This window comes from Anas platyrhynchos, chromosome 12, assembly GCF_047663525.1.
Source record: "Anas platyrhynchos isolate ZD024472 breed Pekin duck chromosome 12, IASCAAS_PekinDuck_T2T, whole genome shotgun sequence".
Lineage (NCBI taxonomy): Eukaryota > Metazoa > Chordata > Aves > Anseriformes > Anatidae > Anas > Anas platyrhynchos.
Window position 1 is genome coordinate 11,625,433 of NC_092598.1, and position 260,453 is coordinate 11,885,885.

Genomic DNA, 260,453 nt, shown 5'->3' on the forward strand with positions numbered 1-260,453 from the left:
AAGTCGATGACTTCCATTCTCCCTAAACCCCTTCCACCTCCAACTGAGTGAAGACTGAAGCCAATCCGTGTGTGTGTGAGCATGAGGTCCCATGCCAGCCTCAGCCTTGAGGGGAGGGGCGTTCTGCCTGGTGAAATATTTGCTTTGCAAAGCTCTAGAAGGAGAAAAAAAAAAATGACATCAACCCTCTTCCAAATGGGGAAGCAGCATTTGAATGGTGACTTATTTAAAAATAACACTGTACACAGCTCAGCTGCCGGCCATGCAGGCTCTGAAACACTCAGCTTCCACATCAAAGTCTGTAACCCTGGAAAAATATTTTCGTAAGAAAACCTCGTATACAGCTGCACTAGCTAGTAAGCTCCTCTGCTAGTAGCGTGTTTGTGGGGGTTTGTCATTTTTTTAACACCTCTCTGAAGCATTTAACAACGAACACAGACAACAAGCAGTTTATGAAGCTGTCCCTGGAGAAGAGATGAAGCACACACTACACGGTCATGCCTAAGAGAAGAAAAATCCTTAAAATGTATCTTAAGTAAGTCCCCCATGAAATAATGAAGCTACTGGATTCCTTCCCCAGGGCAGGGTTACTGCCACAGCTGCTACTTCCAGTTTGTCTCTGTGCTATCTGTCTCTTGCACGCTTCAAGCACCAGCTATCTCAGAGTGCACTTAGGTATTATAACACAAACAACTTCCAACTGTCAGAAGGTGAATGGGCCCGATGGACTCACTGTCTCACTTGGACTGCAGTTTGCCCAGATGGGCCAGGCCACAAGAACAGCTTGCTGGAGGCAAGCCAGGCTCAAAGGTTGGTGTTCCCCAAGTGCTGCATTCCTGCTCTTCTAGGAACAAGAGGAAAAAGGGTTCTCTCATGCCGGCTTTTACTGAATTATGTCCCCTCTTGGTCATGTAGGGTCCAGCATGATCGCCAGCACCCCTTTCCTGCTCACGCCTGCAGTCCCTGTGGACCACCACATCTGCATACAACTGGCTGCCAAATCCCACTCCATATTTCCACCTGAATCTAACAGCTCGGAGAGCAGCTGTACAAAAAAAAAGCATTTATGAAAATGGCCCCAGTATGCTCAGCCAGGGCAGGCTGTTCTGACTTTCTAGAGCCATTATCTGTCTAGCTTAACACCAGGCACAGACACCTCCCCTCTCACTCCAGCTACACAAGGCTCTTGCACATGCAACTTTGAACAGGCTTTTTTCAGTGCACCGCTTCCATTTCACTCTGTTGTTAAGTGTGATGAAAGTCAGAGGCATCAAAAGATCTAGGTATTTTCCACATAGAAGTACCATAATTATAGTAGCTAGGAAAGGTAACAGCAATTCTAGAGCAAACAAAAGAGGTGCCAGGTTGCCCAAAACGAGGAATTATTATCTTACACTCCTGATTGAGGGACAGTTTTGCAAACAGGAGTATTTGGCTAAGGGTAGCTTGAGCATGAGCATAGCTCTCCTTGTTTCCTTTGGGAAAGTTCAACACGTGAGATAAGGCATGAAGCCCTTTGGCTTTCACTGCTTTTATCCCATCTGCTGCCCTCCACAATGCTTAGTGTCACACGCAGACAACTGCCCTTTGATATATACAACAGTTGTATTCACTGAAGCTCATACACTTCTGAGTCTAGTAAGCAGAGCAGGACTGCCACGAGGGAGACTGTCATAAAGACATTTCCACCTTTGTGCACTCAAGTCCAGCTGTTCCAACCCACTGACTTCTCACTAGTGCTACATGCATGCAGGGATGAAGAGGAAGGACCCTTGCCTCTCAGACTCGACGTCTTGCTTAGGTCTGTCTCCCTCATCCACACCACCTATAAACCATGAGAAGGTTTCTTAAATTCTACAGAACTTCAACAGCTGCCTGCCTTGTTACTGGAAAGGATGATGGAGTTCTCCAAATTGTGCACAGAGGTTTGACTGAACTGGGATATCCCACCCACTCTTGTACTCACACTTCAGGATGCTCTGGCAGAAGAGCTGAATGACTTTTCAAGCACTGATGCAGGAGCAATGGGCTTTGAGTAGAACAGCCAACGACAGATTCTCTGAACCCATTCAGAACAAGCGTTTTGCATCACTGTCTCTTCATTTGTAGGAGGCTGGCTTGCACTTCGCTTGTACAGCAGCAGTTTGAGGAAGGGGCTGGCTGAGTAGAGCAGAAATTACTTAATGGAATGGGAACAAGTATGAATGGCACGAGCCAAAGTAAAAAAATGCATTCAGAATGTCTTTAATCATGTAACACGAAAACTTCTTTACAGTGTCATGGCAATCTACACTTCACCATCTGCTTGATTTTTGTTCTGCCCCCATTTCTCAAATACAGAATAAAAATGACATTTTAAGAACAGAACACATGGCCGTTTCTACAAGACTTCAGTGCTTCAAGTGAGTATTTTTTTTTGCCTGTTAGTCTTGTATAAACCTCTTAGACCATCAGAATTCTTTCCTTCCGTAAGAATTTTAAAAGATAAGGCGCTCTCCTCCCTACTCCCAGACCTTAATTGCATTTCAAGGTGTGCCTTCTGGTTTAGGGTGGCAGCCTTTCTACCTCAGGCTCAGTATGAACCCCAGAAATGGAAAGTTGGGGAAGAAAAAAAAATATTTAACAAAAAATAAATTCAATGAGTTATTTTAGAAGTATCTGAATGTATTAAAGTTGCGAGGTTAGCTAGAAATATTATATCTGGGGCAGAAGGATGCATCAAGCATCCATCAGGGCTTTGGAAGATACTCTGCACTACATTACACACGGAGGGATTTTGTTATGGGCCATCAAAGAAACTGTTGCTACGAAAGACAGAAGAGACGATCTTTCCAGTGGAATTAATAGTGCCTTCGCTATCCGAGCTGGACTCCGAATCGCTGCTGCCCGAGTACGCGCCCAGGCCGGGCAGGATCCCAATGCAGACTGCTGCTGAGGGACAGTGGACCGTGGAGCCTCCCACTGAGCTGCTCCCCAGGGGAACACAGGACGGTTTTTCTGGAAGAGAGGTACCTCAGTCAAAAACAAGAGTGCAGAAAAAAAAAAAATATATATATATATATATATATATATATATATATATATATATTGTTTAATCAGCCCAGGAATTGCCGCATGCTATTACCACATCAGTGGATGATTGCAGGATTTAATTAAAGCGTAAGGCAGCTTTACACTGCACTAAAGCTATCCTGACAGGAAGGACTTGCTACCTCAGGAGATTTTTTTTTTTCATCATAGTTATGCCCAGCTCTACTCTGGCATTACATATTTTTATTCTAAAGTTGTCAGTTTGATGGTTGTCAAATGTCAAACCCACCAAATAAGAATAAATAGCTCTGCTTTGTGTAATTGATTTTTTTTTCTAATATAACAGCATAGTTGGGAAAAAGTTTCATTCCAGTGCTCTGCTAAGTCAATGTCTTCCATTTTCCACAGCTAATTAATTTTTTTCCAGTGTTCTGAAAGTTTACTGAACAGAAGGCGATTCAGGAAGTGCATTGGGTTGTCATTACACAACTGCAGCTCACCCTATTTGTGTCAGAGTACCTTGACAGCAAATCAATTGCAGCCCTGACAGCTAAGACTGAAATGCAACTTAATTTTTCTTCCTAGCTGCTCATAACTTTCTGAAATAAATTGGTTTTGGGACGGACAAGATCTGTTTGTAGCATGAGGAGTTAACAGTGGAGGTGTACAAATACACCAATTGCTGTGAAGAGGAAGGCAATGATCTGTTCTCCACACCTCTGGCTGATAGAGAAGCACTCGGCTTGTAATGCAGCTAAGGAGACTCCTACGAGTTTATCAGGTAAAACACTTTAAGGGTAAAATCAGTTCAGCATTAGAATAAACTGCCTAAGGAGGGTGCACAATCTCTGTCTGTGGAGATTTAAGAGCAGCTTAGACAGTCGCCTGTCAGAAATGGTTTATGCAGGGGACAGACCAGTAACCAGCAGAGGTTCCTTCCAGCCTTACTTTCTACAAAGGCTGTCAGTGCCTATAGTTACCATTTCTACTGCTTTAGGAGGTAACATGCCAACCAAAGTCTGTGCTGCCTGGCATAATGAAGGAGCAGAAAAGCAAATCCTCTATCAGATTTAACACTAAGTCAGTTGCTGTTCAGCTGAGAGGCAGACAGCTTCCCGACTGCAGAAACCAGAACGTACCTTGATTCTTTTCTTCATGATCAGTATCTAATTTCAACCTCTTCACGCTATTCCCACCATCTGAACTGTGGAAAAAATAAGAAATCGTCTTGTTCCTCATAAGCAATCACTTCATTACTGTGAAGTTAAAAGTCACATTTTCGCCTCAAACACTACAGTGAATTCCAGCAGGGTCCCCTGGCACCATCACCACTGCTAACTGCTGTGAACTGGGGCTCCCTGGGGAATAATGGCAGGATCCTGGAGTCAGCACCCACACTGCATGTACCCTCTGCTCACCCAGGAAATAGAAACACGCCTCTGGGAATCCAAGCCAGCCCTCTTTCCCAGTAACCAGAGCTAACTGCAGGACTCCTATGCAGAGGGAAAACCCTAGAGCAGATCAGGAATGACTACATGAGCTTTGACCACCCCACGTAACGAGGGTTGACAGTAGCAAGCGGACAATTACCACACTTGCAGGTCCAATGTCAGTGTACTTCCCCTTCCAGGGTTTCTTTCCCTCAGGCACGCAGAGACCCTGTTCTAAAACATCTAGAAATCTCACACCCAGTAAGCTTTTCAGCATTTCTCAGACATGTGCAGTGTCTGACCTAAAAGTATAAGGGGGACCCTTTTGGTTCCAAAGCAGTGCTTGGGGAAGGGAGCATTATTTGGGCTTCTGTCTCATCAGAGCTTCTGTAGCTCCTCCTTATCACTGCTCAGTTTCTCTTTCATCCTCTTGCACGTTCCTGACTCTAAGCCATCCATATAAACAAATGCTTCCCAGCTTCAGCTGTGATGAACTGAAGTGATGAAGTACCAGCATATTTGTATTGTATATGTATTAACTCTTTTCTGTCCCTGTCAGGACACGAAGTCCAGGTGAAAGGTCACTCTGTGCAGGGAGGTTTTATTAGTAAAAGTCCTGCGCAGGCAAACTACAAAACTCTGAGAGCAGATGTTGAATTCATGCTATGCCCGGTTTGGGCTAGTTTGCAACAGAAAATAAGACAGTAAAAATAGAAAGAAAGTCTGTGATGGCACTGACATGTCACAGCTAAGATGCTCTCTCCAAATAGATGCCATCTGCAGGCTTTAGATGTGCCATTAAGCACACACCATCTCCTTCCCTACATCCCACTGTGTTAAGCAATAGTAGTTACAACAAAAAAGCATTGTTGGCTGCTTTCTATCACTTAGGTTGTTTTGTTTTTGTTTTCCCCTCCCCCTAAAAAAGCCAAACTACCCAAACCCCCATAGACTTAGTGTAGAAGAGCTTAACTTCAGTTTTCACAGACACGCAAGCACTGCTGTACTGGTAGCTGAACATTACTCTGTAACTGAAGCTTCTAAAATAATCTCTCATTCTCTGGGACAGATTCAAAATCAATGCCTGAATTTCTAGATGTCAGATTTGTTTTAAGTACTAGATGATTCGTCCGGGAGAAATAAGTCTGGTCCCAGATGCCTAATTTTAACACAACCCATAGCACATCAGCAGCTGTGTTTGCAGGCTAAGATCAAAATAGCAAACAGATCACACAGCCAACTGCCGTTCCCTCTGGGAGGGAAAGGGTGCTGATGCATCAGTGCATGTCAGTGAGGAACACGGGAAGTTTGTCTGATGACCTTGGGATTAAATTGCTGCACAAAGTTCTTCTCTCACAATGTACATCCTCCCCACGCTGCTCCCAGCAATAACTAAGATAATAATTTTTCAACACAGATAACATAGGTTGATAAAATATGCAAGTCTGAGTCAAATTGCACGAGTGGGGTTAACACTGATATTTTCAAAGAGTTGTAAAACAGATTGCCTCTAGGAACCCATAGCAGGATTGCCCAAGCCTGGCAGTCTAGAATGAAGAGCCTACCCACTTGCTTTACACATGCTTATCTATTTGAATTGCCTCATGTTTCTCCAACAGTTTGTGAGAACCTATGGAAACAAGGCTGGTCTTTTCTTGTACCTCCCCCCTTTTTTCTTTAGGGCTAAGGTTCACACCTCATTCTCTGGAGGCAGTTTTGGCCTGCCTCCCTTTACACTGCTAACTAGGTTCCCATTCCTCATGCTTTTATAGAGGTGTGAAACTAACCTTCTGTGTTTCACAGCTCCTGCCAACAGCTTTGCCTGAGAGAATTTGTTCTTGTTTTCCACTGACTTCATGGGCAATTTCTTCTCAGCTTCCTTCTTTGGGTCCATACTGACTCCCACTTTGGTGAGAGTGCTGTGAATTAAGGGTTAAGGATCAACCAGGAAGGAAAGGAGAAAACAGACACTTTCTCCCTGACATACTTAGCCAGCACTGCTGACAGCAGCAACTGAAGTTCATTCACATCTCCTATCAAAAGCAAGTTATTTGTAATGTCATTTAGCTGGCACATTCGGTCAGGACAGAAGAGACTTCACCCTCTGTGTATCAATACCAGCTCTCCTCTCAAATACCCCCAGGCAGCAGATTAGGAGCTGCTGTTCAGGAGTCAGAAAGGTCAAACACACAACACATCCAGCATCGTAAATGTGCATTGCCCTGTCTTTTCCTGAAGGTCTTAGGAAAGAAACGAGGTCAGACTGGGCCAAAAACAAGTAAGAAAAAAGGGCAATCCAGTACTTCCCCCTTCAATCTGGATCAACCCATTTGTAATTCAAATTTGCTGCTCTGATCCCTAATCCTTAAAAAACACTAAATAGTAATACGTGGTCTCAGTTTCAATGCTCAAACCTCTCCTAGGCTGAACCCAGCAGACTTCAGCCTTCCAAAGCGAGACAGCTAAACTTTCTGTATCAGTATTTATCAAGATAACTTTTCAACCCATCTCTGTAAGAGTCACAAGGCTGCCAGTAACAGCAACCTCAAAAGGAAGGAGACAGATCTGATTACGGGTGCACGTGTTCAAACATTCACCCAAAAGACTGCACGTAGCAAAGGAAAGTTAAGCTAATTTAAAAGGGTATTTGTTTACACCATTAAATCTAGCTTTCCACCAGTTTATTCTCTGACTACAATTCCATCGACCAGCCAACATAACCACAAGCCCCGAGTTTCACAGGTGTGTCCCACCTACTGCACATAAATGCTGAATGGTGAAAGTTCTATTTATGGACCATATAGTTAAGGTCACAGCCCTTTCAACTCCCCCTCAACATCTGCAAATTAAAAATCAACGCCTTGTTTTGAAGTGGCACGCTCAAAGTCACCAAACACTTTTAGATTTTGCTTACTTGATTTTCCTAAGGATACAGCAGCAACCCAGACTGCTCCCTACCTCAACTAACCTAACTCTCCTCAGCCCAAACCAGACTGTTCCAACGCCTATCATGGCACAGGAGTGCCATCCTGTGGCTATCAGAAGCAATCTAAAAGTGCATTGTGTCAAAGAGTTTGATGTTGCAATACACGATTCCACACACCGCAGCTTTCAACTTCCACATTTAAGTTAATGACCATATTACAGTCTAATATTGCACCACAAAAGCCTGATTGACAAACCCAAAAACTTTTAAGAGAGAGAACTACAGGCTTTTCACTTCTATCCAGGATGCCATTCTCCTAATACTCCCGATCCACCAGAGACAGCACGTTTTAAGAGACTTTATAAGTACTGCTGTCATTAACGGATGCAACACTTTACCTAGCCAAGAAATGTCTCAGGAGAACTACATTAAAAATAAACAGCTCAATCAAATATCATCTGCATTTAAAAAAGCTGTCCTGCAATAAGGCCTGCTTCTTGGAGGGGATTTCTACACTCGGGATATAAGACAAGAAGATGCTGCTCTCAAACACTTCTTTGAACTGGCTTAAAATAATCAATCTTTAAATCTTTAAACAGTCAGACCAATGCTGAAAAGGCAGGGTAAGGAGCAAAATAAACCTAGTTATTCATATAAGAGGAAGCAAAATTGCTATGCATCCATGCACATGAACTTCTTATGCCTGAGAGTGCATTAAAGTATTCCAAGGCATGTTTAGCATTAAGATGTATGGTTTCATGATTGTCTGACCTTAAAAATGTAGGGGGAAACAGAAAGAAAAAAGCTCTGTGGTACAATATTGATGTAGGTTTTTACTATGGAGTTAATGCCTCTGGGTAGCTTAAATTGGATCTTTTACCAGGAAAATGACCATATAATCAAACCCATTGGGTTGACATTCCATTTACTAGTTTGGAGGAACTCCTGCACAGTGCCTAATGACCCAGCACATTTAGCAATGCCCACTGCATTCTGTCACCATGGTGATAAACCAGTAGTAAAAGTCTACACGTGCTCAACGCTGAAAAAACACCTTTTACATCTTGAAAGAATGCCACCAAAATTTTTAAACCCACACGCCATTTTGCAAGTTGCTCTGGAGGTGCTTGCAATATTATGTTTAAAAAAGTCAAAAGGAAGAAGTTAATGAATGGGAAAAACTCAGCTTCTCAGAAAATGAGGTGACTATAAAGCATCCTCTCTCTCTCCCTCCAGCCCATTAGCAACAAGTTCTACAATTTACAGCAAGACTTCGGATACAAAGCTGGCTGATTCTACTAAGACTGCAAAGATTGAGGTTCAGTATGCACGTACGTCTGGAAGAGGCCCTGCTCTGTAAATTCAGGGATCAGTGTACTATGTGGCTAATTCAAGACAACAGCAGATTCCTTCTGGGCTGGTATGGTTCACCCCTGGATGTATGTGACCTAACTAGAGCTGTCAGCTGCTTCCACAGCACGATCTTATACTGCACATCCCTGCATTAGCCAGACCCGCAAGCAACTGCCACAGAACCTAAATATATCCCATGAATACCCCATCAGCAGATCCAACAAGCCAAGGAAATATGCCAAGTCCATCAGCCAACTATGGCCTACTTCTGAAGTTAAAAAAAAAAAAAAGTAATTAAAATGCATCTGTATTGCCTTTTCATAAATGAATTTCTTTGTAGCATTGGTGCTACTTAGCTTTATTTGCTGAATATTTTGCTCACCTCAAAAATATGAGCTGTTTGTTCTTCTTTCAGTCTTCAAACTCTTTCATTTACACTAAAGAATCCTGGAGAACTTGCACTTCGTTCACTGATGACTGAAAGCAACAGCTTTCATTAGAAAGCAAAGGAACCATCACAGATGAGGTAAAACCTCATAAAACAGCATTGAGCTCAGCGCAGAGAGCAATCCTAAAATCATTCCCAATGTTCCCTGTTTGGCACTAATTAAAGAAAAAGCACCCTATACTGCTCTCTAGCATGTCTTTGTGAGGAGCTGGCACTTAACAACAAAATGGAACTGGCCTGTTCTTAGTACTGCCTAACATCTGTATTTCCCAGAGCAGCTGAACCTCCATGGCCACTGCCTTCCCTGAAGAAAGTCAGTGAATCCACACGGCTGGTTCACTTTCATTTAATTTCTCATCCTGCAGCTCCCAGCAAGGGAAAACAAAGCTAATACTTCAAGAAGAATAACAGAAAGAGCAACTAAAATGTTATTTCAAACAGGTACATTAAAAACAGCCAATATGCAGTTGGCTGCAAGACAAGAATACTTATGGGAAAAAAGCAAAAGATGAGAAGCAGTAGGCTTTCTGCCTTTATGTTCTTCTCTTTTTAGCTATGGTATCAGTAAGAAAAAAAAAGTCAACGGGGAGGGAGAGAGTGGGAAAAGTGTTGAAGACAGAGAGTGGGAATCAAACATTACTGCGGGAGATCCAAGCTACAATAAAAACATTCAACTTTAAAAGGCTATCATTGCTCATGTTCTGTAAAGCAGCTGTATTTATATACAGAATGTGAATGACAGACCAAAACTACAGCCCAGACTCTTAACCCCCTATATATAGCTGCCAGCTATATTAGCAAAGGATATTCTGTATTCATTTAGTTCTTTCATCTCTTCTTCTCTTCGTTGCTTTTCTATTAGCTCTTGCTGCCGAGAAACCTCATCAAGGAAATTTGTCTCATCTTCATCTAAGCCTCTTACCATATTTTCTGAAAAAAGGAAGAGAATGCATATTAATAAACTCAAGCCATCCGGGAAGCAGCCGTTCACCTTGCATCACTTTGCCATTCTTTTAGGACAATTTTAATCTGGCAATTTCAAACTGCGCTGTGAAATTTACCAGCCGCACCCTGCAGATGATATTTCTAATATTGTGCAAAATATTCTGCCTCAGCAAAGTCACTGGGAATGCAGGGAGTAGAGTCCTGGGTGACTGAGTGAGGTGTGTGCTCTAGCACTTGCACTGTCTTGCCAAGTAATGGGTACAAGCCAGACCCCACAAAGGACAAACTACCTGCTGCCTTCTCTAATCATGGAGTACAAATACTTTATGGTTAAAGATACTGGATGCTAACAAGCCCAAACTCTTAAACACTTCTACAAGAAAAACCACAACAGACTAACACAGTTCAGCCACAACACTATTACTACAGAGAATAGTAAGGCAAAATGTGTAAGAGCAGTATAATACTATTAAACTTGCTGATACAATTTAGGAAAATTGATGGAGTTTTCACAAAAGCAGCCTTTTCTTAATGCTGAAATGTTATTTGGAATAAGTTACATGAAACAAATAATAACCACATAAAGTAATGATATAATTCTTGTTTTGGTTTCAGACATGAAGTTTTAGGCTGTCTCCTTAGAGTCTGTTCTTAACCCAGTAATTGGAAAAAACACATTACTTCTTCCCCAAAATCTCACCTCCAAATAAGATGTACATTTGCTTAAAGCGAACAATTATTTACTTAACTGATGTTGATGCCTATTACAAACAAATAAATAGACACCAGGCAATTCTTATCTTCCTATTAAAATTGAATTCTCTCTAAACATGCTACCCTACTTTAAGTAAATGCTACTGCAGCAGGAAGGTCTTTCACTTTGATCTGCAAATGCTCAACATCTCCCCCATCAAAATGATTTATTTAGAGAGGTAGTAAAAATTACTTGTTAGAAAGACCAAGTCTTGCTGCTTGTAGTCAGTCTGAGAAAACCCAAACCCAAACACCACCTTGTATTAAATTTCATAAGAGGATTGTTAGGCCTTTACATGAGGCAGATATGAGGAAACATATCATTACTTGAGGAAACAATTAATTTAGACATGCCTAGGCTGGTAGCAGTCAGATTTCTGGTAGACAATTAGACAAGAATTGCTTAGTCACATCACCAAAAATGGCCTGGATCAAACGTTACTGAAATAAAATCTAAACTCTCCATTTGAAAAAATTCTGTGGGTACAGTTGAAGACTTTAATGCAGTGATGCTCCTACCCATACTTTCCATTTTTCACCACTAAAAACTACAAAAGAAAATTAAGAGACAGGAAATGGCTTCCATTTATCATTATTTTGGTTACCATCAGTGTTCAAAAAGAAAAATTTTTAAATAGCTTTCCAGAGGATACTCCTATTATTTTTCATTTAAAAGACTAAAAAATGTAAAGATGAACATTGGAAGACATTCTTTCAATACTGAATAACCTAGCAAAGAGAACTGCTAGTATGCATCCCTGGATTTTATCTACACAAAAGGATTAAAGTTTGTGTTTAAACAAACACAAGTATTAGTATTAAGGTGCTTCTCTCCTATGTTGCGTCATCAGTTCTGACTGATGAGAATGCAGGAATGTACAACTTCTTCCCTACTCCACTAGAATTCCTACAGATATAGAAAATATTTATGAATGTTTTATGGCAAAATCAGAGACAAATCTTGTCACAAATGGCCAAATTGGTTTGAACTCTGATGAGGTAAACAAGTGATCCATAATGCACCCATCACTGATCTTTAGGTAGCTCTTCCCATTTATTTTCTCCCAAAGAAATTTGGATTCTGAGGTGGTTCCAAAAGCATCTGCTACAACACTGGCAAGGCTGTTACAGTAATTAGTAACGCACTTTACAGCATCTGCGGCACCAGGGAGCGTTACCTCGCAGGACTCAAACATTTTGCCATCGCTAGAGGTTAAGCATAGTTTTGCTGCATCCCAAACACATAATTTCTAGACAGAATCCAGTCCTGCAAAATGGAGCTTAAAAAATGCAATAGCTTGAGAGTAAGGATTCCAGCTAAAGAACCAGAATTGATCAGAACCCACCTTAAAATGGAGTCCCACAGTATCATCCTCATTTCTCTTTAGATAAAGCCAATAGCTCCCTTTTTCCCCAAATGGTTGACTAATAATTTTCTAGTTCTCATTACCATCTTTGTATTCATCAGCACATATACAGGTGATATAAAGCAAAGGATTTTTCTGTAAAACTAGAAATTCAAACATCAGTAGAAATTAGGTTTTCATTTCACTAGAAGTTCAATATCTACTTTTTGAAGAATCAACTCCTGTATGTTTACATCTTCCAAACACTAATCTTGAGCCTCAAATCACTCAGTAAACTTTGAGTCACCTAATCATGGCTGGGAAATGTAACACCTGTTGCAACAGATTATTTTTTTTTAATTGATTCAAATAGGATGGTCTTTTGTTAAAGCATGAGTTCAAGTCACAAAACCACATTGCATTGCCACTTTTCCATGAATTGGTACCAGAGCTTTTTTGTTTTCTTTTGGTTTACATGCAAAATAAGCCTCATATTCCAGACATTACAGGAATGTAGCTTAAAAAAGGCAACCGACTTTTGAGTTTCACATGTGTGCAGTGCCATCTTGGTGCACAGAACAATATGTTACCTGCAGGAGTATCTACCATCTTTGAGTACTTTCCTCAAATCTCAGTTTCCCTCTCAGAGAGGAAAAAGACACGCAGACATGTCCCTTAGATGCTGTATAGAGCTGCTGCACACAGAACGTGCAGTGAGCTGGGTTTTGTTCAAAGTAATAAACGGTGGTGCTTACTGAATTTAAACTGCTCCTCAAACTCCTGCTGCTTCTTTTCTCTCTGTTCCTGAAGTCTTTCATACAATGAACGTGGGTCATATGCCTCCTCTGGGCATTCTGTAAGGAAGAAGCAAATCAGGAAATTAGGCGATGTGTAAAAAAACAACAGCTCTTAGTTTCTTCATGTGAAAACCTTTAGAACTTGTACAATGCAAGCTACTACTTTTACTTCTGTTCTCCGTGTAAGTGAAACGTTCTCTGATCTCTTTCCTTCAGTTATTAAAATCTATCCGATACCTTCCGGATCTTCAGGTTTTCGGACCTTTTCCCATTCCTCTTGCCTTCTCTTTCGCCGTTCCTCTAGCTCCGCTTCAGATACAAACCTCTTGTTAATCACAAGGTCAGCAGTCCCATCTCCCCCATCCATTGTGGAACAGCCTGTCCTAAAAACACAACACGACATTAGGACACCCCCTGAAAAGAGACCCGCTACACTCAGAAGGATCTTTGCAAGAGAAAACAGGTGGAGGCTAGAAACCAAACACGGAGAGCACTTGATACTGATTGGTAACGAACATTCCTCAGCTGCACATCTGCTGCAGGGGCTTTTTGGAAGCAGGGACATGAACAGTATACCACAATGTAAAGCAGATATTACTACCACATTCTTACACCATAGTCCAAAGTCTCAGAGGCACACTTTATAGACAAATAAAATTAGAGGATGAATAAAACTGCAGCTGGCTGAAGACAGTAAGTGCCGACTGAGATAAGCACTAACTGCATGAGTGATAGCACCTAAGGCTGATGGCATCACCTATTACTCCTTCTTTACTCTTTCTGCTAATTACATCTTTCCTGTTAGTTGTCTGCCTCAGGCCACCTTTCCAGAAGTCCTATTTCAATGTAATTTTCCCCACACCGCCTTGGATTTACCTTGTTTAAAAAATAAATTTACAGAAACCCACATCCCCACTCCTTTAATTTCAGTTCTTATACCCCTCTACTCCAAGGAAAGGATACGACATTTGTTACATGAATTCCTTTCACTCATCCCGTGAAAACTTGAGAACGCTTGCCTATTTTCAAGGAATTCAATACATGAACATATTTCACATTTCTAAGAGCTTAACAGTGAGACTTCAGCAATTACCAACTAAACTTCCTGATCTTCAAAAGCACCCTGCAGCTCTGCATCACACAGACTGTGCACATCATCCCTGAAGAGCATGTGGACGTGCCCCAGTCCAAGCCCATCCCAGGCACGGCTGCAGGCACCCTCCCGTGCTCCGACAGCTCACCAGCAGAATGCAGGCAGTGCAGAAAACAAATTTGTGAAGCAGGGTCCCTGGAGCCAGACCTGCCCACACTGCACTGGGGGAGCTAGCAGGGAGCAGGGGGTGAGACCAACCTGTGTCAGGTCTACGGTGCTCAACAGGTGAGGGAGGGAATGCCCTTGGGCTAAAATGCGGCTGGGATTAGAAATCCGGACAGACTCTTCACATGCTGCACCCCCTCCTTTGCTTTGAGCTCCTGATACCCAAGGACTAGGCCCAGGGTGGAGATGCACCAAGGAATCAGCCTAGGAAGGAAACACGAGGTCTTAAGATCCACAACCCCAGGATGAAGTAAGGCCAAGCTGCTTGTGCTACTCAAGTGGCTCCCGACGAGATTTGTTTTGGCAGCTCCATGCTAAAAACTAGAGGAGGAACAAAACTTGTTTCTTACATCACGCCCCTATACGCAAGCACAATATAAACACAGTACCAATAGCTATTCAGCCAAAGCCATGCTAACACCGCAGTTACTGTCCAGTTCCTTCATATTTCCTTGATGTAACTTCAACAAGTACCTCAGGACTACAGATAATTGCCCCCCGCACTGCTAATTACTGTCCATTTCGGACCTCACCCTGCTTGCATTTCAGCGCTGGAAGAGAACCCAGTCCATTTATTCTTCCAGGAAGGGCGGGATGCAGTAACTCAAATAACAGAAGGAACCAGTTTACCGCCCATCTTCCACACCACAACAAACCCACTCCAGCAGAAAGCAGTCCTGAAATTCTCACGAAAACTGACACTTCTGTGGGGTATTGCTTGCAATACAAACAAAAAATTGAGATCTCAGAAAGCCAGGTCGGAGCACCGTACAAATACTTGTTAGATGCATGATGCATTTTTAAGGTGGGAATTATCAAAAGGAGACAAAAAAGGATTTTCTTTTAAGAAGTGGGGCAAGGAAGGACTGACCACGGGGTGGTGATTTGCCTTTTTTTTTCCGAGTATCTGACAAATACCTGCTACTAAGATGGGTCCAGCTTCCAGAACACACAGAACACCTGCTCTTAGAGCGTCATTTCTGACAGTGGCTGGAACTGGAAACCTTTGGAGAAGGTGAAGGTTGGATCTCCCTCCTGAACACAGGCCCTCAGCACAAGGCTTCAAACACCGCACAAACAAGGCAGCCCGCATCCCCACTCACCCCACCTCACCCTGCCCGTTTGGACAGGAACCCAAACGCCCTGACAGAGCGGTGACAGCGCCAGAGAAACGAAGCGCAGCAGCCCCCCGCCGCCCCGGCCCCGCGCCGCCAGCCCCGGGCAGCGCCTCACACGGCCCGAGCCTGCTCCCACCCCCGGGGCCTGCTCCCGGGACCGCCCCTCAGCGGCCCCGCGCCCCGTTCCCGGCCCTCCCCCCCCGTTCCCGTTCCCATTCCCGCTTCCGCCCCCGTTCCCGTACCCGTGCCCGTGCCCGGGCCCCGTCAGAGCGAGCGGCGCGGCCGAGCCCCGAGCGGCGCCATGCAGCAGGCCCAGCCCCCCCCCCGGCCCCGAGGCCCCGCCCCTTCCGCCCCCAGCGGCGGCCAATCAGGGGAGCGCTTCCTGAGGCAGAGGGGAGGGAGGGGGGCGCGGGTGACGTCACACGGGGGCGGGGCGGGGGCCGGTTGCTAGGGAACGGCGGGGGGCGGGGCCTCGGGGCGGGGCGGGGCGGGGCGGGGGGGGCGGGGCAGCCTCCATCTTAGCGCGCGCCGCCGCGGCACAAAGGGAGCGGCGCCGCCTGCACGGGGCCCTGCGGCGGGCACGGTGCGGACGGCGGCTACGGGTGGGCACCGCACGCCATTACCGGGGGCTGTCCCGTAAGGGCTGGGCCGGGCCGGGTGGGGGGAGGCCGATACCGCGAGGCTGGCACCGGGAGGGCGCTGCCCCGTCGGTTCCCGCTTGGGGAAGGGCACCTCGGGGCGGGACGGGCTGCCCGGCCATAACGGGAGGAGGTGGTGGTTTTGGGGGGGGTGCTCGGTAGGGCCGGGCCCGGTTGTGGGCTCCCCGGTTGCGGGAGCCCCGCCCCGAGGCCCCGCCGGTGGCCGGCAGGAAGCGACGGGAACGCCCGTGCCGGTGGCGTGAGGCCGCGGAGCCCAGAGCCCCGCACCGGCACCGCGGGGGGAAACCCGGGGCCCCTCCGGTACAGCCCCGGGGGGCAGCGGCTGGGCTGTGGCCGTGGCTCGGTGCCCGGCGCTGCCCGTTACCCGGCCCCGTGCAGCCGTTCCGCCGGTAATCCCCGTTGTGCCCCGCTGGTTCCTGTCCCGCCCGCCTTCGTTTTCAGCCCTTTTGCAGCTGCTCTGCCTCCCATCTTCATGCCCGTAGGTGCGGTGCCCCTGCCAGGTAGGTTCCTCCCCGGTGTTGGTGTCTGGTCTTCCCGTTCTGGTGTCACCAAGCCTCGCTCTCAGCGGCCACCCCAGCCCCATCGTTATCTGGGCGCTCAGTGGGGTCCCTCAGCATCTCCCCCAGGGGCTCTGGGCTGTGGGAAGCACAAGGCGTAAGAGCTGCCTTCTTCTGAATGTCTCTAGCCTTCCAGACACCTCACTGCTTTCTGAATGTTGATTTATTTTTTCCTTTTATGTTCATGTCAGCATTTGTTACCCTTGATACAGGAGGCTTTTTTCCGCTCTGCAATGGTTTTGTCTTAGGTCTTTAACTTCTGCCTGTCCTCTGCCAGCAGTGCTGTTTTCCATTATTTTTTTTCTTATGCCGATCCTCAGTTCAGTTCTACTTTACTCATCGTTTTCTACATACCCATCCTGATCAGTGCCCTGACACTACTGTCACATGAAGACCCACGTATGTTTGTCTCAGTAGTTATTCTCACCACCACCAAGTAATCTGAAATACCCTCTCAGCTTTTTGTCTACTGTTGGGCACGTGTCCTTGGCTGTGAAGTTTGTGAGGACCATGCGTTCTCAAAACTTGCCGATCATTTTTCAGAATTTAGGATGCTGTTAAGTGTTTGTTTTTTTTAGGTTCATCCAAAGGCAAATAATTGATCTGTTCTTTGCTCTGATCTATATCTGGCCTCTTCTTCTATGAGTGGTTTTGCATATGGCTTTGTTCTTGTCTGCTGAAGCACACTCAGCAAGAGTTCCTCTGTCCTGATGGCACCTGGGTGTCTGTTCCCTCCTTTAGGTAATTTCTGTTATTGCTTTGTACCTCAGTCAGTTATCTGTTCTGATGTACAAGTCCAACTGAATAGGTTGTGTGTTTGTCCTGGTATCTCTCTGTGTGTGCAGCACAGATGGAGCTATATGATTGCTGCTCGCTGTCTCTCCTTCTCATCTAAACAGTCTCCTGAGATTCCTGCTAATTTCAATTTCAGCATCTGCTTACCATTACTTGTATAGGAAGCTCCTCCAGGATATTTTAATGCAATGTTTTGGATCATGCATGATGTTTCTGATGATTCTTGCCATTCCTGATTTGTTTTTCTAGCTCAGTTTCAGTTTCTTATGTACTCTTACATTGCTAATCTCTAACTTATCTGTTCTACATGCCTTGCTTATCTTCAGGTATGATCTTTTGTGTGTTTCTGGGCTGTATGGATTCATTGATTTATGTCAAGTCTTTCAGTTTCTGTTTTGCTTACCTTCAGCTCTATAGCGTGGTGTTCAAGTGCAACACTTCCCGTTAACTGCTTCAGTATTCTGCTCTCTGGCCTCAAAACAGAGCAGCTGGTCAGTGGCCTTTAAACTCACTGTTGTGATGTTCTATGTTTTTCTAAAAGGGAAAGTTAAGAAGGGAGATGATGTTCATAACTCTTCCATAACTGCTGGCAGTCTGTCACGGTACGTTTTCAGTATTTTCACATCAGAGGTCTTGGCTCTCAGCACATTTCACTTGCTGTGAGCCTCACGGGTGGACTGACAGATGACTCCTGGAATTCTGATTCCCACCTACATCTCTCATTGACATCTCTAAATTCTGCCCATCAGGCAATATAGACATACATTTTCCTCAAGCTTTTTGCTTGTTTGTTAAAAAGTAAGGGGTAAAAGGAAATACTTAGCAATTTAACCAGTTAGTGATGAGCATGGTAGTCTGCCATGGGACGCTTACTGACTTTTTTACTCTTTGTTTACTATAGGCTACTTCATTTAAGCTTCCTTTCACATTAGTACCTCCCATATAGCTGATAATGTGTCATGTATTATGAAACCTCTCCTATGGGCATTCCAGATATTTGGTGATACCATCATAAGGTGGAGATCTTGGTGTACGCTGCTGGGTTTTCTTCTCTGCACAGAGGCAGCAAATTAAAATACCATCACCTTATAGTAATTGAAGACAAGCTAATAAGAAAGCTTGTTGTGTTTTGCTCCACTGCCAATCTGTTGAGTTCAGCATTTTCAAGCTGTTTCAGTTTTGTTTATCTCCTGAGCATATGATTGCACGGACTTTGAATTCATTCTTTTCAAAGCAGGGCAGGCGCATGCGCTGCCCTGAGCCTTGCTGTCTTCCAAGTATGACACGAGGATTCCGTTGTGTCATTTTGTGCCTTGCATTTCCCCATGTCCTGACAATATACTTTGTTTTCCCTTCTAGGTTTATATGCAGTGACTATAAAGTTAGTATGTCCTGTCAGCAGCTTTGCCAGCATGATTTTTATTTCCTTTTCTATTCTTCCTCATGTCCTTGAGGTTTAATACAAGTCAGATGTTGACATATGACTCACAGGCTTTGTGACTGACCAGTGCAGTGCCTACAGTGATCTGCTGCTGTGATCTACCGTTAGTGTGGCCCAACTTGTGCTCTTGAAGTTTTTTTCAACTCTGCTATGGGATCTCTGTGTACTTGATGTGTCATTTTGCCCATTCAGTAGGCGTACTTGTGTGCTCAAATTCTGAGGTGAGATCCCACCCATCAGTCACTTAACTGGTGTGTGGTCACTGATCACAGTGACTTGCGGAACCCCCATCAGTGACAACACATCTGTCCTCTTCCTGCTTCTTCAAGGGGAGAGATGTATCAGTAGTTTCTAAGTATGCCCAACTCTTGGAATTGCAGGTTTTTTTTTCTTCCCTTCTAAGACTTCTTGGCTATAGGAGGTACTTCACTTCTGCTTTAAGTTTCTGAATATCTTGGTGTCATACTTAACATGAAGAGAAGGACCAGGGTTGGGGATGTTTTAAGATGAAGTGAATTTTTGGACTGTTTTAGTGCATGTGCACAGACTGCTTGGAAATGGTTTGAGTCCTCAGCTAGAAGACAGCCTGAACAGATCAGAAGGTTGTGGCACTGGTGCACATCTGCCTTCCTGTGGGCAGTGGGACATGCAAGATGGCTTGGAAAAGAAAATCCAGCAAATACCTTGATGCTTCCTTTTTTTTCTTTCTAAAATTGAAGGTGCCTGATGTGAAGAAAGCCCAGACTTCTTCACTGCTTTTAAAAATAAAGCTAATCTAATAATAAATGAGAAATGATGCATGTTTGCTCTCTGAGAAACTCTGGTCAGTGTATCAGTACTGCAGCAAAGGGCTTAAAGGAAAAGATGAGATGAAGTTGAACAACAAAAAAATTTCTCTCATGTTTAGAGGACTACCCCTAGATACATTTGGTGAAATAGTAGTTTTGATAGTTGCACTTCAGAGAAGTAAAGTTTAAGGATCTGAAATTCTTCAAGAAGTTACCAAAGAGAAGCACCAGATGACTGACTCCTGATACCATTAAAGGCTTTTTGGAAAGCTTCTTAAATTGTTTTTCAGTCTTCTGCCTACTTGATGTGCAACTGTAATGAAATAAAACAGGCATGTTTTTTCTTAAACCACTCGTAGTCTGCCTTGTGCAACATGTGGGTTAGGAAGAGGGCCAGGTACGTGTACCTGAGCGGCTCTGCTGCTGAGCTGTCCATCCCCTTCCTCCTCTTGGCCATGGGAGCTCTTAAACCCCTTGTCCAACTTCCTCCAAGTTTGCTTATGGAGATACACAGATGTGGGACTTAAAATACTGTGTGTTTTGTTGCAGGGGAAGGCTGCTGGACAGAGGGATGTGTCCCTGTTAATCCTTCCAGCTGTGGGTGAGCTGTTACCTGCAGGGTCTGGTCAGGAGCTCGGTGGTGGGAGGAGGTCCATGAGGCCTGGTGCCTGCTGCTCACATACGTGCTCATCATGTGTGATCACCTGCCCAGCAGCAGCATCTCTCCTGCACCACATTTGTACAGCAGACTTGTAACAAGGAAGAACCTAAGTATGGAGAGAAATCCAGCTGGGGAGAAATTAAACTGTGTTCATGTATGGTTTTCTGTTTTTCTCTTGAATGGGTCAGATGAGGGGTTCAAGTAACCTTTCTAGAGCTGTGCATCAAGTCCTACTACAGTCCAGGACTACTACAGTCCTGCAGGCTGTAGCAGTCCTGGATCAAGAATGAAGCTTTCTGTGAGTGCCTTCAAGGCAAGCTTGCTACCCTAGTGACCTATGTGTTACATCTGACTCAACAGCTGTCATTGCATCAGCTTACAGGAGGAGACGGTCAGAAGGACATCTTCATCTGTCCCTGGGCAGTCCAGAGCTCAGAGCAGCTCACAACTGCCCGTGTGTTGTGGCTGGCCAGGAAGGCTGTTAATCTGGCTTTCAGCTGCCATTGCTCAAAGATTAGTTCATCCTCCACTTCTTGAGTTAACAAGAAGTGAAAGTTTCTTCGTCCTGTTTCTTGCCATGTTGCTATTTTTTTGTTTGTGATGATAACCATTGTCATAAAGTGACAAATGTGGTGGTGAGGCTGCGAATAGGAGGCTCTAGACACTGTCTGCTCTGCGCTTTGCTCTCAGAGGCAGTTGTCAGCCGACAAATGCAAGCTTCCAACTGAGGCATCGCTGAATTTTTCAGCAATGTTATCAAAATTTCTCACACATCCTGTACTTCTGTGTGTTTTATGCATTCATAACAGCTTAGTCATACCAGCTAGCTGGGCTCTTTTCTATGGTCTAGAGCAGGAGACTCTCCTGCCTTGTACGTGCTGGTACCTAATCTTTCTCTGAAAACAAGCCCCAGTTTTGTCTGTTTCCCGCATTTTGTTTCTCCTAAGATTAGCTTACAGACGAGAAACAGTGCAACACTGGGATTTCACCATTTTGGCTCAATTGCACAAAGTTGGTGGTTTGACAAGAACCTGACCCTGCTTTCATCAGTCCATGCCTGTAGCATCTTTCTGTAGCCAGCAGTGTGTTTACTCGGCTGGCGCTGCGCTGGCATAGCCCTGGATTTAATTCCCATGGCAGGGCTACTCTGTGTGACTGTTTGAACGCTCAGTCTCTTGCTCTGTGCCTCGGAATCCTCTCAGTCTTTGTTCATGTATGAGGTGCTTTAAATACTTATCTTTGTAGTCGACCACAATGAACCAATCTCTCCACAATTTCAGAATACTTCTATTGATAACATTTCTGACTCTGAATAATACAGGTAAACCATTAACCTGGTATGAATTACTAAATTTACCTGAAAAAGCTTAAATAAAACTTGGCATTTTTGCTGTGTTCTTCCACAATCCTATACCTCTGCTTGGTACTCAAAATGTTTGTGCTTTCCTTCCAACACTGTCTGTTCTGGAATTTCTTAGTGGCTTCTGACTTGTTTTTTTCCTCCCTCAACATTTAGCAAAGATCTTTATTGTTGATATCTGGAGCTTTAAGAGCAGCAAGGAAGATCAACCTGAATTAACTGAAACCTCTGAATGAATGCCCATACCAAACCTAAATGGTATAGCTAATCCACTTCAAATAAAACTGATCAGCTACTCTGTTGTGCTCGTGTGTTTTCAGCTTGCAGGACTAGTGCTGCCTGGCCTCCACAGGGCACTAGACTTATCTTCCAGCCACTTTGGAGCAGTGCATTACACTCTGCTCCTCGGGCACTGCTGTGCCTGTACTGCTCTGCCACGTCAGCCTGCTGGAGGCAACCTTGTCAAACACCCTGGAGCTTTCAGATACTACAGCCTTTTTAAGATTGGTATCTCAGAAGTGCATTCATCTGCCTCAAAGCATGAGAGCAGGACCTTTCCTTCTTTCCTTGTATCTTTGTTTGAAATGAAAAATCACGACCCCTGGGAGGAGAAGAACCTGGAAGTCATGTTCTGTGTTATTGATGCTTGTGCTGGAGAGCATTTAGAAATTCAAAGTGTTAAAGCAAAATTAGCCTTTTCTAAAGGCCTAGGAACAATTCCATCTAAATGACCATGAGATGAGAAATTTAGACCCCTGAGATGTGCAAGCTAGGAGGTGATAATGACTTTGGTTTGTTTCAGACGGTGCTGCAGTAAAGCACTGTGATGTCTGGCGGCCCTGGGTGCTGCTCTGTCCCTGAGTCCCTGCTTTGGAGGTGCTGATTTAAGAGAGAAAGTGAAACTGGTTTAAAATCCACGTCATAACTTTAGTGTTTCTGTACCAGCTTGAAAACAGATTTAAAGGAAGGAAAAAAAAGTCCAGTGTACAGAGGACTTTAAAACATGACCCTGATAGCAAACCTACAGGGAAAAAAACAACTGCTAGAATCTGTCTTCTTTCTCCTTTGGCTGTTACCACAACAAGTCCAATGAGAGATCAGATTCTCAAGAACAGGGTGTTTCTTACAAAACTGGAGTTGCAGGGTTAAAGCCCAAATTTTTGCGTAAGCCCTGTGCAGCCCCACAGCAGTTGACAAGCACTTGGGTAAGAGCTGGCAAGTTGGAGAAGTGAGCTTTCCTCTTCTGTGGAACAGGGGCATTCAAGGTCAGTTTGCTTTTGGTTTGGGGTGCTTTTACTACGACTACTAAGAAACCAAGTAACTGCATCAATGGCTTTGTACTGCAAATGGTGACACATTGGGTGCCAGTAAATGCTGTTTCCCATAGCATTATCCTCTGGGATATTTTTAAAGAAAATAATTGTGTTAGGGTTTGCAGGTGGATTCTACAAGGTGATGTTCAGAAGAATCAACACAGAATTTACTTGTTCCTCCTGAATCCTGCAGTCCAGTTCTGCATCTGCTTGGTCACTGTGCTGTACACTAAGTAGCTTCTGCTCTTCAGTTGCTAAAGTCTTTCAGCTGGGAGGTTTACTTCTTACCTCAATGTGATCTCCTGAGAAAATCTCAATTTCACATTACAATTGTATTTAATTTGCTGGGAATTCTTGTTGTTTTTCTTACCTACCCTAATCATTTCAAAGCTGTCACCTTCTCCATGTTATTAACTTATATTTGCAAACAGGACTTCCCTCTTATTCTGAGTTACAGCAGTTCAGAGCTGTGTCTCCTCTTGTAGCTTGAACTCTTTCATCCAACTGGCATCACAAATGTTTCAATCTCTTCCTTTTTAGGAGCATCATTTCTTGGGAAAAAAAAAATGCTGAGGGAATATTTCTAATTAATTTATCTCCATAATAGGAAATTGCTGCCTAAAACTTAGTTTAGCTCTTGAAAAGCTATCAGCTTTACTGTATCACTTACTGATGGAGCATCTGCATTATGCTGCTCTTAAAAGAAGAAAACACTGCTCTCACTTGTCATAGTGGCAGGAGCTGGAGAAGTGGTTCTAGTAGCTGAAACAGTCCTTACTCATTTGTGTATGAAGTTTTTTTTTTTGTTTTCTTGGCAATGTGCTCCATTTCATGGAAAGGAGAGGCTTTTTTTCCATCATGAGGCACTATTATGGTTGGCCGTAACTGAATATTTCAGGGGATGAATCACTGATGCTTGGGTTGTGTATTACAGAGACAATGAGACTGATGCCACCTCCAGCTGCCTTATGCATGGGTGTGCTCCATCAGATGATCAAGAGGATGCCTCTTGGGGTGGGCTTACCACTGGTGCCACCAGGCACATGTAGATCCACTCAAATAGTATTCAGTTCAATAGCTTTTGTTTTCTTTGGTTGTTTTTTTTTTTCCCCATTGGACTTCCAGAGCTGTGACAGGCTGGTCAGTTTGCACAGCTTGTTGCTCCTTGTGCCTCCAGGCATGTTTCTGCCAGTCTGGAGGGTGGCTGCTGTAAGGGAATCAGTCCCAAAGGCTGGTGGGGATGAGCAGGGGCCCAGAAAGCTGCTGTGGGCTTCAGCTGTGCCCAGTGGCTGCTTTGATCCCACTCAGGTGGTCAAATGGCATCTGAGTGGCTTGCTTAGGGCAGGAGGCTGTTGTCTTCTGGCTGAACCTCCAAGCAAGCCTGGGTGGCAGAGATGTGGGCTGCCACGTGTGATTATGCTGGTGAGAGAAATTTCAGTGCTAGTTTCTGATAGAGCAAAAAAATACGTCTTTGATTATGTGTTTGGCAACTTAGTAGTCCTGCATCCCAAAATAACAAGTGATGGTCAACATTCAGAGTGGATGTGGAGAGCTTGCCCTCTTCATACTATAGCTCGATCACTGCTGGTATTTTCATGCACAGTTGCTTCATCTGAACACTTTCAGTTCTAGTTTGACTTGCACAAGCTGTTTCAGAAAATGGCATTCCCATGACGTCGGGGTAGCTCGGACAAGAGGCAACAGGTTTCTGTTCCTGTGCCTTCCCGGGAGTCTCGTTCTGGTTCTTGTGCTGTTGCTGAGGTGGATCTTAGCTGTTAGCTCACAATGGTTTTGGTTTAAAGAGTGGTTTGATTTCATCACAGCATTATAATGGAACGTGGCTACATCTTAACACCTGTTGCACAGACTCTTAGCCGTGTAACTACTGAAAAAAGAATATAAATGGCTTAAGAGACATTGATTCTCTTCCTTTGCTGTGTTTTGACAGGAAAACAAACATGCAGTCTTTTGTCTAAGGAGACTGAGCTGCTGACACTGGGGCGAGTACTCTAGGAGAGAGCCTGTTTATCTCTAATCCCATGCTCGTACCCATGTTTCCCCTCCATGTATTTCCTAAGGTTAGGTTTGAAGTTAAATTTTCAGTCTTCCAAATTTTTGTGTATATATGAGTAGATTTTTACCTCTCATTGAAAAACATAATATATTTCATCATTTGAGATGTGCAGAACATCTCTGTCATGTTGCAGGTTCTGTCACTAAGGTCTCAGGGTCTGGACAGAAGCAAAACTGATCATCCTTAAAACTTGTTTCTCTTTTACAGAAGTGAATAAAACGTAACCTCAAAAATGTCAACTGCATTTGAGTTGTAAAATGTGTTGTTTTTTTTTTTGCCAAAATTCTTCCAAAAGTGTTGGTGTTTATCTGTTTTAGAAATGCCTTTTTCTCATGTAAAAATCCAGTCTGTATGGTGAGTTCTCTCCTTGACTAGCTTTCTTCTGTTTCCTTGCACTAGTGGCACTTTATTCCCTGACGAGCATGCATGTAGCAGATGTGCAGAGCTCAGTCCTCTTTATTTTAATAGCAACACAGCTACCAGCAACTTCTCATTTTATCTAACCAACTTCTACAGTGTAGTTGCTTTGATTTCCTGCTGTTCCTAGCGTACATAAGGGTGATCTGGACCAGGTAATCTGCAGCAAGGTATCGGTCACTGCTCTACACTTGCTGTGGTGTCTGGTGTCTCGGCTGTAGCAACAGATTGGGGTTTCCGTAGCTGTGTCTGGTCCTGAAGCTGGTAGGTGGCAAACTGCTTTTGGAGCTGTGAGAGAACTTCCCCCGTAAGGGCTGACTGCAGCTGAAAATAACAGCATGACTTGATGTCATTGCGGGTGTGGAGAGGAGGAGGAACGTGTCTGTCTGGGAGGCAGTCTCCAAATGAATTGTTCTTTCTTTTCTCTCTGTTTTCAGGGACTCTCTGGCATAGCTTCTAAAAGCGAAAGCAGTTTACAGTAATAACTCACTGCCCATGATAAAGGCATATATACTGCTGTTTTTCTGGATACAAATGCATCTGTGCCCTGAAGAAATACAGTCCATTTCTGCTACAGCGCTTTATGAGCAAGCCCAATTGTTCCTGAACCAAACACACTTAAAGGTGAGTTGATCATAATCACTTGTTTTTAATCGTGCTTAATGTTGCCAGGCGGAAAACCCAGGTCTCAGTAATCAGTTTTGATCTTGATATCTCTATTTTTGTTTCCTTTGGTAGGCTTCTGGTCCTTGCTGATCACTAAAATACAGCTTTTTCGTGCTCATTTTGATGGGGTTTGACAAAGTAGATTCACTGTGTTAACATTTTCGTATGTTATGGAACAATCTTTACACAATGTTTACAGATTCTTAATCCATAAAACTAATAATGCCATTTTGATCTTCAGAATTGTTATTAAAACACCCTTACATTATTTGGATACCTAAATACATTTTTTTTTCCCCTAGGAAGGCATATTTTACATTTAGTGTAACTACCTAATCCTTAAATAGGTGAGATTTTCTTGGTTTTGTTTGTTTTTTATGGTGGGGTGTCCTTTTTGCTTGCTTTCAAAAGTCATTTGAACAAGTCTGGCTGTGATCTTACACAATTGAGCTTAAGATCTATGCAGTCTCTATTGGCACTCTTATGTCTACAGTTTACTTTCTGACTGAGAAGGTAGCAAATGTCTTGGCTCAGGTGGAAGAGCTGAGCCTGCAGTCCCACCTCTTGCTGTGATCAGACTGCTTAGAGAATAAGGGAAGCGTGCTGTGATATTGAAACCATTTTAATGATTGGTGGTTTAGAAGCTTCTTGAACCGGAAATCAAGATCTTGTATTTATGACATTTAATATCACTTGTTGGGCTTTGTTTCCCTAGTTATCCTTCAGTTACCTTAATACTGAACTTTTTAGTGAAGGTAATGTACTTAAAACATATAGAAGAGTGTGAGAGCTTTTTTGAAGTGCTTTTTCAGTGACAGCTTTCCATTCAAATGCTTGATGTTATGCTTACTCCTACAACTGGTGTCTGGCTTCCCATATAATATGGTCACAATCTTGCCCCGGATGGCAGCTAGCAACTGCACGATTGCCTGTTGGCTGAGGTGGTAAAAGGCCTTTTGTATTCGAAAGGCTGTAATTGCCTTCAACTGTCTTTTGGTTTTATGCTTCTACACATTTGTTATATGATTTTAAAACAGTAATAACCTGATAATCATCATTCTAGCTTTAGTGTTAGTGTACGTTATTTTTTTTAAAAAATAGTCTTGAAAGTAACTTTTTTATCCTGACATGATTGGAGTACCTAAGCAGTGAAAAGATGTCTTTAAGGCTTTATTTTAGTCAAGTTTTTATATAATGTTGTATACAAATATACCCTATGGCTTGAAAAATCACCTTATGATCAGGCAGTGTTTTGAACACTGTTGATCTTGCTAGCATTCTTGATTCAGTGATGTGTAGGGACTGTGCTACAAGCCTTGTTACTACTGGGGCTGTATTCTATCCAAACCCTTTAAATTAAGAATGTAAGAATGACTGAATTATTATTGATTCTCAAAAATGGAAGACTGACTTTGTGCTAGAACTCAAAAATCATCCAACTTGCACAGAAAAAACCCCTTTACAAATCTCAGATTTGTAGGCATTAAAATGGTGCTTGTAATACTTATGCTTTGGGGTCAGTACTTGGTGCATCTTTGGATGAGGATCCAATTGATGTAAGCACGTTCTGAAAAAATGTTTACACACAGATGGACTAAACACGTGGTCACCGCTAAATCTGTACTTTGTTGTGATAGGCCACAACTGTATGTTTAGTTCTGTAGAACTTCATCTGTCTTGTAGAATCTGTCTGGAAATCATGTTGAATATTCCTAGTATGAAATGAGATTCTTAAATGTGCAGCTTTTAGTTGGGTCGAACAGTATGTCTCTATAGACGGTAAGAGAAAATGAAACTGGTTTGTTAATACTTAAAGGGTGGTGGTGCACTAGGCTTAAGGACAAAGCTGTACCTCTGCAGCCAAAAAAATGGAAAATAACAGGTTGTATAAAAAATGAAGGGGGTAGAGGGAATGGGCTACTTAACCAGTGATCTTCCTGCTCTTCCTCATCCATCCTTTTTCCCTACCCCAGTAGACTTCAGATGCAAACAGTATGTTTCCAAGGTATTTTCCTAGGTACACCAAGACTAGTTCTGTTTACTAATATGAGAACTCTATTATTTATTAGAAGTAGTAACACTGACTCTTGTTTTGGGTTTGCTTTTTCAGACCTCCTTCTGGATGACCAATGTGTATTTTAACCAATTGTATCGGAAACTAAGCCTCCAACTTCCCATTCATTCCAGCTGATAGCAACGCATATAATGCAAACACAATTCACAGGATCACACAAACATTACTCTTAAAACTTTCTAGATGATTGTAGTTGCTTTCCTTGTGTTCTATGCTAGCAGAAGCCTTTTTCAAGGTTTACTGTTGACTCTAGAGCACCGCGTTCCCCGTTTACTGGGAGCTTTGGGGGCTTGCAATATGGGAAACTCGTGTGTTTGCCGTGATGACAGTGGAGCAGAAGACAACGTGGAATCTCAGAATCGACAAACAGAGAGCAGTAGAATACGTGTACCTGAAGCAAGAAGCCACCCAAGGGACCCTGTCCGGCCACCTAGGAGAGGTCGAGGGCCTCATGAACCAAGAAGGAAAAAACAGAATGTGGATGGGCTAGTACTTGACACACTGGCTGTAATTCGGACGTTAGTAGATAAGTAAGTACCACCTCAAGGAATAATTCAACATGAATGAAAAATACAATGTTCTTGTCTCCTCTCAAACTGTGACTCCATCCTCTCACCGATCTGCACCTGGCCCTCCCTGAAGCAGCAGCGTGTTTCCATCTGGAGGCTTAGGAGAGCAGCACCTTTCCTAGGTAATAGACCTAGCTCCTGAGCGTCCAGGTACAGACTCTTGCAGGAGCTGAGGAGCTTTCTCACAGTTCCTGTGCGGGCCTACACCCAGATGGGATGAGGAGCGGGCTCAGTATTGCTTGCCTGGTATAGGTATACAGGTTAGGAAGCAAAAAAATCTTCCAGAGCTTGAGAACTTATGTCCTAAAAATTGATTGTTAAGCGAAGTTTCTGTTTTCAGGCTGTATTTACTACTTTGGAAATGATTAAGCAAAACTGAGAGCTTTGTTTGATCTTTGTTAGTTTGTGTAAACAGACCAAGGTTTTCTTTCTGCCTGTAAGTCTACTTCATAAAGACTGCACATTGTGACTGTTCAGCTTATGATCCCAGTACTGCATTCCTTGCATGCTCAAAGCATCCACTGAGGGCATGTGGGATATTTATGGATAGATCCTTCTTTTAGTGTTGTTTTTTCTTTTGCATTGCTTTTTACAGACTTCTATAAAAGGACCTCAAGAGTGAAGGATTAAGGTAGCTCATCACTTTTGGTTAGATGCAGGTTAGGAACCGGAAAGACTACAACAGAAAGAAAAACACTCTTGTAGCTTTGTAACGGGATTCAATTTAAGTTGGATGAGGCTCAGGACAAAATGAGCCGTGATTCATATACCTGTATCCTTGTTCTCAAATATGCCTGTAGAGGAGGAGCCTTCCTGTTGTAAAATGCTTTAAATGAAAATACCAGGACTTTTCTCCTGAAAACTTGCATTTAAGAGGGAGTGTGTATGTTTTGGGATTTTGGTTGTGAGTGGTTGGGGTTTATTTTATTTTTTATCTTATTGTTGGGGTCTGTCTTCAAACCATTAAGTCAAAATTGTGCAAAAATTTTGAAAGCCTTTTCCTAATTTCAAATGCCTTTTCCTTTCAGCTAAGTTCATCTCCGTAAGCTGTTTCACAGCATTTTTGTGCATAGTTGATTCTGTTGGTCTTACAAACAATTCTGTTAATCTTGTGCTTAAGATTGCACTTTGCTTTGATTCTGAACAGTAATAAGCATAGTTATGTCACTGATCCTAGAGTCCTGTTTCTTACAAATTCTTGAAGATATATCTCTTTTTGATATTAACTCAATGAAATACTTCCTTAGACTCTCATAATCGTGTAGGTCGGAAGGGACTCCATAAGTTCAGCTACTCAAGCCTGCTACTTAAAACCCAGCCCCAGTTAGAGCAGGTGACTTGGGCCACTTCAAGCACTGAATGTTTCCAGAAAATCTCAATTTCTTACCCTTCTTTAGGTCCCTGTTCCAGTGTACCCTGACCCTCCTAATGGTTTAAATAAATCTTCTGCTTGTATACTATGTTCTTAACCATCACAGCAGCCCTTTGCTCGACACACTCTGTTACAATGCCTTCTTCATACTGAGGAGCCCAAAAATAGGCACAGTACTCCAGATGCTGTCTCATAAGCACCATATGGCTATAGTGGCATATTGGTTGCCCTCGTTTAATATTAAGGCTGTTGATAAGACACATCTGGTCTTGCAAATAGTCACAGCCAAATAGTACAAGGTCTTGCAGACTCTCTTCTACGTGACAAAGACCTATGGCTGTGAAGTATGGGGGAACCTATTCATGAGACAGATTATCTAAATGTTCCTGAAAAAAAGCTTAAGGAACCTTCCTGTGAGACTTCATCATGGCCCTTTTTAGGTTAATACGAATAAACAGTGTGGGGAGGGAGGAGGGATCCATTTCTGGAAACTGTTTTTCTGTGTGAGTTTGTAGGGATAAGTATGTGCCATTATCACCTGTTCCTCCTAGAGCTGGATTTTTTTTGGAAACACTAAAGCTGAAACAGAAGGAGATGGTAGGGAAAATGACAAACTTCGTGTCAAAAACCATGCCCAGATAAATCAAAATGGAAACATGTCAGTAACAGTAGTTGGAAATACAGACTTCAGTGTGATAAGACAGATGTAAAGAGGCAAAGATATGAGCCTGGAGAATGGAAGGCAAAACCCTTTTTATTTTTTTTAATTCTTTAGTGAAAATAATAGATGGGGATGCTCTGAGATAAATTGTAGATTAAGTTGTTGTACTGTGATCTACAATGAACCATTGCTTTCTGTGTTTATTGCTTGGGATTAAAAAAGAAAAACAGTCTGGATCCAAAGTATATGGTGGCTGCTTTTTGTTCCTCTTGTCTAGAGATCTCCTTTCTAGAAGGAAAGGAGTGAGGTTTCATTTCCTAGCCTCAAAAGAATAAATACTTATTTTTGGAGTTTATCCCAAGTGCTGCTTTACAAATTGAAATATTGGCAAAATTGCTTTGTTTTGTTTCCAAATATGAGGAAGGTGGGTGCTGGAAGGGATGTTTAGAAATTCAGTGGTTAAAATGGCAAGTGAGTTGAACAGGACTCCTTTGCTCAGTGCTAGTAATGTTAACACCTGCTATGCATAAGAGAACCAGAAAATCTTGCTGATAAAAATGTCATTCTTTTTATCACAGCCTTTACGTGCAGTCTGTGGTGTTTTTTTCTTTCTTTAAAGAGTCTTAACTGTTTTTCTTGAGATAATTCAGCTTGCATCATTGCACTACTTTTTCCTGCTGGTGAGATAAGTTTCCAGATGGAAGGTGAAGAGATGCTTGGGGGGAGAAAAAAAAAATGTTTCAAATGTTAAAGCAATATAAAAGTGTAAAGTTTCACATTTGCATTTTCTTGTGGAAATAATGACTAGAGAATGTTGAGGTTTTGGTAAGAAAAGCATGCATTTTTATCCTATAATCAATCAAACCTAAGACTTTTCTATAATTAATTCCTTCAAAGTAGGTAGTTTTGTTATCTGTATAATTAACCTGTGTTGAAACTTTCTAAAATTTATCAGTGCTTAGCACTTCCAGTTTCATTTCAAAGGCATGTAATAAATTGATTGTGGAATGTATCATTCTGAGCCTGGGATTAGTTCATAAAGCTTAAGTAGCACTGAGCAAAGCGTTTAGGATATGCTGCTGCATAAACCTTTTTGGTACCGGAGATACCTAGTTAATAGAGTTTTGGAGACCTTGCATTAGGTACTTATTTGAGCAGGAACTGTTATTAAAAATAAGAGGACCTAGCAATAGGTTCTTGCCCCTGCTCCGACAAACCAAATTGAGAAACTAATCTAATGGATTTTTATTTTTTTCCTATGTTGGAAAAGGAATTGCATTAAATATCCTCTGTTAAACTGTCTTAATGATTTCCTACTGCTCTTGTTATTGAGTTTGTAGTGTATGATGCAGCTTAACGGTAGGCTTTTCAGTTTAGGGGGAAAATTCAACAATGTTTCTGGAAAAAGTATGTTTATGGTGTGTCCCTTGTACACTGCTCTTGATATGCTTTAAGATCTCTGAAATGGTTTCTTGTTACATATTCTGAGGAACTTTGCTGATGAATAGCAGTTAAGTCTAGGTATTATGTTTAGCTTTAGGCATTTAAGTATGGGTAACAATTTCATGTATCAGCTATTGTAGATAGGTGGATGTTGACTTTAAACCAGATGAAGGCTTAAATCTCATCTTTGTTTTGGATCTGAAAATAGCATTAGCACTTTGCTGCCTATGTAACTTTCTCTTTGTTAAATATTTACTGGATTCATTTTCTGTCTGTGTATTACATTGATGGTTGTGCATAAATTTTGACCTCTGTAATATCTCTTTCAGTGACCAGGAGCCTCCTTATTCAATGATCACGTTGCATGAAATGGCAGAAACAGGTATCAAGGCACTGTGTTGGGCATTTCAGTTGTGACTCCACAGGAAAAAAACAGCACTGTTTTCTTTGCAAAATAATTGTACTGCTAGCATGTATTTTATCAATTTGCTGTAGCTCTAGGAACTCGGGCTCCAAAATGTAATTCTGTCCTTCTGAAGATTCACTGAGCTGACGGTATCCGAGTTTTTTGAACTCAGTTACACTTCCTGCATGAGCTCCCCAGAAGCAGCCAACTGGCTCCCAAGCACACTGTAATAGCATTAAACCACAAGCCACAAAGAATCTGTTTGCACTAGGGCAGAACCAGCCCATATACGTAGACATCGTTTAAACGCTTGGGTTTCGGTGTTGCCAAATAGTACATTCTTTAATAGTACATATTTTTTGTCTAGGGTTTTTACTGTCCTTAGATCTCAATTTTATTGATATGTTTGTTCAAAGTCCATACCCAACTTCTTCTGTAAGCCAAGCTGTGTCCATATGAGGGTTGCTTTACCTCTGTTATGGCAGGTGCAACTCACCCAACTCAAGACCTCCACCAGAATTCTGGTTGAGGTGAATTATGGCTCTTAATAGAATTGGTATTGGTACCAGAAAATGCTACTGTATTAAAATAAGTTAACCTTGTTAACTGGTACAGGAATTAAGTAAAAAGTTTTTTGGGGTAATGTGCTAACAAATTTCAATACTTTGTCTTATATTTACTTATCATTGTGGAAGGCAACACAAAGTCTCTTCTAACCTCACTCACTTGTATGCAGATGCAGACTCAATTACCTCTAATTTTACTCCTAATGCAACTTTTTTTCTTGTAAATCCAAATCTGTTTACTTTTTTTTAGTAGTTTAACATCTGTAGGTAAACAACAATTTGCATATAAGTAGAATGCCTTGGCTACTCACTAAACAATGAGAGTTGTTCAGTTTGAAATCAGATTTTCTTTGGAAGCCCAGGCATAGGACAAGCCAATGCAGTTCCTCCAAGGTCTTGTGTTACTTGAGGGAATTCAGGAAGGATGCTCTTTCTCCTGACCATGAGTGTCTTTTCAGTGTCATCATGAGTGCAGCATTCAACACGTAGAGTTGATGTTGCACACTGAACTCCTGAGTTACTACACAGGAGCAAAGTGCTTGTCCATAGTGGTCATGAGTGTTTCTTTCTAATTTTAGTGGAAACTAAAGTATGCTCTGGCCTGGGCAGGACTGTTCTCCAAACAATGGCTGTATACTATTGCCCAAGCTGCTGTAAACTTTTTTCTCCCCTTGAAATTTGACATCCAAGCTACTGCAAACTAAGACATTGATGCAAAATGTAAAGTGTTTTTTCCTAGTTCATGTAAAATCACTGGGTAATTTTAATGATTGAAAACTTAAATTTACATATGCTGATGTATATTGAACGCTTCAGAATTGCAGTGTTAATTCTAAATGTTACTTCTGTTTTGTGGTTGACAGATGAAGGCTGGTTGGAAGTTGTCCAGTCGTTAATTAGAGTTATTCCACTAGAAGATCCACTGGGACCAGCTGTTATAACGCTACTACTTGATGAATGTCCGTTGCCAACAAAAGTAAGTTGAACCAATATGTGTTTATCTGCAAATGAATTTCAGTTATTCATGGTTGCCACTCCCATGATAGCTTCTGGGTGGGTTTAATCAGTGATACAAGACTGTTAGCCGTTCAGAAAATGGGTGTAACTTGTAACTTTGAGTAATTTGTGGTGGCTTGTTATCTAATTGGTATTTAATGCTAGAAGCAGTGTAGAGGAAAATGAAAAGGCAGTGGTCCCCAGGGAAAAACAAGGCATTTGGTCCTTGGCTGCTTCAATTGTTCTCCTCTCCTACCATGTGGTATGCATACTGTACAATAAGTACGTATGGATGCTGCAAAAGCAGGACAAGTTCTGCTGTTTTTTCTCAAGTTATGAAAGACGCATATGTACAAGTCACTGTTTAGTTATTCCTTCCCTGCTATGTGCAGTGAATGCAACGTAACTGGGTGTCTGATGTTAAATGACATTTTAACTATGTTATGGTAGGTGCAACTCACCCAACACAAGACCTCCACCAGAATTCTGTTTGACGTAAATTATGGCTCTTGATAGAATTGGTGTTGGTACCAGAAAAGTTAACCTCATTAACTATTACAGCAGTTAAGTAGAAAGTTTTAGATACGGTTTGGTGGATTTGAACACTGAACTGGCTTTGGATGAAAAGGTGATCCATGGTCTTCGTACTTTGCTGGTACACGTACTTTCACAGCTGATTCAAGGTGCTAACCATTGAACATGATGATTTTACAGAGCACTTGACTTTCTTTAAATGCTTGCTTCTTTCTCATTTCATCTGAAACACGTGATGACATTACAGCTTTCATTGCATCTACTACTTATGCTTCCACTTTTAGTTTTCAATTTGCATTGTTATGGATATGAAGTGGTAGCTTTTGTCTTGCATAAATGTGAGTGGCTGGAGAGTTGGTGAAACTCTAGTCTTCAAAAACTTTTTTCCTATAGGTCATTGGGGAAAGTCATCTGAGACTTAATTACATGTTAAATATTGTATAATTGCTGTCATAGGCAGTGAAATGATTACTGAAAACAAAACATGACTAGAAATCTTGCCTGGTTTGAAAAACAAATTAGGAAATTGAGACCACTGAATGCTTTATATGACTTTTTTCAGCTGTACAATGTACTTGTTAATCATCTGATTTGTATTTCAAAAGCCTCATCATTTTTATTTAGGTACTTAAATTTTAAGGACTTGGCTGTGAAATAGTTGACCTTAAGACAGAAGGAACAAGATGCCTCCTTCTGGGGTTACTCAGGCCTCTTTCTTGTGCAATCTCTTTACAGCACGATGAAGTGCAAGGAGTAACAGCTGTAGGATCTGCAGGTCATGTGCAGCCTAGTAGAGTGTTTGTTCACTTTTTGCCTATTCGGAGTAAGTTTAAGTCAGTGCCCAACTTCTACTACAGCTAGAGAACAGTAGCAAGCTGTTTTTAATTTTATTTTGTTACAGTGGGCTGTAAAGTCTGTAGAATTAAAATGGCAGCACAGTAAGCTGTTTAGACTAAAGTCTTTATTTAACTCAAAGTAGTTGATCTCTGTGAAAGTTCTAATAGTGGCTAAAAGCGGTACAGGGTATGTCAAGAATCTAATTTTAGTTAGGCTTTTCCATCCTGAGTCTCTAGCTCAGTCATCCTTTTCTTTTTTGCCTTCTTTCTACTTACTGTCAGTCCTGTTCATCACTTCTGTTTTTGTGGCTTTTCTTTTGGGGAAAATAACTACTATTCTGTTATCACTGTACAAATATCAGTCAAGTGAAGAAAATTAAGTGTGGGTCAGAACACAGCTCACAAAGCATGTAAGCATCCAATTTTGGCAGTACTGTTTCTTTATTCAAATGGCCTTCTGATGACTTCAATATGAGAAGTACTATTTTAATTATATCATAGCCTGAGAATATGCAGTTTATATCTGAATCAGCTGAAACTTTTATGAAGTCTGGAAAGTTGAGGGGAATTTGAACATTTGGGGGGGCAGGGTTCTCTGTAGGATAACTTGGCTCTAGATTAACCCCTACCTACCATGGAAATGAGGGTTGTGATCTAGACTTATCTTGAATTTTATCCATACCATGCTGTCTGAATGAAGCAAGGCACTTTAAAATTATCACCTTCATTGTTGTTGTTTAGTGTGACTATAGGACTATAGAAAGATATTTATGTTCTGAAGGATCTGTTTATGACATCTTGTGAAGCTGACAGCATCCTAAATTGTTGATGGGGTTGTGGGCTTTCTTTGGCAGGTTTCTTTAGTCATGAATTATTTATTCAAGAAAAGGAGTGAGTTTTAGGGCACTTAAAACTGATTAGGTAGCAATACTGCCATAGCTGCTGAATGAATACTAAGCAAAGAAATAATACCAAAATCCTCTTGCTATAGGAGCTCATATGTCTGAAAGTATCCTATAGTTCTTAATCCAACAACTTGAATGGCCAACAATCTGGTGGCAATTTTAAAGTTACAACTCTTGGGAATATTGAACTTCTTGTCCTATCTTTTCTTTATTATATTTTTATATTTGATAACATCCTGTGTTGCCTCTAATGTGATGATGATTTTAGTAGTGTATTGTAAAAAATAATTTGTAGTATACATTACTGACACAGTTTTCCTGAATAAAGATTTGATTTTTCTTTTTCAGGATGCATTACAAAAGCTAACTGAAATATTAAACTTAAGTGGAGCTGCTGCTTGTCAGGATGCTTGTCACCCTGCCAAACATCGGAATACAACTGCAGTACTGGGCTGTTTAGCAGAGAAGTTAGCAGGTAAAGTGATGGGATTATTCTGAAAGCTTGCTAAGTGCCTATTGCTTTAGCACCCATGGTGCAGACAACTCCAGAAACATTTTTTAGAACCAAATAATGTTCTTCATGTGGGGGGATATTTTGTCTGACAGGTGTGACCAATTCTACTCCTTAATTAAAATGTTAGATTCAGCTGTCAGTCACTAGCTTGGGTCTGAATAAGCCATGTACGGTCCCAGGTAGTTGGAAATTAATTATTTTGATATTTGGTTATCAATTTGAAATGCATATGTTTGTGGATTGACACTTATGCTTACAATATGTGATTTAGCCCTGGTAATTGGTCTTCTCTCAGCATTTAGTCTGGCCCTTTGAGAATTGCTGTGAACACACAGCTCTTTACTGATTTAATACTCCTGCCCATTGACTAGTCTTAGAGGCAGTGGAGAAAGATAGAAGAAAGATGCTGTTGCTGCTACGGGTGTGTTTTATTGTAGTTAACTGAAAATATTCACTGCTGTTACTTAGAATCCCAGCAACATTGTTTTAAGGTGACTTTTCATATGGAACACTTTATGCCCTGTTACTTTCTAGTACCCTGCTGGAAACTGATGATTACATTTCCTTCCTGCTGATGGTCATCTTTCTATGTAGTTTTTAGCTTCTCCTCTGAAAGTGGACAGGAAAAGGAAATGAAGAAAGTGATTGTTCGGTATCACCTAATGGTTCTTAAAAACATAATTTTAGTATTTCTGTCAAAGTAAAGAACAAGGACAGGAAACATTTTATGTTGTAATACTTCCACTTTCTTGTCATAGTAAGTCACAATGAGATCCAATACCCTCTTTTTTTTTTTCTTAGTGACCCTTGAACTTATCTCATTGCAGTAGGTCATACAGAAAACTTGGTAATGTCATGGTGGAGTCCACTCAGTTTCTTGGAGTTCAGAGATATTAGAGTTTGATTCCCTTGCAACTCTTTTGATTAAGCAAGCAGCATTTCAGGACAGTTTTGTTAATTGGCAGCTTTCCACGGGGCTGTTGCAAATTGTATGATTAACTATCAAGTAGGCTATATTAGACACTTAGTTTTGCTTATTTTGAACTACTGATGAATGGAGCTAGTCTTTACACTTTCCCTGTGGAAGTAAAGGGGAGCCAGACTCTTCAGAAAAAAGTAAAGGGGAACTAGACTCCTAAAAAATAATGAGCATAAAAGTGTTAAGCAGAGGGTGATGGAGTCTTATTTCAAAAACTAAGTGTGGCTAGAACTGTCTCTCTTTATAGCAGGTAAAACAAATGTTTGTGATTTGGTAATAGTGTAGTTATTTGTATAGCAAATACTAGGAAACAATATTTCTTATACTTCTGTGCAGTGATGGATATATGATAGTTCCCATGGATAGACTTAATTTGTGGTATTTTTACAGGTCCTGCAAGTATAGGCTTACTCAGCCCAGGCATACTAGAATATTTACTTCACAGCTTGGTAAGTGTCTTTGATCTTAATGTACGTATCTTGTATAGTATCCATACATAGCAATTAAAATGTTTTTGCTTGTTGGTTTTTCTGATTATTGTGAAAGGTTAGTTTAAAGAGTTGAGATTTAAGTTCAGAAAGGCCTAATGAAAATATTCCCCCCCCCAAAAATAAGGTACCTTGCTGCTACTTTTGAAGAAGTAATTCTGCTATTTGGTCTAGAAATGCCAGGTTTCTATTCAGTGCTCTTGAATCAGTGCTGAGGGCTAATAACTTAAAGGCAATTCTGATTCCACTTGTTAGGTCAGTGGCTTAGGTCTGGCACTGATGCATGTTGAAAAGATGGCCATTTTGAGGAGTCAGTCTAATATTCCTGGTTGGTTGACTTCAAGCTATTTGTTATGAACTCTTGGAAGGTGAAGCGAAAACTAGCACACCCTGTTTTGTACTTGGTCTGTTAGTTACATTTACTCTATCAGCTAGGAATGCTACTTAACGAAAGTACATCTGTGTATCCTGTCCCTTTCTTTCTCCATGCTCTCTCACAAACCTCCCTATTACCAGGCTACATGAAGACTTTTCTTGTGTAGGGAACTCTGAAAACATAAGCATGAGATGAAACAATTCTCTAATCTTTTCTGAGAGAATTGGGTTTCTTCAACCTGGAGAAAGAGGAGGCCAAGAGGGATGTTATAGCTGTCTAATGGCCCAATAAGAGGGTGTGGAGAAAATGGAGGCAGGCGCTCCTCAAAGGTGCATGTTTGGACATGAGGTAAAAGGCACAGGCTGGAACATAAACTGGAGATGTAAGGAAGAATATTCCATCATGACGGTGGCCAAATATTACGCCAGGGTGTTGCAGTGAGGCTGTGTGTTCTCAACCTTTGGAGATACTCAGAAGTTCGTAGGAAAGGCCCTGAGCAGCCTAACCTATTTGAACCAGCTGTTGACAGAAGGAGGGACTAGATGACCTGGGGAGGTATATTTCAACTTAAGACATTCAGTGAAAAATAGCTCTTTGTACCCTCTGTCATGTATTTATTAAATAAATTTTATTTCTCCCCATATTTAGAATTTCCAGTCTCATCCGACAGTGATGCTTTTTGCACTAATAGCACTGGAGAAGTTTGCACAAACAAGTAAGTATTGGCCTGATACTGCTCTTAATGGTAATAGAATGGCTTCTGCTGTGTGATTGTCACTTGTTTCATCTGATCGCATTTGTTGTGAGTGTGAGAGACTGGAGCGGTAGGAACAAAAACGTGGAAGAGAAATGTTGGTGCACTTACAGGTCAGAAGAAATAGTTATTGCTGTAGTTGTCACCTACCCCTTAACCTTGAGATTTTTCTGGAACTCGATACAGTCTGCATCAGTTAGAAATAGCTGCATAAAGACTTAAGACATCAAGGCCTTTGTTGCTGAAAGAAATATATATTACACATATGAACAGCTATGATTGGGTGTCTACAGGCAGGAAAAAATACTGATTTAATAACACCCCCACCCAGAAACTGAAGAGATTTGCTGAAACTCAGTCTGTCTTTATGTAGCAATTGCTACCTAAAGACTTACGCTACATGAAACGAAACCTTTGGGGGAAAAAAAAAATGTATTGAGAACAACCGTGGTTTAATTGTCTATTGATGGTGTGGCTCCATACAAAGAATTTATATGTGTAATTGCAAAGTTAGCTTCATGTCTGCTTGGGAAAAGAACTTGATGCTGTTTGTAATGCTGGTTTTTTTCCTATTGCATTTACTCAATGTTACTCTTTTTAACTAAACTTACTGTTAGTTTATAGAAATCATTCCTTTTTGCTTTTAAATTGCAGGTGAAAATAAAATGACAGTTTCTGAATCCTGCATTAGTGACCAACTGATCTTGCTAGAGAAATGGACGGATCATCCAGACTATTTAAAACGCCAGGTTGGATTCTGTGCCCAGTGGAGTTTAGACAATCTGTGTAGGTATAGTAAAGGGATAGATTCATTTAATATTAAGCAATTCTCCAAAGGCATAGAGGAGTGCTCTGCATTTTGCTTTGTATAAACTCTTTTTATAAATATACCTGACTCCGTTTGTAACCACTATCAAAGGAAAAAAAAAAGAGGTGAATATATCCAGACTAATTGAATGGAAAATAAATTTTGGCAAGGAAAGCTTTTGTGAAAGGAAGTGGCTTGTACTCTGCAAATTGGGGCTGGAATGAAACTACTTATTTTAACCATGTTTCCTGTAGCCCACATTTCAGCGGAGGTGCCAAATAGCTAAACAGTGCTAGCTCTGTGTCTGGAACAGCTGGATTACTGATGATACCATGGTGGCAGTCACTACTGCGATCTTAGGCCAGCAGGGTCAAAGATTCTTTAAAGACACTTAAAGAAAATGTTCTTCTGATTGAGCATGAGAAGTAATTTGTCAAATCACTAGATCCATCCTTTAGGATGACTAAAATTCATAAAATTCACTTGATGAGTTGTGATTTGGAGGGCCCAGTAACTCCAAGGTCCTTATAGTTTCTAATGTGTTTTGGGACTTCTAAGGATGGAGAGTGACTCTTTGCTCAATCACATAATGACAGGACGAGGGGGAATGGTTTTAAACTAAAAGAGGGGAGATTGAGATTAGAGATTCTGAGGAAATTCTTCCAGAGCTCTGATGTTTAGAGGACATTTAACAGTATCATTGAAAGTGATACTCTTTTCATGGAGGCAAAATGTCAATATTTCATTCCGTTATGCCAAAAATGAACTGTGTCCCAATGCAATCAACTGTCACCATATGAAAGGTTCAAAATGAAGCTTTACTGCAGCAGTGATTCAAATTACTTTTATTTTGCAGTTTTAAAAGAAGGCAGGCAGTTCACTTACGAGAAGGTTGACTTGACCAACATTAGGGCTATGCTGAACAGCAACGATGTCAGTGAATACCTGAAGATCTCACCACATGGATTAGAGGTAGGATGTCACATTGTGGTTTTGAATAAAAAAAGTCTGAAGAAAAAGATGGGTTTTAACTACTTTTTTGGCTACTTGCTCCTGTGGTTTCCTAGAATTAAACTTCTCTGCCAGCTTTGTATAGTAAGCTTACTTAATGATGTTACAAACCTCTGATCAAGCTGACCTCTGTTGTAGAAATGTTCATAGTAGTGCCTGTATTCAGAAAAGTGAAGATGCTTGTCAGCTCATTTTTCATTCATTTAAACTAAAACTGGTCACCAAAGTCTAATTCCTACTTCTTGTCCTATCTAATCCTGAGGAGTACATAACAGCAGGATCCTTGTCTCAGCCTTGTTTTTGCTTCCCATGTTACTTTGTTTCTCTACTTTGTAGATGAATTTCCATGTAACAGTGAATACCTTTAAGTTCTTCCTACCAAGTGTTAGCTAACAGCCCCTGACGTAGGTCTTCCCACCTTGGTGCCTTAGCCTGATTGGGCTGGTGTATTCTTACACATGAGAAACTTGGTCCAGGAAAGGAAGGAGCTTATTTAAATGGTTGTTTTGTAGAAAATTAACTTCTGGTTTGGTTTTGGTAGGCTCGATGTGACGCCTCATCCTTTGAAAGTGTTAGATGTACATTCTGTGTTGATTCTGGAGTCTGGTACTACGAAGTTACAGTAATTACTTCGGGAGTGATGCAGATAGGATGGGCTACCAAAGACAGCAAGTTTCTCAATCATGTGAGTACACGTGATATCAGCTAGATGACAATGTAACTTTAGTATTTCTCTACTTCCAACAGCTATGAAAAGAACACTGGTTATTCTGTGGCAGTAAGTGTGCACTCCTTTCCTTCAATTTTTCTGTACATTTGCGAAAATTTATTATTTTGAATGTAGAGATGAGCATTTATACTGCTTATTTCTGATTATTATAGAAAGTCATTCTATAGCTGTCAAGTTATACTGGAATTACTGATGGTGTAACTTAAAATCAAACAAACAACCCAAAAAAACTGTATAGACCTGTCCTGGGCACAGGCATTGTTGATATTGAGTGTAATGGAAACTGTTTGAAATAAAAGGCAGTATGTCCGCCTTTAGAATGCTAAGAGGCTTAAAAGATTTTTCCCAATTACTATAAATGAGATTGGTGTGTTTATGTTTTTCTGCCTGCTTCCTGCTCAAGGTATGAAGACAGGAGATGTTACATCTGAGCTGGATGATTCCGTTGCAATGTTTGTTTTACTGGTGGCTAAATACCGATGGCATATAATTCCATCAGGCTTATACCTGAATGAGGGAGGCTGTCACTTGACAGGGATAGAATGTGACACACTAGTGAAGGGTCTGTGGGACTGTTCTTTGTGCTCCGTGTGTGCTGGTGATGCTTGGTTATCTTGTGAAAGCCTGATACTGGGACTTCAGGATAGGAGAGAAGTTGCACTTTTGTTGACTTCTTAAGCTACAAAAAGTTAACGTAATTATTTGGCTACTAGATCTGTGATCTTTAAATATAGGACAAGTTAGTAGACAATAGAAGTTGAGCTCATACAGTCTAAGAAATATTTCAGGGGGTGAGAGGGGGGTATTGTTTCCATCAAACTCCTTTTGACGTGAAAATGAAGCCAAGACTTCATGTGAAAAATGATTTTCAAGGGAAGAGATGGATGGGAACCCTTCCTGCTCTTGGATGAATGGTTTAGCTGAATAAAAATAAAACTTAGTTCTTTTCAGACTGAAATACTTCCTTTTTTTTCCCTAAAGGAAGGCTATGGTATCGGGGACGATGAATACTCCTGTGCATATGATGGCTGCCGGCAGCTGATTTGGTATAATGCCAGAAGTAAACCACATTCCCATCCCTGTTGGAAAGAAGGTATTTGGTCCTGTCTTGTGCTTTTCATCCTAACTGGATTTCTGCACAGGGCTTGTCTTCTCGCAGGCATCTGGAGTACATAGTATGTTAGTGGCATGAAATTTTCGATGACTGATCCTAGTGATACTAAATGTTGAATAATTATGCCTGTGCTGTAATTTGTGCTATTAATTTGCAGTGTTTTAAAGGTATAAAACAGGCGCCATGCTCTTGTTCCACCATGTGCATAAAGAGGGTCTTGTTAGCTAAATGCTCTTTATTTTCATAGGCAGAGTATGAATTGTAGCACCAATTAAAGCTGCTGGACTTCTTATTGTAAGACTTTTCCTGGTATTTGTAGTGCTAGAAGAGAATTGAAATGATTCTTTCTGTGTTGAAACAGTTACTTAAAGAAAAAAAATCTATTTTAGAGATCAAGGTTAAGGAGGAGTTGTATAGTCTTACTTGCTTTAAATTCTTGGATAACTACTTGGACAGCAAAGCTGTGTTCTTGATCTTAGCTATAAAATCTTGGTAGGGATCTATGTGTAAGCAATGCTTGTGTAAACTGTACCTTCTATTAAAATTTTCTCCCAATTTCTGGCTAAATTAACACATCTCTCAAATACATGGCACAAGTATTTAAAAAACTTAGCAACTATGTGTTCTGAAGGTATCTTCAACTGATGTTAAATTGTCCAAGACAGATGGGAAAAGCAGCTTTTTTTTTTTTTTGCTGGCTTTGGCTAATGCTTTGCAGTACTCCTGCAGCCATGTAATATTAGTGCCCTGGCAGACTAAAATACTTTTTTTCTTATATTGTACTGTTTGTTTCTGCTAGTTACTGCCTGTACCACCTTGTGCTGAGTGCTTTCAAACAGTTCCTTCTTAGACAACTCAGAGTGAGATGTGATACTTTAAAGTAACTGTTTCAGCTATTGTCATTTAACATAATTGAACTGTTTAAATTATCTTTATTTTGCATGTAAGGAGACACAATAGGATTTCTACTGGACTTGCAAGAAAAGCAAATGATCTTCTATTTAAATGGAAACCAGCTTCCTGCAGAGAAGCAAGTATTTTCATCAGCTATGTAAGTATGCGCTCACTTGGAGTAACAGTGACCTGTATGGATAATAGTTTTAATTATGTGAAACGTTTCCCCTTTGAAGTGTAAATTCATATTTGCTTACCTGAAACAATTGTTAAGCAGGCCTCCCAAACAAAAATTGCTTAGAAGTTTAGTGACTAGGATAACATTTTACAAGTGGATTTCAGGGTCCAACCAAATGCTTTAGAGTGCAGGTTCAACCCAAGCTTTTGTACTATCACACTGTAACAGCACTGAGGTGATACAAGATTGTAGCAGAGATGAACAAACCTCTAGTAGTGCTTGGAACTTTTGATCTTTTTAAAAATAAAAGCCTTAGCCTTGTGAATTCTGAGGAGTGCATAAGAGCTTGCTGCAGTGCGATGAGGCCATAGCTCGTGCCTAATTACTCTGTCATGGAGAAGGTGAGCATTTCAGCTCTGAAAAGGTAAGCTGGAGTGACACTTGAGAGAGGGTTTTTATACAGCTTAATTAAACATTAGTACAGTAATATCCAGTTAGAAAGTATTGTAATAATTTCACTTATGTTTTCTCATCAAAGTGAAGTTCAAGGTACAAGCAAGATAGCACAGCTTTGAAGTCCAAAATATATTGTCTATTCAGTTTGTAGTGCTGCTTTTCATGTGGAGTATGGCATTTATTACACTTAACAGATTTTGTTACATAACTTAAAATTAAAGTATTACCCAGCTTGGGTTCTTTCACTAAATAAAACTGAAAGGGATGATAGCTCTGGTGTTTTTATAAGGTGTCTGTATGGCTGTGATGAGGACAGCTGGCCCAAGATAATCCTGCAAGGGCAAGGAGAAGCAGATGGACATGGTGCTAAAAGAGCTCACAGACCTGAATTTGTCGTGTGCTAGCTATGTGCATGGAACCTGTACAAGTGTTACGAGTTCCCCAGAGCAGTGCCTGATCAAATAAAGCAGCAAGGAGTGGTGGACATCTAGGTGACCCTCACAGCTGCTCCTGTGGTTTGCAACTCCACTAAACAGCAGGTTTTTTGGAAGGAAAACACTGTGCTGAAAGAGAGGTCTGAGCGGATCAGTGTAAAGAGGATCAGACTGTGGCCTGTTAAGATGTATGTGTTTGCTCTTAGCGTAAAGTGCAACTGTTCCTAATTGTAGAGTAAGCAGCCTTTATTGGTTGACTTGGGAGTAAATTGTCAGATAAATTCTGACAGTAAATTCCAAATCTGAGAACTGAAAAGTATGAGTGACTGAGACTGGATGCGTTAGAGGTTTTTCTCCCAGCTAGCTTTATTGAATCTCTATTGAAGAAAACAATCTTTGTTTCAGGGTATTTTTTTGTCTGGTAATAGAAGTGCCATGTCTGGCAAGGTCTACTATTGCTTTAAGTCATCCTAAAATGTGTTTTCCTGATCTTGCAGATCTGGCTTTTTTGCTGCAGCTAGCTTCATGTCTTACCAACAATGTGAGTTCAACTTTGGGGCAAAACCTTTCAAGTACCCACCATCAATGAAATTTAGTACCTTTAATGACTATGCCTTTCTGACAGCAGAAGAGAAGATCATTTTGCCAAGGTAATCCTTCTGTCAAGTGTGAGAAGGTTTGCATATGAAGAAATTAAATAGCTCACTTCTGAGTTGCATAGTCTTGTGCTGTACTTACAAAAGCTTTGTTTTATGAGGTCGTGCCTCCATATGTCTTTCAGAAAAGGATTAGACTATAGGCTTCAGTGCAACTTAATAGGTAGAGCAGGGGATAAGCAGCCAAACACCATTACATTAAAGTAATTGTTTGCAATATTAAGATAATTTTAAATTAACTGCTATTGCACATTAAACTATTCATACTAAACATACCTCATTCTGTTGAACAATTAGGTTTGTTGAGGAGCCATAGTTCTAATTAAAAAGGGTGTCTCACTTAAAAATGACCTAATTTGATTTTGGCAGTGTGAATGTACTGAATGATTGTAAGGCTTGAAGTTGTTGGGCTTTTGGGGGGAAATTTGCATCTTCAACACTTACGAATGCTATCAACAAAGGCTATTCAAATTTTCAAGTGCTTATCCACCTAAATATAAATCCAGCCAGACAAAAACAGATTTGGGTAATTTTTTCCTAAACTTCCTGTATTTCTGGCAGGAATGAAATATAACAGCTTTTCTAGATTTAGTCACCAGTAATTAAATTTTCTGGAACACAAAAAGTAACAGGAGAATGGAGTGTACTCCAGATTTCCAACTTTGTGTAAAGATGGCCATCTAGACTGATGTATATGTGTGTGTATATATATATATATATATATTGTTGAAACATTCATTTGTTTCTTTTAATTAGGTTGGAGGTGCGTATCCCTGGCTATAACAAATTCAGAGATAGATAATCCAAAACCAAACTGATTTTTTTCAGTGAATTAGGTGCTTAAGTAACTTTAATTTAAAAAAAACCTACATCACTTATGGATCTGAGTCTCATGTTGTCAAAGCTTGATGTATGTGATACTGAGTTCATGCAAAGAGCAAAATTAAATCCAACCTCCAAGACCATTTACATTTCCTTGTAGCCAAAGTAATTCACACCTGCAGCTCCTTTGAGAGTCTGATTTAGTTAATTAAGATGATTAAGAATTTAACATTCTTGATCAGCCCTTTGCTCACAGTACATAGTATCATGCTCTAGATGAGGGGTTTTGTAGTTTTTAGTGTGTGCTGTAAGGAGCTGATGATCAGGTGTGATTGACACCAGTGTCACCTTGGCACTGGTCTCACGGTGTTTCAGCAATAGCTGCAAGAACTCATCTTTGACAAGTAGAGAAACGAGGAGAAACTGGCTTCCTGTTGAGTTCTGACTGGAGAAATTTTGCTTCTTGAATTGAAGCTTATTTCAGTACTACATGTGATAGCACTGAAAGACTCCATTCAAATTTGGACGGTCTTTGTATGGAGGAGATGATCTTAGCTTACACAATCTAAACTGTTTGGAAGCTATAAGCTAATCATAAATTACAAGATTGCTTTGATCTTAAAATGGATAGGAAAAAAGCAAGGGCCAAATTGGCCGCAGTTATCCAACATAGGAATTAACGAACTCTTATAGAGTTATATTGGATTTAATGCTGTTAATGTCAGGACGCAGTCTGGGCTAGACGCTTCACCCTGCCACTAACCAGTTTTGATTAGCATGCATTTGAAATCTGAAATATCATATTTCAGCAAAGGCAGGATTCCTACCAGTTTCTGGCCAAAAAGTGATACTAGAGCAATGTCATGTGGACTTCTTTCTTCTTTAAACACACTTGACAAAAATTTACATTCCTCGTAAGAACAAGCATGATTTTTTTTACACATACACTCATATGTATGTGTATATCATATATATGATATTTATATATGTTCATATTTTATATATTTACATATAAATACACAATGAATATACATATATACAGCTTGTATACCTGAACTATTCAGGGCCTCCTTTGTATAACATAAATGCTGGAGAGAATGGAGTGCATGTCACATCTTCCGTTGTGGCAGTTGCCACACTGGGTTTTTGGTTTTCTCATTTGTATTTTTCTAAACTGTGTTGCAGCATTACAGGGTTTCCAAGCTTCACTGATACATACACGTAGGTGTTATTTTCCTCATCTGTACTCTTTAAAATACAGATAGTAAACAGCTTTATGGAACCGTTCTTGAGAACAAGAACAGTAATCTAATCTGTCGCTTTCTGACAGACCAGAACAGGGAGTCAGACTGTCCTGAACATCTGTGTTAAGTTTCTTTTGTGAATAGTTTTTGTTGTTTATCAGTGCTAGTGTTGAGTAGTGCAGGTAAGTGTTGTGTTGGTCTTGGTGCAATGCTCAGAATTGTTATGAATCTGTCATTTTTGAGTAAAACTAATTGGGGGGGTTGTGGTTATTTCTGCAGACACAGGCGCCTGGCTTTGTTGAAGCAAGTGAGTATCAGAGAGAACTGCTGCACACTTTGCTGTGATGAGGTAGCAGACACAGAACTCAGGCCGTGTGGACACAGGTAAAACATTTAAAAAAAAAAAAAAAAATGTTGTTGATATGCAGCTTAAGCGAGATTAGATACAGTCCCTGCTTATCTAGATTTACTCTCGAGCATAAAGGAAATAACTCATCCCTTTAAGGATGTGACTGATGGCAGTTAAACGCAGATTTACTGTCTGTCTTCTCCACCCTGTCCCCAAACAGGTTTACACCCCAGCTGTGTGTGTCTGGGGTTAGAGAAGTGCTGTGGCTATGCGCATATGCTGTCCTTGGGCAAGGGACATAGGCATAAGGGACATAAGCAGAGTGTAGCCAATTCCTTGATCTCAAGGGATTTGCTGAGTACTGGCTTAGTACTAGTGCTACAAGATCCAGATCATGTGCAGGGAGCAAAAAACTCATGTATGCAAATGTTCATTAAACATTCAATAAATGGATTGTCTCAAGTCACAAATACCTTTTTAAAAGATAAAAATGGGGCAGCAATATGAGGAGTACCATAGCAGGCCTAACTGGGAAGTTAATCCAACAAAATCCACTCCTGTAGTGTTTTTAGAGCTCTCATGGGAGCAGTTTTGCCATGGGTCTTCCAGTCTGGATGCCACAAAATTTAAAAAGAACAGACATGTTCAGTGTGCCTCAGCCAGAAGTTGAGACAGATTCATGCAGGCTCTGGAACTCTTATTCTCCAAACCAAAGCAAATGTTGAGATGAACAAAAGTGTTCAAGTGTAATCCTCACCAACTGCAGATGCAGTTTTAGGTCTGTAAGATACGGAGCAGCAGGACCTCTTCTCAAAGCCTGTGGATCCACAACACCAGATTTGCAATTCCTAATCCCTACACTGAAACACTTATCTTGATTGCTTTTCTAGCAGGCTAAAGAAACTACTTAATGCTTGGATTTTTTTTTTTAAAGTTTTTCACATTGTGAATACAGGCTTTAACTGTTTTTCTTTCTCCTCTAGTGACCTGTGCATGGAGTGTGCCTTGCAACTGGAGACCTGCCCTTTGTGTCGACAGGAGATACAAACCCGAGTCAGACAGATCTCTCACATTTCATGACACGTGGAGAAATACCACAGACTTGTTTTTAATCGACTCCAACCAATACCGAAAGGGGAAAGCATCTCTAACCAATCTTTACGCACATAGAACCATAGCCACGGCCAGATTTCATGCTAAAGTGTAATCTGTTTATCTTAAAAATGAAATCTTTTTAATAAGCTATTTCAGGTTGCCAGCAATGTGAACTGGTTTCAACAGTAAGGAAAGCTGGTAGTTCAGTGTGTTACGGCTATTGGTTACTCCAAGGAAAAGCATAGGAGAGCATCTCTCTTCCACCCCCTTTCCTTTTCGCCTGTCACAAGTGCTGAAAAAATTTGCACTGGAAGTACAAATACAATGCATTTTAGAAATACGAGAAAGCATCTCCTAAAGCAGGGCCATTCTGTCTTGTGCTTGAAAGTCTCTATTTTTGGCAGAAGTCAGTACAAAAAAAGAATGCCAATGTTTCTTGTTTAATGTAGCCTCCTGCTGGTCAGAGACTCTGTATTTTCCAACAGTGGATATTAAACTGCTCAAAGACTTGATCTGTACACAGACTGGTTTGAAAGGACAGTGTGGAGACTATAAAGAAATTCACATTTTAATAACTCGGTGATTCCAAAGAAAGTTCTGATTTGTTTTTAACTGTTAAAAGATTGGTGGTATTTTCAAGTACATAATATTTCTGATGATTTTAACTTCAATACCCACATTTTTTTGTGAGGATATAATTTTCAGGAGCTATTATTAACTAATTATAATGCTGGACTGGAATTAATTTGATATTCTGGGTATTTTTTAAGGTATCTGCAAACATCTTTTCTAATCAGTATTGTTTTTGAAAGTTATGTTCACTTTGGAAATATTGAGCTATCTTAAAGGATTGGAGAAGAATTCTGAGCCAGTTTATGTGAGGAGAAAAATGTTACTTGGAGAGCAAGTTCATTCTTACTTTGTAACTCTGAAAATGCACCTTGATTGCCATGTGTCAGTCCTGTTCTGATCAGGTTTGGGGCCATGCTTTGTATTTTTGGTAGGGATCATATGGGGGGGATCTCTGCTCTACTTCAATTATACATTTGTGACATTTGTATGTTAAGGATGTATTTCAGCAGGCAGCTTTTGACTGTTTTATTTCGTTTCGATGAGGAATCAGGGTTCGCACCTAGTGTTGGTGAAGTAGCACAAAAGTCAGTGGAATTATACTTATTTTGCACCAACTGAGGCTATGAGACTCTTACAAGGCTTGTACAGGTTGTTTTTTTTGTTGGTTTTTTTTTTTTTGAAAATGATTTGGATATATATTGTAGAACTCTATTCATTCACACACAGTTTACACCAGAAACGTCTCCCTTCTTGGCAGTGATTCAATAGCAGAGATTACTGTAATGAATTCTCATGCTGGGATGTATTTTATTTTTAAAATCTTTTTATCTTTACCATCAAGTACTAACAAAGCAAAGCTGAGGCCTACTCCTTACGCTGAGTACCGTTGCTTCCTACTGACCTAAATAGAAACTGAGAGCACTGCATGCCATGCAGCTCCCCAAGTTAAGCTGTATAGCAGCTCCTTTAACATTCTGCCTTTGTTAACTTCAGGGTGCTGAGTTTCTGCCAGAGGAAGGAGAGGGAGAAGTCCCCAGAGCCTCAACTGTGTTAATTAGGAAAATTATCGATATCCTTTTCTTACTGATTTTTTTTCCAAATGCAGGCTAATTCTTGCTTTTTATTATTCGGTTGGTTTTTTTGTTTGTTTGTTTGTTTTTGTTGTTGTTGTTGTTTTCTAAAACATGGATTCTTTCTCACAGTGGAAGCCCCTGTTGATTAAAGTCAGAAGGGCAAACCTATGCCTGGGGGCCTTCCTTTCCTCCCTGACTACTTGATCATGTCCTGGTGTTCTCCACTTTTCCAATTAGGGCTGAGTCCCTTCGCAATAGGCAAACTTGTGAAGACAGTCACTGCCAAAAGGCTCTTTGAATTCCAGAACCATGGAAAATGAAATTTTAAATGCTTCCAAATGCCACACTAGGCACAAAGCAACCCCCCCCCCTTCTGAACTCTGCCTTAATGGGTGCCAGGAACCTCAGCCCTTTGGTTTCCCTGGTGAGGATTAACTGAGTAAAATGTTCAGAAGTGCCCGGGCCTCCTGCTTAACAGCAGCTGCTGCTTGTGGGCAGGGTCCCTAAAGGGGTCCCTAAAGGCTTCTTTAAAGGGCAGGAAGCGCGAGCAGCCCCAGAAGGGAGACGTGAGCTGTAGCGAGTTGTGCGTTCGCAAATAAAACGTCTGTAAGACCGCCCAGCCTTCGCTTCTTTCGCCTCTCGGGGCTGCGAGGAGGCAGCGGGCAGGGGGCGGCCGCCCCCAACCAGGCTCCGCTCGGGGCCCTGACGGGAGCTTCCCCCCCTCCCAGCCCCCCCCCACCGCCATGGCCCGGCCCCGCGGGGAGGCAGCGGCGGGAACGGCCCCCGCCGCCCGCGCTCTCCCATTGGCTAATCTCGCGAGGGGCGGGCCCTCCGCCGCCGCCTCCGCTCCGCGATTGGCTGAGGCGCCGGCGGAAGGAAGCGTTGCCATGGTAACGGCCGGGCCGGGGGCATGGAGGCGGGCAGCGGGCGGGAGGCGCGGGCCCGGCCGGGCTCTGAGGGGCTCTGAGGGGCGCGGGGCCGGGGGCTGAGGGCTGGGCTGGCCCGAGGGGACGCGCAGGGCCCTCGCACCGCCCGGAGCTCGCCTGAGGGCCAGGCGGAGAAAGTTCCTGGAGAATTTGGGTTATTGCAGAATAAAAGCGGCGATAATTCGGGGAAAACTTGAAGCTTTTGACATTCCCGCATCTAGAGATTAAAGGTTTTCCGCTGATTTGTTGTTTGAAAAACCTCGTGGTAATTTAAAGATTGAGTTTTTATTAATGCTGTGTTGCATATTCTTCTTTAGCTCTTCCTCTGAAAATAAGGAGTGGCCACTGACAGCAGCGCAGCGGATTCTCTCCTCCATCTGTTAGGTTATGCGGTAATGATGGAGGCTTCGGATGAGGAAGACTTTGGTGTAGCCATGTAAGTACGCTACGTTCTGTGCAGATTATCAATAAACTATTTCCTAGTTAAAGTATCGTAATTGGAATGTAACTACAAGAATTAATTGACACCACAGTCATTAGTGGGTACTGCCTCGTAGGAGAACGTGGACACAGAACAATGCAAAGCCCCAGGAGGGAAAAGTTCAGAGTTTAGATGAAGAGTAAACAAATAGAGCTCAGTGAGTGCAGAACCAGACAGACCTTGCTGCGTGATCCCAACAAATGCTGAAAAATAAGGCTGAAAACTGTTCTCTGCCTTCACTTTAAATTCATAATTTCTCATTCCTTTTCAAGTCCATATATTGTCTTATTTCACAGATTTTAACAAGACAGTACTTCTGTGTGTTTGAATGGGCCTCTTAGATGCTTCTACAGGATCTCAACCAAATTTTACTGTGGTAGATTCTAAGATGCTGCTTTGCCCCACATCTGTCTGGCCAACTTTTCTCCTAAAGCCTGTGGGAGAAGGGAGTGTGTGCCTATGCCTCTGTCACTCAAGTTCACAGATTTGGTTCATTTGTCAAACCCTGTGGACTAAAAGGCCACGCTTTCCCTTGCTCACACGTCAGCAACGGAGGTTGTGCTGGCCCAGATGTGACAAGGTTTGTGAGCATGTATTTGCTGTGCAGATGTAGGTGTGTTGTGTAGGGAGATGCAGTCGCTGCTGTTTTGGAACAGTTAAAATTCACAAACTGAAACTGCAGCTTAAATTAATAGAATAAGCTATAAAATCTAAGCTATAAAAATGATGGTAGTGTTTATTTGCAGGAGAAAATAATAATAATAAATTATCCATTGCAAAGTCTCCTATCTTTACACATAAATGGAAAGCGATAACCCCTGTTGTCTGAACATGATGCTTAGGTACAACTATGTAATGCTGTGGCTGCTTTGTGTAAACTCCTCTTTTGGTGGTGGTGTGCCCTCTGGTGGAGGAGCATGCTTTTCCATTCGCCGGGCTTCTGCTCTTCTTCAGGGTTTAACAGATCGCAAACGTTGCTAGAACATCACCTGGTGATCAGACTCATTCAAACATTTTGCATGGTCCGAATGAGCCCTGTGGCTAGGCAGTTAAACTGCTCTTGGATTCATTTCACTGACTGTTGTTCAACAGCAAAACAATGAGGTTTTTAAAAATTAGTCTGAAAACTTGGTCTGAGTGGTCTGCTCTGATTTATTAATGAAACGTTTGAGAGATAATAAATTAATTTTAAATTTGTCTTTAAATGGTACTTAAGCTGATCAAAGATAACTTTTTTTCTTGAAGACAAATGTCCTGTGGGGTGATATTTCAAAAAAAACTTTCATCTGCTGCAGAGTGTAGGGAGAGTTTAGTCCACTACAGATGAGTTCTGAATGCGATGCCAAGGAAATTCTGTGGATTACCTGATGTGTCTGAGGAAGCTGCACAATAACAATAAAATAAGCAGAGAGATCTGGGGTCCTGAAATGCTGGTAATAAAGGCTTTTTCTCTGGATGACTTTAGATCCATACCAGTGTTTAACACTTGCTCGTAACAGAAGGGCCTTATGAGATTGTGCCCTTTATTTGTAGCACGAAGAGATGTTTCTTGCATAAGAAAAACGTTGAAGTGTCTTCCATGATATAATACTTGTACATATTAAATGGTTCTAGAAGACCAAGTATTGTAAAACATTCTCTAGAATGCCTAGAGTTCCATCATCACCACGTAGAGTTATGCAGGGAAAAGAGCAGAAGTAAAGCTTGTGGTAGCAGCCTGGATTTGTGGGATGGATAATACTTAATTTGCTGTTATAATTATTACTTATATATTGGAGTATATGCTTATGCAATACGGCCTTTCTCTGCTTTCAGCTCCTCCCCTTCTGATGCGGAGTTTGATGCAGTTGTTGGGAATCTGGAGGATATTATAATGGGTAAGCTCTTCAAGCAGTTACAGACAACAAAATGGGTGCTAAAAATGCAGCAAGCTGCTCATCTGGTAGCCAGACTTAGGGAGCCAAAATAGCCCCTGCCTCCTTTAGGGCAACTTTCTTCCTTTCTTCTCAAGATCAGTAGCTTGGTGCCATAGTACCTGGCACCTGGTACTGCTGCCTTCTGCAACCGTAGATGTTCTGTAAGTGAAGATGGGTGTCGTCATGTTTTACCACTTTTCCCTTTTGAAGGCTAACCTTCTGAGCTGATTTTGTTTCACGTAACTTCCATGTACGTGTGCACCTGTAACATGGCAGTACCTGTTGGCAGGAGGAATGTTGAGTGGTGCCAGTCTCACCATGTGAGCTTAGGCAATGAAAAGTCCTAAATTCTCAGGACTGTAGTTTTGACCAAAAACTAGGAAGTGTGCTAGGAAGCTGAGGATGCCGAGAGAATTTATGCTGATCAACTGCTGGCTGCTTCATAAGAGCAGTATATAATATTTCTTGCCCAAATCCTTCACAGAGTGATTGTGTTTCTGCAGCCTCAGTTTGCCTGGCGATGCAATTGAATCTGAAGAAATGATAACAAATCATATTGAATGTGATAGGGTTTAGATAGCTGATTCTGGTGTATTTTGTGTAAATTTGATGCTTGTTCCTCTTCTGTTGAATTTGATGGTAGCCTGCCAAGTTCATGTCCACATCTAGAAAAAAATTCTTCAGTAATTGAAAATAAATCCGGGAGTTTCCCTGGTGCTCCTTGCATTCAAAGGAAAATACAGTGAATTTTTGTAGGGGAAGAGGTATTCATTTTATAAAAAATACAAGTTTTTGATGACTCAAAATCCTGAACTAAAGGTGGTTGCATGTAAATAACCTTATTAACAAAACAGAAAAAAGTCTTCCTATTTTAAGACTGAGTGGAAATGAAACTTACAAGGAGTGATTGTAGATGGTGATGTGGCTTCCTTCACTGAAGTATTGCTGCTGTCTCTTAGCAGCAGCCTCTCTCTTACCACAGATGGGTCAGACACTGGCTCAGCAGCAGCTGTGGTACTGGTGTGAGTAACTGCACATGTGCAGGGCTCTCTCGTTGTCTCAGGGTAACATGGGACTGGTGAATGTGGGGTTTGTGTTAGAAAAAGAATGACTAAACTCGTAACTGTATGATGTCTTTTTGTTGTGGTCCAGATGATGATTTCCAGTTAATACAGAGGACTTTTATGGAGAAGCACTACCAGGAGTTTGATGACTCAGAAGAAAACAAGCTCATCTATACTTCTATTTTTAATGAATATGTAAGATCCTTTTTCCTATTCTTTGCACGTATTGCTTTTTTGTTATTCTTCTAAGGAGAGTGTCAGGTCTTGTTTCCCCCCTTTATAAAATATTGGGTTTACATGGAGCAAAGCCTACTAACCGCCCTCTGTCTCTTTTTTCGAGCACTGTCAGGATTTGTGATACAAAAAGATTCTTTCTGGAGCCTTAGGTTCTTTTTCTCTTTGTTCCACATGAAAGTTTACAAAACTTTCATCAAAACATCTCTAATTCTTGAATAGAAGTCTATTGCTGTAGTAAACAACATGTTTTAAGTGTGCATTACAAAGTTTACTCTTTTCCAGTTGAATTATTTAGTATATTGGGGTGTGTATTATTTATATTTTTTAGATCTCATTAATAGAGAAATACATTGAAGAAAAACTACTTGATCGGATTCCTGGTTTTAATATGACAGCTTTCACAATGTCATTGCAGTAAGTCTTCTGCTTTGATTTTTCTTGGGTGTGGATTATATACATCTCTCTCTCTCTCTTTTTTTTTTTTTCCTGTCTAGATTAAAACTTAGGTTTGACAGTTCTTCCTTGAGAAGGAGGTTCCTTCTTAGTGGTAGTAGTAATACAGTTCATGTATGCAGTGCTACTGACTGACCACTTTCCTTGTTTCCAGCATGTTTTGCTATTCTAAATTTTAGAGCTATCATGCTGAAATATGTTGGGTTTTAAGGGATAAGACTAGAAATCAGTATGAGAATACCAAATACGTTTTTTTTTCTATATTTTTTTTCTACAGACCACTGGTAGACTAAAAAAAAACCACTGTCAACAATAACAGCTGCAACAAAAACAAAACAAAACAAAAAACAAACAAACAAAAAACACCCTTATCCAAACCTTCTTTTACTTAGAACTTTAAAAACAGACTTTCACATTGCCCACCTCCCTGCTGTATTGTTGTTATTCTCTCTGTCTCTGTGGGCTATACCCTCTTCTAATTAAATCAATTATTTTACTAGTAGTTGTTTATGAAACTATCAAAAGGACAACTTATATTATTTTTCTAGTTTTGAATAAAATAAATGCTAGTTGAATATTAGTTCTTTTGACTTACAGGTCGTGTTCTTTGTCTGGTTTCCTAGACTGGTTTGATACCCTTACATCTTGTATTTAGATAAATATATTAATGCATTTGGTTTGGAAATACTACACGGTAATATTTGTCTAGAATTTTGCTTTATGAGAGGCCTATAATATTCTTATTTAAATGTTGATACTGTTCTACTTGTCCTGGTAGCACTTCTAATCTCTATTTTAAAATAAGAATTTATTTCACAGACCATTTTCTAATTCCCCAACTTCTTCCATTTATAGACAGCACAAAGACGAAATGGCAGGTGATATATTTGACATGCTTCTCACATTTACTGACTTCCTGGCTTTCAAAGAAATGTTCTTGGATTACAGAGCTGTAAGTATGTCACATTGTTTATTTTTATTGGTTTAACGGCTGTCGTTTTTGTATAGCTCTGCCTGAGAGTACTGAAGGCACTCCTACTAAAGTAGGAAACAGCATTTATTCAACGGTTATACAGGATCGAAAGGAAAATAACTGAGTGGCTATTGAACTCAAACTGCACATTTAATAACTTCTACAAAACATGGATTAAGTTGATATGTGGAGAAACTCATGCTTTTGCATCTTTGAAGGCTGATTTCCATCTGAACATAAAGAAATGCTTTTTTATTGTGAGGATGACCGAGCACTGACACAAGTTGCCCAAAGAAGTTGTGGAGTCTCCGTCCTTGGAGACATTCAGAGGCTGGCTAGACATGATCCTGGACAGCATGCTTTAGGTGGCCTCACTTGAGCAGGGAGTTGGACCGGGTGACTGAGGTCCTGGCCAGCCCCAACTGCTCAGGTGTTTTGTGGTATTAATTTTTTGCAGACAATCCAAAGTTAGCTTTCTAAACTTATTCCAAATGTATTTCTCCTCTCTGGCTGGGCTGGAGAAACAGCTGACCAAAGAAAAATATTAAAGGATTTTGGGTGGGCTCTTTCCTAAGGCAATGAAATACATGCAAGTACTCTCCAGTCACATTTGACAAAGAAGCAAAAGAGTCAAAGTTGTTGTCAGAGCTGTCTCGTTGTCTGCCTCCTCCCCTCACCCCTTCAAGTTTTGCAAAAATGGAAGCAGGTTGAGGAGACGTTCTGTGTCTCAGCAGCAGGAGTAATTTCAGTTGGGATTTGTGCTTTTGGAGACACCTGAGAGGCAAACTCACAGAAGCTAGATTTCACTAGTTTCTCAAGCACTGTGTAAATCTGCTGGCTGGGTATTCTTAACCAGATGTAAGCAAGATGCTGCTTTGAGCTGACATACAGCTGGCAAAATGATGCAAAAGTACTTACTCCAGGTTTTCTTGCACAATCTTATGCTTGATTTTGGATATGGATAGGAAAAAACAGATATGAATAGGAAAAAAATGCTCTGATAAGGATTTTTCAAGTCTCACAGCAAGCTGCATGCAGTCATAGATGCTCAGGTAACATGCAATTTTGTATTGATTTAACAGGCAGAATATGAATTTCCCATTTTATCTTTTGAATTTAAAAGCCTGCTTATTCAGCACTGAGGCAAGGATTTCTTTTTCTCTTATTTTTACAGGAAAAAGAAGGTCGCAGTCTGGATTTAAGCAGCGGATTAGTGGTGACATCATTAAACAAATCATCAATATCCTCCTCCTAGAACAGTTCATGCACTACTTTCCTTTTCCAGATGAGTGCTGCTGCCTTCATTTGGACATTAAAACACTAAAGGTCACAAGAATCAAGGTGCTGTTACACGATGAAAACTCTTTCATCCTCCAGTCTCTGCTGTCACATACCTGATCCTAGAAACACGTTGGTATTCGATAACCACAGAAGAAAATTTCAACCTTACCCCTGTAATTATTTTTAATAAGCACATAGTATTTGTGTGCCGTTCTAATTGTTGCACACAGTGAGAAGCTCAGCACACTGAGGACAATAGATAGGGCTGTACGTGTGTTTTATGGGTTGACATCTTAATCATCTTCCCAGAAGGTAGAACTTCTCAGAACCAAGAAGGCAGTGTGTCTGTCCAGCTCTTGGAAAGACAGATGCAAATACATAATGCTGAGTTTCTCCTTGTCAATGCCTTTTTTTTAAAAAAAAACTTTATATGATCTTGCGTGCTACGGCTTTCTAGCAGAGGAATATGTTTTAGTATGTAGATGTTCCAGCATGAGACAGCCTCTCTGCTCTGTGAGAATTGATGTGCTAGTGTGCAAATCTGTCTGCTCTTTGGCTAAAGTCTCATCCTTAATGTGTGAAGTTCTCTGGTTCACTTTTGTTCAGGCCCCAGCTGTTCTACACTGAAAAAATAACCGTGAAAAATCCAAATCTGGCCTATGTCTGTAGTTTCTTACCTTCTGTTTGGCAGTGGCAGAGCTGTGTTCATTCTAGTACTGTAAGCATGATGGTAGATTGGGCACAGCCATGTTTACCATCATGTCATTTACAGCATTTGATGCAAATGCATGCGTTTGCTCTTGAACTGTTGGCAACATTAACAAAGCAACACATTTTTCAACATGAGATGAAAAATAGATGAGTTGCTTGCTAGTGGAGCTGTAGCCTTAAGCCTTTCACAAAATCCCAGCTGCATCTCCGATGGCGCTTGGAATTAAAATGTATTTGGAGCTACAATGAGCTGCTGTTCTTACGCTGTTCAGACACATTAAGCAGCAGATTAATGACATGCTCAGGCAAAGCAAGTCCATCTTTAAAAGCATGAGAGTAGATAGAAACATGGAGTGCATGACCGATGCCACAGGGGAGATGCGCTGCAGTGATGAAGGTGCTGGCTGGCAGCTGTTGCCTGATGAGAACCTAGATGGAGCTAAACTATGGCCGGGCCATTACCAGTTCTTGTTTGTGGACAGGATGTCTACCAGAACAAATGAGATGAAATCCTGTTGACCTCTGCCAGACATTTCAATGGTACTAAAACTAAAAATGCAACTAAAACTAAAAATGTTCCTGATGTTTTTTACGGGAAATATTTTTTCTTCTTTTTCTGTTACAATTGCTCTAGATGATTATGTAAAATAACAGCAGTCTGAATGAGTACCTCAGACAGTTCCTTACTGGAGGGAGTTTGTTGTATTTTAAGCAAGTTCTCTTGTAATTGTTATGGTTGAATTCATATATTGACGGGAACTTGTCTCAGTGTTAACTGTATACCAAAGTCACTATTCACCATTTCACAAAAGTGTGGTGCTTCATTTCTTGCTCCTGATAAATCTGTACTATTCTGCTTTCTTAACTCACCAATTCACAATTTAGCATTTTCAGATTAATTTATTTTGTGAAGTAACATAAGTAGCATGTTAAAATAGCTTTACCAGCTTAGTTGTGAGGTGGGGGTGTAATTAAACTTTCTATATTATGAAGGTTTTTCACAACCAAATATTCACGCGGTTTGTAGGTATTCGGGTCTATCGATAACAACTCATAATGAAACTTTTTGTTGTTGCTCCTTTTTCAATTTTAGACCACAGTCTTCACCACAAAAGTTTGCAACAAAACTCCCCCAGTTTGAGTGGAGCCATTCAGACCAAATCCTTTCTGCTTCTATACTGCTCTTCTACATGTGAAGAATATACTCTGTATTTCTCATCTCTCTGTGACGCTTCCATGACTGGTCTCTGCCTCGATGTGTTTTCCATCAGGCAAAGGGTCTTTTTTAAGAGATTAAATTTCTATATATGATGGACTATCTGTGTGCAAGTCTGACTTTACTTTTGAAGAGTTTTAACTTTGTCACAAAAATTCATAAAGATGCTAATTTTCTCACTGATTTTTTTTAACATGTATTTATAGCTGGTAAAACCTGACGTTTCATTTACCCCACTCTTCTTCCACAGAAAATTAAAGCAGACCTGTCAGAGGCTAATGCAGTTTATTCAATCCCTTTTAAATTCCTGCCTTTCATTAATGTAGCAAAATTTCCTGAGCCTACCTCTGTAGACCAGTTAAAATTAGATCCATGCAAACAGGGTGTGTGGTACGTTTGCAGCATAGCTTACTGTGTGACAGCCTTCTGTAAATAGATTAAATTTATTTCATCTGTTTCTACTAGCTTGTAGCAGAAGGATGCGAAAGAAAATGTTGCTGTGTCTGGCTGATCATCAGCTCTAGTTCTGACTAGCCCGTCTCCAAGATACTACAGCTGAACTTCAGCGCGGCATGGTTCTGTGTTCAGGTATGGGTCAGCCTACTCTTAAGGCTCTGACCTTGTATTTGCTCCCAAAGCATTTGCAGCCTTAGTTTACCTTTTGAAGACCACCTGTAGCTAACAGACATAACTGCCTTGCTAATGCAAATTCTGAAAGGGAAGTGGTGGAAACATTAACTGTGTGCCTTGTGCAGCACCGAGACCTTTGTGTGTACAGGAGGGAGCACAGCAAAGCCTTTGCACTCCTCGTGTTCTTGTGCTCATGGTACGTGCATGCAGCAAAGCAACGTGAACACCGTGGACTTTGTGCCTTCTCCCTGTGGGCTGGGTTGTAATGCCCATACACGCTAGGAAATGGTGGTCTTCTGGGCCAGTGAAATCTCCACTGCCCATTCTGTGGATGCACCTGCCATCTTCTTCCTCATAAAAAGAGATTTATTTTCTTGACAAACTCAAATGTTGGATTTCAGATTTTTATTTAAAGCATAAAATTTCTGCTTCATTTTTTTTTAAATCAATACAGTAATAGTTTAGACTTCTTCCTTGGCTTAGCTCTGCCCCCATCAATACAAGTTAATTGCACTTATTTACACTGTGGCTGCAAATGACCAGAGACAGGAACCCGCGCTTGCTTTAGTGAGTTCTGGTACTAGAGTCTGCCAAATGAATCCCCTCAGCAGTGCTGCTCCAGTGAGGATCAGGTTCCTCTGGGGTGTGTGAGGGCAGGAACAAGTCCCAAGGACACACAGGAGCTTCAGCTTCCAGTGAGCCCTCAGCCTCCTGGTGAGGCTGCTGGTGATGGCACCAGTCGTGCTGGGTCTGCGCTGTGGACACATCAGCTAGAAGCATCACCTGAGACCACAGAACAGCTTCCACAGGACCCTGGCGTGTGGGCCAGCAGCACTGGCTGCTGCCACCACTGCCCAGAAGAAGCCCTGGTGGCACGAGTGGCTCGGTGACGTGCTGCACTGAGCCACCCTGCCCGGGTGCACGCTGCTCTTCATGCGTGGTTGGTCACTTGGCTGGTGGCCGCGTTGCTGCCGAGTCCTTTCCAGGCACGGAAGCTGAGGAAGGTGCTCACCCCGTAGGCGAGCATCACGAGGCAGGCGAAGAACTGGAAGAGGAGCACAGTGACGTGTGAGCGCGGTGACTTAAGCACCTCAGCCCTCGCCGGCGTGCTTGTACTTACGGACGCTGCGGCTCTTCTGTTGTAATCCCACTGGCGCCACGAGGTAGGCTGGACAGCTGCGGAGCACGTTATGAAGGCGGTGATGTACAGAACGGTTGCTGTAGCGTTGAAGATCATCAACTGGGGAAGGCAAAGAAGAGGCGGTGAGGTCTGCGCTCTGCCTTACACCCAGCAGCCTGCGCTTGGAGGCACTTCCAAAAGCTTAAAAAGCAAAAGGTCAAAAGCAACAACCTCTTGCAAAAGGTTGGGTTGGGGCTGTCCTGAGGTGTTTCCCAGGGGGGATGCCCCTTGCTCATGCTCAGTTACATACCACAAGGGGCCAGGGGATCACGTAGAACTTCAGAGGAAGCTGCAGGAGGTAGGTTATGAAGAGGAGGACTGTTGCTATCCAGAAGAAGATGGACACAAACATCACCCAGCCGTACGCCGCGTGGAGGTGGTAGGTCGTGTTGGCAATGAGAGTCCACACCAGGAGGCCGAGCACCTGCAGGGTGGGAAGGGGAAAGTGTTCAGGTGGCCATTCCTGCAGGTGTAGGAACTGGGTCTGCACATCCCAGCTGCTGCCTGAAAGCGTCACCATGAGGAAGCTTGGGACAGGGTCTCCATCTGGGACTCATCACTTGGGGTCACCTTGCTGCAGGTTTTGGCCCCAGGAACCAGCACGGGGATGTCCTGCAAGGCAGAGTCAGTAAAACCTGGGCATCCCTGCCACCACGGGTCCCTTCTTATCCAGCACTGGGAACGTGACCTGGGCTGGATAAATCCAGATGTGTGGTGGCTCCTGGGGCCCCAGCCAAGCCATGACGTCCCCCAGGTACAGCATCACTTGAAAGAAAAACACAAGCAAGCTTCTTGCTGCTGTGGACTGGTTTGGTTTAGTTTTCATATCCTGTACAGCTTCTAGGGCTCACCTTTCGCATCAAGCAGGTTTAACTACATAATTGTTGCATCGTGTGCCTGCAGGCTACCTGCAGCATAATCCAGAAAAAAGCAGGTAGCTGTCTGTTTCTACTGCTCAGCAAGAAGTAAACAGCGAAACAATTCCCAATGCGCATACAAGTGTCAAAAAACAACACAGGATTTATGTTTGCATTTCTAAGGGACCACATAGACCCTGCATCTGGGGCCTTTTATATCTCATGAGCTTTGTGCTACCTTATTGCAAGAAACAGCTTTAGCCAAAGAACAGAGATGGTCTTTTCCTTGTGCGGTTCCCACTTGCCTGCTGGGGAACATCCCAAAGTTGGACTAGATGATCTTGGAGGTCTTTTCCAACCTAAACAATTCTGTGATTCCAGGTGCAGTTGCATGCACGGGCTGTCCAGCTCCTGCACCACTGAAAATCATGGTACCGAGGGAGAGCTCCTGCCCGCAAGGGCTTCACCAACCATCATCCTCACCCTGGCATGACTGGAGACTGCATTCGATGGCTTTCTCGTGAGATTGGCTGGGAATGGAGGTGCCAGCCTCTGTTTCGGCAGAACTGGGTGAAGCTGGCAGGGAGCTGTGGGCCCATCCACAGGGAGGAGAACGGCCCTTTGAAAGCAGCTGGCAGGGCGCTGACGCTACCACCGTCTGCGTTGCTTATTGTCATGCTGGAGACACAACAGCCTTTGTCCCCCTGTGCACAAAGCCTTGGTGCTCGGCTGCTGTTGCCTCCATCGGGACAATGCCGCCTTTCTTTCATGTTGGTTTCTAACACTCGTGATCGCAAAACAGGCCTTCAGGAGAAACTTGGATAGGAAAAAACAAAAAACAAAGAGCCTCCCCTTGCAAGGCTCTTCCCTGACCCTTCCCAGTGGGCTGGGATCCTGCAGCTCAGCCCCACGGTGCCCGCCGGTGGGGCAGCAGGCAGAGGGGCACGCATCACGCAGCTCGCCCACCGGCACGGTGCTGTCCCATAGCCCAGGCCCTGACGGGGACTGCGGGTCCATCGGCTTGTGCCCCACGGGGCTGCTTGCATCGTCCTGTGCCCGGCACCGAGAGCTGCCGGGCGTTGAGCCCAGGCCGTGAGGACAAGCAGAAGCAGCTTCCTTCAGCTTTGGAGAGGGGAGAAGGGGAGAGGGAGTGAGGCTGCGGCATCTCGGGGTTCGGGATTCATCAGAAAGCAAGGACGGGGAAGGGCAAAGGGAAATCCAGTCTGCTTTCAGCCAGGGCAACGCCACTGAGTACGGGGTAGGACTATCAGCTGCTATCAGCTCCCCAAACCCTGCCTATCAGCCTGTAGGGGAAGGAAACCCATTCCAAGGACGCAGGTCGCTCAGGTTGCCTGCACCAGCATTCAGAAAGATTTGGCAGACGGCAGCTCCCTCAGAAAGCCCCGCGAACCCATTTCCTCGCCGACAGAAAGTGCGGGCACAGCAGCGAGGCCGCAAGGAGCGGGCAGCACCCGAGGGGTCCACGACCGAGCCCCCCCTTCCCTCCTCCCGGTACCCCGGTACTCACGGCCTGGGCGCCCATCAGCCCCCCGAGCGGCGAGCAGACGAAGGCGCCGTCGAGGGCGGCGAGGCGCGGGGCGGGCAGCGCGGCGGAGGCTCCGGGGGAGCCGCTGCGGGGCCGCACGGTGCCGGGCAGCCCGGCCATGCTGCGGGCACCGGCACCGGCACGGCTCGGCACGGCTCGGGCCGCCCCCAGCGCCGGCTGAGGGGAGGAGGTCCCGGGGGAAGCCTCCCCCCCCCCACGCTCCGGCTCTCCAGGGCACGGGCCCGGCCCGCCCCGTCGGGGCGGGGGCTCCCGGGGCTGCCCCCGGTACAGCCCCACGGAGGGGAGCGGGGTTACAATCTCCTTGTCGCTGCGGACGGTGTCTGGAGACCTGGTTCTTGCCCTTGTTGAGCTGCAGGAGGCAGATTTTGTCTGCAGCCTGCCCAGGACCCTCTGGATGGCACCATGACCCTCGGGTGCCTCAGGCACTCCTCCCACCTCTGTCAGATTTTCATTAATGCAGACCCCAAGCGGGACCGGACCCAGTATCAATCCCTGGGGTACACAGCTCATCGCTGGTTCTTGGCACTGCTCCTGGGGACAGGGACGGGGTCCCCGTCGGGGCTCCGGGGCGTGGCACTAAAGGGGCTGCAGGGAGCGCTGCAGCAGCGGGTCAGGATGGCCGAGCGGTCTAAGGCGCTGCGTTCAGGTCGCAGTCTCCCCTGGAGGCGTGGGTTCGAATCCCACTTCTGACAGCTTCGCGTTTTGCTGCGGGGGGGCACCTCCTGCCTTTTGGCGCTGCGGAGAGAGCTGCGAAACGATCGTAAAACAACAACGGCAAAAAAAAATAACATAAAAGAAACGGAGGGCGCGCACAAAAGATCCGCGAGTTGTCAGAAGTGGGATTCGAACCCACGCCTCCAGGGGAGACTGCGACCTGAACGCAGCGCCTTAGACCGCTCGGCCATCCTGACAGCGCTGGGTGCGGCTGCCCGCCCTGTGCTACACAACATGGAGCCCGCCCTGCTTCCTTCCCCTTCAGCCTTTCGGCCCCTCAGGTCGCCACCGACCCCCTGGGCGAGGGCTGAGGGTGTGGGGAGCGCCACAGCTCCCCTCCAGCCCTGCCCGGCTGCTGGGGCTGTCGGCAGCCGAAAGAGCTGCCACCCACAGGGCTGCCCTCCTGCTCCGAAACCACTTCACGGCAAGGGAACGTGTTCGTAATTCCCTCGCCACCGCTTGTGTCTCCCGTGGGGTTTTGCATGGTGTCTGCGAAAGGCAGGGCAATCAATTACGTGCTCCCGAAGGCGTCACACTGCTGCGGCTGCCCTCGAAGTGGTTAAACCTCACAAACAGCCTCCCCCCCCTCCTTCCCCCAAAAGGTCACTATCAAAGGCAGCGGTTTCGGTACTGAGACAATGCGCTCTGTTTTGCTAAGGCTAAATCTGGCTCATGAGCTGACCTGCCCAGACCACTTCCACCTCCAGACAAAAACACCCGGTGGAAGTCCCAGCCCAGGGCCTCGCGGGGCCGCCTCAGGGCGCTGACAGGACTGCTCGGCGCCTTTGTTCTGCTGCCCCGAGGGCTGTGAGGGGAAAACCATGGAGGGCCGCGGCCTGCTCCATGCAATGGTTGCAAGCACGACTTGGTACCTCACGCGGTGCCGCCGTCGGGTACCGCCGCCTGGCCTCACAGCACACCTTGGCCTGGTTTATTTTAGGGTGTTTTGTTTAGTCAGAGGATCCGAGTACATTTAATAGTGGTTTTGTACTAAGTGTGATGTGGTGTGTTTTGGAGAAGTGAGGACTTCTGTGGTACTGGAGGAGGTGGCAGGGCATCTTGAATAATACCACATGCCACCAGCCTGTGCTGCGGTGGGAGGGTGGTCCATGGTCTTGGTTGCAACTCCCTTCTGGAGCTGTTTTTGTAACTTTGGGACTTTTGGGACCAGCACTTCCCCAGGGGGGAAAAAAATAAAAATGTTTGGAATACTTGAGTTGGCAAACATTGTACTGAGTTTGCCTTCAGCTTCCTACTTTGCCTGCCAATCAGACAAATGTCCCAATGTCCCAGAAGAATTGTTCTTAGCCACTTGTGCACGATACTGAGAAAGAAAGTTGGGAAAGTAGCCAGTACAGGGAAAAGGGAATGGGGGAGCAGAAAGGGGAAAAACTACTTCCAGAGGAACAGAGCCAAGAGGAAAAGTTATTTTTTGGTCAGCCCATTGTTCCGCAGTGAAAGTCCCAGCCGCCTCAGAGTGGGCTGCATGGAGCTGTTTGTAGCACCAAGGCAGGATGTTTTTCCTGCACCGCAGTAAGCAGGAAATGATACAACAGCACTGAAATCACGGCCTCGTGATCCGTGGGATTTGTGGGTGGATGCAGCTGTGGTGGGATGCGGGACCCGCAAGTGAGGTCAGTGCTTGGCAGCCCTGGTGCTGCTACTGGCACCCAGTTAGGGGATCTCCCGGTGGCACGGCAGGAAGAGGCAGCGTGTTGTGTTTCAGCAAAGTCGCAACAGCCACATGATGGCATTGTCCACTGCAGCAAGAGGCAAAGGCCCTTCCAACTCGGGGAAATTCGGTGGCCTGCAGACCTGGGGCAGAGTGCTGTTTGTGCCCCTGGGTGCGAGCAGGACCCTTTCAAGGAGCAGGAGAGAGCACAAGGCAGCTGTGGCCCGTGTCACCTTCAGGCCAGCAAGGCTGAGGGGTTGCAGCCAGCCAGGAGCCCTGGGCACAAGCCAGGAGCTGTGGGCATCGGGGGTTTTATGTCAGCCATCAGGTGGTGGCGAGGGGCTCACAGGCTGGTGGCACCACCAGGAGGAAGCCTTGCAGAGGTGTTCACTGCTGGCAGTGCTTCACCTTTGCTCAAGAGCTTGTCCCACTGTCAGAGATCTTGGTGTCCTGGGGGGGTTGCTGCCTAAATGTCACCTCTCCTCCAGAGCCTTGCCAGCTGAGCGAACCCAAGGTGCCTGAAGGTGCACGCTGGACATGGAGCTGGGACAGCTCTGGGCTGCAGCCCGGCTCAGCAAGAAGGGGCACAGGCAAGTCAGCCCTTGCAGCAGACTTTCTTTTTGTCACACAGGTACAAGCATGAACACTATTAGTCACAAGCCCCACTTTCAGCACATGATGCAATTAGCTCTGTCTCAGGGTGAGGAATTATTCCCCAAACAGCATTTTGAATCCCAGACATGCCTCGTTAATCTTTTCTTTCACTCTCCCCCTCTCTCCTGCTGCATGCCTAGTGTTAACATGAGAATGATGGCCCAGAGCTGGAAAATCCCTTGTCCCAGCCCCAGCTCCAGCCCCAGCTTTTTAGCTATCCCCAGCCAACACCAGCTGGGCACTGTCCCCAGTAACAGCCACCATCTGTAACCTGTTGCTCTTCTAGGTGACAAGTCAGCTGCACTGTAATTGAACACTCACTGCACATGGACCACAGTAAGGAGCCAGAAGAACTCTTGCACCAAGCAGGGAGTGGTGAAGGAAGTGTGATGGTCCCAGAAAGAGAGTTTGGCAAAGACAAAAGCATGTTCCCCAAGGAGCAAGCTGACTCTGGTCCTCTAAATAAGCTGAGGGAGCTTAATGATGAGGGAGCACATCAATTAGCTGAAAGACAGGGAGAGCATGGAGGCTCTAGGCAAAAGCAGAGGACAGGGAGTTGCCCTGCTCTTATCAGGTGAGGTTCAGCAAGGCTGGGGTGGAAGAGCTGTAAAAGCAGCCCGGTGACTCTGGTCAGCCAGCTGAGCCAGAAAGCCTTGAAAGGGTTAAGAGGCTGCGCGGAGACACGCCTGGTAGAGTTTATTTTCCTGCTGAGCTGTGTTTGTTGTTCATGTAAAGGCTTGTCACCTGCCCTAAGCTCTACAGGCTCCTGGATTTTTCCTGCAGCTCGTGTGCCTCCCTGGGTATGGGCTGTGAGCCTGGTGCAGCGCTGTGGCTTGGTGCAAGGAGCTGCATAAAGAAGCGGGGTGCTCCAAGCAGGTTCAGGGGCTGACAGCTCTGGTCTGTAGGGCCTGCGGGTGCAGGGCTGTGCTGTCCTGCTTCTGTGAGCGGCTGGCAGGGCTCTGGAAGCTGGTGGGACAGGAGGGCTCAGCTTGGACCGGGAGGTGATGGTAGCCCAGCACGGGGACGTCTGTCAGGGCACAGCACCACTCCGGCCCTTTGGAACTGTCCCGCGGGTGCCATCATCTCTTGTGGGGACACTGCTGGAGGTAGGATCCAAAAGGGCAGAGGCCAAACAGTGCCAGCCCTCCCCCAAAACCCTGGTAGCATCAGTAAGGGTCAGCCCCAGCAGCACCACAGGACAGAGGCTTTCTGGACCCCTCCACCCACTGTCACTGATTAATGGTAAGCTCATGCCAAACTGGTCCCATAGCCACCAGCAGAAGGCACGTGGCTCGCTGCCCTAAGGAGACAGATAAGCAGCCTTTCTGAGAAGGCAGTGAAAAAAAGCTGCTTCTGGTAAGCTCCCTTCTTGGACTGCCAGCAATCATGTGCAAACAAGTTGGTTGGAGAAGCGGGAAGTGACACCGTGGAGAGGTGGCAGTCGTGCTGGCCAACACAGGCTGGTGGAGGGGGGAGCTCCCTGCTGCCCCAGAGCGCAGGGCTGAGGCCAAGACCTGGCCGTGCCTGCCAGGGGAAGGAGCTGGCTGGGTGGCTGGCATCGTGTGCCCCCCGTTCCTGCTGCCATGTGAGGGAGGAATGGGATGGGGGAGGAAGCAGGGCTGCTGCAAAGAGGCACATGCTCATCCTCTTCCAGATCCAGAGCCTGGTCCTGGGCTCTGGCAAAGGTAAACCAGCTGAACAGCAGCATCCTCCTGCTCCCCACCTCCTGCCTGTGCCCATGAGGGCCTTTGCAAGACACTTTTCCAAAGAGGGGAGACCCCCCATGTACCACCGTGGTGTGAGACACAGCACAGCCATGCCGATGCCAGTGGAAATCCTGGCACCAGCTCCTGCAGCAGCCATGGCCTCCCGTGGGGTGGGAGGGTTTCTGCTCTGACCAGGCCTGATGTCCCTCTCCCCTCTCTTGCCTGCAGTGCGGTGTTGAAAGACTGCCTTTTTGGGGGTAATATGGTATTTCCTTCTTCATGCCAGCTCTGTGGAAATATTGCTTTCGTGGCTTGAAGCTACTCAGAAGGATTGCAACATCAGGGGATCTCTCCACCTCCACATGAACTGAGCAGAAGCCAGGGGCCTGATGCTTTCTCCTGCATTGCTCTGCTGGGGACAAGGGACTCTTCTCTGTTTAGGAAGATCTTAAGTGTGTTGTTCTGTATTTGTTTCTTTGCATGCAATGCTTTCAACCAACTTACATCTTGTTTATTGTTCTTCTCGGCACTCTCCACAGGACAGCTGCAGAATGACTTCTGCTCAGTTTGGGCTGCTCTGGCTGCCGAGGAGAGGCACGGATTCCCACTGCAGGCCTGCACCTTTCCATGCCCCGTGTGCAAGCAGCACAGACCAGACCCTGCTGTGCCCAATGTTTACCCACACCATGGGCTGCCTCTGCCAGAAATGTCCCACTGGGATCAGCCAGCAGCTTGTGGGGCAGGGAGAGGGACTTGGAGAGGGACCCTTTATCGGCGAGTGTAGTGATAGGACAAGGTGTAATGGTTTTAAACTAAAAAAGAGTGGATTTAGATTAGATTTAAGGAAGAAATTATTTACCTTGAGGGTGCTGAGGCACTGGCACAGGCTGCTCAGAGAAGCTGTGGATGCTGCATTCCTGGAAACGGGGCTTTGAGCAACCTGTTCTAGTGGGAGGTGTCCCTGCCCATGGCAGGGGGGTTGGAATTAGATGATCTTTAAGGTCCCTTCCAACCAAAGCATTCTATGATAGAGATGTGGCTCATATATGATGCTGCCAGGGAAAGAGCTGCATCCCACAGACTGCAATACACAGCCAGATCCCTGCTACCCACCCGCATGTTGTTGCAGGGGTAAAGAAGACACTCCAGGTGTCTGCTTTGGCCCTGGGACACCTGCCAGTGACTGGAGCCAAGCTAAGGCCGGGGCTCCCACACGCATTCAGGGGAGCCCACTGCAGCCTAGCTGGCTCGGGGTCCAGACCGGTAGCTGTGGGCTGCCTCGTGGAAAAATACCGAGCATCAGCACTTTGCACTGTGTGTTGGCGTCCTAAATTGTTCTTATTAACAAGGAAGGAGGAAGCCATTGTGTTCAGAGAAGTGAAAGCTGGTGTGATGTTCTCTGCTACTTTTAAAAATTACATTTTCTAACTAAAGCAGTTCCTTGAAGACATAAACCCTGAAATTGGTAAATACTTCCCAAATAGGAGTTCTGCCTCTGTGAAGACGCTGACTACAGACAGCCCCAAACAGCTGTTCCTCATTTGCTGCCCCTTTTCATATGAGAACATTCAGCCATGCAGTGCCAAACATTTCCTGGTCCTCTATTGTTCAATTCTCACCATCATCACACTGATGTCTCAAGAGCTCTACATTAGGCATCGACAGAGGGTACCTCCAAAATGAGAGGCCACCTTTGGCTCTAAGGATCTGTTTCCTGAGTTGCCCTGGCCAGGAGAGGTGAGGTTGGGTTGGTTCTGGACTGCTCCAGGCCATACCAGCCTGTGCTGTGACAGACACATAACAACACTAGAAAAAAAACACTGCATTTCTGCAGACTGAAGTCTTTCATTGTCTTCTTGGAGCACGAAGTGCTCTGGGGGAAGGCAGCGTAGAGCACCAACCATTTCGGGTAAATCTGTTTTGTCAATGAGTGTTGTGGAAGAGCGTTTTCTGGACCGGTTTAGCCATACCCCCAGAGAGCTTCATGTGCAGGGAACTGCGGTCTTTGTGTAAGTGCAGGGACCTGCACCGAGGGAGGAGTAACCCCAGGCACCAGTACAGGCTGGGGCTGACCTGCTGGAGAGCAGCTCTGCGGAGAAGGACCTGGGAGTCCTGGTGGACAGCAGGTTAGCTGTGAGCCAGCAGTGTGCCCTTGTGGCCAGGAAGGCCCATGGTGTCCCAGGGTGCATAGGAAGAGCGCTGCCAGCAGGACGAGGGAGGTGACCCTGCCCCTCTGCTCAGCCCTGGTGAGGCCGCACCTGGAGCTCTGTTCAGCTGGGCCTGTTTAAAAGAAGATGGAGAGGGGAACTTAGTGATGTTTGTAAATATCTGAAGGGAGGGCGTCAAGAGGATGGGGCCAGACTCCTTCCAGTTGTGTCCAGTGACAAGGCGAGAGGGCACAAAGCAGAGCTGGCAGCAAACAGAGCGTGAGCATGGCTTTGATGTTGGTTTCCCTTACACCAGAGGGGAGGTGAGAAACAACGGTTCCTCAGCAGCCCAGTTTCTGCCTAAGGCTCAGGACCCTCAGGGTGGGTTCGTGTCAGAAAGTTGGAAAGGAGAGGAAAAAGAATCTCATCGTATGTCCAGAGTTAAAGACCTGGGTCATCTTGTCTCCTTTGCAGTACAAAGACTGTCTGGCTCTTCCCAAAAGCTGTGTCCCTGCTCCCTCTTTCCAGCAAGCTTCTAGGACATAGACGAGGAACTCGGCACTAGGAACAGCAAAGGATGCTGTTAGTACCTGCTACCTGAGGTGCTGGGCTTCCCTGCTCCAGTTCAACCTAAAAGACCAGCTCTGGAGGTCTTGGGAGCTTCTGAACAGTGGGAAATGCAGTGGGAATCATCAGCAATGTCATTTGATCAGCACTGGGCTACATTTCTTCCAGGTCACACAAAAGAATAGACAAGGAGCATGAATTTCCAACACAGAAACACCCTGAAAGAGAAGGGCCATATTCTTGGCTCATTTCTTGTTTGTTTTTGTTTGTTTGTTTGTTTGTTTTGTTTGTTTTGTTTTTGTTTTGTTTTGTTTTGTTTTGTTTTGTTTTGACACAGCCCTCATTCTGATTGATTTGCATATCACATTTGCGGGGTTACATTGCTTGTTGTGTTCCAGGTAAATTCCCCAGCATTAGTCACACCTCCCATCCACCTCCGCGAACCTCGAACCTGCGCAGCGCTGCAGCACTTGCCTGTGAACAGCCCTGGCAAAGCTGCAGTAGGTGGCAAATGCTGAGAGTGGTGGAGCTGATTTTCTGTTCCTCACGGGAAAGATGGGATCTGCCCCTCCAGCCATTTGTGGTTTGGAGCACCGAGCATCCCAAGGTTACGGATAGGGCACCAGATCAGGCTGTTTAGCCTGCCTTGTGCTGTCACCCCCATCCAACCCACACCAGGCCTTCTTCTCCCTTTCCTGCAGCAGAGCCAGCATTTAAGTAGCAGGACATCCATCCTGATAATTAAACTTTCCTTAGAGTGGAGCAGGAAATGGAGCCAGACAACCCAAACTCCAGCCTCGCCACTGATCTGTCTGGCACGAGTCTTGGAGTCCATTTGTGAGTGCCAAACACTGAACCTGCAGCTGTGTTAGCACAGTCCCAGGCCCAGCACGGTGCGCTGTGCAAAGTCCCTCCGCCCATACCCAACATCAGATGTGCAGAGATAAGTTTGTTCATGTTTTTTCCTTGGCCATGTTTCAGACAAGGCTGAGGGCCTTCCTTCTCTCTAATCTTTAAAAGATTTAATGGACCCTGGCAGCAATCCAAGCTGACACCGCCTCTGGGTGCTTGAGCTTGCTGGTTTATAGCCTTGTGCAGCACGGACCTACGCTGCCATGCTGACTGCTGAACAGTCCCTTACACTGAGAGGAAATGCTGTTTTCAGGAGAAGGCTGTTATTCATCTGCCTTCATAGTAAGAAAGAACTAAGGTCTGCTGTAGATGCACTCAGATCTGTACGAATCTGACTGTGGAAACGGGATGGTGCTGCACCAAAATCTTGTCATTAGGAAAGGTGAACGTGACGTACCTACAGAGCTGAAAAATTATTCTTTGTCTCGTTAAGTCTTAACAGCTGAATAGTCCAAATCATCTACATAATGCAGAAAAGCCTCGTTAGTACTACAGTCAAAGTTACATGGGGGGGGGGGGGGGGGGGGAGACAAAACCAAACCAAACCAACCGGACAACAATAAAAACAAAACAAAGCAAACAAAAAAAGAGCCCACCTTCTTCCTAGTATCTACCACCTTTCTTTGGTATTATGCAACCCTCTCAGGGTGCCTCTGCATGCTAAGGGCGACCTGACGAAGTATCCTTCCAGTCCTCCTACGGAAGAAAGGGCCGTGCTGATCTTTCCCAGCCTGTGGTCTTCGCTGGAAGAATATGACGTGATGTTCATGGTGGGCTTTCTCCCTCCCCAGCCTTAGTCCACTTAGTTTCATTTTAATGCATTTTCTTAGCACAGCCTGTGTGTGATTTTTGTGTTCCAGTTCCCAGTTATTCATTTTTTTCTGTTCTTTTTTTGTCTTGGAAGTTGGCTGTTGTCAGTTGAAGCCAAGCCAAGCCCAAACAAGTCCTGAGAACTTTCACCATCGAATCAATACAGGGCAGGAGGTGTAGGAAGCAGGCCAGGCACGAGGCGGCCGGTTTTCTGCTTGCTGCAGCCCGGGTTTGTCACAGCTCATTGGAGCTGAGACAATCGCTCTGCCTCTGCGGCCCACTTCCAGCGCTAATGGCAGGTGTGGGACCCACACCTGAAGTTCTGCTGAGCCACACTGGGGCCGGTTCCCTTCATCCTCCAGCTGTGGGATTTCCTTGCACAGGTGCCACCTCCAAGTCCAGCTGCGGAGCTCACTGGGAGCAAATGGAGATCTCTTGGAGGCAAGGATCCTGAGGGAACAAAGTCCCTTCGCTAGTACAAATCACAACCAGACCAGGCAGTGCAGGAAAAGCCACTGCTTTACCCTGCCAGATTGCTGTTTACACCATAAATCTGCCAATGCCTGTGGCAAATTGGGCCTTTAGCAAACATTGTGCTCACCCTCCCACTTGGTGTGCATGCTGGAGCCTTTCCCCATTTTTATCCCTTGCTGGTGGTAATCCCTTTGCAGAAGAAGCAAAGCCTGTGTCTTCAGGGGAGATGGGAGCTTGTACCCCTCCAGCAGCCATGGTGTCCTGGCAGCCACAGGCAAAGCCATCTCCCAGAAGAAGGATTTCCTGTAAGGCTGTGTCAAGCCTGAGAAAACACTGTCTGGGGAAGGGGGCAGGAAGGCATCCTGATGGACAGACAATGCTCTGTTCCAGCTGGATCAAATAGATTAATTTAAAGATTTGTTGTTAATGTAAAGGTGTTGTTGTTGTTGTTTGTTTGTTTAATTTCAGTTGATATATGAGGTTTATTGTCTCTCACAATATAACCAAAGGCTAAAGATAGAGGCTGAGAGTTTTTCCACCAAAAGATTTAAGAATTCATCTTGTGGAAACTTAGGGGTTTTCTCTCTACTTGGGAATAAAAGCCTAACTAGGATTGTTGGAATTTCCCACAGCACAAAAAAAGCCAAATTTCCACCACCCTAAGAAATCTGTGGGAAAAAGTTCTCAAGAGTAGCCACACTGTCTCAGCCATACTCTTATCTTCATTTTTCAGCTGAGACAGTTGGCAGGGAAAAAAAAATGTTATGTATTCTCATGGCATTTAAAATGAAAGCGAAAGTAAAGGTGCAGGATATGGCCACAGTGTTGGCATGTCCATGCTGGGCCAGGTGTGTTGCTGGTTTCTGGGAAAGCCAGGGCTGTGCTCGCAAGCAGCAGGCAGGCAGCATGCCCAGGGACCAAGAAGCTGCTTGGGGAGGGCCCTGCAGCTCTGTCGCAGCTCTGGCTGCGGCGATGCTCCTGTCGCCCAGGAGGCAGCCTGGCATGAGCTCACTGGGATAGCTGATGAACTGTGAGCCCAATTAGCAAACACTGCCTTTTTTGGCCCAACAACCAATTCTGCTGCTCTAAGATGTGTGCAAAAAAAAAGGGAGGGAATAGCCAATTCTGCATTCAGGGTGCATAATGAGCTTCAGGTGTACCAGGGAGCTGCAGGCTGGAGCTGGGGAGAGTGTTACAAGCCTAAGGATGGTGGTGCCTTAGGGCTCTGTGGGTAAAAGACACAGAGACACGGGGATGGAGAAGCCAAGTCCTATGCCAAGGAGGCTGGAGCTGCAGTGTGTGTGCTATTAGAAGCCGAGGTAACGGCAGCCGGGGAATTCCAGGAGCCATCTAGCTCTGGAACACAGACAGGCACAATTCTTGTCCCGACTCTTCCGCCTCCTGTCGTCACCAAGAAACGTAGGCGGGGGAGCGAGCCTATTTAAGTCCCAGATCAGAGTCCTGGAATGAGCTGCAGCAGCTGCGTTGCTCCAGAGGATGCAGTAGGCAGTGAGGAGCGAAAACTGCTGCCTCTGTGTACCCTCCTTGCTGCTGACCACGGGAACATGAAGCTTGTTTCTTTCCAGACCCTGTTTGTGCTGAGGGTCCTGGGCCTGCTGACCCCGGCTGGAGGTGAGCCACAGCTCCGCGTACAACCCTCGGGGCTCCCTGGGAGAGCAGAAAGGTTTATGGGTTTAGGCGAGGGGCTGGGGAATCGGGAGGTTTGTGTGAAGGATTAGTGAATCCTGCACAGCGGGGAAGTCAGTGCTGGGTCAGGTTACAGGCATGAAGGGACCTCGTGCCTTCCTCGGCTGTGGGAAAAATCCTGTAGCAGGAATGGTCCGGGTGGGAAGCTGCGGGGGAGCCCAGGGCATCATCCTTGCCACAAGGCAGCCTGAGCAGCCCCGCTGATGGCTTTTGTCACTCCTGAGGGTAGACGGGGAGAGTGGCGGAGTAACACAAAGCCTCAGCACGTGCCATCTGGGCAGCATCCTGTCCCGGGATGGCTGTCAGCACTTTGGCTGCCAGCCTTTGGCACGTTGCTGCGAGCCGGGGGTGCTGCTGCCTGCAGACGTGATTGCTGTGTGCATGTGCAGCGTGCACAGTGTGCACAGGCAGGAAAGGCTCTCCTGCTCTCCAGATAAAGATCTTGGTATGCTCTGGGGGGGGTATGCTGAGCGGGGCTGGAGGACCGGGAGGAGGTGGGTGAAGTTTTCTCTAGGCTGGTCTCGGTTTAAGGCATCTGCACACGGACTGGTGATCGCTGCACAGATTGAGCAGGGTGGATTGCCAAGCTGGCAGGCAGCTTCTCATCAGCCCAGGTGAAACTGGACTTTGCCCAGGTCTAAGGGATGATCACGGAAAGGGAAAGAGACCGTGCCCTGCTGCCACCAGATGGGAGGAGCAAAGACAGCAAGGAGAGCAGCTGGGGATGGAGCCTCTGCCTCTCCTCATGCCTCTGAACAGGTTCTCCAGGGCTGGCCTGAGTCAAGCGGGCAGCAGGGACGTCGGGCAGCTTACCCTGTGCTGCTTTGGCACTGCCTGGCTCTGCTCACGTGGGGACCAGCATCAATCTTCTCTAGAGGGATGAAGTCAAGTTGTCTGTGCAGAAAGAAAGAGCGGCAGGGCTCCCTGGCCGGGGTCTCTTGAGGAACTGTGCTGAAAAACTGGTAGGGATGACTCCAAGGAGAGGTGGTCACAGCTGGGCAAAGTCCCAGAGCCTGGGTTTCCCTGAGGTCCCTGTGGCAAAGATTCAGATGTAGCTCAGCGAAGCTGTGTGCCCTGGGACAGCCAGGGATGGCCCCATGTTCCCCTCAGCTCCTCTCTCTTCTTGGAAAGAGCTTTCCAAGCTCCTCCGCTCCAAGAAAAACTCATCACAAGCTCAGCTAATTGCAAATCATTCATTTGCAATGCCAATAACTGGAAAATCAGTTATTGGTTATCAATAGCTCTCCTCCACCTCCCTCCAAATTTCTCAGAAAAAAAAGAAAAAAAAAAGTTTGAGAAAGCTCAATAGTGGCAGCCCTTCTAGCAGCAGGAGCAACAAGAGACACGTTTGAGATGTGTTCCCTCCACTCCCATCCAAAGACGGTCACTGCCCTGAGCAAAACAAAGTGGGGCAAATAAAATGTCCCCTCTTTCTGCTCTGAGCCCTGTTTACAGCTTCTAGGTTTCCTGCATTTCTCCTTCATGCTCAGGGCTAAGCCTGTCCTCAGCCTTCTTTCCCTTGGTCAGAGAAGGGCATTTTGGAGGGTGGCTGCAGGACACTTCCTTGACAAATCCCACGCTGCTCCAAGGTTGTGGCATGCTGACAGCCCTGTGCCATCAGCTGGGGTAACTGGCTTCTGTGCTGTGCGACCAAAGGTTTGAGCACATTAAATAGTTCTGCGATGTATGTGGGCCACAGTGGTTTTGTGGACTTGCAGAACTAAATAAATATGTACTTTCTGGAGCCTGTTAGCACCCAGGACCAGGCTGGGTTTGTGTACCTGGGCATATGTCTTTGGATTTCTGATTAGCCTGGTGCCTCCAGACCCTGCTTGAGTAACCCTTTACTCTGAGCAGCCCCTGTCCACCCCTGCCATGTGTCTCCCTGATGTCTGGGGAAGGATCAGGCCCTTGGAGAAGGATTGTTGAACAGGGCTCTAAAAGTGGAAGACAACAGCAGCACGTTCCATGGTTAATGAGTTAATTGGGAAGTTGGTCACTCCTGAGTGCTTAAGGAGCACGTATTCCTGACCCTAAAGTGCCACCAAAGATGATAGTGTCTAAAGAAAAGAGCTTTGCTTTGACATTTCTGAGACGTAGAAGCTGACGTACTTCTGTAGCATTTGGGAATCTAAGGCAACATTTTGGAGATTGTGTGACCTAAACTAGAATCCAGCTTCCCTCTTCACAGGGGGCCTCAGAGAAATCAGGGTTTGTTGTTCTAAGCCTTGCCCCCCCGGGACAGCAGAAAAAACTTGCTGAGTTGTGCAACCTCCGCTCTCTTGGCAGGCGCCTGTTCTTGGAGGCTGGGGTAAGTGCAGGGATGGATTCTCCTGTTGTGTGACTGCCTTCACCCCTTTTCTGAATGAAGGTGTGGGAGGAGTCATTTTACACTTTGCAAAATGAAAACTGTTGTCCAGAAGAGATGGGAAACAGATGTTTGGTGAAAGACTGCTGTGGCTTCGAAGTTGGACTGCTGCAATGATATCCATGCACAGATGAGGGCTCCTTTTCTGCACCTTTTCTCTGAGTCTAAGAGGCATTGGAGGCTATCCAACAACTGAGTCACTTGCCTGGAGGGGACACCCCAGAGGGGAAAGAGATATGACTCATTCAGATAAGGACAGGACAGTCATTCTGCTCTCTGACCTGTGCCAGGACCCAGTTAGGGACAGATATAGTGGCTGATATAGATGAAGATATGTGTCTTCTAGGCACCAAGCTCAGATCCAGCCTCCTGTTGCCCACAGGTGAAAGGTCCTGCTGCTTCCCAAGCCAGAGTTTGCACATCCTATAAGGCAAGCTGCAATGGTGTCTCAAGAGTCACACCATTTTTTATTTTTTTTTTCTGATTTTCTGGGTATCATATGGTCTGTTTGAGTGATGCAAACAATCATGACCTTGACAGGATTTGCTTTCCTAGGAACATCTCATTTTAGCAGGGATTGGAAATTTCCATTGCAAGCTTCAGAATCCTTCTCCCCAGAGGAGAAAAAGAATGAGAGCCAATGTTTATTGTGCCTAATAAATAATAATAATAATAATTAAAAAAACAGTGTTTAATATGTTGAAAATTTTATTTCAGGTCAACCCAAAGCACCTATAAAGTGTTCAAAAGTGTGTAACCGCTTTACGCGCATCTTACCTGAGAAACGGATAAAGAGCTACCACAAGACTGAGCCCCAGTGTGCCAAACAAGCCATCATGTAAGCAGCTTCACTCTCTGGTTCCCTTGCCACATTCCCTCCACAAATGATTAAGAATCAACACTGTCAGATATCCTTGTTTGGGAGCAAAAACATTCTGGAAACAGAGCCAACACTGACATTTCTTTGAAGGCTGTTTGTTTGCTTGTTTGTGCTTCCTATTTAAATGCCAACATCCTGCAAATGAGAGCAGGTTCCAGTTCACCCCCACACAGTGAGACCGTCACTACCATGAGTGATAAATAGATGAGGAAAGGGAAAGTACACGCTGGCAGAATGGGGAAGTGGAAGCACACAGGGTTAGAGTTTACGTAGTTCTGTGAAAGCAGGTATTTTCAGTGGAAGCAGATTCAGACTCATCAGCTTGTCTGAACGAGAGAAGCTGCCTTTTTTCCCCAGAATGATTGCTGTCTTTCACCTACCTTAAAGGTTAGGCACCACTGAGAGCACTTTGTTGCAGGCCAGGAGGTTGCAACAAGTGAACTGGCTGGGCTGACCTTGGAACATCTCACTGTCTGTCAGTAAAACGGGGATTTGTCTTCATGTAATCTTGACCCTGGGCAGCTGGTGCCTGAGTAGCTTCTTTCTCTGAGTGCTGGTGGCCAGCACTCAGCATAAGGACAATGCTTTCGAAAGAGAAAACCTGCTTAAGAGGAAGCCCTTCACCTATGAGTCATGTTCAGCTTTTGCTTATTCACTTTGATCTCAGAGACACTTCCTAAAATAAATAATCCATCCAACGTGATGGTTTTTACTATGGTAGGAGCTCAAGAGAGTCAGCAGTTCTCATCATTGCCACCTTAATGTCTTCTGTATCACTCTGATAATCTATGGCCATGTTTTCTTCCTCTAATAAGTGATCCCTTTTTATTTTCACTTCAGATTTATTACACTGGCTTCCTTGGAAATTTGTGCAGATCCAAAAAATGATCAGGTGCAGAAGATTATGCGGAAACTGGACCAGAAAAAGGCCTCAGCAGCATCACCACACGCTGCCACTTCAGCAGCAGTTCCAGAAAAGCCTGGCATTTTTCACAAACACATCGGTCTTACAGTAACAGCTCTGTCTCAAGCCACTGCTGCAACTACTCTTTTCCAAGGGACTGGCACAACAGTTTTGGAGAGAACGCATGCTCCTGCTGCCATGACAGAGGTGACCAGCAAATCTCCACCAGCCATGCAGAGCACCACGCAGTTCTCTGCAGGATCATCTGAAGTCAGTTCAGAAGCAAACAGAGACTCCTTAAAACCTGCACATTCGACAACTTCTGCAGCAGGCATGGTCTCCAGTCAGCCTATCTTACATCCCACAGCTCTTGTGCATGGCTTTGACAACACAGTAGGATTGACAGAAGAACCTGTAGGATATGCTGCAAGTGCTACAGCTGATGTTCAAAACACGTCTTCTCCTAGCTCAAATTCAGACCCTGTGTTCGTTACTAAAGGACTGGACCATCCTGTACTTTCTACAGATGAATCCCTGGACCCAACAAGTGCAAGAGCCAACACATCAGACACTGCTTCTAGGAGTTCTAATTCAGATCTCCCCTCCATCCTAAACAGCATGGAGATCAGCTCAGCCCCAGCCACCCCTGTTCCACCAGAGACTACTTCAACTTCTACTCTAAACCCCACAACTGCCATAGCGAAAGGTCCTCCTGCCCATACCAACAACATTTTCAGTTCCTCTGCAGATGCTGTTGGTACTAGAACATTTGGTTATTCATCGCCCTTAGGAAAGCAAGATCACCCAGGTACGTTAGTTCTCACTACTCAACCATTCTCAGGCCAAGCCAGAGCGCAGCTGACTACAAAAAGGCCACATGATTCACCTTCACTCAGCTTCTTGGCAAGATCTCAAACACACTTCATCATCCCAGTCTCCCTGGTATGTGGACTGATTGCTTGCACCGTTGCTGCTGTGGGGCTATATACAAAATTTGGCGTCAGAACAGAAACAGTGTCAAGAGAGATGGTACAAGGCTTGCTCTACCAGAAGGAGGGACATCAAAACAACGTCTATCCAATGGAAATAATCTGAGTGCTTTATGGAATGGACATTTTTGGTCTAGAATATTGGTTTCTAGAACATGGGATCTTTCTGGTTGCTGCCAGAAAGCTAAGCTTGCGCAAAACTAGTTACCAGTACGAAGCAGTACAGGAACTAAAAATGCCTAAGAAAACAGATTTTATAGGAGCAGAATGTCCGAAAATGTATCTAAGTAGTCATTGACCAATGACGTTATTTTAGAAATATGTGGGGAGCTTTTTTCTCTGGCACTGTTACATAGAAAGGATATTGCTCTAATAGAGCTGCTTGGTGGCTGTTTGCCTGGTGGTGGGCAGAAAGTAATATCTGAGTTGCTCTTGGGAATTTTTCTGCATTTCTTCATAACCTAGCTGAGAAGCCACCCACTCACTCTCCCACACTACTGGACTCAGGCTCTGCCACCTTGAGCAACTTTACACCAAAACACTGATTTTGCACTTACAAACTCTCTGCTGCTTCTTTCTTTGCACTTCAGGTCACTTCTCTGTCAGGCCTTGACCGATGCTGGCAGTCAGTGGGAGCTGGCTCTCCTTCAGCTGATTAAACATCCCATTTAATTGGGTATCTAATGGCTAGAGCCAGCAGCAGTAGTCTAGCTTTCAGACAGAGGTGGGTAAAACATAAGCTGATTTTTCTCTGTACGTAGGGGACTGAAGGTCAGTGCTACAGATTTTACTCTTCAGAGGTGCTGGCACTCACAGTCTATCTCCTCCTCAAAGTCAGGCCACTTTTCCCCCCAACAGGCAAGGGCATTTCTTCTCACACATTTAGTCTGAGACCTGATTCTTGACAAATCAACTGCAATAAAACCCTTTCTTGCAGATAATGTACCCTGTGTCCAGATGCATCCAAAACAAAGGCAGGATAATATGGATGAGCCTTTATAAATGAGAGAAAATCTGGAAGAAGGTGTCAGAGGCCCTCAACAATTTTGCTATTACCATGTTGTAATATTTTTGCTGTACTCTGCTGTTCAGCAACCACAAAAACCAGAAAATACACTCCTAGAATACCTAAATGCAATTCTGGATTCAGTAATTATAAGAATTACTACACCACAGCATAATTACCTTCCTTCCCATTCCTTATTCTCTCTAGAAATAAGCACATTTGGTGATCCAGAAAAAAGCATGAAATCCCCATTCACGATCCTACACTTCAGTCCCATGGTAGTTCTTTTTATATAGCACTGATTACAGCATTAAAGCACTGTAACAGTACCAAAGGTGTTTTTTTAACACAAATTGTCTCTGATTTTCACACATCCAGACACTGCTGTATGTAAGCCTTATCTTTTATCTGTGATCAGCTCATGAAAGCCCTTATTTAACATTTACTCCACGATGAATTTTGCTTGAGCAAGTAAAGGTCTTTATAATAGCACGCTTTGTAGGTAAAGTATCAAAGGTTTATATCAAAGTTACATATCAAAGATCCTCCTCTAACCGACCTCAGTGGATCAGATCTCAAACTACGGATACACATGTAGAATAAGAAAATAAAAACATAATAAGCAGGATAATCAAAGCAAAAATGATGAGCCAGCTGTAAAGACAGGCCTGTTAGACCCATCAGATACCACCTTTGGGGCATCCTCCCAGTCCTGGAGGTGGATTGACTGCACTGGTGTTTTGTTTTTTGATATTACTCAGCCCCTTTTTTCTGCATGTCCTTGATTTGAGACAGGGTAGACTGAGATTCATCTAGGGCTTTGCAGGTACAAGGGGTAGAGAATGCAATTGGATTATTAGTAATTAAGAACTTTGGATGAAACCCATCTTTGTGCAGAAGCATTCCTGTGCAGCCCAAATCCTGTAAGTACCTGGGGCTGATTTACATGAACTGCAGGAGCCATCAGCAGTGCCTCCCATCTGTCCCGCTCGTGCACAGCTGGGGTTTGTGGCCTTGCAGTTCATGGAGTGATAGACTATAGCATTATTTTTATACGAAATATTAGAAATAAATTTTTGTAGTGAAGTTTTGTAGTGATATGAGCGTGTGTAACCTCCTGTCCTTGCTTGTGGCTCAGTTTAGACTATTCTGGGAACACTGGAAAATGCTGTACCTTGGTCTGTTTTCTTGCTGGTCCTGGAAGGCTTGCAGGTCTGGCTCCATGGGAGTGGGGTCGCTCTCCAAGGCACTACAGCAGAGGGAGCAGGCAAAGACACCCTGTCCTTTGGTCTCCAGGTGTGCTCGGGAGGGCATCAGGGCTTCACCCGTGGGTTGTGGCTGCTGCTGGGGCTGTGGAACAGCAGTGGCTGTCACTGGGAGAATTCCTGACCCATCGCAGGCAGGGCAGACTGGGGACCACCATCTCGCATTGCTTTGTGCTGTGTGCTGACGGTTTGGGAAGGCACAAGGGGAATGTATCTGTCGCAGGTGACAGGGGTATAAAATGTCATTTGTTCTAGTGTGCCAGAAGCACTGGTTTGTGTACTGAGTCTGTATGAGTGTGTGTGAGTAGGATATATACTGTATTTTTTTAGAAGTAAAGAAAATAAAGTTTTTTCTGTAAAAACCTGTTGTCCTCAGGAGGTTCAGACCTGGATGACCAAACCGGGTCCCTACGGAGATGACCGCATGGGATAAAGCAAGGTGGGGGGAACCACAGCATCACTGAGAGATGGCAAAGCCAGCACAGCTGATGTCACCAGCCTGCTGCTCTGCCTCTTCACTGTTTATGGGTTTGAGGCTTGCCAAAACAATTTTCAGGGAATGAATTTGTTCACGTTTCCGATTGTGCTAAGGCAATACCGAAAACCAAGGGGGGATTTGCTTTGTTTAAGCAAACCTACAGTCAGGCAACAAACCCAGCAAACCTACAGTCAGACCACAGGAAAATATTCTGGTCTGAGCCAGGTCTGTAAGGGGGCAAGAGGCTGAGCTGGGACCTCTCCCAACCCTAGCCAGGCCCTGGGCTGCTCTTGCACAGTCCTTCGTGCTGTTGCACCGCTGGCCAGAGTGTACAGGGAGGCTGTCAAAGTCCATAAAAACTTCCCCCCGATGAGTCACCAGGCCAGAAAGGTCGTTCTGAGGGTAAGGAGCTCTGCAGAAAGGGAAGTACATTTTTTCTCCTCTGTTATCAGAGAAGGGGCAGGGTTCACAAATGAGTTCATAGCCTGCCAGAAATAGTTTCCATATGGTGAACACAGGCACCTGTCACCGGCCCAGATGCAGTCTGGGGACTGCACCTCCAGAGCACTGAGACAGCACTGACACGGCCAGGTACCTTCAGCCAGCTGGTGGCATGCACACACCAGCTTTCCTGCTGCTCCCTGGCTTCTCTGTTGTGCAACAGCTCAAATAAAGACCTTGTGCAAAGGGTGGCCAACCACTACCCTTCTCTTGCTCCTCCTGGAGAGCCACGGGCTGCCTTCAGGTGCAACAGACAGATGAATTGGGCCCATGGGTTGACTAATGCCGTATCTGTCACACTTCAACGGAACAAGGCTTGCCTTCTCCAGCTAGCATGAAAGACACAAACTGCTGCCTTGACATTCCTGCTCAACTGCCCAGCACACAAGAGCCAGCAAAGCCCACGGCCAAAGAGCGTGCTCCTTCTGGTCCATTGCTGACCCATATCTTTGGTCTCCAGCTCCATACTTTCTGCAGCACTTCATTAGCTCTGCTTTGATTGATTTTATGAGACCAAGGAGTCACCTGGAGTCCACGCAGGCTCTCTTCCATTCCTTCACATCCCCACAGTATCCATCAGACGATGCAGTTTTAGGCCTTGAGTGTACTAATTAGCCTTACTCACCCTGAGCAGCCTCATTTGTAGATGGTCTCCCACTCCAAGCCCTCTGCCCAAGGCCCAGGAGACCCATTTAAGTTCAGGGTTGGGCCTTCAGCCCTTGCTGTGGGTGCTGTAGGAGTGCTGCTCTGATATCCTCACTCCATCCGTGTTTCCTGGGCGGACATTGGACCTTTACGGTAGGTAACTTGTCTCATGGACGGATGGACAGACCTTTTGGTGTTGTAGCTGCACCTCTGGCCCCATCTCCTCCCCCTTGTCTCCTGGCTTATCCTGCTCTTGCTGCTCCCTGCAGGCTGGGCCTGGCAGTAAGACACCTCTGGTGTTGTCTTCTCCGAGCCCTTACTCCTCTCCAGGGTGATGTGTGAGGAGCACAGTTATTTATTCCTGTGAAGCAGGGCTCCTGCAGTCTCCACAATCTCAGGGCTGAGACTTGGACTGTGATTTAAGAAATGTCAGCTCTGTCCCCGCTCAGCTTTGTGGTTTTTCTATGAAATGTTATGCAAGTGCGCACATGCTTACGGCAGACTCTGCTCAAGATAGCTTACCGGCCCTTCCTTAATACTGGCTTTGTATAATGTAGCACAACCCCTTGGGTTTACAGAGGGGTCTCCCACCTCTCCTCTGTGTTTAAATCTCTGCCAGAGATCCTTTTTTATGTTCACCTGGAGCTGTTGCCCTGGCTGAGCTGAGCTATGTTTTGGAGCCCTGCCACCCTGCAGCTGTGGTCACGGGAGCCAGTTCCTCTTTCTTCTGAATGCCACAGGCACAGTGAAGCTAGCGATGCCCTTGTTTAGGGGTAACCTTATGGTAAAGAAGACACCAAGGGCTTGTCAAAAAAAAGTCCACAGCCATGTAAGGGACTTTAAGGAACTGCACATCTGCACCTTAAGGAACTGCGCAACTGCAGCTTTGTTGTGTGGTTTTTGTTCTTCTAAGGCAGTCATGCTTTAGCCACAAAGCCATGCTTTGTGTTTGCCTAATCAACTTTTACGAAGATTGTGTCCATGCCTGCTTTACTGCAAGGGCTACACTTGTAAATACAGAGGTTGTCAGGCCTCGCCATGGTCAGACCTGTTCAGCGACCATCTCAGATAATGGGGAAAGCTTCATTTCTGAAGCACCCCTGAATTCTGCCAGATGAGCTGCAAGGCCACAAAGCAAATAATTTTTAAAAAGTAGTAATAGAAGGAAGTGAGAAGAGTCCTCTAAGAAAATATGGGATGTCAACTTGACAGCTCAGGCCGTATTCAGCACAAATATTTTTTTTACTATAATATATCTAGGAAACTTAAAGTATTTTTCTCATTGCATTCTTTCAACTGTCAATTATTGTTCTTGAGAGTGTTGGCTTTTATCCTATTGAAAAACTAAGGAACAAGTTCATAACTTGTCTTCTTGGAGTTATCAGGACTAAATCATTAAAGGCTTCCCAGCTCCAGCTGAAATTAGTTTTATTCTGTTATCATTGCTTTGCTTTAGTTCTCCATTTCTATCTTTAACTCGAAGAGCTCAAGAAAGGACAGGGTTGAAAAAAGGAGGCTGAGTCCTCACCAAACATTATTCCACCCCCCAAATTCTACATTTCATAGAAGCTTCCCCAGCACAGATTTTCCCTTGGAAGCAGTAACTTCTCCTGACACCCCAGGTCTGTCCTTCAAACTCACTGGAGAAAAATGGAAGAAGCATCTCCTTTTCAGTGCATGTCCCAGGTATACACATTTTAGTTCACCATCCACACGTCTGGAGGATGTGCACTGAAAAGAGCTTTCACAGAATCATCTAGGCAGGAAGAGACCTCCAAGATCACTGAGTCCAACCTCTGGCCTAACACTGACCAATCCTCCTCTAACCCACATCACTGAGCTCTACATCTAAACGTCTTTTAAAGACCTCCAGGGATGGTGACTGAACCACTTCCCTGGGCAGCCCATCCCAATGCCTAACATGCCTAACAACCCTTTCGGTAAAGAAGTTTCTCTTAACATCCAACCTAAAAAAAAAAAAAAAAAAAAAAAAAAAGCTTTATCAGGTGGCTTCTGCTTTATCTTCAGCTATATCTTCAGCTTTATCAGGCAGGATCCTGCATTAGCCTCCACAGTCAGGGCTCTTGCCTGTATGGACATATCCTTCCTCCAGTTCTGTCACTTTCCCCCTGCCTACGTGCCTAAATTTGAAGAAACTGGCATCACACATTTCCCCCCCCCATCCTCTCTTTTTCTTAGCAAAGTGGCTACTTTCAGTTTCTGGTCCAGGTACCTCCAGCCCTTGCTCTGCTTGGCTATGTTGACTACTGCCTGGCTGGAGTGAGTTTCTAGTCTCTGGGGCACAGGGAAGACCCTCTCAGTTCCCGGAGACGATGGGCAAGCTTGCTCAGTGACTCAGTGCAGATAATCCTCTGGAGAAAGGCTCCTGGACATACCCTTCCTGCAGCCTTTGAAACTTGTGACTCTGGGCAGGACTTACCGCACAGGATACGCCTTGGTCAATCACCAGTTTCCAGTGCCTGGTGGTCCCCAGTGTCCAGCTGTAGGAAGCAGGCTTTGGAAAAGCCTCTTGTTTTTATCCTTTTGAAGTGTCTTTCCGGCCTCTAGGAGCTGGCACAGTTGTACCCAGAGTCTCAGCATGAACTCCGGCAAGGAATGAGAGCATCACGTTTGTTTTGTGATCACGTTTATGAATCAACCAGGGCTTTAAAATGGATCTAGGACCACCTGGAGAGCAGAGCCTGACCTTCCAAAGCAGTGTAAAGACAGTATGGCTGCTCCCAGCTGTATGTTTCCAGCAGAGATGGGAACGCTCAGTTATCTGCTGAGACTCCTTTTCCAGGTGCGTGGCTCGTTCTGCCAAAATCCTTCTTTCCCACAGTGGCACAGGTGCTGGCAAACACCCTACCCCAAGCTCTTCTCTTCCTCCTTCTGCAGAATCAAGATAATGATGTTTATTTTTCATGTAAACAAGCAAATTCTCCACAGCCTGCTCAGCTGAGAAGGGAACTTGGGTCAGCTGTGGGGCTTTCCAGCATCCCTCAGTTAATGACAGTGCATCAGCCTTTCCCTTCCCAAAAAGTAAAAGAATAGACATCAAGGGATCTCCAGGGAGTTGTGAATTGTCTAGCTGTGATAGGGATCGCTTGAAAACACGAGAAAGGGGAAGTAGAGGAGCCCGGGCCAGCTCTTCTGCCAGAAAAACAAGCACAGCTCTGCAGAAGTGGGGCCACGCTAGTATTTTACTTACTTCTCCAGGTTCTTTCCATCCAGAGCAGCCTCTGGATATCCCTGTGCTGGGTATTCCTGTGCTTGCAGTTCTCCCTTGCACGGCTGATTGGGTAAAGCCCCAGGCCAGGGGAAGGCAGGCAGCAAGATCATTCCCTACAGGTTTCCAAAATGCTCCTCTGTTGCCTGGGGTCCAGCCCAAGTGGTTTTTCCCTAGGTGTAGTTAAGGCTGTGCACTCCCCTGGGTGGCGGTGTGGGTGTCCTGGCTGCGGGGGAGCCTGTGTCCCCCCACTTTGGGGACATCTGCCATGGAGATGACAGCAGCAGGCCACCTGCTCAGTGGCCCTGGTCCTACACATATCACAAGCAATATAAAAATGCAGCCAAACCACGCAGCATCAGGAGCTGTGCCATGGTCCACGTGCCCAGCTCGGGGTTACCAGTTTGCAAGAAGGGAGCCTGCAGCACAGCAGAAATGGGAAACTGGCTGAGAAGGGAGCACCCACGAAGCCTGTGGGAGGAAGACAAGATGCTTTCATGGACCAGTAGCATGAGGAATTTATTGTAGCCCTGGGAGCTGTTGAGTCACTGGGTTGAAGGCATGCCAGTAGGAATGACACCAATTTTTTGGGTTATGCGATCTATTTACAAATGTGTTGTTTTTATTCTAGCCTACCTTGTGCTTCCAGGGTTCTTGGATTTTTAAAGGTTCCCTACTGGGAACTTTTCTCATTTATGGTCTGACAACACATTGCTTTGGGGGTTGAAGCCCTTTTGGTGAATTGGCAGAGTTTGTTGATGAGGAAAGAAACACAAGGAGTTGCGTAATTGCTCTGGCCAGCCAGAGATCCCTGTAAGCTGGTTAGCTTAACCATTGTCCAGTATCTTCCCTTTCCATCTGACTTCTGCCAAGGGAGACGTACACACACACGTGCACACCCACACCAGGACACGAGTGCAGGCAATGGCGCGGTGCCCCTGGCCGTGGCTCTGCCTCCAGCTTGGAGGATGACTGTTGAAGAGGACGTGTCCTTGTATCGATGGCTGTGCACTCAAGGCACAAGGGGGCTTGCTCTGACCCTAAAACAGCCTGGAGTCATAAATCAGCCACAAATCCTTGTACTGAAAGAGTGGCAGGTTCACCAGCTAGGTCCCAACGACGTGGGAGCTGATGGCACCTCTTGCCACGAGCTGTCTTTGGGATTGGACACCTGGAGGGAGCACAGCATGCCAAACACTGACCTCAGGAGTCTGCTCCTGTGTTGCAGCACCTCTGTGAATCTCTGTGAGCAGGGCAGGGGGCCCTGACCTCTGCTTGTGGCTACTATACGCAGGCTGAGGAGACAGCCCCATGGGTACTGTCCTTCCCAAAAAGAAGGCTTCATCCTTCTTCCAGCCACGCCTGGCTTCGCAGGGAGCTTGGTGAGCACTGTCACTCACTTTCTTTGAATGACAGCTCGCAGGGGTGAAAGAAAAACATAAATTGAGAAGCTTTGCTTCCAGCATCCTGCTTCAGGAGTGCCAGCAGACAAGGAGCAGCACAGCTCTGGAAGGAATCCTTGTCCCCAGCCACCGTGCTGTGCTCTCCAGGCGATGCCATGTCCAGCGCTGCCTTATCCCTGTGCAAGCAGTGCGGTGCCCCAGGGAAAGGGTGTAAATCTTCTGATTTACACCAGCTGTGGGCGTACTCACTGGTGGGGGCTTGGTGCTGAGCTGCTCCAGCCCCCTGACTGGGGGCCACACAGCATTGGTGACCTCATGCCAGCTCCTCTGGGAGAAGTCACATCTTTGGGACGGAGGAACTCTGCTGCGGTGTTCTGAGTATTTAATAATTTTTTCCACTGCCCAGCTTTTGGCATACACCACTGGGGCTCCTTCTTGAGTGGGAGATATGTCTCCTGCTGCAGCTGAGGTCAAGGAGATGTGGGCATGGCAAGAGCAGGCCTTAGGATTCTGCAGTTTTCCCCCAAGTTTTTTAAAAGGCAGCCAGGGACAACACGATGCCCAGCACAATATCCCGCTCGAGCCCTGCTCCAAAGCGACAGAGGATAGCTGGGGGGTGCCAACGTGAACAAGGGCTTGTGGTGACCCCTTGGGCATCGTACAGCGGGTGAGGGGGGACCGTGGTGCCCCCAGGACCTGCGTGGGACCCTGCTGCTCCACACACTCACTCACAGCTGGGCAGAAAAGAGGGAACAGGGAAAGAACAAGCATCAGGGCAGAGTGGGGTGAAGCATTCCCCAAGAAGTAGCCCCCATCAGCGATGCCTTTCTGCATGTCCTTGCAGGATCTGGGAGGCTGCGAGGCTGCAAAGAGAAGGAAGACGTAGGAAAAATACTCAAGAACTCGAAACACAAACTTTTCCTTCTACATCTTTCAGCCTGATTCAGCCTCCTGCTCTGCCCCACAGCCAGAAGGCTAAAGCAGCCTCATCTGCAAGGGAAGACTCTGCTGCACCCAACTCTTCTTTCACCCAACTCTCCTCAATTACTGAAGAGCATTTTTTGGGGAAAACTTGTGTTCCTCTCCATAGGAACAGCTGCAGTTGTGACACAATGTTTGACAGTACTTGACATCTTGACATCCTACAGCTTTTGAGCTACAAAGGACTGGTGGGAGCAGTGGTCACTGCACTCCTGCTTAATGCTCCCCCAGGAATTCAGTCGATCCACACTTTCTCCAGAACTTTTTTTTTTTAAATACTTTTTTTTGCTGTCAGGCTGAAAAGTGACTTTGTGCTGAAAGCATGGTGCTGCCTTTTTTGTCAACACAAATCCATTCTCTGTGGGTTTTGGAGCCCTTCAGTCTCTGCTTCCGTAGAGGAGGTTTTCACTTCCCTCTTCAGCTTTGTGGCTTTCCCACAGGCCAGTCTCAGCTTACAGAGAAGTTATTGAGGTCTGCTTGTCCTTTCTTTCTAGGGATTACCTCTGTCTGTAACCCTAGAGGTGCCACGTGACATGGAAATTCCCTTCCCCTAAGAAAATGCATAGGGCTTTCACTTGAAGTGGGTGGCAATTCTTTGGAAAAGAGCTAAAATGGGGAGGGGGGACGGGGTGGAGAGGATAAATTGCAGCACCTCCCTGCCTGGGCTAACATCGCAGCTCTTCAGAGGAGGCAGAGCAGCACTGTACTGAGGAAGAGCCCTCGCACAGCCACCATGCTCAGCACAAGACCAGTCCTGCTGCTCCTGCTGCTCCTCACCTTCTCCCAGCACTGCGCCACAGGTGAGGCACCTCGCGGGCTGCCAGCACCCTGGCTGGCTGGGGACCTGGCTGGGGATGTTGCCCTGGGGAGCTCAGGGATGAAAGCCCAGCGGGGACGGTGCTGTTGGCAGGAGGAGCAACCCCCAGGGCTCCTGGCTGGGAGGGGGCTGCAGGTCCCAGTGGTGCAGGGAAGGATGGGGACAGCACCCTGAGCTGGGTGGCCTTGGCATGGGGCTGGTGGTGCCTCCTCCTGCCGTCACCTGGGGCTCCTTGTAGCAGCAGCTGCAGAAATCGAGGGATTTTGTGCATGTCAGCTTTCTTACAGGGAAATGACTTAAAGACTGCTTTCCAAACCAGCATTCACAACCTCACTTTCTCTCCCTTCTCCAGCTCCGTACTCACCTTCAGAATGCTGCTTTGAGTTCTTGAAGCCAGCTCTCCGGTATGAAGTGCTGAAGGATTTCTACGAGACTCCCAAAGAGTGTTTTTCCCCAGGAATTGTGTAAGTCCTTGTAATTTCCCTACCATTGCACTGTTTCCTGGGATGCTGCAGGTGCTTTATTCCATCCCATCTGGTGACAGGACCCAGTCCCCTGCAGGGGACCCGGATGGGCCTACATGGCCTCTATCCACTGGAGGGGCTGCAGCAGGGTGGCTGACTGGCAGCACAAAGAGGGGAGGACACAACTCTCTGGCCACTTCTCCAGAGCATGGTTAAGGACGCAAGTCCATTGGGGCTCCTGAAGGCTCTTCAGAGCTTCTAGGGCCACAGGGAAGGGAAAAGGATTGCAGTGAAGGGAAGAGGGAGGACATGGGTCTGGGATTGCAGCTGTTGTTTCCCACCAACCTTTGCCTTTCATCTCATCAGGTTTGAGACTAAGAACGGGAACAAGGTCTGTGCAAAACCAAACACACCTTGGGTGAAGAAAGCTATGGAGAAACTTCTCAGAAAGAAGAGGTCTCACACCTCCTGATGCAGAGCAGATGCCCCAGTTCAGGCTACCCAGCTTTCTGATGGGAATATTTCTACACAGCATCCTGCGGAGGACCCTGATGCTGATGGATGGCACGGCCTCCCCTGAGCCCTGTGCTGTACCGACAAGCCAGGCACCAGATCCTGGGATTTTGCAGCCCTGCCAGCTTCCACCCACGGAGCAAATAAATAAACCTCAAATAAAGGTTTAATTCACACACTATCAAGGATTGGTGTCCTTCTCTCTCCCAGTCCCAGCAGAATGCTGCTGCTGGCTGGTCAGGGCATGGAGCCACTCACGTTGGGGGCCAAGGGGCTGGGGTGGGATGAGGGCTCTTCCACTGCCTCCTGAAGCCTTGTGAGTCTCGCTGGGGCTGGACAGGGAGGGGGTGTACTGGGTTTATGTAGCAAAGTTTGGGAGGGCCCTCTGTGTGGGTTCCAGCCTCAGCAGCTGTGGCAGGGGGACACCATTTTTGTTTCAGCCAAACAGCAGAAACACAGAGTGGTTTGGGTTGGGAGGGACCTTAAAGATCATCTAATTCCAACGTCCTTGCCATGGGCAAGGACACCTCCCACTAGACCAGACTGCTCCAAGCCCCATCCAACCTGGCCTTGAACAACATTTCCAGGAATGCAGCATCCACAGCTTCTCTGGGCAGCCTGTTCCAGTGCCTCAGCACCCTCACGGTAAAGAATTTCTTCCAAATACCTAATCGAAATCCACCCTTTTTTAGATTAAAGTCACTACCACTTGTCCTGTCACCACACTCCCTGACAGAGTCCCTCCCCAGCTTTCCTGTAGGCCCCATTTAGGCAATGGAAGGCTGCTATAAAGTCTCCCTGAAGCCCTCTTTTCTCCAGGCCAAACCCCTGCTCACTCAGCCTGTCGTCAGAGGGGTGAAGGCTGCTGCTTGTTGCCCCAGGAATGGAGGAAAGCTGCACACTAACAGCTGCCTAGGTACCGGAGGCTCCTCTGCTCCTCCGCACACCACAATCCTCTGCAGGACCCTGCAGGAAGGACCCTGCTGCTTTGGGGATTGCAGGAGAGCTGGGGGACAGGAAGGTTTGGCAGCCACTTTGGAAACAGAGGATACCAGAGGGGTCTTTGGTTGCAGACACGTACAGCATGTACTGCTTCAGAAGCCCCTGGATCCTGCAGTGTGCACCCCTGCTGTCGTAGTTGAACCCTGGTAGGCAGCTAAGACCCACAAAGGTTGCTCACACCCCTGGCGGGATGGCGGTAAGAGGACAAAACCTTGTGGGGTGAGATGAAGATGGTTTAATAGGTAAAGTAAAAGCTGCATGTGCAAGCCAAGCAAATTAAGGAATTCAGTTACAACTTCACAATGGCATGCAGATGGCAAACCAGGCAAGCAGAACTTCATCATGTGTAATGGGCACATGGGATGACTTTGGCCAGGTTCCAAACATCGCCCCACTTCCTTCTCTTTTTCCTGGCAAGGTTTCATAAGTAAGGGGGAAAAATATAAAGCAAAAACAAAACACAATCATAATACCAAGTGATAAGGAGGAGAATGGGGGGGTGGCGGTACCCTACCCCCCACAGACCGACCAGGCTTCAACCCCTTAGGGCAAGAAGAGAGTGTTGAGTAGCTGACAGCCTTGGTGCTGGAACTCCTGTCTCCTTGGGAACAGGAATTTGGCAGCAGCACCTTTGGCAGTGGCTTGCATGAAAGAAAAGATTTGGTGCTGACAGACAATTGTGACACACTGCAAGTCTCAGAATCTGAGGGCTCATGGTCATAAAAAGGCAGGTGGACGTTTCTGGGGTGGACCAGAAAGTCTTCAGTTTGAAGAAGTCTTTCAAACTACTACCTGGAGTCTTCACGAGCACTTGGGCCATTGAAACATGCTGTTTCCTTGGTCTCAGAACCCTCTCCTGACAGCTGTAAATACCAGCCAGCAGGGCCTGGGCTACCAAAATCTCCAGCCCCATCCTCAGCTGCCAACTGGCCAGCAGGTCCTGTGCTATGATCTTGATTTTGGGTGCTGCAGCCCAGGGAGAGGCAGCTGAGGCTCGTTGCCAGGAGGGCCAGAGCCTCCTGCTGTTCACACTCCTCTTCCTCTTGGGACTCCAGCAACTCTTGCCAGCACAGGGCCATACACGTAGGGGGCATAAAAGCCATAAGCAAAGGGTCCCCATCTTGAGCTGGCCACCAGGACTGGGGAGACTGTGGCCAGCCTGGGGGCCTGGCTGCTGCCCAGGGCTGGGCCACAACCAAACGGAGCAGTTGGGCGCCCATCTTCGGCTGCCATCTGGACACAAGGCCTGGGGGAAAAGGTCTTTCCTCCAGATGCCAGTGTCCCTCTTGGCCCAAGGCCACTGTGCTGCCCAAGTCAGGCCCTCATCCAGGCCAGGGGGAGTCAGACCCCTTCTTTAGCTGCTAGCTGGCCACCAGGCCCATGCCCAGGCCCGGTCCTGGTAGATTCTTACTCAGGGCACAAAATGGCCCCCATCTCTTGCAGGCGCTGAGGCACGTGCATGTAGCTGGAGGAGCAGCCTGCTCTGCACGGACAGCAGGACCCTGGTCCAGATCCTGTCTTACGATGGGTGTTGCAGCCAGGCCACCATTAGGATTTCCAGGTGGCTGAAAAGTCCAGGAGGGTGGCTAGAAAACCACCCTCTATGAAGAAATCCTTCAGCGTTGGCAACCACGGCCAAAATGGCAAAGGCAGAACTACAGCAATAAGCCACCCATCAAGCAACGGCCATAAACTCACCAGAACATCTCAGACGTGGCCAGGAAAAGCAACACTATCCGAGTCAGGAGTAGAAATTGCCAGGTAGAGAGGGGCTTCAGTTTGAGGCAGTGTTTTAAACTACTGCCTTGAGGCTTCAGGAACCTTCGGGCCAGTGAAACGCCCGGCTTCCTCAGTCTTACAGCTCTCCTGACAGCTATGAATGGCTCTCCCCAGCCTCCTGCCTAGGGGCTCCCTGCAGAGCCCCCAGCCCCTGGCCCTGCTGGGTGCCCTTCTATGGTCCCGTGTCTGTGCCCTGCGCCTGGGCTCTGTGATGCGCTCAGTGGTGTCACAGAGCTGGCAGTGACCTCACAGACTCCCTCCTGCCATTATCCTCTGGTGACAGCAGCCGGAGAGGCCTGTGTCGCATGGAGAAGCATCTCCTGAGGATGGCACAGACACTTGTCTCTGGCCCCAGCATGCTGGACACCCTGGGGCTGGCGCTGCATGGCTGCCTCTGCCTCGGCCCTGGCCTCGTCCTACTCCTGGTGGCCTGGGCCACCCTGCACTGCTGCTGCAGCACCTCAGGCAAAGGCCACCAGGTAGGAGGGAGGCTCCAGGCAGCCCTTCTGGGGAAGCCTGGCAGAGCAGAGAGGCTGGCAGTTTGTGGGGATCCCAGTGCACCAAGGGATGGGACACGAGGCCTCTCGGTGGGCTCAGCTGGGGTGCTGCTTCTGCCAGCAATTCAGTGCTAGGAGCTGAGGCAAGGGAAGGTGCATGAAGGACCATGACACAGGTAGAGCTCTATTCGGCCCAGAAACTGATTCCTGCAGGTGCTGGGGTCTTCTAGGTCCCCTCTTCTGCCCACGGTTGGGCCACATCCTAGACAGGGGCAGCTGTGCCCCATCTTCAGAGGCCAGCAGGCCACCTCACCCAAGCACAGGGCCCGTCCCAGCAGACTCTTTCTCACAGAACTCCACTTTCCCCATCTCTTGCAGATGCTAAGGCATGTGCACACAGCTGCAAGGAGCAGCTTTCTCTGGATGAGCAGCAGACCCCTAGGCCCTGTTCCTGCATGAGAACATGCGGGAGGCCCTGGAGATGCACATTCATGAGGAGAAACTGTGCCACAAATAGGGCTTGCCTGCAGGGTCCCTAGCAGAACCCCAGGCACTGCCGTCAGTCCCCTAAGAGCAGTGTGCAGCACTCCACATTCAGCACCGCCCTCAAGACCCAGGGCTGGGCACCAGGAAAACGGGTATCCAACGGAAAAAAAAATACAACTGCTGCCTGTGCTGCAAAGGACAGAAGCTGCGAGGTAATGCAAAGGCCTCCCCATCACTGACTCTTTCCCGTTAAATCCATTCAACTTTTTCCTATTAAAACTCCACCTCTTCTGGGCAGCTGCCCTGATATGAGCAGAGACGTCTGGGGCAGCTCTGAGGCTCCCCACAGCATGTTACTAATTACATGCCTACTGTACAACTACTTGAGCTGTACTTTTGACATATTAGGGTGTCATACCCTCCCACATCCTGCCCCACAGCATGATATTCCCTGCTGTGTTGTTGCAGCGCATCACATGGCACCGTTGTTTGTAAGAGCTTCTGTCCCTGGCTGCCATCCGCCATCTCCAGAGTTTTACACAGCAGCTTTAGGGCCCTGTTCCACATTGCTGAGGCTCCGAGCAGCAGCAGACAAGCCCATTCAGAGCTGCCCTGATCAAAATAGCCGGCTTTCATGGCCCAGGCCATGCCAGGTGCCCCACAACGGGAGAGGGGACAATGCTGTCCATCACAGCCAGCACGCTCTCCTGCCTCTGCTCCCGGTGCGTGCGAGGCCTCCCACCGCACAGCTGTGATCGTATAGTGGTCAGTACTCTGCGTTGTGGCCGCAGCAACCTCGGTTCGAATCCGAGTCACAGCAATGGTTTTGCAGAGAGCCGGGTGCGCGCAAAGGCCACTTGGAAAATGCAAGGGAGACATCTGCAGGGAAGCTCCAGCCCGTGTGTCAGCAAAGATGCTGTGGCCCAAGGGGGAGGTAGCGGCCCTGCAGTGCTCCCTGCTCCTCAGAGTTTGTGGAGGTTTTCCTTAGCTGGGCAGATGAGCTCCACCACAATCTCTCCCCCTCCTCAAAGGAAAAACTACAGTGAAAATGGCGCAAGGGTTGAGATAAGGACAGGGAAATCACTCAACAATTATCACCACGGCCAACACAGACTTAGCACAGGAAGATTAATGTAATTTATTACCTATTACTAACAAGCTAGAGCAGCACAAAAACTACAAATAAATAAATAAATAAAATCAAAACACTTTTCTGCCTTCCATCCACCATTTTCTAGCTCCTCCCCCAAAGCAGCACAGGGGAATAGGGAAAAAAGGGCTGCAGTCAGTCCGTAATGCTTCATCTCCTCACAGTCACTCTCTGCCCCTGCTCCATGTGGGGTCCCTCTCACAGAATGCTGCCCTTCCCAAACCAATCCCATGTGGGTTTCCCACAGACAGCAGCTCTTCAAGAACTGCTCCAAACATGGATCCGTACCACAGGGCCCATCCGTCAGGAGCAAAGTGCTCTAACATGGCTCCCCCATGGGCAGCAGCTCCTGCCAGGCAGCTGTGTGGATTCCGGCGTGGGCTCCTCTCCTTGGGCTGCAGCTCCGGCCTGCAGCCTGCTGCACCAGGGGCTCTCCATGGGCCCCAACACCCTTCAGCCCACATCCACCTGCTCCAACCCTCAAGGTCCAGGGTTGAGCACCAGGAAAGTGGGTGTCCGATGGAAAATATCCCCTACTGCCTGTGCTGCGAGGGACAGAAGCTGCAAGGGAACGTGGAGGCCTCCCCATCACTGATTCTTCCTACTACTGTTAAATCCATTAAACCCATTCCTATTAAAACTCCACCTCTTCTGTGTGACAGCAGTGATATGAGCAGAGATGTCTGGGAGGGCTCTGAGTCTCACCACGGCCGTGGGATGAAGAACATGGCACCCTAACCATGCCACCCACCTCAGCTGAGGGGGACTTGCAGAAAGCAGCCCCTACGCAGGGCTCATGGGACCATTCTGATAACCCTCTTTGGGCTCTTGCACTGTTGTGAGGGCCTGGGAGCACCGGCAGGGAAGTGAAAGGCAGGCGCAGGATGGCTCTGGGAGAGCAAAATCTTGGCTGTCCTTGTCCTCATTAGGCAAGCCCACCTCAGGGTGCTAAAGAGAAGAGGAGGTCCCGAAGGGGGCAAGCAAATGAAGAGGGAATCACACTCACACTGGATGTGTCTCTTTTGGTCAGTGTCCACCCCGGGCCATATCGCGCCACTCCCTCATGCCTTGATGTGGCACAGGCCAGTCAAAAAGTGGGTAAAAAGACAAAAATATTACCCACATGAGATTTTCTTTCCAAACCAGGCAGGAGCAAAGAGTAGGAAGCACTGACCACTGGGCTCCCTGTGTCTGAGCCTGCTGCAAGGGAAGGATTTATTGGCAGGGGCAGGAGTTGGGCCAGGCAGGGAGGTCGCAGTGGGGCTGGGTCTTCCAGTGCCATTCTGCTCCTCCCTTCCCAGACCAGGCCCAAGTCGTGCACGGAGGTCAAGAACATGCTATAATTTTACTAATTACACACCTACTGTACAACTTAGTCCTAGCTGGAACTATTTTAACTGTACTTTTGCTGTATTAGGGTGTCATACATGCTGCCCCACAGCATGATATTCCCTGCTGTGTTGCTGCAGCACATCACATGGCACTGTCCTTTGCAGCAGCCTCTGTTTCTGGCTGCCATCCGCCATCTCCAGAGTTTTACACAGCAGCTTTAAGGCCCTGTTCCAAGGCTCCGAGCAGCAGCAGCCAAGCCCAGTTGGAGCTGCCCTGATCAAAATAGCCGGCTTTCATGGCCCAGGCCATGCCCCACAGCAGGAGAGGGGACGGTGCGGTCCGTCACAGCCAGCATGCTCTCCTGCCTCTGCTCCCGGTGCGTGCGAGGCCTCCCACCGCACAGCTGTGATCGTATAGTGGTCAGTACTCTGCGTTGTGGCCGCAGCAACCTCGGTTCGAATCCGAGTCACAGCAATGGTTTTGCAGAGAGCTGGGTGCGCACAAAGGCCACTTGGAAAATGCAAGGGAGACATCTGCAGGGAAGCTCCAGCCCGTGTGTCAGCAAAGATGCTGTGGCCCAAGGGGGAGGTAGCGGCCCTGCGGTACTCCCTGCTCCTCAGAGTTTGTGGAGGTTTTCCTTAGCTGGGCAGGTGAGCTCCACCACAATCTCTCTCTCCCCCTCCTCAAAGGAAAAGGGGGAGAAAATACGATGAAAATGGCTCAAGGGTTGACATAAGGACAGGGAAATCACTCAACACTTATCACGGATAAAACAGACTTAGCACAGGAAGATTAATGTAATTTATTACCTATTACTAACAAGCTAGAGCAGCACAAAAACTACAAATAAATAAATAAATAAAATCAAAACACTTTTCTGCTTTCCATCCACCATCTTCTACCTCCTTCCCCAAAGCGGCACAGGGGAATAGGGAAAAAAGGGCTGCAGTCAGGTTAGGCCTGAGAAACCTGGTCTAGTGGGTGCCATCCTTGCCTGTGGCAAAGGGGCTGGAACTAGATGATCCTTAAGGTCCCTTCCAACCCAAGCCATTCTATGGTTCCCTCACGAATTCTCAGGTATGGTAAAACTGCAGGCAGTCGAGGCACTAGAAGTGATATTGCCCAGAGAGACCAGCTGTATGGGGGAGCTCCCGCAAGGACGGCTCAACCCACTGACCCTCTAAAGCTCTGAGTAATAAAGGAGAGGAGTCATGAACTATACTGACCAGTGAGGAACATACACATGTTGATAGACTGCAAGATATCATGACTTTTGATGAGCAGCGTAATTTGTTTATTGCCAGGAGGTGCTTTCTAGTATCTATAAGCAGGCTTGTTCGTACATCCCCAAAGCAAACAAAAGCAGAACACCAGCAAAATAACCTGGCTGTTAAACGGATGCAGGCAATTGCCACTGAAGGAAATGAAACTGATTGTAGGTGTCGTTTCCATGGCCCCAGGGTAGCACAAGGAAGCTCTCCTTGGCAGCAATTCCCTTGAACCTGGATGCATAGCTACAAAATATAACAAGAGGGTTTTTAGGCCATTCTCACATTCCTCTTTTTAGGAGACGGGCCACCCTAGCTTTACACAAATTCAAATGAAAACACCCATCGGCACAGAGAAAAGGTGAGGGATGTGCACATGATTGGCGTGCAGACCAATTGCTACCTCACTAGAACTGAAAAAACTTTCAACCCAAAAGTTTTCCTTGACAAAAGCACTACCTTAGAAATCAAAATGGGCTGGTATGGACAGAAAATAATGAATGAATTGGAAATATTATTGTACTCACACAATACTTCGGGTGTTGAATAGAACAGTAGAGTACTCTCAGTAGCCAAAGATGCTGTTGCCAAGGGCTACTTTTGGCTAGGCAGAAACAATGCTTCTGAAGCCCTAGAATGCAGCTGTGAAGGTACTTGCACACTGGGGATGTTCCTCGAGACTCATGCCACCACAACCCTCTCTGAAGAAATCCTTCAGCATTGTGGTGTAAATGCCTGAAGTAACTAGGAAAATAAAGCTAACATTCACACTTTTAAGGAAAAGGTACAGCATTGAAGAGGCTTTCAGGGTAGGGCATAACTGCATTACCTGAGCGTTCCCTAGGCTCCCAACCTTAGATGCTATCATGCTGGGGAAACTTGGTGTGCTAGCTCTAAGGTACACCACGGAGCGTGGAGTGGAGTGGAGACACCACGGCTAGGCTCTGTAATCAGGTGGGGCCTCGATTGTTCTTGTGCACAAAGCTGCACTTTTTGCCACCCTAAGCCAAAGACCTGTCATGTTTTGACAAATGCTGTACCCTAGTGTACTTTTTGCTCATTATAATACCATTATAATACCAAAACACACCTCCATCCCAAAAGCTACCCGCCTCCAAGGTGCGACCACCCCTCACTGAGCATGCGCTCTGAATTTCTCGGAGCCTATTACTTTAAACGGAGACGGGAAAACTTTACACCAATCATAACTAAGATATGCTTGACTAGAGCCACTCAAGCTCCACCTAAAAGATAGAAAATAATATAAATTGGCCCAAGAGAGAGGGGATGTTAGGGAAGATACCATCGTCAGGGGAGATACCATCCCGAGGACATACAACATCCTTAGGACCTCCTGACTCCTGGGATCAGTCGACAGGCTGAGCCTCTCTTCCCCCCCCATTGGGACGCCTTTGGGTGAGATCTGAATATTTGCTTATAAATCTCTATAGAGTCTTTGATCCTTTTAACGCGTTTATTTCTAGGCTGCGCACCTAGAACACCTAGAACACCTAGAACACCTAGAACCCACACCTAGAACCCACACCTAGAACCCACACCTAGAACCCACACCTAGAACCCACACCTAGAACACACACCTAGAACACACACCTAGAACCCACACCTAGAACCCACACCTAGAACCCACACCTAGAACCCACACCTAGAACACCTGTAACACCTGTGTATTTCATGCATACTAGCTTGCTTTTGCAGATAGTCACTATCACCGGCAATCCAAAAGAACCTGATTATCTGTTGCTGTAATAAACCATACTTGATTGCATTGTGATAGCTCTCATTAATGCAACTAGGGTGAGGGTGGTTATCCGTGATAGTTCAGTGTTCTGAATCTAACCAGACCCCCAGACGGTTAATGCATTGTTGGGGAATGTCTGAACGGACCCCCAGGTGGTTAATACGTTTTTGGTGAATGTCTGAGCGGACCCCCAGGTGGTTATTACGTTTTTGGTGAATGTCCGAACGGACCCCCAGTTTTGGTGAATGTCCGACTGGTTCAGTACTCTGAATCCAACCGGGCCCGTAACGGTTAATCAGCTACACCCCTTTAACGCGACAAGCATTGGCAACCACGGCCAAAACGGCAAAGGCAGAACTATAGCTATAAGCCACTCGTCAAGCAATGGCCATAAACTTACCAGAACATCTCAGCCATGGCCAGGAAAAGCAGCACTATCCAAGTCAGGAGGAGATATTGGCAGGTAGAGATGGGCTTCAGTTTGAGGCAGTGTTTTAAACTACTGCCTTGAGGCTGCAGGAACTTTCAGGCCAGTGAAACACCCGGCTTCCTTGGTCTTACTGCCCTCTCCTGACAGCTACAAATCACTCTCCGCAGCCAGCAGGACTCAGCCTAACCCAAGCCTCCTGCCCAGGGGCTCCCTGCAGAGCCCCCAGCTCCTGGCCCTGCTGGGTGCCCATCATTTCTGGTCCTGTCTGTGCCCTGCGCCTGGGCTCTGTGATGCGCTCAGTGGCGTCACAGAGCTGGCAGTGACCTCACAGACTCCCTCCTGCCCTTATCCTCTGGTGACAGCAGCTGGAGAGGCCTGTGTCGCATGGAGAAGCATCTCCTGAGGATGGCACAGACACTTATTTCTGGCCCCAGCGTGCTGGATACCCTGGGGCTCACACATGTGCTGCCACAGCACATCAGGCAAAGGCCACCAGGTAGGAGGGAGGCTCCAGGCAGCCCTTCTGGGGAAGCCTGGCAGGGCAGGGAGACTGGGAACTCAGGAGGATCCCAGTGCACCATGAGATGGGACACAAGGCCTCTTGGTGGACTCGGCTGGAGCCAGGCTCTGTGGGGTGCTGCTTCTGCCAGCAGCTCTGTGCCAGGAGCTGAGGCAGGGGAAGGCGCATGAAGGAGCATGACAAAGGTAGAGCTCTATTCGGCCCTGAAACTGATTCCTGCAGGCGCTAGGGTCCCCTAAAGCCCTGCTGCTGCTGCCCAGGGCTGGGCAATGACAAAAAAATTCCCCATGATTTTTCCTTTCCAAACCAGGCAGGAGCAAAGAGTAGGTAGAAGGATTTCTCAGCAGAGGCAGTGGCCAGGCAGCGAGGTGGCAGCGGGGCCGGGTCTTCCAGTGCCATTCTGCTCCTCCCTTTCCAGACCAGGCCCAAGTCGTGCATGGAGGTCGAGAACATGCTATAATTTTACTAATTACACGCCTACTGTACAATTTAACTGTACTTCTGCTGTATTAGGGTGTCATACCCTACCACATGCTGCCCCACAGCATGATATTCCCTGCTGTGTTGTTGCAGCACATCACATGGCACCGTTGTTTGTAACAGCTTCTGTCCCTGGCTGCCATCCGCCATCTCCAGAGTTTTACACAGCAGCTTTAGGGCCCTGTTCCACATTGCTGAGGCTCCGAGCAGCAGCAGACAAGCCCAGTCGGAGCTGCCCTGATCAAAATAGCCGGCTTTTATGGCCCAGGACATGCCGGGTGCACCACAACGGGAGAGGGGACGGTGCGGTCTGTCACAGCCAGCACGCTCTCCTGCCTCTGCTCCCGGTGCGTGCGAGGCCTCCCACCGCACAGCTGTGATCGTATAGTGGTCAGTACTCTGCGTTGTGGCCGCAGCAACCTCGGTTCGAATCCGAGTCACAGCAATGGTTTTGCAGAGAGCCGGGTGCGCACAAAGGCCACTTGGAAAATGCAAGGGAGACATCTGCAGGAAAGCTCCAGCCCGTGTGTCAGCAAAGATGCTGTGGCCCAAGGGGGAGGTAGCGGCCCTGCAGTGCTCCCTGCTCCTCAGAGTTTGTGGAGGTTTTCCTTAGCTGGGCAGATGAGCTCCACCACAATCTCTCCCCCTCCTCAAAGGAAAAACTACAGTGAAAATGGCTCAAGGGTTGAGATAAGGACAGGGAAATCACTCAACAATTATCACCATGGCCAACACAGACAGCACAGGACGATTAGTGTAATTTATTACCTATTACTAACACTCTAGAGCAGCAATAAACTAAAAAATAAAAATAAAAAATAAAATCAAAACACTTTTCTAGGGAAAAAAGGGCTACAGTCATTCTGTAATGCTTCGTCTCCATCGCTCCTTCATGGTCACTCTCTGCCCCTGCTCCATGTGGGGTCCCTCTCACAGAATGCTGCCCTTCCCAAACCAATCCCATGTGGGTTTCCCACAGACAGCAGCTCTTCAAGAACTGCTCCAAACATGGATCCGTACCACAGGGCCCATCCGTCCGGAGCAAAGTGCTCTAACATGGCTCCCCCATGGGCAGCAGCTCCTGCCGGGCAGCTGTGTGGACTCCTGCGTGGGCTCCTCTCCACGGGCTACAGGTCTGGCCATTTCTCTCCTCGCTCTCCCAGATGCTGTTGGACAACACTTTTTTTCCCCTTTCTTAAATCTGCTCTCACAGAGGTGCTGCCAACGTCCCTTATTGGCCCCGCTCTGGGCAGCAACGGGTACCTTTAGAGCCAGCTGAAACTGGCCCTTAGCTGACAAGGGGCAGCTGCTGGACATTTCTCACAGGGGCCACCCCTGCTGCCCCCTGCTCCCAAAACCTTGCCAGGTAAACCCAATACAGAGTCACGTACTTGGGCTTTCAGCAGTCTCCTGATGTGGAGGCATCACGTGGGGGCTCTCCTGTGGGGTGCAGGGACAGCTTCCCCACATGCTGCCACAGCACTCCAACTACTCCCTCTTCCCAGCACAGCTGGGAAGGCTTCGGAGGCTTCTCCTGGAAATCACTCAGCTTTCCCCACTTTCCTTTCCCTCCTCCTGCCTCCCCATTGTGCCAGAAGGGCACCAGAAGAGGCAGTGGCCACCTGGCAGAGCAAAAGGAGCTGGGGCAGCACCTTTCTGCCCTACCACAACCATGTGGAGAGGACCCATGCTGGAGCAGGATCTCCTGACAGGAGCTGCCACCTGCGAGACGATCCGCCTCTGCTCTCTGAGGATAGGCTGGGGCTGAAACAGTTGTGTGTGTTGTGTTTTTTTTTCCATTTCTTAAATCTGCTCTCACAGAGGTGTCTCCCTTCCCTCCACTTTTTGAAGGGAACACACCTGGCCCTTTTGCTGTGTGGCATGATTTAGGTGTTCCTACTCCAGCAGGGGGATTGGACTACATGATCTTTCATGGTCCCTTCCAATCCCTAACAGTCTGTGATTCCAGTGCGCAACAACCCTCTTGGTAAAGAACCTTTTCCTGATATCCAGCCTGAACCTCCCCGTCACAGCTTGACACCATTCCCTTGGGTCCTATCATGGGTCACCAGAGAGAAGAGATCAGCACCTGCCCCTCCACTCCCCTTCATGAGGGAGCTGTAGGCCGCCATGAGGCCTCCCCTCAGCCTCCTCTTCTCCAGGCTGAACAGACCAAGTAACCTCAGCTGCTCCTTGTACATCTTCCCCTCTAGGCCCTTCACCATCTTTGTAGCCCTCCTCTGGACACTCTCCAACAGTTTCACGTCCTTTTTGTACTGTGGTGCCCAGAACTGCACACAGTGCTCGAGTTGAGGCTGCACCAGCGCAGAGCAGAGCGGGACAATCCGTTCTCTCAACCAACTAGTAATGCCGTGCTTGATGCACCCCAGGACACGGTTGGCCCTCCTGGCTGCCAGGGCACACTGCTGTCTCATATTCAGCTTGCTGTCAACCACAACCCCCACCCAGATCCCTCTCTGTGTGGGTACTGTCCAACATCTCATTGCCCGGTCTATACATATGGCCATGGTTGCCCCTTCCCAGGTGCAGGACTCAGCACTTGCTCTTGTTAAACTTCATGTGGTTGGTGATTGCCCAGCTCTCCAATTTGTCCAGATCTCTCTGCAAGACCTTTCTATCCTCAATGGACCCAACAGCTCTTCCTAGTTTAGTATCGTCAGCAAACTTACTCAAAACACCTTCTTGTCCTACAGCCAAATCGTTTATAAAAACATTGAAGAAGACTGGCCCTAAAAAGGAGCCCTGGGGACCCCACTGGTGACTCACCACCAGGCTGATATAACCCTATTTACCATAACCCTTTGAGTCCTACCTGTCAGCCAATTGTTCACCCATCCAGCAGTATGCTGGGCATTTGGTCCAGTAGGATCCTATGAGAAACCGTATTGAAAGCTTTACCGCACATTTTTCTGAGTGAGGAGATGGCTGAAAAAAATCCATTAGCTCAGTTTACTCTCCTGGAGAGGCCTTAATTACAGCCCTTTGTTTTTAAATCCTGTCTAGGAGGTGGTGTGACCCTGGTGGTTTGTTCAGCTCAGGAGTCTGCACATTATAGACGTGCTGGGAGCTAGAAAGGGGAAAGTGAAAGAGCCTGAGGGGCAGGGGAGGTGGAGAGGCTGTAGAAAGGGGCTCAGAGGCTGTGTATTGGGTGTTTTCATCCTGCAGAACCCTTTTACAGAGGCAAAGTTGCATTAGAATCTGTGGAAAGATTGAGAAGGGGTTAGGAAGAATTCAGACCTGTAAGGCAGGCTGAGAGATTATATCCTTCTTGGCTCTCTGCACTCCCAGCACAGGGCCGGCTAATGCAGCAAGGACAGTTGGACACAGCACCATCACCCTGGTGTAGACAGCACTGCCCAGGGCTGTTCCCACCTCTGCCCCATCCCTAAGGGGCTCCTTGATCTGGCAAATAGGGCTTGCAGCCTTGCTCTGCTGCCCTCTGCCCTTCCCAAATCTCTGCACAGCCACCAGGCTGCCAGACCCTGTGGGCTGCCGACTAGATCTTAGAAAATGAAGTCATCAGCGCGTTTGTTTTCTTCTCCTTTCTCCTTCCAGAGAAGCTGTACAAACATGAGAGGATCTTCAAGGAACTTTCTTTAAACTTTTCTTCTCTGAGAAGTCCTGGCCTCCCACACTCCCACTCACTGCCACACCACACGGGTGCCCGGCAGGTCCTCCCCCCCCAGCTGTATTTTCCCCCCCCGTGCACAGCTCTCTGCACAGAGTCCAAACTTCTGTGGTGCTGCCCTCGGGGTCCCCTCTGGGGTCCTGGCCCGCTCTTTAGGGGTTGTGGCAGGGTTTGGCCCATCTCCCTGCCCTCCTCACAGGAATGACCCCTCCGTGCACTGATGACCAGAAGTCCTCCATCCCTCTGACCTTCTCATCTCAATCAAATCCCCGGTGCAGGGGCCAGAGGCAACACTTGCTTTCCATTTGGGATCAGACCTAGACTCTCCTCAGGCCCCCTGGTGCCATTGCCCCACTTCTTCCCTTTCTCTGCCAGTCTCCCAAACCCACTAAAAGCATCTCCGCCCACCCCCACACAGACACCCCCAGCTTCTGGGCCCCTTCTAACTCTGTCCTGTGTGGCTGTTCCTGCCTGACACACTCTCAGCCCATGCCATGCTGAATGCAGTGCCCTCTGTAACAAGAACAGCAGAAAGCACATGGCCAGGATGGTTGGGGAGGCAGGCTTGGAGGAGATTCATTAATCCATGTTTTGTTTAAGAGTTACACTCTGAATCCAGGCAAATCAGTAAGTGACCTGCTCCTGCTGATTGTCGTTTGTTCCTCCTCATTGTTGTTTGTCTCTCCTATTAGAAAATCATTTGAACGTGAAACCATGAGACCCCATGGCTTGCTTTTCTCAGCAAGTGCACAGAAAGTTGTTCTTCTCTACTTTCCTAGGTAAAGTGTAGTTCCCCCAAAGGCTCTCGACCCCTCCCTTCCACAGAAAGTGGAAGTGGCTGCTCTGGTCCACTGCTGCTTCTACGCGTCACTGGACGTGCCCCTGTAATAAACCACATCTTAAGGAAATCCCCTCAATCCCGAGAAGTGGCTTCTTAGAACATCCAAAATGTTTGGAAAAGCGGTTCAAGTAGGTGGCATGCAGAGGATAAATTGCAGCGCAGGAGGACCCCAGGCCACAGACGCCGTGCAGGACTGCACAGAGCAGCACTGTACTGAGGAAGAGCCCTCGCACAGCCACCATGCTCAGCACAAGACCAGTCCTGCTGCTCCTGCTGCTCCTCACCTTCTCCCAGCACTGCGCCACAGGTGAGGCACCTCGCGGGCTGCCAGCACCCTGGCTGGCCGGGGACCTGGCTGGGGATGTTGCCCTGGGGAGCTCAGGGATGAAAGCCCAGCGGGGACGGTGCTGTTGGCAGGAGGAGCAACCTCCAGGGCTCCTGGCTGGGATGGGGCTGCAGGTCCCAGGGGTGCAGGGAAGGACGGGGACAGCACCCTGAGCTGGGTGGCCTCGGTAAAGTTGCCCCCAGGGCTGGCATGTGCTGGGTGGCAAAATGCTGCATGGGGTGAGCCAGATTCTTGCTGGATGGCTGGGTCCCTCTGCGGAGGAGACCTCTCAGGCTGACTTAGGGAAATGCTGCAGTAACTGGGAGAATCATCTTCTAGGAAGCTCTTTCCCAGGGCTCAGCTAGATAACCAAGTGGGTTGAGGGGTCCTGCACCCAGCACGTGCGGCTGTTTGCAGACTCCCAAAATACGCTGCGAGTTGCACCCCCACCTTGAAGACACACAAAACTTCACCCCCCCAGACCTAGCAGCCCAATGCCGCTGTGCAATTTAGCAGCTGCTGCACACATCATGGTGCAGACTGTAGGGTGCTAGGTGCAGTGCCACCCCCCCCACCTTTGTCAGCATTTCTGAATTCTGTGCATATCGCCATGAAGGGAAGCAAATCCCTGCCACGGGTGCACTGAGCCTTCTCTGGCCTGAAAGCTTCAACCCCCGTGTAGGTTTCCATTTCCCTGGTGCAGTGCAAGGGAGCAGGAAGCTGCTAAGAAACTCCACAACCTGTCTTACACATCGCATGGTGTAGTTGTCTGACAAAGGAGTTTGCCCAGTGCTGCTAACGGTTTTCACAAATTTCCTCTCCTTTCCATTCACAGCACTCTACACACCTACTGAATGCTGCTTCGATTATGCACAAAAACCTGTTCGGATTGCAAATATAAAGAGTTTCTACACGACGCCCAACGACTGCGCCTTACCTGCAGTAGTGTAAGTATCCAGCACTCTCACCGCTTGGATTTGTCTCCCACCTTGTCACAGAATTGTGCCTGGGAACTAGAACAGCTCTCCCCATCCTGTCCTGCCCCAGAGACAGCTGAAAGATGGGTCCAGCTGGGATCACACCTGAAAGCTGAATGTGGTCCAGCTTAGATCACATTCCTGGGAGTGCATCGAGGTTGGGGGGATGGAGGGGAAGTTGTACATAGAGAGGGAAGCCCTCACAGTTTATCACCATCCTTTCCTCACTTCTTGCTGCAGGTTTGTGACTGCTGCTGGTTTCAAGGTCTGTAATAACCCTCAGAAGCCCTGGGTGAAGAAAACGCTAAATAAGCTTAGAAGAAAAAAATGAAATCCACGTTTTGCCATCCACGGTCAGACTCGTGCCTCCAGTCCTCAGATCTCCAAACGGAGCAGAGGGTGCTCGGTGCAGCTCCCCAGAGGGTCGCATGGCAGCGGGTGCAGGCACTGCACACGGAGCCAGCCTGCGCCCCGAGGGAGGCCGGGCTTTGCGGCAGCACAGACAAGCTGGACACTGCGTACCTCACACTGCTACTGCCCTGCCAGGACGTGCCCAGTGGCAGAAATATTTATAATAAAGACTCATTTCCACAAGCTGCTGTTTGAGTTTGTCCCAGTTTTTCAGCCCGAGGAGCAAATCCAACAAGCCCAGAGCACGGTGTGGCCAAAACGCCTGCTGGGTACAGGCACGCGTTTCTGTGGGGTAGGAGCTAACTCTGCCTCTTCACGTTGGGTGTTGTTGGGGATGTGACAGTGGGGCCAGGCCTTGACTCGTGCATTAGGCTATGTCTTTATGGTATGCTGTCAGCCCCACACACGCTGCAGGTGCTCCAGTATTTGATGCTCAGGAGCAGGGGGTTGAGGGAGAATATACTGATCGGCCAAATCCAGCTCCCTCACTGCCTTGTCAGCCTCTAAATGCGCTGGTGTTTGGTCAAAACAGATGAGGAAGACTAAAAATAATGTCCACAGTGCCAGTATGATGAGGACACAGCCCACCTTTCAGCTGCTTTTTGTAGATGCTGGGCATATTCTGCAGGTAACATGAGCATATGAGAAGAGGTGCCTTGGGTGCAGACCTTGTCCAGGGCTGGGGAGGGGTGGGAGCAGCACAGGTGTCACTAAAAATCAGATTTGTGTAGGTTCACAACAGGACTGGATTATTATGGGTATAGATTATGGGTATATAGATTATTATGGGTATATGTTATGGCAGAGCTCAGGCCCTGCCTGAAGATGGTCAATAACAAAAGGGCACAAATAATAAAAATAAACAAACAAATAAATAAATAAATCCTGGTATCAAACCTGGGTAGGACTTACCTGAAAGTCCTAGTGGCAACTGCTCATTGCCCTCAAATGCACATGAGGGGCAGCCGTGCCTGAGCTAACAGCCTCCTGTGACTGCAAGGGACCTGTGTAATGACAAGCACACCTTCCTGCTGCCGTCTGCTCACCTGGAGAGGTGAGAAAAGGAAAGGAAGGAGGCAGGACCCCACTGCCTTATCCCCACTGTGCTGCCCAGGACAGCCCCCCTCCGGCAGGGCCGGACCCCAGCTGGGCTCGGCCGCTTGTCCCCACCAGCACAGCTCCAGGTGCCCAAAACGCAAGCAGAGACTCACAAAGCACACGGCTCCACGCTAGCTCTTGCACATGGATGTGTATTTTAATAAAAATAATTCTGTCAATATACAGCAGAACGTTGATTTCTTTACCATATTTCCAGTATATTTTCATAGGCTTTTTTTTTTTTTTCTCAGTTAAAATCCCCCCTCCCCCTTTGAAGTTTTCATGCGAAGCATCAGATAACTTAATTCACAAATACTAAGCTTAGACTGAACCAATGTGCACAATTTGTGTAATGTCCATTTAGCTGATGGTGTACCAACGAGGAGGAAAACCCCCCTCAAAAGGCGATGAAAAGTCTGGAGCGGCAGAGGGAGATCTGCTCTGTCGCAGCCCAATTGCGGCTTTTCGTCCAGGGCTGATGGGAAGCCTGCACAGACCTCGTTCCCCACGCTCCAGCTGAGCATTTCATACCTGAGTTTTGAGCAACCAGCAGAAGAGAGTTAACTGTGTCACGGGCAGGTCCTTGGGCTTGCACCGCTGAATGGCCTGGATCGTGTGCAGGAGCCTCGGGTGCCGGCAGCCTCCTCCTGCCCCCCTGGCTGGAGAGCCACAAAGAGTGCGCACAGGTGGGACCGAGAGAGAAAATCCCAATCGAATGCCTGTGCGGAGTACTTAGTCTGAAAAAGTCACCACACTTCTATGTTTAAAATTTTCTGAAAAATCCTGATTATCCCCAGAGCCGCTGTTGCTTCTCCTTCTCAATGCCTGAACCTCTGAGAAGCCCGGCATGCAGGAGCCCCCCGTGCTTCTTCAGAGAGGAAGGAAGCAGCTAAAGCCCTCCTGAGCAGAGGGGTGTGGATAGCAGAGCACGTTCCTGGACACAAGTGGAGCGAGCAGAGAAAAGGTGTCTGCCTAGGCAGGGCAAGTTCACCAAGGAGCACGACCTCCAGGAACGTTTCTGCAGGACCGTGAGTGTAAACCCCACACAGGGCCCTTCTTCTTGTGAGCTGGAAATGGTTATGCTCCCTCCTGGAAATAAAATGGTTGTCAGGAAGATAAGGGGCAGGCGCTCTTCAAGCCTGGAGGAGCTCTCGGTTTGTTGGGCATCGCTACAGCTCAAAGCTGCAGGCTCTGCATATTGTGTGTGGGATGCAGGGAGAGTGACAGACACGCAATATTCACTCACCCACCACCTCTTTTTGCAGGGAGGGATAGTGGAGAGCAGGCGGTGCTTCCTTTGGAGGCCTCCAGGCTCTCAGCTGCTCCCTTTTCCCCGAATGTGCTGTAACTCCCCACTTCCCCCCACGCCCCCTCCACCAACACTTCCTCCAGCTCTGTGACCTACGCAGCCGGTGGGGCATTGCTCACAAAGTTTTGGCTCTCGGAGCTGCAGGACTGCAGAGTGCCGCTCGTTCTGGAGCAGCAGAAGGGTCTCAGCAGCACACTGCACGTGTCCCCTCCCTCCCTCACAACCTTCTGCAGAAGCAGCTAGGGACAGAGATGTGCCAACACCAGCTTTCTCTAGGACACTACACCCCTCAGGATCCACCACTGAAGCTGCTCTTAACTTGGGCACGGTTTTAAGGAAATTGCTCCTCCTGCAAATGGGACACCAGGGCAGACCACGACCACCTTTTCAGGAACAGGTTCCTTCTCCCATCAACGCTGGGCGGTCTCTCCCAGGTGAGGCTGTCCCAGTCCTCTATACACAACTACACCGGATAACAAAGGTGCTACGGGTCAACTCTACCTCTCAGGAGGGAACTGCTGGTCTGAAGCTGGCCTTGGCTGGCCCCAAAAAGCTTCAGGACAACCGTGACCAGCTCCATGAGGCTTCATGGTGTGCAGGATTGAAGCGGGAGGGACCTCTCCACCTGCTGCTCCATGGAAAGAACCTCCCAGCAGTGTTTTGTGCACTCATGGCATTCACACGTGGTTATACGGCCTGGCCACCACAGCCAGCCTTCTCAGCCACCCCCTTGGTGGCAGAGGGAACTCTGAAAGTTGTGTCTAAGCAATGTGTTACACGGGTATTAAGAGAGGTAACAAAGCATAGCAGCATCGCAGCAATCCAACAAGGTTTGCTCTGCTGGACAAGGAGATAATTCGTTGTGCCTGATGCCTAACGAGGAAAATGATCAGTTCAATCCCCACAGTTAGTGAACCCAGCTCTCCTCGCTCCAGTTGTTCAAGGGAGTTTTCAAGAACAAAGCTTTCTCAAGAATGATAAGGATGTCTTCATAAGACTGTGACACACCAGGGCACAGCCTGAGGTCAGGCACAGATGTCACTGTTAAAACAAAAATAAACAAAAACTCCCAGAAGGAATAACCAGGCAGATGGGAAAAACCTAAGTGTACACAACCACAAGATGCAATACTCCCGGGCCAATTTTCCATGCCAAAGACGGCATCGCCTGGTGTCCAGATCAGCAGCAGCACAGTGAGCACAACCAGGAGGTTGGAAATAGCACTACGTATCCCAAAGCAGTGAGCTGGAGTCCTGGCACACACAGAGGGGCTGGAGGGGAGGGAGAGCATCCACAGGACAGCCGCCCCCCTCTAGCTGGATGCTGCTTACCCAGTGGCTCGTTCTGGAAGTCCCTCTCCATTCTGCTGGCCACATGCAGTGGCTCAGTTCCTAACCAGACCCCAAAAGAACAGCAGAAGTGCTACGGGCAGTCCAACTCCAGGCTGAAGGGAGCACCGAACACTGCAGGTATCACCTTGATGTTAACACAGGTGGGAGAATACTGTGAATTTGAGAAGCAAAGGGGCAAGAAGGGAGATCTGGTAGCAGTAACAAGTTTTCCCACAAGAAGCTGGCCCTAAGAGCACATCTCAGGATGCGCAGGGGACAGAGCGCTGCCCTCCCTGCCCACAGGAGAGCTCACTGAACCCCGTAAGCGCTGAGTTCTCAGGACACTGTTCTCAAAGGCAAGACTTTGGTCTCAAAAACAAAGCTCATGATGTGCAGGGCTGCAGTTCAGCACCCATGGAAAGCAGATTTTCACTTGGTCACTGTGAAGTTATTCTTCTGAAAGGCTCTTGTCTGCCAGCCCACAGGCTGTAGCTGTGGTGGTGACTCTGCACTGACCACTTGAGGCATGAGGTTCTCTGAGTGTGCAGAGATGGCAGAGTTGGAAAAGTTGTTCGAGCTGCAGCATTTCACGTGCCCTGGGAAGGAAACCACAGCTAGAAAGCCTCTCCTGTGGCTGCATGGATAGAAATGTTTCCTGAACTGTGAGTAGCCTGTGGCTGTAGTCTGGAAACCTCTCTTCTAGGATCTGAAGGCAGCTCAGCAGAGCAAGCTACACGGCAACCTCATGTGCTGAAGGTCCTGCATCCGATGCCATCAGCATCATAACACAGGGGCACAGCCGAGACCTTGTTAGCCTCGCCAAGAAATGGGAAAGCAGCAGTTTCTCCGAGCAGCTACACAATTGTGTGGCCTTACTGAAGGCCTCTTGAGAGAAGTGACACTGTGAGGGACTGCCCAAATAAAGCACAGCCTCAGCTGGGGTGCTCTTAAGGCCTCTCTCACTTATTCACCTGTTTCTGAGCAAAACATGGAGGCACTTGAAATAAATCCCAAACTCCTTTTATAAAACTAACTTTTAAACTGCATGAAGCCTCTGGTTATACTGTATCCGTGCTCAAAATTAAAGACCTTAATTCACTTTAGTTCCGTTCCTTTTTTTAAAATGACTGCGACAATTCAAATCAATCTCACCGATATCATAGCAAGGTTCCAAAATATAAATCATCAAGGAATAGCCAGGAAAACTCAAAGACCAGGAGGCTTTTAAAAATAACCCGGGAAAACCAAATCAGAAATCTCACCTAGGAAACAATGGTAGGTTTGAGCCTACACCTACACGTTCCCCAACACTGCATACATTCATCTTGCCCACAGTGATTCATAATCACATTAGTCAGAACCTAAGCACAACAAGCAGAATCCACTAGTGACGCTGCAAGAAAACCTGAAACCAAAAACCAAATAACAGAACACGTCATAGCAGAAAAGCCTCTGAACTTCCCAAAAAACAGAAGCAGGACTCCGGATGCAAGAGCTCACCAGAAGCTGGCCGCAGCAACGTGTGTTGGTTACAGTTGTGAGGCCAATTAAAAATTGGATCAAGTAGAAAGGGGAAAAACAACTCAACCTAGCACTGCTGCTTTGAGTGCAAGAAGTGAAAAGCATCACTGCTCTCCAGACTGCAGGGATCTACTGCCACTATACGATGCACAGCATCAGTGGCAGAAAGAGTGACTCAGCCCTGCTACATGCAATTAACATAATTAAGAATGTGGCCTCTCAGCACTAACCTTCACACAGCAGCAGGATGGTTTCTACCACTGGAACAGTCTCCATGAAAAGCCAGGAAGACCACCTCATCACATTTCTCTTGGCACCAGAATAAGCAGGTATTTCGGAGCATCTCTTGGTTCTTTGTAGTGAAAGGGGATAGAAAATGAAAAAATGCTCTAGGAGTCAGCACAGCTTTGCTGAGAGACCAAGGGAGACGTTAATGTGATACACAACAAAGAGACTTTGCTTAAATGGAACCACAAATTACAACAAAAAGAAGGAACGGAAAACTCAGAGAGATAAAGATGGCCTCATTAACATAAATTAAAGGAAGTCTGACTACAGCCAGACAGCAACAAGTTAAATGATAACCAACAGCACAGGAAGCAGCCAAATGTGAAAGGCAAAGCCACTTAAGTGCAGTTTATGCAACCTCAGTACCCACAATCAGCCTGCCAGTGTGCCCTAAGCCTGGGTCTGAGAAATGGAGAGCCTGCAGAAGAATCTCTCACCGGGACAAGTTCACTGCCTCAGTTTCAGCAACAGCACTGGGGCACGACGGGCTGGGTGAGGCACCACACGCAGGTCGAGCATCCAACACTCCAGGAAGGAAGCCTGCCCACTGAGTTGAAGTGTCTGAGCAACTGAAGCAATGTAAGGACTGTAGGTTGGGATAACATCCATCATGAGCTGACTAGGAAAGGTGAAAATAAATTGGTAAGTTTTCAGGCACATGAGCTCTTCTGAATTTAAACAGAAGCCCCAGATTTCCATGTTAAATTATTTTGCTTACTACCTACTTCTACTTATTTAGAAGTATGGCTTCAGTTCTCAAGAGTTCCCTCAAGCTTTTTTTCAATGAGTTGATCTAATAAAAATATATCCCCCATCTACAAATGTCACGTTACCTGTTTTTGTAGACCACCATGGCACTAGCACTGCCTCTACACACTGTATACCTTCACAAAAGGTAGTGACAGGCATTTCCAGCCACCTCCAACACCACCTGCACATACACAGCCACAACCATTTGTCCTCAGCACTGCCACAACCAGTCTTACTCTGCATGCTTGCCCTCCTGCTCTGCCTTGATTTCAAACTTTGCGTTCCAGCTGTAAATCAAGTCTGCAAATGCAGCAAAAGTTTAATAAGCTCCAGGCTACAGCACTGAGTTCACACACAATCTTTCTTTCTTAGATGCTCTCTTGCTGCTTGAAGCTCTGGCACGGGCTAACTACCATTTTAAGGGCAAACCTCAACACAATCTATTTATTTTACTTTGAGCCTTCCAGAAAAATAAAATAAAACCAAGAACAGCAGTAAAATACATGTTGGGTACGAGCTCCCCTGGGCTCTTGTCACAGCTACAAACCTTAAATTCATTTGGTACAGAGTCACAATTCCTCCTGTGCAGCCAGAGTGGACCAGAAGCCTCCTGATGGTATACACTACAGGAGGATGCAAAGCCTGCATCCTGCTACACAGCCTCACCAGCTCAAACTACACGCTCACAAACATTTACAGGCTGATGGTTTGAATTCCAAAAGCTTAGGACTTGAGTCCCTGGACCACAGCAGTCATTACCATGTCCATCCTACCTGAAGGTTACTCACCCCAGATCCTTGCTGGTCACTTTTGGACGTGAAACTAAAGTCATATTCGTAACGATCCTCCAAAGAAACATCGCTGCTCCCTTCTTAATGTTTCAGACCATACAAACCTAGCACTGGTGCTAACCCACAACCTGGTCTGGGCATTTGAAGCCTGCAGGATGAGCACAGTTCAAATTAGTGTTCTTAAGACTCTTCTAAAATTTAGCGATTCTTGTTTAGATCAGTGTTATGGGGGATCAGTAAACACTATTTTATTGAGTCTTGGTGACAGAGCCCTCCTATATGGAGAAAAACGGGGATTTGTGATATAACACACAAGCCAACAGCCCAACTGAGCAGCAACCACAACTTTTTCTTACTATGACCTACTTCCACCAGTACACTGGCAGATGATTCCGTATTAGTCAGTCCTGTCCCCCTAGCCACTGTGAGAGATAGATTTACCCACTTCTTGGGGACGAGAGATGCTTCTACACTGCAGCAACTAACACAGGCAATGTCAAGTCTTCTACTCTTCTCACCCACAAAGACAAGCACTTGAGAGCCCTGTGCTCTTACAGAGGCATATACCAGTAAAAACCAAGCTCCTCCAATTCCCGTCATTACCACCTGACAGGACATACCTCACCAGGTCTCCTGCGGGGATGTATGATGTGTATGGCTGGGCCCAAGTCTCTGGGCAATAAATACATCAATGACTTTGTGGAGGTGGAAGAGACCTTTTTAATAAACAGGATTCAAATAAAATTAAAAAAGAAAAATCCCTCTGAACTGCCACTGTGAGAAGAGTTCAGGTAACTAGCACAGAAGATGATGCTGCATGTGCACAGATGGAGGGAGGAGGGAAGAAAAGAACAAGCTGTCACCAACTTCATGAGCTTCCTCTGTAAATCAGCAGAAACCAGCTCAGCAAAACTCTCCAGATAAAATACTGGTGGATCCATGAGAAACAATCAAATCAAAATATAGAGAAATCCCTACGTTGGAAGGCGCTACGTTAGAATAACCAGCAAAATACTGAGCGCCGCCAGAGCCGCAGCAATGGCAGGGAGACAAGAAAGATCTGCCAGTCACTCCTGGGGGCAGGAATGGCCACGTAGTGAGGGACTAACTCAATCCTTTCACAGGCAGTGTGTGTGTGCTAGAGGGGGTGTTGGTGGCAGGGACGTCAGGCTATAGACGAGGTGGTGCTGTAGTGGCAGCAACGGAGGGTGAAGGGCAGCACTCAACGATGTCAACTCCATCTTGCTCTGGTGGCTAGTGCAAATAGTCGTCTACTCTGGCAAAGGAACAGGAGCCCAAGCCCACGCGAGCCATGAGCCGCAAACACTCCGAGGCCTGGCCCAGGGCAAGCATCAGTGGGGGCTGCTTTGGCAGGTTCTGAGATTCTGTGGGGGCAAAAAGAGAAATCTGTTTAGAAGAGGCATCCTAGCTGCACGCTGGCTCACCTGCACTCAGGTCCCCCTGTGTCCCAGCTGAACACCGAGCCGAGCAAACCTGGCAGAAGACGGTAGCTCTGGCAAGAAGTTACTGCTGAGGAATGCTGGCTCTGCACCACCGCTCCTGTGCATACCCCACAGGCCTGCCCATGCATGACACGTCCCACCTTGGGGACACAGCTCAAAAGGGCCTTTTAGAAAGTGCTGCTTTTCAGAAAGTGCTGCTTTCTAAAGGTGACCACAGCAAGAAAAAGGCAGCGTAGCTCCTGCTGCCCCAGTGCCTGCCAAAAAACCCTCAAAGCCTAAGAGATCAGAGCACAGAAAAATAAGGAAAGGCAGAAGTTAGCCCAAAGGGAGAGGCAACTGCTCCCTCTCCCACTTGTGCAAGTCTACACAGTAATGTAGAAAAAAAAGCCGATACACGCTCAGTCACTGGTCACCACCTCTTTTCAACATCATGTTTGCTAGGTCTGTGTCAGGGAACCCAGAGCTGCTCTGGTCAAGGTACGTGTCTTTTGAGCTGTGTGACGAAGCACTTCCAGACACCATCTTTCATTTCTCACTGCTGACATCCCTCAGCAACTTGTGTAGGCTTCTCAAGCAGTGGGCAAACAGTGGCTGGAGCTCAGCCATTCTGCTGGACACCTGGCCACGCTGACCGTCAGGGGAAGGGACTCTTCTGAATTGTAGACCTTCTGTTCCTTTACTCAGACAAAACAGGAGTTTGCTCATCAAACTGCTCCTTCCCCCAGAAGATAAGTTCTAAATCTCCTTCTGGGGCACTAAATGTCAGGTGCACAGACCCAATAGGGGTCTGGAGTCTGCACAGGAGCCAGTCTCCTCTCTGTCTCAGAGAGGCTGCCCAGGGGACTGCATGTGGTCAGCTGGACTGATCTAACCAAGACAGAAGAGCATCCTCTGAAATTATCTGAGCAATGGCACAGCACATGCAGGATTCAGTGACAGGATCAAGGGGCCTGCCTAGAGTGAAACAATCCCTTTCTTGCAGACTGGTGGCAGGTTATAACCTTGTTATCCCTATACTCATTACTCCACCAGGGGAGCAAAACTCATCAGGAAAAGGGGAGCTGTCTTGATAGCTGTAGAAAACCAACCTATAACCTGTAGACCCCGCATAGAACAGGTTTTCAACAGTAGGACAGCCCTGATTCCAACACCAGACACCAGGCTCTCTGGGCTCCAACAAGCACACCACATGATGGGAACATGCGGAGGCATATGCTTGTAGGGAAGACAAACCCTGGCTGCATTTCATAGAATCATAGAATATCCTGAGTTGGAAGGGACCCTTAAGGATCATCAAGTCCAACTCTTGACACCGCACAGGTATTTAACTGAGTATTCAACGTGGCCTCAAAGCTAAGAGGAATTTATGGCCCTCTATGCTTTAGAGCCAACACTATGGGAACCTGCTTTGCTTACAAGCTGCTGCAACAGAGTTAACTGCATTCCCTACCAGAAAGCAGCTTGATGCCAGATCAAAATTCTGGCAAACAGAATATTCTCTGAACAGAAGGTTCTCCCAGACAACATGGAAAACAGCCTTGCTAACATCAGCAAACTGATTCAGGTGGGTTCAGAACAAGAAGGAAGAGGGGCAGGGAAACACATCAGAGAGATATTGGATTCTTCAGAAAGCTGGTGAGGAAAATCCTTAAGAGAATTCTCAGAAGCAGCACTGAGGAAGATCCAAGGGAGCCAAATAAAGATCAGATCAGAGGGATCCATTTTATGCAGGCTTCACTCCTACCTCCCTTCCTGTAACCCTTCCCTTTCAGCAACAGAAAGAGAGGCAAAGGCTAAAGATAAGTACTTCCAAACTTTCCCTGACACTCACAGGCTGCCTGCCACAGGACAGTGCCCAAGAACAGGTATGTCCAGTGGGTAGCACTCACATAGGAACCAGGCCTTACCCAATATAGCACTATTAAGAGCAGCACAAACAGGTTCCCTCTGGATTGGGTCCAGCTGTTGACCAACAGGGCAGTTCCAAGGGTCTGAGTAAGCTAACAAGCTAAATGCGTCCTGTGTGAGAGAACAGAAAGGCACAGTAAGTTCATGCATGGCTGCAAATACACAGGAATGCCACCAAGTCTGTCAGCCAGGGCACCTCCTGCCACGACCAATGTGACAGGTGCCTACCTCCTGAAAAAAAAAATGGCCCTTTTCTTCTTGGCAACAAGGGACCACACTGGGCCATCAAGATAGCAGACTAGAGGGTGCTGTCTCCACCTGGCAGGGGAGCCAGCACAGGAAGGCAGACAGAGTGCCACCTAGAGAGAAGAGCATGCAGTTGCCCCTAGAAGGCAGGCAGGAGCTTTATTTCCTCTCTCCTGTGCTGAGAACTGGGTCTACATGCTCTATGCTCACTGAGTTTCATCCCCTGATCCCCAAGCAGGCCCCCTCTTCCTCACCAGGTGCAGATGTGGTGGCCACCCAGAGCTCTGCAAGAAAAGCCACAGCTCCAGTCCTGGCCCAGAAAACTGCAGTGAGGCAGCATAAAGCCCGGGCTTACCTGAAGCATCTTTTTGTGCATTGTGTTCTTGCCATATTCTCTGCAAAGCTGCTCACTCAGCATCTGCAGCTCCCGCCCGAACTGGATCATTCGCTCCGTAGCAGCATGGTTCCCTCCGCAGAGCTGCCTCTGGGAGCAGCTGTCTTCTAGGGGAAAAGCAGGGGAGAAGGAACAATTGTCACTCATTCCACACCATTGCTCACTGTGTGTCATGCAACCCTTTCTTAGCCACGAACTCCTTTCCCTTCTGGAGCAGGTAGGTGCTCCCCGCTCAAAGTTTATGCAAGTAGCAGCTTTTTCTGAGCCCTGCACTATAAATAGCAGATGGTCATGTTTTTCTTTAATTCTATTATTTTAATGGTTGAGGACTATCTACAAATCAAGGCTTCTAATAAAATCATGGGAACTTGGAACTCCAGCTGTGTTACCCTTTCATGTGTGCAATGGAGTGCATGTACAGCAAAAAAAACCTGGTCTAACAAACCCTGCACTCAGAAATCTTTCAGTCAGCAATACCAACACCACCAACTTCCCAATATCAGGTGGCCACAAGGCCCACTATAGCTGGAGGAATTCCCACTTTCAGAGGTAGTGTAGCTCATTTATCCTATTGCTTTCCCTGGTCCACAACATCACCAGCACTGCTGTGTGATTATGAAAAGCCAAACCTAGTTTCAGTTCCAAGACAGATTAATTTTCCTCGTGAAATAGGTATCTTGAGAACTGCATTCACTGGGGCTGGGAAAGAAACCCAAAAGTACACGTTTTTCCCCCACAATCCAATCACAACTTTAACTCTTGATACCGGCCCTTTCTATTTCCCATTACCCCTCCTGCCTGAGGCCCTACCCATGCTGGATTCATCCGTCTGCAGGATCTCTTCATGTTTGTAGGTGCCGTTCATTATCCTGGTGGATGAATTTTCCAGGACTCCATTGGGGTAGTGCTCGGCCTCCATTTCCATCTCGCTGTCACTGAGGTGAAAGAAGGAAAGAAAGGCCAGATGTCTAAATTAGGGAAGAAATGAAGAGCTCAGATGACAAATGATGCCCAGCAATGGCCAGGAAACCAGGATAGGTGTCAGTTAAACTCCAGGAAGCAAGATGGTTTAATTCAGTGTAGCAAAAATTGTTTCTAGCTTCTGAATACAACCTATGAAACAGGCTTTTGTTCTGCTTGTGCTTGTCATAATTCCAGGTGCAGAGCGCTTATCACTTTCACTGCAAGAAGCAGTTACCTCTGGACACTGAACAGCAGCCAGACAACAGAGAACATACCAAACAGGAGGAAAATCTTAGCTGTGGTAAGCCATCATCCCTTCTGACAAGTGCAGTACAGAAAACACAAGGACTTTAGGTTTAAATGTTCAAGACAGCAGTCTGAATAAGACTGTTGATTAACTCAGAAAAATGAAATGATGAGAAAATCATGCTGGCCTTTTTTTTTTTTTTTTTTTCTGAAAATTGCTCGGCACAGTACTCAAGACAAATGCCAGCTGCAATTAGCAAGGAATTCTATTAATCACAGTGATATTCTTCTGCTCCAGAAGGGCCACAGACAGCCCTGTAACACCAACCTGCAAAGTGAGCCCAAAGGAAGCTCAGTTCTCACCACTGCTCCATATACTCCACATCCTAGTAAATGCAGCAGTAGCTATTCCCTGTTCTCCTGAACTGCCTACGGCTTCTCAGAGAAGTGAAGTTTTATAAGTCTGGCCTGCTGTCACAAGTGTGAAACAAATTGCTTTAGATTCAGGGGCATATCTCAAAGGACAACAAATTGGGCAACAGGTAGAGGTAGACCAAGAAAAATACTCGAGGGCAGCATACCAACCCAGTAATCACTTGGGCTGCTGCCTCACCTACAAAAGGGCAGGCAAGCTTCATATCAAGGGTAATTCACTGGCTGAGGCAGCTGAACCAAAGAAAGGCCCAATGGGAGAGTTTCTATGCAAACTATCATGTTGGGCTCTGACGGCATCAAGTTTAATGGGACAGACTGATGTTTAAAACAAGACCATTCTTATATTCCTCATGAGATAAGCCTCCAAACCTGAGCTAGAACAGGGAACTGGGACAGGCTTATGTCTGCTGGGAACAGTAGTGACCTTGCAGATGAGAAGAGTTCCTCTGTTTTTTAAAAGAGCAGGGCAGATGCTCTTCTGGCTCTTCAGAAAGAACACTGAGCCCTCTCCCACCATCTCACCCTCCACAGGGATCTATAAAGAAAAAAATATACCTGGTTTCTTGGTTACTTGTACTACTGTGCTGCTGAGATTTGGTAGAATCTGTAGAATTGGACTCCGAGTAGTTCACAGATGAGGGGGAGGAGGAGGAAGAAGATGAAGATGATGAACTCAGTGTTGGGTATTTACTGTGGCTCTGTTTGCTCTTTGTGGACATGACTCCATTGCTACAGGTTGGACTATCTGCTCCTGAAAGTTAAGAAGGAAGAGAGAAATGAGACCAGACTGACAATGACACTCCCTTGTGAAGTTAACCATTAGTAAGAGAGGCAGATCCCAAATGAAGGAAGCAAAGTAAGACTGAAGATACAGATCTCTGACTCTGTTCAGAGAAACATACCTAGCACTTCTCACAACATGAAACAGGAAAGCAAAGATATTGGCTTGGGAAGGTGTGCGATAGCTTTGAGGAATTCAAGTGATTGTCTTCCTTTCCCTTAAACATTTGCATGTTCACAATTTCTTACATGCAGCAGTGGGAACACCAAAACAAAACATATACAAAAAGTATAGATGGCTGTGAGCAGCTCAAGACTCAGTGAAGCAGCTCAAACTGTTTTCACAGGCTCTGCTCCCTGGCCCACTCATCTTCTAAGCCACAGCCAATAACTACCTAGAAAATATATCTCAGGGTGTCCTGGTTTACCTTGTTCTTTCTTCAAATCCTAAAGCTTAATTTCCCAAACTGCAGAAAGTTGATGTTTCTGAGAGCAATTTTTGCAGGTACAGAACTGTTCCCTTCTTACGTGTTTAGAGATTCCAGGGTACAGACCATGGGAGGAGAAGCACTCATGCAAGGCATCCCCCTAGCCTTTTGCTAAATTGGCTAGAACTGTGTATCTTATGCCCAGTCTGTGGAGATTTTCTGCAGTCTGAAGGGCTCCTGTTGGAAAGCAATTATTTTGCACACTTCAGGGTACAGGAAATGGGCTTTATTTTCCAGAATCTCCTCTTACAGCTTTGTCTGTAAAACTGAGCCACACGATGGCTCCACTAGAAGGCCACCTTTAAAAGCTTTTGTTCTAAAAAGAAAAAGGACTCTGCACACAATAGTCTGTGGAAAACAGCTCACTCAAAACCAATTTCTTAACAGTACAGAGACACCTACCAAATCAGTACCTCATCTCAGCTGGTTCTCAGAAAAGAAAAGGAGCATTTCATAGAACAGAAAGCAGTAGGTAAGGTAATATACAGCAGTTCACCTTTAACATTTGTTCTTCTCACCAGAAGACACAGGAAAAGCACTTACCAGTACTATGAACATGTGAGTTGTTTGATCCATGTCTAGGACTTAAGCTGGGGGACCCTGGGTAACTGTCCTGGGATCTGGGGCTGCGTGCACTGAAACAACGTACTTCACTGTCTGTCCCATTCACCATCTCCACAAACTGCCGACACCTGATTTCATAGGAAGGAAGAAGAAGAAAAGGGTGTGTGACAGCCAGGATGTTCTGCATTGATGTTTCCTTAGTTACTGTCTGCAGAAGTCCTAGAAATTGGACAGGAGTTAAATGTCCTGGCTTTGAAAGAGACGTTTTAGACTCTTGCTGCTCATATTTTGAATGCTCTGATAATGCTATAGCAGGAAGGAGTTCAGATGCTGCCACTCAGAGCTAACAAATGTTGAGAACCAGATAGAGACAGACGAGCAGTATACCAACAGTCAGCCTCTTTTCAGTCCCACACTTAATAGGAAGCACTTGTGTCATTACTAAAAGGGGAGCACTTGTGTCATTGACAAGATGCTCCACCTTGGCTGGTATCAGCAAAGGCAGAGATAGGAAAAGAAAAAGCATTTCAGCACCAATGGGGCCAGTGGTGCAAGTATGAGTTGCCATAGTATCAGAAGTGAAACACTTCACAGATTCAAAACACAGCACGTTTCTTGCTTGGCAGGATAACCCCAGGCCTTAGATAATATTCCTCCAGTTAACCAAATGTTCCCACACCTCTCCTGCTCTGGACCCAAGAAAATTCATGTGATGGTAAGCCTGCTGTTAGGACACATGGTGGGATAAAGAGCATTTTCCTTGTTCCAAAAAACAAGTTTACTTCTATTGTGCTAAGAAGAAATTATTCCTTTACAGTGTGGTTTCAGCTCCACCACTGCTGCAGGTACTCCAAAATTAGACTGTGTTTTTTTTTAATTCAGGGCAGATACTAAAGCTGCCAGTAATAGTCCCCCCCAACTACTCCATCAATTTAGAAATTACGGTGTCCAATGGCAAATAGACAGCAAAGGGTAAAAAATGTAGTATCCACAGCGAGGACAGCTCCTAAGTTAGCTTTACTGGGAACTCTGTCCTTACACATCTCAGGAGGCTGGGAAGAGCAACCCTGTACAGCTGGGAGAACTGGGACACAAAAGCACTTTTTCCTTTCGGTCTCTACCCCCGACAGCCTCTTCCATACGTGCAGCTTTCTAGGAATCTTTGCAGTGACCACCATGTGCTGCAGTGTTGCAAGACCTTCACAGATAGCCTTTACTTATCTTGTGGAGGAGTTTCTAGTAGTCAGCAGGACTAAAATTTTACCCACCTCTGCCTGACCTCATGAGGCAAAGCCATACCAGATCTGAGGAGCAACAAAAGGGCTATGTACTAAGTCCTCTCCCACCTGCTCCCAAAGGGACCTCAGACAGTTAAGAATTCAGACCGAGGTGTGCAGCCTGACTGGGCTGGGCAGCCCCTTTCTTATCTCCTTCAGCTTCACATTTCAGAATTAGGGAGTAGAAAGCTATTCATACTTACTTTAACATGAAGAGCAGGTTGGGGTTATGTTCTAGGAGGCCAGGATAGAGCTGCTGGGTGGCTTCTATAGCCTCTCCCACTCTGCCTGCTAATACTAGCTTCTGTATTCCTGAAAGCAAAAGGAGACCTATTGACACACAGGACAGGCCAACAAGAATGGCCAGCAGAGTTTCCGAGTGAAGTCTCACATATGGCACACAGCTCCCCGCTACCACCTTGCACAAGGGCTAGGGAGAACTGGGGACCAAATTTTATTCATTATGGATTAGGATGATGAAAAGTGTGAAAATGAGGGAGAATATCTGTTAGTAGCTCAGAAACACCTGGAGCATCTGAAAAATGAAGTGGGTGTGCTGGGGTGGGGTGCTCTGTGACTTTAGTCCTTTAGTCATGGAGCTACAGAATCCCTTAGTCAGCAGCAATGGAAAAGACAGCAGGACACAACAGCTGGACGGGAGCAAGGAGGCTGCTGGGGAAGTAACAGTTTCAGAGGGGAAACCCCCACATTACAACCTCTGTCTGCTTCACGCTTGGAAAATTGCTGTAAGGCTGACCTCCAAACAAGCAAGCTATTCTTAGCAGGTTTGGAGGCTTAAGCCACAGCACAGTACTGCTTCCTTACTATCCCTACCCCCAAGTAAAAGTAACAACACCATCAAAATTGGCTTCCTGCAACTGACCTGGGCCTGCAATGAGGACGTGGCACCTGTAAGCTAGCTCCAGCAATCAGGTTTTGGCTAAACTAAACTAGACACAGCTCAGCAAGCTGTACACTTCTATGAGGTGCAAAGACACAAGGCAGAAGCCATGTATTATCCCTGTGTGTTCATATCCCACATATGTTCCTTCAGTGGGTCAGAAAATACTACTAGAAGACTTAAGATACTCGCTGATTCCATCCCAGGATACTCAGGGAACCTAGTAATTTACAGAGGTTTGCATTTTGTTTTTTTCTAAATGTACTTAAAACTAAAAATGTATTGTACTTCCCTCTGCTTTTTCAGGTCTCCTTACAAACAAGAGTAGGTTACCAATGCCTGGGAGGTGTTTTGCAAGCACAGGCACTAACAGCAACAGACTGAGATTTTTGCAAATCATGAGCATTACTAATTGAGCTCATTACTAATCCCCAATAACAATTTGAAACGTATTTGCTTCTTATCCTAGCTGAAAGCTAAAACCAAAGATGTGGTTCTCACACCAACACGTGTTGCAGTCTCCTTCATTTCATTCTGTTTCTTCTACTTAAACGTCATTTTTCATGTCTTGCTACTTTTTGTTGCTCTTATTGCCTTGTTTGGCAGCTTTCACAGATGTCTCTGCCTTTTCTACTTTCTCTTTTTGTTTTCCAGTCTGTGTCTTCCTCACAGCTTTTATTTGAGCCCCAACTGCAGAGCTCTGTATTCCTTCCCTCCTGGCTGCCTTGCCACCTGTCCTCAGACGAACCAGACTGTGTTGTCTCACGCATCTCCTGACCATTTAAACACAAACCAGCATGAACCCTGGCTGGGGCAAGGGCTGCATGATGCATGACCTGGAAAACATACAGCCCATCAGCACTATCCATGCAAAGGCACTGAGGAGCAGCAGCTATTATTGATTCTGGGCATGAAGCTGAGTACCCAAACCAACCCGAATGCTGGCTAAGCACACGTAATGTATGGAGGGAGAACTACAAAGGGACACGATGCACCTGATGCATAACTGTCACATGAGAAACAGTTCACAAAGGGAAAGGAAATGCATAGGTCAGGGCTTAGCTTGCATTCAACAGGCAGGAGAATGCAGAACACACACCAACATTCTGTGACCCTGCGGTCTGAGCCTGTGAATAGAATGGCTACAAAATAAAAGTACAGCAAGACAAAGCTGCAAGCCTTATTCTGCAGAAACCAAGAGTGCTTACAGCCTTACAAACCGAGAGGTTAACCACCCACTGACAGGCACTGGGCATCAGCCACCTCTCTAGGAAGCCTGTTCCAGTGTTCTGAATTTACCTAAATACAAAATGCGCAAAGGGCCTGGAAGATTCTGTAACTCCGGGAGTTCTGGTCAAAATAGATTGATATGCCTGGTCCCTATAACCATGCTAATAAAACTGCCCAGGCTGCAACAGATTGCACTGAAGAACCCAAATCCAAAGGAATCTCCAGTGCACACTGTCTTCTGCTCAGTTAAGGCCTTAGGTAACAAGATCTACTCTCCACCAGATTGGTCCTACCTCCAAGAAAGCACCTTCTGTCCCCGATGTGTAAGGCTGAGTCACCTCACCTCTTCTAATCAGGACAGGGTATATTCAGGTATTCATTTTCAACAGTATTGAGGAAAACTAACCAAGTTCATCAGACAGCCCAGTCTCTTTAACACTGACAGGCACGTAGGTCATTTTTCAGAGCAGAAAGGCAAAGGAAACAACAGCACCAGTTCTTCAGGCAAAACCAGCAGAAGGTGGAAGTGACCCAGTGATGATGGGAAAAGTGCTCAGAGCAGTGGTGCCTGAGTTCTGCTGACCCACAGGCAGCAACACCAAGCTAGCAGCCTGCTGTGGGCAGCTTTGTGCTGTCGTGGAATAACTTTCTACTTCAACAGTATTTCATTCCTCTGTGAGCAACAGGTTTCAATGTTAAATGTCCTGCGATAATAGCACTGCAGTCTGGAGGATCCCATAGCCAGAATGCCGTGTTTTGGGAACAACTACCCAAAAGACTTACTTTGTCTATTCTTTATTGAGGTCTGTTCTTCCTGGATTGTGGTGTCTGTGACTCTGGCGAAGGCAGTTGCTGTTGAACAGTACCCATGATGAACCAAATACGAAGAAACCATACTAGAAAGTAAGAAAATACAAAGAGATGAAAAGGTGTTGGCAACACACAGCAATCACACTGCAGGAAAAAAAAAAAAAATCAGACAATTTTACAGATAAATCAGACAAATTACAACAGAAACTGCAATTTCAGTGATCAAACTTAGCTCAGTTACGATATAACCATGGTCCCATTTCTGGCTCCAGATACTAAAATTACAAGATAGGCACCCAGGCCTCAGCAAACACTATGGAGACTCTAAATTCACTTTAAAAAAAAAAAAAAAAAAAAAAAGGACTCCCAATACATACACAGTATTTATTTATTTATTTATTTACTGCTGCCTAAGGGTCATAAGAGTTCTGTACTGACAGTGATGTCTCCTAGTGACATAAGATACAGCCAGAAAATCCCAGCTTCAGAGAGGCCTGACAGCTTACAAGTAGACCTCAAAAAAAAACCTTTTGGTCCTGAATTTCTGTTGTTTCCTATCCAGCCAGCAATTATACAATTGGTAGTTGAATCCCCTTATGAATTCTACACATTCACACACTTTTATCCCCTGATTTACACAGAGCAGAGTGCTGAGGGTACGCTCTGCCCATTATCCAGAGCATTAAGGAAGGAAGATGTTGAACAGGACTGGACCCAGTACTGACCCCTAGGTCCTGCCTTCCAGCTAGACTTTGCGCCACTTATCAGCACCACCTCAAATATTCCCTGACCTGATCCTCTTCCTCTAGGGATGTATCTTCCTTGCTCCAGCCTTTCTCCCAGTCTTTGGGACCTGAGATTTCTGAAAGTTGGTCTTTTTAGTAAAGACTGAGGCAAAAAAAGACATTCAGTACCTCAGCCTTTTCCAAAGGTTGTCCAAAGATATTATGGAGTCCTTCAGCAAAGCCTCCTGAAGAAACTGCTACCATGTGGTCCAACACAGCTAAATATTCAATTAAATAATGAGGTGGCGAGAAATGGACACTTTTTCCAGGGAAAGGAAAAAACACACAAGTACCGCAGGAACCTGTCCTATTAGCCCAACACTTGTACCTCCCAACTGGCAAAAGCAAATACCTAGAATAAAAGGAACAAGGCACCTTTCCCCCAGACCTGTCCAGCTTCCAATGATTTTTCAGATACTTCTCGTCCTAGAGGCGGTATCTCTCTACATCATAGCCCCAAAAGATTTTTCTTTCTTATGTTTCCAGTCACTTTTTGAATCCAGGCAGTTTTCACTGTGCCTTGTGACAGAGAGCGTGGGATAAAAACAGCACTCCTCTGTTTTTCCTAAATGCATCACCTGGTTAACTTCACTTGATACCCCTTAATTCTTGCAGCTGAGAAAATAAATGAACACTTGTTCCTTCATCACCCTCTCCAGGCTATTCAAGACGCTTTTTTACAGCTCTGCCTTACCCCTCACCGTCAGATTTTTCAGTGCTGGGGGTCTGTGTATTTGTTTCTTGCCTTACACCTCCCCCAAACTTTTGTACATCCTGCCTCTGCCTCTTTTTTTTTTTTTTTCCCCATGCTTTTCTCACTTCTGCTAAATACCTTGGGGGACTACAGAATGAGAACATCACACAGAGTTCTAGTTAAGGGTACACCTCACATTCACACAGTGACAGAATTATTTTTGCCCTTGATTTTTCCCCTAACAACATAGTCGACTTTTTTCCAGCTCACAACCAAAAAACGAAGTAATATTACAGTGCAATGTTTCATCATAATCCAAAGGTCTCATTGCTGGAGGATCCCTTCTTCCACGCCATTTCTGAACACCCTCAACAGCACAGCCACTACCAGCACACCTCCAAGCACAACGCTACAGCCACCGTCTCCCACGCTGAGAATCACACACCCACTCACCTCCTCTTTCGAACAATTCAGAATCCACATTGGGATGTCTGCCCATAGCCTCTAACTGCTTGGGCTCGCTGCCTTACCAAGGGAAAAGCATTTGGGGCTTCCAAGACAAAGACAGCAGCGTGAGAAACACATCCACATGCCTTGCTGGCTCCTCTTCACAGAATCCACATCCTATTTCTCCACGCATACATTGCGCCTACCCTTCAGTAGTATTCCTATGGATTTGTCTAAGCCAGACACTGAGGTTCTCTCAGCCATTGCTCCCTGAATCTCTTCTGAAACATGGTACCATATGCACCATCTTTCCCTTCTCTAGAAACAAGGCACATCGGCGAAAAACTTCATTCCATAGCTACAAGCCCATCTTGTTTTCTCCTCAAGATCATTTACTACTATCTTGTCCCAAAGACTTTATCCTCATCCTCTCACCTATTTCTTCCAGTGCTTCTTTGACAGACATTTCGATCCCGGACACAGCTTCTGCCAAGTCCCTCACTATGAAGCATCCCTGTATCAACCTACCTGATTTCTGCTGCACTGAACACACAGGCAAATAATTCAACGTGTAATGAGAGACAAGATACAGCCAGAGATTTGAGGGTTAAAATTTAACTATGGAGTTGGCCTCCATAAATTGGGGCATGAATCTTTAAATCTGTATCTTTTAAAATCAACTTACGCTTAAACCACCACAACTTTGGGCATTAGCAAGACCCACTTTCACAGTATACTTTGTGAAAAAAATATATTAACTTCTTCGTAAGCTAGAAGGTACTTGTTTTCTAATTCTGTGTTTTCAGAAGCCATGAATCATCAGTTCCTAGCCACACTCTTCATGGCACACACGAATCATAGAATACCCCGAGGCGATAGGTACCCGGAAGGATCACTGAGTCCAACTCATAGAACCATAGAGTCTCCCGAGTTCCCCATGACTGACAGACAACTCCTGTCTGCTTCCCGTAACTACCTTTTTCCAAGCTGTGGTGCTTTAGTCAACTTTGTCTTTTTTCAAGCAGAAGATACTCCTGACCTCTGACAACTCTTGTGTATTGTTCTCAAGTTCCACTCAATCCTTTTTGCAATGGGATGACCAGAAATGCATTCAGTATTCAGAAATTTATAAAGTGCCATAACTGTGTTTTCGGTTTGTGTGTGTTTGGAAGCTCAGGCTGTTTCTTGCTCTTACATTTCTAAATTCAGCTGGCTTCTGTCCTGGTTTTTCCCCTATGATAGAGTTTTTACGGTCTCCTCTCCACTCCCTTTCCCCCAATGCATCATCTCAATGTGGATTTTCTTCCATTATTACAAGCTTTCTCGCAGCCACTGGCTGAAAATTTCCCTCATATCTTTTAAGTTTTAAGCAGCAGCAATCTACTCGGGAAAGACTATTAAACAACAAAACAGAAGGTAAAACGGAGTGTTTTAGATGTGAGAAAAATGCACCGAGTGGAGATTTTTGCCATAAGAAAGCACAAATTAGCATTAAAAATATTTAAAGCCTAACAGAATAAAAGAAGCTGACCACCAGAACAACGGCTTACTTCTGCAGCATGGCTTGCCACTCGCCTAGTCTGTCTCCTATGGGAAACCGCTTAATGGTGCTCTGAATCTTCGCTCGCCACTCCCTCATGTAGTCCTCGATGTCGAACACGAAGGGCTGCTGCCCAAAGTTGGCATCGACTATCTCTCCTGGAGTCTGGAGACCCACTGTAGGGTAGAGATTTGACTGTGAAGGAAAAAGAAGAAACCTGTATTAAACTCAGTTTTCTCTAATAGGTAGTTCCAGTTACATGGCTTGGTAAGAGCTGCTCTTTAAATTTAATGTGTAACGGAGTGGGAAGGGGCCTCATGACTTATCATGCAGTTACCAAAACTTATTGCATAAAACCAGAGCAACAGGTTCGATCTCCCAGTAATCTGTGATCAGTGCCACAAATGCTGCTTACTATGGCAAGTCCACTTTCTGGCTCAGGGGTCTGTAATTTCTACAAGAAGGTCAATACTTGTATAAGTAAATAATAGTAAAGTTGAAGGAGCATCCTCTCAATCAGCAGATCTGTTTTCCACTATTTCCACTGAACTGTCTTCTCCCTTGACAAGAAGCTGCTGTTGGTATTTTACATCTGATCAAAAGTGAACGGATGGCAGTGGAGCTCTGAGGTTAGATCCCTGATGTTCCCAAGTCAGCGTGCCATCCACACAAGAAATTCCACTACTGATTAATTTTATTTTCATTTTAAGAACAAGCACGTCCTTCCGTCTGGATGCACTGTTCCCCACTGAAATGTGAGGAAAATAAAAAAAGTTAACACTGTGAAAATACCTCCAAAATTTAGCTAATAATCCAGCTTCCAGAGAAGATGATCTAATTAGAAACAGATGGTCAAAGTCTATGCACAGCATGCAGGCTGTTTTAACAACAAGCATATGGATACAAATTGAATCCCTGAGCCCACTTAAATGTGGAGAAAAGAGAAAGGGCATCGAAAAAGGTAGAGGGTTGCCTGGTTCTCACTCTAGATCTCATTTTTAAGAGCATGTTCTGTTCGTAGTAATGTTACTCTTCTACAAATTACTTTATGTTTGCAACACAAGCTTCATTAATTCTCTACTTCAGAGCATCTGCAGATGGCCTGCAGGGTTTAAGAAGAAATCTCATGGCACCCATGAACTATTTGGTGTGTTTTTTTTCCCACTTTGCTCTAACACACTGAAGACTGCTACACCTAGAAACCAGACAATAGGCAAGGCACAGAGATGCACTGAAGCATGTAGAGAAACTCAAGTCTGGGAGGTGCCCGTTTGTGGGGTCTGGCTCATGACTGAACCTCCATCTGATGTCAGGAGGAGCACGCTGCTTGCTCCAGGACAAATGAGCAAGTTCTGCTGCTGGTGGCTGGACCACCACTCTGAAGAAAGCTGGGATTGTTCTCTCCTCTATGTCAAGTGGCATGGGCTTTCCTACAGTTACCTGGAAAATTTATTCAGCAAATTCTATTACGGGTTTTGATCTCCCTGTGAGACCTACTGAAGTGGTGGATTTTACTTTTTGCTATGGATATTAAGATTGTTACGAGGTGTAAATCAGCAGAATCCTAATCACATTAGCAACAAGAGCCAGCGTGCTGTGGGAAGTGATTCCCTCTCTCTTTCACTGGCGTGAATATTGTACCCAGTTCCTCCCTCCACGTCCATGTCCCCAGAACAAGAAGAGACTCACAAATGAGTTTGGGTCCAGCAGAGTTCTGCTAACATGGTCAGAGGGCTGGGGTGCATGGCACACAGTGAGAGGCTGAGGGAATTGGATTTATTTAGCTTGGAGAAGGCAACAGATTCTTCTCATAGTTGCTCAGTGAAAAGACAAGAGGCAACAGATACAAGCTGCAACCAGGGAAGTTCCGATGGGACATATGCAAGAAATTCTTCTTTTGAGGATGACCAAGGACTAGAGCAGGTTCCCAGAGAGCCTGCAGCATCTCTATCCTTGGAGATTTTCCAAACTTAACTGGATACGGTTCTGAGCAACCTGCTCTAGCTTTGAAAGCTGCCCGTCACAGAGCAGGAAGTTAGCCTGAATTATCTCCAGAAGTTCTTTCCAGTCTAAATTCTTCTACAATTCCATTTTTTTGTGGGTTGCAGTAATAAGATGGTGAAGAAGTAGCCAGGCATATTAGCCCACACGAACTCTCTCAGTATTACCACATCATGGAGGAGCAAAGGCGTAATGGCAGCTCCAGTACCAATGAGGATCTACTCAGAGGTGTGTGGCTGGTACCGTACCTTTCTGGACTCTCAAATATCACAGGAAAAAAATGAATCTGTAAATGCAGGCTGGGAACGGACATCAGAAATCAGGATGACTGCATCACTGCTGCCTCAGCACACCTCTTCCTTTCACATTCTCACACCAAGGCAATTGCTATGCTACAGGTGTGCAAGGAAAAAGGCAGCATGATAAAGGAGGAGCTACCAGAGGAAAATGTCATTTTTAAAGTCAGTCTCTCCTCTCTTTCAAACCTAGGTAACAAGGAGATATCTCTAATGAGGGATCAGATCTTCCCCACAATCCGTATTTCAGACTCACAAGAATTTTGGTGTTATGAACCCAAGGACCTCCAAAGCCAGGAATCAGACCCCCAGAGTACTGAGAAGTTAAAAGACAAAACCCCCAAACTAGAACACATCACCTGTTTTTCAGCTACTCTGGGGTATGCTCATCTTTGAGGGGAAGCTGCCAACCCCCAGCCAGTCTCAAATCATCTGAGTTAAAATTCCACTTTTCACATGCAGGATGTGTCCTCTCTGTGCTGCAACTGCAGGCAAGTACTCGTACCCCCAGCACCCTGCCAGGCACAGGGAGACTTCATCCTAGAGCCCACTAAGTGGGTGCTTCTCCTGCCAAGTTCTTCAGGCACACTTTCCCAAGTATTTTTTGCCACTTCGTCCTCCTGATGTCCATGGGTAGGTGCTCTCACCCCCCCAGTTTGCCCTCACTTGTTTTTTTGTTTGTTTGTTTCAGCCTCCTCCTCGCTTTGTGGCCCTGCAATCCCTGCTCTCAGCACTTCCACGTTCTGCTTTTTCACGTTTCCTACTCTGGTCACACAGCAGCTTCAGCAAACTGCCAGGCAGGATAAACCTGGGCTTGCGTAAACGGCACACGTAGGCCTAAGCGCTGATTTGAATTGGTGAGAGAAGGGGAAACTCCCTCTGCGGGATCTTTGCTTCTATTCGCAAGCAGGTATTTTCGTGTTATCTTCAGCCCGTGAGGTTTGAGGTTTCTTTTTCCACCCCTGTACATTTGTGCAAACGTAAACAGTCCGCAGGGGGAACTGAAACACAGAACAACCTGAAGCAATTACGCTTCACTGTGTGTGCGGATTATCACAAGAAGTTGTGGTTTTCCATTACAAGTATCCATTTCAATCTCCTACAGCTGCAAATACTGCAAAACATTGTCTTCATCACCTGAAAGGGAAATTTTGCAACTTGCACTTCAAGGATATAATTGGTAATGCTTTGAACGGCCAAATTAATTCCTTGTGTAGCCTCACTGCTACGTCAACAGAATCACTCCAGGAATTATTGAAGCTCAAAAGGTGGAAAAGCAACAGGGCTTAACTGGCCAACCTTCTCATTGATATGTGCCACCAGTGAGCTGCAACATTACATAGGCTGTAATGGAAGAAAAAGCTTTCAAACTACAGCCCCTACCAGGGGGATTTCAGTAACTGAGGCAGAACCAAAAATTGGATGTCAGCTGCTCAAATCAAAGAACTTAAAGGGTGACTCAGGGAAGACTGCTGGCTCCATTCCCATGTGCAGTTAAATTTTCTGACTTCGGTTTTAGCAGGTGAAGAAAAAATTGTATCTTTCACATGATGGGTGCTTTCTCTTCTTTATGTTAAAATGAATGCATACACATGTATTGTGTTTCTGCCTGGAACATAATGCTGTAATAAATGACAAAATATCACTTGCAAGTTATATCAACTTCACATTCCCTACTACTGCAAGGCTTCTCTGCCAGCAGTCGGCATATTTAAATCAAAAGTCTCTCTTGGGTCTGGGGTTCCCTTCTGTAGGAAAGGGCAGTAACCTTGACTGTCTGGAAAAGAAGCCAAGAAACAATGGGCTGAGAGAGCCAAAAAGGCCAGAATAGGACACGGAATACCCAGGCATCTAAAGGAGTGAGGCAAGAAGGAAGTGATTCAAGGGAAGGATGCTAGAGAAGGAGGGTGGGAATGATGGAAGTCAGGTGCAGGCATCCTTAAGGTGAATTTGACCACACAGCAGTTGAGCCATTTAGAATATGGAGAGAAACATGCTGAAATCTCCTGCCATTGCTTGCATCCACAGTCAAGGGGTGAAATAACCCAGTCAAGCTTTTGTCTCACTTTTTAAAGAGAAATTATCTTGTAGAAGGTAATTCCCAACAGTAGGAGGCCTATAGAGCATTCACTGTTCTCCTTTCTGGCCCAGAAAACGTGTCACAGATCGGCTGCTGCTGTAAAAACCAGAACCCACAGAAAACAACTCGGCAAACTCTGGCTAGTAAAAGGCACAGAGATGCCATTTAGTCACTGGAAACTGCCTCAAGCTATTTGAATAGCTGATGCCCAAACCAACCTGACCAGATCTTCCTCCAATTTAACATTAAAACAAAATCATCTTGGAACAGGACATAGATGAAGAAGCTGGAAGGAACAGCAGGATGGAGGGATGCCCTGTGCTCAGGAGCGTTTCGGGTTCAGCCTTAGCAGCGCTGCCAGACCTTGCTGCTGCAAGAGCCCTGCTGCCTGTTCTGCTCCCGTGCATCTTCCCCAGCTGTCTACTCGCTGTCTGTAAAAGAGACTCAATGCTAGGCACAAGAGCACATTAAAATCAGCCTGCTGTGCACTGCTGGATTAAAAAGAAGCAAGTTACAGTAAGCAGGACAGGTAATATCAACCTGCCAACTCGGTACTGTGAAGCAACACTTCAGCTGTATAAGACAAAACAACTGCGTGTGTGTTTCGGTTTGATAGCTATTTTTGGCTGATGAGAGGCTAAATAATAATTATCTGTCTACCCCAGCATGAAGACCACTCTCATTTCAGGAAGAGAAGCAGCGTAGCCAAATGAGCCACTCTTCTTGTTCCTAACCCACTAGCCACAGAGAAGGCTGTGCTTTGGGAGGAGCTGACTGCACGTTGTTGCCTAGATGAACTCATCCGGCATCACAGCACTCAAGAGGAACTCGGTATTGGTGCTGGTGAATCAGAAGAATAACCCTGAATGCATGCCAAATATATTCTTCCTAGCAATTCCACGTGCTGGGTACTGATCACAGGAGGAGGCTTGTCAAAAACTCGTGCGATGAGCCTAGTGATAGCCTTCCCTAACCACCACCTTTGAAACGACTCCACAGCTGCAAGATTTGGAGGAGAGAGGGAGAGGCTGGGAATAACATCAGCAGGCATTTCTGTGCCCTCTGAGGGCAGAAGACAAGAGGCTGCACAGGGACTTTGCACATACACTTCCCACACCCAATGCTGTGTTTGGAAGACAGTGACCTGTAACAGAGTCTGAATCCAGGCTTTAATTCCAGGAGAAGGAGCAACATATTCTTAGAGCTGGTGAGGGATCAGAGGAAGCGTGTGGGTGGCCCACATCCTAGCTACAGAACTATGAAGTTTCAGAAAAGGGAGCATCCACATCATTCAGTAGTGTGTGTTACCATTTTTAACAGGGTATCAAAACAAAACAAACAAACAAACAAAAAATCACACCCCCACACTCTTCCCCCTCCCTTCTCTTTGCATCCTTAGTTAAAATACTGAAAATAGGTGTACTTACAGGGAGGTCTGTAAAGGCTATACCTGTGGGGGGAAAAATATTAGAATTAAAAAGACAAAGGATTTTTTCCCTGCTTGACTACATCCATAACATGCTATAAAAATTTACTACATCTCAATAAATCCCAGCTCGGACCTTGCGTTTCACCACCTGTCATATTTAGAAATAACTTCCCTCCCCAACCCACTCCTCTGCAAGGTTTTGACTCTGGAGAAACGTTCATGGAAAAGCCTAATTTATCAGATATCTCTTCTTACAATTTGATTTTCAAAAAAGCAGCTCCTCTTGTCTTTGCTTCTCCCTCTGTTACTCTGAAGGAGTTAGTTTTCCAGACTTACTTTGGGTTTAGAAACAGAGCTTTACTCTCACTTTGCCTTGGTTTAGGCTATAGCTGCTTCTTCTCACCAGCCAGCCAGGAATGAATATTCAACACTTTGCATTGCAGCTGGGGAACGTCCTTGCAACAGGAGCAAGTTGCAGCCTCCAGCACCTGAGAAATACTGCGCAAAGAGCAGCTTCATCCTCCATGATGCTGTTACAGTTCCAAGTACAGGTGATGGAAAAAAGTGTATGGTTTCCCTTTTTATTTAATTTGGCATATGAGAAAAGAGATACCAAGCAAAACCTACTAGAAATCATAGCTGCTCACAGTAGGATCTGTTTCTGATGGACTAAATATCAATTGCAGAGAGGACAGAGAGGCCCAGCGGTCACTACCGAGAAAGAATGGGACATTTGCAATGCACTGCTCACTTTATCAGGCTCAGCTTGATTCATGTTTTACAGTAACATTTCAGGATTCAACCCAGAATCCTCAATCCCTCCCCACACGTGTTCCCTGCTTTCCATCTGCAGTCAGAGGGGGAAGACCAGCCTTCGGTCTCAACACCAGCACATCCAATTCTAACACATGTTTCACCTCTCAGCCCTGCCCCAGTCCCTTCTGCACTGCACTGAAATGCACTACAGCCTGCACAGGAGCAGTAGGGCACCATTCTGTTTTTAATGTTACAGCGATTTTGCACGGACATATCATGTGTTCAACCAGAAAACCAAAAGCTGCAAGGTAGTGTTACCAGATGAGCCTGAAATGGTAATTTAAAACAAGTTTAGGAGTCAACGTACAAAACAATTACCATTTGAAACAGCACAGATCTGAAGTTGAATGCTCAGAGAGAAAAAAAAAAAGTATTTTGACTAAATAAATAGCCAATAACGTTTAATTAACATCACGGCAGTTTGGATTTTGTCTGCTGAGTACCCTCTCTGCAAACCACACACAAATTATGTATTGATGTACAAGTGATGTTGAATTCCTGGCAGAGAAATCCACGTAGCAACTACTTGTCACATCCCGTCACTTTGTCTGTCCACTTATTGTTCTGCACACTGTGCATGTCCTGCCCTAAACCTGTTTTCAGCATGCTCACCACCACAAGCATAAGCTTCACACTTGTTTTGCTTAGCTAGATCAAAATTTATTTCTACCCTTTAGAAAGAACGAGGCTAACCTCCTTACTGGAAGTCCCCTCCTCTGCTCTCCGGCATCACTCAGAGCTAAAGGCGGCCCAGCCTTGCCGAGAAAACTTGTGCAGCTGCATCCAGTGCATGGGCAAACATACGGCTTGTGAATGGGATGTAACGCGGGCAGAAAATCAGCTGGACTGCCAGGATTGAAGGGCTGTGATCATACAAAGTCCAAGCGTTGTCCTGCAGGGATCGATGCTAGGGCCAACACAGTTTAATACCAACTCTGCTGACCCAGACGATGGGAGGGTGTGCACTCTCAGCAGGTTCACAGACATTACCAAACAGGAGTATGGGCAATACGCTGCAGGGCATACTGCTGCTCAGGAGGACCTCAACAGGCTGGAGAAAAGATCCAACACAAACCTGGAGAAGCTCAGCAAAAGCAACCAAAGAGCCCTTCCGCCACAAGAGTGAGTCCAGCAGAAGCCAACAAGTTGAAGGGAGGTGGAAGGAAGAAGTGTTCAGACTTAGGAGCATCAGGGAAGAAACTTGCAGCTGCCTCATGGGAGGGTACTGAATAGAGTCAGACTCTTCCCAAGGATGCGTGGTGACAGGAGGCAGGAGGAAACAAAGACATGTTGCAACACGGCAAATTCTGATTAGGTATTAGCTGGGCTTCAGGGAATCAGCATGAAGGCGGTCAAACACTGAATCACAGGACCAGAAAAGCTCCCTGGGGATCTCCAGAACTTGACAAGTTTCTGCATAACCTGACCTAGTAGGCCCTGCTGCCAGCAGGGAGGTGAATGCTTGGCTTCCTGAGATCCCTGCCAATGTAAACTGCTCTATGACTCTATAAATAAAGGTATTGCACTGCCTTTAAATTAAGGCATTTATATGTTTAGTGCCCTGTCATGAAACTAAGGCCAATAAAATACTTCAGCTGTACAGATCTAGATCTGTTGCACAATTATGTCTGCTTAGACCGTTCATCCTGAACCTACACTGCTATGCACTTGCATCCAACAAAGTCAACAGCAGAAAGCAGAAGAGTCACAGCTCTAACTGGGCAGCTGAATTTGAAACTGCACTCTCTGCAGCACCTCCAAAGCCTGGATCCAATTTAAAATAACATCAGATATTCAAAGACATGGGAACTGGACGGTTTAAGAAGTCGAGAGCAAATATGTGAAGAGCCTCTCCTGTAAATCCACGATGTATCAACAAGACAGTGACAAAAAGGCATGGACTTCAAATGATGGTTCAGTGCTGAGGTGTCTGATCAACACCTTCACCTTTCAATGACTAACAAAGATGTATCCCCATGCACACAGCCGGCTTACGGGTCTTCTAGCCAAGCTGTGCCCTCCACCCTGCAAATATCATCCTGTCTGCCCCACGGTTGGCCACTTTCTTCAGAATACACTTCAGAATTCAAATTACACAAGAGAACACACATTTGGGTGATCAGTACCAGTGCTCCGCTTAGTAGATGGCAGGGTACTCTTTCGGCTTCTCAACTCAGAGAATGCATTGCTGCAAACTGCAATAAGCGACTACACGTTCAGCAGAACATGCATCTTGAAGGGTAGACTGAGAAACATCAACCCATGAAATATTCAAAAACTTCTACAAGTTGTTGCTGAGAAGCACTATTAAACCCACATAGCTCTACACACTCCTGGAAAACAGCTACCATTCAGTCAAGGCACTTGGGAGAAAAACCAGGCTGTAACTGCATTTGGTATTGTCCTTTCAGTTCGAATCTGGATCATCTATGAAGTCTTGTTTTAAACCTCCCAGTGCTCTTGCTCTATGTAAACTTGATTTGAGGGTTTCAGGACAAACCTGCTAAACTGGGAAAGCTGGGAAGGACGTCTGTGGGTCTCTGACAGATTTCTTCATTTTCCCCGATGCTCCTGTTAATCTCCAGACTGGTGACAAAATGGGTAACTTGGTCTTTCCAAGCACCTGCACTCGAACTCAGACAGACCACAGGACGTTTTCTATGCCAGGACTTCAGAGGGTTGCATGCTCTTTTTATAGCCTTGCTGGTCCATTTTCCTCTGTCTGCTGTCAAAGTCTGAGATCTGAAATGCTCATACCTTAGTCCCTGAGAGAACTCCTCCATTTAATCACAGAGACCTGTAGCAGTCACTACATCTTTCCTTTATTATTTCCTGCATCCGAGACTCTCTGCTTAATGTCTGGAGCCCCACATTTCTCTCTTTCTCTCCTAATTCACCCTTCCAGCCATATCACATCATCTTTTTTATTGCCAGGACTCTGCTCAGAATTTGTCAAAAGCATTTAATCATCAGCCAGAAGACATTCTAGACGTTTTCCAGAACAGAAAACTAAGAGTATATCCAATGTCAAGCAGCTTTCATGTGATGTCTCCAAAGAAATTTCAAGTCTTAGCTCCAACCAAAACATCCAGAATTTGGAATGGCCAATGTGTTCCTACACCGTGCTTCTTGATAGACCTGATTAAATGGAAAAGGATGGAGACAACAGAAGATTACAGTTAAGCAACGGAGAAAACTGCAAGGAAAACAAAGTGAAAAGGTGAAAAGGAGAAAAATTAAAACGCCTGAAGGAGTAAAATGCCCTGAAACTTGCAGTCAAATTAACTGTCATCAAAAAGGGGCTGATTAGTCTCATGAATATCTTTGATATCTGCAGGAGCATTACACAAACAGCATTACACAATGACCTAATTTCCTAAGAGGAGAGAGATACAGCTTCAGCAGCTGAAGACGTTGAGTCAGGGAACATCAGCAAAAAACACTTTCATCTCCTTCCTGATAACTCTTGGGTTTGCACAACACACAAATGAGATTCTCAGGTTAGCATTAAGTATCATTAAATGTTTGCGATCTTCATGGAGACACTTATGCCAGAGCAAAAGGGTACTGACTTTCAAATAAATCATTGCTCCAGTCTCCTTCTGGTCTTGGTTCCCCTGCTGACACCCACCTCAACTCCCTTTCTCCCATCTCTCTGCTCAGTGCCCATGGACTGGTCCCTGTGGCCTTGCGGGGCTCAGACACTTCTCAGCATTCAGCAGGAAGCCCTTCTCTTGAACGTCGTGTTTCTTTATCAGCAGCAAAAACAGTGGACTTTAATGAAAGTGTTCCTGGCTGAGGTCTTCATTCCGATTTTGTAAAAGATAGTAAAATGTTCCAGCAGCTTTTGCTGGGGTCAGGACAAGGACCGATGGCTTGCTGCTCCCTAGCACTTCAGTCACTGTCCCTGCTGACCATGTCACCTCTCCTCTCTAACACAACCATTATGCCACCACAGCTGAAGAGGAGCTGGTACCTGCATGAGCCAGTTGTGAAAGCTGAGGAGATTCTCCTAGTTATGATTTTCTCATAGTATCAGGTCTTGTACTGGTACATCTGAACAGCCCAAGAGGAGGAGACCCAGGAAACAGCAATGGCTATAATGTACCGAAGTTCTCCAGGCACGGTGAAATTTAATTCCCTTCCTTTGTTTCTTCCCAGTGGTATCGTTCACAGCTGGGGGAGACTGGTCTCCAAGGGATCACTGAATGTCAGATTAGAAAATAACAAGTTTTCCACACAAGAAAAAAAAATCTGAACCAAAAGGAGCACTTAAAATCAAGAAAGGAAGACCAGGCGATTTCACTGCGGTAAAGACCTAAAAACATCCCAAACAAATCTATGAGCAGGACATGAGGCAAAGAATCCGAAGGCTGTAGCAAGGAAGTGTGATACAAAAGTTTTTGAACTGTTCTCTTCATTTGACTCCATCAGCCCAGACAGCAAGACAGGACATGACCGTGTGAAGAGAACAAAGGACAGAGCAAGCACCGACATTTCAGCCGCCTCCCTCTCTACCCCGCAGATTCCTGCTAAGTAAAAGGAATTACTTTTCCAGTGAATAAATTTGTACTTGTTAAATAAATAGCAGACCTGCCCTCTTCCTGACAGTTACGGTTTCATTCCGAAGGGAAGTCACACCGCTTGTCAAACTGAAAAATGGTGAAGCTGGAAAACCATCCACTCCTGTAGAGCTGACAGCCAGAGAGGCACAGCACTAGCCACCATGCAATTTCTGAGTAAATGCACGCTAAAAATCAAGAGCAGCGACCAAAGGGAGAGATTTTGTGAAATCTTTTTTAACTATTTCAGCACCTGAATCGTTTCATGGTGAACTCATCTCATTCCTAAGCAACAGCCCCTGTCCTGCATCACCAGCGGTTGCTCTCACACCTCTGCTTGTCTTCACAGTGGAGGACTGATGAGGGCAATATCCACAGATTATGAGTTAAATTTAGAATAACCCAGCTATTAGAAATCCAGGCAATGAATTAATACCTACAGACTACAAACGACTCCTCATCACTCTACTGACTGGTCTCACTAGGTAGGAAGCCTGAAGTCTTCACTAGAAGTCATCCTAGCAGTACACACAGTCTGGCAACTAAATAGCCATTAATTCAAACAAGAAGCCAAATCATATTCCTAAAGAAACATTCTTAACTCTGAGCAACTGCCCAGCAGGCTGCTGATCAGGGCTCCATTCCTAGTATCAGAATGTTAAAAACAAGTCACAAAGGATGCTCAGAGAATTATTTTTTTTTCCATTCAGGGACAGAGACCTCGATCTGTCGCAAAGCATCAGGACTAGCTGCTGAATGCAATGCTACAGACTCAAACTAGAATGCTGCCGGGAAGCAACATGCTAGGCAATCATCCCCTAAAAATCAACAAATGGTTGGTGTGAAATCAGAGGGAAACTGAAAACAATTTTCTGGATGAAGTTACGTTTGCATGAGCACTAGGCCTTTCTCAGTCTGCCTCACAGGAAGGATCCTTTGGACAGCCCCACACCTCAGATCCGTACCTCTGATGTAACTCTAAGATAGCCTGCTGCTTCCACAGAATCGCAGACTGGTTGAGGTCAGCAGGGACCTCTGGATCCATCTGGTCCAAGTCCTCTGTTCCAGCAGGGCCACCCAGAGCCTGTGCCCAGGACCAAGTCCAGACAGCTTCTGAAGATCTCCAAGGATGAGAACTCAACAACTTCTGGGCAGCCTGTGCCAGTGCTCCATCACCTGCATGGCACTGAAGTGCTTCCTGATGTTCAGAGGGAGCGTTCTGTGCTCCAGTTTGTGCCCATTGCTTCTTGCCCTGGCACCACTGGAAATAGCCTGGCTCTGTCCTCCCTTCAGATACTTACAGACATTGATGAGATCTCCCCAAGCCTCCTCTTCTCCAGGCTGAGCAGACCCAGCTCTCTCAGCCCCTCCTCACAGCAGAGATGCTCCGGTCTTTTCAGCATCTTTGTGGCTTTTGGCTGAACCCTATCCAGTAGCTCAATCTCTCTCTTGCAGCAGGGAGCCCAGTACTTTTCCCACCAGGAGCTCACCAGCAGAAATTAGACACTTTCTAGGCACACGCTGTGCTCCAGTCCCACTCTTTTCTTCAGCTCAGCCAGTCACTCAAACAACTTCTGTTCTGATAGCTGTTCTCATGGGGGTGTTTTTCTACCAGCTTCTTCACCATGAATTCAACAAAGTATAATTGATACAGCAAGGAGAAGCAAAGGAAAGGACTGCTTGCCCCCTGCCAAACCAAATTAATTTCAGGGCAGAAAGTGAGCTGAAGTTATCAAAATTTACTGCATGTCTTATGCGACAAAAAAAAAATTTACAAGAATTGTTCTAGGGTGGAGAATATGTCATCCAAAGGAAAGTTATTTTAGGCAAAAACAGCCACAACTTTCTATTTTAGAAAAATCAGATACACTGGATGCCTGGAAAACATCTGTGAGATATTCCAGGCAAAATACTGAAGTCCTTAACTTTAGGAGAACTACTTGGATGATGGTGAAATGAATCAAATTATAGTCGGTGCTTAAATAAGAGTACTTGGGCAGAATTAATGTCTAGCTTTGGGAATATACTTAGAGCAATGTGTTAAGGCTTACAAATGCACAAGCCACTGAGAAACGTACTAGAGTTCCCACTTCTTTATTTCCCTGTTGCTCTGCCATCAGCTGTCTTATCCAACCTCCCACAAGCTGTGCAGTAGCAGAAGAAAGGAGCAGAAGCTGGGGATACAATCCTAACCTACTTAAGTTGAGCAGCACAGAAACCATTTTGCGTGCTGCAAGTATTTATGTCTTTGGGCCAACTTACAACTCCTGACTGCTGCAGAGGGCTCTTTTTCTCTCCAGTTTTTTAAACCTCACCCACGAACGTGGAACAAAAGTTGCAACACATGCAAAGTATTAGAGTAAACAGTGAGAGCCGGGCAGAAGCATCCTTCTCCTGAGAAGGACTTTCTTTACTCACCTAAACTGTGGCCATTTTTTGTGTAGAAGCAGGTGTTGTTGATCAGGTTGACACAGCAACCAATCACATCTCCAGTTGTGAACGTGGGGCCGTAGGGCTGTCCTGTGCCCGAGGAGCAGAAGGAGTGCCCATCGTCACCGTGGTACCCATAAGAATGTTTATCCCATCCTGCAGAAAGACAAGAGAGCAGGTCAACGATGGAGCCCATTTAGAAGAACATCATCTTTCGTGAAACAATTTTCTGGTAGGAAATTTGAAATGCTGATTGCCACTCCTGATTCATTCCAATACTCATTTTCACACACCAGTAACAAAAACAAATAAATGTTCATCAATCACATCAATCAAAATGTACATCAATCACAACACATCATCTGTGCTTGAACCCCATTTGTTATTTATGAGAAATAACAAAAATAGATTGACATGGAGGCATTTTCATAGCACAAAGATTTTTTTAATTTAAAAAACATGAGAAGCTTGTTTCTGTTTTGTCTTGCAAGTTGTGAAACGAACTCCTCTTTGTAAAACACCTGTGTTTCCACTAACAATCTGCCAGCCTAAGGATTTAATAAAATCATTCCCTGCCAACTGCGGCTTTGTCTGTAAATTCTGCTCACAGGTGACAGGCTAGAGGCAACATTTGCACACTCAATTTATGTTTCACTTCTAATAGTTCACAATGATTTCTGTGCTCCCCTTAATAGTAACATGTCCCATTCTGTGGGACAGCTTAAAACATATCCCTTAAATGTCAATTGGCAATTTTCAAAATGGTCAATTCTAACATTATCTTTTATTTCGTCTGCCAGTAGTACTGTGTGAAGGGTGAAAGGTGGGTTTGGTGATAGCAGCACTTGCTCTCATCTACATCTTGCAGTAATTCCATAATTCTGCATTCCCTACTTTGTTCTATTCTATCCCAATTCTGTTGTGGATTCTTACATTTGGAAATGCCCCGTGTAACTGCTAACTGCTGCAAAGAAGAGAGATTAATCCATCCTTTAAAAGCTGTAGTGTTCTTCAGGCAACACACAGGTCTTCTCTTTTACAGACGCTCGTTTCCCTCCTGCAGAAGAGGGGCGATGTGCCTCCCACCGCCATGGCCACAGAGCAAGCCTGCAGACCTGCTGAGCCTGCCAAGATGGCTGGTAGCTCCGCTCTCAGGAGACCAGCAAAGGCAGGTATTGAGTCACGAGGAACAGTTCTCTGTAAAGAAAGCATGGCATACTCCTGCTTATCATCTGACTTCAAGAGGAATCAGGGTCTTCTGCAGCTCTTTGGAGTGTTCCTATGGACTCTGCAATCAAAGCTGTGTCTGGCAGAGAGATGTACTTGCATGAAAAGATCTGAGATAGACACAACGTGATAACCACCACACATGTTTTAAATGGATACAGTTGGATCCTTAGGCAGATGGTGCCAAACTGAAGCTGAAGCAAAAGGAGCTGACCCTCTACTGACCCTACACAACCTGAGTTGGTAACAAGGGAGCAGAGAATCTGTTAAATATGGAGCAATGGTGTGGGCAAACAGACTACAGACGAAATAAAAGTGACCACGACCATCTCCATGGGGTGAAAAGTAAAAAGCACACATCCTGCAGTGAGGCGAGAAAAGCTTCAGTACCGCAGAGAGGAGCCCACCTGTGGAGGTGGGCTGGAGCACCCATGCCAGCCGTGACTTTCATGCAAACCTGCCAGCAGCAGGAGTGCACTGGAAATTTAATCCCATAAAATGGTGCTCAGCCACTTGCACTCATGGGTCTTTCTGCCAGAGGATCCACACGCTCGTGGTTTCTCAGAAAAACGTGAAACATTAAGTGTGTTCCCAAGGCCCCCAGCTTATTGCACCACACCACAGCGCTGCCAAAGGCACGGAATGGAGCAAGACTGAAACGTGGACCTCAGGGCAAAGTTTGGGAGTGAAAGTTGTGAAGGACTCCCAGCAGTTCACCGTCTAGAAATGGTGAATAATCCCTTCTGCTAAATCAGTAGGAACTGAGATGTCCCAACAGCAGGCTCTGGCTGCCCTCGCACCAGCTCCAAGCACGCTGCTGCCACCAGCACCCGTCCTGCTTCGTGTCTGCAGAAGGGACAGGGACAGCAGCAGGGGCAGCACCTTCAGCAAGCTCAAAAACGATGCCAAATTGGTTTGCCAAAAACAAAGGAGGGTGTGATAGAGGCTCCAGAGTTTATTGTCGACATTCCACTGGCACGACTCCTTCCAGCAAAAATATCATTGGAATATTAGTGTGGCTCCTTTCCACTATCCCTTTATTTCCTCTGCTGCTGGCCTGTGACGGGCTGCCATCGCTCATCCATTTCTTCAGTCTCCCAAGACCCAGACCTGTTACTTGTGTGTAAATTCCCAACCTCGTTAATGAAACTGTCTGGGAACTTCAGCTGATAACTCCGACCACTTTATCTCCTAAGCTACTTACTATACAAGCCAAATACAAGCAGAACTCTCCTGCATACAACTTTGCACCAACTACATTTAAGTAGTCAGACGATTACATACCCATGCTGTGCAGTAGGTAAGGCTAACATGAGAAATATAACTGCGTGCCCAGCTGTGAGAGAAATGCTGCAGAAGGTTTGTGCTAATGCAAATACTAGAGGTTTCATTTAATAATACAGATTTTGGTGCTCCGATACCTACAGATGACCTCTATTGAAAAGAAAATCTGCTCCTGTAAGACTTGTGCTGGGTAAAATAAGTATTTGCTGCACCACCAAAGGTAGATGAACTGCACTGAGAAGTCACTGAATAAAGGCTTCGAGGGCAGCATGAAAACTGATACATATCACAACAGCACATGGAAAAAAGCTTGTTTTGAAGATTCTCTACTGACAATCAATAATAATACCACCAGTTAAGAAAACCTCATCCATTCATCACTTTGGTAATGATACAGAGGATTAACTTCTTCAACACAGATGTTGTGTAGCGCTGATTCTGGACCTAATGCAATACTAAGTGCATTTAATCTAGGCTGTCAGCCTTACCAAATCTCCATGGCCATCCTAAAAAGAAAAAGTCAGATTTACCTGAAAGAACTTACTGTACTTGCCATAAACATAAGATGAATGGCATTAATTATACGCCTAGCCTGTAGTTATTTACTAAGCAAATAATGTAACAGTATTTCTAAAATGCTTCCTAGAGTCAACATCAGGGTAGCAGCATACAGGTCACTCCAGCACTGGCAAACTTCAGCCACTCTTCTGGAATCTCCTTGCATTCTAAGCTAAAAATAACAATCAGCACTTCTAACACTTCTAGGCCAAAGTTATCTGGGCCTGTTGATTAAAATAGCATCTCCTGAACAAGACATTTGGCATTATCTCCAATTACCAGCAGAGTGAGAAATAACTCATCACACGCATTTTACAAATACATCCTCCAACTTCTCTCCAAGTGCCAGAACACTTGCTGAAAACTTGGGGCTCTTCTGCATCATTAACAATTTACTATCGCCACCTAGTAATAGGTCTATGATATGACAATCTTTTCTTTGGCTCCTACTACACCCCTCACACCTAGAGTTACTCAAGAACTTTTCTTTACACGTCTAATACTTTTGTAAGGGCTGAATCAGACTTCCCAGGTGCCCTCCCCACATTTTAGTCTGCAAATCCTCTGGACAGCTTAACCTTTGTACCACTGTACTGAAGAATTTCCAGAAACTACCGCTGTGACCAGCAGGCAGAGATGAGATTTTATCTGCATGTTCTTAAAAAGAATGGCCACACGGGGTATTGGGCCCATCTAGCTAAGTATCCTGCTCAAGATGTTGTTGCCTATAAGACAGCCTAAACACAGAGCATTCAGGTATCCTGCTCTTACTGAGAAGTGTTACAGCTTTCTGACCGTCTGCAGCACAGACGCATACCGAGCCAGGTGGAGATTCTGTTTATCTAGTGCTCCTCAAAGGATTTGCTTCCCCTGAAATTCTCCAGTCCTCCTGTAACTCCACATCAATATTCACATCGCCCACAGCAGCCTGCAACCAGGCGTTTCAGCGTGTAACTGGAGGCTGTGGGAAAACCTGCCTCCCACTATCTGGATGTCATACCCTGTAGTTCTTGCACGGTTCTGGAGAAGATAGGAACACAGATATTCAATAGCTGCAGAACTTACATAATTATTTAGGCTTCTACAAAATCCCCCATCATCATCCCTTTTCCAGACCGCTGAGTCCTTGCTTACTTAGCTATTCCCTGCGTTTCTGACCATCATCATCTGAACCTTTTCCAGATTGATTGGGCTGCTTTCAGAACGGAGGTGAAGGTGCAGCACGGACAAGGGAAGTGGGCTATAGTGGTTTTCTGCAACGTTCCCCAGTCCTCTGCGAGTTAATCCCAGCATTTTCCCCTTTATTATCCTTTTTACCACTGATGTTTCAATGCAGCTATTGTAAGCTAAAGGGTCACGAGGAGTCCAAAATGCATCATTGCTCTTGTCTGCGAAGTGACGATGCTCTCTCCATGCTGGTTCTCACCTGCATGCTCGGCCTCGGAAGGTTGTTATCTCACGGCTCCTCTCCAACACCTCTCACATTACTACCCGCAGTACCTCAGTATCCTCAACGAACTGTCTCCTCACTGCTCCACCACTTCTTCCACCCCATTTCTGATCACCCTCAACTGCACAGCCACTACCAGCACACCCCCGAGCACACCGCTACAGCCACCGTCTCCCACGCTGAGAATCACACAAATCAATCAAAACACACCATCAAAAGCACATAATTATTGCAAGGAGGGAAAAAAAGGTATAGAATAGAAAGGATTTGGCCACCTAGCACATGGTAGTGGTTAAAACGGAATCCAAACATCCTGCCTCCAAAGGCTCCTGTTTAACTCTAGCTCATTTTGAAGGCAAGTTCATTTAGAACATGCAAATTCACAGGCAGAAGCACTCCACAGGTAGGACCTCAGCAGCTAGTGACCAAAAAGAGATTAATTGTGCCATCCTTTTGAATTGAAAACATCAGCCCCCAAACTCAAAACACCTGTGTTGTATTTATCAGTAGCCAGACAGGTGCAGAAGAACAGCTCTGCCTGTACAATCAGTTAATATCAAGAGTATGGAGAGAGAAGCAGAAACCATGGGCTTAAGAGGACATTTTTAGGTGTTCAGCACCAAATTGAAGTTCTGTTTGGCCTGCTAACACCTGCAAGAAAAAGCAGATAGTCTGCCAAGAAGACTGATGCATCTCGAACCCAATATGTATTAAAAAAAATCAGATGCTTGGGTGAGAGCAAAGGTGTAAGTATAGCTTCGTTTTTCTTTATTTAACCATGCTTCAGGATCAGAACAACTACTACTGTTGCAACACATCCTTGTGTTTCAATACCTGGACTACAAAAATGGTTGATCAGCGGCCACAGCAACTCCCGCTATAGATTTGGGGTACTGGAAACAAAAGAAGTTTGAGGACAAACTCCTCAGGACAGGGACTGGATGTGGTCAGGTCTCACGGTCTTCAGTTTCACACTGAATTATGTACAGGTAGTGGTGCACACACGGCCCGTGCTCCCATCTACTGCTGTGCAGTGGCCCCCTGTCACCCCAGTGCCCAGCAGATTCATCCAAACCCAGTTTGCCCCCCTACAGGGCAACACCAGCTGATGTTCATCAAAGAGTGCGAGGTTTTTGGCAGGGCTGGCTGTACGTTTAGCTCAGAGATTATTCTGTGGTTTTGAATGAAGTATTTTCACTTGCGACTACACGAGAGACAAAGATAAGACCAAATCTTAATGGCAGGAGGCCTAACTGTGGCAAGTATCCAAAGGAAAAAAAAAAAAAAAAAAAAAAAGGAGAAGAGAGGAGAAGAGGACACATATATCACATGAACAAAGAGCAAGGAAAGAACCAAGTGACCCAAAGATCAAAAAGAGTCTAGAACAGACAGGTATAAAGGCCTGCAGAAGACTTTGGGGTTTACAACAAAACGTGGGTGATAAACTGCCCGATCCACCACAACGTGCACAAGTAGAAAGTAACAATATAAAATTTCTTTTTTAACAACATTGATCTGGCATGGCAATTTGTAGACCAGATCGCCAACTGCTACCATCCAACAGCCACTAGATATTACCTAGGCTTCAAAAAGCACCAAAACACAGCCCATGCTTAATTATATAAAATGACACTACCCATTGACTCACAAAGAGAAAAAACAAAACCAGAAGCCTCTGGATGGCTGCAACATGGGCAATACCTAGTCAACAAGAAAAGTCTGTTCCACCTGCCCCCCCAGACTTGCTAATGAACCCATTTTACTATTACCTCGCATGCAGCTCACCACAGAACACGGTGATCAAGATAAAATCCTGCTTCGTTCAATGAATAAGCCTTCCTGATGCTACAAGCTTGAGGGACAGTGAACTGCAAGAGGTTGAGCATCTTCGGCCAGAATCAGAATACAATCTAGTCTTCAAGAGGTCAAGGCACATTACAAGTCATTTATTGCCTTGTCAAGAAGACAAGATAATTAAAGCACAACTACAGAACATGCTGGTTTATCTACACAGGCAAGGCTCAAAAAGCTCTCTACCACAACCACGTCACCACTGTACTTTTACCTCTATTATTTTCCCTGATACCCCATGCCAGGGGTGCGAAACAACTTAGGATGGAGAGAAAGAACATGAGGTGAGTATTGCTGTTGATATATTAAGTGGCAGGGGCAAAGAACAAGTTGGATGCAAAAGCTTTTATCACATACACAGGCTTCAAATCTCAGTGCACTGAATAATTCACGTTTACATTTATATGCCAACTTTTAGCTGATGGGCAAGAGCACCTTTATGAAATATTAAGACACCTTCAGAAAGAGCTCGCATGGTAATGGGCAAAGGCCATTCTACAGAGACACAGAGCAGTTACACGATTCAGCCAAAAGCAAAGTCAAAGCTCGTTACGGGATGCAGGGGGCCAGGACCCAGTCACTATAAAAACATTCCCTAAAACGGTATTTAGTGAGGTAAGAAAATGATGAACAAAAATACCTCTATAAACACAAAACTTTGTTGAGAGAGCTCCCAGCAGAAGCATGTTTCATGCCGGTAAGGGGTTGGAACAAGTCCTTCTAGATTCTAAGATGAGGTTCCTTAAACACTTTCCACATAATTAACGTAAAGCAACAAGGTTTTCTGAGGAGGATCATATTTATCCATTAGTTTAAGGTTGTAGTGAAATTTAGGTTTATGCTGACGTTATCTTTTATCTAGAAGGCCGTAATAATAAGTACAGCCACAATAAAGATTTTTGTTGTCTGAAAAAACAACGATACTGTTGAAAAAGGGCCTATATATGTAGTGTCTTTAAAAGAACTACAGCAAAAGCAAGTGCAGTTAATATTACTGATTATAATTACACTACAATTGCTCACAGGTCTAAAATCAAGAGGACTAACTAGGCAAGGGTGCAGCCATGGGCAGGGACACCTCCCATAAACCAGGTTGCTCCAAGCCCCATCCAACCTGGCATGGAGCATTTTCAGGGACGGGGTGTCCACAGCTTCTCTGGGCAGCCTGTGCCACTGCCTCAGCACCCTCATAGTGGGGGATTTCTTCCTTATATTACCCACACCTTTCAATTTTTCAGGATATGCAAGTATGCTACCACCCCCCATTAAGAATCAGGCAAAGGCATTAGAAAACTCATCACTTTAACTCATCCACACTAATGCCTCAGCACTTATTAGCCAGTGGAAACGCTTTCTTTGATTCATCTTCGAGTCCAGTGTTAGCACCTCAAACACGGATTCACGTTTCTGTTCAGCTGGAATTATGTCAGAATAGAACAGAAACAGAACAGTTCAGTTGGAAGGGGCCTTCAAAGACCAGCTAGTCCGACTGCCTGACCACTTCACGGGTTATTATTTCCAAATATTTAAGGGTGAAGCATGGTTACTGGAAGCCTGGATTTTGGTCTGCCTCCTCACTTCCAAACCTGAAGTCCATGTGCCCAGAAGTTAGTCTAAACTAAAAGACCAAAGAAAAAAGAGAGGGGCAATAAAGAAAGAAAAGTAGAACATCACCCTATTGATGACCTGTCTGAAGTTATTCTGGCCACATAGAGGGCAATCAATACAAGCAGAAGTGAACTGAAGTCAGTCTGATGGGGCAAAAGGCAGTAACTTTTATTTTATACAACCCTAATTTTCAGGTGAATAGCCATAAATAAAGCATGAGATTAAATTTAACCTAACTTCAGAAGGTTATTGACCTGCGTGCTTTGGGAGGTGTTTTTGTTACCTCCAGCTCTGACCACGGCTGATAGGGAGGCACCAGCTCTGACTCCATTTGAGGACGTGATCATTGCCACCACGGTGTCGCCCTGCAGCAAGCGCTGTGCAGCGCCGTGATATCTGCCCACCTCCTCCATGCGGTGCCGACTTGCCCAGTATCAGCTCCTCGCAGAAGGCTCATGTTTTAAAACAAGTCCCACCTAAAAAAGCTGTATCCAGCTACGTGAGAGATAACCTGCTTACGGGGGGCACACCTAACAAGCAGAGCACGGGAGGGCATGGGGACGGAGGCGTAGGCTGCTGCTGTATAGGGGTAGCCATGGGGAAAGAGAAATAAATTGCAGGTTTCCAGGTATGTACAGAAATATAACTGCTCCTTCAGCATCGTGGCTAGCAACTGTGAAGCTGCACTTTGGAAATTAACTGCGGAAGAAAAGCTTCACCTGAACTACATGGAAAGCAGAAGTCTAATCTTGAATTGAAGGGAGAACAGATTTTCTTATTTTGCTGCTTCTCAACAAGCTTATAAGAACTATGTGAGTCTATCCATTATAGAATAAAGATTGTACACACCCCACTTACCCTGAAAACTCAAACCTGTTGGAAAGGAAAAGGGAATGGTACATAACTAACACAGTAATTTGTGTATTTCCTGCAGTCCCTGCACATTTGTTAGGAAATTTGGTTAAGGATCAGCCCAACAGGATAGCTCAAGCTTCCTACACTGCTGGACACTGCAAAACGAAACTATCCTATCCACATCTGAAATATACAGCCAGACACTGTAAAGCTTTGGAGGGGAACTGCTCTTGATATATGTGCAACAGATTCTTGAATATGTTGCGTTCTTGAATAAGTACAACATATTCAAGAGAACCTGACCCACAGACAAAAACTCTGCTATGCCCCTGCAAATTTCCCCCTTTCAGGTGCCATACACATCAAGGCCTTTTTCCAGTGCTGATTATGGGTAAGTGAGACATGAGCTACAGCTTCTGTGAGGCTCCATAAAAGCTACTTCCCCAAAGAGGCCAGGCACTTGCAGACAAATGAGTGTCAGGAAAAATAAATGCTACTACGCTACTCAAGACTGAAAATCTTTCCCTGCAACTACTGATTTCAAGGAACTATGCACACTTCGAAGGAATGGCTAATCTGAATTCAGGTTATTTAATGCACTAACAACACACTAATCTAAAATATCAATTTTCACAACGCTATGTGTATTTTACAATGAAACCACTGCAGCCACCCTCATACACAAATTCAGTCCACAAAGTTCCCCTCCCCTACCACAAGCAACCCCACACAGTACACCCAGTTCATCTTTTTAATTACATCTCAGTAAGCCTTAATGTTGAATACCTCCAAAATTTAGATCTCGCAAATCCAAACAGTCAGAAAGCCCACCACTGTTATGGGAAACACGGAAGAATATAACTAATGGATGTGGAGGACCGAAATTCCAGTTCTTCTAGAAGTACAAAGGAGCTGAGGATGGGACGTGCACTTGCTGTGTGTTCATTCATCAAACCCATTTCAATATTCAAGCTATAATTTCATAAAAGTTCAGATGACCTCAACACACAGAGTAAGATCTGAGAAAACCGACTGCAAAGCAAGAAAGGTTATGTGGGATGAAGAGAATATGACTGAGCATTAGGTGGAGCTTGGCAGACCTCAATGGGTAGTGGAAGGTGAATCACTAAACACAATATTCTCAAAGATATGCGGAGCCTTTTTATTTATTAAATAGAGATCACTCTTTTGGGAAAGAACAACATTTTAAAGAGCGTTTACTGATTTGCAGAGAGCAGCACCAGAAGAGAAAACACGATGAAGATGAGCTAAGCAGTGACAGAGAAACCGGGAGATCATTTCAGGAGTCTTCAACATGTGCACCAGGGCACTCATGGCACATTTAAAATTTGGTCAGGCACCACTCACACACAGAACTGAGAGTGAAGACTAAAAAAGAAGCACTATAAATAGAATAAACAGAAAATGGGCATTTCTCAGATTACTTCTCAATGATGAAATTTCACATACACTGAACGCATGAAATTGATTCCATATGAGAAGTATTCTTACACTAAAAATGTCTAAAAACTGAAGTTCCAAAAGAAACCCTTTTGTTTTATTGCAATAAGTATAAATTTCTCATTTGTTTCTTCAGCAGACTTAAAAATGAAAAGCTACATTGAAAATTGCACATGGTACGGCCCAGTAAGAGAACATCTGGAGAAAGAAGGAATCCGCTTCAACCACTCTTAGGACACTACATCCCCACTCTGAGCCTTTTTTTTTATTATTATTATTTTTTTTTAATCAGTATGGCTACCTCATATTACTTACCCTGGAATAGTTATTAGTGGCTGGAGTGCATGAGCTGTGATGCTGGAGTACATCTCTCAGTTCTGTTTATTAGAAACCAGGGTAGCACAACTGAAGATGTAAATCCAAGCACAGCAGGTGTTGAGAACCAAGAAATTCACTTCAAAAATACACCCGGGGCTCCAAAATAATATTCGTGTAGACAAATTCAAGAAGGCTCCACTTACAAAGGCCAAACATCTCAAACCTACTGTAACGCATTTCTTTTTCTTGGCAGCGTGTGTTTAACATCCACCACTCTTTTAAGCTGTACAGTAATTTGCACTTGTCCAGATGAGATCCTTCCAAAAGTTCGCTCTGTACAAAAGGATCACTCACTGTTGAACTGACACACTGACCCACTTCGCTCTTGTTTCTTCTGTTATGCATTAAAAATAACTGCGATTTCTAAACATACCAGTCACCTCTTCGGATGCCGAAGACAAATTACTTTTTCAGGTCAAAACCTAATTAAGCTAGCAGCAACAAGGCTACCAGGGCAAAGTTTCCAGAGCAGTTCTCAGGCTGCTTTTTCCCCTCAGCTCCTCCTCAGTATCAGATGTTTGGCGTTTCTAATTGCTCCCAGGGACTGCATCTTGCTCAAAATACATCTGCAGTGCAGGCATGGCCGGGGGAGCAGGACAGGGATGCTCAGAAGGATGCCCCCCCTCCTGCAGCCACCTCAGATCAGAGGCTCTCTCGGCTTCCCTCTCTCACATCCCCACAGTTTGGAGCCCTTCACAGCTGATTAATTGCAAATGAGCTTCTGTTGGCCTCTACTTCTGACTGCCGTTGCACTCCTCCACATCAGGACTGCTGTGCAAGAAGTCACTGTCCTTTGATTGCAGGGACCCTCCTCCACCACCACCAGCGTAGATCCTCTCGTCCCATTGCACTCTAAGGCACTGATAACCGTGACAAGTCCACACACATCACTGCCTGCTTTAGTGCATCACCAGAAATAGAGCAGATGCAGCTAGAAGGCATCTGGCCCTGAAATTTCCCAAGACAGGATTCTTCTCCATCATCAGTTTCAGTCTTTCTCATGACACCCTTCCACTGTCCAAGCAGCACTCACCATGCACAGACTGAAATTCACTGTATCTGTATTCTCCAGATGCTAACGAAGGCTGCAGAGCCACTATTAGCACACAGCCCTTCTCATAATAGCTAGAAACCCTTCTGAGCTCAACATCTTCCCAAACCTTCAGTCTCCTCATCATCTGGACCAGAAAGCATCTGGTAAGTTACAGCAAAACAAGCATCGGAGTTCATCGATGTTTGTTTTCACTTCTTTACTAAGTGACTTAACAAGACAAAGTTCAGTGCAAAAAAATATCCAGTCAAGTTCAACTGTCTTACTAATCACCGAAATAAAGGTACCCAGCCACCATCTTCAAACACCTTGAAAAAAGACAGAGGCAGACGAAAAATTAGAGATGCAGCCAGCCAGGCTTGCTCCAGCCCAGCAAAACCAGTCTCTGTGATCAAGTGGGCAGCTGTGCACTGGAACCAATCTTTAATTAAAGCTTTCAGCAAACACCTTAGGTGAGAATAATATTTTTTAACCCTAAAATCAAGCAGTGCCCCCCATACATTATTGTTAACCCAATTACATGATCCGGTTTTCTTGCACCCCACCAACTGGTTTGCTAGCAAAAATGAGAGGCTAGGAGAAGTGTAAGCAAGTTTATGGTTAGGAACTGGCACAGTCAGCCAAAGGAGTGTGTATGTAACTAGGTCCTGGGGGTGTTTCCTTGAGCAGTTTTGGGGAAATGCACACCTATCTGTTGTTTACTCCAACCCTACATGTTCCTTAACTTGACATACAAAGACTAGTCGCCACTCTCTAATTTAATGAAGGTACTAAAGAAGTGGCAGCTTTATGAAATTCCTTACGTGTAGTTATCTGTGCGCAAATCTCATGGCAAAATGAAGAACTGGGCACTATTCAGTCTGGGTCTCAAACAAACAGGCTGGATTTCCTGAAAAGTCCAACCTCCTCACAGCTAGCAAGAGGAAAGGTTTAAACGGAGTGGCAAGCAGAGCTGGGCTGCACGCTGCTCTAAATCCACACTGAATACCTCCTGCAGGACACAGTATTCATGTTGCCATAAAACACACTGAATATTGAACAACGTTTGGAATTTGTCACTACTTTGATTAAATTACTCAAGTAACCACTTTTATCCTAAAACTCTATCAAACTACTCCAAGGTTTCCATGGTGCTCAGTCCTGAAGAGGACTCAATAAAGAATAAGTAGAAAATCCAAGGAAAACAGGCAAGAAAAGGGAACTATAAGCAATGATCAGGTGAAAGTAAATACTCAGACTCCTTTTAAGAAATCACAAGGCCTCCCTCATCCATTCTTGAATAACTTGAGTGGTTTAACTAGAGACCTCAATGGTGTAAGAACTCCATGAAGAGCCACAACAGCAGCGAAGAATAAAACAGGGGTCAAGGCAGAGGTAAACTGAGTATTTCCGTGCTTCTTTACAGGATTAAGCCTTCCTTACGGATAATAGAGGAGAGGAACAAAATTCAGGTTTCTCCATGGTGCTCCAAAGTCCTTATACACTCCAGAGGCAGACCACGAGTGCCTTTCCCTCAAACAGTTGTGCACTGAATGGAAAAGCAACCTGTGTGCTCAGCCTTGACACATGGACTCTGACTGTCAGCCACCTGCTTTGCTGGTTTCTCATCTTTTTCCCACACGTCTGCCCTCCAAATGCATCAACAAACTGCAACATAATTAAAAATATACCTAAAAAGCAAAAGATTGATTGCTCAACATAGCAAATAGAGTAGAATAATATTTACATCTGAAAACATCAAAGAAGCATTAAAAGAAACTACAAGTTCAGTAGCGCAGGCTTTTAACCCATAATCTCCATGGTAATACCCTAATGCTGAATACCTAATACAACTGTAATTTAACTTATTTAGCATTTAATTTATGTTAGAGAATAACAACTCTTCCTGTATTGGAAACAGCGGAGGAAGAGGCACATCTCTGGACTGGAAGACGCTCGTAAACCAACAGAGTAAAAAACGCAGTGCAATTCCAGGATGTACTACGGAAGGTATAAATTTACTAAAGAGACAACAAAGTGTGAGTACCATCGTGTAAGACTTTGCTAAGATATCATATGAAAACCCCATGTACCATTTTGGTCAACTATTTTTAAGGATAGTTCTAGAAGAGCTTTGCAGCAGAACATATACCATAATGTATTTTAAGACAGAGCTTGATCAGCTGCATAAATCCTTAAATAAACTTAACAGAAATTACTTCTAAAGATAGAAAATCAAGCTGGGTATCCAATAGGCTGGTTTAGCCTGGAGGATTTGAAAGCATGCTGAATCACTGTTTGGTTCCCAGTTAACCAACTAGCTTTCTCCTGTCCCCTTCCCCTTTTTCTACCTAGGCCTTAGAGATTTTGGAAGTTTGGCAAAGATTTTTCTTCATCTTTGCAGTGTGGGTAAAGAGATGCTTGCTGAATTGCTCTGACTTTTAATGTTTTATTTTACTACAGGGACAAAGAAACTGGTGCTTGTGATGCATCCAGTAGATAAAATTCATAAAAGGTCAAAAAGTTGTCAGAAATCAAAAAAATATGATAAACAGGAACAAAGCGAAGAGCCAGGGATGCATGGCTTAGAGAGACCAGAAAGCAGTGACAGAAGTATTCACGTATACAGCTACTAAGAGGCAAGGAATTAATTATTCTCCACCTCCACACAATCTAAGAGTAATGGACTTAAACTGCACAGGATATTTTGCTCAGTCACTGGGAAAAGCTTTCCAACACAAGGATGGTGTTGGAAGAAGGGGCCACAAAGATACTGAATGGCTGGTTTAAACATGCACCTGTCAGGCAGAACTGACGTATAACTGAATTAGCTTCAAATCACTAGACCTGTTGAAGTCTCATCTTCTGTAATTCTTACATTTACCTAATATAAATTACATCTACCTGGGACTAAGGTGGTTTTTTTTGCACAGATTCTTCATTGGAGTTGCAGAAAGCGATGACTCAAAGCAAAGGCGAGAGAAAGAAACAAGTTCTTAAGACACATTTGAAGTATATGGATGGCCATTAGAGGAAAAAATAGCTAGAAGGAACCTCGGGAGCTCTCTAGCCAAACACCCTGCTCATAGCAGGCACAATTTTAAAGTTACATCAGGTTTCTCACAGTGTTGTACACCTGAGGTGTGAAAATCTCGGAAGATGGAACCTCTTGGGTAGTCCACAGCAAACTCTGACAAGGAATTATTTATTTATTAGCTTCCCATGAGCATTTCCTTTCTTGCAACTGGTGGCCATTGCTTCTTGTCCCTTCACCATGCACCTCTGGGAAAAGTCTGGGTCTGTGATCTCTTTAAGGTCCCTTCAGGGCTTAAGGGTGAAAGGCTGCTCCTAGATCTGTTCAAAGCCTCTTCTTCAGGCTCAACAAGCTCAGGTCCATTAGTTTCTCACCAGTTCCTACAACACAACATCTGTCCGGCCTCCCCTTCGTCAGTGCCCCTCTGAAGATGCCTGAAGAACCCTTGCAAACATCCCTGGGGAAGAAGCCAATACCTCTTTCATCTCATAGACAGGAACAGGCAGACAACAGATTCCTCAATAGCTTTGCTCCTACAACATCTCTTCTGATAACACGCAAGGCAATCTGGAAATAAATAAAGTCCTATCTACAAACGTCAACATAAACCTATTAGCAAATGATGAAGCTAAAGCAAACAAAGGGAACTCCAAACAAAGTTAAAATGGAAAGCTGTTCATCAGGTTTGTGGTTTATGGAGGTGAACTCAGGGCTTCTGCAGAGGAGGGGAGCATGGGGAAGATTTAACTCCCAGCACTCATTTTTATTTTATTTAAATGTCTGTAGGAATAGGCCATTGATAAGGACCATTTGCTGAAAGAGGCACAAGACAGCTGGACAAATTACTTCTGTTGTTGCTGATCTGGCTTCAGGCATTACAGTCCCACAAACCAAATCCAGTATGCAGCAAGTTTTTGTACACCAAATTACGCTGCTTTACCTGACTGCACACGAACTCAAGCCTGTAAAACATTCTTGAAATTGAAAGCTTCTTTCAATAGGGAGTTTGAAGCAGACCAGCGGTGAATGAGCCCAGCAATATTTCTGAATTTATAAGTGAGGTGAAAAATAATCAAAGCTCCATGGAACAACCCAGTAGTGTGAAAAAGCTGGCACTCCGCTCTACATGTGCACTGCTGCATAGCAGGGCAAGTCAGTTATTAACCAGAGGGTGTTTAAAGTCTCTAAAAGTGATTGGCCAGATCCTATCTGTGCTGTTTAACAAACTGGAGCAGGGCATGCCTAAGGGTACGGTTTCACAACATCTTGGGCTGAATGAAGACCTTGCAGCTACCCTAGAGACTCACCCCTCCTTCCCTCTCCTGCTGACCCCGTGTTCCTGCTGGGTTACCCTCAAAGGGAGAGCAAATGAACTGCTGTCTCTCAGCAGCATGAAGGTTTTGAACCAACGGAGAACACCCTGTGCATGGGACATTCCCCTCCAACATGCACGTCTCATCCATGTTAAAGATGGAAACACCGATTTTCCTCCATTTTATGAAGGTTAGGAGATGTCTGCAGCAAACCACAGACACATTTTCAGCTGGATTCAGAAAAACTTCCTAAACGGAGGGGAAAAAAAAAAAAAGGACATTTCTTATGTGACATTTAGGATGCTCCACGAATGCTGAACAGAGCAGCCTGCCAGAACCTCAGCACAGCAGACAAGCAAGCAAGGTTCTGCCAGGCCTGAAAGCTAGATTGGCTTGGCAAAGGATGTGACAAGTGCCAGAGCGAAGAGCTCGCACAAGGGAAGAAGAAGGTGGGCTGTGCAGCCGGGGGTAGGGAGAAGCGAGTGGTGAGCTTCTCTCCTTTGAAGGCAAGGAGTTAGATCAGTTCAGCTGTAACATGTAATTTCATCCTCAGATACCAAAATGCTGAATGCACGTGGAAAAAACAATGAATCTGGGGAAAAGAAGTGAGCAGACATTTCAATGAAAGCCATTATTTTAAAGCAGAACACTTACTGAATGTTCTAAATGTCTTTAATTTTATTTTATTTTAAATCATCAAGACACATAAGGGTCAGAAAAATGCCACTCGAATAAAAAAAATCACTAATTTCAGTGCTGATGATTGAGTTTCAGAGCACAGCCTACAGAAGCCTTTGAGCAGAGCAGGGGCAGACAGTCTCCTTTTAAAAGCAGCCTCCGTTTCCAATGCACAGACGGGTCGCTTAAGGGAATGCTCAGGTTGCCCCAGCCACACTTCCAACTTTCAGAGAACGCTCAACACTACCCCCATCAGCACCAAGCTGTGCTGAAGCCAAAATAAATTTGGCATGAAGCACAAATGTCCTGACTTGGAACTGGATACCACTGAAGTGTTTGTTCTCGCAGGAAAGAGTTTGAGACAGAACCCAGCACCAACTCCCATACCAGGTTTTGGACTGCTGAACTTGTAGTAGTCACACGCTGCCCTGACAGTATGCCTAGCGAAAATTAATCTGTTAAAGCAGAAGTGACTTAAAAAAGCGTCTAAGGAGACAAACTTGGCAGGATTTCAGGTCACAAAAAGTTCACATTACATTTTGATGTGAAGCCAAGTCAAGACTCCAAGCCTATCACTTCTTTGTGAGCTCTCACTTACTCTGTGCTGAGGGACTTGATAACAGCTAAGCCTGATACATGTTTCTAACTTCATTTACTTGGGCAGCATACTGTAAAAATGAAATCATTGGACTCATTCTCCAAAAGCCAGGAAGACAATTACTGAGATCTAACACAGAACCATGCATTTCATTTCACACAGATGACAGGAGATTGACCTAACTACATGTGCAGAATCTGTCTTGGCAGCATAATCTGCGTGCGATCAAAAAAACCACCAGGTTCATAGGATCAAATATGTACAGTTCACTGCTAAGCTAAATAAGCACCATCTGAAGTCTCAAGTTGATGATTTTTTTTTTAAACTCAAACAAAAGAATTCCACATTTACTACATACACTCTTGAAATAATAGAAGTATACAGGCATTTTGATTCAAATCAGCCATAAAAAACAGCTCTTGTGGCTCTTAGGCTTTAGAGACATTTAACAGAAGTGGCTCGGTTAATTTTCAGTCCCTGAAGGGGGAAAAAGAAAATGAAACAAACAATTTTGGCAGGTTAGTATTTAACTGTTACATATAACTTTTATAATCCTATAAGAATCCTAGCAAAAGGACAGCCCAACCAGCAGCCTACAGCACACAAGACAACCCCATCCATCATTCCTCTGCACATGCTGGGGAGCCACATCTTGAACACCACTTGCGCCCTTAATTGCCAAGTAACTTGCAAGCTGCCTTTCAGCTCTAGGAAAAGAAGATGGAGCTGGATTCATGCTCCATCTTACACATGCACACAGCCCACTTGGTTGGGAGAATTGGGCAAGAGGAGGCAGAGTGAGGAGAAGTCTGGAAACAGGCATCTATACCTGTTGACACTGGATCATCTTGATCTAGGCATTCCCAACCTATCTGCAACCAACTTCAAAAATCTGGCAGTGTCCTGCCTTCCTCCTTCCCTGGTCTAGTTCTGAGGGGATAAAGGCTTGTGAGCATAATTTTCCCTCCAATGGTATAGACACTAGATCTGATGAGAACTATTAGCAAGTACAGTTTGCAGTAAGGTGCAAATTCTTTAACCCCTTACTAATGGTTCTCATTGAAACTGTTCTCCCAAAACGAGAACATTTCCCAAATGAGAATTTTTATGAGTTATTATAAAAGCACGGAATAATTAAAGAGGGAAGGGACCTTCAGAAGACATCCAGTCCAATCCCTGCTCAAAGCAGGTCTGATTAGATCACATTGGTCAAGGCCATGTCCAGCTGAGGCCTAAATATCTCCAAAGTTGGAGACTGAACCACCTCTGCGGGCAGGTCAGAAATTAGCAGGGACAAAAATGCCAGGATGTCTGTGCCCAAGTCAGACCAACAGTTCTTTGGGCTGTGGCCAAAAGCTAACTCTCACGGTAGATCAAATATGATCAGAGTGGTACCTGGCAAAGGGGAGGCTGGCTGAAGCTATCAAACATGGCTGTGATTTATGAACAGCCCACACGCTACACTGACATTTGTTACTCAAACATCAGTGGCGTGGAACTGCATCGGGGAGGGTCAGGCTGGCTGTTAGGACAAGGTTCTTCACCAAGAGGCGGCCAGGCACTGGAACAGGCTCCCCATGGCAGTGGTCACAGCTCTGAGCTGCCAGAGTTCGAGAAGCATTTGGGCGCTGCTTTCCGACAGGGAGTCTGATTGTTGGTGGTCTTGCGTGGACCCAGGAGTTGGACTTGATGATCCTTGTCAGTCCCTTCAAAGGATATTCTATGTTTCTATGATCACGAGTGGTTACAATGCATGTTATTTCACTGCTGAAATTTTTAATTGAACTAATAAAGTAACGCAATTAGTCTTGACAACTTAAAATTTCTTTATCAACGCAAATGGTCCCAAAAGCTCCTTCGTGCACTCCAGGATCGCCATGATCCTCTTCAGTAAGAAGACACTGTAGATGTTCCATTACACAATTCAGCAGTAGATTTACAATTAAAACAACATGCATCAGAAAACTGACTTGTCTCTGAAATCATCCATGGATCCTGCTTGTCTTCGTCTCCTTTTCTTTATCTGCAGTCTCAGCAGAATTTCAGAAACATAACCATAGAAACTTCTCAGAAATTTATAACTGAGCTACAGAATCATATATTTTGCTTCATAAAACATTCTCCTTCGGAGATACCAAGATGCATAATATGGGTTGAATATACATTTCAGCTTTAGCATTCCACCAGGAGTAAATCACTTCGAAGACAGAATGGCAGATGGTTCCCATTGCTTTTTTTTCCAGCACTTGAAGAACATTCACTTTCTAACAAATACAGGAAACTTTCAACTTTGAACCCAGCTGAATTCCTGCTACAGAAGTCACTACATTATTAGCAGCTTTCTTTATAATTTTCAGTTAACTATTTATTAAAAAAAAAAAAAAGGAAGAAAGGAAGCTGGCTTTTAAATAAAAGAATTTGGTTAAGTAACCATCTTAAAGGCTAAACTAAAAACAAATATTTCAAAAGTAAGCAACAACATTAACTGGGTATATGACTAATCAAATATTTCTGGTTTTGGTTGGAAGGGGGAAAGAAGAGAAAAGTGAATATAACGACAATTTTCTTGACATTTTATGATTCTTTCATATGAAATTGTCAGGTGTGGTGCACAAATTAAATGTCAAATTATTTTGGTACTTATCTTTCAGACGCAAAGAACAGCTGGCATGTCTGAAAACTCATTATCTTCTTACCTGTTACTCATTAGTTTAATATTAATTTCTATCATCTGCTAAAATCATCGTGGCTACATTAACACTACTAGTAACTCTGTTAAGGATAACACTCAATAGTTTGAAGCTCCAAAACTTAAGACACTTATAGTCCTGACGTTTTATTAATAGAAACACATCCATTAATTCCTAAATATATTTATTTTAAATAAACATTTAACACAGACTGTAAGCCAAAACAAATCTTTACAGTGACTTACCAGGAAGCCTGTTCATGTTGACCCCTTGAGCAGAAAGTCCTATTCCCATATACCTTTAAAAACAAACAACAAAAAAAAAGAATCAGTCAAGCTCAGAATGGTGAAACCACACGACTTCCCACAGAAGAAATACAGCTGGTTGGGGACCACATCAATAAATGATCTAAGGTAAGAATATTAAAATCAGTAAAGATATTTCACTACTTTTTTACTCTTGTCTTGAATCAAAGGTAAAATGCAAATTTGCTTTAGCGACTACCAGCTCTCTGATCTGCAACTACAGCTACTCTTTAGCTCCTAATTGGGAGGAAAAGAACTGGAAAATAAGCACACTCCTTCATTCTCCAACATGTATTTTACAGAAGTTCCTAAGTAAAAGGTGGTCCTTCTGAATTTTACAAAACAAAAGATTTTCCCCCACACATTGACACCTTTCTGAACCTTTGTAAGCTCTGTGAAAAGGCCGTGTCCTGCAGCCCACAGCTCTGCTCGCTATCGTGGTACTTTTTTAGAATTAGAAACAAAAGAAGCAGCATCTCTGTTAGCTGTCTCATAGCCTTTTTAAGGTCCTTGTTCATATCCTGCTCCCCTGTGGTCTCTTCTCAAGGTTGAATACTCCCGGTCTGTTTGGCTGTTCCTCATACAGAAGCTGATCTATACCTCGTTACTCTTCCAGTTCCATATCTTCTTTGAGAAGCAGAAGGAAACCAGAACTGTGAGCATCACTCACAACACAAACACACAGTGATTACTGTGGACAACATCACAATGATGTTCTCCATTTTGCTTTCTATTCCTCCCCATCCTGGTCTCTATTATTCCACCTATACTTTGCCTGCAGATGCGAACTGAGCTGATTTTTCCATGGGGCTATCGACCTCAACACAAAGGACTGGTCCCTGCATTCCAAGAAGGAGCTCAGAGACCATTTTTTGTGTTAAGCTCAGATTGTTATTCTTCCCCGACAAGAGTCATTTTCACAGAATTTCTAGGTTGGAAGAGACCTCAAGATCATCGAGTCCAACCTCTAACCTAACACTAACAGTCCCCACTAAACCATATCCCTAAGCTCCACATCTAAACGTTTTGTACCTGTACAGCCTGAACAGCATCTTTCATTTTATCCTGCAGTCATCCAGCACTGTCAGGTTGTTCTACAGTTCTTCACACTCAGCCCTTGTTTGTACGACTATCGTTGGCTTCATATCATCAGCAAAAAACATCACCTTGCTATTAATTTCATTTCCATGTCATTTATTAATGTAGAGACATCTGAGACAGGTGCCATCCCTGCAGAAATCCATCAGTGAACATTCTCAACCAGAGGAAGGAGAGGATGCAAGGGCCATTCATTTCTCTGCCCTGTTTCCTACCTGCTAGCTAATCTGCCACCTATTCAGCCACACAAGCACTTTCGCTCTACTCTACATGTCCTTTATCTTCTTTAAGAATTTTTCAGGATGGATCTGGCTTTTGCAAAAACAAGCAGACTAATCTTTATCTACATGTGCATTCAACAGGATTGTGAAGCACGGCCACTCTCTGAACAGGCTCTCCTTCCCCACTGCGCAACACTCACCCATTGTTATGCACTCACCCATTTTGTTTGTTCTATTTCTGTTAATTTGCATGGTCTGTAATTCCCTTAATATCCCCTGGAGCCACAGAAACAGCTGCCCTGCTCAGCTTATTTTTAACAAGCTTCCGCATTTTTAGGTTACTGCACCTGAAATTAACAGTTGACTGTGGGGCTCTTGCTGAGGTTAAGTTACAAATCCAATGAGGCTGCAGCCAGCATTCTGCTCTTCTTCTGCAGGATCAGCTTTCCTTCTGTGGCTTCCCTGACTACCTGCTCCATAAAATATTAACTGTGCCTAAAAATAGTGTTTCGGAATTGGACCCAAACGTTACATTCCTACAAGCCACGTGAGTTAAGTCCCCTGCTGCAAGTGTTTCCCATCCTTGACTTCTTTGCGTCTCAGTCACTGCAGTGGTCAGCCCCAGACACTCACCCAGCCATCTCTTACTCCCCCTTCTCAACAGGACATGGGGAGAAAATAAAATGGATTGAAATGACAACAGGGAGATCACTCACCAATTGCCACCATGGGCAAAACAGATTTGACTTGGGGAAGATTTAATATAATTTATTGCCAATTAAAAATAAAGGAGGATAGCATGAAAGAAAAGAAACAAGAACACTGCATAAACCCCACAGACATTGTCACCACCCCAGTCAAACAGGATAGGAATGAATAAATGATTTTTTTCCTGTTTACACTGAGATTTTAATCCATAGAGATCTACATGTTTATCAGACTTGAGCCCATGATCTCTTCAACAAACTGCACATTTTCACAAACATGGACAACTTTGTCTTGTATACTTCACATCTCGGTGTCATGACCTTCCAGAATTTAAACACCTGACCATTAGTTTTACAAAGCTTTAAATGCAGCCAGTCCCTTCTTTAAACACACTGTTTCAGCAGTGTCCCAGCTTCCAGAGGATCTGAATCCCTCCTCGGACAGAAACTGGAACTGTTGCTCCTCATATCTTCCTGGCATGGTGCAAAGCACAGTACTGTGCAAAGGGCAGGGGAAAGCATTTGGGGGACTGCTACAGCAGAGGTCCTGGGTTTAAAATTTCTGTGTAATAGTTCAAGTTTTGCAAAGGGAACTTTTTCCGTTCCTCCCCATGCCTTCGCTACCTCAGGGACCTCAAGCCCGGCAATTCATACAGTATTCAAATGCTTTGGGAGAGCTGTGAACTTGGTGCCTTCCAGGCATGTCATTATGCCCTTCTCCCTCGAGTTGCAATCCCTGATCACTGAATTGCTAATTACTATACAGCCCGTCTTTTCTTTCAGCTGTCCTCTGGCCTCTTTGGGTTATCTTCAGAGCAGAAAGATACATGGTCACCTTCTGATAAAGAAAACCTACTGGTGGAATTGCATCTTCCCATCGCCCAGCTCAATGTTTTCCTACACAAGTCTGGGATTCCTCAAGTCCAAGTTCTCCAAGTGAGCTCTGACAAACAGGGCTATGCCAATCTAACAGCCACCTGCTATCAAGAATGCCAGTCCAGGTCCTTCATTTCTCACCACATAAAAGTTTTATAATTATAAAAACAAAGAAAAGTGTTACTTTTCAATAAAAGAAATAGTAAGACAACCCCTGAGGCTAGAAACATTCCCAAAAGGCCTTCGGCAGCAGACAGTTTGGGAGCAAAAATCTGAACCTCCTGACAGCATTTAGGGCAAACAAGTTTATCTTGGAAACTCTCCAGTCACAGAGGACAGAATCCAGGACATTTGGCTGAATCTCCTATTTCTCATTTAGAGGATAAAAAGAGATTTGTGAGGGTTTCCAAAATATCTGGGGTATACATAATCACGTAGCAAATCTGATATTCTCTGCCGAAGTGCTAAAAGCCTAGAGCCTGTCTACAAAAAGAAGAGCTCAAAGCACTTTGCTCATTGAGACAGAACATCGAACACTAATGCAGTACAGCTTGGACACAGTGCCTGAAGGAACAACGGCCGTGGGTGTATTTTGCACTGCTCCAAGTCTCTGGACAGGTAGAACAGCCAGAGAGCAGCCCTGAGCTTTTAGATCAGAGTTGCTGCACCCCCAAGATAATCCTCGTCGTGCTTGGTCATGATGGAAGGAGCTCAAGGGCATCCCTTTCCCTACCACAGATTAACAAGCTCTGCCAGCTCGAACAGGGAATATTTCACCTGCACTAAGGGAAACGGCAGCCAAAAGTCAGCTGGCATCTGCCTGGGCACGCACTACCTCTGAGAAAGGATTTCAGGGTGCCAAGATACAGCCTAGCAAAAGACTTCCCAAAGGTTTACACTGCCACACGCCAGAGTGGCAAGACAAGATACCACGGAAGAGTGAAGTGGGAAGGGTTTATATGAAATTAAGCCCTGCACAGTCTGCAATATGTCCTGAAGTAGAAAGCTCAATGGTAAAGATCATCACTGCTTCAAAATACACATGGACTGGGCAGTGACAAGACATTCAGGCATTCATCCCAAAAGCTAAATTTGCAAAGAACCTATTCTCTAGACTATCTACTCCTCAGCACCTCAGTATAAACAAAACAAAACAAAAAAACTGTTTCATCTGAGGAGGGATGCCACAACTGCTTGCACCTTCGTGCAGAGTCCAAATGGGAAGACTCTGTTTGGTCCAAAAGTGTTCAGCTTTTTATGCATTAAGATCAGCTGCTGGTGTCCATTTCCCTGTTTTGGTAGGAAATATGACCTGCCACACACCCCTACACAAGGTGTGAAGAGGACCTTCGAGCACCAACAACTACCATGGAAAGGACATGGAAAAAATTTGTAGCACCGTAGGCAAATAAATACTGTCGGACCCCAGAGGTGTTTTGATGAGGTCCTTCACCAGAAGATCTTAAATAAATTATTTTGGTCTAAAATCACCTCACAGACAACTAACCTCACAGATAACAGACTGAGGGTAAGAAAAATGCTCGCAGGTACGCAGCCATGAGGTAAAGATGTCGTATTACAGGCTCTGAACAAATACCTATGACCTGACAGAGAGAATCAGGGAAGCCAAGAACGAGTGGTGACGGGCAGGAAGTGGCAGAGGACCAACGTGATTAAATTGTACGATAAAGAAGTACTCCAAACAACCACATGCCAGGCTGCATCACGGAGTGCTGCCTGTGAGTCACTGGGAGGGATCTGCTCCCCTTAGTGCCTGTCAGTATCATGTTCAGCTTTGGGCTCCCCAGTACGAGAAAGATGGTGACAAACTGGAGGGAGTGCAGGAGAGATGACCAAGACACGGGGCTCAAGCCACACAACTTACAGACGTGTTTGTTCAGTCTGAAAAACAAAAGATGAAGGCGAGATCTTACTGCCTTCTACAGCTACCTAATGGCACGTCACAAGGAAGGTGGAACCAAACTTCTCACAAACACACCCCAAAATTATGAGAACAGACACGAGTCATAAAGAAAACTCCCATTCAATATTACTACAATGATTTTAACTATGAGTGTGATCGGACACTGGAAGAAGGGCCAATAAAAGCTACTGAATGTCCACCTGCAGAGAGGATCAACAACTCGATATCATGTTGTCCTGAAGAACCTGATCTACCATCGATAGGGAGCTGAACTAGAAGACCTACAGAGATCCCTTCCAACTAAATTAGTCAACAATACTTTGACTTCAAGACGGTTCTGCTGACAGGCAGCAAATTCCTGTCTGGAAGAGTGTAACACAAGATATCAAGTAAGCTGAGACATGGCGGAACTTTCTGTGGCACACACGTACACCGCGAGCCAAGTCCCGGTCTGATGACACCAACTGACCCCAGCTTCCTCCCTAGTCATCAAAGGGAATGGATCGCCCAGGAAGAACTGGTTCCTGAAGAATCTACGAAACAACCCCGAACTCACAAACAAAAAATCCCACAGTGACTCCTGCCTGGCACATTGCCACAGGCCCTTCAGCTCTTTGGCTCTCTGAACCTAGTGCTCCCTTGAAGAAAAGCAACGAGGAAGGATCTGCTCTGATCTCAAGGAGATCTCAAGGATAGAATAGACTTTAAGAGAAAGCACTATGCAATGTCACTCCTCAGGATCCCTATAAAAAAGTACAGATTGCTTACTCCTCTGGCATCAAGTCTTTTTAAACATCAGGCTCCGTGGTTAATGGCGTCACTATTTCATTCTTTAGAACTCTCCAATGAAGACCAGATAACCAGATAATCCTTTAAAAGCAAAGAATGGCATTTGGGAGCCTCTAAACATTCCTCCACAATGAACACATGTGCAAAACAATTTGGTTTTCTGTCATGACCATACCTTCTAAAAACCCTTCATAAAAAACTCTCCTGAATCATCTATTGTTCTTACAGGCTCTCCAATTGTTTCCTGTACCTGATGTTTTGGGAAGGAAAAACATTATTTAATATTTCAAACCTTGAGTCAGACATCCGTGGATCCTTACTGTGTTTTTACACTTATACTGCGTTTTTACACTTCGTTCAATTTTTCTCATCTAATAGAACTTCAAATTTTGGAGGGTGTATCCCTATCCTCCCTCACCCTCGCGTCTGATTATGTCAGCTGTCATGTCATTTTGAATCCCTCCAACAGTCCATACCCATCCTCCAGTACGATGTCTACTTAAACAGTCCCTATACCATCTGAAAGCATTTTACTTTTCTGATTCCATCTTTTTATTAACTTTTCTTAAACAAGCTTCCTTAATTTATACAGCATTTGTTGGCTGCGGATTTTTTTTTTTTTTTGGAGGAACTCTGAAGTGTTAAGGTTTAGGGGCCTTTTTACAGTACTTCTCAAAGGACACTAACCATGAGTATTTATGGTCAATGCTGCAGAGGAATTTATAAACAGTTTAAAAAAATAAAAAATTCTCCACAGCTTAGAGCATGAGTCAGAAGTTACATCCTCTCCCATGAGTTCCCTGACTAACCTCTTTGAATCAGTCATTTATAGCATCTAAAAATTTAGTCTCACACCCCTACGTGACATACACATGATCTCTACAGAGAAAAATAAATACATTTTAAAGATGTGTTTACAGCCTGCCAGGCACAATATGGAAGATTTCTCCTTATATCTGCAAGGTGCTCTCTAGCTTTTCCTCGCCCACCTCCTTAGAGCACTGGCAGATAAGACAGCATGTTTGTTAGCATTTCAATTTTCTTGCTCCTGCTGAGCCTGGAAACCTCTGCTACTACCACATTTTCCTTGCTGCACAGTGGGTTTTGCTGTTTTGATATCTTCGACTGCGTGCTAGAAGCGAGGACCATAGTCCACAGCTAAAATTGCATTCCAGCTTTATGTTGCTTCAGAGAGCAGCGAGAAGTGCCACCTTTGCCAATTGTTCAAGCCTCAGATGGGCTGTGATTCAGAGTTCAAGGTCCCAAATTGTTTGAACACACAGTAAAGGCACCACCTAAGCCTGGACCATTAATAACAGAGTGCTTAGCCGTGCCTCTGGCAGGCCTGGAAACACTCTGCAAAAACCTGTTGAGGAGCAGACAGCTCGGTTACGTCAGCAGAACAATTCTCCCTGCCTTCACCTGCTCACATCAGCAAACCCAAAATTTATTGCATTTGCGGGTGACTTCCAAATTCTGTTCAATGGGCAGGGGCACGCCTCTTGGTATTCAGAACGTGCCTTACATCCTGATTTATTTGGCTGAGCTGAAGGTGAAACACCATAAAACTGCTCACTGTGTCTCCTCTCGTGCAGCTTTGCCATGTGATGGTGTTAGTTTCAGTATCATACACAGCATGCCTCTGCTGGTCCTTTGTTTTTTGTACGTTACAGCATTCAGTATAACATAAATAACATAAATCTCCACAGAGGCTGCCCTACATCATCATTTCCAGTTTTGGAGGTTTCAGGTGTGGACAGACCGCATATGGGATATTCATCAACTGCAGTCCCTTTTTTGAGGGTCCAAAAAGAGTCTCCTAGAAGGGGATGCACAGCTAGGGAAGCACTGATACAGTGGTAAAGGCAGAACATAAGGACACAACAGCACTGACTTTCAAACACGAAAAAATACTTTATGGGAAGTTTGGGGGGAATGATACATTTAAATCTATTATTGATCCCAAATGAGAAATCTACCTTAGCTATAGCAAAAAAGCCAGGCAAAAAGAGAGATCCTAAAACCATCTTCTCAGTGGTGAACACTGAATACCTGGAACTCCCCCCCACGCCAGTCAGAAGCATCAAAAAATGCTGCAATACATAATCAGCCGATCAATTCCAAATAGAGCAGAAAGACCGACAAAAATAAACGCAGACACATGCCTGTGATTCAATCAGAAGAACAGTTTTGTCTCCCCTTATCAGCAACCTAGGCAGTTACCATAGCACCAAATTCTTTCCAAATTCTGCTGCACCTCAGCCCTGCCCAGTGGATGCCAGCTGCTTTTTAAGATTCAGACAGGCTGGATGAGCCGCACACTCCACCGTTATGGCACCAGCTGATTCAATTAAGAATTTTAGCAGTGATCGTACCATATAATTTCCATTAATTTTCTAAAAATGATTTAAATGAAAAGGTTTTAACTTTCTGACACGTAGACTTTGGGTTATCATGGACTGATAGATCATAACAATGAGTAACTTGAGTGTTTCCCTAAACCCTGAGTTTTGCTCTACATCGTGAAGTCTGACAGACCAAAAGTTAACTTTTCAGCCAACTGGATGCACTCTCTGGACGCAAATTGGCCATCTGTGTCCCACTGCACAAGCACACCGCAAGGACAAGCCTTCATCTGACATGCAATCGATGGCCAGTAGCCGGGCATCACTGGAGGACTCCTGCTGATACATGCAGCATCCACGGCAGTGACCCCAAGGCACCGTAAAATGATGCACTGAGATTGATATCAATTCTTGCAGCACCAGAAAAGGCACATAAAGGCATAAACAAACACAGTAACAGAAGTTCTGGCTGCAAAAGTTTTTGTAACACAAAGGCGGCCTCTCATAATCCAACATAAGCACACTGAACATATACGATATGGATAAACGTCCGAAGGGGCAAAAGACCAAGAACATATTTTCATTTACCCAATTATTAGAAGGCCACGTTAGCATGCTGACCCACCATAACAGCATTTCAGCATCACTTCTGTGACTACTGCCTCATCAATTCACACACAAATAGCTACACAGGAGGTGACAATTTTTCTGGGTGCTCCTAGTCAGGTGCAGACATGTTATGATAACGCTGTGACAACGCACGGGATGCTAGTTTCTAGATCCCTAAGGACAGACTGCAAAAATATTCAAATGGCTGTAATTTACCCAGATCTAAATCCCAGCTTAATAACCCCTACCCTAAGCCCTGCCCCATGCCTCTCAGTGTTCAAGAGGCATTTGGATAATGCCTTTATCAACATGCTTTAACTTCTGGTTAGCCCTGAAGAGGTCAGGCTGCTGGAGTCAATCATCTACAAGGGCCCCTTCCAACAGAACTATTCTATTCCACATCTCCTACTTCAAGCCTCTATCTCCCTAGGCCAGGAGTGAGCTGCCTTTACTGTGTAACCCTGCTTTGCATCCCCAGCACAGAACCTGCACCCATCCATGCCTGCTGCACACCCAGCAGCCTACCTGTCCGCTTCTGCTTGTCCTGACATCCACACCAGCTAGTGGGCAGAAGGTGGAGAAGGCTGATGCAGAATCAGGATCTGCCACTTAAACTTCTCTTACCTGTAGCAGGACCACTCTTCCTCACTCCAGAATTTCACATGCTGGATAGCACCGGCCAAGTGAAGCACAGATTCGGTGAGCAACAGTGCCTGACATGTGGGCCTCAAGATGGTAAGGAGGTGACAACCTCTTCTACAGCTTTGCGCTCACGAGGCAGCCCCCAGGAAAGCTCAGATCCAGGCTGCATACGGCATCGCACCTCCTTCCAGTCACACCACCCACCCCGCTCATCTGACACACCAGATAAAAGGCAATCAGAGGGAGCTGAGAAATACAGACCCTGCCAAGCTACACTTGGAATATGGCTGAGATGCAAGGACTTTGCATGCTGTGATGTTCGCTGCCAGAGGTCCTCAAAAGATATGGTCTTTGCAACCAGTTGCAGTTTGGATTAAGCATTAGATATTTTGAATCTTTATTTTTAAGGTATGCATACATTAGAGAGAGAATTGGGCCCACCCTATTGAGGTTCAACAAGGCCAAGTGCAAGGTGCTGCACCTGGGCTGGGGCAATCCCAGACGTGAGGACAGGCTGGGAGAAGAACTCATTGAGAGCAGCCCTGCAGAGAAGGACTTGGGGGTTCTGGTGGGCAAAAAGCTTGACATGAGCCAGCAGTGTGTGCTCGCAGCCCAGAAGGCCAACTGCATCCTGGGCTGCATTAAAAAAGGAGTGGGCAGCAGGGCAGGGAGGGGATTGTCCCCCTCTGCTCTGCCCTTGTGAGGCCCCAGCACAAGAAGGAGGTGGGTCTGTTAGTGGTTCCAGAGGAGGACCACAAAGATGACCAGAGAGCTCTTCTATGAGGAAAGGCTGAGAGAGGTGGGGATGTTCAGCCTGGAAAAGGCTCTGGGGAGAGCTCATTGCAGCCTTTCAATACTTCAAAAGGACTCATAAAAAAAAGATGGAAAGCAACTTTTTGCTTGGGCAGAAATTGATAGGATAAGGGTGAATGGTTTTAAACTAAGACAGGAGATTTTGCTTAGAGGTTAGGAGGAAATTCTTCACTCAGAGGGTGGTGAGGCAGTGGCACAGGCTGGCCAGAGAAGCTATGGATGCCCCATCCCTGGAGGTGTTCAAGACCAGGTTGGATGAGGCCCTGGGCAACCTGATCTAGTGGGTGGCATCCCTGCCTATGGCAGGGGAGATGAAAGTGGATGGTCTTTAAGGTCCCTTCCACCCCAAACCATTCTAGGATCCTATAACAAGCAATTCCTTGAGCCAAAAGATGTTTCTCTGGAATACGCATGATACTGAGACAACCTGCCAAACAGCCAACATAAGAAAAGGTTTTTTGGCTAGCATAAAGCTGCTTTGTGCAAGCAACCCACAAAAATGCTTATGAGCCCAGCAGAAGAGCTAAGAACAGACCTGTTCTTTGACAGCAAGTAACTCATGCTGAAATTCCAGCACTTCAATCTGTTCAGCTTCTCAAGTGCAGGAATGGAGAACTCACTAGGTAGTCAGAAGGAAGAGGAACACAGCAACAGCAGCAGAATTCATGCATACCCCTACTTGATATTTTTCAGTTTGAAGAATCCCAGGAGCAAAGAACATCTCCCTTGAACGCTTGGAAAGCACCCAGCACTTAGGAGGCATTCCTACATGCAAAATAAGGGTGAGTCAAAAGGAGGAAGAAAGCAATTAGTGTGTGGCTGTAGCTGGACTAGGCAGCATACTTTATACAGAGGAAGGGTTTCTTTCCTCAGAAAGCCTTTCTCCAAGAGACATGAAAACACTCCTCATCTCAAATGCTAGTTCTGACTCTTCCCTGAAAAGAAGGATGTGACACTTCCTCTTTATTTATTTCTTAATCTCTGGAATGGTACCAAGTCAGGATGGTGAAACAATCCCAGCCACTCCTCTTCCAGGTGCTGGTGAAGCCTACACACAAGGCAAATGAGATTTACCCCACCTGAAAGTGGGGAGACAAAGGTGGAAAAACAGGGGCCTAGAACCTGTTTATTGTGCCAACAGTGCACCCACACAGCGGTCTCTCCTTAAAACGTGCTTTAGTGTAGGTGCTGAGGTACACCGAAGCCCAAACTTCAGGTGAGTCAAAACCAGACATTACCTGAATTGTTTTGTAGGCCATGACTGTCAGCAAAGTGGTAGTTCCCTGGTCAGTGAGGTAACAATCCTGCTGTCACGTGGCAGAAATTCCTGGCACTGGTGTTTTATTACGTGAATCACCCAGGAGCAAGCAACCCAGCTGAGCCACAGGTTAAACAAGGGATGTTTCTCTCATTCAGAGATGAGTGTGATTCAAGGGTTTACTGCATCCTGCAATCTCTTCTATTCTTTCATAAATACCAACCACAACTACCTGGTAGGAATCCTGCCCAGCTCTCCTGGAGCCCACTCTTTCAGCACACATGCAGTTAAGCCTAAAATAATCAAGTTAATTTACTAAATTAGAGATGAATAACACACCTCATCACACTGACGGCATTTCAGAGACTTTCACAGTTTCTTGTGCAAAGCTTTGAGCTGCCGTTCGTTTTGTCTGAGGTGGGCTCTGACTTCACAAGAGATTTGAATAGTGGAAAGAACTGGTAACCCGTATCAATTTCCATCTGAAACTTCACATTGTCCCAGTTGTGATGGGGCTAAGAAGCCTGGTATTCTTAGGCACTAACAAATTGCATCTGTTTAAAAAAGAAAAAAATTACCGATGGTACAAAATTATTGGATTCCAACTCCATGGTCTAACAATAAATATTTTGGAACTACACCATAATGAATCTTGGAAGTGGAAGCGGCTCTGGTTTTATTTGTGGGTATTGTACAGCTCTGTGGCACTGCTTCAGAAATAGCCCTGACTGGCTCCCGAAAGAATCCCAATTCCCCAAGCAGAGGTCAGCAAACACAAATAATGCAAGGCTGAAAAGAAGTAGGTAGAATCAAGAAAAAAAATCTTAGGAGCTCATTAAAAACGGCCACAAGTATCCTGAGGCTGGAAGAGTCCATGGCACATCACTCTGAAAGACAGAGCAGCTGTAAAACCCAGTGTACATTGAAGAGAAGGTGAGTGAACAGAACAAAAGGAGAGTCAGTAATCCAGTAACATATCATCTTCACAGTCCATTTATGAGTAAACACTGACAGAGCTACAGAGAGAGGAAGATAGACTTTTTTTTAAAGTAGACCAAAGTATCAGATTGTGAGCTCCCTTCCAATTTCAGTATCACGTTCAACTGGTACGTTAGCTGTAGGAGAGGTCAAACTCACTCCTTTTCTGTGAGTTACCATCAGGGAGGGGATCATGCAGATGAGCAATGTATGCAGGAATACTCAAGGACAGAAAATAAAGATCAGAGATGAAGACTTGACTTGAGCTTCATTTGAGAAGGAAAAGGCATAACATCAGCCTTCCCAGGCTGAAACCACCGTTTGGATCTGCCCAGAATAACCTCCACTTGCCAGCACAAGCACTGTCACCTCCAAAACGACCCCAAATCCTGCAACATACAGTGGCTGTAACCAACTGCATCTGAAGCTAAGGTGTCCCACCAAATCAGTTTTCCAACTTTAGACTTCTTCTCTTGACAGCTGCCTCGTTCCCTAAGTCAGCTGCTATTCAACACATTTCACATAAGCCACATCAGTGGCAAATGCTGCATCTGGGCTGGGAGCAGGACAAAGCATTTCTGCTAATAATTCTCCGATTATTTAATTCTGGTTACACCCAATTGAATAAGTAAGATTTTTGTTCCGTTTGCCCTGCTGATTAGTGAAGCTCTCTTCCAAACACACTGCTCAGTGTTGCTGACACTTTTTATCCGACCTATTAGAGAAGTTAAACATGTTTCCATGACTAAATGGACTTCCGAGTGTTTGACTGCCAGTCTAAGCAACTGACCACTTTTTCCTGGCATGAACAAAGTCTAGAAAACGTAGAGACAGGCACCAGAGATACCACAAACACCTAACAGAAAGGCATCCAAAACAGGGCAAGCCATAGGAAGGCTACAACTCCCACGGTGGAAACTCATCTTGCATTTCAGGCCATCGTAACAGAAAGCCAGCTTCAAACAGCAGCCTGAATTCCTGTGTTCTCCTCTAAGACAGCAGGAACAGTGTAAAAGTAAGACCCAAATCAGAACGCGCTCTGCTGCCAAGTAGTTGCTTCTCTTAAGTGGTATTCCGTCATCCTCATACACTGATTTTTTTGTCTTAGGCTTTGATCAGAAAAGGGACAGCAACAATTCTTACGAAAGGAGTATTAATTTGCTAACACAAATCTTCACAAAATTCCAAAAAAACGACAAGTCCACAACATTTAAGAACTATATTTTAGTTACATGGAAAATGTATTACATAAAAACCCACCAAGTTTTGACATATGTACCTATGAAATAAGAATACTTCTTGAAACAGTGTGGGGGGGAAACAAACAAACAAAAAAAACCAAAGTTAGGCAGAGCACCAGAAGAGCACCACACACTGAGTTCACAGATCCTTGTGGTGGAATTGTCAACATACAAAGAACAAAAGTCTCCAAGTGGAAAGAAGAACCCATACAACAAGAAGGAAGATCTATCTCTGGCACTGCAACTATAGCATGCAAACTGAGATCTCGCCTTACACCACAAGTACACTGTAAAGCCCACTGCAAGAGAAGCAATTAGGAAAATTAATTTGGCAGTAGTCACTATAATGTTGTTAACACAAACCTACTTTACAGAGCCAGTAACAGAGCTGAAGAAACAGTCAAGCTTCACAGAAGATGATAAATTCTTCACTGGTTCATCACCTGATAGCTTCATAAATGGTGGCAAAAAAACTCCCCTCTATTAAAGTTAAGCAACTTGTACAATTTAATTATTAAACAGAGAATTGCCTAGATGCATAATCCTAGAAACATTTGAACACCCAGCTCCCATTATCCTATAATTTGATTTATTAGGTGTAAACATACACTGGAAAATCGCAGCATAATGTTTTACACATATTCTAAAGATACCCAGTTTATTTTGTTAGAATTTACTTTTGCCATCTCTCTACATTTTTTACAACAGATATTCAGAAACAGCAGAGGGCGAGAGGGAAGGGAAAAAGAGGAGAACTTTTCCTCAAACTCTTCTTCTTTACTGCACAAAATTTCGCGACTGTAGCTGGACACACACAAAAAATCAATAGAAGTTATCACAGCATGAAATATAAAAAGTATCTGAGATTTCAGACCTAAACACACACATCACAAGTGATTAAGTCACGTATCACCATCACTACTTCCACTTCGTCTCCTTACTTCCTAAGCTGTTTTAATGAGGAATTGGTATTCTACCATTGCAATGGTAAAGCCCATGACACCCCTATGAAGCACCGTGTTTCAGTTGCTACTCCATCGTTGTTGTTTTTTAATGCAATGGCAAGTTATCAACTGCAAATGGGAGATTTTGATCTCACGACTTGCTTTACATCTGAGATGCTGCTCTCAAGATTACCCCCTTCCACAAGAATTTAGCAGAGTGACATAAACTGAGAGGCGATATGAGATCTCATCAATCGATGCAAAACCTCCAAAGAGAACTGAAGTGTCTCCACACGTCAGAGCACCAAGGGTTTAGCAGAATACTGCTCGGCCTGTCAGTAGCTGAGCAAGCAAGACGTGCTTGGACAAGACTGTTTGCAAATGTGAACAAGGTGAGAAGTGTTTACTGAATCTGGTTGGGGCTATTTATTTATGTGTTGGTTTGTTTAAACGAGCGTCTGAAGAACAGTGTCAATTTAAACAAGCAGAGATACCTGCAAACAGAACCACCCCCTCTCCTGGTGCCAAGTTTGGATTCTTGGAAACGAGGGAGGAAAATAAAAAAAAAAGAGGAGGAAATCAATTATTTACAAGCTTATCAGATATAAAGAAGGGAACACTCGGTGTGTGCAGACACCAGAAACCCTCGCTTGCTACAGGACATTCCTCAGCCCTCGTTACAGCCACGTTTTGTTAGGAGGTGGTCACGGCGCTGCCAGCTGAGGGATGAACAAAGACAACCATGCCATCAGAGGCCCTGACGTCAGGGCACGACGTGGACAGAGCTCTATCAGCATCTGGAAACCATTAGAGCACGCCAGCGCGAGGCTTCTCAGACAGCAATCACACTCACCATACGCTGGGGAGGAATGGAAAGTTGGCAGGGAGAAACGTAAGCAAGGAAGATGGGCAGATCACTCCTTACTCGTGTAAAGGCTGCTCAACAACCCAAACATGTGACCTTTATTTTTCTTTCTCAGTCGGGGTGAAGCTAAGCTATTTTTAAGGCTGGGACATGGCACACTTGTGTAAGAAAGCTAAAGAAAGATTTTAAATAAACTGTTATGGCCCAAGCTAGATTAGCTCTCGTGCCTCTCTCCTCCAAGTACTCTTTCCTCCTTCTCTAAAGAAAAATGCCCGAGATGGAAGCGAGCACTGGCCAGCATCTCTGGCGGTGTAATGCAGCTCAAGGGGGGCTGGAAGAGAAATCCTGACACTCGCTGCTGCCCACATCCTCCCTCCCTCCCTCTTCTGCCCCCTTTCTGGCCTCCTCTCCCCCGTTTATAGGAAGCACTGCTCCAAGGAACTGATCAAGCCAAAAACCAACCAAGCAAAAAAGATGGTTCACCCGATCCAACTCATTGCCTTAGTGCTGGCAGGAAGAAAAGGGGAAGTTAACGAAGAAATCATGGCACCAGGAAAAGCTAGGGCAGGTCTTTCAGCAGCCTTCCTGAGGCCAGCTCACGGAAGAGCCCCAGTGAGATGAGTGAGACTCATCACAGAGCTCCAGCACACCAAGGCACCCGCAACCGAGCTGCTGTCCCAAACCAGACATGGCCAGGAGAGAGCTGTCAGCAGCAAAATGCCACTCTGAGGACCAGAGGAAAGGCTGCAGGACAGCGGACTTTGCCCAGGCACCTGTGCACGCTCAGAATCTGCCTCCAGGAGCTAAAACAGGTCATGAAAAAGAAACATCAGTCGGGAACAAGCACGGCCGCCCAGGAGACAACTCACCTTGCCCCTGTTAAAGAGGCTAACAAAGCCAAATTGCCCTTCTGAGTCACAAAAGCCTCCAAGTCACGGGCTGGCTGCCCTACCCTGATGAGTCTTACAGGCACCGCTCCTGTTTACCAAGGGGGGAACATCCGACTGGGGAAGGTGCGCTGACGAACCAGCGGCGCACAAACACGCTGCACACAGAGGGAGCGTGAAAGTCCAGCACCTTCAAATATAGCTGAGGTTGAGCCACCGTGATAAAAGCAGGAGTTATTTGTGGCAGCTCAGGAACACAAGGGGCACGGCCGTTTCTGCAGGACTGTTCAAAGAATGCTGGAAGGGAGCCACTTGTGGAGCCACCGAGAGGGCTGGAGCAGAAGGGACCGCGGGACCCTCCTCCTCCTCCATCCTCCTTCCCAGAGCACAGCAAACTCCCATCCAGCAGCCCGGGGTCTGGCCAGGGAAGCCGTGGAGATGGAGATGGCACAGCCCCTCCAGATGCACCACGTCCCAGCATCACTGAACCATTTGCACAGGGAAAATTCTCTTGTGCCCAGCTGGCGCTCAGCTTGCTGCACCTTGTAACCACTGCCTCTCGTCCTGTTGATCCCATCAAGCAACAAACACAAGGGCTCAAAAAATTAAATCCCCAGCAAGCCTTAAGAGAAAACCATCCAACAAGAGGTTGAATTGAACTACAGGAGGGCTACAATCCTTCTCTTCCCCAGCTCAGCCCAACTCCTGACTGTCTCTCCTTTAACCTGTGTCTGAGAGCAGAGCCCTGAGGAGCAGTCCTTATGGAAGGGAAAAAAAAACAGCAATTTCTGGCACTGATGTCAGCAGGTTAAATCATTCTAATTATTTTGCCGTGGCCAGTTTTCAACCAGCTATCTCCTTGAACCAGCTCCCCACAAAACTGGGTAACAGATTGCGAGCACGAGGGAAGGCACGGAAACGAGGCGAGTGGCAGGGCAGAGCCCAGGGTTTTCCCCTGTATCGTGGTAAAGCCTGGTGGAACCACTCCCTGCCTGCTCACTGCAGACAAGGAGGCGAGAAGAGGGCTGCAACTGCTGGTAGGGAGCGTAAGCTGAACTCAGCTCTACTCTCCAAGGATAAGAAGCACCTCCCCAAACGGTATCACAACCAACAGGCCGACCTACTGGGAGATCTGATTTTTTTACACGAAGGACAGGACCAGTTTATCAATGGTAGTCTGGCAGCTTCCCCTCTCCCAGGGAAAGGAAACAGTAAATAAAGGCGATGCCGCATCAGTAAAGGCTAAAACCAACAGGATGAGAAATGACTGCTGTTCAGCTAAAGGTGAGTCTCAACCATCTTTAACTGGAAAGGCAGTGGCTGTATCTCAGCATGAGCAGGGGAAAACACAAAGCTAAGAAGAGCTGATGAATCTTAAAAGTTTAAGTGCACCAAACGGACTTTTCGCATGCTGCTAATTTGCTTTGAAAGACCAGCCAGGAAAGCAAGCTAGATTTTAGCAGTGCCGAGGCAGAAAAGTCCAGAGATGGTAAAGGGCAAGTTGTTGTAAACATCTCCATTTGCTTCATTAACAAAACCACCTTTACGGAGCAGGTGCCTTAAACTTAAAGGGCAAGGGAGAAAGACAACACAAAAGCAGCTTTTTTTTTTTGCCAGCTGTGGCTGCAGAGCCATGGCAGGTTGAAGCAACCGGTGTCTGCGCTGCCGCAGTCCCTCCCTCTTCCCTCGTGCTGGGACTGGGGTTTGCAAAAGCGAGCAGGTAAGGGATCTGCCTGAAAAGCAGCAGGGCTGGGGGGGCTTTTATTTTGCAGCAAGGATGCAGTGAGGTGGGGAGGAAACAAAGGAAGGAACCACAGCACACTTCACTTAGATCACCTTCACCCCATGAAAACAACCGATGGGAGAAGTTTCTCAGCTTGCTCTGCACCTCAGCGACTCCACCTATGCAGAACTGCCCAGGTCTGATGTCAGTTCAGGAGCCCTTGCTGTACCACAACGTGCCCTACAGAGGCAACATCTCATCAGGAAAAAATAAAAACAAAGTCATCTGCTGAGCTTCAGGGTCCTTACACCGCCAGTAAATGTCACTTCTATCCTGTTTCTTACCTGCAACTTCAGTTTCTGCTGTGCATTAACAACTGTCAGCACCTGAGCAGGGCACACAGCATTAGGCTAACAGATTTATTAGCACTGAAAGACAGCTTCGAGCTACCGAGCAAAAGCCCTCGAGCAAAATCAATTGTAACTCCTGAAAGCACACTTTCTGAAACTCATTCGACCAAAGTATTTGAGTAAGTCTTGTTCAGCAACCAGATTGCTCAGATTTTAAACCAAATGTGAAGAGCTTTCACAAGCTCCAGCAGCAGAGACACAATGGGTATAACATCACATAACCTTCCCCTCACTGCTCCAAGCAGCACAAAAAAACAAGGTACCAAGCAGAGACTTTACACCTGAAAAGCCCATTCTGAAAATGAGCTCAGGAAGATCCTTCTTGCTCTCCCCTCACTCAGAGGCTTCCAGTGAAGTTCCTAGGGACAGGCCTCACCACTTATGCCACTTGGAAACTTCCTTTCATTCCCTCCAACCCCTTCTTTAGATTTCTGGCCTTTAATTCCTTTAAACTGAAGCCACCACGGTGTAATAAACACTGGAGAGCTTCCTAAGAACAGAGACGTTGCTGACGGTTTGGCATCAGAACACACGGGGCCCCAATGGGCTGCCTTCAAACTGTTAAAATGAGACACACAAGAGCAAGCTTTAAGGGACAGGCAGCAGCTATAAGGTCACAATTACAAATCCCCAAAACCACAACAATAAATATCGGAGCACTCTCCACCAGGAAAAGAAAAGCAAGGCACCAGAGCGGCCAAGACATAAGTGAAGCTCTCCAATGGCTCACCACAGCACTGCCTTCAGACCGTAGCTATCAACATCTCGTGTTCATGTTGCTATAACATTAATACACACAGTTCCATATCGTCCAGACTGTTTCTGAAGTAATTGGGATTACAGACAACAAAAAAAAGACAAAACTGATCTTAGGAAGCATGCAGCAAATTCCATCATCTCCCCATAACGTTGACCTGGAACGCAACAAGGACTAAGTGCTGCTCAGTGACCTTTCATAAAGTGACTTCCTCTGAAATCTGCCTTGATGCACACCGGAGATAATTTTAATTTTAGCAGCTACATGAACTAATCAAGTGCATGGTTTCAGAAACAGATGAGCAGTTCAACACCAAGTCAGAGAACTGAAAGAACAGAGAAGGGCTTTTCCCAGCATTCATGAAGCATCCAGCCCAGAATTCACATACACACAGCTAACCTTCCACAGTTGGTAATTATTGCAATTATTGCACCAAACGCAGCACCACTGAAGATCCTTTGCAAGTCCCCTTACAAGCAGGTCACTTCTCAATTCAACAGTGACAGCAACAGTACGAAATTAGGACTGATTTGGCTTCTAGTGGGAATGTTTGCTGCCCTGCCCTAAGACCTGTAAACAGGCCACAGTTCAAATGTTATTCTTGCAGGATTGTGTTAATTAATTACACTCAGAACCTTCTCCTGGTCTGCTTTACCTTCTGGGTGGCTGTAGCTGTGATATTCAGCCTTTAGCAATGGAAAAAAACAAGACATGCACACAAAGCACGTTGATGCCTTTACGGTAATTAAGAACTGATCTACACTACCAGCAGAAGCCCAAATCCCGTCAGAAATACCCCTTTGCTGCATTCCCACATTCCCCCAAATCCTGAATAGGCTTTTAAAGAAACTCCACAAGAGACATCCTGATCCAGCCAAATTTTGGGTGAAATAATGCCCAATACAGTGACCACGAGACTGGGTGAGATCCAGAACTCGCTGCCAGGTCAGGTCACTGAGGTACCGCTTAGTAAGGTACAGCTGCTTCTAATGTAGGACTTGCTGCTTTTGCAGTTCTTCCACTCAAAATAGCATAGACTGATATGGCAAACAGAGTCTCAACAACAGACTACAGCGTTAAATATTACTGTAAAATATATATTTATATATTTGGTCAGGAAAAACATTCTTTTATTCGGCATTCTGGATCCAGCACAGTCTCCCAAGCCTCCACAGTTGTGATCTGTCACAATGGAATCTATCCTGAGAAAACAACTCGAGTCCAACCTCAGGACCTCCACCAGAAATGATGTCAGTTTCACAGATTCCAGCTTACATGCACACACCCCTCACTCCCTCCCCAAGACCTTTTCCTTCACCATGTATACAGGATGTTTAAAAACAGCCTCAGACGTTCTCCTTCCAGCACTCTCGCAGCACTATTCCTGCTCTTCCCCATGCAAACATCTCTCCGACAGCCCAACATTAATTTTCAGGTCCCTCCCTTATTCTGCACTCCAATTTTGAGTCATCAGGAGCTGTGATCCAAACATGAACCCTGCACTCATTAGTTAGATCCCGATTTCCAAATTTTTCTTCCCATGAGGCAGCCTAATGAAAACAGCTGCGTGTCATCACCCGATCGGGAGTTTGGGCAGAGCATTTCTCCGTGATCAGTGGTGCTTACCCCTTCCCATCAACACACGTGCTAAATTTGAAGCCCACCCACATTTCAACAGAAACATCCCCAAGAAAGATTGTTTGTTCCCCTACTAAAGAAGAGAACTAGAAAAAGTGCATTTTTTCTGTCTATTATGAATTCCATCTAGGGCTAGGTCCCCCGGCCATCTCTGTGATAGCTCAGCGCTTCTTTTTACTGCCAGGTGTCTGAGTGACCAGACCTAGCTAGCAAGAAGAGAGTGTTATAAATCAAGCTGTGCCAGGCACCCAGAATCTCTTCCATTTGCATAACTGCCCACATCCAGCTGCGCATTAAGAAGCTGTGCAAGTGCCTCTGCCTCCAGAGCGATCTGACCGTGCGTTCGCCCATTAGCCCCAGGTAAGAGCTGCCTGACCTCCAACCCTTCGGGAAGGGAAGGCCTGAGCACAGCAGGGCTGTGAAACCCGCGCCACCGCCCAGCAGGCCGGGCTGAGGTACTCACCCATCTCTACCTTTGCTGACGATCTTCACCTCAAAGTAATAAATGCCACAAGCTGCGGGTATGGGGTGCGTGGCCCTGACTGAGGCAGCATCTTTGTGGTTTTTACCGTGACCTGGGAAAGAACAAAGATCTCAGTCCCTGCGGGCTTTGAACCCTCTCACGTTTTGTTGTAGAGCCCTGCTGGCTGATCCTGGCCGGGATCTCTTTCCCCCCACATCCAAAGCGTGCTGCCCAGAGGCTCAGGATGTGCGATCCCGCACTGCCCCCACCTCCAGCGCTGCACCTTCCCCTTTGTTCCCCCCCCCCACCCCCGATGGGGCTGAACGAGGCGCTGCGCGACCCCCGCACGCCCCCACCCGCAGTGCCCCGACACCGAACGGCTCCGTTACACAACAGGGGCCCCGCCGCCACCATTTCCCAACCCGGCACCCAAGGCTACGCCCGGCTCTGTACGGGCAGGGCAGGAACAACAGCCTCCAGCAGCGAGCCCCGGCCCCTACGGGCACCAACCCGAGGGCCCCCAGCCCCGGGGACCCCCCGAGCCCCCAGCCGGGCCCTGTGTGGGGGCCGGGCCGGCCGCAGGGCGCTGCGCAGCGTTACATAAGGCGCCCCCCGGGGGCTGCAGCCCGGCCCCAGCCCCTGCCGTGGGGCTGGGGGGGGGGGGGAGGGCGCTGAGGGGCCCGGGGGGGCCCTGCCCGGCCCTGCCCTGCCCGGGGGCCGCGCTCCGGGCCCACCGCGGCGCCCCCGGCCCAGCCCCGGCACCTTTGTAGTGGACGCGGAGGTTGCCCTGCGAGAGGCCGATGTAGTTGTACTTGTCCTTGGGGCTCCAGGAGCGCGGCAGCGGCGTCTCCTCCTGGTTGACGGCGGGGTAGAGGCGGCGGAGGCGCCGGCTCAGCTCCTGCTCCTCGGCCGGGCCCGGCCCCGGCCCCGCCGCCGCCGCCGCGTCCCCCCCGTGCAGGCTCCCCGCGCCCGCCTCCGCCATCTTGGATCCGCTTTGTGTCAGCGGGCGGGGAGCGAGGCCCGGCTCCCGCCGCCGGCCAATGGGGAGCGAGCGTGGCCACAATGGGGCCGCGGCGCCCGACGGGAAGCCGAGTCCGTGCCGCTCCCCCCGCCGCCGCCTCCCGCTTTCGGGCGGACTACAAGTCCCGAAAGGCAACGCGCGCGAGGCGCCGCCTCGCTGCCCGGCGCGCTGCACGCTGGGAAATGTGTCCGCGCTCCGCTGTGCTCTGCGGAGAACAGCGGCGTCCAGGACTCGCTTTCCCAGCGTGCCCCGCGGCGGCGCCGCACCGAGAGGCCGCCGCTCCGCTGCCGGCGCCCTCCTCCTGCCTCCACGCAGGGCCCGGCTCCGGCCGCCGGCGGGGAGCGCGGGGGGCGCCGTTCCGCCGGCCTCACCCCGCTCCCGGCCTCTTCACAGTGCCCACATCCCGCTGGGCCGGGACCGGGCAGCGGCGGTGCCGCTGCGAGTGGAGAGCCTCAACAGGCGCTGATTGGGGCACCTATGGCGGCTGGCGGGGGTCCTGAGGGGCGAGGGGGGCGGGCGTTGCCATGGCAACGGCTGTAAACAGCGCGGGGCCGGCCCCGCGGCCCGGCTCTGAGGCGATTTTGGGGCCCAGAGCCCCGCTCCCGGCTCAGGGGCGGCGTTTCCCCGATTGTCCCCAACCGCACCGCATCCAGGGACCGATTTGCTGCTTGTTTTAGGTTCACAGCAGCCAGATTCTGTCTCCAGCTGTGTATTCAGTTAATTCTGTGTTTTTTTTTTAAGATATTCCATGTTCTTCCCGGCTGTTGCCCAGGGTCCCTCTCGGATCTCCCCGTGAGACCACAAATTGCCAAATGCACCCCAACAGCCTGAAATCCGTCCTGCCAAAGAAACACAAGGCCCCGGTGAGTTCAAGGATTCCAGCCAAACACCCAGCCCCCGCCCAACAGTGGGCTGTGGAGTCTTGCTGGAAGCCCAGGGATCATCCAAAGCTATTAGGGAGTCACGCAAATTTTAATTATCTTTATATTTTGCTTAATTGAGAGCGAAGGGGGGCAGGGAGGGGCGGAAGCTGTGTCATGATGCAAACTCCTGTATTTCAGATTCAGGTGTCATCCTCGTGAATTAATTACAGGGTCTTTAAGGGTGGAGGAAAAAGAAGAGGAATATAAATGTCGTTCTTGGCTGCAACAAGTTGTGTGGACATACATGCCAAATACTGCAGCCAGAATTTGACCCATATAGTTTAAACTAAGGAAAGAAAGAAACCACAAGTTGTTTAATTGCAGGCTAAAAGCATCTTACAGCCAACAGGAACATCTGCTCCACAGTGTGCATCAGTCTGAGTAAATAAAATAAACCAGCATGGAGAAAAAGCATACCCAAATTATGAAAAAATAAATCCCAGAAACACGTACACCAACAAAGCAATAACGACTTTTACAGACCTTAACCCCTCCATTTTTATTTTGGAGTTGTTTTTTTCTCATTGGCATTTTGGTTGTATTTCGGGAATGTGCTACTTCTGTGACAAGCTGTAAGTGCTACAGGAATACAAGAACTTTAAGTATTACTCTTTCCCTAGAGCTGGGACCTTCTCTAAGCATTTTCCTCATTGGACAAAACAAAAAATCAAATCTCAATAGATTGGAATCCCACTGTTTCTCCAATATAATCCTCATGCTTCTTGCAGTGAAAATCAGGCATTTAAGCTTCTGAGCCTTTACATTTAACTGTTTCAAGGCTTAGTCAGTCTGAAGTTTGGGTTCTGACAGTGACATCTCTGGCCTCAGACTTCTGTTGGCACATTAATTTTCTTTTAAAGCTTACAGGCAGAATAGGAAAGTATTTATACTATTTATATTTATTTATTTATATTTATATTTATACTATTACATCATACTAATTGTTTGTTTGCCCTAATAAAATAGAGCAATCCAGCATAAATGTCCTTTTTTTTTTTCCCAAAAAAGAAATACTGAGGTAATTCCAAGAGATAAATTAATTAACAGACTCCTAAGATTAACAAGATTTTGCTTTCAGAAGATATCATAGAATCATGTAGGTTGGAAAACACCTTCAAGACCATCAACCTGTACTGAATCCCATCAGTAGACCGTGTCCCTTAGTGCCACTAAGGGCAGAAATTAGTTTCTGAAAGAAATTTCAGTTATCACTTTTTACTGTTCCTCAGAGATGAATCTGCTCCTCAGACCTCATCTTCATTAAGTTTTACACTGCTGGAAATCCAGCTGTTTGTGCAGGTTCACCAACCTGCATTTAAAACTCACAATCCACACGAGTCAGCATTGCTCAAGACACCCTCGCTATGGGACACGCTCCACTGCAAAGCTCCCTACTGGAAACAAGACCGAAGTCAAACCTGTTCTTTGGGTTTCATCTGGATTAATGCAAGGTTCTGATTTGTGTGATGCTTTAATTTCCCAGTGCAGATCATGAAACCCTTTTTTACCCAAAGAGATGAACACTTTCCCATAATCATGTAGTCTGGGCAGCACAGCCACCAGGAGACGTGCAGAGGTGTTTAAAAAATTGTACTGGTGTGGGAAGATGATTACTTCAAAGAACAAAAAGTTTACTTGGATTTCAGTGTGCTCACTCCTGGCTGAGGAGAGTTTCGGTATGCCCCTCTTCTTTCTGTTCCACATACTCTTAGGCAGTTGTATTGATTGTGAGACATTATCAAGGGTATTTCAACCTAATTTTGTCTCTTTGTCCTCTTTGTAGTGCTCTTAGAACCTAATCCTTTCTCTCTTTTTAGTCTTTTCAGCTTTCTGCTAGAGGCCGTTGGTCCACATGGCCTGCATTTGCATCAGGGCAGACTGTCCTAAAGAACCATAAACCCTGCTGTGCCCCAGAGGAGAGGATGCCTAGGTAAGCACAGCTAATCCACAGGATAGCTGGAAGCGGTTCTTGAAAACCAAGAATTTACAGAGTAGGGTCTCTTCCAGCACCAGTGAGAATACTGAGGTTGGGATATTCCACAAAGCTTGAGCATAACAAAAAATATTGTTGGTCCTGACTGGAAGCTCTATGGGAGATGTCAAATATTTATGTAACAGCAGCCATGCTTAGTATAAACGTACCAAGAAATGCTATCATTTAATGATTCACTGACCTACATTTCATAGGATCCTATCAGGGCTCTGACTGCCCCAACAGGCTCCACAACCTGTCCAGTCCTAGACATTTGGGTGCCTGGGCTCAAGACAAGTCCTGATATGGCACAGCTGGGTAACCTGTGATCAGGTGCTATAAGAAAAGCTGTGAGAAGCCTTCACTTAGGCACGTTTGCCTGTTTCTTGCTTGAGCCATGTTGCAGCCACATCTGTCTTGTACCTGGCCTGCTGACTTGACATCCCAAGCTTGGCACTGGGCCTTCATCATGCTTGTGGTGATCATGAAGGATGATCACTGACCATCAGGGGACCTGCTCTGCTTCTCTTGTTCACGTCCCGTTGGTCACTGTTGCTGGTTGCCTTGTCACCCCGGGGTCCAAGCTCCCTTGTGGCAGATGCAGCGTTGCTCCTGCTTCTCCGACAAGAATCAAGGGATTCTGAATCCAGGGTCTGAGCTGGGTTACAGCCACTGAGCAAAGTGTCCCCCGAGGAAGCTTTTCACAGGTCTGTCTCACGCCTGAGCCTATTCCTAACCCCTGATCCCCAGTTAGAGCTCTGCCATCACACAGCTCCAAGCCCCTAGGGTAGGGGAGGCCACTGCAGAGCCTGTTGGTGTACTCAGGGCCCTGACAGACCTGCAGGACAGCTGTGCAGGGTACAGTTAAGGATAGCTGGGCTTCTCAGTTTTAATTCTGTTTTTAATGTAATAATGAACTAGGCATGATGGCATCCAGCAAAGGGACAGTTGGCCTAGGACCTCAGCAGATGTAATAAGTTATCAGTACCTTTTTTGAAATACTTGTTTTCCTTGACTTCTTTCCAATTACGTAATTAGCATTTATTCTTTTCGGACACAGAGAAAAACTCACTTGTCTTTTTCTACCAAAAAGTATCATGAAGGGGAAGGCATACTTTCCATAGTAACAGCAGGATGTCTTGAATAGTCTCCTGCTCCGTAGAGGAAGTTTAAATCATCCACTGTACATTTCATGATTTTTCCTTACATGAGAGAATATAATAAGTGCTACAGTTAAAAAAAAAAAAAAAAGAAAAAAAAAAGAAAAAAAAAAGAAAAAAAAGTTCTTCTGTGAAGCAATGCACAGTAGGAAGAAAACCAAGGTACTCAAGCTGATTTATTATGAGTCCAATCCTATGTACATGACACAAGGTTACGTGTCCTTTCTTTTCCTGTGTCTCTGCAGCAATAAACAGGCCCTTCTTACCATTCCAAAGCCACGCTACTTGGAGCAGCTGGAGTCTTACTTAAGGAAAGAACTGCAATATCTTGACCTGACTCAAAGGAACGCCCAGGAACTGAGGTTACAGGTCTGACACAAGATTCTGTTGACTTGAAACAACATTCTGAGATTGGTTATTTAAACTGCTCATCTAAAGAAAATAGACAGGAAAAGTATGCACCTCTGAGTAGTATTGGATAAGTGGGTTTGCAGCTCACGTTAGAGAACTTGCTCAGAAAGCAGTTTCTATCTCGTGTTGTAGTTTATGTGTTGGGTTTACACGTTGTTGGGTAGCGTACTTCACATTTTCTGTAACTGTTCCATTTTCTAATCAAAGGCCAAGTAGTCAAAAAGACAGTAATCTAAAGTGGGTGTGAAACAATTTACTCACTGAACTCCTGAAGACTCCTGCCTAAACCCATAAAGTGTGTGGATTCCAAAATTTTCACTGTAAAATTCTTATTCTTGAAGTCAGGTTTCTGCAAGTGACAAGAATGGACTCTCTCCTTCAGCTCTTGCCTAAGCATAATCAGGATCCCCCAAATTAGTAGTTTCTACTGTATCTGATCCTGGGGGCTCCTTGTGTTTGAGAACATACCTATTGAAAACCACTTCAATTCAAAACACTGAGTAGGAGTACTCCTGTTTTTGTAATATCCTGCAATTAGAGCATTTACACAGTGTGGGAAGTTTGAATTGGATTTTCTCTGCATGAATTAATTCAAATTCTCATTCCCAAGGGAATCCTGTAGCGATGAGGAAAGAAAGTGGTATATGGAAGAGAATGGAGAGAAATAAAGAGTGACTAATGGCAAGAGAAAACAGGTTTCATAAACGTGCTTATGCTTTGAAAATATTTTTGACTGTCCTACAAGACGTGTTTAATTGTGCTTAATAGTGAGGAACACTCAGTGAGAATATTACCTATTGCTAGTGAAGTCTTCCCAAGACCCAGATACAACGTGGGAGTGTGACTGTCCTCTCTGAACAAGATTTACTCTGGTGAGAAGGACGGCACCTGCACAGCAAGAGACTAGCTGCCTTGAAGAGCTTGTCATTTAAGTAGACAAAACAGGCAACAAAATCAGCAATGGGATCTTGTTACATATCTTTAAAATTGTCCATATCGTAACTTGAGTTCTAGTCAGTTCTATCTGAAGAGCAGCATTTTTGTTTTGGAGCTGTGCTCTGACAGACTTAATTAAAGCTTTTCTTTGGCACTAAAATCTCTTCTCTCTGTCATGCTGTGGTGTCTATCAGCATTGGAAGTCATTCCACCTGTGCATGACAAATTTGGGACTGTGGACCAGAGATGGAGAGACCAAATACAATGTAGTAGAAGTATTCTTATACTTATTCTCACCGTCATGTTGTTTGTGTAAGACAACAACGATCTGAATTCTGAGAAATGTGCCACTATTTCCTCAAGCTCTCTTTCTTCTCTCAGCCCTACAGAGAGATCTTTGAATTCTTCATAGACAACTTCAAGACCTACAAGCCCTTGCTGTCAGCTATAAAGAATGAATATGAAGCTACACTGGGTAAGCTCTTGAACTTTGGTGGGGGAATACTAACAGAGATGTCTTACACAGCTGATAAGTTCTGTTGAATATATATAGAGAGTAAACATTCTAAAAATATATAGAGAGAGAGAATAGTTCAGTGGAAGTTGAATATGTATGACATACATATGTGGCAACTGATAAAACTATCTTTCTGGCCCATTAGTGGAGTCTTCCTATGGCCCAGATGTGACATGGGAGTATTTCCTTCATACGTAACATAGTTGTTTGTTTTTCTGTAATTTATCAAATTTTTAGATTTAAATTTCTTATTTATCTTATTTTTTTTAATCTCCACTACATAGACAGCTCAGGCAACAGCAATGTCTCAAGGTTGTTCTGGAACAATCATGTCTACAGTGGAGCGTATCATACTAACATATTTGGATGCATTTGTACCGGTAACTTGAAGCTTGAATTACTCCCGAAGCAAGGCAGGGCAGAGAACTGAACTGGCTGTTCCCTGTCCATTCTTAGTGTGCTTTAAACTTCTCTTGGTGTTAAGATGCCACAGTGATACCAGTACTTTGTAAACAATCAGAGGGCTAGAAATAGACTGTAACCAAGAGCTCATTTCACATTAGGCACTGAGCAGCTGTCAAGTGTCAACAGTTTTCTACCAGGACAGTCTCTTAAAGGACATGTACTGTTTATCCCAGTACCTGTTACCTGGGCTACCTAATCACTCATTGTAGGCAAAAATCTTTCTTTGTGCAGTGCACTTCAGTCATATAAATGAGTCAGTATTAATCATTACATAAAAACATTTTTTAAACTATCAGTTTCCTTCCAGAACTCTTTAGCAAACATTTCTTTGCTTCAGATCCCAGAGAAATTACTAGTCTGTGCTGCAGTCTATATTGTACTGCTTTCTGAAGCCTTTTTTTTTTTTAATATATTTAACTATCTTTTGTATTTAAATGTTGGGGTTTTTTTTGACTCCTCCATATTGCTTGGATATGGTATTTCTCCTTTTTATTCTTTGAAGTCTCTGGACATGCAGTAAAATGTATCCTTTATGATAACTTTATATTTCGGAAGAGACAAAAGTAAGTGTCTTAAGAACAGAAAGTATAAAAGAGAAAAGGAAGGAAAATAACTGATTTGTAGAACTGTTCTCCTAACTATTTATCTTAAATTATTCTTATTCTTAAATGATGTATGACTGCATAACTGGTTATGACCTAGCAAGCATGCTGTATCTACAGCATTTCAGCTCCTTTTGAAGCAGAACCTAACCCCCCTCTACAACACAACATTGTTTTTCTCAGCCAACTATTATCTTTTTGTCTGAGTGATTTAACAACTTTATCTTGCTCTTTTTTCTGCCAGTCGTATTCCATGCTAGCTTGGACTGTATGACATTGAAGGTGCTCAACACTGCATTCACTGCTGGTGGGAGTTCTCCCTATAAATGTGCTAGCATTACTGCATATCCCCAGTTCAGTCAGAATAATCTATTTTTAAAGAAATAAAAAATAAAAACTTACTACTTAATTAAATATTGTCCTAATACTGTACTGCTTACACTGTATGTTTAGCTGCATCGCTTTGGCAGCACAAAGTCTGGAGTAGCATAGCTGAGCACACAGACCAGAGAAAGCAGAAGCCTCTAATAGGAACAGGGATGTGCAGCCTGTACTGGCTGCTTGCAATTATTTGTCTTCTGCCAGAACTGGACGTATGACTGCAGCTGCAGCTCTTTTGGTTATTAAGGTTGTGCTGAGACAGCACTGAGGCTTTATTAGCATTGTTTCTGGAGTAAATCCACATGAATGTGAAGATATTAAGTAGTATTTGAGATGTAGCACGGTGAAGGAGAGCTATCAAATCCCCACAGCTGTTAGCTTAATCTGAGATAAAGATTCTGTTTTGGGAGCTCCTTTAAGAGGAAAAAGAGTGACAGGGTAGGTCTTCACAACAATGTTATCCACAGCTGCATCCATTTCTTGATTAAAATTATACTGAGATTGCTGTGTCCACAGAGGCTTCACATCTGCTCCTCTGTGCTGGTGAGACATCTGGGCACATTCAACTGTCCTATACGTGCAATGAGCTGTACCACAGCCTGAATTCTTTCCAAGTGGGAGAATGTCTCTCCTTTCTTGGCATGAGTTATGAGAGGTCATCAGAGAGCTAATGTTCTTAAATGGCACTGGCCAGCATCCACACTACAAAATAATCACTTTGGCAGTCAACTAGTTGTGCTCAGTCTAGCTTCTGACATACTAGGCAGCTACAATTAAGCATGCTGTTGCACTTAAAGGGGTTTGCGTGTGGTCAGGAGCCAGTTGTGAAACACTCAAATTACACCCCAGAACAAGTCTGCTGAAGTTTTAACATGGTGTTCTTAGCTTACACTGAGAACCCAAATAGTACGGTGGCAGAATCCCTATGCTAATGCTCTAATTTTTGCTCTCTCTTGGGGAGCTGTCCTAGTACAAGTGGAAAGAGTTTTGAAAAACCTTTGGTACAGTTACAGTGCAGGAAGGAAACTCACACCCAAGTATAATAAGAGAAGTAGTTCCTGTTCTTAGATTTATGTATGCATTTTAAGTTTTAAAATACAAGGTTTGTTGCACAGTATTTATACATGAATACTAATATTGGGTTTTATCAATGAGGGAAAAATCTGCAAATCAGATTATTGAGCATCCACCAGCATTTCTACCCTTCTGTTCAAAGAGGGTATTGCTGTGTGTGCCTTACTCAGCAATCAAAACCTTTGCCACAGCCTCATTTGACTCACACCATATCCTGTCAAGCATTTTATTCTCCTGGTGGACTTCCACCTAGTCATAAAAACAATCCTCCACACCAAGGAGATGGTGTCAGATGAAATTCTACCATGTAACAGTAACTGGGACCCAAGTCAAGTACCAGAACTAGTCTTGCCAGATATGTATTTTAAGGAAAATTTTCAAGTCGAAGGGGAAGTAGCTGCAAGTGAAAAGTACAAATTACAGCAGAGAAAGCCAGTATGTGCATAAGTTCTTTACTAGATGTACTGATGAGAAATGCAAAAGAAGCCAGTGCATTCCTGAATAGAGAGGAGAACATGCAGACATGTTTGTAAACTAAAGGTTGCACAAGACCGTGAATTTGGAGACAAGAAAGCAGATCAAAGTTTATGGAGAATGTGCCTTCACAAAAGATGGTAAGCTACTAATTACTAGCTGTCTTTAGCTCCATGTGCTGCCTGTGCTTAAACAATGACAACTTCCCACCTAGTGAAATGTGAAGTCACCTGTGCTTATTATATTTCATCAAAACTGTAAATACTCAAGAAAACAAAATAAAATACTGTTCATCCTTTGTTTTCCAAACCATAATAAACAGCATTAACTAAAACCAGAAACCCTCACATAACAACGCTTATGAAGTTCATATGCACAGCTAGATAAAAGACAGAATATGATCTCAAACTACACTACTCCCACTCCTTAGAGGCTCACCAGGACAGGCAGTAAAAGCCCTGTGTTCACTCCCACTTCCAACACGCACTGTTTTTGGGTTGAATATCCAACATCCCAGCTGAGTAAAATTCAGGCTTTGCTGCTCATTGTGAGAACCCACCTCTGCTTTCTTTAGCTCATCAGAAGGAGACAATTCGTGCCCTAGAACCCCTGAAGGCTATGGTCACAACTGTGTCTGAGGAGTGCTCCCAGCAGATATTGGCACTGCAGGAAAAGGAGAAAGTTGAAATAAATATGTTAAAGCAAGAGAAACAACATTTGTTAAAATTTATTGACGACATGAAGGAAGAGAAGAGTTCTCTTCAGACTCAGGTAAATTAGACTATGAGTCAAACATTTCCCAGCTTCAATTAGATGTCTTTTATACATCTAATCTCTTGCCTCCCAGCCTCTCATCCTTTGATGTCAGTAGTAGTTCTGGAGCGGGCACTGAGCATCTGGCATACTGGATCTGGTACAGTAGTGATACTGGATCTCAGCCAGCTCTAGAGAACATCCTGTTCCCTTGGGATAGGCTGTTCTGCTGCTGTCAGAGGTCTTCACTTGTATCTGTTGTCCCATCTGGTTCTTGCAGAGTCACATTTAAAGTGAGGAAGAAAATTCTAGTACTAGCATTTTAAGTTCTCACTTAAAAGTACACGTACTCCTTACAACATTGTACCTTTAGCATCTTTAAATCTGTATCATTCATCCTCCTGCCAGTGAGTTACATTGGTATCTACTGACAAGATTATTTAAGTCTTTCCAATTTAAGTTGTTGGTTTACGCAGGTCTCAAACAGTTTCAGGCACTGAGGCTGAAATAATACTACTGCTAGAGAGCAACACGAGCAGAGCTGCTCCATGAGGAAGGATGAGCCAGGAGCTGAGAGTGATTTTCAGTGCAGTCAGAGCCACGACCCACCAGGGTAGTCTCAGAGCACTTGAGCAGGGGGCTGCTAAGTCTTCATCAACAGTTCCAGATGAGGCAGTTAGCCCCAGGATCCAGCCATAGGTGGGGGGAAAATAAAAGAACACCTTCATTCATTATGATTCATTCCCTATGTAGGGCATAAGGTAGGTATCAGCAGTGGCAGGATGTGATCTTGTAATGAAATGCACATCATGGGAGTAAACTACAATTTTACACGTAATCCCAGTCCATAGAGTTCCAGATTTCTGATAGTTTTGCCTACGGGAAGAGTAGCGGCTTTTTTTCCTGCGTGACCAGCAACAGAATACATTACTGGGAGGTTTTTCTAGATAAGGTTTACAACAGAGGAGTGGTGTAACCCAGAGCATGAAACTTATGTAATTCACTTTCTAGAAGGCTAAACACAGATGGAGCACTCTTCTACACACTTCTTCAGAGTTTGAATCCTTCTGTCATGTTTCCATCAGGCCATCCTTTTCTACAGTGTTATCTCTCACCCACTCTCTTGCTGCATTTTTTTTCCCCACTTTGCACCCCTTACACCACTCTCTGCTCCTTAGGTTCTGCTCTGTGCTCCTGGTAAATTCAAGCCTCTGTTTCCTGCAGGTGGAGCGTCTGCAGACGAGCGTAGCTGAGGAATATACTCGCTACCTCAATGAGCACGGTGCCCGCAAACTGCTTCTAGCAAAACTGAATGATATGCATAACGAACAGCTGAACGTGAAACAGCGCCAAGTCCAAGGTAGGGAAAGTGGATCTCCATAACAACCTGTCCTGCCCAGAGACCCAAGTGCATACCCGTGGGTACAGTGTTGAGTTTCTCAGCAATATCATTAGATATGCTCCGATTCTTACAGTAAGCTAGACAAATTCATAGACAAAATATCCATGAATATGTAGGCAGGGATGTACCTCCTAATAGTCTGACCTGATTCAATAAGCCGTTGCTTATATACTTGTATGTTCTTAATTAGCATTACGGGTAAATTGAAGGCAGGAGCTGCCCAGTGCAAAGGTTCTTTTATCTTTTTTTGACTCCTGTGCCAACAGTCATCACATCTTACCCAGCCATAGCTGGCACCTTGATGCTTGTCCACAAAGATGAACTTATGAAATTCCGGAGCTGCAAATACCTTCATTTCTGCAACTTACTGGCATTGGTGGCACAGAGCTGGTAGGGACCCTTTCAGTATGGGATCTCTGTTGATCCACAGTCTGGCTACAGGCACCCATCATTCTACTGGTTCATACTCACTGGCTACAGCTGTCGCATCTGCCTAAGAGGTCTCCCGGCCTGTGCTCCTTTCCTTTCTAATGAAAACCAAGCCTGAGCCTTTGAATATGTATGTGTATGGGAGAGCAGGCAGGATGGTAATGTAAACAGTAATGTGAATGTAAACACTGCAGGTTACTCCAAGACCTGCAGTTCTCTACTCATAACACAGTCCATACCTATTCAGCTTTTGTGGTCACTGTGTAGGGTTGTGTGATCTAGGAGCTCAGTAGATGATTTAGAAAACTATGACTGCAGTTTTACTGTCATAAATTTTCATCAATGGCTGTTGTTTAAAGATGTCAAGGGTGAAGATGTGGTGAAGTTAACTTTGGCATTAAAGATAGCTCGGCAGGACCTCACAAAAACCCAGGTGAAGCTGAATGCAATGATAGCAGACTATGGAGATGTTGTCCCCCGGAGAGAGTTTGAGTCACTGGAGAAAAAATACTCTGATTTACAACAGGAGGTGAGCATAAGCTCCTAATTTTCAAGCTGTACCACATGAATGCAAACATAATGATGCTTAAGTATTCAGGTTGGGATAGGGATTCCGTAAATCCAGAGCTCCCATATAGGCACATCTTTGTTGCTTCTACATGAAATACATGAAAAGCCACTGTTTTCTAATCCCCTAAAGCTCACAGTCTTTTGGTATCACAGACTATCTGAACACTCAAAATCAGTACACCATCACAAACCTTTAACATCTGTTTAAACCGAATAACACCATGAAAGCAATAACAGCCAAAAGACCACCAAAAGCCTGCAGATTACAGCTTGGGAAATACTGTTTGAAATCATCATAAATATACGTAAATTAACTAGGTTCATCTCACATACATGGCACAGTTTTGTCCAAACCACAGCTAAGTGAAACTACTGCTGAGCTGGGCTATGAATTAATTTCTGTCTAGCTGGGTTTTTGCCTTTTCCAATAGTATTAAATGGCTTCTTTACCCTACTGCAATGCCAGGGTCATCAACCTCATCACAGAGCTGATCAATGCAATTTCCAGCTGTGATAGAAGTGGATGAGGTTCCTCACGTTGCATGTGTTTGCTGCCTTTTCAGAATAAAGGTTTGACTGCTTAGCTTACACATCTTGCACTTCCACATAAGCAATGCCATGTCAGACAGCAAAGGGATAACACAACACCAGTGATGAGGATAGGGTCTGCTTCCAACCCTGCAGTGGCCCCACAAACTACTCTCTAGGAGGAAGAAAAAGAGAATACCTTGAATCCCACCATGTAACCAGCGCACAGCTGTGGTGAGAGTTGGGTGAGAACCCCCCGTGAGGCAAGAAAATACTGCATGTCTTTGTGTGTCAGAAAAGCCATGTTGCTCTGTTCAGGACACATTTGGGCCACTGGCAGCTCCATTCCAGCCCTGACCATTTGCACAGCTTGATCCACTGTACGTGTCCCTACATCGTGGCATAACAGACACAGACACAGCCCTCAAAAGCCAGACTAGAGCTGTGGTTATCTCTGCATTGTGATGTACTTTTGTACCAGTAAAACAAAAATGAATCACATAAAAAAAAAAAAAAAAAACAACTAAAGACCAATGGATCTGAAGCAGATGCACATAAGATGTCTAGAAAAAACTTTCTCCTTCTATTTTCTAGTAAATTAAGGTCTGCTTTTAAATACAGAAACAGATATAGAAGGGTCACTAACATTTTGTCTGAAGTTTCTGGAAATGGTAACAAGAAAAAATAATTATTTTTCATCCAATCTAAAAGCAATTAGCCAGGGATTGCTCTCCATAAATCCATGGACTATACTGACTGTTCACCTGATCTGTCCAACCACAGAAAAATTCTGTTGCTGTAGATAGTTTGTTAAAATCCTTCTTCCTGTGTACTTTAGATGGAGACTCTGAAGAAGGATTTTGATCAGCTCCATAAGGAATATCAAACACTGCTGGAAATTCAGAGAGAGACTGCAGAAGAGCGAGACAACTTCTTCACTGAACTCCAGCAAGCTCAGCGCAGTTGCACACCTCGGCCAAACTGGGCAAAGTGTTCAGGTGCCACCTGTATTCAGCTCATCTTTAACCTCTTTGCTGTGGTATATTTCTTACCTGCAACATCCCGTTTTCTCCTAGGCTTTTAGTGAAGCAGCCTGAGAGAGAGGGAGAGAGAGGAGCTTGCAGGCTATTCCATTTTGCCTTAGATATCATAGGAGACAAACTGGATGTCTAGAGATCTGTAATTATTATAATGCTCCTCATGGATTCACACAAAACCAGTATGCATAGGCACATTCTCCTCTTGCAGCAGCTCAGGAACTTTTTGCTCTTGCAGAAGTGATTCCTGGCGGAGCTGACCGGTGGGGCTGTCTGGCTGAGGGGAAAACCAGCGATCAGCTAGTGGATGTACTTCTGGAAGAAATAGGAACAAGACTACTAAAAGAGATGAATGTCTTCCCTGGACGGGTATGTGCAAGCTTTCTCCTCTGCTTGTTTCCACTGAGATTAACTGGCAATAAGAATCCTCTAGGAAAGTGGCAGAATTGCGTTCATGACTGGACTTCGTGTCTTCAATGCTCACCTTCCCATTAGTGTAACCATGGAAGAAATTAAAGCTGGGGACACTCAGCTGCAATAGAAAAGCTGAACTAGAGAGTGAGCATGTTGAAGACAGCTGAAGTAGCCACACACTGCAGCAATGCTACATGAAGGCATGCAGATCATACTAGTGGGCTAGAGCCCCTTACTAATTCTCCACTATATAGCCGAGTCAAATTAACATCTCACTGTCTGCAAATACATGACACTAGAGATCAGATATACTCAAAACTGCCTGGACACAAAGATTTTGTCAATCAAAAATCACTCATGAACTAAGTTCTAAGTTCTCACCCTGGAGTAGCTGAGACACACTGCAGAGATGCTGTCTCATAGTAGTGGAAATGAGAGCCATACAAATGGCTCCTTTTTAATGGTTTTAGGCACTAAGAATACAGCTCTGGCTGCCAGTGGGGGGAATGCCTTATCTCTATATGTTTCTTTTCCATTACTTAGGGCAAAGGGGACAAGGTTCCTGTATACCTCAGACATGTAGGCGAAGTCAAGAACAAAAAGCTGACTAAGAAGGATGTGGTGGACATCCTGAAAGACATCTGGAAAGAGAAAATTGCACTAGAACAGCAGGTTTGTCAGATGTTCTTTCTTTGTAAACAGCATTTGCTGTGACAGTCAGCCCAGCTTGAAGATTTTGGGAAAACAGGGTCTCACCCATGTCCTGCCTAGGGTTTCATCTGCATAAAGCTGCGTAAAGCATTTTAAGAACAGCCTCAGTTGGTAACCTTGTGGCCTGGCAGGTGTCCTCATGGATCTGACTCATTAATTATAACATTGTCAGGTGGATAGCTGGACTAGCACCATCCTATGCCTAAAAGGCTTCTTCTGCAGCTCCTGTTCCAGGGACAGCTGAGTACTCATGGCACAGCTCATGCCTAGTCACCACTGCAAATTCAGAAACATCCAGGAGACCACAAGTCAGCACCACTTTGATGTACAGGGCTGAAAACTACAGTGGTCCAACAGCTGTTGCAAGAGCAGCTGAGGTGTCCCTGAAGAAGCCACAAGGCAGGGTGCCCAGGGGAGGAAGCATTGCAGTCACCCTGAGCTAAATCAGCCATGCTTTTGAGTCTGAAACCTTATCAGTTGGTCTACCAACTGCTGCTATTCTGGGGTGTGATGATAACATCCTGGTCTGGAGAGCACCATGACTATGCGGTGTCTGTTCTTAGGCAATGGATGCATTAGCAAAATCTGTGCAGCCAAAGCATGGCCAGTTTTTTTTTCTTTTTCTTTTTTTTTTTTTTTTATGGGCAGGGGAAGGGAGTTGATTCTAACCCATGCCAAACCATTACTAAGGTACATAGGGTTTTGTGCTCGTGCCAGAGAACAAGTGGCACTGCCAGAAAAAAAATGAGGAAGCAAGGACTGAGAAACCACTTATATCATTAAACAAATGACTATGAAAGTGCTTTGGGTTTGTTACACACACAAATACTTCCCTCTTCGTTGGCCAGGGTGGGTTAGGAGTGCAGGTGGAGGCCAAAGGGGTGAGGTGTGTTCTCAGCCAAGACAGACATTTGGCTGCCTGCCTGGGGAGATCAAGACTCAGCAACAGAAGAAAAGTAGCTGTTTAAGTACAATACCATCTCCCCAGATATCTGACAAGCCCTGTTACTGTGCCTCAGTTATGAGAACAACCTTGAGAGGCAGAGCCACTTTACAGGTTTCTTCTCTTGAGCCAGAAGCCTAGAAATATCTCTGAGGTCAGCCCCAAACAGTTTAATGTTTTCTATGGCAGCTTTCCTTTTACTTTCAGCTAGGTTTCCTGGGGAAATAGGGATGTTGCAATCACTGTCTGGCTTTACTTCTCTTCAACAACCACTCCAGGTCTGAACCCACAAGCTAAGCTCAGCTAAATCTGACAGCTAAATCTATAGCAAGTTCCTATATAATTCACAACAGTAGGCAGGAGAAAAGAGACTTTATCAGTATTCTCAGCAACAGAAGAGCTTTAGTGTGACTTCCACATGCAGGCTGTAGAGATTAAACCTAGCAGAAACATTTTGAATGACCTAATAGCAGGGAAGACTCCAGCCAGCACTAGCCCTGTTAGCAGAGGTCCACAAAAGACAACTACACACAAACAGCTGAAATCAAACTGGCAAATTTGATTTAGCTCTGCTGCTTATGGGATTTGCTTGCTTGTTATCCGCAGACAGGGAAGCGACCTGTTCTTCCCGAGTTCTTTCTCAGCTACCTCCAGAAGAGGTATGGAGACACCTCTGCCATGGAATGGTCTTACACCCTGTATGAGAACATGGGACTCTGTCCATCAAACCACGTCATGAGCTCATTCTACAACATACTCACAGGGAAGGTAGGCAACCTGCAGCCCAGTGCTGCACCTCTGTAAATCACTAAACGCACTTCAGGTCAATTTTCTTTTTTAGAAGCAACTGCAGTCCTTTTGCAGTTTTGCTTCCCTCTTGAAGGTAGTCCAAGGGATGAGAGAAAAGGCAGTTACTGATCTGTGAACCTTCCCTGTTTCACAGGTAGGTGAAGAACAGTACCACATCCAGAATCAGCTGATTTCAAACCTGCAAAAGGAGCTGGCTGCCTGCGACAGCTCAAACAGCGGATCCCTGACCAGCGAGCAGTTCAGGCAAGAGGATGACCATTGCCCACTAAGCTCTGCCCAATATGTGGTGCACGCTGGATGTTGTGATATGCTGAGTGTGTCTGCTTTGCTTATCTGTCAGCACAGCCAGGGGAGCAGTTTTTGTCTTTAAAATTCTTGTGAGGACAGCTGTAGCAAGTCTGTACTTGTGAACTTCTGCATTAGGTTTAGAATAATGTGAATACTGCAAGTTTGGAGTAGTGAATGTGGAGATATCTGAGAATAGATGTGGGGTAGTTTACACATACAGAGAGACAGGCTGGCAGCACCTCTCCCCACCGAGGCTCCCTGGGGAGCAGTTTGAGAAGTTTCAGAACCCTACACAGTGCTCCCGTGAGCTCCTAGGACAGGTCACAAAGCATTTCTGTGAATTCCGCTACAGCTGCAGGATTTGTCAGTCTTCTCTCAGTTGATCAATCACGTGTGCTTTTTTAAGCAATAGGTAGATAAAGCATTTCTTTGGGCTATGGCACAGAGAAGCAGCAGCAGCCATTTCCAGCACTTCAGCTGGGAACACAGCTCCAGTACAGACATGCTAGCTACCAGCTAACTGATGCTCACATCGCATTCATAGATTCCCAAATGGCTGAGCATCCAATGCTCACCTGAAGCCAAAGCTCTGATGAAAACTGTGCCTTTGTTTTGTTACCTGAAGATGCCTGTACTTCTCGAAATGTGCATCCTCTTAAAAGCAATTAATTTTTGAAGATTTGGCCCATGGAATATGGGCATACTCTTGTAACCTAAAACACTGCCAGCCATACTGGCACTTGTTAACTGCTCATACTGTAACAGGATGTTGTGTTGCCTGTCTCCATACAGGATGGCTCTGAGGGAAGCTTTTCCCCTGAAAAGACGAGGTTCAATCCAAGAACTCATTGATGCAAGCAGATACCAGCTAGACAGCACTGAAGATCTCATTGACTACAAATCCTTATTCAAAGAAGTAAGCTGATGTTATCTATGTTTTCCTTTTGACTCAGATTTAGGCAGAGGACTTAAATGAGATTTGTCAGGTTAACTAGGTTTACCAGACTACCACAGCCTGCAGTGCTCACCGCAGGCTGTAACACCTGAAAGTAAGCTGCAGACAACTGCAGATATCTGCAGTGCAAGTCTGTGCCTTTTCTGTGATAGGAGTTTTCCCATATTTTCTCTTTATTTACACTTTTCTCATGAAAATTCCATTTCTAGGAAAGCTGAGTTATTTTAGCATACAATGGGGAATGGCTCCTACCCAGACTGGGAAAAACACATTTTCAGTACTAACATGCCTGCAATTTCCTTCAGGATGAAGAGGGGAACCCTGAACCTTTTGTTGCAAAGATCAGGAGTCAGTACGTCCGTGAGAAGCAGGAGTATCTGAGAGAGCTGAGGAACAACCTAGGAGACTTAAAGTAAGTATAAAGGGAACAGGCTGATGGGGACGATAGATCAGAACAATGTGTGCAAAGAGAACCCCCCAGTGGACACAAGTGTGTGGCAACTGCAGGGGCTATCACAAGGTCCCAGCTGTAAATACACAGTTGTAAATACACCTTGCTGTGCCCATGCACTGGGTCTGGTCTTGAATTGCTCCTGTGCCTGCAGTGACACCACAGAGATGCTCAAGCAGTGCAAAGGATGAGTCCCCTAACAGCAATGCTAGCATGGAGAAAGGCAAGAAAGGAGCAGGATAAAGATTCTGGAATCCACCAGGGGACTGAGCATCTATGGCATACTCTGCTCACTGCTGAAGCATGAGATGAGCAAGGGAAACCATGGTCAGACAGGAGCCTATAGCCTGACAATCAGGGAATCAGAGGGAAGCAGAGAAGAGAGGGTAGATGGGATCAACACATTAGACCAGGAAAAAAAAATGTGGAAAGGCCTAGTGGAGGTCAAGAACAGAGATACAAGTGTGCTGGAAGCCAAGATGGAAGAGGAGTAAATGGGTGGAAAGAGCAGACAGTGCTGGGAGCCTCCAGGTAAGGAGGAGTATTTGGGGGATGTGGACTGGAGGTGCTGCCAAAAACCCAGGCGTCACTACTCCCTAGTCTGGTTTTGCAAAGTAGTGAGTCAGGGAGAACAGTAGCATTTGCCAAGGAGTGGGAATAACAGCAGGAGGTGAGGTGTGGAAGGGTCAGGAAAGGAACTAAAGATGTGGAGGGTGACTCAGGATGAGAAAACTAACAAGATGAGAGTGAACAGGCTCACTGGGAGCAGCAATGGGAGAGCACAAGGCAAAGAAGAGGCAGGACAGACACAGCCTGTAAGGGATACGACAGACAGTGAGTAGAGAAGATTGCTTCAGCAATTGAAGTCTGTCTGTTGACATTCTTCAGCTCTCCAAAAACAGCAGTAAAATCCTGTATGTCCTCAGAGACTGCTTCTGAGGAATGAGAAAAACAAGCAGGACTGACAACTGCAGACTTGAAGGTGAAAATCAGATAAATAATTCCACCTGAAAACAAGACAAGCAACATGTAGTTTTTGCTTAGAGAAGTCTTGTGCCAGGAACCAATCAATGAGGATAACACTGAAAGCGAGTTAGATGCCCAGGAAGTTAAGTACTGACAAAGGTGGGTACTGGATTAACAAGGGAAAATGTAATTATGTAACAAAGGGTATCATAAAGCACAACAGAGCAGAATTAAAGTCTTCCCAGGTTAGTAGAAATCTAACTTTTCCTAACTTCTTTTCAGTTTGAGATTTAGTACTCAACTTTATTACATGCATATTTAAAAAAAAAAATACTAGTGGAAGCAGAGATAATATCAAAAGGTCTCTCTGCTCTGCATTTCAAGCAAAGTGGATTCTCGCTGTGGCACAAATACATAAATATTCCTTTCCCATGCCGCAGCACAGCAAATGACGAAATTGTTCTTTGAACAGAGAGGTGAATGCAGAAGACCTGAAGGCAGCCTTCTGCACGATTGATCCTGATATTGACGGTCAGACACTAGATACCTACATTGGCCTGGTCTATGAAGTTGGAAGAGAACAGACAGACCAAGAAGTTGTGCCTGTGGACACTGCACTGGAAAGACTACTTGCTGGAGATGTGAGACGCGTGGGGCCCGCAGCCAGGGAAGAAAGCAAGACAGACTGTGTAGGAGAGTACGGAGACTTCCAGTACTAAGAATAAATAGCCTGTTTGATCTTCAGTTTTTGATACAAAGCTGAGCGTCAAAGTTACTGCATTAAATACCTCTTCCATGTATGTAGAGAGACGCCTAAAAACTACCAGCTGAGATAAGATAGTTGGAACTATCAGATGCACTTTCAGCTAAAGCAAAGCCCTCTGGTACAGTTTTTCCGCTTATGCAGTCATTTCAGCTCAGCAAGACTCGCAGGCAGAGGCAGCCTGATCCCAAAAAAGGACTGACATCCTCAGGGCACTGGGGCACCACTGGGTGTTGGGCTCTTTTGTTGATGATGCAGTGACTGCTCCAACAGTCATTGCCTGAACCTGGGAGCTTCTATCAAACTCAAGGCTACAACGTGGCTGCTTTAGGGTTTTTGCAAGATAGGCCTCATGGTTGGTTCTTGGGCTCAGAGAAAGGTTTCAAAGATACATTTGCAGAGTAAGGTGCCATCAACACAATCCCTGTGCAAGTGAAAGGCAAGTTCAACCCAACCAGGTTTGCTGTCACGTCTTTCCCCAAGCAGATTTTTATCCTGAGGTAGCTGCTGTTGTCCTGTATGAAGTCACTCTGAAAGAAATTCAAGTGATGCCTCAAGAGTAGGTTTAACCAACTCTGAGCTGAAAAAATAATCCTAGTACAGAAACATTGAAGTCTGCTTCCTGCTTCAAGGAAGATACCACATGAATTTTGGTAACTGTCTTTCCAACCACTGACACCAATTAATTTTTCCTGTTCATTAGTGCCCTCCCTCTCCAGCAAGGGGAATAATACAGGTTCTTGAAACTAAAACCCCGTTGGAAAGAGCTCTGCTACCTAAATTGCTGAATAAGTGGAGCAAACAAACTCAAGCCTATTAGTCTCATAGTTTAAAAAGCAAGAAAAAGCAAAGCTGAATTCAGAAGATACCTTCCTAACAAAGTGCTAGTTTCATGAGCAGTTGCAAAGGGATTCCTGCAAATACTGATGGCATTTGTAAACTGGAAACGTATCATAGCCAGTATGACAAAGTAAGTACCACTGGGTCTGTGAAGTCCCTGGGATTTCTTCCTTGAATACTGGATTTGGTGCTATGTACTTCCAACTCAAACTGCAAAATACCCAAAATGGAACTATAAAAGCACTGAAAAGGGAAATGCATCATCTCGCTAGAAATCAAATGCTCTAACTGCACATATCTCTAGGAGTATTCTGGAAAGAATAGCTGTAACATGAAAAAATTCAGTGCATCTAAAAAGAGCAGGGAATTTAAACACAGAGGATAAGTTTGGTAGATTAACATCAAATTTGCAAAGCTCCTCAAGAAAGCACTGGGCTACAGAGAGCAAGAATCACTTGTTTTGCTTTACCCAAGGACTTCAGATTCCAAAAAGTTAAACACATGGCCCTGTAACCAGGGGTTCTTTCTTTTGTCCTTCCAGTTACATTGTTAGCACATTAAAGATGGCAATCTGTCCCTAAAAGTCTTGAGTTTAGTTAGCTAGAGCAACAGAACACTTTTCAACAGAAGAGAGAACGGATAAGGAATCTTACCTCTTCATTTTACAACAGGAACCAACAACTTCCTGGGATGTTCTCCCTATTCTCTCCTTAAATGCTCTTCAGAAAACAGGGCTCTTGCATGTTTCAGCAACAGAGAAAAAGGAAGCTGAAAATTCATTAATATTTCAGATCAAGATTTTCAAGCCCTGGCATGCAAAGCCTCAAGCACACACTAAAAAAGTCACATAATGGCAGAAAATGAATATTAAAAAGGTACTAATTTTGTAATATGTCAGTTAAGACAAAGCTATTTCCTTATAGCTGTTGAAAAAATAGCCATCTTTTCTATATTAATGGAATTACTTTAAAAAAAAAAAAAAAAACTTGAAAATGACCGACCTTTGTGTCGGTACTGCCTGCCAAAAAAAGACTTGAACTATAATTGGCCTTCATTTCCTTTAGTGTTGTGCAAAGCTTGTCAAACATGCAAATGTTTCTGCCAAGAGCTGGGTTGGATTTCCAGGAGTCCTATTAACTGTACCATTTGGATCTCCAATTTCAGACACCTGGGAAGTCACACGGCACTTTTCAGGAAGCAAGTCTTCCTCATGGATCTAAGAAGAGGGAAAACAGTTCCCAGTAGTTCTAGAACATTTCTACAGTGCAAGAGAAGTGGGGGGAAAAATAAAAAAACACAAAGGCTGTTACTCCACTTCTTCAGTCTAGACATGTTCAGCATATAGGAAAGAGCCCCTGGCACGATGTTTGACTGACCCCAGCTGGCAATGCTGACTGTGTTCAGCCCCACTTCGTCTGATTAAGGATACTGCAAAGCAACAGCCTTGAGTCATCCCTTCCTCACAGACAACTAAAAATTAATCAATGTAAAGACTCAAATTTTTAAGTCAAATTAAACTATTTAAAAGCTCAAGTTTCCAAGTCCAAGACAGAGCAGCTAATAATTAAGGGGAAAAACTATTATTTTTTTCTCTTTGAAAATAAATAAGCACTTTAAGTGTCTTACCTTGGGAACTGCAGACTAGCTAAATAAACATAAAGCATATTAGCACGTAAAACAGGAAAAATGATGTTCATTCTTTCCCAGCTTGTGAATTGTTTTTAGAAAGCCATCATTCTTTGCACCTTAAAAATTCTCTGATGCGGCTGACCTCATTCCTGCTGTGGTTTAGGTTCACTGTAAGCAGTAAAATCATACGCAAGGATTTCGTTTCTATTGCCTTCCTACATGTTTGGCAACATTCACTAGGGAGCAGCACTGATCAGCTGCTTTGTGTAGCAATCAACGAACTGTACACCATGCCTGAGACCAGAGCACTGACTTCCCAAATGCATTGCCATATATAAATTCAGTTTAAACCTTGGAGGGTTGGAGTGCCACCATTCCAGCAGGGTTCTGGCCATTACAACATCACAACATTGAGCTAACTCTTAGAGAAGAGAGGTAACCGACTATTTTTGACTTGCTGCAAGCAACACGCAGTTTGAGTGCAGCACCAGGGCTGGCATCAGAAAACACCCGCAGAAGCACAGCCTTCAGCTCTGAGCGTGTGTTTGAAACAAACAAGTGCCCCAATACACGGTGTGCTGGCTGAGCCATAGCTGGCTGACAGCCACCCAGCTGCTTTCTCTCTTCTTCAACAGGACAAGACCTGGGCAAAGATAATGACAGGGAGATCATTTAGCAATTGCCATCGTGGGCAAAACGGACTTGGCTTGGGGAAGATTAATTTATTGCTGATTAAAATAGGACAGTGGGAAAAATACAAAACTAAAAACACCTACTCCCTTCTTCTTCCAAGGCTCAAATTCACTCCAACCCTTCTACTTCCTCCCCTCTCCAAGCACCACAGGGGGATGAGGAACGCGGGCTGCCGCCAGTCCATAACTTCATCTCTGCTGCTCCTTGCTCCCCACACTGTCTGATCTGGGGTCCCTCCCACAGGATACAGACCTTCACGAACTGCTCCAACACACGTCCTTTCCACCAGCTGCACTCCAAGTTCTTACTGCTCCAGCGTGACCCCCCCACAGACCGCAGTTCCTGCTAGAAAGCCTGCTCCTGCTTCAGCTCCTCTTACAAGCTGCAGTTACTGCCAGGAGCCTGCTCCAGCAGGGGCTCTCCACACTGCAGCCTCTTTCAGGCCACGTCCACCATGGGCTCTTCCAGGTGCTGCAGCGTGGAGATCTGCTCCACCATCATTCCCCACAGGCTGCAGGGGGACAGCCTGCAGCAGGGGCCTCACCACAGGCCGCAGGGGAACTGCTGCTACGTTCCCCTCCAGTGCACCTCCTGCACTGACCTGGGGGGCTGCAGGGCTGCTTCTCTCTTCTCAATCCTCCTTCTCACAGAGGTTGTACAGCATTTTTATCCTTTCTTAAATATGTTAAGAAAGAGATGCCACCAGCATTGCTGATGGGCTCAGTTTTGGCCAGCAATGAGTGTTTTGGAGCTGGCTGGAACTGGCTCTAACACAGGGCACCTCCTGGCTTCTACACAGAGGCCACCCCTGCAGCACCTCCACTACCAAAACCTTGACTTAGTTGTATATATCGGGTTTATCACAGAATCCTCTGGGTCGGAAGGGACCTTAAAGATCACTCCAACTCCCCTGCGCTCTCTCCCAGTTCTTCATCTACCATGCGTGAACCAGAAAACGTTACCTCTCAAATGGTCTTAAATTATTGCTTGCTAATGCCCATGAGATTTTATATATATGTATATAGTATGTTTTCCCGTTTGAATTTCCATCAGTAAACAGCTGTTTTCACAGAAGAACTAGAAGAACTATGAGCTATTCTTGACACAAGCTAGACTTACTAAGTGGGATAAGATCCTAAGTTTGAAAGCCCCTGTTGTAAATATATACATACACACACACAGCTGTAAAAAGGATCATCATCTTTTCATAAGGCAGTTCATAGCATCTCGTCTGAACAAACAATTAGTTGGTATGAAGAGCACCAATAGAAGCAAGGGTCTATTAGGAGCACAATGAAAACACAGCAGCCAGGAGGTAAGCTTTCGTCTCACTGGAATAAGGAACATTTCTATCACGCAGAATACATACCACATTTTATTTATTCAATGCTCAAACATAAGATACAAAACTAAAGGATAGTCAAATTACTCGTAATAATAATTAGCGAGATCCAGTGGGCTGGCATGACAGCCACGGCACAATGTCTGTAAGTTCAAGACAAAGTCAACTGTTTCTTGCCCCAGGAATTTCTTGTGGAAAACCATCACATTAGGTTGTTCCATGTGACTGCTCAAAGTTATGTTCTTCCAGTAGGTTGTGTTCCCACCCACAGGGCTCACCACTTCCCAGAGGACCACATTGATTTGCTGGGGATCACTTTATTTCCACTCACAGCAACTGGAATCAGTAGCTTCCTGTACTCCATAGGGAGGTAACGCTCTATCAGCACATGCAATGGCATCTTGTCTGTCACCAGCCTTTGTCTTTGTTCAAAAAAAAAAAAAAAAAAGAATTGTTAGTGCTACCACTCAACATCAGAATAAAGTTTTTAAAGTTCTCTTGCATTGACATTTTCACATTTAATATCTGAAACGCACAGGCTATGGCTGCTTGTGACAGAAGAGCTATACACTTCTACTTGCACACAGCCATCTCAGGTGATGTGTTAGGACCTGCATTACGGTGCTGATACCAGACTTGTTTACATAGGAAGTGGACCAGAAGAGTCACTACAGAACAGCTTCCCACAGCAGTGTTTTCCACAGTGCAAGTCCGCACATGGATCTAGAGCAGTTCATTACTTTTTAAGTTCACAATCCACCTGGCAAGTGATAAATTTTACTAAGAAGTTCTAAGAACAACCCATGCAGGCTGCTGGCCACTCCACCCCTCCAGGGTCCTGAAGTGGCAATAAAGGGAAACACCAGTGTCAGAAGCCAGGCCAGAGCGCCCTTTTCCTGCTCTGACAAGGAGCTATTGGTTTGAAGCCGAACTATTAGATTCTGCAGAAACAAAACAAGTGGGATTTTGTTCGAAAGAGCAAGTCAAACAGCAGGGCATGTGCAAATGCTCATGATTTCAGTTGCAAGTGCTTTAGCAAAGCAATCCCTCAGGGATGCAAAAAGTGCAGCACAGCACAGCCTCTCGCTTAACTGTTGTTACTCTCCTGCTATTTCTACCTATACCACACACTTCCCAGCCTTAACTGTTGACCCTAGCACACATCCCCTTCCTCTTGCTACCTGTTTCTCAGACTCCTGCACTTCCAACCCCTATTTTCTCCTGCCACCTCCACCCCCTTCAGCTTGGAGTATAAAATCCCAAGTCCATAAATGCCCTTTCTGGCACAAAAAGCCAAGCTGCATCACGCAGAGCAAACCACAGGACACCAGGCTTACTGCAGAAATACTGCTAATGCACAGCCAGGCAATGATGACCTTACTGGGCTTACTTCTGTCACCACAGAACCAGGACAGGTTAATGACATCCCTCCTTTACCTTCTCATAAGGAGTTCCAGGTCAGCCATCTCCACCGTCTTCCTCCCTGCATGATGGGCATAAGCTTCCAGATCATCGCTTATCTGCTTGAAGTATTTCTCACAACTGAAAGTGAATGGAGGACAGAAATAAAACCAGGCTGTGGGGGGTACAAACACCAGCCACTCACTTCTGCAGGGCAAGTTAAACTGCAGCAACTCACTGCACAGGTCACAGCCTGCCAGGGGAAAACTGGGGGAGAAGAACCACTCCAGCCCAGGGAATGAAGTTTGGCTTCTCAGCCTGGGCTTTCTAGACCACTGGTAACTGAAGATGGCAAGGAAGCTGTGAAACAGCTGCGTATTTGACAGCCAGAACCTTGCCCAGAATTCCCACATGCAAGAAAAGGAGTAAACAACTGGCAAATCAATGTTGAAGATGATGCTGTTAGGTTCTTGTGGTGATGTGTTGGAACAATCCCCAGGTTTTACTCAGGAAGGTAACACAGTCCGTGGATTCAAAAAGCTGGGAAACCCTGGATGCAAATGTAACACAGCCCAACTGGAACAGCTTCACCTTGCCCAGCCTGACACAGCGACCATTATCCTGAGCCATCCGGCTCACTGAGACCGCTAATGGTATCAGCATGCTGTTAGGTAGAGAAGATTGTGAATTGTGCAGTTTGTACCCCTTTGGGACACACGCTAGAAGCTCCTAGAAGGCAGCACTGTTCACCGATACCCACACAGCAGCCAAAAGCACCTAGCACACTTCTGTCCTCGTTTTAATCACACCCCCTGGAGATTTCCCACCAGCTGAATAGCAAAGGGTTTAGGGAGAGCTGTCAACTTATCATCAGGTCTCTGGATGAGTTTGTTATTTAAGGAGAGAAAAGGAAGGAAAAGAGGACCAAGAACAGTAGCAGGAAGAAGAGTTTGCTGCTGCTTACCATTTTTCAATAATTTGGTAGGCATCTCTGGCCACCGGCATTTTGGCATAGTGCCTAAATATCTGCTTTATGTAACTGCTTGCAAGTGCAGGCTCACGCTTCTTCTTTTGTGACTTTCGTGAGGTCTTTGGAACAGGTTTAGCCCGCTGTGGCTGCAGGGGAGACCTTTGATGGAAACTGAAAATTCACACGTCAGATGAACAAACACAGCACTGGGCACAGGCAGAGAACACCAAGCTGAGCTTGGGCAAACCTTACGCTGAATTTGGAGGGGTTAAAAGAACTACCACAAGCTCTTAATTCTTTCTCCCTCCCAAACCCTCAAAACCCTCCCACCCACAGAGCACAGCCTTTGCAAACTGTTCACAAGCCATTACAGCCTTGGGAGAAGCAATTCAGGTTCAAGTTTTCCCAAGATTAGCGTGCTACCATAAATAGCCAGCAAGCTACAGTTCTCTCCAATACATAAATGCAACAGTGCTACAACTCCCTGTATTTTTCACTCTCCAAGACAACACAAAGTTTGATGCAGATACAGAGGTGGCCTGTGGATGCAGAAGGGAGATTCTGGTCTGCAGGGCATACTCAATAATTCTTGGTGGTTGACAAGACTCAACAGAAGCTCTTCCTTTGATACAGTTTCCTTCCACAAAATGGGAAGTGCACAACTTTTACACTAATAGAAACATTTTGTTTAGACTTTTCTGTATTTTTTTTTCCCCTTTATGCAACTGTTTTCTGACCCAAATGAAATTTCTACTGTTTTCCAGTCTAAAAATATATATAAATAAAATAGTATTTTTGATTAAAGCAGTAATTCAGCATATTCTACAAGCATCATTCATCTCTGTTCACAACAGCACAGGACAAAATAATCTAATTTTATTGCTTATTGCTTCAATAAATTGACTGCGACATGGGCTAGAAAGTTTCTTCTGTTCCCTAGGATCTACTGTTACCGGTTCTCCAGATGTCTTCACCAAATTTCTAGTTAAAAGGCTGGCAAAGTTCTAACTATTTTAGAGTAACGAAGGCAACAGGTTCGCTTTCTGCCTCAAAGCAAACTTCATTTTATACTTATCACAAGGCACGTACATACAGCTTTGGGTTTCAAAAGTCAATACAAATGTGCCATTTAATGTGATCATTGTAATGTAATCTATAATTCTCCCTCACCTGCAAGGTCTTCTGCATCCCCTACTGAGGGGGCTAGCCTGCACCTCCTATTGTCTAGTGCTCCATGGTAGCCTAGCAGCCAAAGAACTGCTAGGAAAAGGTTTTGGTATTCAGCTCAAAGAAGCATTAAATTATCCATTCATTGCAAAGCTTTGAGATTTGCTCTGGGAGAGTGCTCACATTTACCTGATAGAATTCTTTATCCAATCACTAAAGCCATGGATGAACTAAAGAATTCAGGACTGCTTAGTCCCTGCTACAGCTGATGAGGGATAAAACGACCAACAAAGCTGGGTTCTCCATGCAGGACAGTTGCTGGGAATGCAGATCTTTGGGCTCTCTCCTGCTACTTGCACCCCCAGATATGCTTTTACTGGGCCACTGCTGAAGGTTGCTTATACTTACGCAGGAGCAGCAGGCTTTGCAGAACGTGGAGTTGACAGCAAGGGAAGTGGACGGTTGGCTGGGGCACGGACAAACGTGGGTGTCTTCATGGAACCCTCTAAGGAGAAAAAAGAAGTACCAGTTACTTGAGGAAGTGACATCTATTTTCAGTGTTCCTGCAGCAAGCACCACTGCAGCAGCAGACAGAAGTCTAGCCAGCTTTCCACATCTGCTCCGGTGCTTCTTCTGAAGAAATATTTCCATGTGCTGGAGGGACACGGAGCAAGATGCAGGGGAAAAGACTAGTTATGCTGAGGCTTCTGAAGTAAATTTTATGATGAGAATGAATAATTCCTCCCCCCACCGTATTTCTTTCTCTCCTCCAATGAGACCTGGAAGATGCTACTCTTACTGTTCCATCCCATCAGCGCCACAAGGTTCTCTTCAGCATGATCGTTTCATCTCCCCATGCAGATGGGTTACAGATACACGCATTCACACTGCTGTAGACACACTAAGAACACTCACAGCTTTCCTTGTGCACTAGTGTACCGGATCAATTGTCATGTTCTTATTAAAGCTGTATTTCCCCACAATGCCTCAAATCCTGGCAACGGGATTCTTTTAGGATGCCCTTAGTTAAGTTTTTCATTTCAGGGTATATTATATTTTGTAAGACTAAGACCAATCCCAAGCCACCGACACGTTCTGAGCATTCTCAGATGTGGCCTTAGTTGAACTACATGTCCTTCTGAATAGCACAAGCACTCCTGGGGCAATGAAGCAGGCTGATACGGAACTTTTACAAAACGTAATTCCTCTCAGCCTTGTGGAAAAATCAGTCTGCTCTTCTGGTTATCTGGAAAGGAACTATGTAACTACACAAACAGAACGGATTTCTAAATCACCTTTCCAATCCACAGTATCATAAACAGCTCTGAAAACAAGTTCTATGCTAAAAAAAGTTTTTAGTGCAGCATGAAGATAGGAGTCAGGAAGGAAGAGATATCTTGCACTTTATCCTAAGACCATTTTGCACTCATTCTTGTACACTGTGTATGTTTCCACTACCATTATCTCAGAAGTACATGATTACCAACAGAGCACCAAGCCAGTAACAACCTACACTTCCCTCTGGCCCTCAAATACCAGCCAACAGCTTCCCCTGGACTATCCGATGGACTAAACAGTTGATCATGTTATTATTCCTTCAACTTGTTAGCAAATATCAGAGGAAAACAAAAATCTTAGTTGCCTTCTGCTACTGCTGCAGAAGTTTTCCTACCTTCACTCTCCTGACCTTCCATTTCAGCTTCATCCTCAGTAGATTCTTCTTCGGGACCATCCAGTTCTCCCATGACAGCTCCGTCTTCTAGTAGTTCATCTGCTTGCTCAACAGCTTCTTCTAACGGCTTTGTCCCAGATTTTTCAAGGGAGGAAAAAGCATGAGAATGCCTGCTCAAGCTTCCAGCTCTAGCACTTCTGGCTATCTCTGGTTCTGGATTTTTAAAACAGGAAAAATGCATCACTGTAACAAGTATTACATCCAAAATTTCAGGGCACTCATAAAAATGAAACCCATCTTCCCATTCCTGACAAGTTGCCACCTATTATATTCTATCGTCAAAGATTAGAATGTCAATATAGACATCTATATAGTCAATATACATGTAGACTCTTGGGAGATCTTTATTTGCCAACAAATTCAAAGGGGCTCCAAGTTTTAGCAATTTTTCCTTGACTCAAATTCCCACGAGTAAATTAAAGAAGCTTTCTGCAACTATGTATTTCTAAATAATATTCCCAATAATATTTTGGCTTCCACTTGAGCAGTAACACAGTCTTTCAGCTGAAACGTCACAATTAGTTGGATATTTTTCCAGCATTTAGCCCAGACTGTAGATTGCAGAGTTAACAAGTCTTTGTCCTAACACTGATGCCAATAACGCAGCTTTAGATGTAATTTGATTTTTCTCACCAGCTTTGTGAGTGTCTTGGTGTTTAACACTGCCTTCTGCTACTCCCTGTTCTTCTGGAGTCATAATTATCTGTGATTCTGCTTTTTCTGTCAGTTTCTTCTCTAAATGTTCAGAATATCCAGCATTTGTATGATGTTCCGTAGCTAAAATAGGAAATACCATCATCAGTCTCACCCACAAAAAAAAAAAAACAAACAACTGAACGCTGGTGGTTGATTGTAACAATCACTAAAATTTACTTGATAAGTAAACTCATCGAGAGCCATAAGGTATAAATAATATACCTTATTGCAGATGCAGTTCCCTTCCAAAAACTTACAAAGCACAACTTTTCCTGAGCTTGCCACCTATTCAGGGTACACACTAGATTCCGATGAAGGAAGCAAATTTACTTCACCATAACCAGAGCTCCTCCAGATCTATTCTATCTGTGTACTCTCACTTCTGGTGATTATGTGAAAGAACTTTTTTTCCTCTAAATCTAACAATACCTCGTGTTTGCGCCCACATTCTCCTTCCCATTTTCAGCTCCTGGGTATAGATGGCTAACCACATGCCCACTTTTTCTGAATGAACAATGTTGGAAGAGATACATCGCACTCCAAAGAAGAGAGCACTTAGCAGTGTTTTGACCATCCTTGACAATCCTCTAGAAGGCAGGATGAAGAGAAATAAAAGGACATGTGACATGCATGTCCTTAAAAACCTCAGCTACTGAAGTACTCCTTTACCCTACATACTTAAACTATCATCCACACCTATTACCCCGTAGCTCAATTCCAGCAGAAATACACACAAGTCATTACTTAGAAAAATCTTACCAGGAACTCACTGAAGGATTTGGAAAGCTCAGCTAACCTCAAGGGTAGAGCCAGAAGCCATAAAAGTGGATTTTTACCATCCTGTCTAGTGACTGGGAGGTTTCATGCTCAAAAGTACAAGTGCCAAGACCTTGGAAGCCCCAAGCTCTGGTGAAAAGGGCAAGGAAACTTGGCCAAAGGTGGAGCAAAACTCAGCAATAGCAATCTTATTCACCAGAATATTGGTCTCCCTACAGCAGCGTAGGGGAAAATCTTGCCTAAAGTTGACTAGCTTTGTGGGGAAAATGCAGAAACTCAGCATTAAGACTGTCTGAGGCACACAGGCATCAGTGATACTCCTACGTGACCAGACTACTGCAGGGATACAGCGCTGTAACAGGGAGTACCAGTTGCTATTGATATATTCAAGTCTAGTTTTTTACCAACTTCATCGGCTGTGCCTGGTAGCAATATCTCCTTCAGTAACCTGCCAGCTGTCAGTGCTCTTTGCTCTTCTCTAGTTTCTGCACTGACTGATCGTGGAGGTATTTGTTTCAATTTGTCTGTTGAATCATCTCCTCCACACTTGCTCAAGGGTTTTCCTTTTAAACTTCTTCTATTTCACTCCCAGAGCGATCGTCTTTTTTCCAGGCGGAGAAGTCCTTTTATTTTGGCATTCAATATATAGAAACTGCTCCACACAATTATCGTTATTGTTAATGGCAACTGTTTTTCTCTGCTCCTTCTCTAGTTCTGTTAAATCTGTTTTGAAATGTAGAGGTTAGAACTGCATATGGTGTTCAAAGGGAGAGCATGACAGTTGTTTCCATAGCGACACAGCAATGCCTACTATTTGTCATCTCTTCCTTTCATCATTTTTGTTATTTGCTTTTCTGACCAAACTCTTTTAAGCTGCCATTTGCAGAACTTTAACAATTCTGAGGTGACTTTCATCAATCTCAAGAGTCACATCCTGTTGAAACTTCACGCTTCAGAGATGCACCCAAGTAAAACTATAAAAAGGACAAAAGAATCAAGACTATAGACTGCCAATTTTATGCAACCATTATTTTAGAAATGCAGAGTAACTGCTGCCTTAATGAATCTCTGCATGGCTGCCAAGTTTTTACTGACTTTCTATGGCAGAAGGATTTCAAAGAAAACAGAACGTGCTTGTGAAACCAAGCAACTTTCATGATTTTGTGGATGCCTCTTCCCTGGAAGTGCTCGAGGCCAGGCTAGATGGGGCCTTGGCCAACCTGATCTAGTGGGTCGCATCCCAGCCCATGGCAGGGGGTTGGGAGTTAGATTGTCTTTAAGGTTCCTTCCAACCCAAACCATTCTATGAGTTTATGATTTGCTCTCTTCCAGGAACAAAAAGGTCAGTATGAGGCCCCACATCTTTGTGACAATCACTGTTCCTTACAGCAGAGCAGCCTTGAAGCCCTTGAAGACAAAAACGTGCTGGTAGGTACTGGAGGAAAGTAAAGGCCAACATGGCTTAAATAAATATAGAAAACATTAATATGTGGACAAGCAAAAAGTAATTAGCTGGGCATATCGCTTGCCAAGAAAGAGTCAATTACCCTTCCTCCCTCCCTACAGGAAGATGAGCAGTGCCATGGAACTATACAAGAGCACAAATCTACTCCATTTGCAGTCGCTGTGAACAAAACAAATACTGACAAAGAAGCAGATGAGTGAGACACAGCCTGCTTTTAGGAAGCTTATCTGGAAACACTCACAGTCTCTCTGATATGATTTGAATTAAATTATCTCTAGGATCCACTGCATAATAAAGTCCTATTTCACTCTCCAAGTCACTGAAAACCACTTTTCTCTAATCAGACTGAAGTATTCCATTACTTTGCAACATCTTACCCTCTCTGGAAATCTCTTCCTGTTCTACTTCATTCACTGCATTAGCCATCTCTTCTTTATCGCTTACATCTAGTTCTTCAATTATACGGGACACAACTTCTCTCAAAGACATGCTGAAAGATCTCCTAGGCTTTATAATGACTGGGGATCTACTGGAACTTCTGGATGGCAAAGAGGAGCTCCACCTATTAATAGCTAGAAATTGAGAGCATTAATGCTGCCCCTGGTATTTTCTTACACTTTCATTTCTGGTAAATAAGAAAACAACCATGCAGAGAGAGGAATACACACAAAGAACTGCTCTTACTTTCCTCAAAACAGTTTCAAGAGTTTGCACTGTGTCTTAGGAATCAGCTGGAAAAGCCCTTGCAGATACATTTTCAGATCATACTGAGGAGCAAGATGACATTAGCTACCTTTGGTAAAACAAGAGAAATATGCACTCATTAACTTTTGACATTAATGGCTTATGAACTCCAGCATCTTTGAGCCATGCTCTCATTCTCCCTCCTTTTCTTCTCCTTTAATCCAGTTCCGTCCCACATTCTCCACACTTTTCTTTGTGTTATCTATCCATTTGTCCTAAAAGTTCCTACCACTGGACTCCTCAGGGCAGTTACCCTTTTTCTGTTCATTTCTTCCCTTGTTCTTTCAAAACAAGTTTTCCCACCAAGCTTGTCACAGGCAACCCTCCAGAAGCAAAGTACGGTGCACCAGGACACCAGGCATTAATTAATGAATTCCTACGCTTCCCATGGCAAGACCTGCACTCCTGGCTCAAGCAATACCAAACAGACCAACCATTCTTTAAATGCTGTTTATGTGGCCTGTGGGAAAGGAATTCACAGGTGGCTTTGCGCTGTTCCACATGTGCCTGAATTAGAGATAATGAGGAAATAAGCAGCAGAAACAAAAACTTGAGCATGGTCGAGATAAATTAACTTGACTACAGTGTTAAAGATGAGCTTTGGGCAGTGGCCAATTGCTGGCTGGCTCCAGGCTTGTGTCTGAGGGTCTCGAACCAATTGTATGACCACTTTGGGCGCGTGGACAGCACGTGGGGTTACAGGGAAAGTGTATGAAGTAGAGAAAGATGGCAATAAAGGCCTTCTGTTCAAGAGCTATCAGGAGTTCATGTCTTTCATCCCTTCAGTGGCCCTTTTGACAAAGCATCTTAAAAAAAGAAAGAGAAACATTAGCTGTCTGCACTTCAATCGAAACTTAAGATTTCCATGAAGAACACTACAAAGCTATCCTTTACAGCAGACCCTGCCCTGGCTACCTGTGCCAGGGTAACAGAGCAGAAAATGTCATGGTTTCAGCCACACCTCGGGGTCTGCCCTGTGCAAAATGAGGAAAATGCGCTCCCATTTACACAGTCAGAAGACAGCTCAGCAAAGGGCAAGTAAGACTGTTAAGGGAACGGTGCACCTCTCCTATGAGAAGGGGCTGAGAGAGCTGGGACTGCTCAGCCTGGAGAAGAGGAGGCTTGGGGAAATCTCATCAATGTCTGTAAATACCTGAAGGGAGGAGCAGGGAGGACAGAGCCAGGCTATTTTCAGTGGTGCTGTGGTGTAAATGCCTGAAGTAACTAGGAAAATAAAACTAACATTCACACTTTTAAGGAAAAGGTACAGCATTGAAGAGGCTTTCAGGGTAGGGCATAACTGCATTACCTGAGCGTTCCCTAGGCTCCCAACCTTAGATGCTGTCGCGCTGGGGAAACTTGGTGTGCTAGCTCTAAGGAACACCACGGAGCGTGGAGTGGAGTGGAGACACCACGGCTAGGCTCTGTAATCAGGTGGGGCCTCGATTGTTCTTGTGCACAAAGCTGCACTTTTTGCCACCCTAAGCCAAAGACCTGTCATGTTTTGACAAATGCTGTACCCTAGTGTACTTTTTGCTCATTATAATATCATTATAATACCAAAACACACCTCCATCCCAAAAGCTACCCGCCTCCAAGGTGCGACCACCCCTCACTGAGCATGCGCTCTGAATTTCTCGGAGCCTATTACTTTAAACGGAAACGGGAAAACTTTACACCAATCATAACTAAGATATGCTTGACTAGAGCCACTCAAGCTCCACCTAAAAGATAGAAAATAATATAAATTGGCCCAAGAGAGAGGGGATGTTGGGGAAGATACCATCGTCAGGGGAGATACCATCCCGAGGACATACAACATCCTTAGGACCTCCTGACTCCTGGGATCAGTCGACAGGCTGAGCCTCTCTTCCCCCCCCATTGGGACGCCTTTGGGTGAGATCTGAATATTTGCTTATAAATCTCTATAGAGTCTTTGATCCTTTTAACGCGTTTATTTCTAGGCTGCGCACCTAGAACACCTAGAACCCCTAGAACCCACACCTAGAACCCACACCTAGAACCCACACCTAGAACCCACACCTAGAACCCACACCTAGAACCCACACCTAGAACCCACACCTAGAACCCACACCTAGAACCCACACCTAGAACCCACACCTAGAACCCACACCTAGAACCCACACCTAGAACCCACACCTAGAACCCACACCTAGAACCCACACCTAGAACCCACACCTAGAACCCACACCTAGAACCCACACCTAGAACACCTGTAACACCTGTGTATTTCATGCATACTAGCTTGCTTTTGCAGATAGTCACTATCACCGGCAATCCAAAAGAACCTGATTATCTGTTGCTGTAATAAACCATACTTGATTGCATTGTGATAGCTCTCATTAATGCGACTAGGGTGAGGGTGGTTATCCGTGATAGTTCAGTGTTCTGAATCTAACCAGACCCCCAGACGGTTAATGCATTGTTGGTGAATGTCTGAGCGGACCCCCAGGTGGTTAATACGTTTTTGGTGAATGTCTGAGCGGACCCCCAGGTGGTTATTACGTTTTTGGTGAATGTCCGAACGGACCCCCAGTTTTGGTGAATGTCCGACTGGTTCAGTACTCTGAATCCAAACGGGCCCGTGACGGTTAATCAGCTACACCCCTTTAACGCGACAGGTGCCCAGTGCCAGGGCAAAGGCAGTGGGCACAAAGTGGAGTACAGAAGGTTCCTTCTAAACAGCAAACACTCCTGTGCTGTGAAGGGAACCAAGCACTGGCACGCATTGTCCAGAGAGGCTGTGGAGTCTTCCTCCCTGGAGAGGTTCAACAGCCACCTGGACGTGGTCACTGGGCAACCTGCTCTGGGTGGCCCTGCTGGAGCAGGGTTGGCACCAGATGGCCTCCAGTGGTCCCCGCCAGCCTGAACCACGCTGTGATTCCACAATTTCAGATAATACCTGCTACCCTCAGGTCATAACGCATAGTACTCACTGCCAGCCACCTCTTCTGAAGCAGAAAGCTGGTCCATTGGCTCACTCTGCTGGGAATGGCCTTGCTCATCTTCTCCCTGGTTCGCAGATGTTTCCTGAGATACATGAGCCATGTTGTCAACGTGTTCACCGTCATTTATTAATTCTTCCTCAGAGTATCTTCGGGTCCTTCCCTCATCTGTGCCCACACTGGATACCCGGCCCACAGGCTTTCCTCCCTCCTGAGTTGCATTAGAAATCTCACTTCTCTGCACTGGGGTTTTTGATTCTGACAGCTGTGGTTCAAGAGCAGAAAGTTTCTTTTGGTTCTGTTCAACAGACTGAGGCTGAACAAAAAGCTCTGTGTTATTCAGTATGATTTCTGCATCGCTTGTTGCCATGGCTGCTTCAATCATGGATGCCGTTTGCAATTCCACAAGATAGTTCTGTGCTGTTTAGAAAGTTTTAAAACAAGTTTTAATGTGAAAAACTGTTTGAGATCATAGGGACACACATTTAGTACCAGGACTTGCATAATTCAAAACCTGAGTTATTTAACAGATTTTCATTCATCCCCAACAGAAACTATAGGGCCTCTGAAGAGCAATGATAACGTCCCCTACCAAACAATCTCCCAGTACCCACAGTCACAAACACAAGCCCACACAGGAAACAATTTGTGTGGTGGTATTACCAAGCTGAGCAGAGCACATATTAGAAGTGCAGAGAATTGAAGAAGCTATGGGTGCAGAGCCTCGTTCTGAATCTTGCCTCCCAAATTACATTGGATTTCCATAAATATGTTAACAATCTTTAAATCCTAAAATACAGATCATACTGCAGTAACCACTTCTAGAAGTCACCATATATAAGGCCCTGCCTCCCAAAACAGAAATAACAGCACAAAAGAAACCTTTTCTCTGCATGTTCTGTTCCACTCCGCCTTCAAAAGCTGCAATGTCAATAGCTTTGCGATTCTTTGGCCTCCGTAATAAGCCTCTCTTTTCAACAGTGTCTGGTGCAAGCACGGAACCAAGTGACATGCGAAGAGATCTGTAAAAATGGGAAGGCAGAAATTGTTTTCAAAACCTGCACGCTCCCCTTTTGCCCTCCTCAGATTACAGACATAAGGCCACTAACAGTGAGACATCTCACAAACCCCTTAGCTAGGAAGAATTTCCCCCTCAAACCCCTGGAGATTACACATTAGTCTTCTTTAAGCAGATATTCCAATCTCTTTATATCACCTAACATCAGAATACGTATTACAGAAATCAGGAAACAGACTGGCTTTACAACCTCCTACCCAGAGTGGACTGCAACAATATATCTGACAAAAGGCTTGGAAATCTTTAACAATTAAATATTAAAAAGGCAAACACATATTTAAGAGTAAAGATGTCCTCTAGATAAGAGCAGGGAAGTAAAAGAATTGAGTGCAAGTCTAAAAAGCTGCTGAGTATCAGTACTCACAGCAAACTACCTAACAGCAAACTACCACTAAGAACACAATGTAAACTTTTTGATATGGAAACTAAGATAACAGCATAAAAAGCATGGGAAAGAACACATCTGAATGTACACATTTTGTACCTTAAACAGATTGTCCAGCTTTGCTATCTCTTGCCCCTCTTCCTAGGCAGCCCAATCAGAAAGAGGATTCAGGGTAGAGAGGATTAAAAAACAGCAAGTACAACATGCGGCCTTATAAAACACCTTGCATGGGACCACAAGCAAAGGTTGCAGGGAGAAGCACGAAAATTTGCCAACCATGTCTGGGATCTTTAGCATAGTAGAAGTGCAACAGAGGAGAAGAAATTCTTGACTTGCCCACAAGCCTTTTAAAGTCTGGGGAAGTTGGACTAAAGACCGCATCGATGCAACTGACGCAGCAAGTCAACTAACAGGTAGAGACACCATACTAAGGTATATTATGCACTGACTTACTATTAGAAACATCAGGAATAGAAGGAAAAAAAGGCGTGATCCTAGTCAGTAAAAAGAGGAAAGGTGACACGTTCATAGGAAGGCAGGAGCAACAGCAGCAATACAGGCTAGGCCAAGCTGGGCAAGCAGTACAGAGCCACAGTTTCAGAAAATCACAGGGCACGTCATGTACCTCTTTCAAGTTTCATACCAGCGTGGGATACTAACACAGCTCTTCATTACAAATCCAGTTATCTATCATGTCGTTCACAGCTACAGAGGTGACGAATTAAGACAGCTGTAATTAGGACAGCCAGAAGTTAAGACATTTTGTTTTCAACTCACCGAGCCAAAGTGCTGTCCAGCGTTGAATGGGCTAAAACAAAGTTGGTAACGTATTATTTGAGAAATTACTTGCTACACAATGCTCTACAGAAATAACACAACAGATCTTCCTGTTTCTAGGAACAGTTATGACATAATTCTCAAAAGCTACATTTAATTGAGAACAGAATGAGACAATAGGTTCACTTTACAATTTCTTGTTTGCATTCCTGAATTACTCATTAAAATTCTAATAAGCAGTTTCTAAAAGGGTGATAAAACAAAGGCAATTTAGCCCAGCACATGCTCTCATACTCAGTAAAATTAATCTTACACATTAATAGCAAGATGCTAGGGCCTCAATCACAACTCTTCAGCAACCCTTTATCTTCCATCATTAAAGAATCTGGAAACTTTAGAAATACAGCTAGCTACTCTGGATTGTCAGTGAAACTGCAGCTCAAACACGTTCAACCCACAAAGTCCCAAAAGCAGACCTAGACAGCAGTGGTCTTGCTCATACCAGTAAATACCAGAGCACATCGCCTCTGCTTTTTACAGAATTGCCCCATTTCTTAGCAATACAAACATGTTTCAGAGCATGCATCAGGCTAAAGAAAGGTGAGTCAACTTTTTGAGCACAGGTGAGTCAGCGTGGGCTTTGGCTCCAATTAAAACATCCAAAAATAGGTGTCTGTGTGCCCATTATAGACAAACAATTAATCAAACGTAGGTGTCTACTCTGGGCTGGGCTCAATCGCTCTCCACTGACTAAATCTCATTTAAAGTTTAAGAGCACTTTAGTTACCCAGTGTACATGCAGACACACAGACTTAGGGGTGTGGAAATTGGAGCCGAATCTCACCCTTCAATTCTATTGCAGTTGCAACTGCCAACGGAATATGTAAACTCAAGTGACGTGTTTTACTTTTCTGTCTCTGGAACTAAAATGAAAGTGATATTCACCGTATTTACAAACTTGATATCAAGGGAAAACCTATTCCAATACAAAATATTAACTTTTATAAAATTCCAAGTCACTTTTTCCTCAGACACGGACTGAGTAACTTATTTGACAAAAAAAAAAATCAACAAAACCTACGTAGCATCTTCTATTTTCAATTTTCTGGAATTTTGTGGGGTGAGACTTCTACCTTTGGATATGCTTCAAAACTCAAAGAGCACCAAGGTGGAAAAATGATCAAGAAGTCACATACAACTAGAGAAGAGCCAATGATTTAGAAGAAAGCACTGTGTTATTTTCTCTACTATCCCCTTTGCAGATGATGCTGCAGTCTTGCTTCCAAACATCCAACCACTAAATGGAGAAGTTACTAAGAGCTGAACTGCAGTAGATGAAAATGAACTGACAGCAAACGCAGCAGAAAGCAAGATGATTTCAGACTGTGGCCTTACCTTGGTTCTGAGGAAGTCGCTTGTCTGCTGCTCTCTCAAATTCAGAAATGCTGAGTTTCTTTCTACTCCGAGTCATACGGAACGTACTGATAGATGTATCCTCAGGAACAATGTCTGGCAGTTGCAGTTCCACCCTACCAAAACAAACCAAGCCTTTAACAATGGACATAGTCATTTAGGTACCCTAGAAAGAGTGCATTACAGGGTAAATTCCCTGTAAAGCTGCTAAAAAAAACAAATGGAAATTAATTGTCCTTGCTGCAGCAGAAATAAGGAACTAGTCAGACGACCTCAGCAAAGGCAGAAACATCTCTTCCCTCCTACCAAATCAAATTTCACAAAGTAAAAAAAAAATAATAAAAAAAAAATCAAAACTGAAGTGTATATTCAGAATGACAGGGCTGAGAAACTTCAATCTAAAGGGGAAGATTGGCTCCCAACAAACTCCGCAGTTCTCTTCCAGTGACAGCACACAGCAGCAATTAAATTTGACAACCTTACGGTGTAACTGAAAAAGCCATAACCACAAAACATTCTGCATCACAAACACACTGGTGCATGGAAGAGATGCACAATATGCCAGTCAGGCACAGGATGGGGATCAGAAGTTTTCAGAGTTGCCTTGTTTTCCCCCATTACTGGGGAGTTCCAAGAATCCCCGCAAAGAAGTTTGTCAGTGAATTGCTGCCAGCCTCTCACAGTGTCCTGCAGAGCTACAGAGCAGCAATCCTCTTGCAGCCAAGAGCACGTGTTTCAGAAGCAGCAGAATTCTGCATCCTTTGCTGTGACAAACATGTCTTTGATATAGCAAGACCAATGAGGTTATGATCACAGAATCATAGAATCCTCTAGGTTGGAAAAGACCTTCAAAAATCTAGAAGGGGCTGAAATAATATTGCTTCTCTTTTTGACTTAAAAACAAGCTACTACACTTACAGAAAACTCAGACTTCCTCTATTAAAAGAGCAGAAAGACAGAAGTCTGCTTAATATTTTTACAGGACCTATTTAAAGTTGATTATTTTCAACACAAAAAGTTTAGTTATAAAGGCAAAGCAAAGGAAATCAAATTGTCTATAACAGGCTATTCTACTTTGTAGTAAGCAGAAAGTTTGGACAAAGTGGCTAGAACGCATTAAGATCTACCACCACTAGTGGCTTTTTCCTATTTAACAAAGTGGAATGGTCAGGCTTCTTAGCTCAGCATATTAAAGGAAGCTAAACATGAAAACGGCAGCCGAACCTCAGGCAAATTTCACCTCCAAACCACCCTACAGGAGATCAAGTAACCCGTAGCAGCCCAGTACAAGAACAGTCCAGAAGAATTAACACTATAAAAAGCAACAGCAACCTGTTTTCTGAATACTAGACATGGCAACCACTTGTTCTCACATGTTACTCCCCAGCATTATCACCACATAGCCTGTAACCTTGCAAACCGGTAAGAACTTCTATATTTTTTTTATTTTTTTTTTTTTACAGATTACTGTTAGAGATAACTAAAACAAACAGACTTCCATTGGGAACCTTACCGTATCCAGCACTTCCACTGGAAAATGCTGTTAAGAGTCTGCATTTAAAAAGGGGGACTAGGTACTTACATGCTGGAAGTCCTCCGGGATGCGGGTTCTGATGGAGCATCTTCTGTTTCTTTGTGGTCAGCTACCGGAGGTGCTAGAGGCGAGACTTGTGGTTCTGCCAACAAATCAAAGCATTTTTTCCACAACCCAACCTACCAAGAACATCAAAAAGCAGCTGTTGTGCTTTATCCCACCCAGCAGCCCAGCACCACACCGCCCTTCGCTCCCCCCCAGCCCCCCCAAACCCTACTCACGGTTGCGGATGACCCTCCGCAGCAGGCCCCGCGGCGTGTCATTATCCACATCGGGGAAGGCGGCGGGCTGCTGCCTCAGCAGGGCCCTTCTGGCGGCGGTGGGGACGTTCCTCCCGGAGCCGGGCCCGCTCTGAGGACACACAGCGGGGACACCTCAGATCCGTGCCACGACCCCCACACACCCCCATTCCCCCGTCACCGCCTTACCCGAGGCCGGTCGCCGAGGCTGCGCCTCACGCTGCGCCTGGACTCGCGCCGCGCCTTGAGGCTGTCCATAACGGCCGGTAACGGCCTCAGTAACGGTAACGGGACCGGTAACGGTCACCGGTAACTGCCCCGTCACCGGTAACGGCCGCTCCCGCCTCCCGCCCCGCCACCTCTCGCGAGCGCGCGACGCCTCACGGGAGGCTGAGGGCGGGAAGAGGCGGGCCCCGCCGCAAAGCCCCCTGGGAGCTGTAGTCCCTGCGCGCAGTGCACTGTGGGGCGCGTAGTTCCGGCGCGGCGGCGCCGAGCAGCGGCGGGGCTCGGCCACCCGCCCGCCCGGCCGTTGTGCGCGGTGCATTGTGGGCCGCGTAGTTCCGGTGCGGCCTCGGCGGGCGGCGGGCGGCGAGAGGCCGCGGTTGGCCTTGTGGGAGCTGTAGTTCGGGCGGCGGCCCGCGCCCGCTCTCCCCCGCCGCCGGGGCCTGCCGCGGCCGCCCCCCCGGCCGGGCCCGTTCCCCCCTCTCTCAGCTCCCCTCAGCCCCGGAGGCGCGGCGAGGCGAGGCGCGGGGCCCGGCCTCTCTCGCCATGCCGGGCTTCACCTGCTGCGTGCCGGGCTGCTACAACAACTCGCACCGCGACAAGGCGCTGCACTTCTACACCTTCCCCAAGGACGAGGAGCTGCGGCGCCTCTGGCTGAAGAACGTGTCCCGGGCGGGCGTCAGCGGCTGCTTCAGCACCTTCCAGCCCACCACCGGCCACCGCGTCTGCAGCGAGCACTTCCAGGGCGGCCGCAAGTCCTACCTGGTGCGGGTGCCCACCATCTTCCCCCTGCGCGGCGTCAACGAGCGCAAGGCGGCGCGGGCCTCACGCCGCCCCCGCCCCGCTGCCGCTGCTGCTGCCGCCGCTGCTGCGGCCGCCGCCGCCGCCGCCGCTCAGGGCCCCGGCCCCGCCGCCGAGGCCCCGGCAGGGGGCGCGGCCGAGGACGTGAAGCCCATCGACCTGACGGTGCAGGTGGAGCTGGGGGCCGCGGCGGTGGTAGCCGGGCCCGGGCCCGGGAGGCTGCCGGTGGCGGTAGGGGTAGGGGAGGAAGGTGCGTTGGAAGGAGGCCCCCCGGACCACTCGTACTCGCTGTCGTCGGGCACCACGTCGGAGGAGCTGCTGAGGAAGCTCAACGAGCAGCGCGACATCATCGCGCTGCTGGAGGTGAAGATGAAGGAAATGAAGGGCAGCATCCGCCGCCTGCGCCTGGCCGAGGCTCAGCTCCGTGAGGAGATCCGCGAGAAGGACCGGCTGCTCCACGCCGCCAGCGCCGGGGCCCGCAAACGCCACGGCCTCTGAGGGCAGGGGGCTCCCCGGCCCGGCCCGGGGCTCCCCGACATGGCAGAGCCTCGGATGGACAGAGTGGAGACGGGCCCGGCTGTGTCCCTGCTGCCCCGGGCTCCCCCTGCCCGGTTCCCCCCGCCCTGCCGCCGCCGAAGCCGCCCTCACGGAGCCCGGCCCTTGCCATCGGATCCGACTGCTGCCGAGGAGCTGCTGAGCTCCGTTGTGAACACGGTGCTCCCCCGGAGCTAACACTGCCTGCATCGGGCCCTCCAGCATCCCCCGTGGGCTTGGCAGCAGTGGAAAGAAAGCATTTGTTGTGGTTTAGGGTAGAAGGGACCCCGTGTCACCACTAAGTGGACGGAGGGGATCGGTTTTCAGCAAATGAACTGGCTCCTGTGCTCGGTGAGGTAACAGGAACACTACCCCCTGGAGAAGGCCTGTCTGAAAGCATGGTTGGCACTATACCCGTCATAGGAATGAACAACAATGTTTTGCTTGGCCTCGCTTAGCAGAGGCACGAGGAAAGCTTTAGAAACCCTCTCAGGGTGATGTGTTTCTTCAGTAAATTACTGATGCCATAAAAGACTGCCGTTTCTAGTGTGAAAGAATCCACGAGTTAAAGAGTGCTCTTGTACTATGTAGTTTTTGCTTTCTCTGCAGTACATACGTATTTGTTACAGATGTCTCGATGCTCTCAACACTAGCAAGGATTGCGGTCTGGTACAAAGAACCTGGTGGCATTTGACGGCTGTAGTTTATCTCGTTGGCTTCAGAGCTCCCTCTCGTGAACCAGAGGCTTTGTAACGTGTTGGCATTTAAATCCTTGGCTTTCGTTCAGCGAACTGGGATGAAGCAGAAGCGAAGCAAATTTATCTGCAGTGGTTGCAAACCCTTGCTGTCTAATCCTAACCTAGTTGGCATGACTAATAATCTGTACCTTAGGCAAGACCTTACTGAAACGTGCTTGCGTGTTCTAAACCGAGATGTAAGAGTATTGTAACAAATCGACGTGGAATGATTGTGTAGTTTCTGTTTCTAGCCAGCATTAGTCCCCTCACTTGCAGCGGCAGGAAACCAAATCAAAGTTGGCTAGAAAGCTGGTGGAGTGAGGGTAGCAAGGCTACTGCCTTGGCCTGAGCACAGATTCATGGATTAGCCAGCGGAACGGACACGTCGGTGCTCTCCAGGAGGAGGGCATCTGGCGCGCCTCCGTGGCTCTGTCTCAGTGCGTGCTTGGGGGGCAGTGATGTGTGTTGAAAACAAAAGGCAGTTCACCACAGTGTGCCCATAATTCCTTCTGAGGGAATGCCCAGACGGCTTCTGGGTCTGCGAGATCTTCCTCCTGTACTCAGAATGTGTTACGCTCGGTAGGTCGGGATGTCAATTTTACTAAATTTTATATAAGTATTTTCTAAATGTAAAAAGTATCTTTAGTTTGAAAAATATTGTAATCTTTGTAACACTGGCTAACATAGCTTTACAACTGTCCGTTTCGATGCTCTCTGTATGAGTGAACAAAAGGGCACATTGGCGTTTGGTAGCTGGAGGTTTCTCTATCGATCATGTAGCCAGTTCAGCTAAAGGCAGTGGTTGTCAGAGCCTGCTATGTGATGCATGGGTCATTTCGTTATTAATGTGTGTACTGAGTTGGATGGTTGACCGTGAGGATACTACAGGTCTATTCACGTACTAAGTATTTCCCGTTATTTCATTTTAATTTATTTTCTCCAATCTGATATGTAGCTCGAACTTCAGCTCTGTGGTGTACTGCTTTTCCTGCAAGTCAAGTAAGCGGCAAGATTTTTTTTTGTTTGTTTGCTTTTTTCTTTTTTTTTGTAGGGAAAGCAGATACCTGCTCCACCATCTGATTTAGCATATGGAATTGGTCCAGCAGATCTATGCTCCCATGAAGACAATAGGCAGCACAACGTCTCTCCTTACGAACGAGACCACTTGTGCGTCCTAGCTTCTTGAGAACGTGCGCGATGTAACAGTCATGGTACTTTTTTTTTTTACCATTGGAATGCACTTCAGGATGTTCAGCCATTTGGCCTGCTGGACTGGTTAACTGCTGGACTGTCTGACTTCTCCAGGTTACACTGAGGTGCTAACATGCTTAATTTTAATAAAGTATATTTTGTTTTGTTATGTTTCCTGCTTCCGTGCTCTGTAATTGTGAAGGGTTCTCAGAGGGGTTGTTCCTGCAATTGGACAGCTATCGTTCAGTGTGTTGCAATGTGTCCAAAGTAGCAAAATGTCCTTCTGTTTAACCAAAGGAACTCTCTAATTTCCTGTGAATAACAATCTATTTAAAAAATTAACATTGCACTTTTGTTGGCAGTAGTATTCTCCAGCATCCTCATCTCCGGACATCAAGTTTCCTTTTAAATACTGACTCACTGCTTCCGCCCTCTCAGTGGGGGTCAGGTTTTATCAACGTAATAGTTTTGATTTGCTAAACATTCATCTCAGAGGCTGACGTACAAAATGAAATGAAAACAGGACATCTGCAGCTAGGCTGACTGGATTTCTGAAGGGTTGGTGGCTGCAGCTTGACTTCTCTTTCGGAATGGTTTTTATTCCTCAGGAACTCCACAGCTGCAGCAGCCCAGAGTTCAATTCATGTAGGGTAAGGAAGAGGAGCTTGAGGTCTGTTCAGTGTAATCGTGTGCCAGTCTACTCAGGACTAGAGCTGTTGTGATGAGCGAACAGCTACGCGGACAACAAACAGCCTCTAAATAGTCAGGAGCGATCCGAGCAGCCAGAGCTGACTTCCACGCAGTGCTTCCACCAGAGGGACAACACGAGGCTCACGCACCACACGTGGCTGAGGAAGGGAAGAGCATGGCCTCCTGAAAACCAGCCCACCGCAGCGTGCAGGGACGAGCTAGCGTGTAGCATCTGCAATAGAAATGTGTGATTCTACTTCCCAAAGTTCCTAATTGCAGATTACTTAGAGGTATTAGTGTTTAATAATTGTAAAGGGCAATTAGAGCTGGTGCTTCACACATCCCTTTCTTGGGTTGAACTAGAAACATTAAGTGACAAAAGCAACAATTTTTCCTCCTGCATACTTTCCACCATTTACTTCTAAATTAAGGTAAGTGAGCAATGCACAGGCAGTGAATTAGGAGGCTATTTCTGTAGGAAGGTATCTTAGTATGTAAATGAATAAACTGTTACTGTTCAACACAAATGCTTTTTCTTCCGCTTTAACTCCTCACCTTTCTGCATCCTGGATTCTGATCTGGCATGTACCCTCCCAGAATTCTTCAGCCAGCACCAACTGTCTCTGGTTGCTACATTCCTGTGTGTGGGACTTGATGTTTAGTTAGAATGGCTTTTACTGTTCTAACAAAAAACCTTAATTTCATCTCCAGAACAAAACAGGGGAAAGATGCAAAGAAGTTTCTTTCCAATGCAAAACTCTCCTGTAGATGAAATCCTAACCAACCTCTCTCTAAGTTCATGAACAAGGCTTGCTCAATTCACCTATATTTATTTCAAAGAGCAGTATCGCTCCCATTAAGTTATTGGATATAAGGTTGTTTTCATGACTTCTGACACAGCATCTTGCAAGGTGGGTTCCTCCACAAAGAATATTCTCCAGTGCTCTCTTGAAACCATTTATCTGCGTTACCTGCTGCCTCTGCTCACAGTCCTGCCCTCCATTCCTACGCTGCCTTGTGTGACCTGGGCCCTGACGTGTCAAGGACTGAACAGGGCAGAAGTTACTGGGCCAGTGAACGTCATTATGCAGAGGCTGGAGGCTCCCCTGGGAACTGGTGTTCTAGAAAGCATGGACTGAGAGGCTGGGTGGTGAATGTTGCTCTGATACAGCCTCAGACTTCCCTGTTCTCTGTACTGAGAGAACAGATAAAATTCTGGGCTAGATCAGGGCAAAATTGAAAGAGAGAGAAAGCACCAACAATTTCCAAATTTCTGCTCCTTGCCCTTTTCCTTCTCAGCATCTCACCACAACCCCTCTTTTCTGTCATGGCAGGGAATTTGAGGTCTGTTTGTGGGGCATCCCCTCCTGTGCAGGCTGGCTGCCCTTGCTACTCTTGACCAGAGCCCAGGCAGTCCGAAAGGTTCCTGGTCCCCAGATCCAGGCAGCAGCAGCCTCCCAGGACCAAAGGAGGTATCTAAAGCTTTCACTTCCATCCTGAGCGTAACAAAAGAACACTCCCAGGGTCCTCTCCAGCCTGGGGCAGGTTGGGAACTCAGCATTGCGGAAAGCCTGGGTAAGAAGCTGCCAAGGATAATCAAGGTGGGTGCTGCCCAGCCAAACGCATGCCTTTGTTGTGCACTTCACAGAACAGTCTGGTCTTCATTGTCATGCGTATTCTAGTTTTTAGACTGTGAATATTCTAGGGTAAAATTTCTCGCTTATCCACTTCCATACAGCATGCAGCAAAGCAGGGCTCTGATGCTGTCTAGGTTCTTAACCACAGCCAAAAAGTGAGGAATTGGTTTAACGCAGCTGTTGTCCAGTCACTTCTCACTTCAGAGGCCCGACTCTTTCCCAGCAGGAAAGCTGCAGTTCGGACAGGCTGGGACAGCCCCAGCCACCAGGCTGCTGGCTGCAGGGCACCAGCCACACCTGCACCAGTCCCACAGCTGCTCTGAGAGCTGCAGTGCAGGCAAGGCACTTCTGTGCTCTTCTGGATGACGATTTTACCACCTGCTGGTGGACCTTCACAGCTTCGCTCTTCTCCCTGGGTTAAGGCACAACCTTCAGTACATTCCTTTTGAGAGAAAATGATTTAGAAACAGCTCTCATGCACACTAAAATCCAGTTACTTCCTTTATCAGCATGATCCATCCAGCCCCCAGCGTCCTGTTTCTACTTTTCCCCCCCAAATCATATAGCAGTTCACCCTCAAATTCTTCTTGTGTCTGTCTTTCAAATTTTAAAAACTACATTGAACTGAGCAGAAAGGAGTTACCATGGATGGACCAGCATGTTCTAAGAGATACATATCCCACTGTCACGGCTACTGCAGGAACAGTAGAAGGAAAATCCATACTGTGTTATCACAAGGCCTGCAAGTTCCAGACTGTGCCCTGCATTTGGAATTGACTCAACAACAGAAGAGAGAGAAAAAATCACCTATTTGCTGTGCAGTTATTTGTCTGTTGGACTCCACTAGTGAAGTGTCTGCTTCTGCATTCACCACTTCCAGCTCACGTGGGGGAAGAAGCCATGAGGCAGAGACAGGCGCAGTGCTGGTACTCTGCAGGTACCTGTAGGGAGGCTGTAGCGAGGTGAGTGTTGGTCTGTTCACCCATGTGCCTGGTGACAGGATGAGGGGGAATGGGCTAAAGTTGCGCGAGGGGACATTTAGGCTGGATATTAGGAAGAACTTCTTTACCAAAAGGGTTGTGAGGCATTGGATGGGCTGCCCAGGGAAGTGGTGGAGTCACCACCCCTGGAGGTCTTTAGAAGACGTTTAGATGTAGAACTCAGTGATGTGGGTTAGAGGAGGGCTGGTCAGTGTTAGGTCAGAGGTTGGGCTCGGTGATCTCGGAGGTCTCTTCCAACCCGGATCATTCCGTGATTCTGTGTGGGACCGCGTCAGCGCCCTGCAGAGCACCCACCAGCTGGGCAGCACCCATTACAAGCCGCTTTTGGGTCACCCCACAACTCCTGCCCCAACTTCTTTTCCCGGAAGCGAGCTGGGCCTTTATTCACATTTCATTTTTGTGGCACATTTTTGTGGTACAGCTTTTATCAGGGGCACTGACGGAATCCCACGAAGCGCAGCGCCCCACTCCCAGGGCTCCCCTCCCGCTCCCTCACAGGAGTGAAGAGAGCATCCCCCCCCCCCCCTCCCATCCTCCACTATCCCACAATGCTCCGGGGCCCCTCCCGCGGGCCCAGCGCCTCGCGGTCTCCTTCCTTTCATTCAAATGAGCTCCCCTCGGGCGGCGGCGCGGGGCACGCTGGGACTTGTAGTCCCTCACCCCCCTCCTTAGCACGCTCCGCTGCGGCCGGCCGGACTCGCTATCCCGGCGTGCCTCGGGGCGGGGCCGGGGCGGGGCGGGGAGCGCGGGCGAGAGAACCTGAGGGGGGTTCGCGCCGCGCACGGGGCCGCCGCCGCCGCCATAGTGGGAGCCGCGGGGTGAGTGCGGGGGGCGGCGGCGGCGGGGCCGGGCCGGGGCTGAGGGGGCGCTCCCCGGACGGGACCGGGCCCGGTGGTTGGGGCCAGCCCTGACCTTCCCCGTCTTTGAGGCGCGGAGCTCGGAGGGGCGGCGGCCGGGGCCCGGGGCCGGGTGCTGGGCGCTGGGAGCTGGGCGGGTGGGAGCCGCCTGAGGCGGGGTGAGGGGATGGGGGGGGTGGGGGGGGCCGGTAACGGCCGCGAGCTCTTGGTCGTTCCTCAGCCCCGTGCTCCCGGGGGAGGCGCGGCGCTGTCTGGATGGCTGAGAGCACGGTTCTGGGGGGCTTCTGGTAGCGACAGACAAAAAGAGAGCATTGCACAGGTCAGTGAGGGGAGCTGGAGAGGTGACTGGATGTATCCCCTCGTTACCAATACCACATCTCGTTTTATACACCTCCTGGCTCGCTTTTGTACCGCTTAACTGCCTTCCAGCCAGACTCCGAACTCTTATTTCGTGTTCTTCCCTAAAACGCTGCAAGCTCTTCGGTAGGTGAGTTGGAATTTATTTGCTTTAACCTCAGGTTTTCGTTCGTTTTTCTTTTAATTCTAACGACTTTCTGCAGCTCTCTGCTGGGATTTCTTTGGGCCAGGTTAACAAGAGGAGTGCAGCAATTAGTGGAGTAGTTAGTGGGGTATAGGAGGTTTTGTGTCGGCATTGCGGTGTCTACTAAGTGCTGATAACACTCTTAAGAATGATTTCTTTGTTGTTTTTAAACTCCCAAGTGCTGGAGCATCACAGACAGCTTTAGTATTTGTTTGTGACCCAACTGTGTGCCTACATACCCAGTGTCTGGAAGTAGGAACTGTTGTGGGCTTGTAGGAGAAAAAAGAAGCAAAGAAGAGTAAAAACGTGGGTTTGGAAGCGTGAGGTAGGTAGGTAGATACCACACGAAAAGTTCTGGGTTTTGTATTTTTTATATTTTTTTCTCGGTTATCTTTCTTCCAGGCATATGTTGCAAACCTGGAGTTTAACTAAAAATTGGAGACTCCTCATGTGGAGGTGAGGCTCAACGAGCCATGCTCACACACAAAAAACTTGCTGCTAATAAAGCATGCTGGAGAAGTTTTTCCATGTTTTGATGGTTGTCAATCTATAAGAAAGGCAAGTTTTGGCTAAACCTAAAAATGGGGTAATATAAAGCAAAGTAATCTAGATCCTCTCGCATTTAGCACCACACCAAAGTACATAGAGCTATGTTTTTAGGGGTGAGCACCTTTGTGCTATCTAATTCAGGGCTGTTACACAGCTGGCTACTTGTACAAGCACACAACTGATTGCTTTTAAATGTGCCAAACTTCAGCTGCGAACAATAAGAAAACTTGCAAGGCTCAAATTGCAGTTCTTGATAGAAGATCTATTTAGAATACAGTGAATATTGAATGTTATTTTGCTGCAGAATCTGTCTGTACATGAATAAACGTTATGAAATTTCAATTATTTTCTACAGAAAACGGTTTGTGACTGAAACATGGCATCTCTGCTTCCATAACTTAAAAAATAGTTTTCTCTTAACCTGAAACAGCTGTCATAACAGTCATGGATAGATAGAAATATCTGATAGTCTGCTCTTCCTAGGAGACTAAATCTTACGTTGGTCTGCCTATAAGGTAAAGAAAAATGCAGTTCAGCTGTGTTCCCTCCCCATGCCTCCTCCCTTACCTTAAAGCTGGCCAGGCTTGATTGAGTCCCTCCTGGGGAAAAGAGAAGCAACTTCAGCCTTGTAAACTTGAATTCAGTTCCTAGATTTCCTCAAGAATACTGTGGAAAAAACTGCCAGATATGGTGTTCAGACTTAACAGTAAAACATTATTTTATACGTAATCAGGTAAGCCAATAATAAATAATTTAAAGTTACCTAGGCTGACACTTGGACTGTTGGGTTGTCAGGTTGCGGGTAGGATGAGCATCAAACTGAATTTTTTTCCAGAGTCTGGTGATGTGTTTTGTTTAGTAATCTAAGTAGCCCTGCGCTTGCAAACATCTGTAAGCAAAGCAATATACTTCAGGCTGGCGTAATTCCTGCATTAATTTGTTTTGATGAAGTTGGAGGAGACAAAAAAAGTAAGATTGAGAAGGGGAGTGTCAATTTTCCATATTTTTCATGAGAAAACTGTCTGCTCCTTGTCACTCTTCTCAGTTCTCCCTTTCCATTTTTTTGCTGTGCTCATACCTAGACTTAATTATTTCTAGACCTGCAAGCTTGTTTAGCATAATGGAATTTTGTGCATGGCGCAGCCCATAGCAATTACAAGGTGAAAGCCTGTGTTCGAGTCAGTTTCTGATTGGCCTGGAGCAGTCATTTCCAGATTTTAACCTCTGTGAATCAATCAGCTGCTGTGGAGGTGATGGCAGAAGATACCTAAGAGAAGTGTTTTTATTTTTTCCTTCAAGTTTGCACCTTGACTGGAAATTTTAAAGGGTTTTCAAGTTAAGAAATATTGAAAGCTGGAATTTCTCAGAAGGTGATGGAGCGCCTGTAGGGTCAGTGACTGGTAACGGGTGGTGTCCATGTGTCAGCGCCCCCAGTTCATCACCCCTGCGTTCTGCCTGCCCCAAGCTTCCTTCGTGTGGGGAAGAGAAGGAGCTGAGGGGGCTTAGCCCCAGCCTTCTGCTGCCCAAAGGATGCACATCAGGAAGATGGAGCTGGGCTTCTCACCAAGGTGTGTGCTGGAGGGCTGGAGACAAAGGGCAGAAGCTGAAGCAAGGGGGTTCTGGTTGGGCCTGGGGGAGGCTTTTTCTGCAGCAGGACAGTCAGGCAGCTAAAGAGATTTCCCCCGGGGCTTATGTGGTCTCAGTCATCCTTTTTTTTTGGATCAAAGTGGATAAAAAGGCATGGGCGACCTGGACTAGCTGAATCTGCTCTGAGCTGGAGACTGGAACTCCTGAAGTCCCTTACAGCCTGAATTATTCAGTGATACTATGGGAATTTGCTTAGTTTCTTCTCTTCACAGTGTATGTCTTTGCTAGAGGTGGGTAATCTGTTATCAAAGGATTCTTGGTGTAGGTATTAAGTGATTTACCTGTTTGAGAGACCATTAATCCTGTGATACTGGTCCTCTTGTGTTCCTAGAAAGCATGCACAGGAGAAACTCCTGGGTTTGTATCTTTTAGTGGCAATAGAAAAGAGACCGAGGGAGAAATAGCAGGAAGACTGTTTCCCCTTTTTCTCCAGCAGTGTAAAGATCCTCACTCTCATTCTGAGCGATCAAAACTGGAGGTGTGGTGGTAGGGGCATGTGTGACAGGAACCCACACAATTGCGAGTTCATCCATTGGCCATATTTGCTTCTGTTAATCAGTAGCGAAGGGTGCAGCAGCGGGTGGGCTGGGGGATGTTTACCACGGCTCCACAAGTGCCTCTGGACCAACAGCACCCGTTAAGAGGAGCATCGGTGCTCTGTTGTTGTGCTTCTCTTCTCATCCTGCAGCCATCAGCCTGCCGGCTTGAGGTGCTTGAGCTTGAATCCCGTCTTAGAGCTTAACTTTGGTGCAGTGCTGTGCGGTTTATTTATGCTGGGATCACTTAGGGAGGCAGCGTAGTCATACCTGGAAACTGGATGGCAGATGGTGATATTTTCCCTTTCCAGCAGCATGTTAGAGGGTTTGAGGCTGCTCTCTTTAAATTGTCTTTTTTGATTTTCTGCAGGTCGGGAGGGCTATCCTGAGCTTACTTGCTCGTGATGGTGGCTCTTTGATTCCTTGCAGCTTCTTTGTCTGCTTTACAGTGTTAATTGCTGAAGGATACCGCTCATTAGTGCTCATAAATCCTAAATACTTGTTACTCTAAATACTAGTTTTCATTGATATCTTTAGAAATTTCTTACAGAAATGCCAGCATGCCAGGCTTGAATTCAAGAAGAGCTAATTGTGTTAATTGATAGCAGTCAGCTTACATATGGCCTGCTCTGATAATGCAGTGAGCACCACTGCTGCTTGGGACAAATATTTGGTGTTTCTCCATCCCGCAGAGGTACAACGACAGGCCGCCTTCTCCAAGTGTTTCTGGTGCTTTGTGCTTCAGGGAAGGAGAGCTGATGGTTTGTCTGTCAACAGGTGCCAAAGCAAAGCGGTGGCTTTTCCTCGAGGCGTGCCTCCGAGTAGCTCTGGGGATGCCACCTGAGGAGGAGGACGGAACTTGTGCTGCAGTGTGCTGATGGAATCACCTCCAGGTTGCTCCACAGCTTGTCAAGACAGCAGTGGGAAGAGTTTTCAGCCAGACCTTGGGCCTTTTGGCGATCTCTCTCCTGTTGGGGGTGGCTTTGCGTTTAGGAAGGGCTGGTGTCACAGTGAATTGGGAAGTCCTGCGTGGTGTAGGAATGAGTTCCCGATGCTGAATGCAGGAGCTTTGCTGTGGGATCAGGGATGTGGCAGTGCCTTGTGCTGGCTCTGGGGCAAGGACGCTGGGGATGTGCCTGGTGCTGCGTTGGTCAGGAGTGGTAGGGAGCGTGGCAGGGCGTGCAGAGGGCAGGAGTTGGTGCTTGAGGGTGTCAGGGTGTGACCTGGCAAAAGAAAACTCGGTGCAGACCTTGCTGAGAAGTCCCCGGTGCAGCAGGGATGGAGTTCTGCAGTGTCGGCACGTACCCATTGAAGGGAAAGCTGCTGGCAGCTGCAACTTCTGTGCGCTGCGTTGGGTTTCGGTTTGAACACTGACTGCTGGCTGGTGTTGGAGGCGGGGATAAATTCTATGATATGAGCAGATTCCAGGAAATTCACAGTGAGGTGGACTGGTAGCTTCGCTGCTGAGCTTCTGGAGAGGAGCTGTGAATCAAATGGGCTGTGACTTCCTTAAGTGGGTGCAATGAAGTAGGCTTGGCTTGAAGTGACAAAGAGTGGGAAAAATAGCTTAAGGAAACTATCTCCTTTTTCCATGGGAATTTAAGGTAGAATATCCAATAATACTCTTATGCAGTGGTAACCTTCAGCAGGTGCCTTTAAAAGGACAGGTGATGCTCCATCTTCGGTGCTTTCTGGCTTACTTGAAACCATTCTTTTATCTGGTTTTAATATTAATGGAGTGCTCTTGCCCCCATAATCAGACTTTGAGTGACCTATGGGGAGATCTGGGTGAGCTGTGACAGTATCAGAGCGTGTTTGTTCTTCCTTGCTCGGGAGTGGATGTAGAAAGCCTTCTCCGAAAGGATTATATCTCACTGAAGGGACTGGGCTTGGTGGCACAGATCATCCCTATCTTGTGTGTTTTCTCTAAACTCCACATGCAGAACACGTAAGCCGTCACTAAAGAAAAGTGTCAAATTGGGAAAGGAAAACAGGCATTTTGGGGGAGAGTTGAGTGTATTAAAGAAAGCCGTGTAACCATATATGAATGGCACAGGGAAAAGTTACAAAATAGAGGGTTATTGATTTCAGCAGTATTTTCTGAGTTCACTTCTTGCTTCTCTGACAAAATCAACATTGTGACTTGTCAAACTTACACTAATTTATTTCATGCCATTTTACCTACCAAAACACAAATACCTCCTTTTAAGAAGGAGGTGGCAAAGTTGCCTACTAATTTTACTTTGAGAAACCATAGTACTACTTTCTATATTTAAAGTTCAAATCCCTTAATTTCTGCCAGTCTTAACGGCTTTCTCAGTTTCAGGATTGAACAGAAGGCATCTGGTGCTTGCATGAGGCTGTTGTGCCTTCAGGAGCTGGAAATCTCTGGGTCTAAAGGAGACGCAGGGCTAGCATGCAGTTGATCTGAGGGTTCATTTGATAGCAGAGCTTTTAGGGTGAACATGTATCGTGTGGGGAAAAGATTCACTTTGAAAGGGCCAACTTTTTATTTTAGCTTCAGAATAAGCTGGTGGTTTGCCATTTACTAGTTCATCTTAATGTTAGGTGTGTGGCTGTTGAACTAGATTTGTGTTTGAATGTTTAGGAAAGACGTCTGATGCTTATTCCAATTCATGGAGAGGAGGTGAAGCAATGCTGGGCCAGAGGAGCTGAACAGAAGTGATTTTCACCGTTTCCTTTATAGCAGCTTCCACCCTGCCACTGAGAGCTACAGACCTGTAGGTACCTTGAGGTCAGGAATGCAATCAGCAGGCTTCAAAACTAAATACCAGTACGCCCGGTTTCCCCAGCAAGTCCTGGGAGTCCTCTCTAACAGCACAGCATTCAGGGGAGAGGTGCAGTGAGGACTTCAGAAAGGAGTTGGGAGGGAGACGGCAGGCTGGCACGCTCGGACGTGATCCAGGCTTTCTTCCTCTCTCTGGTAAGCGTGTGGCAGAGACCTGGGGCTGTGCCAGCCACTGCTGCTCCGTGGAGCTCCCAGCTCGTGTCCCTTGCTGGGACGTGGATTAGCACAGGCTACAGGCTGCTCTGCCAGGGTTCATCTCCTGCTTGTAAGACCTGTCGGGGGCTTGGGCATGAGATGGAGGTGAGGAAATAGGAGCAGATGTATATAGAGGTGGTGCTGCTGCTGCTGTCTGTAGCTGAGCTGATCTTTCCAGTTCTGGTTGTGTTCCCCAGGCCTGGTCCCTAGCACACAGTGGGCATGAATGCATCTCTGGCTCCTGTGGAACAAAAGCGGGGCTGCACACCAGGGTCTCAGCTGCAAGCAAGCTGAAATAATTCTCTAGGACTTTGCTTAGATGCTATTTTTTCTTCTTGTGTGATCTGCGGTGTAGAAGGGATGGTATTAGGGGACGCAGGATGGTAAGCAAAAGATAGAAATCCTAGCCTGTGGCACATTAAGAATTCATCAGGGGGAGGCTGTTGCGCCAGAGCAGGGATAGGGAAATGACAAAGCAGGAACGCCTGAGCCTGTTAACGGTCCCCAGACTCGCCTGCAGTTCTGGATCCTGGGCTTTCCTCTGCAAGGTCTGCCCTGACAAGCGTGTGGTGAGAGTCCAGCACTGCATGCTGGGGTGATTACTGGTTGTGGGGAGAGCTACAGGGGCAGTGCAAGGAGCTCATGCTATTGTAGTTCCAGTGGGACTATTTGGGGCACTCTTAAAACCTAGCATGCCTGTCCAAGTGCAGGACTGAGGGACCTCAGCAGCTCTGTTTAGGAAATCTCCGCTGCAGCTGAGGAGATGCTGGCAAATCGTGCTGGCACTGCTCAGGCACAGCCTGGATCTGTCCTGTGCCGGGGGCTTCTGGTGAATCTGAGGTGTGGGATGAAGGCTGTTGGAAATCAAGGAAGTGACTTTAAGGTTTTCCTTCAATGTAAATCTCTTAATACAGGCTGAAGTTTGATTTCTACCTCTGCTGTAGGTGAGGCTGCTGTGTGGCAATCACAGAACACAATCAGCACAACTTGTTCATTTATAAACTCCTGATCTTTTTTTCCTAGTGCTGTGACTGTGGTGGGTAAAACTCCTCCAGCTTGGGCTTGTATGAGTAAAGTTGAAACAGCCAAAAGCCTAAAACATAAGAAGAGCTGTCTTGTCTGACTGCAGTTACTGCTTGCTGTGGAGGTACTATGAGTGTGTTTTGCTTCTGTTAGGGATTTGACAAATTTTAAGCAGGTGTGTGAGTAATTAGCCTTAGGAGGAAGCCAGAATAACCATTGTGTCTGTCCTAAAACAGAATCTCGTGTCTGAGACGCTTTTGAGACTTGCAGCGCAATACAGACCTGTAGATCCTGGTCAGGTATTGCAAAATGGGACAGAGGCTGGGAAATCTTGATGTTTAGCCAGTATAGCTTTGTTTGTTTAAAGCAAACTCGGATCTTAATGTAATGTGCTGGTTTCTCTTTTAGAGAGGTATCAGGGTAAAGAAAACAATGCACGTACTTTCCTGAAGCAAATAACAGAATGGTAGAGCTGCACTGATCTTGCATGAGGATTTCTAGACCCGAGTCTGGTCTGCTGCATGTGCTGTATGCTTAATCCTCTAAAATAGCAGAACTCACGTTCACAAATCTGGTACCTTTGTGTTTCTACTACATTGGTTGGGAACTGCAGAGTCTCTTGCTAAGTGAATGCAGGGACACATTCTACATATGTATTTGGGAAGAAAAGAGGGGAGGAAAAACCATTAATGCAAACAAAGCTGGGTAGCATCCCTGGGAGGGATGGAATCCTGAAGTAGCTTGCTGCAGTTGAAGAAGAAATCCATTGATCTGGAGAGGTGGCTCTTGGTGGGGCCTGGAGGAGTGGCACACCCAGCACAGCTCAGGCGTGGAGAGCTGGGGACAAACAGGCTTTTAGTTGCAAGGGATATTCTTTTGGTTTGGGTAACTCTTGATATTTTACCACCATGTTTTGAAAGTGCTCCGGGTTCAAAGATAAACGTGGAGTATGCTTCAGCCTCAGTGACAGCCTACAAGAGGAAAGCAGGGCTGAAAGGAAGCTTGTGTTATGCAGATGGCTAGTGGAAATGGATTAACTCCTATTGTCTGCTGCTGAAAGGAGGCTTCCTTAGGGGACCTGTGGATGGTGGAACAGGAGGGGCTGAATAGGTAAATCAAGTGATGTAAGGCACTCTACAATCTGTCCTTATCAACACTTCAGTTGGTTACAGTAAGTGAGCTCAAGTCAGAATAGCAGGAGCCAACTTTTTCAGACGGTGTCACTTTTGAAATATGTGACTATAAGGCGGTAACACTTACTCATCGTGGTTCTTGTTCTCCACTGCTGTATGTGGGTTGTGACCTTTCACTGAAATAGCTCTTGAAATCACCAAATGCTCTCAGTTAAACCATTTAGTAGCCAAGATTTTTATTTCTCAGAGGTCCAGGATACGGATGATTGTCCTTCGTCTTCTAAAGGAAAATTTTGGCCTGCTGCGGTGGTCTGTGCTCACTGGTGCTTAATACACCAGCCAAGTGTTCTGCTGATTTATGTGATCTTTCTGATGGTTTCTTGTTTTGTTTTACAGTCGCTGGCTTTGAGGATTCAGAATGGGAGACAAGCCTATCTGGGAGCAGATTGGGTCCAGCTTCATACAACATTACTACCAGCTTTTTGATGCAGACAGGACTCAGTTAGGAGCAATATATGTAAGTATCTATAAAAGGGGGGGGCGGCAGGGCCTCTCTCCCACTGTCTGCCTAGTTTTCCCTATTTGGATGTGTGGGAATGCATAGGATGGGATAGTGGCTTTTATCCTGACTCCAGAATATCAGTCAGTGCAATTGCACTTGCTGAACATGTTGTTGTTTTTTTTTTTTTCATTTCTTACACATTTACTTTCTATTTTGAGGTCTGTGTGCCTCATCTATAGGCAGTCAGGCTCATAAAACCCTGGGTTGGCTGTTGATAGAGACTTGCAGTGTGAGAGGCTGGAGGCTACCTTGTGACAATGTTCTGTCACAGCAAATGTGCTAGACTTAGTTTGCCAGTAATTTACAGTCTGGGATTTGCTTGGATCCCTCTTCACTTCAAGTGGGATATGATTTCTGAGTCCTGCCCTGTGTTTAGCAGTACTTGAAGGTGTTTCTTGGATCTCATGCTATAGTAATCCTGGTAACTTGAATTTAAATTTTTAAATAAAGTTTAAATATTTAAACTTTAAGCTCTTTCTAAACTTCTTCAATAATTGATTTGTTTTGCCCCTCATATGGGGGCAAAACAGACTTTGTTTCTGAAATTGAGGCCTGTAACTAAAAGGTCTGAGGAACATCAGCTTTTAGCTTTGGAGGAAGACGCCTCCAGAATATGCAAAGTGCTCTGTGGATGGAGTTTGATTGCTGCTGGTGAGGAATGCTGCTGGGTGGCTGAGCTGTTTCAGCAAGACACTCAAGTCTTACAAGCCATCTAGCAGCATGTCCTGTTTTTCTGACCCTTGCTCGATGAATCATACCAAGTTTCACCAATCCCTGGAGGATTGAAGCTGTTGCAGGAGCACCATCTGATGCCCCTCCCTACACCTCAGCAGTCTCCACAAGCACAGGTAGCATTTACCCTTTGGATTCTCAAGTATTTGCTGTCTGCTATAGACTGCTGCCTTGTTTTGACCAAGAAGCTGTGAACAGAGCCCATAAAGCAGGAAAAACGGGAAGCCACAGTGTAATCCACAGCTTGAAATATGAAGTCAGTAAGCAGTTCCTATCATGCCACTACCGAAACACTTTAAATCCTTAAACTGGTAATAAGTACAGACTAATTAATTCTGGAAACATGGTCATCACATGCAATGAACTGCTTTTTCTACCCTTGGGCTTTTTTACTTTTCATCATTCAGTGAAGGTACCTAAGGACAGCGGACAGTGTTCTGTGGAGTTTGTAATGCATGGAGGATGGGGCCCTGTTTTGTGTAGCTAAAAATTGCTGGAGTTAAATGGAGTATCAAGTTTCTGCATTGTTTTGCAGTTATTTCCCTGCAATTGTTTTGCAGGAAATGCTGTAGCGACTTCTCTGCTCTCCTTTGGGCGCATGGCTCCTTACAATGAAGTATTTTCTTAACTCTTGATGTTGTATTCTTGTCTGTAGGGGTTTTGGGTTAGGAGATGCTTTTTGTTCTTGAAACAGTTGCTCTCAGTTTATTGATAAAGCAAATGGCCTTGGAGATGACCGATAGCAGAAAGATTAATTAGGTACGATGTGAAGTTTTCGAGCTTGTTTCCCTCGCCAACTTCATCGGTCTTCTGCTGCTCTTTGAAAAACCAGAAGGGTCTTGCACCATGGTGTGCTTACCTGCTATTTGCTGAAGTGGATTCAGTAAGGCAGGTTCTGGGGTTCCTCTTCCAATATGGCTTTCTGTATTTAAAGCTTAGAATTGGAATGCTTGAGAGAGTAGCCTCGTTCCCTGGTACCAACACCTTGTTTCTCAGGTGATGGAAGTCAAGGGTCGTACAAGACGAGCATCTGGCTGACATCACTTGCATCAAGTGACTGGTTCACACAATCTAGATTTAAGTCCATTTTCCTCCAAAAGGGACATGTCTGGACTTAGGAGAAAGCTCTCCTCAAGGGATCTTCGCCAGCCTGCATTCAGTTGTGTCTGTGACCCCGAGGTGCTTCATGCTCTTGTTCCCAGTCCCAGCTTTATGCTTTTGGCTCTTGCTGCACTGTATTGCTCCCGATGATGCAGTGAAGACCAGAAGCCTTTTCGGAATGGGTGTGACAGTGTTGTGCAGGCTCAGCATACTTGCTTGAAGGAAGTGGCTTTTTGGTGCAGTGTGGATCAAAAACAAGGGTTGGAGAATCTACCACAGCATACAAATGGGGTTCTTTAGAGCCTGCCATTTTCTGCTGAGACATGCAGAGCTTCAGTGAGATCTGAAGACTGGATAGGGAAGAGACAAGAATTGTGTTTGAGGTGTTTAAACTCAAAAGATGTGGAAGGAACAAGCTACCTGTGACAGGCTGAAAAAGAACTTGGGCTATCATGAAGAGAGTGCAGGTGCTGTTTGGAATTGGCAGCTGACAGACTTGAAATGTTTTCCCCTGAGTTTAAAACTTAATTTGGTTTGCCAGGGTTTAAAACTGGATCTGAGAAGGCAGTGAGCTATGTTGGTGTGAGGTTAGGATACTGTGATTCTGGTTTAAAGGAGGTATCCTGAAAAGAATACAGAGTTTCCTGCCTGTTGCTGTTGCATCCAGCAGCATGCTCTGTACATCCTGCCTCATCCAGTGGAAGAGCAGGTAGACTGAAGCATCTCAATCTTTCCATGCCACGCAGGGCAGTCTGTTAGAAAACCTTTACAGTCACATTCTACTTTTCTGGGTGTGAGCAGGATATGCAAATTGGTTCTTTAGTTGGAAGAGCTTGATGGTACAACTCCTTGTCGTACTTCATATATTTTTGTCTGTGCTTGACTCGCATCCATACCTTTCGATTTTCTTCTGAAAGCTCACTTTGATCCCAAGGCAGGGAGTTTTTTGCTGGTAGAATCATGATAATGAAACTTAATGTTCTTAATTTCTAGTAGATTATTCTAAACTTTCAGTTGCTCTTTGTGGTTTCTTTCTGTCTCTGAGGTAGCTTCTGAATAGCTAGATTCTAAGGATACATGCCAAGTAAGCAAAGACTGTTACCAGGATTGCTTAAAAGTTACCCTAAGCAAGCTGATGATTTTTTTCTCTTTTCCCCACAGATTGATGCATCATGCCTTACATGGGAAGGACAGCAGTTCCAGGGCAAAGCAGCCATCGTTGAAAAACTCTCTGTAAGTCTGTAATCCTCTACTGAATGTTTGGGGAGATGGTCCTGAAGACTGTAAATTAGTTACCACTGAAATTTTGATTTAGACTTCGGCAGTTAAATCGAATTTTAATTTGTGCTTCCAGCTTGTATCTCCAAAAGTTTCTTGTGGTTTAATTCTATGCAGTGGGGTGTTCCATTGGTGCTCCTAACGGTAGGATGTTAGTTGACTTGTTCAGTTCACAAGCTTATTTTGTGATTGCAATTGCATTTGATGTTATTAATTAAAAAAAATAGTTCATAAGCTGATCTCTTGATCTGGAGGAATGAAAGGTGTTTTTGTTACATTTTAAGCATGTTCAGGAAGTAGTACAGCAAACACGTTTGGATCTGCTTGTGGTGAAGGCTAAACACATTACTGCAGGGAGTTTTTTGTTTTTGAATACATAAACTTCAAATAAGTTCTGTAGTGAAGAATCTAGGTTCAATGAAGCATTTCTCAGCTCTTCAGATGTGATAGCTCTGGTTCAGCACTTTGAAGCCACTTGTTGCCCTTCAAGTCAGAGGAAACTTTTTCATGTATAGAGACTGAAATTTTCCCTCTATGTTTTAAACTTCTCCAAGCTTTGGCTTTTTGAGAAGATTCATCCCTCTTGTAAAAATTGGTGTACTTACAAGCTTTAGTGAGAGCTGAAAGTTTCTCCCGCAAGATCTGTGGAGCATATGCTCTGTAGCTCCTCTGACATTCTGCTCAGAGCGTGGTATGTTGGACAGAACATGGCATAGTTTCAGGCCAACTCTTCTGCACTTTGAGAAGGAAGTCTGTTACCTGGGCACTTGTCTCCTTGCACAGTTACTGCTCCTGTGTTGTGGAATCTCTGCTTTCATCCATGGTATCCTTAACTGTGAAGGCTGAAATTTGCCCCTGGATCTGTGATTCAGATGCCTGCAGCCTTTAAGAATACCACACACCTCAAGAACAGTTTGCACCTTTTGTACTTCTGCAGTCTTGTTTTCAAGCATCAAGAGGCAGCATTTTCCTTTACAGCAAGATCTTTGCTGCGTAACAGTAACATTGTGGGAGCTTTTCAGTCTGCTCTGCCAGATGTTGCTCGTACAGTTGGGTGAGGTTGCAGAGACACTGCTTTGCCAGCACTAGTACACCTGTAGCCTTTTTTACAGCTTACAGAGTGGGAGCTGACACTTATTCCTTCTGTCTTAATGTGTCCTGGGGTGAGGAGTTACTTCAAATAGAGTGCCTGTTCTCCTTGGCCTGTTTTGGCTTGAGTGTTTGATAATCCTTTAGTTCTAGGAGCTTCTTGGATTGGGGAAGAAGCTGGGACAGGTAGCTCAAATGATGGAACGTTTCCAGACCTACTTCAGTGCTTGGTGAGATCTCTTCACATCTCTTGGAGGAAGAATCCTGCTACAGTTTGGGCATCCCCCATTAACCAAACTTACACAGAATCTCTGCCAATCAATCAGGTGGTCTTGGATTTAGCTTACTGGATGTTGTAGGCTTTTGTCTCAGGATGGGCAGCTCAGAAAGCAGGGTGGTGTTTGCAGGATACTGTAGGAAGTAGTCTCAGCACTGCCAGGTCCATCAGAGAAAGCCAAGGACGGCTGCTCTAGAGGAGATAGCAGGAGGCATGAGAAGCAAGCTTAGTCTGCTAAAATGTTGAGCAGTCTTTGCCAGAAGTGAGTTTAAGCTCTCCCCAAAAAATGTGTTCTTGCAAATCTTAGCTGACTTAAAAGGAAGGTTCCGCAGTTCTGGTAGTGAAAGTCCAGACAAATTCTCAAAGAACACTAAAAGCTTTGCTTGTTCTGGCTTTTCACATGTCAGCCATGTTTATTGTACTCTGCATGTAAGGAAATGCTTCCTTTCAGTACAGAAACCCAATAAGCAACCATCAATAAGAAATCCATAAGCTACCATCCATCTGAGGTAGTTTACCTTCATCTTAACCAGGGATCTTTCCTATCAGCTTACCCTACAGTGGGATTTCCACCCCTGTATCAGGAGGAATAGCTTGTTTGACTGGCCAGCCGTTGGGGCCCTGTTCTCAAAATGGGACAGCCAGGGATTTGAAACAGGCAGCATCTTCCCTGGCCTCCTCTTTGGTTTCATACCCCTCTTTTGGGGGGCTCCTGAGCTCGAAGCCTTTTCCTTCCTTCATCTTCTCTTTGCAGTCTCACCTCTCAGTCATCTTGTAATGCTGGAAGCTGGGTTCTGGGTACAACTGCGTTCATTCCTGCTCACCCCTCTGCCTTTTCAAGAGACTTCTTGCAGGACTTGCTCAGCAGGTAGCTGTTGTGAAGAGGTGAGACTAGGTGTTGTAGTACTGTCACTTGTCAAAGGGTGTGTAACATCCTAGCCTGTGCTTGTGCAGGCCGGGCATGCACATTGCGCGTTCAAGTTCAGGATGGTGACCCTGGAAAATACTCTGCTGGAAGCTACAAACCAGTTGGCTTATTCTTTTTGGTTCATGTTAAGTTGGGAATTACTGTCCCAGCCAAGAAGAAACACTGCAGGCTTTATTCAAGAGTATTCTTGGATCCTGTCACTCTGTGGTTAGAGGGCTGCTCTGTACACTTGCTATGTTTCCCTGGGTCCTGATCCTTCCACAGTTCTGTGTTCTCTGTTAGCCAAGGTTTTAGCTTCCTGGTATTCTTCATTAAGCCTAGTTATACTTGTAGGGCCAAGTCTGTTCTCCACAACCTTGATACAAGCAGTTTTTCAACTCCTGTTCCTATGTCTAGGCCTTCCGTCAAGTCAAGGCTTTCACACGTTCTGCATTACCCTCTAGTGGAAAGTGCATGCGTGGGTCTGTGTTAGCCCGTTTCCAGGAAAATGGAGCAAAGTCCAAGTGCATCCTGCAGATTTAAGTGACTGCATTATGTGCAGTGCATTGACTGGGTAACAGGCACGTGACTTCTCGGAGCTCCATCTGCCAAAATGGCCCTCCTACAGCATCCAGCACCATTCTATCAGAAGTTGGATGAGCTTATGTTTGTGTGACAGTACTCTGAGATCCCCTCAATATCCAATGTTTGCTACTTGGAGTCATCAGTGGTTGGAATGTGAATGTGGTCTGAGATGAAAAAGAAGGATCACTCCATACTGTCTGGTGTTTTCCAAGGTGTGTACCTTGCACTCTTGACTCCAGACGTGCTTTTGTAGCTGCTACATGAACATGAAAAGCTTTTTTCCACAAACGTGTGCTTTTGCTCCTCTGCTCTTGTTCCCTCCTGCCTGGCACATGGCAAAAATGTTGCCAGTTACTGTTTTGGTTCCCCTCAGATGCTATCTATTATCAAGGAAAGAGTCAAATGGAAAAGTGGATGTGAGAAACTCAAATCTCAACCACTGGTTCTTGGTCAAATGCCACTCCTTTCTATTTATAGCCACTATAAGGAAGAAGCAAACTGGGAGTTGTTAGATCATGTACTCTTTCAACACTGTTCAGAGCAGAGAAGCTTTCTGCCTTCATCATATGAACTTCCTGCTTGTAGATGAACTGGAACTCCTAATGCTGTGTAACTAGACTAAGAAAAGGCACTACTTAATGTATATGGCAACATATTTCATGTATTTTGGTGCTTTAAAAATACTGAACTGTTGTGATCCAACCCAGCTTTGTATTGAGTTGCAACAATTCTCCATGTGGTGCTACTGAAATAGTCTTAATACTTCATAATGTTGCATTTGTTTTGCAAGTTAAATAATGCAATTACTTCATTCTTTATTTTTCTATTTTCATTATAGAGCCTCCCTTTCCAAAAAATACAACACAGCATCACAGCACAAGACCACCAACCTACACCTGACAGCTGTATACTCAGTATGGTAGTTGGACAGCTTAAGGTAAACTCTTTCTGTTAAAGGGTAACAAATGCATATGTCTTAAATTTTTGCAGGATACTAAATCATCGAATTTCTGAGGAGAAAGTTGGGTGGGGAGGGAATTCTGGTAAGCTTGCACTGGGATGTCATTCTTCTGTTCAAGGTCATTGAGTAACTGCTTGTCTCTTCAGATAAGTAGCACTAGGTAAAATCACCTGGAATTTGGCAGTCATTTGCTCATGTCCAGCAAATTAACTTGGTTTTTACTATGCACACAAGTATAGAGGCTCTAGCAAAGTCCATTTTTTCCTTACTCTGCAGTAAGATTTTAGTGTCCTCAGATAAATTTCAAGTGTCCAAGTGTTCTTGGACAACAGAAGCACACCTAGTTTAATGTTCTCTTTGATGTAACACATACTAAATCACAGCTCGATTAATGTGTTTTGTTAGCTGACAACCCTTCAGTAAGACCCTGCTTTTCATTTGTTACCTTAATTATCTTAACACACAAGAATACAGTCCTGGTGTTAATGTAGTGCAATACACTGGTTTGTATTCAAAACCATTTCAACAATGGGAATATTGCCTCTGAGCTCAAACGCTTCTTGCTGAAGGAGCTGCTGCTTGTGAAGAAGTGGGAATATTTTACGTTGGTTACATTGCTGCTTAAGTTATGGAACTGAACTACAGAAAGTTACTCAGTATCCTGCTTTTCTGAGGAAATGTTACATCTTAATACACCGGGGCTATGAACCTGTAACTTAATGAGACTGCTCAATGAAAGACATCCTGGAATCTGCATACAAACAACAACAAAAAAAACTCCTGTATGTAAAGTCACTTGTAGGCAGAACTTGCACACAGTGGGCAGTGTTTATTTAAAAAGCATGAAATTGCCATAGGTATGTTTTTCAGAGTTAGTTTTGTCACAGTTTGGTCTGGCCATGCTGTCAAATCAGGACTCCAAAGTTGTCCAACCTTTAGAGTTACTTTGGACCAAGTTTCTCCTAAAATAGCTATTTAGGCTTCCTTTCTTATGTTAACTCTGTGTCACTTCTGGTATCAAAGCGTTCAGGCTTCCTCCAAATGTACAATTAACTCAGTAAGCGCAAAGAGGACTGAAAGTTTGAATCTGCTTGCTTAGCTGTTCCCCTTCATTTTGTTGGGGGGGGCATCCACTTCTAGGCCTAACATAGACAGCTTTGGCTCTCATTAAAGTTGCTCCTGCTTCCAAGCTGCAAGTTGGATTCCAGCCTTCTTGTTGCTCGCTCCTGCTTGCACACACGTACTCCAGAGAGGAATGACAGCCACATGTGGCCACAAAGCACTGAATTGCAGGGCAGGTGTGAGGTCAGACATGCTGATCTCATCTGTCTGACTCCTGGGTGTGCACAAAACTTGGTGATGCAACCAAGATTTCTTTTGAGTCCATGTCTTGGGCCAGTGACAGCTGCATTTGGTTATGCACAGTCATGTTTTTAAGGTCATTGCGTAATCACCAAGCAGGTTATAGCTTGCAGCAGTGATTTTGAGGTGAATGCTAGGCAATCAGTGTAATTTCTTAAAAGTTTGGGTTTTATTATCCTTTAGTTACAGTCATTAGGATGGTAGATGCAGTCAGAGCTTTTCATAAATGGCAATTATTGGAGTAGTGTTTCTTACTCTGCTGGCTTTATACTCTGAATAACTTCAGCTTGGTGAGCCATACCTGAATAATTCAGGGATTGTATGATAGTGCATCTAGTTACTTGGAAAGAACATTCTGGATTGATTATATGCTTATTGTCACTACCAAATCCAGCTTGTTTGTGATTTTTATATTCGGAGAGGCATCTCTTTTTCTCCATTCTTCATCTTAGCTTTAAAAAGTGTAGTGCAGTGCTTGGAAATGCCGCTCCTCACTGAGGAAGTGTCCAGAAAATCCAAATCTTCGAAATTTTTGCTTCTGCCTTTTGTGCTACTCATCATTACAAATAGACAAATATTCAGCAAGTCTCTAGCATGTGTATAGTAACCACTTCTGTCAGTACATGAACCTAGCTGTCCTAGTGAATGCTTTTTCTTGTGCTTGTACATATGCTAGCAATCATTTTGGCACATCTTAGTGCTGTCATAGGTGTGATAAAAGTGACAGAACAACAGGGTTTGGTAAGTAACTCACTAGAGTTGGTAAGTAACTCAACCCATCTGTAGATTGGGTCAAACAGGACATGCTGTATTGAGCTGTATGCATCTGAATTGAGCTGTATGCATCTTTGGCACTTATTTCTTAAGCCATTGTATTTTGATCTTGTTTGGTTTTAGTGGGAGGGACAGGACAGAATACTTGAAGTAAAACCTTTTATTCCCCTTCATATAGTGTGGGGTGAACTGTTGTCACAAAAAATTGTCCCAAAACCTCAGCTTTTCTAACTATAAAAGAAAGGTTCTCAAGAAATAACAGGACCCAGGACTACTATTGTCAAACGTTTTTCCTTAGCACAGCATTATGCCTAAGAAGACCTGCATTTTTTTAAGCCTTTGGCCTTCCCTTTTGGAGAGTGATGTAACTACTCAATTGAAATCATAACTGCCCCGTGACAAAGCCAGAATGTGTATCTGCCTCTGTGCTTTTCCAGTCTACAGCCCCGTGAGCTATACCTATATAACCTGTAAAAATGCAACATACCTTTTGGAACAGATGTCAGTCCCCTCAAGATAGGTAGTAATGTTGTTAATCCTTATGTGGAGGGATAATAAATGTACCTATGCTTATTCTAATTCTGTTCTCATCAATTTTTATTGCTGTTCATTGTCTGGCTGTGTGCATCCTTACTTAACTAGGAAGAGTAAGCATCAGTTTAAGCCTTCAGGAGTGAGTGTCACGTGGTGTGATGCCAGTTCACCAAAGTTCATCCAGAATATTACCCAGTGTCTTCAGTCTGCTTCACCTGGTAACTTATTTCTCCTCCTGTCATGCTCAGGCAGATGATGACCAGGTTCTAGGCTTCCACCAAACCTTTTTGTTGAAAAACTTGCAAGGTGCCTGGGTGTGCACCAACGAAGTCTTCAGGCTAGCCCTCCACAACGTTTAACCTCTGCCTTACCTCTGTTCCCTGCAGTCCTCGCTGTCCTGGTTGAGTAAGGAGCTTTCTTCTCGCTCTTCTGCTGTCAATTAAGTTCGTGGTGGCTGAGAAGCATGGCTGTGGTTTGCACATTCTCAGAGCAATGTGGAAAATCTGCAGCTCTACCCAAGTGTGAATTTCGAAGTGTTTGCTGCCGAATTAATTATGACAACTAATTGTGATGTGGTGTTTCTTGGTCTTAAAAGGGAAAGGAAATTTGCAACCCAAACGACTGGATGGTTTTGTAATGCATGGTGGATACTTACAGGCTTTAAAGCAATGCTTTTAAATGAGGCTTAACATCTGAAGGAACTTGTTACCTTTAGTCACTAGCTTCTCCTTTGAGCTAAAAATAGCTGCAAGTATCCACTTCATCATACCCACTCAGTGATTTTGGTGGGGTGATGGTGAAAGGAAAGTAAAATCCTCTCTTTCCAAATGAGGAGAAAAGTTGTTCACTTTTTTTTCTACTACTGCTCAATAGTTTTGTGTGTTTTTTGTTTTTTGTTTTTTTTTTTTTCCAGCTGAACTTGGGTTACAAGGTAGAGTAATACTCTGACTAATGGCTCTGTAAGTTGAGGACTTTCTACACTTGTGGGCCCCAAGGCCAGCAAGGCTGTAGGAAAACTGGGAGAGGCCAGAAAGCTGCCAAGATCAGCAGTGTTTGACAGCTTGGTGAGCCTGGAGAGGAGGTGGCTAAGGACAATACACCTGCAATGCACACGGAAAGTAGTTCAGTACTTCCACTACTGACTGGTAGTTGAGTGTCTCCAACAACCTGAAAGCAAACTCTTGGTGGTGCCAGACAGTGTAAGAAGGGACAGTGTTTTTTAATTTTTTTAATTTTTTAATCTTTTTTTTTCTAAGTGCAGCTGCAGTTAGCTCACACTGAGGAAGCCTACTCTAAAAGCAGTGTCAGTGATCTGTTTTTGCAGAGGTACATTTTTAGTGTACACTCATGTCTGTAACAAGCAAATACACATTTGGTGAAAACTACTTGGGCAACCTCAAGTAGATGCCTTGGTGACCTAAGAGAAAGAGACCAGAGGGCAACTGGGAGCATGCTAAATGCTTATTAATAGTTGCGATTAAAAGTGGTTCAAGCTGGTAGGATTCTCTAGTGGTTTAAATGAAGCCATTGGAAAGGAGCTGAAATGAACATGAACTTATCCTGGCTTAGTCAAAAGGGATAGCATTAAAAAAGTGCTTCACAAAGTCCTATTTCAAAGTTTAATGCACAGCCTTCTGATGCTACTCAGTTTTCTTAAAGATTCCTTTGTGTCCAGTATAAACTATCAAGTAGTAGTGAGACCTTACTAGGATTTAAGTGGTGTTTGATACCTAGGAAATCTAGAAATGACACAAACCCACAGGTTTCTGTGCACAGGCCACCTCTTCAGGACGGGTAGGCAAGCATCTTTCTGGGCAGACCTAATGGTGATGGCAATTCCCCTGAAATAATTGGTGTGACTGCTGTTTTACATGCTATTGAACTAGATAGATGGCTGGCCTAATCCAACACAACTGCTGTATTCACATTGTGCTGATTACTATGGAGCTTCTGCCTAATGCAACAGAAAGCATATATCAGCATGACAAAAGGCTGCCCAGTTCATCCTGCTGTTGAACAGTGACTTTATTAGCACTTGCCTGATTTGAGGATTTTTCTTTTGTTGATTTGTTTACTGAATACTTGAACTTCCTGATACTTCTGGCTGTAGTTGGTGCTTTCTTATTCTTTGGCTGCAGGAAAGTAGTTTCCTCATTCACTTTGTCCTTCATGGTTTTATAGTATTCTGATATCTTTCCCATTCTCCCACCCAGTCACAGTTTTTGCAAGCTGGGGAGTCACACTTAATTTACTGTTTTCCATGAGAAACTTGTAGCTGGATATTTTTTTTTTTACCCATTTCTGGCCTTTCTTTATTCTACCACTTTTTTACATAAGTAATGCATGCAGGATTTGGTATGTGGGTGCTCTGTGCGTTTATGTGGTTGCATAATTCTGGGCTTTGGTCTCTTTTCCTAATAACTGCTAACACTGTTTGCCTTGATAGCTGTTGAGCTCTGAGCTGATGTTTCCAAAAAAAATAATTACTTGTAATGATTTCAGTATCACTTTTCCTGAGAAGCAATAGCTAGTCTAGCACCCTTCTTGGCTTTCCTCCATGGGTCAGCATATGCTGACACTATTCCATATACTACTTTTTGTTGTTGCTGTGAAATAAATTTGAATGCTCCTTTTACACTCCAGTCATGCACTCGATCTTACCAGCACTCTGGCAGACTTCCTGCTTTGTGATGCAATTGTTGTTCTTAGCAAGTTGTTCCTCAAATTTGACTTGTTCCACAGCCAGTTTATCATTTGTATGAATCTTATATTTTTAAAAGATGTTGTTTATAGCAGTCTCCTTTGTTCTTCAGTCTTTTTGCATTTGCTTTTCTTGATGGACAGCAGAGCATTGAGAGTAAACGTTCAGCATTTTGACCGTTTATTTCATGTGTTGCTTTTCAATACTTTATGCTTTTCCCCTTTTTCTTAAATTGCAGTAGTTGCACTGAAAGAATAAAGCTTAAAATCCTTCAAGAATGCTAAATTGAATACATTATAGTCAGTATCAGAGGATTGCTTGTAGCTGGGTCCTCTGAGCTGTTCAGATTAAGTCCTATTTTGATTTCCAACTGTTGTTAAGGCTTTAATTCCTGCATCATATCTCTGGGAAGGCTGATAAACATCAGATGGGAGAACTAGACTCCCTATAATACTATTCTCTCATTTTGTAGTCCCTAATCCCTGTAAATATAGTGCCCTATATTATAGTACACTACAACTCACCTCACTGAAGTGGTGAAGGCAAAAGCTGAGGCACAGCTGAGAAGATTTCACCGTGCTCATTAACACCTCACTGCAGCCATAGCTATTACTTTGCTCTGAGCTGTTTCTGGCAGCAGGTGTAGGAAGCACGATGCTGCTGGCCAGTTGCCCCAGCTCAGAGAAACTTCTCAAAAGCCACGATCGTTACAAAGATCATTCAGGCAATATTGTTGCTATTGACTTCCAGAGGAAATCCCTCCTGTGATCAATCCAAACTACAGCAATTCCAAATTAATTTGAAAGTGCATAGTCTTGCACTTGGTTCCTGGGCAAGGTCCAAAGAAAACTTGTGGCTCAGCGCAGTGAGGCAGGCATGCCTTTACTGCTGTTGGGAAGTTGCTGGAATGAGAAGTCTGTAATTACTCCAGAAAACCCTAACAACCTATTGCAGGGTTTCTGTGTCATTGGGCTCTAGGTGTTTGCAAGCAACTTGGAACAGAACTTCTGGTTGTTAGTAGCTCTTGAGGTACTAGGTATCTTACAGCATGTGATGTCACTGTTAACATCAGCTTTTAAGTTGTCTTATTACTCGTAGAATACATTTCGCAAGATAGAGCTTTTTAAACTTTTTTTCCTCTCTTTCCACAGGCTGATGAAGATCCTATCATGGGATTCCACCAGATATTTCTATTAAAGAACATCAATGATGCCTGGGTTTGCACCAATGACATGTTCAGGCTAGCATTGCACAACTTTGGCTGAGCTGGCGACCCCGAGGCACCCGTGCTTTTTTTTTTTTTCCTCCTCTTCTCTTACTGATATTATTCACACTCACGGAACATTCCAAATATCATACACAAACCTGCAGCACTGCAGAGCGCGAGCAAGCAAGACCTGTGACCTGCCCTTCTGCTGAGTTTACATTGTCACTAGATGAGTTCCTTGTGCATGATGTTTGGAAGTTAGACTTAGCTGCATTTGACAAGAGAAATTTGTGTTGTACCAGCATGCCTCGGAAAGAATTTATAATGCAAAAGGTTGTTGTTTATGTACTGACAAGATGCTCTATAACCCAAAGAAATGAAAGAACAGCAGCCTGTACAGCCCAGTTATTGATTTGTTCAGATGTTTCAATGCTACGTTACACAATAAAACCATGAGATTTTCTTAGCAGTTTAAATTGATTTAATGAGTTGGATATCAAGTATGTGAAGCTGCTCCTTGGTTTGGATGCCCCTTTTCTGCCTCCTGGGGAAATGTTTATAAACCTAAAGCTCTCAAATTGAGAGCACTTCGATAGTTCTGCCTGTAAAGGTGATTCAGGTATTCCCTTGGACATGCAACTTCTTTCTTCCCTCCTTCTCAGCACCTGTTTCTAGCTCAGGTTTTAACATATGATTAACAGGTTACATCTCACATCTCATCTGTTT

The 260,453-nt window shown here is 45.4% G+C and overlaps 12 protein-coding genes, 1 long non-coding RNA gene and 5 other non-coding genes across 40 annotated transcripts; 12 read left to right on the forward strand and 6 right to left on the reverse strand.

Annotated features, from left to right (window-relative positions):
* Window positions 1-2,228: 2,228 nt before the first annotated feature.
* On the reverse strand, window positions 2,229-15,865 carry PSME3IP1 (proteasome activator subunit 3 interacting protein 1). Of its 6 annotated transcripts, none has more exons than XM_072043984.1 (8): window positions 15,707-15,832; window positions 14,380-14,550; window positions 13,266-13,411; window positions 12,987-13,085; window positions 9,995-10,117; window positions 6,248-6,380; window positions 4,170-4,234; window positions 2,229-2,997 (listed from the first exon to the last, which is right to left on the reverse strand). In XM_072043984.1, exons 3-8 carry the CDS (start codon window positions 13,393-13,395, stop codon window positions 2,780-2,782), a joined length of 768 nt encoding a protein of 255 aa, XP_071900085.1. In that variant the 5' UTR covers window positions 13,396-13,411; window positions 14,380-14,550; window positions 15,707-15,832; the 3' UTR covers window positions 2,229-2,779. The 6 variants fall into 6 exon arrangements, with proteins under 6 accessions (XP_071900085.1, XP_071900088.1, XP_071900086.1 ...); XM_072043987.1 differs by lacking the exon at window positions 14,380-14,550 and adding an exon at window positions 15,265-15,350 and having other exon boundaries at window positions 15,707-15,754; XM_072043985.1 differs by lacking the exon at window positions 14,380-14,550 and having other exon boundaries at window positions 15,713-15,865.
* Window positions 15,866-15,917: 52 nt separating this feature from the next.
* On the forward strand, window positions 15,918-50,646 carry RSPRY1 (ring finger and SPRY domain containing 1). Of its 6 annotated transcripts, none has more exons than XM_027465858.3 (17): window positions 15,918-16,066; window positions 25,967-26,153; window positions 26,498-26,542; window positions 28,306-28,799; window positions 32,644-32,696; window positions 34,150-34,262; window positions 36,906-37,032; window positions 38,441-38,499; window positions 39,563-39,629; window positions 40,323-40,454; window positions 41,333-41,448; window positions 42,029-42,172; window positions 43,199-43,310; window positions 44,280-44,382; window positions 45,791-45,943; window positions 48,295-48,399; window positions 49,348-50,646. In XM_027465858.3, the coding sequence occupies exons 4-17, from the start codon at window positions 28,453-28,455 to the stop codon at window positions 49,442-49,444; spliced, it is 1,728 nt and encodes a 575-aa protein (XP_027321659.1). In that variant the 5' UTR covers window positions 15,918-16,066; window positions 25,967-26,153; window positions 26,498-26,542; window positions 28,306-28,452; the 3' UTR covers window positions 49,445-50,646. The 6 variants fall into 6 exon arrangements, with proteins under 6 accessions (XP_027321659.1, XP_027321656.1, XP_027321657.1 ...); XM_072043981.1 differs by having other exon boundaries at window positions 15,973-16,047; XM_027465855.3 differs by lacking the exon at window positions 26,498-26,542.
* A 1,358-nt stretch (window positions 50,647-52,004) lies between these two features.
* On the forward strand, window positions 52,005-60,463 carry ARL2BP (ARF like GTPase 2 binding protein). Its single transcript, XM_005019922.6, has 7 exons — window positions 52,005-52,261; window positions 52,349-52,467; window positions 54,328-54,389; window positions 55,581-55,687; window positions 56,058-56,143; window positions 57,038-57,134; window positions 58,330-60,463. The coding sequence occupies exons 2-7, from the start codon at window positions 52,427-52,429 to the stop codon at window positions 58,408-58,410; spliced, it is 474 nt and encodes a 157-aa protein (XP_005019979.1). The 5' UTR covers window positions 52,005-52,261; window positions 52,349-52,426; the 3' UTR covers window positions 58,411-60,463.
* On the reverse strand, window positions 58,858-64,803 carry PLLP (plasmolipin). Its single transcript, XM_027465862.3, has 4 exons — window positions 64,559-64,803; window positions 62,424-62,597; window positions 62,114-62,233; window positions 58,858-62,038 (listed from the first exon to the last, which is right to left on the reverse strand). The coding sequence occupies exons 1-4, from the start codon at window positions 64,694-64,696 to the stop codon at window positions 61,925-61,927; spliced, it is 546 nt and encodes a 181-aa protein (XP_027321663.1). The 5' UTR covers window positions 64,697-64,803; the 3' UTR covers window positions 58,858-61,924.
* Window positions 64,804-65,206: 403 nt separating this feature from the next.
* Window positions 65,207-65,289, forward strand: TRNAL-CAG (transfer RNA leucine (anticodon CAG)). Its single transcript has one exon. It is a non-coding gene; the product is annotated as a tRNA-Leu (tRNA).
* A 136-nt stretch (window positions 65,290-65,425) lies between these two features.
* On the reverse strand, window positions 65,426-65,508 carry TRNAL-CAG (transfer RNA leucine (anticodon CAG)). The gene has a single exon. It is a non-coding gene; the product is annotated as a tRNA-Leu (tRNA).
* Window positions 65,509-75,483: 9,975 nt separating this feature from the next.
* LOC101795038 (uncharacterized) lies at window positions 75,484-82,205 on the forward strand. Its single transcript, XM_005030922.6, has 3 exons — window positions 75,484-75,885; window positions 79,046-79,166; window positions 80,049-82,205. Exons 1-3 carry the CDS (start codon window positions 75,720-75,722, stop codon window positions 81,205-81,207), a joined length of 1,446 nt encoding a protein of 481 aa, XP_005030979.4. The 5' UTR covers window positions 75,484-75,719; the 3' UTR covers window positions 81,208-82,205.
* An 8,856-nt stretch (window positions 82,206-91,061) lies between these two features.
* On the forward strand, window positions 91,062-92,584 carry LOC101794837 (C-C motif chemokine 4 homolog). The gene is made up of 3 exons (XM_005030921.6): window positions 91,062-91,409; window positions 91,779-91,890; window positions 92,257-92,584. The coding sequence occupies exons 1-3, from the start codon at window positions 91,343-91,345 to the stop codon at window positions 92,360-92,362; spliced, it is 285 nt and encodes a 94-aa protein (XP_005030978.1). The 5' UTR covers window positions 91,062-91,342; the 3' UTR covers window positions 92,363-92,584.
* A 4,331-nt stretch (window positions 92,585-96,915) lies between these two features.
* Window positions 96,916-96,987, forward strand: TRNAH-GUG (transfer RNA histidin (anticodon GUG)). The gene has a single exon. It is a non-coding gene; the product is annotated as a tRNA-His (tRNA).
* Window positions 96,988-99,051: 2,064 nt separating this feature from the next.
* On the forward strand, window positions 99,052-99,123 carry TRNAH-GUG (transfer RNA histidin (anticodon GUG)). Its single transcript has one exon. It is a non-coding gene; the product is annotated as a tRNA-His (tRNA).
* A 4,356-nt stretch (window positions 99,124-103,479) lies between these two features.
* On the forward strand, window positions 103,480-103,551 carry TRNAH-GUG (transfer RNA histidin (anticodon GUG)). The gene has a single exon. It is a non-coding gene; the product is annotated as a tRNA-His (tRNA).
* Window positions 103,552-105,083: 1,532 nt separating this feature from the next.
* On the forward strand, window positions 105,084-109,497 carry LOC101790759 (C-C motif chemokine 5). The gene is made up of 3 exons (XM_072043825.1): window positions 105,084-107,903; window positions 108,757-108,868; window positions 109,139-109,497. The coding sequence occupies exons 1-3, from the start codon at window positions 107,837-107,839 to the stop codon at window positions 109,227-109,229; spliced, it is 270 nt and encodes an 89-aa protein (XP_071899926.1). The 5' UTR covers window positions 105,084-107,836; the 3' UTR covers window positions 109,230-109,497.
* A 1,046-nt stretch (window positions 109,498-110,543) lies between these two features.
* RANBP10 (RAN binding protein 10) lies at window positions 110,544-187,716 on the reverse strand. 3 transcript variants are annotated; one of them, XM_038185647.2, is made up of 14 exons: window positions 187,453-187,716; window positions 186,691-186,802; window positions 165,443-165,495; window positions 145,171-145,338; window positions 137,373-137,395; window positions 131,579-131,763; window positions 128,076-128,188; window positions 125,365-125,473; window positions 123,864-124,012; window positions 122,608-122,803; window positions 121,219-121,343; window positions 120,370-120,512; window positions 119,768-119,879; window positions 110,544-117,782 (listed from the first exon to the last, which is right to left on the reverse strand). In XM_038185647.2, the coding sequence occupies exons 1-14, from the start codon at window positions 187,670-187,672 to the stop codon at window positions 117,652-117,654; spliced, it is 1,839 nt and encodes a 612-aa protein (XP_038041575.1). In that variant the 5' UTR covers window positions 187,673-187,716; the 3' UTR covers window positions 110,544-117,651. The 3 variants fall into 3 exon arrangements, with proteins under 3 accessions (XP_038041575.1, XP_038041574.1, XP_038041576.1); XM_038185646.2 differs by having other exon boundaries at window positions 120,370-120,515; window positions 187,453-187,714; XM_038185648.2 differs by lacking the exons at window positions 137,373-137,395; window positions 165,443-165,495; window positions 186,691-186,802; window positions 187,453-187,716 and having other exon boundaries at window positions 120,370-120,515; window positions 145,171-145,302.
* Window positions 187,717-187,847: 131 nt separating this feature from the next.
* On the forward strand, window positions 187,848-207,683 carry TSNAXIP1 (translin associated factor X interacting protein 1). 3 transcript variants are annotated; one of them, XM_027466075.3, is made up of 15 exons: window positions 187,848-188,574; window positions 190,452-190,564; window positions 192,012-192,135; window positions 193,495-193,588; window positions 197,201-197,397; window positions 198,604-198,739; window positions 199,570-199,739; window positions 201,147-201,306; window positions 201,584-201,714; window positions 202,303-202,431; window positions 204,020-204,181; window positions 204,357-204,466; window positions 205,304-205,427; window positions 205,772-205,878; window positions 207,356-207,683. In XM_027466075.3, exons 1-15 carry the CDS (start codon window positions 188,524-188,526, stop codon window positions 207,600-207,602), a joined length of 2,055 nt encoding a protein of 684 aa, XP_027321876.2. In that variant the 5' UTR covers window positions 187,848-188,523; the 3' UTR covers window positions 207,603-207,683. The 3 variants fall into 3 exon arrangements, with proteins under 3 accessions (XP_027321876.2, XP_038041573.2, XP_071899992.1); XM_072043891.1 differs by lacking the exon at window positions 187,848-188,574 and adding an exon at window positions 190,173-190,310; XM_038185645.2 differs by lacking the exon at window positions 202,303-202,431.
* Window positions 207,684-212,170: 4,487 nt separating this feature from the next.
* Window positions 212,171-230,682, reverse strand: CENPT (centromere protein T). 7 transcript variants are annotated; one of them, XM_038185639.2, is made up of 14 exons: window positions 230,539-230,682; window positions 229,537-229,666; window positions 229,304-229,434; window positions 227,704-227,837; window positions 226,309-226,339; window positions 224,951-225,090; window positions 224,060-224,488; window positions 220,736-220,930; window positions 218,054-218,197; window positions 217,361-217,573; window positions 216,097-216,193; window positions 214,516-214,692; window positions 213,588-213,692; window positions 212,171-212,572 (listed from the first exon to the last, which is right to left on the reverse strand). In XM_038185639.2, the coding sequence occupies exons 2-14, from the start codon at window positions 229,585-229,587 to the stop codon at window positions 212,425-212,427; spliced, it is 1,995 nt and encodes a 664-aa protein (XP_038041567.1). In that variant the 5' UTR covers window positions 229,588-229,666; window positions 230,539-230,682; the 3' UTR covers window positions 212,171-212,424. The 7 variants fall into 7 exon arrangements, with proteins under 7 accessions (XP_038041567.1, XP_038041568.1, XP_038041565.1 ...); XM_038185640.2 differs by lacking the exon at window positions 230,539-230,682 and adding an exon at window positions 230,337-230,478; XM_038185637.2 differs by lacking the exon at window positions 230,539-230,682 and adding an exon at window positions 229,744-230,029 and having other exon boundaries at window positions 229,304-229,397.
* LOC140003508 (uncharacterized) lies at window positions 221,299-224,053 on the reverse strand. Its single transcript, XR_011812303.1, has 2 exons — window positions 223,337-224,053; window positions 221,299-223,171 (listed from the first exon to the last, which is right to left on the reverse strand). It is a non-coding gene; the product is annotated as an uncharacterized lncRNA (long non-coding RNA).
* Window positions 230,127-233,208, forward strand: THAP11 (THAP domain containing 11). The gene has a single exon (XM_027466091.3). The coding sequence runs from the start codon at window positions 230,323-230,325 to the stop codon at window positions 231,073-231,075; it is 753 nt and encodes a 250-aa protein (XP_027321892.1). The 5' UTR covers window positions 230,127-230,322; the 3' UTR covers window positions 231,076-233,208.
* A 3,817-nt stretch (window positions 233,209-237,025) lies between these two features.
* NUTF2 (nuclear transport factor 2) lies at window positions 237,026-260,207 on the forward strand. Of its 3 annotated transcripts, XM_072043783.1 has the most exons (6): window positions 237,156-237,185; window positions 237,654-237,711; window positions 246,054-246,174; window positions 249,214-249,285; window positions 253,027-253,125; window positions 259,672-260,207. In XM_072043783.1, exons 3-6 carry the CDS (start codon window positions 246,076-246,078, stop codon window positions 259,783-259,785), a joined length of 384 nt encoding a protein of 127 aa, XP_071899884.1. In that variant the 5' UTR covers window positions 237,156-237,185; window positions 237,654-237,711; window positions 246,054-246,075; the 3' UTR covers window positions 259,786-260,207. The 3 variants fall into 3 exon arrangements, with proteins under 3 accessions (XP_027321893.1, XP_071899884.1, XP_071899885.1); XM_027466092.3 differs by lacking the exon at window positions 237,654-237,711 and having other exon boundaries at window positions 237,026-237,185; XM_072043784.1 differs by lacking the exons at window positions 237,156-237,185; window positions 237,654-237,711 and adding an exon at window positions 237,418-237,543.
* The last annotated feature ends 246 nt before the right edge of the window (window positions 260,208-260,453 follow it).

Bases quoted from the DNA above. Each gene is read 5' to 3' on its own strand.
- CENPT (XM_038185637.2), bottom strand. From the start codon at position 229,812: ATGGACAGCCTCAAGGCGCGGCGCGAGTCCAGGCGCAGCGTGAGGCGC. The intron at 227,838-229,303 runs GTAAGTACCTAG...TTGTTTTGGTAG, and splicing joins TCCCGGAGGACTTCCAGCAT to GGTGGAACTGCAACTGCCAG. The intron at 214,693-216,096 runs GTAAGTATAAGC...GTGAATTTTCAG, and splicing joins GCAAAGCCTGCTGCTCCTGC to TTTCCATCAAAGGTCTCCCC.
- PSME3IP1 (XM_072043985.1), bottom strand. From the start codon at position 13,395: ATGGATGGGGGAGATGGGACTGCTGACCTTGTGATTAACAAGAGGTTT. The intron at 13,086-13,265 runs GTATCGGATAGA...TCTTCCTTACAG, and splicing joins AAAACCTGAAGATCCGGAAG to AATGCCCAGAGGAGGCATAT. The intron at 6,381-9,994 runs TATCCTTTGCTA...CCTTAATTCACA, and splicing joins AGAACTAAATGAATACAGAA to GCACTCTCACCAAAGTGGGA.
- TSNAXIP1 (XM_027466075.3), top strand. From the start codon at position 188,524: ATGCACCCCAACAGCCTGAAATCCGTCCTGCCAAAGAAACACAAGGCC. The intron at 192,136-193,494 runs GTCTGACACAAG...TTCTTCTCTCAG, and splicing joins CCCAGGAACTGAGGTTACAG to CCCTACAGAGAGATCTTTGA. The intron at 202,432-204,019 runs GTTTGTCAGATG...TGTTATCCGCAG, and splicing joins AAATTGCACTAGAACAGCAG to ACAGGGAAGCGACCTGTTCT.
- ARL2BP (XM_005019922.6), top strand. From the start codon at position 52,427: ATGATGGAGGCTTCGGATGAGGAAGACTTTGGTGTAGCCAT. The intron at 52,468-54,327 runs GTAAGTACGCTA...CTCTGCTTTCAG, and splicing joins GAAGACTTTGGTGTAGCCAT to CTCCTCCCCTTCTGATGCGG. The intron at 56,144-57,037 runs GTAAGTCTTCTG...TTCCATTTATAG, and splicing joins GCTTTCACAATGTCATTGCA to ACAGCACAAAGACGAAATGG.
- RANBP10 (XM_038185646.2), bottom strand. From the start codon at position 187,672: ATGGCGGAGGCGGGCGCGGGGAGCCTGCACGGGGGGGACGCGGCGGCG. The intron at 145,339-165,442 runs GTAAGTCACTGT...GTCTTTCTGCAG, and splicing joins CAACATGAACAGGCTTCCTG to GATGGGATAAACATTCTTAT. The intron at 137,396-145,170 runs GTGAGTAAAGAA...TTCCCCCCACAG, and splicing joins AAAAAATGGCCACAGTTTAG to GTATAGCCTTTACAGACCTC.
- LOC101794837 (XM_005030921.6), top strand. From the start codon at position 91,343: ATGCTCAGCACAAGACCAGTCCTGCTGCTCCTGCTGCTCCTCACCTTC. The intron at 91,410-91,778 runs GTGAGGCACCTC...TCCCTTCTCCAG, and splicing joins CTCCCAGCACTGCGCCACAG to CTCCGTACTCACCTTCAGAA. The intron at 91,891-92,256 runs GTAAGTCCTTGT...TCATCTCATCAG, and splicing joins TGTTTTTCCCCAGGAATTGT to GTTTGAGACTAAGAACGGGA.
- THAP11 (XM_027466091.3), top strand. From the start codon at position 230,323: ATGCCGGGCTTCACCTGCTGCGTGCCGGGCTGCTACAACAACTCGCAC.
- NUTF2 (XM_027466092.3), top strand. From the start codon at position 246,076: ATGGGAGACAAGCCTATCTGGGAGCAGATTGGGTCCAGCTTCATACAA. The intron at 249,286-253,026 runs GTAAGTCTGTAA...TTTTCATTATAG, and splicing joins CCATCGTTGAAAAACTCTCT to AGCCTCCCTTTCCAAAAAAT. The intron at 253,126-259,671 runs GTAAACTCTTTC...CTCTTTCCACAG, and splicing joins TGGTAGTTGGACAGCTTAAG to GCTGATGAAGATCCTATCAT.
- LOC101790759 (XM_072043825.1), top strand. From the start codon at position 107,837: ATGCTCAGCACAAGACCAGTCCTGCTGCTCCTGCTGCTCCTCACCTTC. The intron at 107,904-108,756 runs GTGAGGCACCTC...TTCCATTCACAG, and splicing joins CTCCCAGCACTGCGCCACAG to CACTCTACACACCTACTGAA. The intron at 108,869-109,138 runs GTAAGTATCCAG...TTCTTGCTGCAG, and splicing joins TGCGCCTTACCTGCAGTAGT to GTTTGTGACTGCTGCTGGTT.
- PLLP (XM_027465862.3), bottom strand. From the start codon at position 64,696: ATGGCCGGGCTGCCCGGCACCGTGCGGCCCCGCAGCGGCTCCCCCGGA. The intron at 62,598-64,558 runs GTGAGTACCGGG...CCCACCCTGCAG, and splicing joins GGCTGATGGGCGCCCAGGCC to GTGCTCGGCCTCCTGGTGTG. The intron at 62,234-62,423 runs GTATGTAACTGA...TGCCTTCCCCAG, and splicing joins TGATCCCCTGGCCCCTTGTG to TTGATGATCTTCAACGCTAC.
- LOC101795038 (XM_005030922.6), top strand. From the start codon at position 75,720: ATGAGCTGCAGCAGCTGCGTTGCTCCAGAGGATGCAGTAGGCAGTGAG. The intron at 75,886-79,045 runs GTGAGCCACAGC...ATTTTATTTCAG, and splicing joins CCTGCTGACCCCGGCTGGAG to GTCAACCCAAAGCACCTATA. The intron at 79,167-80,048 runs GTAAGCAGCTTC...TTTTCACTTCAG, and splicing joins TGTGCCAAACAAGCCATCAT to ATTTATTACACTGGCTTCCT.
- RSPRY1 (XM_027465858.3), top strand. From the start codon at position 28,453: ATGATTGTAGTTGCTTTCCTTGTGTTCTATGCTAGCAGAAGCCTTTTT. The intron at 37,033-38,440 runs GTAAAGTGATGG...GTATTTTTACAG, and splicing joins TTTAGCAGAGAAGTTAGCAG to GTCCTGCAAGTATAGGCTTA. The intron at 39,630-40,322 runs GTAAGTATTGGC...TTTAAATTGCAG, and splicing joins GGAGAAGTTTGCACAAACAA to GTGAAAATAAAATGACAGTT.